This window comes from Podarcis raffonei, chromosome 3 (genome assembly GCF_027172205.1).
Source record: "Podarcis raffonei isolate rPodRaf1 chromosome 3, rPodRaf1.pri, whole genome shotgun sequence".
NCBI lineage: Eukaryota > Metazoa > Chordata > Lepidosauria > Squamata > Lacertidae > Podarcis > Podarcis raffonei.
Genome location: NC_070604.1, coordinates 30,901,564 through 31,165,056, shown reverse-complemented (window position 1 = coordinate 31,165,056; position 263,493 = coordinate 30,901,564). Strand labels below are relative to the sequence as shown.

The 263,493-nt window shown below is 42.1% G+C and overlaps 7 protein-coding genes across 17 annotated transcripts; 3 read left to right on the top strand and 4 right to left on the bottom strand.

Annotated features, from left to right (window-relative positions):
- Positions 1 to 32,980: 32,980 nt before the first annotated feature.
- On the bottom strand, positions 32,981 to 34,320 carry LOC128410162 (growth factor receptor-bound protein 2-like). The gene has a single exon (XM_053380974.1). It carries the CDS (start codon positions 34,268 to 34,270, stop codon positions 33,545 to 33,547), a length of 726 nt encoding a protein of 241 aa, XP_053236949.1. The 5' UTR covers positions 34,271 to 34,320; the 3' UTR covers positions 32,981 to 33,544.
- Positions 34,321 to 60,390: 26,070 nt separating this feature from the next.
- On the top strand, positions 60,391 to 74,740 carry YWHAQ (tyrosine 3-monooxygenase/tryptophan 5-monooxygenase activation protein theta). Its single transcript, XM_053380973.1, has 6 exons — positions 60,391 to 60,604; positions 61,934 to 62,321; positions 71,855 to 71,978; positions 72,125 to 72,288; positions 73,096 to 73,191; positions 73,691 to 74,740. Exons 2-6 carry the CDS (start codon positions 62,028 to 62,030, stop codon positions 73,748 to 73,750), a joined length of 738 nt encoding a protein of 245 aa, XP_053236948.1. The 5' UTR covers positions 60,391 to 60,604; positions 61,934 to 62,027; the 3' UTR covers positions 73,751 to 74,740.
- An 11,570-nt stretch (positions 74,741 to 86,310) lies between these two features.
- On the top strand, positions 86,311 to 144,372 carry ADAM17 (ADAM metallopeptidase domain 17). Of its 3 annotated transcripts, none has more exons than XM_053380960.1 (19): positions 86,311 to 86,704; positions 95,403 to 95,535; positions 96,458 to 96,591; positions 97,094 to 97,182; positions 97,587 to 97,758; positions 98,981 to 99,108; positions 100,371 to 100,460; positions 100,996 to 101,109; positions 101,496 to 101,640; positions 102,724 to 102,812; positions 103,612 to 103,764; positions 104,345 to 104,544; positions 105,063 to 105,166; positions 108,929 to 109,063; positions 110,023 to 110,153; positions 112,159 to 112,237; positions 114,283 to 114,371; positions 114,611 to 114,667; positions 115,375 to 117,313. In XM_053380960.1, exons 1-19 carry the CDS (start codon positions 86,545 to 86,547, stop codon positions 115,726 to 115,728), a joined length of 2,556 nt encoding a protein of 851 aa, XP_053236935.1. In that variant the 5' UTR covers positions 86,311 to 86,544; the 3' UTR covers positions 115,729 to 117,313. The 3 variants fall into 3 exon arrangements, 2 of the variants coding, with proteins under 2 accessions (XP_053236935.1, XP_053236934.1); XM_053380959.1 differs by having other exon boundaries at positions 98,978 to 99,108; XR_008329401.1 differs by lacking the exon at positions 115,375 to 117,313 and adding an exon at positions 144,119 to 144,372 and having other exon boundaries at positions 86,312 to 86,704; positions 98,978 to 99,108; positions 114,611 to 114,929.
- On the bottom strand, positions 116,904 to 127,393 carry IAH1 (isoamyl acetate hydrolyzing esterase 1 (putative)). Its single transcript, XM_053380972.1, has 7 exons — positions 127,041 to 127,393; positions 123,874 to 123,926; positions 122,977 to 123,125; positions 121,329 to 121,490; positions 120,086 to 120,207; positions 119,565 to 119,788; positions 116,904 to 117,282 (listed from the first exon to the last, which is right to left on the bottom strand). Exons 1-6 carry the CDS (start codon positions 127,278 to 127,280, stop codon positions 119,603 to 119,605), a joined length of 912 nt encoding a protein of 303 aa, XP_053236947.1. The 5' UTR covers positions 127,281 to 127,393; the 3' UTR covers positions 116,904 to 117,282; positions 119,565 to 119,602.
- On the bottom strand, positions 131,364 to 148,471 carry CPSF3 (cleavage and polyadenylation specific factor 3). Of its 2 annotated transcripts, XM_053380961.1 has the most exons (18): positions 148,294 to 148,471; positions 143,627 to 143,690; positions 142,869 to 142,966; positions 142,520 to 142,648; positions 142,138 to 142,315; positions 140,920 to 141,009; positions 140,100 to 140,250; positions 139,782 to 139,957; positions 139,264 to 139,422; positions 138,285 to 138,431; positions 137,489 to 137,641; positions 136,677 to 136,785; positions 136,305 to 136,403; positions 135,947 to 136,041; positions 135,452 to 135,539; positions 133,687 to 133,756; positions 132,867 to 132,963; positions 131,364 to 131,798 (listed from the first exon to the last, which is right to left on the bottom strand). In XM_053380961.1, exons 1-18 carry the CDS (start codon positions 148,362 to 148,364, stop codon positions 131,694 to 131,696), a joined length of 2,079 nt encoding a protein of 692 aa, XP_053236936.1. In that variant the 5' UTR covers positions 148,365 to 148,471; the 3' UTR covers positions 131,364 to 131,693. The 2 variants fall into 2 exon arrangements, with proteins under 2 accessions (XP_053236936.1, XP_053236937.1); XM_053380962.1 differs by lacking the exons at positions 142,869 to 142,966; positions 143,627 to 143,690; positions 148,294 to 148,471 and having other exon boundaries at positions 142,138 to 142,187; positions 142,520 to 142,571.
- Positions 148,472 to 148,535: 64 nt separating this feature from the next.
- ITGB1BP1 (integrin subunit beta 1 binding protein 1) lies at positions 148,536 to 155,157 on the top strand. 3 transcript variants are annotated; one of them, XM_053380975.1, is made up of 8 exons: positions 148,537 to 148,640; positions 149,225 to 149,409; positions 150,079 to 150,180; positions 150,857 to 150,935; positions 151,896 to 152,032; positions 152,603 to 152,695; positions 153,304 to 153,453; positions 154,931 to 155,157. In XM_053380975.1, exons 3-8 carry the CDS (start codon positions 150,109 to 150,111, stop codon positions 155,000 to 155,002), a joined length of 603 nt encoding a protein of 200 aa, XP_053236950.1. In that variant the 5' UTR covers positions 148,537 to 148,640; positions 149,225 to 149,409; positions 150,079 to 150,108; the 3' UTR covers positions 155,003 to 155,157. The 3 variants fall into 3 exon arrangements, with proteins under 3 accessions (XP_053236953.1, XP_053236950.1, XP_053236951.1); XM_053380976.1 differs by lacking the exon at positions 148,537 to 148,640 and adding an exon at positions 149,051 to 149,075; XM_053380978.1 differs by lacking the exon at positions 151,896 to 152,032 and having other exon boundaries at positions 148,536 to 148,640; positions 152,607 to 152,695.
- A 4,104-nt stretch (positions 155,158 to 159,261) lies between these two features.
- On the bottom strand, positions 159,262 to 254,335 carry ASAP2 (ArfGAP with SH3 domain, ankyrin repeat and PH domain 2). 6 transcript variants are annotated; one of them, XM_053380954.1, is made up of 30 exons: positions 253,901 to 253,988; positions 231,135 to 231,260; positions 225,094 to 225,166; positions 221,753 to 221,898; positions 217,963 to 218,037; positions 216,042 to 216,091; positions 209,931 to 210,060; positions 205,616 to 205,701; positions 202,536 to 202,611; positions 201,796 to 201,882; positions 196,590 to 196,693; positions 196,123 to 196,192; positions 186,222 to 186,309; positions 183,295 to 183,343; positions 182,493 to 182,659; positions 181,427 to 181,560; positions 179,737 to 179,831; positions 178,534 to 178,590; positions 175,683 to 175,872; positions 173,718 to 173,803; positions 173,443 to 173,558; positions 172,456 to 172,523; positions 171,979 to 172,092; positions 169,814 to 170,066; positions 165,591 to 165,752; positions 164,449 to 164,611; positions 163,796 to 163,848; positions 162,828 to 162,928; positions 160,730 to 160,852; positions 159,262 to 159,580 (listed from the first exon to the last, which is right to left on the bottom strand). In XM_053380954.1, exons 3-30 carry the CDS (start codon positions 225,131 to 225,133, stop codon positions 159,506 to 159,508), a joined length of 2,958 nt encoding a protein of 985 aa, XP_053236929.1. In that variant the 5' UTR covers positions 225,134 to 225,166; positions 231,135 to 231,260; positions 253,901 to 253,988; the 3' UTR covers positions 159,262 to 159,505. The 6 variants fall into 6 exon arrangements, with proteins under 6 accessions (XP_053236929.1, XP_053236932.1, XP_053236933.1 ...); XM_053380957.1 differs by lacking the exon at positions 231,135 to 231,260 and having other exon boundaries at positions 253,901 to 254,335; XM_053380958.1 differs by lacking the exons at positions 178,534 to 178,590; positions 231,135 to 231,260 and having other exon boundaries at positions 253,901 to 254,334.
- Positions 254,336 to 263,493: the final 9,158 nt, after the last annotated feature.

Below are 263,493 nucleotides of genomic sequence, written 5' to 3'. Positions count from 1 at the left end.
AAAAGCTTTGCTATATAAGACTGTATGTAAATCCCATATCCACTTAACTTCTCTGTCTTGGATTTCACTGTAAGCGTTTGAAGAGTGGGTTTTTCACATTCACAATAGTGAACAGAAACAAATTTTTAAGCCATTCATTTACTAATACTAAACAAAGTAATATCGTTTTATAGTAAATGTGTTAGTTTATAGTGAAGGTACTTTAATTGCATCCCTGGGGTAATTCTAAAAATAATAAACTATCAAAGTAGCATTAAAGCATTAATCTAGCCTTTGTCAGGCATGGTGGCTTAAAACACAAGTTTCTAATTCTTATTTCAAAAAACATCAGCAGGCGTAAACCCACTACCGGTGTGTTAACCTTTTAAAAAATACTACAAAGCTTGTATTTTTTAAAATACGATTCTTAAGCACTGAACAATGCAATAATAAAGCAACTATGTGTACAATTGTTCTTTCATAATCAAGGTTTTTAATATCATTTACAATATATGAAGAGAAAAACAAAACACTGGTCAAAAGATTGGCTGTTCGTAGTGTTCTTTTTAAAAAAATTGTTGCAATAACATGACATTATATTGCAAAGTATACATGTGGCATTATCCAATGAACTACTGCTTAAATACATATGTTAATTAATTTAAATGTGTGAACTTTTTTTTTTAAAGGCTAGAATTAAGACTGAACAAAACAATAGCAGTTTGCACGGAACAGTTTTCAGAGGATGCTCTACCTTGCAAGAACAAAAGTGTTTTTCACACTATACAGATGGGGAAGAAAAAGAATTAAACTTTTCCCTGAAGATGCCAAATAAATCCATAATTTTTTGGGAGCTATGGCCGAATGTTTGGGCAAATCAGTAGAGAGCTAGTGTGGTGTAGTGGTTAAGAGCGGTAGTCTCGTAATCTGGTGAACCGGGTTCGTGTCTCCGCTCCTCCACATGCAGCTGCTGGGTGACCTTGGGCCAGTCACACTTCTTTGAAGTCTCTCAGCCTCACTCACCTCACAGAGTGTTTGTTGTGGGGGAGGAAGGGAAAGGAGAATGTTAGCTGCTTTGAGACTCCTTAAAGGAAGTGAAAGGCAGGATATCAAATCCAAACTCTTCTTCTTCTTCTTCCAGTCCCCACATTCATGTTTTTGACTCAGATGTGAGCCAGCAGGAATACTAGAGAGTTCTTGCAAGAGATTTATCATCTCTTCTGACAGACTTCCATATACTTAGCCATGCAGAATGTACTGTCCATGCTAGACTCACTCTCATTACTGTCATTAGCACAAACAGGGACAGCTCAAGAGTACTTTGTTTTGTTTTGCTGCCATAAGTGGAGCAAAGTGATTACCGTCCCACACAAACTAAGCATGTGACCCACACCCTACTTTCCTGTGGCATTGCGATGGATTCTGGGCTGCACTTGGGAGTCCATGTTGAAAGCAAACCAAAATGTACTCATTTTGAGTTCATGGCGCACACCTCCATTGTCTCCTGAGAACTCAATGAGTTCATATACTAATTTGAGCATGATAGGCGTTATGTTGCCACTGGTGGTTCCCAGGTCTGCCTATGTGCTTCAGCCACCAGATCTGAGGACCAACAAAGGCTGAAGTGCATCTGATGATCCCTTAAACAAAACCCATTCACACTGCTCTGATAAAGGAGTCTTCTTGCTAGCCACACAAGTGCCAAGTGTCCAAAAATCAGAAGGGATTAGAGCTTTAGAGGCAGGTCGTCAATACTAATCTGTAAATGGAGCACATTTCTTGTTTCTTGTTTCTTTAATGTGGTTGCCATCCTGCTGGTTGGTTTGGGGAGAAGAAGGACAATGGTGCAGCAATCGCTCAGCAGTCCTACAGGAAGGCAAAGATGACCAATGTGCTGCTTTAACTGTACATATAAAATAAATGCCTCTGAAATCTTTCCATAAATGGAATCAAGTCGCTCTAATTAATAACTGTGGTCTTTAGAGGGCATGTTGAGTGAGTATACAACTTGCACCGTATGCTTCAGGTAATTTTTTCCTCATAATATTGAACAACTGCATTTTCCCAGTTCACATTTTGTCAAAACATTACAAGCAGTGTCATGGGGATGGCATGCGATTGACCAAGCCAACAGGCCAAGAGACAGCTAGCCCAAGCCATGCACTCCAGCAAGTATTGTATGCATGCATCTATTGCTCTTTTGAGTGGTTTGAGTGGGCAGTGAACAGGTCCCAGGTAGGGTGATGAATGAATGGCGGCAAGATGTATGTTCCCTTACCTGAACTCTCCAGGTCAGCCTGCTGCCCTCAGGCATGGCAAAGAATGCTGTCCCGTTGCCAGCACTGAAATTAAATTCAAGTGCCGATTTAGTCAGCTTCTGTGACCACAACAGTCTTTTGATGGGAGATAAAAGTAATCATTGTTAATGGGTTGTAGCCAGTGTTGCAGAGTAGAGTCTACTCAACGTAGACTCATTGAAATTAATGGACAGGATCAGCTTAGATACATCAATTTCAATGGACCAACTCTCAGTAGCACTGTGTAGGTTCCCCATCTGCATCCACAAACCGTATCTGTCCGGATGTTCCTGTGGAAATACTGCATTTTGATGTGTTTCCAAAACCAGCTTTGATCCAAATTGAGAAAAAGAACAACTTAGCTGTGTTTTAAACTCTTCCTATCTCTCTTTTTTGGTAACATCTGTTATTTTTTCACTTACTTGCTTCATATGTTGTCAGTAAAAATGTGGAAGTCATGATTATTGTCAGTAGCCCTCACAGCTGGAATGAAATGTTCTCCTTCTGCTTTATTAATATTGCCCAAATGCCAGATTTCTGCCTATTTATTCTTTTTTTGTGGGGGGGGGGATTGGCCTGTTTGTCCTATATCTAGAATGCAGAAGGTTATTGTTAGAAGATGAATGCAGGTGAATGAACCACTGATGTTGTGGCTGACAATATTAGATCCTATTATAGTGTTGCCAGATAAGATGTGCCATATCTTCTTTGGGAACAGTATTACAAGACCTATAGGTGCCACAAAATTCTTCCTTGTTTTTAATAGCTGTCATTTCTCAAGGCCAAAGGGGGGCAACAAACCCTTTAGCTGCCCATAAAACTCTGTTAACTTTGCAGATACAAAACAGTGTGCCTAACAAATGTTTTCAAAAAGATTTACGATACTGTGTATAAAAAAACACTTGGAAACAACATATCTACTGGGGCATGTTCCCACTGATCTTAAAGGAATTTCAGAGGAAAACTGCATCCCAAAACACCTGAACTACAATTTATCAAGAAGTCAAACACCATTGATTTGGGCCTGAATAGAAACAATGGTTTCCTTTCCCACTGCCGATGTTAATTAACTCAGCATTGCCAATCTGATTGTTTTATTGCATCTCACCGCTTTTGTAAAGAGTCACTGTGCTTACTTACATACATTCTAGCTCTGACTGAATTACTACTATCTGTGCATCTCGCATTTCAATTCCCTCTGATCTCACTCCTTACAACTCCCTGCACCCCTTAAAACCATGTGTATAAATGCCTGCAACTGAGGATTACCCTTCATGTCTCTGATGAAGTGGACTTTAATCCATGAAAGCTTTTGGCATAATAAAATGTGTTAGTGTTTCAGGTGTCTCAAGACTTTGTTATTTTTGCTGCAACAAACACAACTATCCCTCTGGAAATTTGTCAGCTAATTAAGGTAGAGTTAGAATTCCCAAAGGATGAGATCACAGCAAACTTGGTAAAGAACAGGACAAGCTATTGCCTTGTTTTAGTGATGGTTTCTGAGCTTCAATGATAGACAGTGCAGTCCTATACATGTCCATTCTGAACTAAGGTCACTGAGTTCAATGGCTTTTACTTCTGAGACTGCCATTACTCCTATAGAATTACATCCTTCATGTGCTTTGAGAAGTGTGAGTAGAGCCTTACAGATATGTAAAAGCACTTTTACAATTCATCATGAATTAAAAACTACTTACATTAATTTATAAATTAAGCCTCAGCTAGATGAAAATATCTCTGCCTAAGGTTTCATTCTGTGTTGTTTTAAAATCAAAATCTAGATTCTGTTGTTCTTGTGTTTTTTTAAAAAATATTTTAGTTGTTATTAAGGATGTTTGTAAATTGCCTTGGAACATATATAGAATTATAGAGTTGTAGAGTTGGCATGGATCCCAGCTTCTTACTCAAGGTGATTTGCAATCAACATTTTAAAATAAAATCAGCACAAATAATGTCAAACCATGAACAAAACATGCCCAGACTCAACCACAAACAAAATACCAGACTAAGGTCCAGGCTTATAGCCTTTCCATGGGCATTTGGTTGGCCACTGTGCAAACAAGATATTAGATTCAATGGGTGTTTGGTTTGATCCAGCAACGCACTTGTGGTGTTCTTAACAAGCAAGACCAAACCAGAAATGACCAAAGTACAAGAGCTCATTGATGAAAAGCTTGTACTATATCTTTCAGTAAATGGTTGCCATGGGAAGTCATGGGAACCACCTAGTATGTGCCATCACTCATGAGTTATGTATTTTTGTAGCCAGTGTTAATCAATTGGATTTCGTGGGGTCAGTTGTCTCCACCACTCTTCCACTGACAGCCATCTAGCTGGAAGATAGTGGTCAAGATGGAACTAACCACAGAATCAGATACCATTGCATATCAGTATTCCTTAAATAATACATTTGTTAAGGGTGTTGCTGTTAAGAGTTGTAATTTCCCAGCACTTTGGAACTTTGATTGGACATGAAAAAGTCAACATGCTAAATCAAAAGGTGTCCTTTAGGATGGATGATAAGGACTATCAATGGCTCCTAGTCAAGATGTCTGTATACTATCTCCTGCATCAGAGGCAATATGCTTCTGAATATCAGTCGCTCAGAGGTGGGGGGACAGCAGGAGAGGACTACTCCTGGTTAGCTTTCCATCTAGTTGACCATGTGTCAGGAATGAGCCAGCTCCAAATGGAACTTTACAGCCATTTGGCACAGGCTGAGCAGAGGCCAGAGCTGCCAGCGTCGAATCCCTCTGACCTTGGACGGCCGTTTGCCAAGGGAACAGCTGAGAGTGGGCACAGCCAAAGCTCTCAGGAAGCTCAAACAGGCACGAACAGACACAGAGACAGTCTTTTGGAACAGGAAGAGGTTGGAGCTGATCCAATAAGTCCGAAGAGTTGGCGAATGGGAGGGCTGCTGGACACGAAGCAAAACAAGAGACGTAAGGGGCGAAGGTTCAATATCTTCTGTAGGAACCGGAAGCAGTCTTCAGAAGGGTCATCTTGAGAATGTCAGCAGCTTTGTTAGAGCTGTCCGGAGCTATCTGTCTGTTTTTGCAATAAATCCTCCTTTTTAATTACCTGCGCTTATTAAGCTGGGAACCTGGACTCCTGACACCATGGTAGGAAATAGGAACCTAATCTAGATATGCCTTTCATCTGATCTAAGAGGACTCTTCTTACATTCATTTGTCAGATGAAGATGGTGATATATTATGCTATTTTTTCTAGAAAAAGAGGTGCTGGAACTCACCATGAACAACTCCCTTATTCTCTTGGAATGGCAATGGCGCCCACTTGAGAGGTGCCGGAACTGAGTTCCGGTGAGTTCCAGCTGGAAAAAAGCCCTGATGATATATTTATTCATTTATACACCACCTTTCCCTGATAGGCACCCAAGGCGGCTTACAGACAAAAGTAAGAATGACTAAAAAATAGAAAACATAGCGCATTGGAAGAAAAAAGTCTTCACCTGCCAGTAGAAGGCCAACAAGGAGGGAGTCAGTCTGGCTTATCTAGGGAGGGAATTCCAAAATCTGGGAGCAGCCACTGAGAAGGCCCTATCCCGTGTCCCTACCAAGCATGCCTGTGACGGTGGCAGGACTGACGGAACAGCCTCCCCAGAGATCTCAAAACCCAGGCAGATTCTTATGAGTGAATGAGGTCTTTCAGATAGCTTGGATCTAAGCAGCAGCTGCTTTTGCCAGTTCTGTGTAGCAGGGAGGGGAAAGGCCTTTCCTCAGTGCTCCAGAGCAACCACGTTCCTCAAAATCCGCTACTGATCATCCTTCTGACTCTGCACAAAACTGCTCGTTACATCCTTATTAAATCTGTGCCCATGAAGCCAAGTTTTGAAAAGCAGCAATGCCGAGGAGGATAATTGCTTAATGACAGATAATGCTTCTTGCAACACTTGTGGTTGCTTTAATACATGGGAACAGGCAGCTGATCTGGGGATGCAAGAGAAAGAGGCTCAAGATAATTAGGCGCTTGCAACTTACACCAAATAGAAAGATCTCATCTCATTGCAATAGGTGTGGGATGAAGGCACGAACACCCTTTAATGGGAACTTAGGTGCATTAGTTAATTGTAGGTAGGCACTGCTGTGCCTTCAACTTCTCAGTGATTGCAGTGGTCTAATGAGCTGAGGAGGGGAGGTGTCTGTGGGTCTGTGACATGTTATAATCTATATAGGCTATACCTTTGTGCCCACCTTCCCTTTTCCACATTGATATTTGTTGCAAGCAGTGTGTTCCAAGCACAGAGGTAAGGGATGGGAGAATCCAGCAGTTTTTACTGTCTCAGTTTCTCTCTTTCTCTAATCTCCACATTTCTGAAGGAATTTGAAAATTCTTCAGCATTTTACAGCAAATTTGTCCTAGTAAACACATTTTTGCATGCAGCTGTGAATAATGTACACATTTTTGCAAGCTGTTTTTCCTAACATAATGCATTTTGATACATCATTTTCTCTTATATATTCATTTTTAAGCACACTTTCCCCTAATATATACACATTTTGGCAACTGTGTCGCAAAATATGAATCAGTGGAATTTTGAAGGATGGCTATGCTTTTGTTTGTTTATTATTTTTCAGTGTTTTAAAATTTGTTTGTTTTGGTAGATTCGGCTTTAAATGTAAACTAAGATTTCTTCCCCCATCCCTAGAAGTAAAACCCTATTCAGACTTAAACTGGGCTTACTCCAATATAAGTCTGCATAGGATTAACCATTTTTTTGCTGTCCACAGCAATTTTAAAAACAAAAATTAAACCCAGCGGCTCCCTTCCTAAAAATGCAACAGGAAAGCAGTACAAAATTCCTGCCAGAGGCATCTCATAGCTTTCTGTATCTCCTGAGCTACACACTGTACACGGCAGCGTCCGTCATCCAAGAAGGCTGCACACAAAGTGAAGCACAGAGTGCGGCCAGTAAATGAGCACAGATACTACTTTGCTGCAAGTAATATTTAGAAAGACACTTGGTGTGCTTGGAGCTACATAGAAGCTGTTTGCTGGAGTAGTACTCGCTTTGGGGTTGCTTGGTTTTAGACGCCAGCTGAAAACCTGCCTCTCGCATCAGGCCTTTTAATATAGAGCAGGATCCTCAAGCCTGGCTGGAAGACCAATGAGGCAATCTAAGCTTCTCTATTTAGCGTCCAGGGGGAATTTAGAAAAATCGCCAAAATGTCTGGGTTTTTGCCAACGGAACGAGAAAGTGTGTGGCAACCCTAGGTTATGCCTGTGTGTGTGTGTGTGTGTGTGTGTGTGTGTGTGTGTGTAGGAACTAGCCTACTGAACAAAAAAAATTAAAGTGTTGCTCTGCTCACTTTTACCTTAGCCACCACAGTCATGTGGCCCTTGGGAGGTTACTCAGAAGCTAATGTAGTCCTTGCAGTGAAAAAGTTTCCCCAAGAAGATAAAGTCCCTACCAGAGAAGAATGGCAGATTTAAATTGATGGATTGTGCTGAAATGGCAAAAATGACTGGAAGAATCAGAAATCAGGAAGAGCAAATTTTTAAATGGGGAATGGGGGAAATTTATAATTTATCTTAAAAACCATTGTAAACAGCTAAAACTGTTAGTAGGGTTGAAATAACACTTGTAGTTTAATGGTGAATTTTGGACATAATGGAGATGTAAAAGATTTGGATTATCATAAAAGATGGAGGAGGAAATGATTAACAATAGGACCCACAAAGGGGAGGAGGGAAGTCCAGGAGATTCTTTGGAATCTTGCCTTTATGTTGTATGTTGGATATGCGATTGTAAAACTTTAATCTGAAAACCAAATAAAAAAAATATTTATTTTTTTTAAAAAAGAAAAGAAAAAGTTTCCTCATCCTTGCTGTAGAGCGGACTGCAGAAAATGGTTAGGTGTGTTTTATCTAATGCATTACCGATTTATGTTTCCTCCTTTTTATTACCAGTTGTTTAATGCGTTTGTCGCTCGCCCTTGGGGTCCTAGGATTACGGGTGGGGCAAACGTTTTTAACATGAAGTAAATAAAGACTAAAAGAGACAACAACAAGCAAATGGTGAAGACGGGGTGTGCTGGGTTGGAAGATTTAAGACAGAGAAAAGAAAGCACTTCTTCACACAACACGTGGTCAAACTATGGAACTCGCTTCCCCCAGAAGGCAGATTAGACAGATTCATGGAGGAAGGGGCTCTCAGTGGCTAGCAGCCATGATGGCTACGCTCTGCCTCCATAGTTAGAGGCTGTAATGATTCCTAATGCTAGTTGCTGGAAACCACAGGAAGGGAGACAGCGCTTGTGCGCATGTTATGCCCCCTGGTTCCCCACAGGCAGGGCTTTCCCCCATCTTTATAGAACTCAGTTCCGGCACCTCTCAAGTGGGCGCGATGGCCATTCTAAGAGAATGAGGGAGGTGTTCCTGGTGAGTTCCAGCACCTCTTTTTCTAGAAAAAAATAGCACGCCTCACAGGCATCTGGTTGGCCACTGTGAGAACAGGATGGATGATCCAGCAGGCTCATCTGATGTTCTCATGTATTATACAGTGGTACCTCAGGTTACAGATGCTTCACGTTACATACGCTTCAGGTTAGAGACTCTGCTAACCCAGAAATAATACCTCGGGTTAAGAACTTTGCTTCAGGATGAAAACAGAAATTGTGCGGTGGTGGTGCGGTGGCAGCGGGAGGCCCCATTAGCTAAAGTGGTACCTCAGGCTAAGAACAGTTTCAGGTTAATAATGGACCTCCGGAACGAATTAAGTTCTTAACCCGAGGTACCACTGTATGTAAATGATCTGTCATAGTCAGTGGCGTAGCGTGGGTTGTCAGCACCCGGGGCAAGGCAAGTAATTTGCGCCCCCTAACCCATGGATTTGCGCCCCTAACCCTAACCCCCAGATGTTGCGCCCGGTGCGGCCGGCCCCCCCTGCACCCCCCACACTACGCCACTGGTCATAGTTGCATTTGATGATTGCAATGTGTAAAATAATTCTGATGACCCTCATATCCCAACTTTTCCCCAAGGAGCTCAGCGTAGCATTCGTGATTCTCCCTTTCTACATTTCATCCTCACCAATAATCCCACAAGGTAGGTTAGGCTGAGAGACTATGCTTGGCTCAAGGTCACCCAGTGGGCTTCATATGGCTCAGTGTGGATTTGAACTCTGAACTCCCACGTCCCAATCCACTATATACTGTCGTGCTGTAAACCACTCCGGGTGTTCAGTAGCAAAAGAGCACCATGAAAAGTGGTAAGCATTATTCCAATGTTATCAGTGCAGTCCTACAGAGGTCTGTGGGGTGGTGGGAGTCCTTGCTGGAGAAACCACCAGTCCTTAAGCCTTGTTGGCTTGTGCTAGTCCAGGCTAGAAGGCAGAGGAGAGGAACAGTTTGTTCCCCACCTCACAGCAGATGACTGTTTCCTAATTGCTCTCCTATTAATATTGGAGAGGCAAGGAGAAAGTAGTTTTACCAGCTTCACAGCAAGCATTCTTGTTGTTTTAAGCCAGTTTGGTGGAGGTATGTCATGAAAATCATTGCACACTCAAACAATAGTGGCTACATTTCATAACTTGCTGCAAAAGCTTGGGCAAATTAATGCGTCTTTAACCAACACCGAAATCAAGTAAAGTTGGTCCCATGCACACTTCTGAGAGGTGTGGGAGATGCGATTACAAATCTCCCAGGTCACATCCAGCTTAGACCTGAGTGACTGCCAAGGCATAATTTGAAGCCAGTCTCACCACCAATCATTTCTACAAACTCCTCAGCTCCGAAACACATTAATTTTCTCCATTTTTATATTCCATATTTCTTCCATCATGGAACCCAAAGCAGCAACTATCTGGTTCTCTAGCAGTCACCCACCCACCAGGCAGTGGCCAGGCTGCTGAGGTCACCCTCTGCTCAACCAATTAGGATTATTAGGGGTGAAAGTCTCCAGTCTCAAATGATTTGAAATTGCTCTCTTTTGGCCTTCAAATCTGCCTCTTAAAAAAAAGAAGCCCAAACAAACAATAGCAACTTAGTTCTAAGAGTTAGGAATTAAAAGGAGACAGAGAAATAGCAATTCCCCCTTCCAAACTGAAGAGGGAAGACGAACTTTCATTTCAATCTGGAATGCAAAATATATGCATTTTTTAAAAAATAATGAAAAAAATGGGTGAGGTAATGTAACTGTTTGTTTATTGGGCTCTTCTATTCACTCACCAGACCTGACTCTTTCTCTCTCTCTCTCTCTCTCTCTCTCTCTCTCTCTCTCTCTCTCTCACACACACACACACACACACACACACACACTTGTGGAAAGCAACCCTGCCTTTAAATAATGACATCTACATAACCAGTTATTCAACATATAAAATTATGTGTTAACCTTTGTCTCTAATTATAAGTTACCCAAGCATACTGAGACATTGATAGGAATATGATAATTTTAGAGTTTGGAGACAGGCTGTCTTCTCGCTTCAGTTCACTTTTCTAATTAAGATCATTATACTCAGCACACTCAGGTTGATGCACAACTCAGATAAACACATGCCCAGTGGATTCCATCAGGCTTCATTTCTAACGAACAACGTTCCACCGCTAATTTGTATTTTTATGTTGTGGACTGCACTGTGTTTTTCAGACACAAATTTTAATAATAATAATAATAATAATAATAATAATAATAATAATAATAATAATACCAATACCACCTCTTGAGTTCTTGTTCTTCCCAAACCCACTTACCTGAATAATACCATCTAACCCTATAACGAAACAATTTATCTTAACTGCAATGAAGTGATGCTCTTCAGTTTATATTATTAAATGTCATGGCATTTGCTTTCAGGACACAGTCAACCTTTGCAGAATAAACTTTAAACAGAGCTTCTGCCAAAGTGTCTTCAAAGAGCATGGGCAATCATCTTGTGCCAACCTCTTTGTGAGAAGGGTTACAGGTAATTTGATTTCACTAGAAACCAGTGTATATTGTTGCATGCAGTTTTTGGGGAGCAGGCTGTATGCCAAGACCCTTCTATTGCCTGGGCCCCTCTTCTAATTCTAGGAATGGCCAAGCTAGCTTGCTGGTGAGGTGATGGAGCATTAAGGAGAACAAAGGGAGTGGCTCTGTGGAAGAAGGCATATGGGTGGTGCCCCCTCCCACAACTCGCAGATTGTTAGGAAGACAAAGACAGAGTTTAGAGTGGAAAGTTTTGACTGATGTGAGCTAGAAGCAAAGCAACAAGCTGGAGAGGGGTGGTGGTGTTTGATTTCTGTTTGACTCCAAGGCTGCAGCTATGGGGGAAGCAAGGCTCTGTTGGGGTGTTAATGCTGTGAACCTCTCCATCGTAGGCTCAAATTGTATATATGTGTAACAAAAATAATTATATATCTTAAAGGTGCCCCAATCTCCGAGTGGCGTGAGATTCCAGGGGTTCCAGGCCCTTACCCAGGGTTTGTGTCTCCTTTGGAATGAGGGACAGTAGAAACTGTCAACAACTCCTTCCCACAAATTATTTCTCATAGTCTGAGACGCACCTGCCAAACAGACCAAGTTAGACAGAGTGCATTCAACCAATTTTTAGAAACTCAAACCTACACCAATACCTAAAATGAAACGCACAATTAAACCCGTATTGAATAAAAATAAATCAGTGCATACCCTCCAAGACTGGATCTAGACACATTAAAAAAAGCGTTACAGGAAAACGCGTTCTAAAGCTCATAATGGAAAATCACATGGCTAAAGGATCAAACTCTACAGCGCCATCTGGTCTTGCATGTTTATAATGCAGTTATAACGCTATAATTGCCTGAATGTAGCTATGTCCCAAGTCTCGATTTTCCGGGAACAGTTCCAGAATGTCTCTATTTCCCCTGCTAGTGCTGCCGCGACCAAGCTCAGAGGAGGATGAGGCAAGAGGCTGGGGGCACCAAATTTTGGCGTCTTACAGGGCGCCAAGATCCGCCACAGATTTTGTCCTCAGGCATTATGTCCCTATCCCACCATATAACAAGAACCAGTAATGCCCAGGCTGACTACACATGATGCATTTGAAAATACATATACATTTGCCCCAGTTTGTATGTACATTCCTAGCTTGCTCAGTCATAGTTTACCAAGTCAAGAATGAGCACTGAGCTTACATGTTTGCCTCTTCCCTCGCCTCCTGACTTCATGTGTAGCTGATGTCGGCCCTTTCCTTTCCTTTTTTCTTTTTTTACACTTAGACCTAGAAGTTCCCTGTCCTGGGTGGGGTGCTAGCTAAATCTAAAATTACCCTTGCTGGGGTATTCACTGGAAAAGAAACTTGCCCCATGGTGTAAACTAGATTGTGGAGAATGAAGCATTGCTTCCAATTCTGGCAGTTGCATTCTCTTAAGTGATAAGTGAGGTGGTGAGCTATCCAGAATAGCCTTCCATTATTATTTTTTTCAAAAAATAATTATTGGTTTTCACAATATAAACAAACACATAAGACAAACAAACATAAATCATAGCCTTATTGAAAATTACCGTATTTTTTGCTCTATAAGACTCACTTTTTCCCTCCTAAAAAGTAAGGGGAAATGTGCGTGTGTCTTATGGAGCGAATGCAGGCTGCGCAGCTATCCCAGAAGCCAGAACAGCAAGAGGGATTGCTACACAGCAATCCCTCTTGCTGTTCTGGCTTCTGGGATTCAGAATATTTTTTTTCTTGTTTTCCTCCTCCAAAAACTAGGTGCACCTTATGGTCTGGTGCGTCTTATAGAGCGAAAAATACGGTACACTTATTAACTTTGTTAAGTGACTTACCCACTTCCCCTTGGTTGAATTTCATTGCATATGCTTTTCTCAAGTCACAATTCTTATAAAATTTAACTTAAACATAAACATCCTTAAATCTTCACTTTATGAAATTAAACATATTAATTCATCACTTAACATAAATAAAATCCTAAGCCAATTAAGTATCTGCAAGCTGTTTTCAGTTAATTTAACTTAACATATTTAACTAAATAATCATTAAATTTAATCCACTCTTCCTGATACTCCTCCTCCCTCTGGTCGCGGCCTCTTCCGGTTAGGTCGGCTAGCTCCGAAAAATCCATCATCTTCATCTGCCATTCTTCTATCGGTAATTCTTGGGTTTTCCACTTTGTAGCTAACAAAATACGAGCAGCAGTTGTGGCATACAAAAATAATTTAACATCTTCAGAATCGCCTTCCAAAATATACCACTAATCTTTTTGGAAATGTACTTGAGGAATACATGAAGAAATATATTATCCATGGCGAAATCGTCATCTTAAGTGTATTAACATTACTCTGTTCCACTGCTAGTGAGGTATGTCAAATTAACATCAAACTATGGAAAGTGAAAGCCCCGCTGGTATTTCTAGCAGTAAAACAGGGCCAAAGTGTTAAGAGTGAACATAGCGTGTACCTATATAATGTGAAGGAAACAGTGTGGTTTGTTCCATCTTCATTATGAAAAGGGACGGCTTGCCACCTAGTGGAGATGGATTTTACTACAGTATGATGCACAAGTTACTGTAAATTAAAATCTTAATGACATTCTATATATAACTTGATGGGAAGATGCATTTGTTGTCTGGCGCCTTGCCTGCAGCTATAGCTTAATTTAAAAACCGACTTGGCTTTTATAGTTGCTGTTCCTGTTTTATTTGTTCTATTTCATTTTGATTTGAAATAATAATAATTATTAGGTTAATCCCTTGGATTCTTGGATGAAAGGATAAGAAGTCATTCTCTTGAAGAGTGCCCATATACATTTATATTTCCATAACCTTGTCAGTTATGAATATTAGATGTTTAGTATTAAATTTCATTGTTTCATAACAGCAGTGCACTAACTCTTTTGCATACCCACTCTCTTGCTGCTAACAGTTTTATTAAATTGGAGCTTTGGGTAATAGATAGTGATGTGTTACTGGCCAACTGACCAAATGTCGTTTTGAGTGCGAAAATGACCAACGCTTACAAATACTCTCTGAGTTGTTTCTTCCTTTCCCCTTCCTATTGCACCCCAGTGTGCTCCCTTGAGAGTTGGAAAGCCCTCTGGAACAGAATTATCTGTAATCAATGACAATTGAAAAGCCCGCCCTCCTTTCAAGATCAGAATTGCCTTTCTGCTCACATAGTGCACCTTTGATTTAAAGTGATAGTACTGTATGCAAAACAATTTCAGTTATTATTGTAGGGAATCCATTGGGATGGATCCAGCTAACAAGTGCTGCTAGTGGAAGTGTGCCCAAAGACTTCTACTGATGCGATAGGGCTTTCCCCCTGCTGCCCCCAAATTAGCTCTGTGGGGATCAGGAGAACTCAGCCCATGGGGGTAGAAGAGGGTTGGGTTTTTTTTAAGTCTGGCAAGCCGAAATGCTTGCCCTGAGAGAAAGATTTCCTGAGAGAATGAATTCCTCCCATTGTTAAAAATTGTGATAAATTCAAATGAAAGAGCAGACTAGCATAAAAGGAAACAAATGCATGTTAAAACTGCAAACACGCAGATCACTTTCTCATTCTCACCCCCACCACCAATTTTCTATTAACTGCAGACTACATTCCATTGCTTACCATGAAATAATGTAACCCACCAATCCAGGAACTCTAGGAAATAGAGAGGGAAGATTACAGCACTTGAAATTAGTGAAGGAACACAGAATATAGTAGTCCACACACATCCAGACTCAAACAGGTATGGAAACCTGAAAGGCCACGTGGTTAATTCCACCCATCAACACTAAACCTGTGATGCCTTCTCAAAGGGTTTAAATCCTAGAGCTCAGTCAGTAGAAAAAGCTTGGTGTGATCAGGGAAGTTTATTTATTTTTGCATTCATTCCTTCAATTTATATCTCAGTCTTCATCAATTGCATTGATGCCAAGATTACATCTTAACTGCTTTAACTAAAACATCAAGTAAAGCACAACGGTTGGCAATAGAAAAAATAAGATTGTAGCAGCTCATTACCAGTGGTCAGTAGAGGATTTATCCAGTACATTCATTGAACAAATAATTAAATTGAACAACTACTCTGGGGCACCTGCAGAGACAAGATAGTCTGACATATTAATAATGACATTTCAACAGCACAAAAGGCAAGGCAGTTTGCTGTAATGTTGCATATATTGATTTTGTAATGCACACAGCAAAGCCGTTTGCCAACTAAATTTCATGTCTGAATCCTCGCACATGAAGAACATATTTGTATTCTGAAGTATAAACATGCGTCATCTTCCATGTCACTTGCCAAAACGTAGCATTCAATTCTTTCCCAGCCATTATCAGATGAATGACTCCTGAGAAAAGATGTTTGAACCTGATACACAAAGCAAATCTGTGAAACATGACGTTGTGTTAAGGAAAAGGCTGGTGTGAACATGTACAAAATCATATTAGGATATTAAAGGAGACAAGGAGCTGATGCCATTATAAACCTAAAAGCATTTTCTGCGATGAAACAGGCTTCCGTTTATGTTGTTCAAAAGTGATAACCTTCTGATTTTGACCTTGTATTTCAAGCAGCAAGAGGACAGCTGTGATTTCTAGAGCAGAACCTCTACTGAAAGAACTGCATGCTGCTATTTGTGCCTTTTGCTGCTCTTACCTGTGAATGAGTTAGTTTAAATGGTATTGTATGAAGTTTCTTAACCTGATCTGCCTATATGTCATCCTCTAATCTGTAAATTAGGGACGCGGGTGGCGCTGTAGGTTAAACCACAGAGCCTAGGACTTGCCGATCAGAAGGTCGGCGGTTCGAATCCCTGCGACGGGGTGAGCGCCCGTTGCTCGGTCCCTGCTCCTGCCAACCTAGCGGTTCAAAAGCACGTCAAAGTGCAAGTAGATAAATAGGTACCGCTCTGGCGGGAAGGTAAACGGCATTTCTGTGCGCTGCTCTGGTTCGCCAGAAGCGGCTTAGTCATGCTGGTCACATTGACCAGCTCCCTCGGCCAATAAAGCGAGATGAGTGCCGCAACCCGAGAGTCGGTCACGACTGGACCTTATGGTCAGGGGTCCCTTTACCTTTACTTAATCTGTAAATTACATGGGATGTGTGTGCTCATTTTACATCCTACCAGTGACAGGAAAATCCTTCTCATCAGAAATGGGAACTAGCTTTTACAAATCCCATGAAGTTCAGACAAAAGTGTCTAAGGGCATCACATCAGACATCATCACATCAAACGTGGGTCTCCAACTGTTGTTGGACTGCAACTCCCATCATCCCTGAGCACTGGTCTTGCTAGCTAGGGATGATGGGTGGGATGAATGTTTCAGAAGAACAAAGGAAGAGCTCTGCTATATCAGACCAAAGACCCACCTAGCCTAGGGCCTGTGGCCAACTAGATGCCTATGGGAAGCCCAAAAGCTGGCCACGGGACAATAATAGCCCTTGTTTTCTGCTGTTGCTCAGTTATAGAACCCAGAATAAAGATCTTCCTTAGGATGCATTCAGATGTGAGGGTGATTGTGTTAGTTCTCCTGATAACAATGCTAACACATATATCCTGGATTCTCACATTCCTTTTACACTGCCTTACCTGTTGTGTTATGAAACTGTGGCTTTTCGATCAATGTACAGTCATATTGTGTTAAATTTTAAATGGCTGGAAGGAACTGTGTGCTGAAATACCACCCCAAAATTCATAATGTGGAACTATAAAACTCCCACAATTTTCTCAGTTAACAGGATTACAGACGGATCTTTTTTTCTGGGAGCAAATGACATGGAAAGGAGTGCCAAATTTCAGCTAGTTTTCAAGAAGTAGTTTGATGTTGGGTGAAAGATCATTTGGAAATTATGCTAACAGATCGGGAAAACTTATGGAATGTAAATTTGAAATTTACAGCCAGCTATAGCATAAGAGACAACATAATGAAAATGGCCCATAGGTGGTACCTCACTCCTTCCAGATTATCAAGAATGTATAAAAATTTGGCGAATGCTTGTTGGAGATGTGGAGGAAATAACGGTGACATGATCCACATGTGGTGGACGTGTGAAAAGATTAAGACTTTGGGGGGGGGGAAATATACAATGAATTAAAAAAGATGATGGGGATAACTTTTACTTAAAAACTGGAGGCATTTCTATTAAGTATTTTAGACAAAGAGATCCCAAAAAATTCAAGAGAGTTATTCTTGTATGCAACTGCAGCGGCTCGAATACTCATTGCCAAGGGATGGAAATATCAGGAGGCTCCAAAAATAATAGATTGGTAAATTAAATTACAGGAATTTGTGGAGATGGCTCAATTGACTAGCAAACTCAGAGGAAACTCAAAGCAAAAATTTGCGGAAAAATGGGATGGTTATAGAAGATATGTTCAAAAATACAATAATAGTTTTGACTCCGTGCTAGCGTTCGAGTGATAAAGGAAGTAAAAGGAGGTGGACAACAATTAAGGATTTATTATTTTTTCTGAATGTATTGGAAAATCTATATAGAAAGGTTTATTGTTTTTTTGTACATTCAATTGTAAGATAAAACATATGCGAAGGGACTTGACAGGAAGTCAAAATTGAAGAAAAGATTTTGTAAGATAAAAGGGGGAAAATATTTATTTTCATTATTATTGTTGTTGTTATTGTTGTGCGGGTGTGTGTTTTGTATGGAATCTGGGAGGAAATAAGATGGTAAATAACAAATAACAAACAAAATATTGATGTATGTAATTTTTATTTCTCAATTGTATTTTGTGGTAGTATGGTTGTAATGTTTTTTGTAACATAAAATCATTCAATATTTTTTTTTTTTAAAGAAAGATCATATGGAAATTGTCAGGTAAGGAAATATGGAATAAAGTGCTGTCTGAATGCAACCTTCTTTTTACATTTAAAAGTGTGTATTTCATCAAACGCAGGAAAGAGTAATACGCAAGCCTTGCTTGGCTGAATGAACTCTCAGTATCTTTGTAAATTATCAGAAAGTCTATCATCATTGCTCCTAGCACATTATGAGGACAAACCACTAAATGTTAATCCAAAGTGCTCACAATTAGAGTCGGTTAAGTATTGAGAATGCTTCATGGGAATGGTTATCTTTGAAGTCAAATCAGCTTTTTGGCAAACACGAGAACATACAGCTGCTTCATTCAGTTTTCTGTCCATCTCTCTCCCACTCCTAAACATGTCTATGTTCTCACCAGTGATTTATATTATTTGCAAGGGATAATAATAGGTATACGTCAACCTCCCTTCCTTAAATATCTGTTCCCAGTCTCTAAATTGTTTGGTGTCTTCCAAGTCCAACAATATTTTGTTCTTCTCTATAATTTACTGTACTTTGAACGAACATTCACCAAATTATATTGTGATAGTTAGCTACTGTAACTTGTTTAATGCTTACAGAACATTGTGCTATTGTTAGGAAGTTCACAAATAAATGATAGGCTTTCACTCCTCTTGATCCTCCTAGCTTCTAGAGTTTGTCTAGACTAGACCAAAAAAAAGTATTCAGATTTGCATAAAATTTGCATCAGCTAATTTAGATGCAAATTTAGAAATAATTGCTATAATTTAAATAGAAATATGGGACGCGGGTGGCACTGTGGGTAAAAGCCTCAGCGCCTAGGGCTTGCCGATCGAAAGGTCGGCGGTTCGAATCCCCGCGGCGGGGTGCGCTCCCGTTGCTCGGTCCCAGCGCCTGCCAACCTAGCAGTTCGAAAGCACCCCCAGGTGCAAGTAGATAAATAGGGACCGCTTACTGGCGGGAAGGTAAACGGCGTTTCCGTGTGCTGCGCTGGCTCGCCAGATGCAGCTTTGTCACGCTGGCCACGTGACCCGGAAGTGTCTCCGGACAGCGCTGGCCCCTGGCCTCTTAAGTGAGATGGGCGCACAACCCTAGAGTCTGTCAAGACTGGCCCGTACGGGCAGGGGTACCTTTACCTTTACCTTAAATAGAAATACACCTCACCAAAGTGGGGAAGACTGTGATCAGGTGATCTGTGTGCCTACTTCATCCAAGTAGGAAATTTCAAGGCCCCTTAATTTGGATGTGTCAGTCCTTCACATAGAGGACTGTGCTCTGTAAAAGACATTTATACCTCTGATACAAATGACATCAGCCTGAGCAAGGTAGTCTGTTGCATGCACTGTGATACCAAAGGCACTTTCAGTAATCACAGCAGGTAATTCATCCATCTCCAACAGCAAAGGTTTATCTTGGAGAACTATGTCTTGGGTATACAGTTGTGTGCTTTGCATGCTGGGAAAATGTAATAATCAGAAGCACAACCGGGAGGAGAGATGTGAAGCCATTCCACATTTCCTGACATGACAATCCCTCAAGAACCTCTTAGACCTCCAGGAAACTGTCCTAAACATTGATTAAGAGGATGCAAAAATAGTGTTTCCCTGGTAAATTTTAAACATACTTTCATGCCCCTGGTCCATTATACCAATAATGAATTTTATTCATACTGTGATGACTCAGACTTGACAGGATACGAATAAGTGATGACTCCTATACAATATATATTTTGATGTAAGATTTCATTTATAATGCAACTGAGAGCACCAGTCTCCCAAAACGTTTCCCCGAGGGTGTTTTCCCCACAACAGCTATCAAGTCTTTTTTTTCTTCTTTTAGATTTTTCTTCTTTTCTTTTTCTTCTTTTAGATTTAAGTAGACTTTTTATTTTTAAAAATACATTGTGTTGTGAGGTGGTGAGTGGCTGTCCAGGTGCAGTCCTGATTTGTATATTATCTATGCAAGTACTAAGAAATTAGTCTCACCAAATTATATTTGCTTAATGCGTTCATCAACACAATTGGTAAAGGGACCCCTGACCGTTAGGTCCAGTCGCGGATGACTCTGAGGTTGTGGCGCTCATCTCGCTTTACTGGCCGAGGGAGCCGGTGTACAGCTTCCGGGTCATGTGGCCAGCATGACTAAGCCGCTTCTGGTGAACCAGAGCAGTGCACGGAAACGCCATTTACCTTCCCGCCAGAGCGGTACCTATTTCTCTACTTGCACTTTGATGTGCTTTCGAACTGCTAGGTTGTCAGGAGCAGGGACCGAGCAATGGGAGTTCACCCCGTCACAGGGATTCAAACCGCCGACCTTCCAATCAGAAAGCCCTATGCTCTGTGGTTTAGACCACAGTACCACCCGCATCACAATATTGGCCTGTAAATGTGGACATATGATGGTATCTGCTGGTAATATTCTATTCCTCACTTAGAAACCTCAAGGGCCTCAGAGAGGGGCTGAAATTGCTAGTGAAGAACTCATGCACAAGGGATTTCACACTTAGATGCTGCGGTGCCCAAACAAAGAAAAAGGACATACATACTAATACAAAAGCCACTTTCTCACCTCATGAAGCAGCAAAGCCGGTCAAAAACACAACACTGAAATATTAACATATATTTTCTCATTGGCCCAAAAATCCTGAAATGTAAAAATTAAATTAAGTGTATCAGGGCTTGGGGTGCTTTTGCTTATGTTTTACAGTAAATGTGGAAACTAATGACTGAACCATCAAAAACCTGGGCAGGATTACAGAAAGAGCTTTTGTAACCTAGCAACAAGTTACCTAGCAACAATGCAGGGTTTCAGCATGGGCGGAGATACGTTGGGCGGGGGGGGGGGACAGATTGCTGACTATATAAGATGGGTGGGAAATAGATTAAAGAATTGCTACAATCATTTACTTATTTGTCACATTTGCATTCACCTTTCTCTCAGCTGGAAGGCAGGTGTGTGTTCAGTCCACCATTATTATTATTTTTAAATCACATTATCTGCTCTCAGACAAATGCCTCAGAACGGGGTTTCACATGCTAGCAGGAGCAGGACTTTTGTGTACGGTTCTATGTACATAGGTTGTGCGTACTCGCATAAGTTGTGAGTTACCTGTCCTTTTTTTCCTTTTAGAGTGCATCCACACAAGCAGCCTACATTGACTATTTAAAGTGAATAGTACATTATCAGGGTTGTTGTTTTTTTAATTAATGTTTAAAATTATCCTGGGATAAAAGATGCTTTATTTTTATTCTTGCAGCCACTCTTGGTTTGCATTCAGGTTACAGATTCCATTTTGCTAACATTAATTTTACAACACTGCTTAAAATTACATTTTTCCAGGGTGCATAAAAAGGACTCCAAACATCATTGTTGTGTTTCTGACAATTTATGAATATTGTTAGATTTAATACTAAATAGATTTCTAAAGTTTGCTCTGTTATAAAAAAAATGCCTCGTGTATTGAGGTGTTTGTCATGTTCAGGTAGCCAAATACCAATGATATGAATGATATGGTTTGTTGCCATGGAGATGGTCAGAGGCAGTGAGAGTAATGCAATTCCATACACAATTTGCACGGGGAGGCGGCTTTTTATGTTTCTACAATTGGAATTTTCTTCCTAAATTAAAACTCTGAATATGGCAATCTTCGCCAAGAAACTTTGTGAGCGTGTTGTGAACATGGCTTCTAATCTGGTGAATCGGGTTCGCGTCTCCTTCACATGCAACTGCTGGGTGACCTTGGGCTAGTCACACTTCTTTGAAGTCTCTCAGGCCCACTCACCTCACAGAGTGTTTGTTGTGGGGGAGGAAGAGAAAGGAGAATGCTAGCTGCTTTGAGACTCCTTAAAGGTAAAGGGACCCCTGACCATTAGGTCCAGTCATGGCTGACTCTGGGGTTGCAGCGCTCATCTCGCTTTACTGGCTGAGGGAGCCAGCGTACAGCTTCCGGGTCATGTGGCCAGCATGACTAAGCCGCTTCTGGCGAACCAGAGCAGCACATGGAAACACCGTTTACCTTCCCACCAGAGTGGTACCTATTTATCTACTTGCACTTTGACGTGCTTTTGAACTGCTAGGTTGGCAGGAGCAGGGACGAGCGGGGATTCGAACCACTGACCTTCTGATTGGCAAGTCCTAGGCTCTGTGGTTTAACCCACAGCGCCACCCACATCCCTTGAGACTCCTTAGGGTAGTGATAAAGCGGGATATCAAATCCAAACTCCTCCTCCTCCTCCTCCTCCTCCTCCTCCTCCTCTTCTTCTTCTTCTTCTTCTTCTTCTTCTTCTTCTTCTTCTTCTTCTACTACACAAAAAAGGGGGTGGGGCAGGTGCATATTTCCTCAGACTTCTGCCAGCTGGGGCCCACGCAATCTGGATCCACTTTTCAGTCCGGTTCCTCTCTCGCCTGCTCTCCTCAAAAGAGATGAGATCAGGTCTTGGGAAGCACAGCTTAACTAGTCACAGTTTCAGAGTAGTAGTTAGCATACCAGCTACTCTAAGTCAGGCCCTTTACAGTGGTATCTCGGGTTACATACGCTTCAGGTTACATACACTTCAGGTTACAGACTCCGCTAACCCAGAAATAGTACCTCGGGTTAAGAACTTTGCTTCAGGATGAGAACAGAAATCGTGCTCCGGTGGCGCGGCGGCAGCGGGAGGCCCCATTAGCTAAAGTAGTACCTCAGGTTAAGAACAGTTTCAGGTTAAAAACGGACCTCCGGAACGAATTTAGTTCTTAACCTGAGGTACCACTGTATAGTTTGTGTGTGTGTGTGTGTGTGTGTGTGTGTGTGTGAGAGAGAGAGAGAGAGAGAGAGAGAGAGAGAGAGAGAGAGAGAGTGTCTGTGACAGGGCTAACTCCACTTTGAAGAGGGATGGATCATTTGGTTGTTCTTGTTTTTATATTTATTTTAATATATGTTTTGTGATTTGTATATTGTGATTTTATGCTTCTGTGATTTTACCCTGAGACCTGCATGTATAGAGCAGTATACAAATTTAATAAATCAACGAATAAACAAGTAACTCCAGGCAAAGAGCCCTTCCAGGGGGCGAATGGGGGCCCCTGTTACTTGGCCCTGCGGAGGCAGCACTCTAAACAGCAATGGGCCGCTGTGACTAGCATCCTTTTGAATTTCCCATAATGCCTCAGAGTCAGGGGCATTGTTTATGATTTGACCCCAGAATGTCCCGTTTTTCCTTAAGATGTCCCTATTTCCATTGGATAAATGTTGATGGGTATGGCATTACCTGACTCCCGAGTCGTCTGAAGGCAATCTTGTATAGGGAAGGGTTTTTTTAACGTTTAATGTTTTATTATGTTTTTATCTAGGTTGGAAGCTGCCCAGAGTGGCTGGGGCAACCCAAGTAAGATGTGTGGGGTATAAATAGTAAAATTATCATTATGGAATGGGACGTCCCTATTTTTGCCAGATAAATGTTGAAGGGTATGCAAAAGCTGAGGCTGCTGAATGGACTCTTGGGCTGGGGTGTTGTTTGCGAGGTTTTATTGTGGGGTGGAGTTTTTTGTGTGTTGTTGATTTTGGGGTATTTTGTATCTTTGTTTTAGATCTTGTGATTTATGTGGATTTTTTCCCCAGTTTGGTTGTGTATTTTAAAATGTTTTATTTACTGCTTATGACTACTTTCATGTTGTGGTTATGCATTTTTCCCATGCTGTAAGCCACCTCGACCATGGTTTGAACTGAGGAAAGGTGGCATACAAACGAAGTTATGTATTTATACGTATGTGTGTATGTGTGTATTTCAGCTCTCCTATTTACTTGAGGAAAAATGGATTTGGTCATTTTTCAAGTCACCCCAATACATCCATTATTTCTTCGCCATCCTGTTCTCTAGTTCACTTATCTTTCCATCCATGCCCTGTGGTTCAGCGATGCTATTTTGCCATCCTTCCATCAATCACTGAAGAAACTAGCCACTTTGAAATGGACTTAAAACTGTTTTTCCCTACCACCCACACACGATGCCTTCCATAATTTCTGTTCATTGCCATAGAAACCGCCACCTCTCTCTGGGATAATCAAGTTTGGCTGGGTGTTATAAATCTTACTTTCCATTGCTACGTTACTTTTCAAATACAGGAAAACCTACGCAAGACTGTACTTTACATATGAAGTTCAACTAAATTTTGATAAATTTATAATGCAGTCCTAATCATTTCTACCCAGAAAGACATCTTACTGAATTCAATGGGTCTTATTCCCAGGTATATGAGGCTAGGATTGCAGCCTGATAAATCAATGTTGTTTACTCTTGATACCTAAGCGTGAGTTAAAGCAAGCAAGACTTGTAGAGTTCTTAGGAGATTTTTACCGCAACATTTCAGGAGCACCCTAAGAATACTGTCAAGCACATTGGAGCCCTCAAGTGCCATGTTGGCAACCCCAACTTAATGCAGACATCACTTTCTGCTTTCACCCCTCTCTCCGACCACCTGACACAGGTTGCTTCAGCTTGCAACACAACAAAATACTATTGTAATGCCTTATAACTATGAGGGCATGTGTGTTTATCTACAGGTACATAAAATTTGCTTGCTGCTGCTAGAAAAAATGGCAAGTCACTCTTTGGAGCTATTTCAAAAACTATCAACTAAGCAACAGCTAATAATAATAATAATAATAATAATAATAATAATTTATTATTTATACCCCGCCCATCTGGCTGGGCCTCCCCAGCCACTCTGGGCGGCTTCCATAAAAACCAAAAATACAGTAAAATATCACACGTTAAAAACTTCCCTGAACAGGGCTGCCTTAAGATGTCTTCTGAATGTCAGGTAGTTGTTTATCTCTTTGACATCTGCTGGAAGGGCATTCCACAGGGCGGGCGCCACTACCGAGAAGGCCCTCTGCCTGGTTCCCTGTAGCTTTGCTTCTCGCAATGAGGGAACCGCCAGAAGGCCCTCGGCGCTAGACCTCAGCGTCCGGGCAGAATGATGGGGGTGGAGACGCTCCTTCAGGTATACTGGACCGAGGCCGTTTAGGGCTTTAAAGGTCAGCACCAACACTTTGAATTGTGCTCGGAAGCGTACTGGGAGCCAATGTAGGTCTTTCAAGACCGGTGTTATATGGTCTCGGCGGCCACCCCCAGTCACCAGTCTAGCTGCTGCATTCTGGATTAGTTGTAGTTTCCGAGTCACCTTCAAAGGTAGCCCCACGTAGAGCGCATTGCAGTAATCCAAGCGGGAGATAACCAGAGCATGCACCACTCTGGCGAGCTAAAGTCACTTCAGATCATGTCAGCCAGTAGTTAAACAAACTATGCAAAAGCTCTTCTAAATATTATATACTATATCATAAAGAAACAGAAGCAGGGGCCCACATGTCAGCAAAAAGAAGAGAATACAACCTTTGGGACAAAGACTATCTTTTAAGAGAAGATGTTTGTACAGTATTGATTTTGTGATTTTCACAAATGAGATACACTGAATTCCAAAGCTCAGGATAAATTGTGCTTTTTAAAAAAGAAAGAAGGAGCGGGAAAAAGCAAAGTGTGCAGAATATGTTATTTATTCTAGCCTTGTTTGATGTTGAGGGGAGGAATCACATCTTAGAAAGCAAATGCTGAATTATGTTTCAACACTCTTCTACATAGATTGTAAATAGAGTGTAAATAGAATAGCAGCACAGCCAAACAAAGGTCTGGGCTATACCCTTTCTTCCCCTGTGCTCGTTAGCTGCCTGCCAGGAGGTGATTTTTAAAAAATGGTGATGAGCTTTTTGAAGTGGTATTCCCTCAACTGCAGTCGAATCTGCACTAAAATGCGCATGAATTTTCATGAGGACATTTTAAAGAGAGAGAAAAAATGCAACCTGATCCTGAAATGTGGAGAACTGAACTTAAGAACGGGGTAAAAAAAAAGGAGAAACTGAAAGTAACTGTAAATGAATTATCACATTTGTGTGATGATGATGGGGAGCTAGCCTATCCTATCAGTCTGGTGAAGCAGTTGGCATTTTTATTTCATTTTTGAATTTATGGCTTACTGCTGGATTTAAATTATCAGCATCCAGCTAATATGTGTCGCTTGCGGACTTAATTTGTTTTCTGCTGTATTAAATTAGTCGTGCAACGGCAGCAGAAAATATTGGACTGTGTAGCAATTGCTGTGGAAATCTAGCTGCCCTGACATGCTGCGTGTTAAGAAGAATTCTTAAATGCAGATTTAAAAAAATACGTCCTCATATCAGCAAGACATTTTATATTTCAGAGATATAAAAGGCACCCAAAGGAATCCAACCCAGACTATGTGTGTCTGGAGTAATGATCATTACTCTTCTGAGTAATTCGCCCCTGAGCTGATTGTCTCTTGACAGAAAACATTTTCCCCTTTAAGAAGAGAAGTCCTTTCCCCACCCTCTATAGTAAATTGCAATATAGGCTGATGTGCTCAGGGGACACACACAGTCACTGACAACCTGTGAAGTCTTCCTTCATTTGCATTTTGGTCAAAGCTTCTTTTCATGGTGCTTTTGGGCTCCATCAGGCCTAGGCAGCATGGCCAATGGTGATGGATAATGGGAGCTGGAGTCCAGCAATGGCTGGAGGGCCATAGACACAAATGAGATCCAAAAGGCTTTCTACCTTAGTTGCAACATTGATACTTCAGTGCTGCCATTCACACCCTGAGGGATCTCACTGCTGTTCTGCTGCCATTCTACAGGAGGTATTTCATCCATCGTCTTGTTTACAATGCTGAGCACAATCCACATTCAGTAGCTTTATCATCTGTCCTCAGGGTCGGTCCAGGCCATTTTGCTATGTGAGGCAGAGCAGCAAATGGCACCCTCCCAAGATGCATTGTACCCCTGAAATACAAAGCATTGGTTTTAAAGGTTCGTGTGGGATCCACAACAAAATGTTGCCTTGTGGAGTACTCCAGTTTGTGGTACCAGTCCATCAGCTAGCCATGCTTGCTTTCTTTCCCTCTCTCCCATAGCTTTCTCTCTCTCTCTCTCTCTCTCTCTCTCTCTCTCTCTCTCTCTCTCACACACACACACACACACACACACACACACACACACACACACCACAGACCAAACCATTTCTGCTGCACAGAACACCGTGACAAGTGCCAGAGCACACAGAAACGCCGTTTACCTTTCCGCTGCAGCTAGGGAGCGGGTGGCGCTGTAGTCTAAACCACTGAGCCTTTTGTTTTGGGCCTGCCGATCAGAAGATCGGCAGTTCAAGTCTGCACAACAGGGTGAGCTCCAGTTGCTCTGTCTCAGCTCCTGCCAACCTACCAGTCCGAAAGCATACCAGTGCAAATAGTCCACTGTGGCAGGAAGTTAAATGGGGTTTCTGGCACTCATCACAGTGTCCTGTTGCACCAGAAGCAGTTTAGTCATGCTGACCCCATGACCCAGAAAGCTGTCTGCGGACAAACGCCGGCTCCTTCGGCCTGAAAGCGAGATGAGCACCACACCCCATAGTCAAGTTTGATTGGACTTAGCCGTCCAGGGGTTCTTTACTTTTACCTTGTTAACAGTAGCTTAATTCCACACCCCACCCCATGCTCCTCATACCCTTAGCAGCAACTCCATAGTGAGGAATTAGCAAGCAAAGCATTTATTATCTGCTAATGTCTGCATGGTCAAGCTGCTGTTAAAGTCAGATTACTTTCCTAGTGTGTGTGTGTGTGTGTGTGTGTGTGTGTGTATTGCTCAGGGAACTGAAATGCCATTGTGCCCATGTTGTCTAGGCCACAAGTTCAAATTCAGCTCAAAGCCTCTATTGTTTCATTACTTTTCCATCACAAGCGACGAATGACTCAGTTGGTCTCCATATAGATGATGGGATGAATGCCAGCCCCATAAACCTCTGCAGCATGGAGTGGCAGGCATGTTTGACTCCAGGACACAAAGTTGGCATTGACTGACATCGACCCTTCTTCTCTAGGTGACCCTCCTCCTAGACACAGCTGTGACAAGAGCCTTTGAAAATGAGAATTGCTAAGCAGCTCAAAATCCAAGATGGATAAAATGTTAAAATTGCAGTGCAGAAAGGGGGGAGGAAAGAATAGAGACACACACTGAAATTAATGGCACTTAAGTTAGTTCTGTCTCGCTTGCCCATTGATTTTTGTGTGTGTGTGTGTGCTGGGTTGTAGCTTCAATGCACTCTGTCAGCAGAACCAAAAGAGCATCATTACCTTCTTCTTTTCCTTTTAGAAGAAGGGGTGATTGTACGCCAAGCTGAGATCTGCTTCTGCCATCGTTTATATTGGGCAGAATCCAGCCAGAGGTAAACACCATTAAGTCAAACTGATTCCAACAGAAGAGAACCTGCTGCCAGGGCACCATATTAAGATTACCAGATTTTTTTTCAATGAAACTGGAGACACTTTTCAACTTCAATGGATTTTGTATGAGGACTGATTTGTAAATCCGGGGACTGTCCCCAGGAAACGGGGACGTCTGGTAACCTCTTACACCATATACACTCAGTGGCATGTCAGCGGTTCGAATCCTCACGACGGGGTGAGCTCCCGTTGCTCAGTCCCTGCTCCTGCCAACCTAGCAGTTTGAAAGTACATCAAAGTGCAAGTAGATAAATAGGTACCGCTCCGGTGGGAAGGTAAACGGCATTTCCATGCACTGCTCTGGTTCACCAGAAGCAGCTTAGTCATGCTGGCTACATGACCCGGAAGCTGTCTGTGGACGAACACCGGCTCCCTCAGCCAGTAAAGCGAGATGAGCACCGCAACCCCAGAGTTGTCTGTGACTGGACTTAACGGTCAGGGGTCCCTTTACTGCTGTGGATTTTCATTGAATGGTGGCCCTTCCCTATTATCAGCCCCAGCCAGTGAGGTCAATAATTAGGGGTGGCCAATTCGGCCCTTGCCTTATTATCATCAGACTCAAATTTAAACAATAACCTTAAATGCAGAAATTTAGTAATTTTATTCCTATTATTAGCAGCCTGTTTAACAATAGCCCAGTACTAGAAACAACCTATAGAAATCCCCATTGAAATCTGGTTATATAGTATTTGGAATGTAGCTCTAGTGAAACACCTTATAGTGGTACCTCAGGTTAAGAACTTAATTCGTTCTGGAGGTCCGTTCTTAACCTGAAACTGTTCTTAACCTGAGGTACCACTTTAGTTAATGGGGCCTCCCGCTGCCACCACATGATTTCTGTTCTCATCCTGAAACAAAGTTCTTAACCTGAGTTACTCTTTCTGGGTTAGCAGAGTCTGTAACCTGAAGCATCTGTAACCCGAGGTACCACTGTACTTGCCACAGAAGGGTAATTAAAGGCACTTCAAGGACAGACACTTTTGGCGAGACTTGGCTTCCCTTCTTTTCCTTTATAAATGAGACAGAAGCATGTTTCATTCCACCCACAATGCAAGTATCTCTGTGGAGAGGATACCTGAATTGATAATGCATAAATAAAACATATTGCCTGTGTACTGTGTATCGCATATGAAACTTAATAGACTGTAACACTGGACAAGTTACTGCTGTTATATGTTGCTATTGCATTTACATGAAAACCAATAAAAATATTTTGGGGGAAATAATTTGGGGTGGTGGGAGTTGTGTGATCCAGCAAGGCCTAGAGGGATGTAAGTTAGCAATTCCTGATTTAATTTCACCTCCTTTTGTACTGGCTGGATTCTTTTGCCTTTAAGAGTTCAATGACTAGAGGCTTGTCTACACACCACAGTTTACTGTGTTCCTGCAGCTGTTTGTTTCCTATTTAATTTGTGCAGTCCACACGCCGTTACTCTCAAACACCACCAGTCTTGATGTTTCCCCCCTGTAAATTTAGGTTTACCCAATATGGGGATAATCGGATAAATTGGGAGAAATCAGGTTCCAAAATGCTCCACCCAGAGTTGCATGCTGTGCTGCTGTAGTGCTGATATTCATGTCCATACAGTTCCAGTGGGCATCTGCACTAGCTTCTTGCACATGGCCACAAGCAGTAAAAGAACAAAACAAACTGATCTGAAATCATTTCATAGAATTGGAAGGGACCGCAAAGGGCCATTTAGTCCAACCCCCTGCAAGGCAGCCCAGCCAGATGGGTGAGGTATAAAAGCAATGCAACCCAGCCAGATGTGGGTGGGGTATAAATAATAAAATTATTATTTTTGTTGTTATTATTGTTGTTATTATTATTGTTATTATTAGCCATCCAACCTCTTCTTAAAAACCTCCAAGGAAGGAGACTCCACCACCTCTTGTGGAAATCTGTTCCACTGTCCAACAGCTCTTACAGTCAAATTCAAATTCAGTAATAAATTCTCCACTAGGTTTCTCCCTGGAGTAAGCTTCTCATCCCCAGCTGAAATGAGATGCCTTTCTGGAAGAAGGCAGAGAGGGAAAGCTGCTGACACAAGCAGTCCTACTCCCTCCATGCTGGCACTCCCCATGTCTGTCTCATGCTGACTCACTCTCTGCAGTGACATTATGATCAGTGATCCAAAAGCCTCGTGTCTCCTCCGTACGGAACGCCCTTCGGAATGAGAGTGCCGTTATTCTCGGCCAGCTAAGCCTCCTTTTCCCAGTGGCCCTGGGAGATTAATTCCCTGCCCTAGTTTTGGCCCTCTTGCACAACCAGCAGGGCTGCCTGCACGCTGGGCGGAAGCTGTTGTCTGACTGTATTTTTTGCATCTGCTGCGTCATAATATTATGGCTCAGTTCACTTCCAGTTATCTGTGTCAGGCGTCCAAATGAGCAGATTTCAAACCTCTGGGGCTTTGCCTGATGCTGAAAACTTAAGGTACATACGTGTGGGTTTTTCTGCTGTGGGGTGAGAATCTTGTTCTCCCCTGTACCCCCTCCTCAAAAAAGAGATCTGTATAAAATCTAACCTCCACATAAGCTTTCTGCAAGTAAATCAGGATGAGTGCTCAACAAACAGGCTGTCTGGAAGGGCCCGATTTCTCTGCTGCCACCATTTCAAAGGATTGCATGTGCCTAAACATATTTTTAAATGGCCATAGAGCAGGCATAGGCAAACTCGGCCCTCTAGATGTTTTTGGGACTACAACTCCCATCATCCCTAGCTAACAGGACCAGTGGTCAGGGATTATGGGAATTGTAGTCTCAAAACATCTGGAGGGCCGAGTTTGCCTATGCCTGCCATAGAGAAAGATAGGCAGAGTACTTTGCCTTGCCTACCCTACAAAAGCACTTTGCACTCAAGTAAAAGGAGCCAGAGCAGCTTTGAGCATGCACAGTCTGCTTTGCCACAAACATACCGGGGACAAGTTTGTGCTAGCAGTGTTTTGCAGCATGTAAATGCCCTGGAAGAAAGGCGAATGGGGAACTTTTAAGAACTGAATGGGATGTGTAACAGCCTTGAACTGTTACCCCCCTCACAATAGGACAAAAATTACTAAAACATGAAGGGCTGCTTCCTTCTCTTGAGCCACAAAACAAGCAGAGATATCCACAGCAATGCTATTGCCCGACTGCCCTCTGGGGTATTACTCTCGAAACTGTGTGCTTTAAATTGTTAACAGATCTGCCTGCAAGAAAGCATATTAATTATACTCGAGTGAATCCACAGAGAGGCGTAACCACACCACATCCCTAGGCTGTTTGCAAAGCTTCAGTCAGAAACTGGGAGTCAGCACATGGATCAGACCGTCTGAACATTTTTATCAAAGAGCCAGAGGCAGGGAGGCCTCTTCTGCACTTGATGAGCCATGCACTTGGCCGGGATATATTTGAACTTCACAAAGTATTTACAAAGCGTCCTTCATGGACTGGGGAAGAAGCAGAGATCCAGCCAGATTCTGTAGTTTTGAAGGCTTTAAAGCAAATACCTATATGGAAAGAAAGTGCAGTTGCCAAGTAGTTACAACATCGTACATGAAACCCCAGAAGGGGAAATTCATTTCCCTTTAAAAGCGGGGGGGGGGGGAGGGCAGCACCAATTCAAATGAGAAAAAGACAAGGAGGCAAACCCCGAAAGTTCCCAGCAGGGTGGAACTCCACCCCCAGACCCATCAGCTGACCTTACCCAGTGATGTCAGCTGACTGGCAGGCAGGCAGGGTTTAGGGGGGAAATAGCCTCATGGTCCAACCATCTTGGTCTGTGGGCTGAAGGTTCCCCACCCATTTTTAAAAAGTAAAGCATTCAACAGTATTGTTTTCTTTCAGGGCAGGAGACATTCATGGGCAGAAAGTGAAATGTTGCTTCTGTGAGGAAAAGTGGGTCTTATGTGAAAACGTGCCAATTGCAATTATGTAATTTGGAGGGGGGGTGTACATACCCATCCACTCCTGCAGTCCTGTGGTCCCTGTGATTTTTGTGGGTATATTCTGCAATATTCCATTGATGCAATAATAGTAAATTGGTGTTTGATTTCTACTGGACCATCCATACACCATTCTGCCTTAGCAGTTGTTCTGCAATGCTTCCCCCAATATTACTCCAGGTTCTGTGTTCTAAATTACCCACTTGATGGTCAGATGGGAAAGAGTTCTCACCAGCCCTTCTTAGCACAGAAGTAATTTTACTTTGCTGCTGGGATACCCAGCCAGATGGACAGGGTATAAATAATAAAAGTACATTTATTATTATTAATTATTATTATTATTATTATTATTATTATTATTATTATTATACCAATGCAGAAAAGGTGATCCCTCATGAGATCTCCATCATTATATGCTCTAACCATGTTGTCTCCCATTTCATTGCTCCTAGCTGTCCAGTAAACCACGGATTGCTGGCTGCTGAGAATACAAGAGCCTAGGAGTGATGGTGACTCCAACCAATAAGTCACCCACCTATTCCACATGAGAATAATGAATGAAAACAGGCTGCCTGAATGAAAAGAAAATGCCCAAAGCTGTTTTACATTGCCTCTGCTGCAAGGAAACACTCTGCTCAAATAGGCCTCTTTTTCACAAATAGCCAATCCATACGGAAGAGATTTCGCCATTCCCCACTTGGTCATAAAGATCAGATACTTACAAAACGTTTTATGAAGTACCATCTGGTCAATTTATTTCATGCTAAAACTTGCGTTTCTCTCCATCACCCGCTAAAAAGAATTTACACAAATCAGGGGACAACGAAACTTGAAAAGCTCTGGACCGCCTTCTGAAACTTTTAAAAACAACACAGCTTTGTGGAAAAAATAAATAAATACCAGAATGTGTTCAACCACAAATTGAAGGAGAGAGGAAACAACTGTCCTTGTGGTTGATCTGGCTATTGTCCAAAATGTCTCAAAACAGCCCTGTGACTTGGCAGAGCGGGCGAGCAAAGGGGAGCCCCTCTCTCTCCACCTTCCTCACCTCTAATCCTTTCAGAGCAGCTCATAATGGACTTTAAAAGAAGACTGAAATCCATGCACAGGATAAACCGACTGGTACACTTGTTTATCGCAGGAGTCCAGTGAATTGGTGCCAGTTAAGACTTGTGTGTGTGTGTGTGTTTGTGTGTGTTTAAGCCAGGGGGTGGGGAATCTGTTTGCTTCCCCTTTCCTCCAGAGGAAGCCCACCTACAACTCCCTTCAGCCCCAGCCAGCATGCCCAATGGTCAGAGCTGATGGGAGGTGGAAGGCCAAGTGAATCCCCTCTCCCGCACACCAGCATCCCCACCACCGGTGCTACACCCATCCCATTTCACTGGGGCCACGAAGTTGTGGGGCAGCATGCCCCTCCGCCCTTCGCAGGTTCCTTTCCACCAGTTGGGGTCCGAATCGTCCAGGATCCGAATGACATCTCCACGTCGGAAGCCCAGCTCGCACGCCATTTGAGGCCGGAAGTCAAAGAGCGCCCGCATGTAGGTCGGGTACCGAGGGCCCTGCTCCATGTCCCGCAGGAGGATGACTCTGTCCCGGGAGATGGAGGTCGTCCGATGGTGCTGCACCAGCTCGTTCAGAGAGTTGAAGGCGGCCGCGCCGAGGTAGTAGTGCCCGCTCAAGTCTCGGAAGACCCTGAAGTGCTGCACGTCGGGCCCCGCCTTGACCGAGAGCGAGAAGCCGCCCGGAGCGCTCTCGCTCTCGCGGATCATGAACGCGCCGTCGAAGCTCTGCCTGGCCAACGCCTCGTCGGCGATGTCCCGCGGGAGCTTGCCCCAAAACCAGGGGTGGGGCTTGAAGGCGATGCGGTTCTCGGGGATGAGGCCCTCGCGCCCGCCCCGCTCCGCGTTGGCCCAGCGAGGCTCGGAATCTCTCTCCAAGACCTTCAGGAGGTCGCCCCGTCGGAAGCTGAGCTCGTCCCAGTTGCGGGGTTGGAAATCGTACTGGGCTACGGCTTCCATCCTCTGGAAGAAGAAAGTGGTTGTTGCCCCACTGCCAAGCTGCTTCCCTTTTCTCCGACGGCGCTAGGATTTTCCCGGGTGCAATCGCGCGCCAACCCCGCGCCTTCCGCACTCAATCCGGTCTCAAGGTGTTCGGCTGTTTTGGAAGAAGATGGGGGCTCTGGGGGAGGGTTTTTAAAACCCTTTCCTCTTATAATCATCTTTCCCACCCTTCACTGCCACACATCCTCCCGCAAGCTGGGATGGTGGAAAAGGCGGAATGGAGAAAAACTTCTAAAGAAAAGTAATGTAGTAGCAGTAGTAATAAATAATGACAGCGGTTACATACACACGAGGATATTTTAGAAAGGAAATCTCTGCATTATCCACATTTTTATTAACCCTGATTATGTCTTCTTTTTCATTTTCGGTACAAAAACATAAATGCAACAATATATTTGTAGAAAATGTTTCTGTTCTTTAGCAAGGCAATTCTATGTGCGTCCCCTCAAGCAGGCTCCGTCTGAGATCACGAGGACTTCCCACCAGCCAAGCTGGTTGCAGGATCACAGCCTAAAAAAATTCTTGTCAGCAGGCCATGGGGCTGCAATCCTAAACACAGTTGTTATAAGAGAGCCCTTATGTCGATAGTGGGCCACCTTTTGCTAGTTTTCTTCATAAAGGGATCCATTCCGATTCACCCATCTCTCCGGCTTTTCCATCATCCCGGTTTGGGGTGGGTGGTGGGAGCAATTATTAACAGATGAAAGAGTTAAAACCCCTCTTAAAGAGCCAGGTGTTCTTTCAAGTAGCTGCCTGGGAGGGGCTGCCATGTAGTTTTCCTCTGAAAGTTGATCATAATAGCTCTCAACAGGAGCCATACAAGATGTTCCACAAGAAGGCCATAGAACAAGGATGCAAGAGTCTGAGTGGACCTCCAAGTGTTTGTGGACGACAACTCCCATCATCCCCTGACTATTAGCCTGTGTAAGCAATGCCCATTCTTGCTGTGATCAAGGTTGGGCAGATGCAAAAGACCAGAGGATCCTTGAAGCATGGTTCTGCAAAGGAAGGATTCCTTTTGAACACGGCCCCTCATAGAATTTTGGGTTGAACGAAATTAATAAAATAATGCTCACCCACAGACAGTGCTTGAAAGCTGAGATGTCATGCATTGCTGGCGTCAACACTGTTGCATGGCTGTTAGCAGCTGTCAACATCTAACACACCTTTCGCCAACCTAGTGCCCTCAAGGTATTTTCAACTACAATTCCCATGAGCCCTAGCCAACCCTATTGTGTTGGCTGCAGCTGAAGGGAGTTAAGAGACCAAAATGGCCGTGACAGCTGGGGCTGATGGAAGTCCAAAACATCTGGAAGGATGACTTTGGACTGCAGTGTCTGTCATTGTGATGATCAGGCTGATGTTCTAATTGCCTCTGGGGATTGGGAGATGTATTCATGCTGAGGATAAGAAGTCTGTTTCAGTTTCTAAGCTACAATGACATCAAATGTTCTCATGACAACTTAGCTTTCTTTTCCTGAGGTACGAAACAGAGCAACAAGGGTAACAAGATTGCTTAATTTCCATGCACACCCTTCTTACACTACCACATTTAACTGAGCACCATCAACCATTTGAGGCATTTGCCTTTAGGGTATAACTAGACTTGATACTAAATTCTTCTTTTGCATTTAACATGAGGGATTTTTTTTAAAAAATGCAAATAGTATGAGGTGGGGAAGCTGATACAATTATGAGGATTGACTCAGGTGTGGCTTGGCTGAAATCTTGGCTTTTAAACAACATTTTATAAACCCGGGAACAAAAGGCCATTGCAATGACAACATGGAATTGTTAAGACGATATGTCTCGAGATTGAAATACCATGAAGATTTAGGGAGGGTTTAGTAGTTGAAGTCCCATATAATTAGTGGAAGATTATTGACTAAGTGTTGATTACATGCTCATTATTAAAGCATGCTAATTGAAGATTATCGCTTGCCGTAAAATACCACATTAACTGTGGCATGTAAACACGCAAGGCCTTCAGAAAGGATTTCTCTCCCACCTGCATCACTTCAAAGTTGTTTAGATAAACAACCTCTATCGTCTGGTTTGCTATATGCCAAATTACATTTGTCACTATTCCTTCTACTCACTTGGTAAGTCTCTGTACTGTTACCAGCCACATGACAGGAGGATGCAGCCATGGAAAGAGTGCTTCAACCTGTTGAATGTTTGCCTGCTTAAAATACAGGACCTGCCTTTCTTTTTTTCACCTGGCAGGTGGAAGTGAACAAAAAAGTCCACAAAACATGCCACAATAAATGTGTTAGTCTTTAACCAAGACTTTTGAGTTGGTAGCGTATTCCGTGGAAAGACCCAGAGTCTGAAGTGACTTCAGCAAGGGACAAACAGCCTACATCCTTATATCGTAGTAGTATTAGATCTGCTAGTACTGCAAGGTGCTGCTTTAATTAAAGGAGCCCTACCTTCTCTAGTAAGGGACACAGGTGGCACTGTGGGTTAAACCACAGAGCCTAGGACTTGCCGATCAGAAGGTCAGCGGTTTGAATCCCTGTGACGGGGTGAGCTCCTGTTGCTCGGTCCCTGCTCCTGCCAACCTAGCAGTTCGAAAGCACGTCAAAGTGCAAGTAGATAAATAGGTACCGCTCTGGCGGGAAGGTAAACGGCATTTCCGTGCACTGCTCTGGTTCGCCAGAAGCGGCTTAGTCATGCTGGCCACATGACCCGGAAGTTGTATGGTGGCTCCCTCAGCCACTAAAGCTAGATGAGTGCCGCAACACCAGAGTCGGTCACGACTAGACCAAACGGTCAGGGGTCCCTTTACCTTTACCTTCTCTAGTAAGATCAGTGTTTCCCAAACTTCGGTCGCCAGCTGTTGCTGGACTACAACTCTCATGATCCCTAGCTGGCAGAACCAGTGGTCAGGGATGATGGGAATTGTAGTCCCAAAACAGGCCCAAGTTTGAAAATACTGCACTGGATGATCCACAGGGTCCCTTCCAACTCTGTGACTCTATGCCTTGAATAAATGTAGGCATGACTCACTTTTCTTCTTCCTGCATTTTCATAGATACTCAGAATTCAAAAGGAACACAAAGGTGGACTGACAATACTGGTAAGTCCCCAAACTTTTAATTATATGTCAACCAGTTTTGTTACTGACAGGAAAATGTGCTGGAAAGTGTGGGATAACACTTGTTTAACACGAGTAGGAGAGCACCGGGAGGGCAAGGACACGTGGCCGAGCCCAGGACCGACCAGAGCCTATTCCGTGGCGGCTAGCACTCCAAGAGAGCAGGCCGGGGCCCAGAGGAAGGTCACGCAACAGAGGAGACCACAGAAGAGAAGATATTACTTCTCTTTTTATATATATATATATATATATATATATATATATATATATATATATATGTTTTTTTCTCTTTTTTAAAAAAAACGTGTCCCTGGATTCTTTGAAAAAAATCTGGTAACCTTAATTTAGTTCAACCCCCTGCAATGCAGGAATCTCACCTAGATCATACATGACAGATGGCCATCCAACCTCTGCTTAAAAACCTCCAAGGAAGGAGAGTCCACTGCTTCTTGTGGAAGTCTGTTCCAGTGTCCAACAGCTTTTACTGTCAGAAAGTTATTCCAGATGGAGGGAGCCATTCAAAACATGAAATTGGGAAAATCTCCAGGACCAGATGGCCTGACTTCCAGATATTACAAAGCTTTGAAAGACTGGTTGATTCAACCGTTTAAGGAAGTCTGCAATGAAATCTTAGAGGGGAAGAAGGCACCTGAATCGTGGAAAGAAGCTTATATTACACTTATACCAAAATCTGAGAAGGAAAAGAATCAGATTAAGAACTACCGCCCTATATCATTGCTTAACGTGGATTACAAAATTTTTGCAGACATTTTGGCAAAAAGACTGAAGAGGGTTTTGGTGGGTGAGATTCATAAAGACCAGGCTGGCTTTCTCCCAGGAAGACACTTATCTGACAATGTGAGGAATATAATAGACATTATGGAACTACTTGAGAATAACATTAACACTAAGGCAGTATTAATATTTGTGGACGCTGAGAAAGCCTTTGACAATATCTCTTGGAGTTTTATGAAAAAGAATCTCAAAGGAATGGGGGTGGGCCAAGGTTTTGAGAATGGTATAGGTGCAATTTATTCTGAACAAAAAGCAAAACTAATTGTAAATAACGTGGTTACTGAACAAATTGCTATTGAAAAAGGGACACGACAGGGGTGCCCAATATCCCCACTACTTTTTATAACTGTTCTGGAGGTTTTACTAAATATGATCAGAGGTGACCAGCTGGTTAAAGGGATTCAGGTCGGAGCTAAACAATACAAGTTGAAAGCGTTCGCAGATGATCTAGTCTTAACTTTGCAAGAGCCAGACACTAGTACAAAAAAAGTTTTGGAGACAATACAAGCCTTTGGTCGAGTGGCAGGCTTTAAGCTAAATAAACAAAAAACAAAGGTATTGGGAAAGAATCTAACAGTGGAGGAAAGAGAGAAGTTTCAGAGTGAAACTGGATTAATGGTAGCAAATAAGGTGAAATATCTAGGGGTTAATTTAACAACTAAGAATGTGAATCTATTTAAAGACAATTATGAGAAATGCTGGACAGAAATTAAGAAAGATTTGGAAATATGGTCAAATTTGAGACTTTCCTTGTTAGGCCGAATTGCTGTTATTAAGATGAATGTTTTGCCAAGAATGTTGTTTTTGTTTCAAACATTGCAGATTGTGGACAGAATGGACTGTTTCAAGAAGTGGCAGAAAGATATATCGAAATTTGTCTGGCAGGGCAAAAAGCCCAGAATAAAATTTAAGATATTAACGGATGCAAAAGAAAGAGGGGGGTTTGCCCTGCCGGACTTAAAGCTTTACTATGAAGCAGCAGCTTTTTGCTGGCTGAAAGACTGGCTACTTCTTGAGAACACAGACATTTTGGATCTAGAAGGGTTCAATAATAGATTTGGTTGGCATGCATATATATGGTATGACAAGGTAAAAATCCATAAAAGCTTCAAAAACCATATTGTAAGGAAAGCATTATACAATGTTTGGATTCGGTATAAAGATTTGTTGGAAAATAAAACCCCTAGGTGGCTGTCACCAATGGAGGCTAAGGAAGTTAAAAAACTTAATATGGAATCTAAATGGCCAAAATATTGGGAAATTGTAGAACAAGAAGGTGGAAATGTGAAATTACAGAGTTATGAGAAATTGAAGTTTAAAGTAAGAGATTGGCTACATTATTATCAGATAAACGAAGTTTTTAAACAGGACAGGAAAATCGGCTTCCAGGTGGAGAAGTCAAAATTAGAAACAGAATTGTTAGAACCCAATACGAAGAATCTGTCTAGAATGTACAACTTGCTGCTGAAATGGAATACACAGGATGAAATGGTTAAATCAGCTATGATTAAATGGGCACAGGACATTGGTCATGACATTATGTTTGCTGACTGGGAACAGTTATGGACCACCGGTATAAAATTTACGGCATGTAATGCCTTAAGAGAGAATATTATGAAAATGATTTATAGGTGGTACATGACCCCAGTCAAGCTTGCAAAAATTTACCATTTGCCCAATAATAAATGTTGGAAATGCAATGAAACTGAAGGTACTTTCTATCACCTTTGGTGGACGTGCCCAAGGATTAAGGCCTTCTGGGAAATGATCTATAATGAAATTAAGAAGGTGCTTAAGTGTACCTTTCATAAAAAACCAGAGGCTTTTCTCCTGGGCATGGTGGGCCAATTGGTGTCAAAGAAAGATAGGATGTTTTTTATGTATGCTACAACAGCAGCGAGAGTTCTACTAGCAAAGTATTGGAAGACACAAGAACTACCCACACTGGAAGAGTGGCAGACGAAGGTGATCGATTACATGGGACTAGCAGAGATGACGAGCAGAATCCGTGACCAAGGGAAAGAGACGGCGGAAGAAGATTGGAAGAAATTTAAAATTTATCTTAAAAATATTTGCAAAATTATTGAGTGTTAAAATGTCATGGGTAAAGCATAACAGATTTGCAGCGATAAATGATTGGATAAGAGGAAAGAAAGAGGTTAAAAAAAGGAATTAATAATAATTTGGATCAGGGGTTGCTGGAAAAAAAAAAGGTTAAAACAGAGATGCAGAAAAGGGGGGCATGGGGAAGTCGCTGAAATTGGGTATATGAAAAAATCTATGAAATTATACATGTTTATATGTTTGTTTGTTTGTGTTTGTCTTTTGTATTGTTTTATATTATATGTGGAAAAACCAATAAAAAATTTTATAAAAAAAAAACACAGAAAGTTATTCCAGATGTTTAGTCGGAATCTCCTTTCTTGTAACTTGAATCCATTGGTTCGGCTCCTAGCCTCCGGAGCAGGAGAAAACATCTAACCTCCCCACAAATAAATCAAAGTCAATGCCCAATAAACAGGTTGTATGGAAGTTCCGCTGCTTCCTTCTTTCCCAAGATGTCTGCTTTGCCAAATACATTTCCCTTTTAATCTTGAGAGCACCTAAAGCTATAATTCCAACATGTTTTACAACGATACTTTCAAAACTAGACTCTAGCTGGTGGCCACTAATTATGACTAGATGAAACTGCATGAAAATGGCCAGGACTATTGGGGGGGGGGGTCCAGAGTTCCCATGAGTAAAACTCAGCTGCCTGGGGAAAGCAATTTTGGCCATTTCCTCCTTCTTCCTATACCCCTATGAAAAACCTCTTCCAGAAATGAAAGGGGATCTTCCATTTGCTATAAGCATGTCCTATAAGTTCTTCTAATCACTTAATCGCACAGTTGCTTCAAAAGGCTATTTAAACAAGTACAGTAGTTAAAATAAACCACAGTTAACATCTTTGTTCTGGAATCGGTAAGAAGAAGAAAAGTAGGCAGAGTTATGCAACAGAAGAGTTGCTATGGCAATTCCTCTCCGAAGAAGAGCAGGATAATTAAAACATAACAAATCCCACAGAATATGTCAGTTCCTTTGCCACCTTACTTACGCTGCTTCGCCCTTCTAGGGCGGTGCTCGGGTCTTATGGCACAATTCCCTTTTTTGTCCAATGAACGAGCACTTCTCTCTCGTTTAGTGTACACAGTCTGCAAGTCATCCCTCGAAGCACCACTGTTGTTTTTACATTACAAGCATTACATTTTCCAAGGCGATGAGGTAAAATGGTAATAGCCTCAGACTGGGACAATGCAATACTCCCTCTGATAGTTCATTTATTACTACACAGTGTGGCAGCAACCAAGCCAGTGGTGGGAATGCTCCAGGATCCTTTTAAGAGAAAAACTATGTGGGGAAACACCAGCAAGCTCCTATTCTAGCAAGCCCCTTCTGTTTCTCACGCCACCTTTCTTTCCTTAGGCTTCAAGTGTTTAGTGTCGGGCTGTATGACTCCCTACCATCCAGAACTGGAGCACATCACCCCCGCATTTAAATCAGGAAACACTGGTAAGTGGCTGGTCCGCAGCACCCTTCTGTTTTACAATTTAAAACACTCACTTTACATCCTTAAGGTATCAATGACTTCCCTTCTTCCCTTACCATGGTTCATTTTACATATCACAAATCCCTGCATATCTTACAAAAACTATACCATTCAGTATTCCATTATTGCATCCATCAAAACTTGTTTACACTGTTGAATTTATCTTAATGCTGCCAGCATTTTCAGCTGTACACAATTATTTCCCAAATAATTAATAAACGTTTTCCAATCTTCTTTAAACGTATGCTCTTCTTGTTCTCTTATTCTATATGTTAAGTCTGCAAGTTGTGCATATTCTGTCAACTTAAGTTGCCATTCTTCTTTGGTTGGGACCTCACTTGTTTTCCATTTTTGGGCTAATAAAACTCGGGCTGCAGTAGTGGCATACATAAATAACCTTTTGTGACACCTGGGAATTTCAGTCTGAATTATCCCCAACAGAAAGGACTCCGGTTTGGGGGGAGGAAGTACTTTTAAACATTTTTTTCCAATTCATTATGGATCATTTCCAATACTCTTTTACAAGTCCACCACATATGAAAGAACGTTCCCTCCACATCTTTACATCTCCAGCACTTATCTGATTCAGAATTATACATCTTAGCAAGTCTACTCGGAGTTAAATACCATCTGTAAATCATTTTCAGGTAGTTCTCCTTCAAAGAATAACCTCAACCTCAACCTCCAGCCCTCAACCTCGGCCCTCCAGATGTTTTGAGACTACAATTCCCATCATCCCTGACCACTGGTCCTGCTAGCTAGGGATCATGGGAGTTGTAAGCCAAAAACATCTGGAGGGCCAAGGTAGAGGAAGCCTGAATAACATGCTGTAAACGTCGAGTCACTTTTCCAGAGTTTTCCCCAGAGGTTAAAATCTGTATTGTGCCCTATATACACACTATATATTTAAAGCACTATCATAACACTTTACACAGCCAAGGCTTCCCTCAAAGAATCCTGGGAACTGTGGCATGTTAAGGGGCTTGTTCGGAGACCCCTTTCCCCTCAAAGAGATGCAGTTTCCAGAGAGGATTAACAATCAACCCCTCTGATCATTGCACTAAGGGAATTGTAGCTCTGGGAACGAAGGGGTGTGCTAACAACTTTCACCACCCTTAACAAACTACACCTCCCAGAATTCTTTGAGGGTAGCTGTGACTGTTTAAAGAGGCATGATACTGCTTTAAGTGCAGATGGGGACAGATTCTAGCAGTTAATGTAAATGGGAGTACGGCCTAAAAAGTCGGGGAACTGGCCAAAGTGCATATATGCTGTGAATCCTGCCACAGTGGGAGGGGTGCTGCCTTGGGAAAGGAAACTAATCACAGTGGAAGGTGTGGAGACGCCCACAGTAGCCTTAGCAACCCCATTCACAGCAGACAATACAGAGACAGCTCCCATTTTGGGTGGCAACCATGCCCATGGCTACCCAGGCATCCAAATATACACCACACCTGCCCCCTACTGCATATCAGCATTTAAAAAACAACAACGTGGTGGCAATGGCACTACAACTGCACATAGATTTCCCACCCACACTGTCACAACCCTGAGATTAAGAGTCTCAAGCTCTACCGACTGAGCGATTTACAGGGCTTAGTTGGTTTTTAAGTCTCTGCTAGAAGTCTGTACAGTGGTACCTCGGGTTGCATACGCTTCAGGTTACAGACTCCGCTAACCCAGAAATAGTACCTCGGGTTAAGAACTTTGCTTCAGGATGAAAACATTGTGCTCCAGTGGCACAGCGGCAGTAGGAGGCCCCATTAGCTAAAGTGGTGCTTCAGGTTAAGAACAGTTTCAGGTTAAGAACGGACCTCCGGAATTAATTAAGTACTTAACCCGAGGTACCACTGTACAGACTTGATGATAAAATACAGTGGTACCTTGGGTTAAGAACTTAATTCATTCTGGAGGTCTGTTCTTAACCTGAAACTGCTTTTAACCTGAAGCACCACTTTAGCTAATGGGGCCTCCTTCTGCCGCCACACTGCCGGAGCACAATTTCTGTTCTCATCCTGAAGCAAAGTTCTTTACCCGACGTACTATTTCTGGGTTAGTGGAGTCTGTAAACTGAAGCGTATGTAACCTGAAGCATATGTAACCCGAGGTACCACTGTATTTAGAATACAATGCAAATTATTGTCAGAAAATAAAGTTTAGAATATGTTGCCATTATTTAGCCAGGGTGGGGAACCTGTGATCCTAGAGGTGTCATTGCACTAGAGTTCCCATCAGCTCTAGCCAGCATGGTCAGTGGTTAGGCATGAGGGGAGTTGCAGTCCTAAATAAATAAAAAATAAAGAGGGGCACAGACGCCTCATCCCTGATTTAATCTCAGGCCCAGGATGATCCCAAGTCTGATTATTTCCCAGAGCCATCTTTTTTATTATAATACTCCTCTGTTTTCACTTCAGCATTGGTCAATTCCATTTACGCAATCTTCTCTTGAAAAGCAAAGAATAGCATTGCATGGTACAAAGCGGATCTTCAAAAATAATTACCCACTACATGCAATGGTTTTTGCATCTCCAGTGTCTCTTAATATGACTAGATATCACACTCCGCAACCAAACATCGGGACGACTGACAGGTACTGTGCAAATGATTGGAACAGTTTGATTAAATAGTAGCTCTCAGGAAACTACAGCAGTTTTATTGCAAAACAAATAATGGGTTTTGTTGTTGTTGTTATTTATCAGGATTAAATTTATCTTGCTGCATACATTTTGGAAATTTTGGCCAATTAAAACGTTGAGGCAGATCACAACTGACAAGGAAATTTAACGTGGCTTGATGTGTTTTAGCCATTTTCTGAATTGTCGTTATAATGGTGGTTTGATTTGCTACATCTGTGTGATGAAATGGCTTGTTGATGTCTTTCTTCCACTGGTAATGGGTCCTGAACTAAAATTCACAAGACACTGTAATCATGCTTTTTATTCAGAATGCATGTCAGCATTGGTTCTGCCGCTGCATCGTAAATCATAGGCAAAAGACAGATTGCTTTGCACTCTGCTGATGGCTGGAAACATATAAAAGATGGAAGGCTCATAACTGAAGACTGCTTCAAACATATTTCCTCCCCACCCCCACTCTTGTGGGCATATGCAAAGTGGGTAAATGTTATGTATTCAGTGATCTGTGTTTGCCTGAGGTTGGGTCTGGACTAAGAATTCTGAGCTCCTATGTTCTGATTTGATACACAGAACACTTCAGGATTTGGGCCTCTGCCATTGGCCCTTGAACTCTGAGTCGTGATTCGCAGCTTGGAAGTTTAGACAGCCAATCATGTTGAGAGTGGGAGTGGCCCAGGCTTTCAGGAATGTATACAAGCAGTAGCTTTACCCCGGTTTCCCAGTTATGTAGTTCAATAAAGGGTCTTGTTGTTATTGCTGTGTCTTGCCTTGTGGGAACCCACCTACACTTCAGTAAATACTGGGCAAGTTTCTGTTATGGCGAGGAGGAGTCTCTTTTCAGTGGTATCCGTGTTTCAGCATGAAGAAACATGCTGGGCATGATTCCCTGGCTCTACAAATACCGCCTTCCATTCCTTGGATGTATTTGTATTGCATATTTCTCCTAATGAACCTATTTTTTTAATGCACTTTTGACTCATACACTCATTTTTGCAAGCAATTTCCCCATATAGATAGATAGATAGATAGATGATAGATAGATGATGATGATGATGATAGATATAGATAGATAGATAGATAGATAGATAGATAGATGATAGATAGATAGATAGATGATAGATAGATATAGTGGAATCCAGTATAGCACTAAGGCGAACGTACCATCAGTGCAAGGATTTTCTACTTATGCAATAGAACTTTCTCCCCCTCTCCTCACCCCCAAATCTGTTCTAGGGATTCCTCCAACCCTCTGGAGAAGCTTTGGGGAGGGGGTGGGGCATGTGGGGGTGGGAAAAGGGAAAGTCCCATTGTGCTAGTGGTAGTCATTGCATGGACAGGACTCAGTCAATGAATACTGCAGAGAGCGTATTTTTGTACATTTATTCACTAATATTTGCATTTTATACACACTGCTTGGTTGGAGAAGTATGAATTTTGAAGGATTTTGGTTAGCGTATTGATTTGAAAAAGTGCAATTTTTGCGTTTTCTAATTGAAATGCAAACAAAATCAATTTTCTTCCCCACCATGTTAGCAACCCTTCCCCCTCCACTCATTCAGACTTTACTTACGATTCAAAGCAACAATTTGGCTACTTCCACGCCATAAATGTAAAGCTCTATTATACCACGTTAATAGTCATGGCTTCCCCCAAAGCATTATGGGAACTGTAGTTTATTAAGGGAAATGAGAGTTGTTAGGATACCCTTTTCCCCACACAGAGGTACAATTCCCAGTGTTCCCTGGGAAGAGGGACTGGTTGTTAAGCCATTCTGGGAATTGTAACTCTTTGAAGGGAATAGGGACCCCCCACTTAAAAATATGTGATATATCTAGAATGTGTAGAAAAAACACACCTATTCAGTCTTCATTGATTCTAGAATAAAATGTATTGTGTACACAGCCCCAAGTTTTTTAGTTGGCTTGTTTCAGTAAACCGTAGCTTGTCCAGTTTTTGACATAATGCTAAACTGTGATTAGCTCGAAAAACAGAAGCAAAACCTTGAAATCTCCTTTTCACAGCCCGCCCAGAGAAAGAGAGGGGAGCAGGAGTGCACAAGCCTAGACTGGCCTAGCTTCATTCATGTCATGATAAATTATAATTTATAGTTACGCCCAGATGCATCCCAAGAGTCACTGAAAGGAATGCCTTAAAGGAGTGATACCAGGATTCACTTGGCATCCCAAAGATCGGAAGGGAGCAACCCGGTGGAAGCAGATTCCCTCTGGTTTCATTAGCTGATTCCTCAAGACCCATAAAGACTATTTGAGTGATAGCCAACGAAGTCATACACAGAGTACACTTATTGACATCAATGGGCTTAAGTTTAATCTTTTGGTTTCAGCAGATCTTTTCCAAGGATGACTAACATTGGTTATCACTACTTGTTCTGAAAGCTGGCTTCTTTTCAAAATCCCATTCCCTGACTGGATGACTACTGGTGTAGAAGGCAGTATCTCAATTTCCTGTCTTTAACCTCACCATTTCCCAGAAGTATTGTTTCTTTTCAAAGATGAACAGCATTTCAGCCTTACAAGCATTCTCTTTGTATGTTATGCACAATGATGTTTTGCTCATATATTGCTCCAAATTTTCTATCCATACTGTCACAGTCAGTTCGAAACTGAAGGAAAACCTTCCCCTGAAATGTATACAGTGGTACCTTGGTTCTCGAACTTAATCGTTCCGGGAGTCCATTCGACTCCCAAAACCATTCAAAAACCAAGGTGAGGCTTACGATTGGCTGCAGGAGCTTCCTGCACTCAATTGGAAGCCACGGAAGCCATGTCAGACATTCAGCTTCCTAGAAACGTTCGCAAACTGGAACACTTACTCCCGGGTTTGCGGCGTTTGGGAGCCAATTTGTTCGACAACTAAGCCGTTTGGGAACCAAGGTACCACTGTATAGCCGGTGTTTTCTTTGGATGTCAGCAGTGTCATTAATTCTAGAAATCAATCTATAGGAAGACCCTGCAATAAGACTTACATTGCAACATGTCACTGGTCTATTATGTTTTTCGTGATTTTGGTCTTTTCTAGGAAATCTATCTGTCTTCTCTTGCTACCTTCAACATCTTCTTTTTGTCACCCTGAGGACTGAGTTTCTTCTTACATACAAGCATGGCTGCATTTCAAAGCCATCCTATCAAAGAACAAGGCCTCCTTCTTCACAGTCTCTCCTGTATGGTGAGATTTCAACAGCTGTTTTTGCAGTTCTTCCATTGCTTCTGCGATGTCAAAAGCAGAGTTGTTTTCTTAATGGCAGCAATTTGTGCAGATGGCGAGATGGATGAGGAGACCACACAACGGGATAATGTTAAACTGATAGGAATATAAATATTGTGTAAACATATTGCATAAGAAAGCAATTGGTTGTTCCTAGCACAAGTCCAAATGGAGGCCCTCTCACATTTCTCTGGGTATTCCTCCCACCCAGGAAAGCTGGAGGTGGGAAGAGAAAACAGATGTTAAGTACAGATCAGAAAAGGGTTTCGAACTCTGACAATGAGAGTCTGGATCAGGAAGCTCCTGTGTATGATAGATCCCAGCCTCAAGTTTCAATCTGGACATTAAAATAAATTAATTAAAAAGCACTGCTGTAAGCTGAGGAAGACTCTACGTATATGGCCTCATTCAGAAAAGCAAAACGTCTTGCTGAACAATTTACTGGCTGTTATCCAAATCCTAGAAGAAGAAGAAAGAGACCATCACTCAAAAACATCATCATAACTAAAGTGGTTTGCAAAAAATTTCCCTGCAGGCAAGCAAAACATAGCTTATTGTCCCTTAAGAACTACCTTGGCTTGCCTCTGATTGGTACCAGTACTTTCTTCCAAGTCGGCTATTAAGGATAACAAAATTCAAGGTGCATGAAAAGTAATCTGCATTTGAGACATGTGCATAGTCCGAAGGGTGGGGAAATGCAGATTTGGGGGAGAAGTGCAGCACCAGAAGCTTGTTTAGTCATGTTGGCCACATGACCTAGATCAGACATGTCCAAGGCCTCGATCGTGATCTATCAGTCGATCCTGGGATGAATTCTGGTCGATCGCCATGCCCCCTCCGCTGTAGAGGTGCCTGAACAGCCACCACCTCGTCCTGAGCTCCTCTTGTGGGAGGAGCTGTTTTGATGCTGCGTGCCTGCCCACACCTGGCCTGTCGGCGCGCCCGCGCCCACCCTGCACCCATTGAAGCAGCCAGCACCCAACCACCCACCCTGCACCCATGTCTGCGTCCTTATGAGACACAGTAGTGCGTGCCCACCCTGCACCCATCCCTGGGTGGTAGATCACTGGCAGTTTTTATATTGGATTGTAGATCACAGCCTACTTCAAGTTGGACATTCCTGTGGCAGTGTTCTGTGGAGAACACTGGCTCTCTCCTCGACTTGAAGCGAGATGAGCGCCACACCCCATAGTTGCCTTTGACTGAACTTAACTATCCAGGGGTCCTTTACCTTTTACCTGCAGCCCTCCAGCCCCTTTTACCTGGCCTTTGAGAGGTCTCCTCAGGCCAGATCCTCACCCCACCCCTTCCCTTCACTGCTTCATATTCTTGAAGGGTTTTTTGTTTTTGCCAGACTTGAATATGTCCTTGAACTCCGATCATGCTTCCTCCATGGAAGGTGAAGAGAGGTGAGCACATTTGCCTCTATGTCCCCAACCATTTACAGGTGGCAAATTGTTAGAGAAGGAAGGAAGAAATCCAAGGAAATTGACCTGTAGGAATCCTGCTCACCATAACAACCTGGAAAACAGATGTTTTCCAGTGCAGGCTTGGTGCACAACAGAACATGCCATTAACATTCAACTGCAGAAGCAATTTGGGCAGAAGATAATCACAGCAACAAGTTAAGGCAATTCCAGGGGAGGATTACTGCCATCAGACCAAAGAGAATGTCAAAGCATTCATAAGAGATGCAAAGACTCCTAAGAGATGCATCACTAATCTTGACTCACTGTGGGTGTTTTATTCTAGGGATTAAGGTAGGATTTCAAACCCCCTTTCCCCCTGTCTTCTGCATTAGTCATCACCCTCCTGCTCCCTGAAGGAACTCTGCCCCTTCTCCCCTGCCTACTTACATCTGTATACTTGGGACTCCCTCCCGGAACACCGAAATCTCTTGTTCCTTTCGTATCTGGCACTATTTTCCGGTGGGATTCAATCACATCTTGGCAAATTTAGGCAGCTCAGTTCAAGCTGATTGGGAGCTCTTGTGCAACAAACCCTAATCCCCACAAATAACTGACTTTTTGCAAGAAGGAAAGTGATTGGGGAATGGACAGCAAAATGTGGCGATAACATTCGCTTGATAACAAGCAAATTGAGATACATGCTTAATAGTACTGTCTAACAAACCAGGCTGCATGCTCATTAAACAGGCTTTCTGTAAGTAACCTGAAACAAAGTTTTTTGGGGGGAGAACCTGTGGTCCTCCAGATGTTGTTGCACCCCACTGACACCATTCCTTACCATTGGCCATGCTAACTGGGGCTGGTGGGATCTACAGTTGATAACAACACACAGGCACCCCGTCTTTGGCCTAAGCACACAAAACTCAATTTGCTCGTGCTAATCCCTTGTCACCCTTGCCTCCCCCAATCTCCCCCTCCCTCAGTTATTGTCCACTCACCAACTCCCACACAATTTCAATTGTACATGGTTTGGGGCAGGGACCTGGCTTTTATTTATATAATGCTGCAAACACCCTATGTACACTGATAAAAGGGAAATAAGCTACCACCACGGACACATTGAAACTTGTAACTTTTGCTCTTGGCACCCGTCTGTCTCATGAGACAATGGAGTGCACCTCTGGGGGTGAAGTCAGACCATTGTATTAACCAGCAGCAAAATGGCCTCCCCAGGGCTCAAGCCTGGACTGTATGTATGGAGGTCCTAGGCCACTTAGATAATAAGACCCCTCCTCAGCCTCACTGATGTGGTCTAAAGGAAAGCAGAGTGATACATTTGGCACCAGCTTGGCTGAAGTAGTTGCCAGAAAGAGGCATGCAAGGTGCCATCCAACCGCCTTAGGGTCTCCACTCTGGATTTGTGTAGGGTTTGCGCCATAGCCTTTTCTTCTCCTCAAGAAAGGCAGCATATGTTTAGAATCAGTTTTTCTTTTTCTAGATTGACTACCTTCCCAGGCTGACGAGCCCAATATACCCCTCACTTCCCTCTAGCATCTGCAGAAACTGCCTTCTTGACTGTTGGATTAGCTATTGGTCTCATCTGCTCAATCTGCTGGAGCCCATTTTTGCATGCAGGGGACTTTCCTAATTCACAGAGGGTTTGAGACCCATTGGCTACGCTCACCTAGTTTAGCCAGCCATTTTAAGTCATTCCTTATCACATGCTGGCATGCTGGCAGCCTCCAGGGGGCGCAGGTGAGACTGAGTGCCGGGTGGGGACCAAAGGTGGACAACCCCATCCCTTTTAAAACTGTAAGTGTAAATCCCTCTTTTTACTTTTAGCGTTCCTGAGGTTAGAGCAACTGCAGCCCAGGTTTTACTTGGGGCTCATCTGCTTCTCCCTGGGGTGTGTGTGTTTGTCTTCATTCACATATTATATGCTAGGAATGTGCAACCTATGTACCTGTATGCACAAATAAATAAGCTGTACATTTATCGTTGTTCACATGTAGTCTTCAACAAGCGTTTTAATAAGTTTAATAACTTCCCACTCCTGCTCTCCCAAAGCTGTTTTCAAAGCTATGTATTCAAAGAAGGGGAAAAGGTGTGGTTTTTATGATGAGCTAGCTGATACATTCCTGCCAAATGTCTTGCTGTAAAACAACAAAGCTTAGCAAGTGAAAGCAGATTGTTTTTATTATCCAAGTGTGCTTATCTATGCAACGGTTTTATTGATCTATTATCTCACCCTTCCTTCAAGGAGCATGGCGGGGTGGGGCTGGAGTTCATGGGGCTGCCCCCCATTTTATCACCACAACCAGTATGCTAGGCTGAGACGCAGTGCCTTGCCCCCAACTCATCCTGCAAACTTAATATCTGAGGAATAATTTGAAACCCAGTAATTTATTCATTTATTTCATTGATACTCCACCTTTCCTCCATGCAGCACATTTCTTGGCTTAGAGTTTGGAAAGAAATTGCCTTCCTCCTCTCTGTTTGTTTCTAAGCAGATCTCACATATAGTGTGGTGGGTTTTTTTCCTTTCTTTCTTCCATTTTACACCAGCTCCAGGTGCCAAAGAGCTGCTGTTGTTTACTCAACCATGTTCTCAGCTCCCAGCTACTGACCTCCTCCAACGACTTTCTCCCACTATTGCTGGAATCCTTTGCTTGTTGACTGTTATTTTCTCTTACACCAGGAGACCTCAGGCCTCAAATGCAGCCCTCCAAGGCTATCTGTCAAGCACTCAGGACTCTCCCTAGCCAAACCCTCTCTCACCTTAGGACATGCTCCTAACCAGTGCTGCTTCACAAGTGTTTTTCCTCCCTTGGCTGAAATGTGTGTTTGAACCCTGATAATGCCTCTTGCTTTCTTGGAAAGGCGTGTGAGTGTGTTTAGAAACTAGCCTGATGGACCGAGGTAAAATGTCTGTTCATTGCTTGGCCCACTTTCCCCTCAGGCCCTGCCAACCACTGCCATGCGCCCCCTCCCAGGGAGTCTGGCCCTCGGGGTGAAAAGGCCCCTCCCCCACTCTATAGTGTCAGATGCTTCGACCTCTCATCACCTCTTGCACTTCTTGAGCAACAGCTCAGTCCGTAGAGGCATGAGACACTTACTCTCAAGGTCATGGGTTTGAGCCCTATGTTGGGCAAAAAGATTCCTGCATTTTGGAGGGGGTTGGACTAGATGACCCTCGTGGTCCCTTCCAACTCTACAATTCTAACAGCAGAAGTGTGTCCACAAAGTGTTGCAGAGAAGGGAAAGTCACCCAAATCTGCTGCTGGCAGCAAACATGACATTATGAAAACTTGAACATCCTCAGGAGGGGACAGGCCCCTCAAAAGGGTGTACCTCTGTCACCAATCTTGATAAATTCTTAGGCTTTAAAATATTTCTTCCTTAAACCGTTTGCCCTTTCAGTGATACATCGAACATCATGGGGCAGTAGGAAAAGGCAAAAGCCTTTTGGCAGGAATAAAGGTTGTCTTGTTGCATAAAATATAGAACAAAGGCCTGTGAGATAACCCACACAATCAGCTGCAATAACTGTGAATCATTGTTTCTATGGGAAATAGTGGCAGAGGAGACTGTAGTGTGTAGGAAACGCATTAGCTGTGTTACATCATCCCATTAGAATGAATACAGATAAAGTAATGTACCAGCCCGGCATGCTGCACATATAAGGGCATCCGAAGCCCTATGAGTAACAAGGGAGTGCTTGTAACGTGAGATGCTGTCAGGGCTGAGGTCTGTGCAAAGTTATAACATCTCTTCGAGGAAAAGGTGGGATTCACTTCTAGATTAAAGTGAGCAAAGCATTGCTTTGAATCAAAGTGTGAAAATATACTTTGACAAATGTCAAAAGGCAACCTAGGGAAGATTCTGTTGCCACTCACGTCAATGTTAAAACCCATATCGATTTCAATAGCTGCTTGTACTAGATCTGGCTCTGCTTCTTTAAGGTGCCAGGAAGATCTTTTGTTGTTTTAAAGTGCACATCAGTTGTTTCGGGCTCATAAATGACACCTGGAAAAGTACTGGACATTCCTTTTGCTGGGATTTCCGACAGACTTGCATGCGTGCTAGCTCAGCATAGACTAGGGAGGGATAGAGTTGTAGCACCAAGGACAATCACCTCATTTCCAAATTGGGTGCGAGCTTCTTTGTTGAGATATTATCATGGACACTTGGGAGTGGTGTCTTGGGAATTACAGGCAAAATGTGCCTGTACTTGTCTCAACTTCTGTGGCCTCAGGAGCGAGAGGAAGCCCTATCAGGACAGGTGGCAAACTTATGCTGATGCTGCCCATAGTTACATATGTAATACTGTAAGTTAAGTTGAGCCAGAAGTTTTAATAGTTCCTAAACACACACAATATGACCCTGTGAAGTGTCGCCACTATTAAATGGAAATACTTTTGAAGTAGTATCTTGGAATTCAATATGAAATGCCAGTGGCAGCAGCAACCCTTATCCTTCACTAAGGCTAACACATGTACCTGAACAGGAATCTCCTTTATCTAATGCCACAGTCTTGCTCTGTACTGGGTCCCTACATGGGCGCTAGTTGTAGAAACTTTAAATGGATGTATGCCTCTCCTTCACAGTGCTTCGTCTGGCCCTAAGAGCAACAGCACAAACGTTTTCCCCCATTCCCTCAGCAATTCTCACACTGAAAGTTGCGATGGATTGGGAAAAGCGGCGCCAGTTCCACCACATGGGTCTGAAACTTAGAACCAATGAAGGTGTTGGGGTGCAGGCACTCTCACCATAGCATGTCCTCCTCAGATGGGCATGATGAAATATGTTCTCACAAAGAGGTGGGAAGGGGCCACAAAGCAATGGATATTTAGAATCGCCTCCATGGGACTGCAAATAATTAGTGGCACTTTTGATCCACAGGCCTTCATACAGGTTTGATCTAGGAGTTCCAGTTGCCATAGAGAACATTGAAGTTTGCTCCCAAGTAATTGGATAGGTAGACAGTCATTCTCAGAAGGTGCAAGATCCTGCAACATTCACAATGAGTTTGTTCTGCCTCCATCTGTCCCTAGTGTGACTTGCAGGTGAACTACAGTACATAATTTCATTATTCCATTCTCTGTTTTCCGCCAAAACCCATGCTTTGTGAAGACCACCCTAACATAAAAGGGGGAAATGACTGATTTAATGGTGCCTGATTCCCCCCCTCCAAAAAAACCCCCTGCTACTTGACAGAGTATGGCTCCAAAAAATACAGACCTTTTCCTTGCAGAGCTAAAAGTAAGCTGACTTTTCATGATTGAAATTTTGTCATAGCTCTCAGAGATGAATGCTCAGTCGACTGAGCACAGCTCATTCTGTCTTGCTGCTATCAAGCTACTTTGAAAAGAGGTGAGTGGGACTCAGACTCATATTTAAATGTGGAAAAAATAGCTGAGTAAAAGCTGTTACCATCTTACCCACATCTTTTATTTTGTGCCATCAACCAAAGAACAGACTATTTGCATGGAACTTCTGCATTTCATCACTCATAGTAATGCCAAGTAGTCATTGTTAACCTTTTGGCTGTCTTCAGACAGACATCCCCTCCTCCTGAATTGAAAAGTCAACAAGTTTCTCCCTCTTGTTCGTGTTGGTACCTTTCTGATCTGCAGAATACACACAAGTGGAGCTTTTAATATTGTGTTTTTAAATGACTACCAAGTATTTTGGAGTGATTTGCACCCACGTGACTTTGCCTTTCAATTTCATTTTTTACCAGTTCCCACATTTGGGGAAACTCTCCCTCTTTACATGTATATTTAACAGCTCTTTGGTCACTATGCTCCCAGCTCATTCAACAACACATCTTGCACCAGATCCTAGGTGCAGCTCAAGATTTAGACCAGGGTCACCACCCCTCTAGTTGTTTCTGTGACCAACTGTTCTAAAGCAGAATCATTTAGGATATCAAGAAATTTTACTTCTTCGTTGGGACTGGAACACATATGAAGCCAGTCTATTTGAAGGTAGCTGATGTTACACATTACTATGACATTTCCTCTTTTGGGTGCTTCATTGATTTCGTTCTTCATCTCAAGATCTCACTGAGTATATTGATCAGGGGGACAGTAACACATCCTCTGTACTCAAGCCCTCTCCCTTGTGCCTTCTTCTTCTGATCATGAAGGCAATTGGGGGAAGGGCTTCAGTAGCAGATCTGAAGACCTGGGTAGGCTGTGTCAAGCTATTCCTTGAGAGGACCTTACTTTTTGGTACTGCAAGCCAGTCTGAGGAAGGACTGTGGCTCAGTGGAAACACCATCACAGATGGTGTCTGTTTCAATCCCTAACAGCTCCAAGCTGGGCTGGGAATGTCCCTGTCTGTCTTGGTTTACAGCAGCCTCCTATATTCCCCGTTTCCCCTCTGTTATTGACAGCCTTGCCTCCTGTCAATAATTAGCTGAAAGGCTCGTTCACCTTGAGACTCTTTAGCTTTCTTGGCAGGCACACTTCCTGTTTCTTCCTCTGCTGCACAAATTATAGCTGCTTTTGGGTCGGCAAATCAGGAAGTCTGACGAGTGCTATTTTTGCACACTTCAGCTCCTTGTTTCCGTTCTCCAGAGACTCTTAGCAGTGCCTCTTCCCATGGCGATGGCAGATTCATTGGTACTGTCTGCTGCTGCTGAACTGTAGCTCCAAGTCTGACCAGCAAGAGAACAATGAGCATTAGGCCTGTAGGCAACAAAATCCATTACACTGCAGCAAGTGCTGAGAATTATTGCATATTATCAACGGGAGGAGTGGGGGTGGGGGAGAACTGGCCAGAGTAATCATATTGTGCTGGTAATGAGGGGTGTGCGGGGGGGGGGAAGTTTTGTTATTCCATTCATTTCAAAACTTCTTTAATTTTGCTATTCATTCATTAAAACCACATTCCTTTCATTATTGTTTTTATGCTATTGCATACAGATCATACATTTAAAGCACATTTCTGCCTCTTGGAAAATTAATCCTGGAAACTACAGTGGTACCTTGGGTTAAGAACTTAATTCGTTCTGGAGGTCCATTCTTAACCTGAAACTATTCTTAACCTGAAGCACCACTTTAGCTAATGGGGCCTCCCATTGCTGCTGCTGTGCCGCCGGAGCACGATTTCTGTTCTCATCCTGAAGCAAAGTTCTTAACCCGAGGTACTATTTCTGGATTAGCGGAGTCTGTAACCTGAAGTGTCTGTAACCTGAGGTACCACTGTAGTTGTTAAGGGTGCTGGGAACTGTAACTCTGAGATGGATATACTACAGTTCCCAGGATTGTTTAGGTGAAGCCATGTGCTTTACTGTATGTTGCGCATGCAGCCTGAACTACAAAGTACCTTGTTCAAAGCTTCCTCAACCACAATTCTGTGGGGTGCCATAGGCAAACCCCTGGAATATCACAGTGCTCAGAGATTGGGGTGCAGTGTAACAGTATCTATAGCATCATTGTGTTGTTGCTTTTAAAGCCTAGAGATAACAATTTCCCTAGGATTTGAAACACAAGAACATCTACTAACCGTACTAGCTGGCAGGCCCTGTTAAATCCTGCAAGTGTTTATTATCAAAACTACTATACAAAGTACTCCCTGACAAGCCTGTGGAGAGTAGAAGTTTATCTCCCCTGTCAACCCCCAATGGAAACCTCCCAAGAGATACTGAATTACAATTCCATGCAATGCTGTATGTTTCATCCTTTTTAAATTAGCATGTAACAATATTAATCAAATGCAGAGAGCAAAGATGCACTTGTAGCATTAAAGTGAATCAATACTTTTGTCATCTCATTCATCTTTTACAAGTTATAGCAACCCATTATACTTACCCAGGGCTACTTAGGGAGTTTATTGCTAATGTTAGATTTGACCCTAAATCCATAAGGCCCAAGTCCAACATAATGACTACTAAATTGCCATGGAACAGAGAGCTACTGCAATGCTATTCCTGCACAACCTTTTTGGGTTTATTGCAAAACCCACCTTAAAAAAGAAACGAGAGAGACCTCCTTGGCCACATACTGCTTCATACCAGGGACTATGATTCCTGGACTATGTGCTACTTTGTGAAATTACTCCTTCCAGAATGACATTTTCTCCCTCCCATCTCTGCCCCGGTATTTTCTTTAGGTAAATGAATGATGAAAGCGCATGTCTCCTTATCAAGAACATAAATGCTTATTTGCAAGCTTAACATCACTTACCAATGAAGATGGGATGCGGGTGGCGCTGTGGTCTAAACCACAGAGCCTAGGGCTTGCCGATCAGAAGGTCAGTGGTTCGAATCTCTGCGACAGGGTGAGCTTCTGTTGCTCGGTCCCTGCTCCTGCCAACCTAGCAGTTCGAAAGCGCATCAAAGTGCAAGTAGATAAATAGGTACTGCTCTGGCGGGAAGGTAAACGGCGTTTCCGTGCGCTGCTCTGGTTTGCCAGAAGCGGTTTAGTCATGCTGGCCTCATGACCTGGAAGCTGTATGCTAGCTCCCTTGGCCAGTAAAGCGAGATGAGCACCGCAACCCCAGAGTCGTCTGCGACTGGACCTAATGGTCAGGGGTCCCTTTACCTTTACCAATGAAGATGGGTAAAAACTCCCCTCCACCCTGCACACAGACTGACAACTGATTGATTTGAAACTATATTTAAAATAACAGCACTACAGCCGACAAATATCCAACTTTGTCTTCTATTTCTACTAGTTTAGTAGATGCTGGGCAACACTCTCTATAAAGAGTACTAATGGCTATTTGGCACTAGCATGAGTCTGCTGAATTTTCATATCTGGATACTATTTTGACATGCTGCCAATATTTCCCCATGGAAAACAATTATGAGCTGTATTAGCATGGGACTTCATGGGACTATATAAAGCAATCTTCTCAGTACAAAAGGCTTCCTCTCTGTCAAAGTTTAACAGTTAAATACTTAAGCAGTTAAGAGTTTCTTTTTGAAATGTGGCAAAATGCCTAATATTTTCTATTTTAAGCAATCTATATATAATACAGTGACTCCCAAGGACATTTGGTGATTGTGAATGAACAGCTGGCCAAAAAAACTTCAAAACACCATCCATATATAATCTGCTCCCCCTTTTTTACAATACCAAGTTCAGTGCTAGTATTAACTCCTTACTGTTGAGAGTGTTTCCCAGACCAGGCTGTGTACACACTGTAACTTTAAAGAACAGTTGAAGCACATTCCCCCCCACCTCAAAGAATTCTGGGCACTGTAGTTTGTTAAATGTTGCTGGCAATTGTAACTCTGTAGGGGGTAAACTACAGTGCCCAGAATTCTTTGAGGGAAAGATTGTGCTTTTGATGAGCTTTCAAGTTACGGTGTGTGCACAGCCCAAGAAACACACAATTTACTGGGGCACTATTTAGGAAAGCGCTAACAGTTCCCATTTAGAAATGCCCTGGATTCAGGAATGACCTACACTGCAGCCAAGAAGCTTATTTACTCTGGTTGCCCCCAAAAGCAGCAGTAGTTCCAAAATGCATCTTTGAGAATCTATTCTGCTGCTTTGTCACAGAGGGATATAGTTTGATGTTGTGTGCCCTGTCATCTTACTGTACTGTAACTGGATGCTGAGTTACACCATTATCCTCTGCTCTGTTGTGGTCATGGCGAGAGATTGTTGGGGGGAAGCACTTTAAAATACTCCCCTTCATTGAAATCAATGGGACAAAAATTGCTTACATCAAGTTTGGGACTTTTTAGAAGTTGCACAGTTACCAATGGTCACATTTGGAGGCCAAGTTTGACAGATGGACGGAGCCAACCACCTGAAGTCACAATTATGTCAAGTTTTTTTGTGGTTTTTTTTTTGCTCATAGGGATCCTAAGAAGCCCTATTTAAAGTGTTATCTTGCCCGGCACTTTTCACAGGACTTTGTGGGCTCTGCCAACCATTGCTTCCTGCAAAAACCTCCATTGGCTCAGCCAGGCTTTTCCCTGCTCCACACCTGATGTCTTGTGGTGGCTTGGCTGAAATGGCCTGGCAGGCCTAATTAGGTCTGTGAGCTGGAACATTCCCTACCCATGGTCTACAATGACTGGCGATGGCTCTCCAGGGTATCAGACAGGGGTCTCTCCCAACCATACCTACCCATGGCTACTAGCTATGATAGCTATGTCCTAGCCCCATTTTTTGAAGCAGGGTCCTTCTCAATACCAGCAGCTGGAAATCTTACATAGGGGAGAATGCTTAAGGTCCTGCTTGTGAATTTCCCGCACGCACCTGGTTGGGTGCTGTGAGAACAGGATTCTGGACTAGATGGGCCATTGGCCGGACCCCACAGGGCTCTTCTTGCCTGGAACCACTTGCATGCAAGACGCATGCTCCACCAATGAGCTATGGGTCTCCTCGTGGGCAAGTGCATTTCCTGACAGGTTGCTTTTGAAGAAGCATCTTCCAAGTGCCCCCTTTTTTTAATCACCACGGATAATTTTGCTCTGGGGTTGACAGTCCCTGCCACGTGGCCTGGATCATGAGTTCTTCAGCTTGCTGTGTGGAACCTCCAAACCGATTTCACTTCCAACCTGATCTCAGGAAGGAGAAGCAGATGTCCAAGTAGGCCTAAAAGGGGCTTTCCGTGTGCTAGCAAGCCTCTTCCTCCAACAGCATCCTTTTATTTTACAATTGCCATGGCTGTCGGACGTTTGCACCGGTACTGGAAAAGGAGGTTGGTGGTCAGCGGAACCAGTAGCACGTCCTGCTCTGCACCACCGAAGCGCCTCTGCAGCCCTTATATCACAGGCTCGCACTGCAAACCCCATGATACCCCGACCTTCTCATTTCCTGCTATTGCAGCAGGACCAGAAACCCGCAGCCTTGCTCTCCCCTTTCCCGCCACTCTTTCCCTCCAGGAGCCGCTGCAACAGCAGCAGCACGAGACACCTTCGCCTCGCTTCCGCACCGTCTCGTGCCTCGCCCTGCCCAGGGAAGGAGAGAAGAACGCGCGTGAGCGAGAGAGAGAAAAGGGAGAGGCGAAGAAAGGGCGGGGAAGGGAAGGAGAGGAGGTGGTGGTGGTGGGGCGGCCTTGTAGCAGCATCGCCATGGCGACAGTGACGTCAGCCCACCCTGGACCTAATTGGAGGAAACCCCGTGGCCCCAGCTGCAGAAGCAGCAGCAGCAGTGCACGGGCCAACCGAACTTGCGCGCCCTCCCAGCCGCCCGCGACTTTTCTGCTCACCTTCGCGGCGGCGCGCAGCAGGGCGATTGGCCGTGCCGCGCTGAGGGGCGGGGCACGGGCTCGGGCAGCGCGCGCCGATTGGCTGAGCTGCAAGCGAGCGCGGGCCTAGCAGCGGGAGAGGTTCGCTTTGTGCCAACGCCCTTTTAGCAGCAGCAGCGGCGGGAGCAGCAGCAGCAGCAGCAGCGCTGGTTCCGTGGCTGGAGACGGGAGCGGTTTTCTCTCGCTCTTTCTCTCTCCCCCCTCCCTCCTCTCCTCCTCCTCCTCCTCCTCCCCACCTTCTTGATCCAGCCCCGGAGCGGAGCGAGCGCAGTCGACCCAGCAGGCGCCCGCCGGCCCGGCCTAGCGCCTCAGCGGACCCAGGTGAGAGGGCGACGGCCTTCGCGGCGAGGCGCGCTTCCCGCTTCTCCCTTCCCTCCCTCCCTCCCTGGCTGCGCCTTCCCTTGCCTAATCCCTGCCGCGTCGTCCATTTTGTGGAGGCGGCGCGGAGCTCCCGGAGTCGTCGTCCCCTCCGCCGCCGCCTCCGCCGCCATTTCGTACCGGCCCTGCAGAGCCAGCCCCGGCATTTCCTGAGGGACGGCGGGAAAGGAGACGGGCGCGGGAGCGCGGCTGAGGGCAGGGCAGGCGAGGCTGGGTGGCTGCCACCCGCGCCTCACTCGCTCCCTCCTCCGCCTGCGGGGACAAAGGCAGCGCGGAGCCGCCGCCGCCTTTTCCCTTTGCCTCCGTGGGAGGGGGAAGGGGGGGAATCGGTCGTTCGGGGCCCCCCCCACATCACCTTTTTATTATCCAGGAAAATCGGCCGCCTTTTATCTGCCTCTCCCACCAGAAGGTTCGACACTCCTTTCTCCTTCCTTTTTGCTTTTTTGCACATCGTCCTCCCGCAACGCCAAGCGAATCGCCCCAGGCATCTCCGCCTCTGCACTCTCTCTCTTTCTTCTCTCCCATCTTCCTTCCCACCCCAGTCCCGCCTGCCAGGCATTGCTTAGCGATCTGCCCCTGAGAAGAGTTGGTCGCCCTCTTCTTCTCCCCCTGCCCCTTATGCCTTTTCTCTCTCTGCTTGTTTTTTCCTCCTCCCCTTACCCGCCATTCACAAGTCCAGGTTGTAGGTCACCTATGGCGCCACTTCCATTCTCCTCTTCTTAGCCTGCTTTCTTACAAACACTGCATTGGGTTTGTTTGTGGGTGGGTGATTTTAGGAAGTAACATTTGGATTCTCTCTCACCCCCTCCCCTTAACAGGAATATTTTTTGTCTCTCGGGTCTTTAAAAAAACACAAACCAGTCTCTAGTGCCGAACTCCAGCATCACACACCTTGGATCTGTATGCCACACTATTCCTCACCGCCATTTCCAAAGGCCTGGCATCTCCTGTCCACAAGGTGCTGGAAATCTCTTAGGGAGGGAGGGCCTAATCACCTGTTCTGGATATGAGTGCTTCTTCCACTTATGCTATCTCGACAGGCCCTGTTAGTGTTTCCTGGTTGACAGAAATGTTTTGGGAATGGTACATCTTTTTGTCAGCTTGGTTTAAATTGAGACTTTTAGTGACTGTTTCTCAATGGCCTTTGTTAAAGTTGCTCTGTCTCTTGTGGTTTGGATTTCTTAAATCTATAGGAGATTTTTGTATGGCTGGTAACTCTATTCCTTAGGAGTACTGTACAGGTTTCAGAATATTTGTATCTTCCTGTTCCAGGTTTTGAGGTGCCTTCTGACTTTGTGAAAGGTCCTGCTGTTCCTTTCCCCCTACTAAATCAGTTGCCTTGCTGCTTATACCATTGCTGGCCAACATGGAAAAGACCGAGATGATTCAGAAAGCCAAGCTGGCTGAGCAGGCGGAGCGTTATGATGATATGGCTACCTGCATGAAGGCAGTAACAGAGCAAGGTGCTGAATTATCCAATGAAGAACGCAATCTTCTCTCTGTGGCGTACAAGAATGTGGTTGGTGGAAGACGCTCTGCCTGGCGAGTGATCTCTAGCATTGAGCAGAAAACTGACGGAAATGACAAGAAGATGCAGCTTGTCAAGGACTACCGAGAGAAAGTGGAGTCTGAACTTAAGTCCATCTGCACTACAGTTCTGGTGAGTTTGTTAAGCTTACTTCACCTTTTTATTTATAGCTGACTTACTGAGTTGAAGCCTGAGGCCTAGGAGTGGGATGAATTGCATTTTGTGAGATGTAGATTTAAAATGTAAGATGTTGAATTTATATATAATATTTTGCCATACCTTTCCAGGAACAGTGAATGTACGTAAACAAATGTTGACTAAAGTGAATTTACTGCAAAAGTGGGTTTCCACTGACAGTTACTTGGAAAATGTGAGAATGAGGATTGAACTGTTAAAGCTGTTTTATCTGTAATCAGTAGCAATGCACTCTCATAATGCCTTGTATTAAAAAGTCTGTATTTGATGAACTAAATAGGCTGAAAAAGCTACATATAGGTTCCCCTGGGGTCATATCTATTGCTTTGTTCATTGAAATATAGAATCTAGTATATGCTAAATCCTAAATTCTATATGCCAAATCCTAAATTCATTGAGTAGAGGATATTCATGGAACATAGTTGGAATAAATCTCTGCTTCTAATAGTTTCACTTGCATTGCTCTTGCCTGTTTCTTCTATGGGTTCTGGCAGTAGTTTCATATTACCTACTGCAAGTGATGGAGAGCTAGCACAAGGTTATGAAGAAAACACAGGTTGTCTGTTTCATAAATATGTCCAAAGCAACAGGCAATACTCTTTAGGCATTCGTATTTGGTCTTGGATTCCTTAAGTAGCTATTTTGTTTTTAATAAATCATGGTAAGTTGACATGCCAAAGCTAGAGTACGGTTTTTAATTGACCCACCAGAGTTTTCTGTGTTGCTGATAACTGTAGTAGTAATACTTGCTTTCTCTAAAGTCATATTTTTGTTGTTACAAATCTGCAGTCATTTGATACATTTATTTAAAGTAATTTTTATATCTGTATCTGCAGGTAGGCTAGGATAATTAGAATTCGTTTGAAGCTTTTCTCCATTTACTTTATGCCACCTAAATTTTGATTTGGATTGGGTTAAGGAAGTTGGCAACCAGTGAAGAACAAATATCCTCTGGTACTTTGTTTCTGTCTGCAAAAAAGTGTTTCTCTGATCCTTAGGGCGCCATCTCAACTCCTAGTGCATATTTATTTTGTAGGAAACATTGTACATGTTTGCTTCTGACATTTAATTCCTTGCACCAAAGGGGGCCTTTTTGAGTCTGTAAAATAAAAGACAGCATTGTATACTATGCAGAAAGCACTTTTGAAGTTATGGGGAGTTTTAAAATGAGGGTCTGTTCAATGAAAAGTAAAAAATCTCATTAGGCAAGCCCTTGGGTGTGTCTAAAGTAGCTCTTTGGATCCTAGCCACTGTCCTTAGTCATCTCTATTGCATACCAGCAGTACAGAAATGCCTTTTGATTTCAAGCTTTCTGGTCAAATATATGGCTATTTGGGGTGGGGTAAAGTGACAATGAATGATTCTAATCTTTCAAAAAAAACCACCCCACTATTTTGGGTTATTTTTAACACAATCATTTTGCTACAAATGTAGACATTTATATTGGTGTTTCCTTTTGAACCCTGCGCATCCTATTCCATATAAAATTGTTATACTTGAATTGTCAATATTTTCCTAAATATGTAGTAGTGCAAGAAGTATTCTAAATTTTGTTGGCCCAAGGTCTAGCTCTACTCTAAACTTCTTTTGAGCAGTGAACTGTTGGAAAACTGTATAAACTAATGATATGTAACAAATAAATTTTGACAAATTGGTTGATACTTGGAAAACACATCTTAGAATTGAAGAGTGAAACTGATTATAATGGAACAGATTGTGTGTCAATAGGACTTGCTGATGGGAAGGTCGGCGGTTCAAATCCCTGCAATGGGGTGAGTTCCCGTTGCTTGGTCCCTGCTCCTGTCAACCTAGCAGTTTGAAAGCACATCAAAGTGCAAGTAGATAAATAGGTACCGCTCTGGTGGGAAGGTAAACGGCGTTTCTGTGCGCTGCTCTGGTTTTGCCAGAAGCGGCTTAGTCATGCTGGCCACATGACCCGGAAGCCGTACGCTGGCTCCCTTGGCCAGTAAAGCAAGATGAGCACCGCAACCCCAGAGTTGTCCATGACTGGACCCTTTACCTTTAACAGTTCATTAAATGCTTAGTCATGTTTAGGGACCTTCAAAAACTAGTTTAATACTGCCTTCAGTTTGCCAACAATATGTATAGTTGATGCTAGATTCATAAAAATGTATATATGTTTACCCGGCGGTACATAGGAAGCTTGCTAAGTCATTGTCCAATCAGCATAGTGGAAGCAAAGGACTTTCCCTAGTGAGAAACTGAACATACTTTAAGCAGTTGAGGTGACTCATGCCCATTAAATGCTGTGTTGAAACTAATTACACAGGTGTTTGTAGGCACAGTTGCATTTTCCGACATTACTGGACATGATTAGTTGGTCCTTTGAGCACCATGAGGTGGTGGGGAACTTAAGGCCCCAGGCCTGAATGTGGTACTCCAGGACTCATATTTGACCGTGGGAGCCCCCAACCCTTGGTCCAGGCCACACTCATCACTCTTTCCCTGTCTCTTCCTTGAGTACTTTTCTCTGGCTGGAGTGTGTCATTGAATTAATAATGTCTTGCTTGTCTTGATGAAGGCTGGGGAGAGGTGTGTGTCTGTCTAAAACGTTTAACTGACTGGTGTGTAGCTTATTGTACAAAGTGGCCCCACCCACCCCTGACATGTGGCCCTTAGAAGCCCTTTTGCTGAAAAAAGGTTCTTTGCCCCTGCACCAAAAACAATGCTCATGTTCTGAAAACTAAAGTTTACTGCAAGGACATCTTTCCTGGGAGTCTTCTGCTCACGTGCACTTTTTCTCTCTGAGCTTTTAGATAAGGCTGCTTGCGGCAAAGTATCTTAAAACATTTTTCCAAGCATGATGATAGGAAAGTACTCCACTTGCAGCAGTGAACTGTGTATATGCCCCTGTATCATGACTAGTAGCTGCAGACTGCAGTCCTCAGTTGGGCATTTAGGCAGGTAAGTAGAAATGGTCTGTTAAAGAGTAGACAGGAAAAGGAAAGCAGACAGCTGTTTCATATTTTAACTAGGTGGATTTTACAAAGTTAAGAAGATACTATGTCTTGGTAACTAAGGGAATTCATTCCAACCAAGGTTGGGCACTTTTAAGTGAATATTGTGAGAGAATTGAGCAGCCCGTAGGTGAAATCTGTGCAGCTTAAAATGTTCTGCTTTATATTTCATATTTAACAATCACATTTTGTTGGTCATATCTATTCAATAGTTTTGCTAGTCTTCTAAGTTCTGTGCTGAAATGTCAATAGCAAATCATTTTGACCTTCTACCAGAAAACCAGAGATTCCAAACAAAGTCTTATTGGTGGGAGAATTGAGTTCATATATTTTGCTCATATATTTTGCAGAACAAAATGCTGTCAGTTTCCATTCAAATGAGCAATGCTAAAAAGGGTAGCAGCACCTGTGAATGGCTTGGATTCTTCTATCTTTTTTTACATAAAATCTGGGTACAGTGGAACCTCTGGTTACGTACGGTCCTCCTTATGAACGCTTCGGGTAACAAGCTCCACTAACCCAGAAGTAGATGCTCCTTGTTGCGAACTTCGCCCTGGGATGCAAGCGGAAGTTGTGTGGCAGCGGGAGGCCCCATTAGCGAAAGTGTGTCTCATGTTAAGAACGGTTTCAGGTTAAGAATGGACTTCCGGAATGAATTTAATTCATAACCAGAGGTACCACTGTACTTGAATATCATAAGCGTTTTAAGTCAGGTTCAGCAACGCATTCAACAAGCAGGAATGTCTAGTATCTATCATTTTCAGATATCAGAGACTAACAGTTATTTTAATTGAATTAGGATGTTTATGGAATAAAAGGATGTTCCCAGGCCTGTTGGTTAAAACTGAACACTGATAAATTGTATTTCTGAGAATCAGTGAGGGCTTAAATATACCAGTGCTTTTTAATTTTTAATATGGTTACTTCATGAAGAAACCTTCAATATCTCACCTTTTCACTGTTGTAGCAGTCCTTATGATGTTATACAGCAATATAAAATGACAGAATAAATGATTACTGACTAAACCAGTTTAATATTTGTGTATGTTCATCTCCTCATAACATGAATTCTCTAGGTGACACGCAACAATTTTAAGTATGCAGAAATATAATTTGATATAATAAAACACACAAATATAGCAGGTAGAAACAGTTTAAAACTAGGGATCACTTTTGGGCCACTGCTACTAATGTATTGTTGGAGTCGGTTAAAAATAGTTTAGAAATAAATCTATGCAGTGTGTGCACAGAGGTACTGATTAGGAAAGGAATTTTGATTTAAACTAGTAATGTGATGAACTGAAATGCTATGACAGATTTAAACAGCTGACCATTTTGTGATTGGTGGAAAAGAGAGAGAATGCCTTGCTGATTTTACTAAATAAAATTAATTTTGTCTCGTGACCTTCAACAGCTATTTAGAGGTTTAAGCCTTGGTGCATAAGTAGAACACTGCATGTGCCCCTTAAGACCATGGCCATTATTGATAGGTTGGATATCTCTTTTTAAAAAAAACTGTATTAGTGTCCTAATTAGAGCTTGGTGTTACAGTATAGTAATTAAGAAATCAATTTGCATGCATTAGTAGAAGGCACAAATCACTCCCTGGTAACAGAGAAGACTGCCAACCACTGGATAGATTACCACTGAGACTGAATGCAGGATTGTAACATATTTCAGTACTTGTTTTTTACTTACCATCCAGGTGTAGTCCACTGACTTCCTAATGCTTTCCAAATCAAGAAGCTTAGTGCTAAGAACCGGAGTATAATTCTGAATGCCAAAAACATTCTTCATAGCTGAATTAAAGTGAAACACACTATTATTTCTTCTCCAACCTCTCCAAAGTGGTTTTTGTGGATTTCTGTAGTGGGGACCTATTAGTTCATTAAACAAATGCGTAAAAGATGTATTTAAACACTGCTGCATCACAAAACATAGCAAAGTAGTTTACGTTAAAAAGGTGGAAACCATACAATGAAAGCATTAAAACATATCTCACAATATCTTTCAACATGATAATAATTTATTATATAGGGTTGCATGTAGACATGCTGAGGTTAGAATTATCCAACAAGTTGGGAGTAGTAGTAAGTAATTGGATTGTGAATAAAAAAAATACTTCAAAATTCACTTGAAATATAATTGTATTAACATAGTATGGCAGTAGGATCATGTGTGCATCAGATCCACAGGTGAGCCAAGAATGCCACAGAATGCAGTAACAGGTGCAGAATTTGACTTCTTTCAAACAAAAGTAGTTTCTGGTTCTTATGGCTGAATATATGTTTAAGATATGATTGTGTAAGATATGATTGCTGAAATTTCAGGTGCCATAGAAATTACTTGATAAATCCCACACCAGCCATCATAACAAGTGATCTTGTTACTCGCTTAGACAGTTGGCCAAGTGCAGAATATTAAGTTGTGTTAAGAGTGCACATGTGGTCCTGATTAGTTAAACTTAAGCTGTGTTCCTAAGCATATTTGCTTGGAAACAAGTTCCATTGAAATGGACTTCTTTTCAAGTGAGAGTATTTGAGATTCAGCTTCGTATCTCTACTACTGGAGCACTTAATGTTTGAGGTTGGTTCAGTTTCGCAAGCTGATTCATCTTTGCAATCTGATTCATCAGGGGCTTGAGAGTTTCTCACAGGGATGATTCATGTCATGTGTTTTTGGAGCAATTAAATATGTGCTGGTACTAATTTAGTGTATTCTAGCTTACAGTAGAGAAGGGAGTTGACTATGCACACCGCTCACAGTACAGTATTAGTATTTTATTTTTATTATTAAATTTGTATACCATTTATCAGATCACAGGGCAGTTCACAACATAAAAATACAAAACGAAAGCACAAAAGACATAATAAAGCAAAAACAAACCAATAGCATGCCCCCGAACAAGGACATTTAAAAGGCCATAGAATGTCAGTCAACCGAAAAGGTATGCTACTTGTTGAGGATTCAAAGAGAAAGTGAGTAGTAGATTAGATCAGGAAGTAAATTACAATAAACCATAGTCCATAAAATTGACTTGTTGATTTTACATGCAAAAAAGAGTTGACCCTGGCTATTAATTGCTACTATAGGCTTACTGTACTTGAGGTTAACATTTGGCATTTTCCAGACTAGCTGTCTTTACCATCTCCTGCTGACATTCAGTAAATTACATTTCCTGGAATTCTTTTTAAAAGAGAAGGGCAATAGCTCAGTGGCAAGAGTGTCTGCTGTGTATGCAGTAGGCCCCAGGTTCCTTTCTTGGCATCTCCATGTTGGGTTGGAAAAGACTTCTGCCTGAAATCCTGAATGGTGGCTGCCAGTCAGTTTAGACAATGCTGAGCTAGATGGACCCAATGATCTGACATGGTATAATGCATTTTCCTTTGTTCCTATGAAATGTGTTATTTCGGACCCCCTTAGTCTATTGCAGTGTGTTGACTTTTAAATGGCATCTTCATCATTTAAAAACAAAATGAGTTGAAAAACCACCTGCATTTCATTAGGTGACTTGGGGTGATAACCATGGAGCACAGTCTTTGGCAGAAAGTGCATAAATTTGACTATAAGTTGTAATTGCTAAAATAACAATTATAGTAGCTCTGCATGTAGAACTTAGGTCTAACCTCTTTGCAAAAAGCCCCATCCATGTTGGTACAGCTGGGCTAAAATGGTAGTCTGTAGGCTATACTGAGTGAGACTCCTTCCTCTTTTGCCTGAACAAATGGTTTATGCTATATTATTACCAGACAACATCTTGCTATGTGCTTTCTTTCTTTAGTCAAACCATTCAGATAAAGTAGTGAAGAATACATTCTGAAAGAAAGATATGGTGTGTCTTTAATTCTAATAAATAACTGTAGAACAAAAGATTTATTAACAGTAGATTGCATTTAATGATACTGGTACAATATATTTGCATAGAAAAGCAGGCATTGAATGCAAACAATATTTTCAAAACTTTAATCTAAACATCAAAGGGAAAGATGACTGTGTATTGAGAAATAAAATTGCTCTCTACTTTCTGAAGCTTAAAGCATCTTTGTGCAGCTCTTCAGAAACTCAGAGCAGCTTAAGAGTCCTAAGACATTACCTGTTCTTAGGCTTACTTTCTAAAAGACAAAATGAAGAGACGGGGAGGGTGGGAGGAAAGCAAACTCAAGCCCCCTAGTTCTTTGTTCTTCCAGCTGGAATGGAAGCAGTTCATGGAGGGGAGGAGCTAAAAGTTACTAGTCTCAACAGAGCTGATAACAGTGTCTGCTTCCATTATCCCTCTGCTGTAGCATGATAAAGCTAGCCTCTTGGCAGTTAACAGTGGAACTTAATGACGTTTTAGAGCAATTCCATTTAAGAGGAGAGAGTTTATTCCCTGCTTTTGTCCGATTCCTTGAAAGCTTTGATACATATTCAAAATCAAAACATTTTGTACATAGGGTGTGAGTCATTTAATAATGAGTCCTGTCAGCAGAAGCCCTGTACAAGGACTTCTGCTCTCCTCCCCTGTGCATCCCTGAAATTAACTCTGTGTGTGTGTCAGGAGCACCCCTAGAACAGCATGTGGGGGGGGCAAGAGAAGCAAGGATTGTTCATCTGGTAAGCTGAAATGCTTGTGCTGATCAGAAGAGTGCAACACTGAATTTCTCTCTTAGTGGCAAATTAGGCATGGTATGAAAATACCATGTTGCTAGCAAATGTTTGATATTGGTGTCCTGTAGGGAAAATAGGTCTTCTATTTCAAGTCTCTAGACTCTAGGATTATCTTGCTGGTCACACTTCTGGCTGGTAAAAATATAAGTGTGTTCTTTCAAGTTAGTTTCAAAATATGTCTCTACCTCAAGTTCTTTTAACTTGCCTAGGTGTGTCTAGTTCTGACCATGCTGCTTCGTTACCCAACATGTTGATTAGCCTAAAAATTGGCTGCCCAGTGACAGTCTGGTACCAAAGAAGGTTCACAAACTTTAGTAGCTGCAGAGGATGTTAACCAGAGCTTTAGCATGACTGTTTAAGACTTTCTCTTGTAGACATACAAGGCTAATAGCCAAAGGTTCCAATTGGCTATTCTTTCTCATAATTGGATATGGTGTGCATACAGTTGGACTGTGGGTGACTTGTCAGGGCTTCAGACATCAACTTACTATTTACTAATCAAAGGCAGAAGTGACTTTAAATCTGCTGAAACAGCTGAATTAGATTATTCTCCACTGTGAGGAAATAGAAAGCAGCTTAGTGGGAAGGGGGAGTGGGGAGAGAGCACCTGTGTGGTGTATCATAGTGGTCCTTTATGTAGGGGTGGCTTTAGCTAAAGTTTATGCTTCAGCTATAATATAAATGCATATTGTTGGCAAAAAATAATTACCATATTTTTCGCTCTATAACACGCACCCGACCATAACACGCATGTAGTTTTTAGAGGAGGAAAATCCATAGGCATGCCACCCGTAGGCATTCCCTCCATAACACGCACAGACATTTCCCCTTATTTTCTAGGAGGAAAAAAGTGAGTGTTATGGTGCAAAAAATACGGTAATTGAATCTGCACATTCCAATTCAAAAAACCCTCATTAAACAGATCTGTGACTAAATCAGCACAATTTTTTTAGCATGGCACATAAGGCAATAATTTCTATTTGAAAAATAAACCATTTGAACATTAAACTATTTGAACCATATTGAATATGGTTTGTGCAGTAATATGATTGGCTGAAGCTGCTAAATACTTAAAAAGTAATTGTGGAGTGTCTGGATGGAATCATTACTTTGGGCAACTGTCACAGGTAGATCTCCTGGTATAAGACAATCAAATGAACTGTGGCTGTGTTGGTGGCAGTGGTTTGCTGCAGAGGTGATGCGTGTAGCTTTTATATTTAGTGCAGCACTTAGTGTGCTTTCAAAAGCTATTGCTTCAATTTTAATGCAACACTTGGGTATTTATTTTGAGAAGGAATTAATCAAAAGTGGAAACAGTGGAAAAATAACTAGGAATAGTTCTACGGCAAAAAAAACCAACAAAACAAAAACCACACTAACTTCCTATACTTTGTTTGTAAAACCTTTTTTCTTCCGAGCTATTGATTATGAATTTTTCTTTGGTAAGCAGCCTCTTATGTCAGAAAGTGATGTATCTCATAGTGAAAGAATGGGGTAATGGGCATGTGTCCACAATTCCTAAAGGTTTGCTTCATACCTGACTCAGTTTTTACCCCAAAAAGTAAATCTAATTTTGGTTACAACACTTCAATCCTTCATTTGTATTGCCCATCTTGAAAGACATTCTCAGGGGACAAACAGTGCCACTTCTTAAATTGAAACACCATTTCTCTTGCTACAGGGTCGTTGTCTACTTAGTGCATAATATATCAAAATGGCATTTTAGCAATCATGCATATTGTGTCTGAACACACATCTGTGGTAGTATTTATGGCAAAGAATATTATTTTCCCTTTCTCTTACTATTGAAATTACTTAAAATTCTCCCCCCTCCTCTTTCATTAGGAGTTGCTGGACAAGTACTTAATAGCTAATGCAACTAACCCTGAGAGCAAGGTGTTCTATCTGAAGATGAAGGGAGACTACTTTCGATACCTGGCGGAGGTTGCCAGCGGAGATGACAGAAAACGTGAGTACCATATTAATTTAATTCTCTGTTTTACAGTAAAGGTATATCTAGTCTTATAAATAATAGTTACATGTTGTGTGTGAAGATAATGTTAAGAACCTGCTAGTTTGTCTCATAATCCCTTTTGCCTTGCTTTTTCTTAACAGAAACAATAGAAAATTCACAGGCGGCTTATCAGGAGGCATTTGACATCAGCAAGAAAGAGATGCAACCCACACATCCAATTCGTTTAGGCTTAGCGCTTAACTTTTCCGTATTTTACTATGAGATCCTCAACAACCCAGAGCTGGCTTGCACATTGGCAAAGACAGTAAGTTGACTTTGGGCGTGTGTGGGAAAGTTAGTTTGAATAAGGGAGCAGGACTCCTTAACCACATTTGCTTATCTTCTTGGATACTGAAATTGTATATATGGGTGTGTTCACTTTACCTATTCTTCATTCAGGGGACTGCTAGTATGATCTTGCTTCTACTTCCTCCTTGTGGCATTCTGTCACCTGGTAGAGCATGCAGAATAATTTTAACAGTGAAAGCTATGAACAGGCACATCATTGATGGCTGGTCTTAAAACATTTTTGTCTCAAGAGGCTAATGTTATTGTCTCACAAGGGTTTCATTTCTAGGCCCACTTTGGGAAATAAGCACCTTTAGTCATAGTAGAACATGAGCTGAGTGAACATGATTTGGGTTTGATCTGAAGTGGCATCATTACAGTATTTCCCCACATCAAGGTTAATGCATTATTGTTCTCCAAAGGAAAGCCTGTTACATCCATGTATACTCCTCTGAAGAGTTGAATGTTTGAACACAACCACAGATGTATAACCCCAAGTTAAATACCAGCCCACAGAAAACCTAAATTGCTGTACATTAAACATTAAAAATGTTCACTGAGTACTAACTTCTCTTGCTTCTGAAATGTCTTCCAGAATAGGCTTTGTACAATGACTATGCTGATAACCAAATCTTGTTTATCCTATATCAAAGCAATTTATGTAAAAAAGAAACAGCCTAAACTTCTGAAGGAATACCTCATCTGATGGCTTGTTTTAAAAACATATATACTTTGGGGGGTTATTTTGCCTAAAGTGTAAGAATAATCTGAATGTCTTTCCTAGGCTTTTGATGAAGCCATTGCAGAACTTGATACGCTGAATGAAGACTCGTACAAAGACAGCACTCTCATCATGCAGTTGCTTAGAGACAACCTCACAGTAAGATGTGCCTGGTCTTTCTACAGTCATTGTGCTTAGACTTTGGCTTCCCAAATAGTGTCAGCTAGGTTTTTGGAGTAATACTCCTGCTGCATTTATTAAAAGGGAGTTGTGAGCTGGGGTTGTGATGGATGTAAAACTGAGAATATCTCACTTCTGATAATACTGCTTGCTTCTAAAAATATTGCTCATTACTAAATTGGAGATTGTATATCTAGGCTTGATAGACTTAACAGATATATTTAGAAATATAATAAGGTGCAAGTAAAACTACTGCTTTTTAAGCAGAGGCTTGACAACCATATGTCAGGAGTGCTCTGGTGGTGTTTCCTGCTTGGCAGGGGGTTGGACTCGATGGCCCTTGTGGTCTCTTCCAACTCTATGATTCTATGTAGTTTACCAGATGAAGCAAGTCACTGATTTTACTTTTGTGCCAGACTGCTATTGAGAATGGTGTTGCAAGTGAACCATACCTGATTATGGCTGTTCTTCTTTCCAGTTATGGACATCAGACAGCGCAGGAGAAGAATGTGATGCTGCAGAAGGTGCAGAAAACTAAACGGCATATGGAGTGTCATTCCCCTTCTCAAGAAACCTTTTTACACGTCTCATTCCTTATAGCTCCACTTGGATTTCCTATAGCAAAGAGAAGCCATCCATGTGTATGGAAATCAATTTATAGTCTTTTCACACTGCAGCTTTGGGAAAACTCCATTCCTTGATTTGTGTTTTGTCCTGGCCTTCCTGGTGTGCGTTTACTGCTGTAGAAAAGTATTAATACTGGCTTAATTTCCATATAAACATAAGTAACTTCCAAACACTTATGTAGCGGACTAAAGTTTCTGGTATTTAAAAAGAAATCTGAACCAGTTCCTGCAAGCAACTGTGGTGGTTTTTTTTTGTATTACAGTGATGAAATGAAAATGTAGTTAATGCAACTAAAGAGTGTTCAACACAGTTCAATTCTCCACATTCCCTTTTTATTCTGCAGGGGTTTCTTGGTGATTTGACTTTCCCGTGCTACTGTGTATTTGTTTCTGTAGGATCTGGGGTGTCTTGGGCCAAATGGGAAGCATGGCAGAGTGGCTTCCTATATGTGTGTACAGCAGGAGCTACTGAGTGTTTTAAATACAGGGATTCTTCTTACTCTTCAGTTGCTGCTGTTCAACTGCTATCCCCTCCCAATAAAATTTCACTTACACTCCTGCCTTTGTAGTTCTGGTATTCACTTGATTATGTACTAGAAGCAGCATGTTACTGCCAGAATACAGGGAGTGCCTTTTTGGCAGACTAAATTGCATGTCATTTCTTAACACTGGAATGGGGGCGGGGGGGAAGAGGTCATATGTCCGAGTATAAAACTTTTCCATGCAGATTTGTGCACATGTATGAAGGTGTCAAGTTCGTCCAGTGATTGTTCCTTAGATAGATGGACCACTATTGTGTGTTGCTAATCATTGATTGTAGTCCCAAAAAAGCCTTGTGAAAATGTTAATGCCCTATGTAACAAAATAACATTAAATAAAATTACATTTTATAAACCACTAAACTGTTGGGCTTTGTAACATTTGCATGCAGCTTCGTCTAAGAATAAATCCCATCTAAACTGTTTTACTATGCTGTAACTGAACAGTTTTCAAACCTGTAATGCTTGCATCGTGTGTGTGTGTGTTTGTAGGCGTGTGTGCACTTCTCTGATGCATTGCATGAAGTGAGATGATGTTCTGCATTCACTAAAGTTTTTAACATATAGCATGCATTCTCTTACATATGTATAGTGCATTGCAATGCTACTGTTACAAGAGGTATTCATACAGGTAAATTGAAGCATTCTGAAAATACTACCTGCTTTGACAGGGGCCTCCTACCTAGAGCCTTATTTAATTAGCTTTAGGAATGCTTCAGCATCAGACCAATCACCTGGATCCTAAATGGAAGCATTTCTAAAAGTAGCTTTTAACAGACAAACATACTGTGGCATAAAACAGGCAGAACTCAGGTCATGGGGAAAATGCTTATCCCAAGACTGTTCCGCATGCACTTGCATTTGGTGTGCTGGACCATTTACCACATAGTTTTGCCATGCTGGCTGTGCAGCTGATTGGACCTTCTTGTTGCTAGGCACTCAATTTTATTTATTAGGACTGCTAATCGGCCACTTTGCAAATACACTCAAAGTGGTGAACATATAAACCTGTAAGAACAAAACTGCATTGAACCAAATATCTGAGTGAGCCAAAGCTAAAACTACAAATACGTATTCCTTTTCTGCTTTTCAAAGGTAAATTGGGAGGACTGGGGGGAAGCTTATTCCATTGAGGGAAAATACCCTGGTTTTCTATGCCTGCTCTTAAACTTCTGGACAATGGTACTCAAAGCAGAGCCTGATCTGAGCACCACAGCTTGCATTGTGAACAATGTAAGAAGCGTTACTCTCCATGTTAATGTGGGATCAGGTTGTGAAAGGTTCTAAATGCATGCAATACGTACACAGGCAAATATCCTGTGTCCTGTATATTGTTTGTTTTGGGACCAAAACCTCACTGCAATTCTCTTCAGCTTTTGTTACCTATGTTCTTTTAACACCCTTTGTCATCTCAATCAAGTGCCAGTATTCTAAAGACAAGTATTTTCAGAAAAGGAATACTTGCAACCAGTGGCGTAGCGTGGGTTGTCAGCACCCGGGGCAAGGCAAGTAATTTGCACCCCCTAACCTGTGGATTTGCGCCCCCTAACCCTAACCCCCAAATGTTGCGCCCGGTGCGGCCGGGCCCCCCTGCACCCCTCACGCTACGCCACTGCTTGCAACATTCCCTTTCTTTCCCATATTCTGTCTAGTTGTTTCACTTGGGCTTCCAGTTGAGCAATTTTGCTTTGGTAGGCAGGCTACAAATAATAATAATTTTATTATTTATACCCTGCCTGTCTGGCTGGGTTTCCCCAGCCACTCTGGATGGCTTACAGCATATATAAAAACATGGTAAAACATCAAACACTAAAAACTTCCCAATGCAGGGCTGCGGTCAGATGTTTTCTAAAATTAGGTAGTTCTTTATCTCGACATCTGTAGGGTGTTTCACAGGGAGGGCGCCACTACTGAGAGAAGGCCCTCTGCAGATTAATGGCAGATTAATCACAAAGCGTAGTTCCCATGTTAAGGTATTACAATTGTAGGGTTGCCTTAGGAGAGCCACAAATTAATGGAGCTTGGGAATGGTTAAACAAAGGTTTAGAAATGACATGCATGAAATGATAAACTTACTGAGAATCTATAATTGGTGACTTCACACCTCCATAGTGGGCCGAATGGCTATAGCATATGCTGGAGTCACTAATGTGTGCTGCTGTACACAGGGAAATTGTGCCACCACTTTTAAGTGTACACCCTGGTAACTGCTGCAGTGTAGAACAGCAGGTGAAGTTTAGCATATTGGTGGAGTCCACATATTTGGTGTCATTGATGGTGGCTATGAAAAGCATGGGGATGAGGAAGCTTTGCCAAGTTTTGTGGCGTAAATACTCCACTACTGAGTGGCATGTATTGTAGAAAATGGGAATAATGATGTGATCCTGTACATGCTTGCTTAATAAAGTAGGTGATGCTTGGGGGTTGGCTCCTGTTAACAGTATACACTGAATCTTCTCAGTAGTTAAACAAATGACTCATTTGCTCATTTTCCGTCACCACTTCCTTTGAATACCTTTGAGCTGTCATTAATGGTGAAGCAAAACTGCTTCCAAAGAAAAGGCTGCTTTTCACTTCCCCATCTTCCGTGTAAGGTTTTCCAAATCTTGCCCCTCCAGGGGGCAAGTAATCCAGACCTTATGAGACCACACTTGGCAGCTTACCCCTGTGCTGCGGCTTCTGAATTGGATGAGAACCTACAAGCAGCAACCTTGACCATGACCTGTGCTTAGAATCTTGAGTTTATAAACCTAATTTAGGAGTAGAGTGCCCTTACTCCTGCCTTACCACATCCTTAAAAAGATTAGATGGCAGCAAGAATGTAAACTTGTGGCAGTTGTGAAGCTGTTATGCCTAAAAGGCTAGGAATGTTATGTGGTGATCAAGGTAGAAATCTCTAGAAGTTCCCAATTTATAACGGGAACAGTGAAGTGAACCTCTTTGATCATTCTGTGACAGCCAGCAGGTGGCGCTGTTGATTTTTACCAAAACAGATTCGATGGAAATGCAAGTTTCTGTGCCAAAAGCCAAAGTGGAGAATAACCTTGAGGCCTGTGTTCTAGCTAAAAGGTAAAGGGACCCCTGACCATTAGGTCCAGTCGTGGCCGACTGGGGTTGCGGCACTCATCTCGCTTTATTGGCCAAGGGAGCCAGCGTACAGCTTCCGGGTCATGTGGCCAGCATGACTAAGCCGCTTCTGGCGAACCAGAGCAGCGCATGGAAACGCCGTTTATATTCCCACCAGAGCGGTACCTGGTACCTATTTACTTGCACTTTGACGTGCTTTCAATCTGCTAAGTTGGTAGGAGCAGGGACCGAGCAACGGGAGCTCACCCCGTCTCAGGGATTTGAACCACCGACCTGATTGGCAAGTCCTAGGCTCTGTGGTTTAACCCACAGCGTCACCCGTGTCTCGTGTTCTAGGTAGCCCATTCTAATTTAAAGGAAAGGACAACCACTAGAGCTGAGGATCTAGTGCACTGTTAGTAATGAAGACAAAAAGCTGTTCAAAATGATTACATCAGTTTCACACGGTGAAGTGTTCAACCTAGAATTTGAGGAACAGTCATAACTCCTGGCTCTTCTGAATGCTGAAATGTATCTATGATTGGGCAGGATATGTTATCATTTCTATCAACAGCTATAACTTAGTGACCCTTCCAAGAATAATTGACAACAAGAAAGAGCTGATGACTAATTGGAAGAGCTTCACTACTATTTTTTGCAAGTTCTGTTAATAATGAAGTGGGAAAAGTTGTGGCATTGTCTATATTTAGAATTAAAAGGGCAGAAAGAACACAGTTCTTAGGAAATTATGCCTCTACCTGGTTACTCCCATCCCCAATATATTTATCACACTCCTTATCTTATTCCTACAGTAACAACTTTATTTGCTTGCTTCCAACCATATGTAATTACTTGCCATTTTATATTAATTCTGGCCTAGTAACTCTTCATGCTATGCATGAAAAGGTCTCTCATACCTTTCTTGCTGAGGAAGGAAATGTAACTTGGGAACATGTGTAAGCAAAATATCCTGTGTGCATAATTTTTTCATTTAAGAAGGCATATGAAACAAAAAGCGTGACAGAACAAAAATGTAACAAAGCTGTGGCAACTGAAGCTTTCCACGTTTCATACATGCTGCTATAGGTCTCACAAGTGGTCTGGAATGGGTAAGGGATGCTTTTATCTGAATGACTTGGGTGGCTGCCTGTGCAGAAATGGCAATGAGTAATGGGTAGAAAAGGAGGAGGTGCTAATTGGGAGAGGGAAGAAGGAAACGGTATTATCACTAGTCTCATCCTAGTTTCCCACACTCCGCTAGACACATGGGGGGGGGGGGGGAATCTAAAATAGGACAGTATTTATCCACCCATTAGGAGGGGCTGCGCATGGACAAAACTGGATGGCATCTCTTTAAATGCTTGTTCCCAATCCTACGTTTGCCTGGATGAAGAAAACGTTGGAAGATTTACACCTTCATAACAAAAGTATTTTTCCACCCACCCGTCCAGATGGGGGAAGAACTTGAAAAGTCCCTGGGATATGGAAAAAGTGACACCACCTCCTCGCAGACTGCCCTCTGGGGTTTTTTTTCTGCCTCAACATCTTGTTTTTCAGTCATGGGGAAAAAACTCATGACTTAACCTAGCGTTCTTAAATAAGTCTACCTTCCTGGAAAGACCCTGTCTCTTATTAATGGGAATAGCAATAATTCACACACAGAAAAGCATCCCTCTATTCCTCCCTTTTCTTTAGAAGAAAATGTCCAAGGTGGCTAAGAATATGAACATACAATAAATAAAGCATTATCACGAGTCCATTTAATTGCAGTGCACAAAGGTGGTGTAGTGACAATAAAGGTTTATTATTATTGTTGTTGTTGTTGTTTTCATTTATTAAAAAACAATAGACTCACAGGAGGAGGGCGCAATGAGCACAGCTGACGAAAACAAAAACCACTGAATTTGCTAACCCTGCAGTCAACAGTTAGCCCCTCGGAAATGCGCTTTAGATCCCGTTTAAAGCTGCACTCCTAAACACACACAGTTACTAGAGAGCAGGCACGGGGGGGTGTGAGCGGGCCTTTCTCAGGAGTAAATGTGCAGGGGGTCACGATCCGCTTCTCCTGGTAAGGCTGAGCTAGACAGAAGCAATACACACACCCGGTCCCTGTAGCTTTGCCACCTTTTCTCCGGCTTTAGTTTCTGTGTCTGCCCGAAAATAAAAACCCAAGCAACCGGAATAATAATAATAATATAACTTCCGGGACGCCGCGGTCACAGACAAGGAGCGCGAGGCTGCTCTCCGGAGGGGTCTCGAACAACTTGGAGGTCTAGAGGGGTCACGAAGGCTCCGTGAACCCCGAAACCTCAGAAGGTTTATTCTGAGGGGCAAATTCCCAGCGAAGCTGTGTGTGCTCGCCCGTGTTATTGCCGTTTAACAGGGCTGGAGCCGCAGCGTGAAGGAGGAAGCAACAGACTCCATGTTGTGAAGCCTCAGGCTCCGTGTGAAAAGCGGCGGATCTCCAACAACAGCTGAAAAGCTGGGAAACTGCTACTAAGGATTGTGCAGAAAACATCGAAAAAATAACGAAAAAATAACTGAGTTAAGGCTAAAGGAAATTTAACGGAAGAACCCAGCTTAAAAGAAATTTGTGGTGAAAGGAGAAGGAATCTACTGCTGGCGGTAAGAATAAAATGGAGTATAGCGACAGGCTGGGAGTGGAAAAGTATGAAGGCAAGAAAGTAGCCGCTAAGTGGGTGTGAAGGAAAGACCTCAGACACTAAGTAAAAAGAGTCGGAGGCAAAGTAACAGCGAACTCTCTTAATGGACTAGAAAGAAGGGAAAGAAATTCCTTTGTTGCATCGAGATCGGAGATTACTATAGTAACGAACGGCGGGGGGTTTATAGATGGTTCGGCGTCTTTTTTGTATGCAACTTCCTGGAGTGCAGCATTTAAGAACAGAACGTAACGCTTTATTTTAAGTTCTGGTGTTAAACATACTTGAATTAAGGATAGAGACTGGCACGCACTTAACTTAATAAAAGGTTGGGAAAATTTGAGGGACAACAGAAGGACTGGAGAAGTGAAGAAACCTCTGAGGAGACTGAGGAGAAAAAGTGAACTGTTTGGGAATACTTGCTTCGTCATTTTCCTCTGCTTCACCTCCACTTCCCCGTCTTAAAGAGATACATTCCAATTAACAAACAGTATACTCCTCATAAGACTTTAAAGAATTAACCACGTGTCTTCATATATGCATCATGCAAAACTCTTAGAACTTGGATGTTGAAGCGTTTCCACATCGTTCCTTTCAATATTCTACTAAGTTACCTTCTGCAGTATTTGAGAGACATTGGCATTATCACTCACATATCTTGGGCTTTTAATTTGATTTTTTCCTATTGGTATTTTGCCTTCCCTTATTGGTTATGATATCTCTGTTGGTGGGGATACGGGCTATATCTTGTTGAAGAAACATAGGGAAGGCTAGTGATAACAGGAGAAATTGAGAAAGTTAATAATTTGTGTGGGTGAACTAAAGAAGGAAGAATATTAAATATACAAAATGAAAAAGGGGGTGGGAACGCCAGCTGAAAGAAGGCCATCTAGACAAGAAGAGGGGAAGGAGGGGAAAGAAATTAAAGACTATGATAGTTTGATGGCCGAAATAAGGAAAGAATTTAAAAATAATGAACATTACATTGAGAAAAAACTATTAGAAGTACAGGACACTCTGGACAAGAAATTGGAAAGGGTGGTGGGTGAACTGACAGGAAAAGTTAAAGATCTTTCAGCAAAAACTAAGGTACTTGAGGATTCAATGAAAAGGGTGCAAAAAGATACGAAAGACAGTAAGAAGGAGGTGGACAGGATTAGAATAGAAGTTAAAGAGATAGGAAAGATACAGGAAGAACTGCTGGACAACATGGCTATGACACAGATGAGACAAAGTCAGTCTAATCTGAAATTTAGAGGAATACCGGAGAATCTAAATGAAGATATTAGATCTATAATGGTCAAAGAGTTAGCAATCTGGTTAGATAAGAAGGAAGAAGAGATAAATTACTCTTTAGTAAATATTTTTCGGATAAGATCAAAATCGACTAAAGTCAAAGGAAAAAAATTGCCAGGGGATGTGATAGCCATGTTTAACTCGCTGGAAATAAGAAATGAAATACTGAAACAGAATTACAGCAAAAGGCTATATATTGAAGGAAACTCAATTATCATATTTAAAGAGATCCCTTCGAGATTTCTTAGAAGGAGAGATGCTTATAAAAAATTAACCAGTCAGTTGAAGAAAAACGGGATCCTATATAGATGGGAGTTTCCGGAAGGCATTTCATTCTATTTCAAGGAAAAAAGATTTAAACTGTCAACCACCTCAGAACTTGAAAAATTTGAAAGGAGATACGAGAAGGATTTTGGAAAGATAGTGGGGGGGGGAGGAGACGGAGGAACGGCAGGGGGAGGGGACGAGGGGGAGGGGTCGGAAGAAGAAGAAAGAGGGTTAAATCTAACAGAAGAAAGGGAAGAAGTAGAGAAAGAAGACAAGGAAAAGTAGCTCGCATATAGATTCTGATAACTTATAAACACTTTATAATAGATGGCTTTAAAAATTCTGACTTGGAACGTGAATGGATTGAACAATAAAAATAAAAGGAATCAGATTGCTCACACGTTATTAAAAAAGAACCTTGACCTAATCTGTCTACAAGAGACTCATGTAATAAATAAACACAGGAGAATCTTGAGTAATAAGAGATTAGGGATGGATTTTGTGACTGCTGATAGGGTTAAGAAAAGAGGTGTGGTATTATATATAAAAGAAAAATTTGATCCTGAGTTATTGTATAAAGATGATCAAGGGAGAGTGATTGTAGTACAGATGGTGTTTCAAGGAGAAAAAATAATTGTGGTTGGAATATATGCACCTAATGATAAAAAATCAGCTTTTTTCTCTGAACTAGGTGATAAGTTAATGGAATGGATGGATCATAAAATGATATTAATGGGTGACTTCAATGGTGTGGTATCACCAAAATTGGACAAGTCAACAAAAAAGGAAGAGACTAAGGAAGGGAAACTACCCCGATCCTTTTTCGAGTTAGTTAACAATATAGGATTAATTGACGCTTGGAGATTCAAAAATCCCACTACAAAACAGTATACGTTCTTCTCAAACCCTAATCAGAGCTGGGGGAGAATAGATAGTATTTCGATATCGAAGGAATTGTTGCAGAATTTAAGCAAATGTGAAATTCTAGCACAAACTATTTCTGATCATAATTCGGTATTTATGGAGATAAAAGGAAAAGACACTAGAGTAGGTAGATGGAGAATGAATGAATCTCTATTTAATGACCAAAGAATAGTAACTAAAGCTAAGGAAACAATTGAAGAGTACTTTAAATGGAATTTAAATGGGGAAACAGCTTTAGAGGTAGTGTGGGATGCAGGAAAGGCAGTCATGAGGGGCTTCCTGATCCAGAAAAACAGTCAATTAAGAAAAGAAAAAGAGAAAAAGAAAGAGCAGATTCTAAGTCAGATTATGGAAAATGAAAGAAAATTAACTATAAATCCCGGTGATGAGAATGTAAAACAAAACATAAAGATATTACAAGCCAAATTTTTAGCAATAACCAACCAGGAAATTGAATGGAAAATAAAAATGATGAAACAGAAGAATTTTGAATCAGCCAATAGGATAGGGAAATATTTGGCATGGCAAATAAGAGAAAGAAGGAAACAAAACATGATTAGTAAGATAAAGGATGGAGAAAGGATTGTAGAAGAACCAAAAGAAATAAAAAGGATTTTCCAGAAGTATTATAAAGATTTATATAAAAAAGGCAAAGAAACAGACTATGAAATAGACTCCTTTATGCAAGAACATCAGATGCTACAGATCTCAAAAGAAGAAAAAGTGTTATTAGATCAGACTATTACACAAGAAGAGATAAAGAGGGCTATAAAAAGGATGAAAATTGGAAAAGCGCCGGGGCCGGATGGCTTATCGGCTAAGTATTACAAGATATTAAGCGATCAAATATCCCCAACTCTATGTGAAGTGATGAATGGTATCTTAAAAGAGGGGAGGGTCCCGAACACCTGGAAGGAAGCATATATTACTTTGATTCCTAAAAAAGAGGTCGATATGTTAGAGCTGAAGAATTATAGACCAATTTCGTTATTAAACAACGATTACAAGCTGTTCACAGATGTAATGGCAGAAAGATTAAAAAAGGTATTAAATAATAGAATCCATAAAGACCAAACGGGCTTTCTTCCAGGGAGACAATTGAGGGACAATGTAAGAAATGTGATAAATATTATTGAATATCTGGATACGAGAATAGATAAACAGGCCGCCCTGGTATTTATAGATGCTGAAAAGGCATTTGATAATGTTTCATGGGGGTTTATGAGGAAAAGTTTGAAAATGATGGGGATGGGAGAAAAATTTAGAAAAGGTATTGAAGCAATCTACCATGAACAAAAGGCAAAACTCATAATAAATAATACGTCAGAATCCTTTGATATACTTAAAGGGACTAGGCAAGGCTGTCCTCTGTCTCCTTTATTATTTATAATAGTATTGGAAATATTTAATAAGAGATTAAGGGAAACAACAGAGATTAAAGGAGTCAGAGTAGGAAAGAAGGAACATAAAATAAAAGCTTTTGCCGATGATATCGTACTAACACTGGAAGATCCAAAACATAGTGTAAAAGAAGCTCTAAAAAAATTTGAAGAGTTTGGTGCAGTGTCAGGACTTAAGATTAATAAGAACAAAACTAAAATGCTGGTTAAAAATTTGACAAAGGAAGAAATGCTAGATCTAGAGCAAAGGACGGGACTTATGACAGCTAAGAAAGTGAAATACCTTGGAGTATGGATTACGGTAAAGAATATTAATCTATATAAAGATAATTATGAGGTCACTTGGAGAAATATTAAGAAAGATCTTGAAATCTGGGGGAGAATGAGGCTATCCTTCTTGGGGAGGATAGCAGTGGTGAAAATGAATGTTCTGCCCAGAATGCTGTTTTTATTTCAAACTATACCCGTACTCAAAGGTTTAAGACAATGCAAAGAATGGCAGAGAGCCCTGGGGAAATACATTTGGCAGGGAAAAAGACCGCGAATAAAAATGAAAATATTGGTTGATAGAAAGGAAAGAGGGGGCTTTGCTCTACCGGAGTTGAGCATATATTATGAAGCGGCTTGTCTACTGTGGCTAAGAGATTGGATTAGATTGGAAAATAGAGATATATTGGATCTGGAGGGTTTCGATAATAGGTACGGGTGGCACTCGTACCTATGGTACGAAAAGGTGAAGGTGCACAAGGGCTTTTTAAATCACATTTTCAGGGGACCAATATTTCAAGTATGGGAGAGAAATAAAAATTTACTGGAAAGGAAGACCCCCTGGTGGATCTCACCAATAGAGTTGTTAACTATTAAGAAATCTAACATGGAAGAAAAAAATGCCACCTATGAAAATCTCATAAGTAAAACAGAACAAGGTATTAAACTTAGACCGTATGAAGAAATAAAAGACTCACTTACTGGTTGGCTGCAATACCACCAGGTGAATGATTTGTTAAAAGAAGATAAAAAGAAGGCAGGTTTTGAGGATAAAAAATCTAAGTTTAATGTGGAGGTTGTTGAAGGCAAGAGTAAAATATTGTCTAGAATATATGATATATTACTTGAGTGGTACACAAAAGATGAGGAGGTGAAGGAGGCAATGACCAAATGGGCGATAGATTTCGGGTATAATATCGAATTTGAAAGATGGCTGGAAGTATGGAATAAAAATATAAAGTTTACAGCGTGTACGGCACTGAGGGAAAACGTATGGAAAATGATATATAGATGGTACCACACACCGGTGAAATTGGCCAAAATGTATAGATTAAAGAACAAAAGTTGTTGGAAATGTGGTGAGGCGGAGGGCGATCTTTATCATCTATGGTGGTCATGCAATAAAGTGAAAGGCTTTTGGGAACTAATTTATAATGAGCTTAAAAAAATTCTCAAATATACTTTCCCCAAAAGACCCGAAGCCTTTTTGTTAGGAATTCTGGGTAAAGAAATTAAAAAAGAAGATAAGACAATATTCCTCTATGCCACTACAGCCGCAAGAATTATGTTGGCTCAAAACTGGAAAACGGAAGTTATACCTAATATAAATGAATGGCAGCTTAAAATGGTAAATTATGCAGAGCTTGCCAGGATAACAGGAAGAATACGAGATCAAGATGAACAGGAATTTCATAAAAATTGGAATAAATATTGGAAATATATTGGAAATAATTTGTAGATGATATTAGCGGGGATGGAGTAACGCTAACAGCAGTCAATATATAAGATTAAAAACAAAGTACGTGATTATAGAATTTTTATTTGATACTTACCAAAAGGGTAGAGGGGAGTCCAAAGGTTTTTTGTTTGTTTGTTTAGGGAAGGGATATAATAAACTATGTAAATGAAAGATATGTACATCTATATATATATTGTAATATTTATTGGCATGTTTATTTGTGTACATTACATTTATAAGAAACTGTTTATTTACAAAAATTTGAATAAAAATGTACTGAGAAAAAAAAAAGGAATAATAATAATATAATAATAGTAATTTATTATTTATACCCCGCCCATCTGGCTGAGTTTCCCCAGCCACTCTGGGCGGCTCCCGATCAAATGTTAAAAACTGTACAGCATTAAATATTCAAAACTTCCCTAAACAGCCCCTTCCTCTGCTTGGGAGGCACGCATCTGGCCGACTTTTCCCTGCCGCGCCACAGCTTTTAAAGAGGCTCTTCTCCCGCACCCCAAGGCCGGCGCGGAAAGGAAGAGCGCAAACGCCGCCGGCGCTTCAGGGCGTGACAAGGCCGCGTCTCGGCCTCCGAAGCGCCTCCCGGAGCGGAACAAAGATGGCGGCCGGCGTTCGCGCGCCCATAATGCTCCGCGGGAGGCCCAGGCGACCGGGCGGTTCTTCCGGACTCGGGGCGGCGGCGGCGGCGGCCTCAGCTGGGCATTGCTGAGAGAAGAAAGAGGGCGAGAGGACCGAAACTTATGTGAGAGAAAGAGGGAACGGAAGGGCTTGTCCGTCGCGGTTCCCTTCTGCTAGAGGAGGAGGAGAGCCATGAGGCGCCAGGCGCCGCCGACCTCCTTCCCGCTCCCCGCCCTGCTCCTTCTCCTGTTGGTCTTCGGGGCTCCCGAGTTGGGGGCGCTGAGGCACCCGGCCGCCCCTTCCCCTCGGCCCGCCCCACAGCACCGGGGCAGGCACCGGCCGCCGCGATACGGTGAGTTATTTGAGAGAGAAAGAGAGACGGACTTCCATAGACCCTTCTTTCCCCCAGGCACTTTCAGGGTGCGGGGGGGGGGGAAACTTGGGGGGCGGCGCCAGCCAGACCTGCTCCCCTCCCTCTTCCCCTTATCTCTCTTCAGTTAATAGAAAATTTAAAATGCTGTGTTTGGCGGGGTTTGTGCTGGGAGAGTCTCAGGCTGCGCTTCGTGGCTGCTCCGAAAGCTGTGCGCTGGAGAAGGAAAGCCCAGCATCCGAGGTGTCTTTGGTGGGGCTTTGGGGTGGGCAGGTCGCATACTTCTGAACATGCCTACTCGGAAGTAAGCCCCAGTTCGTTCAGTGGGGACATGCTCCCAGGTTTGGAGCCTGAGTCTTTTTTCCTCCCCCCTCCCCCCCACCCCTTTGCTGAATTCATATAGTGGGTGTAGTGACTGGGTTTTGGAAACTCTGCAAACTGAGAAGCTGCTCAGTTCTTTCGGTTTGGTGGGGAGGGGAAAAACCCCAGCCAATCTTAAAGCTGATTGCCCTAGAGCAGGGTTTCCCAAACGTGGGCCTCCAGCTGTTTTGGGGACTGCCATCATCCCTAGCTAGCAGGACCCAGCGGTCAGGGGATGATGGGAATTGCAGTTCGGAAACAGCTGGGGACCCAAGTTTGGGAAACCCTGCTCTAAGAGAGCAGGGTTGGGGAAACAAGTTGCTGCCTGGATGCCAGTTGGACTGCCAGCTTCCATCAACCCCCCAGAGCCAGCATGACCAATGGCTAGGGGCATTGGGAGTGGTAGTCCAACCATGTTTCTCTAGGGCACATGTTCTTCTTCCCTGTTCTGGGAGCATGGAAGGAAAGATACACAGTGCTGATGTTGCATGAATGCAACTGTAGTGTTAAGCCTGTGAGGAAGTTCCTGGTTTGCCTCAGTGCTTTGTGGGAGGAAAAGGTTATTGTACAGAGGAAGGGGCTGCTCAGAAAGTGTTGTTGTATTTGACTACTATTACTAAGTCAAGAACTGTGGCTGCATATAGTACTGCTAAGCTCTCATTGTTATATCTGTATTGGATTTGGTCATACAGGTCCTGAACCAGGTCCTGGAATGGGTGGTGGGCAGAATAAAGGCCCTTAAGCTTGAAACTGAATCCTTACAAGACCGAGCTCTTGTTGGAGGGGTGGCTGTGTATGGGAACTGAGCAGATTGCCTGTTCTGGATGGGGTTACACGCCCCCTGAAGGTTCAGCCACATGTGTCACTGGAGGTCCAAGTGGCCACAGTGGTGCTACGTGCTCTCTACTGGCTTTGGCTGATATTCCAGCTATGATAGTTCTTCATCCAGGATAACCTCACTATTGGTAACTTTAATAAAGTGCTCTAATTGGGGCTTTTATTGAGGTTGTTCTGGTAGTTTTAACTGGCACAGCGTGTAGTTACTGACTAGATCACCAGCTGTGAGGATGTTACCCCTATTGCTTAAAGCAGGGATATCCAACTCCCAATAGACTGCAATCTACTCACAGTATAAAAAAAACTGGCAGTGATCTACCCATTGCCGTTGGTTGGAACACAGTTGTGAAGCTTTTTTTAGGAAACCAAAGTTGTGGAGCTTTTTTGGGAAAGCCAGAGTTGTGGAGCTTTCATTTTTTTGGGGGGGTGTGTGAAGGAGATCACTGAGGGGCCAAAGATCTACCAGGAATACCCCATGATCTACCTGTTGGACACGCCTGGCTTAAAGCATTACACTGGTTTCCAATTTGCTTCAGGGTCAGTTGAAACTGATGTTGCTGTCATATAAAGCCCTGAACAACCTGGGACTGGGTTACCTAAGAGCATGCCTTTTCCTGTATAGGCCTGCCCGTTCTATGAGATCACTAGAGCAGGCCTTCCTGGTTGTCCTGCAGCCTGCATAACTTATCAGATGACAACCAGAGGAAGGGCTTTCTCTGCAGTGGCGTCCAACCTTTGGGATCATTTCCCACTAGGTTTCAGGCAAGATCCAGCCTTGCATGTAAAATTGGCATGTCTTGTTTTTATGGAAAACAGTGTAAACCATCCTAGAATTTTCAGTGAATAAATAATCACACTTTCATACACGTAGAATTTCTTGTTGATAAATGACAATTGTACAATTGGGAGAGAATGACCTGGCTTACAGAAAGGCAGTTGATTTGCAGTGGCACATATTTAGTGACTTTGAGGAGCTTAAGGCCTCTTACCCGAATGTCACAATTATTTGGGCCTCGTTGATGGAGAGGCGGGTCTGGACAGATTGCAGTTGCCCGATAGCCATGAATAGGGCTAGGAAAGCCTTGGATCAGGCGGTGGTGCGTAGAGTGGCAGCCCTGGTTTCAGCCCCCGCGAGAACAGGGGAATCCCGGCCGCGTCTGCCCCCCATCCAGCCAATCGGCTGGCTGGGGGGGCGTGGCCTGCCCTATTTAGGGCTGGCGCAGAGGGGGCTCGCCCTCTTTTCGCTGGCTAGCCCCCATGTTTTCCCACCCTCCCTCCCTTTAGGTGGGCATTAGGTAGGTCTCTGACTTTGCTATGGACATCGGTCTGTCACCGCAAGGGGCATAGTAGGAATTTTTCCCAATTGGCAATTTACAGCCTTTGGTTTTTCGCCTACCTCGTAGCAACTCGTCACAACTCCTCGGCATTGGCGGTAGGCATTGGTAGGAAGGGGTTAAGAGGATGTGGGGGGGGGAGGAACGCCATCACCTCCCCCCAGTGAGCGAAGGATAGTCCGTTAAAGGACTCTGGGGGGGCGTGGCCCTGTCCGAAGCCTATGGAGGTGTGGGCCAAAGGCACGCCCCAGAGCGGTGACCGGGGGAGCTCCTAGCCAACGTGCCTCGGCAGGAGACTCCCCCGATACAGTGTTAACCCTTCCCCGTGTCTCCAGCAAATGGGCTGGAGCCGGATAGTCGATAGGTCCAATGCCTAAGCCAATGCCTCTCATTCCTTTATAAAGTTGTGGCCTAATTCGCCCATTTAACCTTAAATTATGGTGTCTTGTCTCTTTATTTTCTTGGTGGGGGGCGGGAACTTGCCACGCAATTGATGTTTTAAATAATGTACAATTTAGAATCATCACTTGCATTTGTATCCCACATGGCAGATGGTGAGTGAATTGTGTGTAGAAATTGGGGCCTGTGATGAGTTGATTATTTATAACCTATGAGAAATTCAGGGTTGTTGTAATAATCCTCTTCCCAAATGAATGAATGGATGAGTAATAGAGGGTACAACTGGTACTGTTCATGAAAGGTTGCTATGTATCTTTGCCTCTAACAGGAGTGCTCTTATTTGAACTTCCAGCATTCTCCTTCTCCAGGATGTTATCTTTTGTAAGGAGGAGAAGGAGTTGTTAGGAGCAGGGGAAGGAGAATTTCCTTTGACTGGCAACTGGCTCCAGTGTGTGGCGACTTCCTAGCTCTAGGGTGATGATGTGGTAGCTGAGGGGTGGGGAGAGGGGGCAGCAGAGAGGGGGATAGTAAGGATTTGGGGTGGGGAGTGAGGGCAGCAGAAGTGTGGGGGGGGAGGTGAACACAAAACAAAATGGATCAGTGAGGCTGAGGAAATAAGCAGACCAAGCTGCTTTGAAAGATGGAAAAGAGAAATAGGAATCTACCCCCTAATAGCTATTTCTGAACCCCTGGTGATTGTCAGGGAGGCTAGAGGCTGCCAAGCCAAGGGGATCCCCAGCTAGGCAGGGGATTCAGGGAGCTCTGGAAGGAAAACTAGGTGCAGATTTCTGTATGGTTGCCAAACAGGCAAGGTGCTAAAGATACTCTGCCCCAGGTATGTATGTGGCATGTAAAGGCTCACTTCTGTCTCTAGCTTCCATCTCCGCTCCCCGCTTGGCTCCTGTTTCCTTTCTTGTCATTCTCCTCTTTATTCTGTTGCTGCTTCCTTTCCTGTGCTTTCCTTTCTTCTGTGTTCCTATTATATTATAACTAACTATTATATTAAATATAGCATGGGATTTTTACATTTGTTGCATTTACAAAGAAGTTTGGAGATGCTACTGTATCAAAGCTGCATGCTGTTTGAAAGTGATGCAAAGCAGAATAAATCTGAACAATGTTGCAGAAAGAAGCCTATGCATATTCCAAATTGTTCTTCCTTCCTTGCTTCTCCCCCACCTCTCACTGTCCTTTCCATTTCAGCTTTCCCTTCTTCACCACTCCTGCCTCTTGTTGCTGCTTCCTCCTCCTCCCTGCACTCAGAATCAAGAGCCAGGATGCTCATTTGGCTATAACAGTCAAAATGTGGCTCATACTGCATTTGCTCCCTGCTCTTTCGCTCCAGCACAAGTAGAACAGCTTTTGGGGTTGTTTTTCTTTTACTCCTCCCCTTTTCTTAAATATGTTTTGTACTTATCTGTATACCTTGGGAGTTCACTCTACTCTCTTGTTACCTTGTATGTGTGTGGTGTCATTTGGGCTGTATAACAATGACACTCTTTTCTTCCCCTGAAGATTGGAAGCACTACTCTTTTCCTGTGGTAAGAGGCAAGTGGTGGCCATGTGATAAACAGCTGTTCCTCATCACCTAAGAGCTTCAATTTTGTATCTGCATGTGGGGAGTGGAGTGACACTGGATTGCAGCCTACAAAAAAAAAAATGCTCATTCTGTTTTCGGGGCAGGGAAAGGAAGTTGCAGTCAATTTTTCTCTTTATTGTCAGTACTGTCTTTACACTTGTAGTTCCTAAATTCACATGCAGCAATACACTGAAGCAATGTTGAAGTGCCACTAGCTCTGTGGAAGAGCATCTAACTTTGCATGCAGAAGTTCTCAGTTTGATACCGGTGGCGCTGTTTAGAACAGGCTTCCTCAAACTCAGCCCTCCAGATATTTTGAAACTACCATTCCCATCATCCCTGACCACACTGCTCCTGCTAGCTAGGGATCATGGGAGTTGTAGGCCAAAAACATCTGGAGGGCCAAGTTTGAGGAAGCCTAGTCTAGTTTAGAAAAACATTGTCTCACAAGGCAGGGGAAGACTGACAAAGACTTGGGAGAGCTGCTGACAAACAATGCTGGGTTAAGTGGAAAAAATACCCGATTTGGCGTAAAGCAGCCACATATATTAATAGAACGATATCTTTTTAGTGCTCTTGAGTGTATTCTCATTTTGTGGGAAGGAATGGACAGGCAGTTGTAGGAGCAAATCCTGGTAGCTGATTACTTTAAAAAAATTCTCTGGAATGGGGTGTGGAGTGTCTGGTTTCATTTCCTGGTTTTGCCATAACTTCCAGTATAACAACTTGCGTTATGTGTACATCATTCTTCTTGGGCATGTGGTTTCCACACAACTCTCTTGAGAATAAAATCATTGACTTCTAAAGCACCTATTTCTGGGCTTGCTTGGAATAAAAAGACCTGGGGAAAATATTCCACACAAGAAAAACAGGCACTATTGCTTGAATGCAAGGGCATTCTCTAAATTTTCTTTACCCTGGCCTTTGACAGTTAAAGTATTTTGTTTTGCTGGACCTACCTCTCTTGCTTGTTTTATACTGCTCTGCTCCATTTGGAATGCTGTTGCTTGATTTATGGCTTCCCCTGATTTTAGATTTGTGTATTGTTGTAACCAACTCTGAGACCTTAAGTTGGAGGATGGGTAAGAAATCTTTAATAATAATAATAATAATATTTTATTTATACCCCGCCCTTCCCGGTTCAAAAACTGGGCTCAGGGCGGCTAACAACAAATTTAAAACACTTTAAAACACTTAATTATAAAAGCAGCATAAAATACAGTATAAAAACATGAATACAATGAAATTCATTGGGCCATGATAAAGAGACTTAGTGGTTTTAATGGTAGGTGATGTTGCTGTGTTGTATTATATTATTTATGTACATCGATTTATTTCTTGGAGTTAAGAATAGGACTGGGATAAATTGTGTTCGCTGAGCCCGTATTTTATACAGTCTGTATATGATGTTTGTTTGTTAATGTGAGGTGTGATATGCCTAATAAAGGATTTTGAATTGAATTGAACAATGAAATTCAAAAATCAATTAGATAATCCCCAGGGCTAGCTGGGGTCCTACTTGGGCCAGCGAGAAGGCCAGGGGAAAATTAGCTGTGAGGTCTCAGAGTGGGTGATCTTCATAAAAGGGGAGGGGGAGGGAAGAGAAGAGAAGGGAAATAAAAGATCAGGCTGAATTCAAATTAAAGGCCAGGCGGAATAGCTCTGTCTTACAGGCCTGACGGAAGGAGGTTAAATCCTGAAGGGCCCTAGTCTCCTGGGACAGAGCATTCCACCAGGTCGGAGCCATCACTGAAAAAGCCCTGGCCCTGGTGGAGGATAGTCTGACTTCCTTAGGGCCCAGGACCTCTAAACTATGGTTATTCATGGACCTTGAGGTCCTCTGCGGGGCATACCAGGAGAGGCGGTCCTGTAGATACGAGTGCCCTAAGCCACAAATAAATAAAATAATGAGTGTTCAGACTATTTAGAGCTGAGCTATGCAATCTGCAAAACTCAGGTGGTGCTGCTTGACGGGACCACTTTTGATGGAGCTTGTAAGTGGCAGATTTGAATACTCTCAGTGTTAGCATGTTGGCCATAGGCTTTAGCATGACCTTCTCTCTGGGAGTGAAGTTTTGGACATTATTTTGTATAATCTAAACATTTAAAAATATTAAATGATATGAAGAAATGCTAACACAGAGGTCAATGTGTGTGTCAATAAAAGCATTCAATATGCTGCTAAATGTGTACATAGCTGTCAACTTTTCCCTTTTCTTGCAAGGAATCCTATTCGGAATAAGGGAATTTCCCTTTAAAAAAGGGAAAAGTTGACAGCTATGAAAGTATATCCTTCTCCTTTTGTCCAGTTGTTGAGTTCTGAGAATAACTGCTTCCCTTGAAAATAATATTAAAATGTTATGCTTGCAGTAATAAATCAGCAGTTGTTATACCTGAAATGGACAGAAAATAAATGGAAACAATTTGATTTTAAATGTCACATTTTTAATTTATTTACGTAATGTGTTTGTTTGCCTTACGTATTAGTGGTTTAAACAAGCAAACATTTATAAAAGCCATGTGCAATTACTTTTGTAAATGCCAACTGTTATGGAAAGGTTAGAAACGGTTAGATTTTTCAGTTGAACTGATCTAAATACTGCTGCTCTTCGGAACAGATGTAAATAAGTCATTAATGTGTCTCAGTGTAGTTTATGATTAATGACAAGTAGTTTCTTGATCAGGTTTTCAGTCTTGGGCATATTATTGGTCTTGGGATACTATAGGCATGTGGAAGATGGATTTTGAAAGCGTGCACTACTTTGACTTGGGGTGATTGCCTGGACTTAGATTCTTGACACAGATCAGCCTTTCTGGAGACTTCTAGATCCTAACTAGATACTATCTACCTTAGCATACAAAGACGTGTGGCTGTGAGGGCTGATGATGGCTCTATACTTGCCTTCTGTACTACTTATGTACACTAATTGGAACAATGTGTAAATGGGATAACTCTGATGTTAATATTTGCCGCTTAAATACAGAGATTGATGGCCAGTTAAGCAGTGGCAGGCTTACTAACACATTTGGCAAAGGATGATTAATGATGTGGGTGGCCAAAGTGGAATCTTTGAACATGTAATTTGCATAAATACCTTTGGGGATTAACAGAAGTTGAACATTTCTGCTAATAGGCTGATTCTAAGTTTCTTGCATATTTTTAACCCTCACGATGAAAATATCTATCCACAATGAACACCAGCAAAGTGTCAAGCCTTAGGTTTTATTGTTCTTGTTTATGATCAGTTTGTTAGTACAGTAGGTTATATTCTTGCTTTGTGAAAAATGGAGAAGAAAGTGGGTTAGATGGCGTAGACTAGAGAGAGTTGAATTAGTACATCTTTATTGATAAAAGCTATGCATTAGAATGTGGTTCCTCAGCTCTTTGTGGAACCATCTATCTATCTATCTGCCTGCATTTTTTCAGTGGATGTATTTTGTTTTATTTCTATGCTACAGTATAGTAATCCACACTCACCAGGACTTTTCTTGCCTAAAGAATTAATTTGAATCTTATTAGAAACCTCTAGTTATATTTCTGAGTCACTGATTCAGACTAATGCTTTATCCAGGGGAACTTGATGACTGGAATGATGAAATGGTTCACTATTTAAGTAGTGGGAAAGGGGAATTCAAAAAATAACAAATTTTATGACTCTGTTTGGACATAAATGGAAACCAGTTTCCTGCTATATGAACAAGCCATAGCAAATCTCAGGCTCAGGTTACATATTTCCATTTCCTCTTCCCTTCTCCTCTCTTATGGCTGCAAGGAGGTGCTTGTAAACTTTTACTTTGTTTTTCAACAAACCACAGTTCCCCATTGCATCTTAACTTGAGAAACTGTGCATTGCTTAAGCTCTAGGTAGTGAACCAGGATCAGAAGCCACAATTTGATCATTGCTGCTTCTCATGAAATAGAGTGAAAATCCCTCAAGTTTAGCTCCTCAAATTCAAATATAATGGAGAGCTGTGGTTCATTTAAAATTGGAAGCTAAAGTTCTGAGCTCCTACTTCATGTGTGCAAAAGCAGTAGAGCGACAGTGGAGTGTGTGAGCTTGAGGCATGCCATGGCTGATTGATGTGGTGGGGATTCTTGTCTTTTTATTACATCTAACAAGGACATTTTTCTAGCTGTTCTCTTGTTAAGCCTTCTATTTCTTCCCGACAGAGAATCTGGAATCTGTTCTCTCAGACTATGATATTCTTTCAGTGTCAAACATCCAACAGCACTCAGTAAGAAAAAGAGACCTGCAACCAGAATCCCATATAGAGAAACTCATAAGTTTTTCAGCATTGCATAGGTGAGGCATCTTTAGTGAGAAGTTTGACTTAATATTATCTTACTGATTCCCTTTAAATTGTTGATTTCTGTGGTTTTTTCTCTTTTTCCGCATGCTTTTTTCTCAGTTCTGCTTTAATTTCAGTAATTGGCTTTTGTTTGCATTGTTGGGAGGCCTATAGATCAACAAATTTATTCAGATTATCATTAGAATTCTGTAGTGTACAGTTGCCCCAAGAAAGGTGTCCGTTCCCTTATTATTGAATGTTTACCAATTCTTATGCATTTGACTTTTTTGAGAAAGTAGAATAGCTATACACAGGAGCAGCTGAGGTAATTTGGGTTTCTGAACACCAAATCTTCAAAGAGGAAGAAAGAACTAAGAGTGTGGAATCATTACAATCAGCAGCTACTGCTCTCTTTTATAAATCTACTCTCCACTTCAGCACATACAATGTATTTAAGCAAAATTGTTCAATTTGTATTATGTATGAATTTTAGAGCATTAAGCACTCCCCTTGAACAAACACAGTAGGTAGAATCGACACACACATTTAAAAAACCTTTTTTTTTTTAAAAAAAAGTGCTTTTAAAACTACATTGAATTTTCCATAAGGCTCACCATCACTATCTAGTGTCACATTGTATATTGTACTTAAAACACACTTAAAACATTTTAGTTGCAGTTGTATGGCTGAGTCCAAAGACTCAAGGTGCCTCAGAGCTAGGAAAGGGGGCAAGGGTTCGGCCTCACAGCTGTGCTGAGCCTCAGGGACTCAAAGCACCTCTCAAGCTCAACTTGATACCAAATGTAATATCCTAGTGTATTTGGAGCCATTAAATGTATTTGGACACCAAATGTAATACCTCAGTGTGTTTGGATACATTAAAAATATATAGCTGATATAAATCTCAAAATTAAATGGAAGCAAATTCTTTTACAGGCATTTTAAATTATACTTAACTTCAACTGCGGACCATTTCCCCAAAAACTTTCAAGCACTTATAGTGAATGGCCAAGGCAAGGAAACTGAATATCAAGTACAGTGGCAGGAATTTTTCACAGGACATGTTGTAGGTGAGTATAATAAGTTGTTTTCGTTGGGGTGGGGCGAATATTACTGGATTTTTGTATTGTCATAAAGAAGTGTTGAATTAGATCTCGAACTGGCATTCTATATTATCATGAGAACTTCGGACATTGTTATTGGTTTTAAGGAAACTAATCAGACTATTTACAAATGGTGTCACATAGAAGTAAATGAGTTTATACCTATTTAAAATAATCCTTTGGGGGCTAGTTGGCAGATGATCTGTGTGAATCAGAACCTCAGAAGTTTAAATAATAACCATAAATTCTTGAAAAATTGATCTGAAATGCTATCTTCTCTAGAATATATTTGTGCATGCACTGTTTTTCTTAAGGACAAAAAGATGTTGGAAGTCATTTGATTCATGGAATGAGTGTGGCTAGATGTGAAGTGATATGCTTGTGACTAGGAGGAAGTGGTTGTTAAATGTTACAGCTGATGCTCTGGGTTCGTACCCAAGTTTTCTTTCCTCCTCTCTCTTTTCCTCAGGTCAGAGCAACTCCAAAGTTACAGCACACATAGGTGAAGACGACTTCACAGTGAGGATCAACACTGATGAAGAAGAATATAATGTTGAGGTACACCTCTCTATTGGAATCTAGATGCAGACAATATGAACTTTCAGTCAGGTTGTTTAATATTTCTAGGGATGGAATTGCTGTTCGTTTTAACCCTATGTCAAATGTTTCTGCCAACTGTCTGTGGCTCTGTGGACTGATAGAAACAGCCATATTGACTGGGATGCTCATGTGAAATACTACATATGCAGGCAAAACTTACATTTGGTTTATGTACTGACTGTGCTGTTCCTTAAGGCTGGTGAACTGAGGCCTTTTGGTCAACTAATCTATTTAGTCTGCAGTCCTATATACACATATCTGGGGATAAGTCCCATTGAAGTCAGGGGAGCTTCCTTCTAAGAAGACATGTATAGGATCACACTGTGAAAGACATACTTAGACATCTGTTTCTCTACCTGTAGCCCTTGTGGAGGTTTCTCAATAATACACAAGATGAAAGACTTTTGGTCTACAGATCAGAAGACATCAAGGATTTCTCACGATTGCAGTCCCCAAAAGTATGTGGCTATGTTAAAATGGAAGAGGAGGAGGAGCTTTTGGGTGGAGGGCTGAAGGAGAGTAAATTAAATAAAGGTGAGTGTTAAACTGCTTGCAATAATCTTTCGCAATCGAACTAGAATTTTTCACTGTACATTAATGTATGTAGTGAAGTGAGTCTTATGGACACCGAAGAGACAGAATGCATACTTCCTAGCACACTGAAAGAGACTTGTATGTAATTTTTATTTAAGACAGGCATAAAAACGATTAGGGCTGAAGATTTATACGATCTGAAGAGAAACCAGAATATTCTGACTCTTTGATGTGGAGAGAGTTTTTTCCTTACACTTAAGCAAAGCAATTATTTCCGTAGAAAAAAATGAATAAATAATGAGAATAATAATAAATGGACTTGCTGCCTTTGCACTTCTTTATGATACAGTAAGAAAGAGATTTAAAAATTAGTACTTCTTTAAAAATATACTGGTGTGTATTAAGAACTGAGAGCTCTTTTCCAGGCTATGGTGTTATGTGATTGATTTTTTAAAATACATCACAGTCCTTTAGTTTGTAAAAAAAATTAAAAATAATGTTGAACAACGTACCGGATTCAGCAAATAAAATCATTTCCTGAAAGCATAAGTTAAGGAGATCTTTCTCCTATTAAAATTTATTTAGTAATGTTATATGGTACATTGATATTATCAAGGAAGTTGTTTTAATACAGTCATTTAGTTTCGCTAAAAAATAAAAATAAACATTCAGAGGTATGTATAATTGAAATTTATCCTCTTACATTTGGATATTTTCAACATGTTTAAAAAATGTAAATAATCTCAAAGACACAGTATGTCTCCTGAAAATTCTAACAGGGCCCTAGGTTCCACAGAAGTGCTTTGTGATATTGCCCTATATTTGATTTATGTGTTTCCTTGTTTTCTACAACACTGAAGCTAAATAATTACTTTGTATACGGCACAGGTTTTAAAGATAATCTGTTAATGTAATACAGTGGTACCTCGGGTTACATACGCTTCAGGTTACAGACTCCGCTAACCCAGAAATAGTGCTTCAGGTTAAGAACTTTGCTTCAGGATGAGAACAGAAATCACTTGGTGGTGGCGCGGCAGCAGCAGGAGGCCCCATTAGCTGAAGTGGTGCTTCAGGTTAAGAACAGTTTCAGGTTAAGTACGGACCTCCAGAATGAATTACGGTAAGTACTTAACCCGAGGCACCACTGTACTCAATTCAACTCAATAAACAGGTCTTAAATGGTGACAGCAACTTGGTATCTCTTTAATTGTCACAATAGCAGATGTCCCTCGAAGAAAAAGAGCCACCCCAGACCCCTTGAAGAACACCTGCAGGATATTGGTGGTGGCAGATTATCGCTTCTTTAAGAACATGGGCCGTGGGGAGGAAAGCACTACAATTAACTATTTGGTAAGTGTTACTGTCTGCTCTTGATTCCTTGATGAAATATGTCAAAAAAACCTCTGTTGTAGTTAGAAAGCTAATAGAATGTCACTGTTAGACATAAGAAGAGTATGTTTAAGTATTATTTTATGGATATGGGTGTGTTTGTGTAAAGCCTGATTTGGGGTAGAGTGCAATAATTTCATTTCACTTTTAATTTGTACACCGCCTTTCTATATTACTATGCACAAGGCGGTTTGCAGCAACAAAATATGCAACAAGGAACACACACCGTATAATAATCTGATCCAATACAAAAAGTCACAATGAAGCATAACTTTAAAATGGAACAACTTAGTGGTACCTCGGGTTACAGACGCTTCAGGTTACAGACTCCGCTAACCCAGAAATAGTACCTCGGGTTAAGAACTTTGCTTCAGGATGAGAACAGAAATCACTTGGTGGTGGCACGGCTGCAGAGGGAGGCCCCATTAGCTAAAGTGGTACCTCAGGTTAAGAACAGTTTCAGGTTAAGAACAGACCTCCAGAACAAATTAAGTTAATAACCTGAGGCACCGCTGTATATGGAATAAAAGCAATAATCAATAATCTATTATAATAGTACATAATACAATTAAACTCTCAAAACATCAGCAAATAATAATTAAATCGAAAATCACTCTTAATAATTGCAATAAATAACTACTAAACTATGACCAATAGAAATAACTGCAAGTCACAATGCATAAAACAGGCTCTCTTACGCTTAGAGTTTGTGTATCTTGTTACTTGGGGATACTGTTGATCCAATTTGATTTGCTGTTTCCTCCCACTGTCTTATATAGTGTGTTTTACCCTGAAGGGCTCTCCAAATGCTGAACAGCAGTTTAAAATATAACAATGTGTATTCTGAAAGGAAGCGGTCATGGTGGTTGCACATGTTGCTTAATTTTACCCTCTTCCTCTCTCCCCCCCACCCCCACCCTAAACCAACAACATTGGCAGCATTGCCTACTAAATCAGAGGTGGAGAACCTGGCTCGCTCCAGATATTGTTGGTCTCCGACTCCCATCAGCCCCCGCCAGCATAGCCAATGACCAGGAATGATGGGAATTGTATCAATCTGTGCCACAGATTCCCCACCCCTTGTACAGAACTTTGGAAACCTCTTTCAAAGCTCCTTGAAAGCTTCCCTTGGGTTTTTCTTTTCTTTTCAAGTGTTAAAATATGTTTCAGAATCTACTGACAAGAGACTGGACTTGAATAACTTCTCCCTTTTCTGTGCCTAGATTGAATTAATAGACAGAGTAGATGACATCTATCGAAATACATCGTGGGATAATGCAGACTTCAAAGATTATGGCATACAGATAGATCAGGTATTTAGAAAATACTCTTCAGATAATGTTCAGATTTGATCACAGTTTATTTGTGTGTGTGTGTGTGTGTGTGTGTACGCACACCATTGAATGCAATGGACCTTATGAAAACATAGTCAATAGTAGTACAGAAGAGCAGGCTAGAGTGTCATTGATAAAATTCTTCATCAAGAGAAATCCAGTTCTGATGGTACACACGAACGATGTAAATCGCAATTTTTTGCTTGATATGCTTAATTATACAAAGTTGCATCAACTTCTGGTTTACTGGAATTTCTGGGCAGCTTTCCATACCCCCCCCCCATTTATAGTCAAAATTTTCTGCCTATAACTAGGATGTTCAACTTACAGTAAGTTTAAGGTGCATTCTGCACTGATTCCATTTAACGGCATGCTTATTAGGTGCACAGCATAAGCAGAATTCTGACCTAATTTTCTGAATTATAAGGAGAAAGCAGTGTGTGTATCAAAAAAATTGCTTGCTGAGGCATCTGAACTAAATTACTTAAATTATTTATATATCTTTTGAATCTAGATTATTGTTCACAATGAGTCGCAACCTGTACGTTCCGGGGAAAGACACTATAACATGGCAAAAAGTCCTCTAGATGACCGTGAGGATGCTTGGGATGTGAAGGAGCTGCTGGAGGTAGGCTGTGTGTGTTCTATGATGCATACAATGTAAGCACCCCACTTATTAGAAAGGCTTGCCTTTCTAATAAACTGAATGCTTACTACAAGTAATACCGCATGCTTGCTAAAAGTAATACTGTGCGTTAATTATTTTAATCCAAGAGGCTTATCTAGGAGACTCCAAGTACCCAAGTACTTTATTTCAGGAATTTTTTTAAACTACCTGTTAGTAACTACAATTTAAAAATGATTGAGGGCAAGTCACTGTTTTTAGACAAGGATGATGGACCAGGTGATTGCTATTGAACGATGCTGCAATCTGCAAAGCTTGTTAACCAACAGTGTCTCATTTATGGAGTAAAAATTTTCTCTAAACTGTGTTTGGCACATTTCCCTTCACAGCAATTCAGTGCTGATATAGCAGACAGAGCTGCTCGTGTGTGCCTTGCGCATCTCTTTACCTACCAAGACTTTGCTCTGGGTACTCTTGGACTGGCTTATGTCGGATCTCAAAGGCCAACCAGCCATGGAGGCATCTGCCCAAAAGGTAATGTTTTTTTCCCATTTAACAAGTTTGCTTATTGTTTGTCAAAGTGCCTAAAGATAAGTGTACATCCAGGATATGTACTCTTTTAAAACGGGTTGGTGGTCTGTAGATTTACTCCTTATGCAGAGGCTGTTCTAGTGAGCAGGAATTTTGCTCAGCATCCCTATTGCATTTGCAGTATAGCTTCTTCATTCATGGTATCCAAGTTGTGTTAGTGGGACACATCATGGGTGGGCAAACTAAGGTCCGGGGGCCAGATCTGGCCCAAGCGCCTTCTAAATCTAGCCCGCGTGTTTTTACATGAGTTGAATGTATCCTTTTATTTAAAATGCATCTCTGGATTATTTGTGGGGCCTGCTGGTGTTTTTACATGAGTAGAATGTGTCCTTTTATTTTGAATGTATCTCTGGGTTATTTGTGGGGCATAGGGATTCCTTCATTTCCCCCCCCCACTCCAAAATATAGTCCGGCCTCCCACAAAGTTTGAGGGATAGTGGACCTGCCCCCTGCTGAAAAAGTTTGCTGACCCCTGGTGTACATCACCAGTCCAACACTATGCGTTACTGATACTGTTAAGAGACAGAGGATGCATTAATGAGGATACAGATTAGGGGTTTTTCCCCGGGGGTCGTGGTGGTAAAGGGCTTGAACTGGAGAAAAACCTCAATTTCCCCAAAACGTCTGTCTTTCAGCTATCTAGCATATCGTAGCCACTGCTTATAAGAATGAAGTTCATGGTATGTGTCCACACACTCCAGTGTGCTTTAATGCACACATGCAGTTCCTCCCCAGTGACTTGGTGGGGTTGTGCCTTGAGGCTACTAAGACAGGAAACAATAATTTGCAAAAGAGGTGGTTTCAAATGTAGGCCTGCCTCTACTTGTGAACATTTCACCTTCTGTGCAGTTCTTGCTCTGAATGCCACCCATGTAATAAGGTTAGAGGTTATATTCATCTCAGCTGAACCTGATAAGCCACTGAGGACTGCAGATGTTCTCAATTTTAGGCAACAGGCAAGGTTATCAAGGCTGTGTAAATGAATCTTAAATGCTGTAACATGATTTTCTACCTTTTTTTTTAAAGCTTTTCCTAGTCCGAATGCTGGAAAGAATGTATACCTCAACAGTGGCTTAACCAGCACAAAGAACTATGGCAAAACTATCCTTACAAAGGTATTGTAAGGAGTTGTGGGAAGTGGTTTCTTAACATGCCTTACAATTCCCTTAGTAGCTTCTGAGTTGATGCCCTATTAGATCTATTTTTTATTTGTCCAGTTGGTTATTTTCAGTTGGTTTCAAAGCTTGTTTTCTGTAAGTCCTGCTTGATATTTTTGAGTACCATAGTTACCTCTGTGAGCAATTCTGTCCCTCTTTGGAAAGCTTTTGACCTTTTGGTGCCATTGTCAATCTGTCTCTTGGCCCTTCTCCAATTGTGCTGTGAGATGAAATTCTCTCTTACACTTCAAAGCAAGCTTTGGGCATCTTTCTTTGAAATGTTTATTTTCTCCATACATGTCCAGTATTAATTCAAAAAGGATTGTTTAATTAGCTCCAATTAGACACATCTTTTTGCTTTTATTAACATGGATTAGTGAGGAGTTCTGGTGTTACACTGCCGTTTTCAGTTGTGTCATCACTGCCCCCCTTCCACTTGAAGACATGATTATGAATTATATTCACCTTTTGCTGCACCAATAACATTTGAAGAACTTTAACTACCACTAGTGAGCAATCTGGCCGTTTCTGTGTGTTAAAGTAAAATTATCTGGTAGTCTTACATTTATAATACAGGTATTTAATTTTAGAGCACTACACACTTCATTAGCTTCTCAAAGGCAGCCTATAAAAGACTGTGTGATGTTAGCCCCAGCTACTCTGCGTGGCTCCCAACAGATTAAAAACAGAATAAAACATCAAACATTAAAAACTTCCCTAAATGAGCATGCTTCTTTTGTGTATATATTTTTATAAGGAAGCCGATTTGGTTACAACTCACGAGCTGGGACACAACTTTGGGGCAGAGCATGATCCTGATGGCTTGCCAGAATGTGCCCCCACCGAAGATCAGGGAGGAAAATATGTTATGTACCCAATTGCTGTGAGTGGTGATCATGAAAACAATAAGGTATTTTTAAAAATCATCTTTCTTTTTCTTTCTACGTGTGCGTGTGTGTGTGTGTGTGTGTGCGCGCACGCATGAGTGTGTGCATGCATATATTACAAACCTATGTGGGCAACTTGGTTCCCTACATATGGTAGTGTTGAATGGAAAAGGGAAGGAACCTGGAGGTCATTATTTTACTTACTATTTGCATTGTCAAACTATTTTAAAAAAAATATTTTGTAAGGAAGGACCAGTGTGGCAGAGGATAAGAAAAGGAATGGACTGAGGAAAAGATGTCAAGCTGTAGATCAGGTTGTGGATGGAAGAGGAAGGCTAAGACCTAGTATACATGGGAGTTATATGCCAACCAAAGTGTCTACTCTGCTTTCTGAGTTCTCACCAGATACACTTGTTTCCTTTGAATTTGCAGGCAAGAAGGCTGCCGATGAGAAAGGAATAAAAAAAAATTACCAGTTGAATTCCGTACCATATTTTGCACTTGTGCGGCAAAACTAATAATTATATATAGGTTCGCACAATCCTGAATTAGTAGCTCTCTCACCACTAATTTGTTTCTTCCTCTTCTTATTGACACTTTCAGATGTTTTCAAGCTGCAGTAAAGAATCCATCCTTCGGACTATTGAAGCCAAGGCGCCAGAATGCTTCCAAGAGCGCAACAACAAAGTATGTGGCAACTCCAGAGTGGATGAAGACGAGGAATGTGACCCAGGCCTCTTGCGTCTGCACATTGATCCTTGCTGCACATCTGAGTGCAAGCTGAAGCCAAATGCCAAATGCAGGTGAAATATTTTTCCTACAAAAGGGGTGGTGGTGGGAAATGTGGGGCTGGCAAGAGAGTTTGTTTTCTTTTTTTCATAGTTGAGGAAACACATGATTATGCTTGTTTACTTTTATGATGCTGTTTATTTTAATAACATACATTGTGTGACATGAGTTTAGTGAACAAGAGGCTAGTCCTTTGAATAAACTCTGATAGTTCATATGTCTGCATTATTGAATTGTTGGTTGTCAGCTACTTAACTCGTAGCAAAGATGTAATTAAGTATTATGCCTCTTTTCTATTACTGGTAGGGTAATTGGTGATTGCCGGTCTAAATTAAGTGTATAGATAAATATTTTAGAACTGCAGTGTGTGTGTGTGTGTGTGTGTGTGAGTGTGTGTGTGTGAGAGAGAGAGCGGGAGAGAGAGAGCGCGCCGAAGAGACATTTCTGACCCTTCCTTCTGCTACTACTTTGGGTTTGTAATCCTGAATATTCAGATGTCTAAGTTTATTCTTTCTCCCTTCTCATCCCTTAGCGATCGCAATAGCCCCTGTTGTAAAGGATGCCAATTCGAAAGTGCACAGAAAAAGTGTCAGGAAGCCATCAATGCCACCTGTAAAGGAGAGTCCTATTGCACAGGTACATCATTGTAGTTGTTAGTTACTCATTCACTTTTTATAATAATAATAATAATTTATTATTTATACCCCGCCCATCTGGCTGGGTTTCCCCAGCCACTCTGGGCAGCTTCCAACTGAATATTAAAAACCGTACAGCATCAAACATTAAAAACTTCCCTAAAGAGGGCTGCCTTCAGATGACTTTTAAAAGTAAAATAGTTGTTTATTGCTTTGACATCTGCTGGGAGGGCGTTCCACAGGGCAGGCGCCACTACCGAGAAGGCCCTCTGCCTGGTTCCCTGTAACCTTACTTCTCGCAATGAGGGAACAGCCAGAAGGCCCTCGGCGCTGGACCTCAGTGTCCAGGCAGAATGATGGGGGAGGAGACGCTCCTTCAGATATACTGGACCGAGGCCGTTTAGGGCTTTAAAGGTCAGCACCAACACTTTGAATTGTGCTCAGAAACGTACTGGGAGCCAATGCAGATCTCTCAGAACCGGTGTTATGTGGTCCCGGCGGCCACTCCCAGTCACCAGTTTAGCTGCCGCATTCTGGATTAATTGCAGTTTCCGGGTCACCTTCAAAGGTAGCCCCACGTAGAGCGTGTTGCAGTAGTCCAAGCGGGAGATAACTAGAGCATGCACCACTCTGGCAAGACAGCCCACGGGCAGGTAGGGTCTTAGCCTGCGTACCAGGTGGAGCTGGTAGACAGCTGCCCTGGACACAGAATTAACCTGCACCTCCATGGACAGCTGTGAGTCCAAAATGACTCCCAGGCTGCGCACCTGGTCCTTCAGGGGCACAGTTACCCCATTCAGGACCAGGGAATCCCCCACACCCGTCCGGCCCCTGTCCCCCAAAAACAGTACTTCTGTCTTGTCAGGATTCAACCTCAATCTGTTAGCCACCATCCATCCTCCAACAGCCTCCAGGCACTCACACAGGACCTTCACCGCCTTCACTGGTAGAGAGGTAGAGCTGGGTGTCATCTGCATACTGATGAACACCCAGCCCAAACCCCCTGATGATCTCTCCCAGCGGCTTCATATAGATATTAAAAAGCATGGGGGAGAGGACGGAACCCTGAGGCACCCCACAAGTGAGAGCCCAGGGGTCTGAACACTCATCCCCCACCACCACTTTCTGGACACGGCCCAGGAGAAAGGAGCGGAACCACCGTATAACAGTGCCCCCAGCTCCCAGCCCCTCTAGACGGTCCAGAAGGATGTTATGGTCGATGGTGTCAAAGGCCACTGAGAGATCCAGCAGAACTAGGAAACAGCTCTCACCTTTGTCCCTAGCCCGCCGGAGATCATCAACCAGCGCGGCCAAGGCAGTTTCAGTCCCATGGTGAGGCCTGAATCCCGATTGGAAGGGATCCAAATGGTCCACATCCTCCAGACGTGCTTGGAGTTGTCTGGCAACCACCCGCTCAATCACCTTACCCAAGAATGGTAAATTTGAGACTGGGCGATAGTTGGCCAAATTGTCTAGGTCTAAAGATGTTTTTTTAAGAAGCGGTTTAATGACTGCCTCTTTCAGCGGGTCTGGGAAGGCTCCCTCACAGAGGGAAGCATTCACCACCCCGCAGAGCCCATCACCCAGCCCTTCCCGGCTCGCTTTTATCAGCCAGGATGGGCAAGGATCAAGGACACAGGTGGTCAGTTTCACTTGTCCAAGCAGCCTGTCCACATCCTCGGAGGTAACAGATTGGAATTGATCCCATGTAACAGGACCAGACAGAACTCTAGCACTCTCCCACCCTGGCCCTGCTCCCACAGTGGAGTCTACCTCCTTATGAATCTGAGCGACTTTATCTGCAAAAAACTTTGCAAAAGCATTGCAGGAGATCTTGGGGTCCCTACCAGGCCCTGGTGGTGCAGGTGGTTCCGATAGATTGCGAACCACCTGAAAAAGTCTCCTGCTGCTGTTTTCTGCAGATGCAATGGAGGCGGCGAAGAAGGCCCTCTTCGCCATCGCCATTGCTACTTGGTAGGCTCGACGTTGAGCTCTAGCCCGTGTCCGGTCTGATTCAGAATGAGTTTTCCGCCACCGGCGCTCTAGCCGTCTCAACGATTGTTTCATCACCCTCAGCTCCGGGGAAAACCACGGGGCTGTCCAGGCTCCATGCAATCGGAGAGGACGCTTCGGAGCCAGACAGTCAATAGCCCTGGTTAACTCCGCATTCCAGCGGGCCACCAGGGAATCAGCTGAAAGGCCATCAACTTGGGATAAAACATCCCCTACCACTCCCTGGAAGCCAATTGGATCCATTAAGTGGCGGGGGCAGACCATCCGAATCGGTCCCACCTCCCTGCAGAAGGGAAGGGTTGCGGAGAAGTCCAGTTGGACCAGGAAGTGATCTGACCATGGCACTTCTTTTGTTTCGCTTTTAGTTAATGTCAGATCACCAACATCCGTAGAGGTAAACACCAAGTCTAAGGCATGTCCGCGGCTATGAGTTGGGCCAGACTTATTCAGGGACAGCCCCATGGAGGCCATGCTTTCCACGAAGTCCTGAGCGGCCCCTTGTAAGGTCGTGTTGGCATGGATGTTAAAATCCCCCAGGACAACCAAGCTAGGTGTCTCCAGGAGCATATCCGCCATGACCTGAAGCAGCTCGGGCAGGGAATCCTTGGTGCAGCGGGGAGGTCGGTACACCAATAGGAATCCTGTACTGCCCCTATTGCCCAACTTCCAGAACATGCACTCAGAAAATTGGGTCTTCCCAATTTTTGTCTTATGCATGTTAAAAAAAGTGTGTGCCTGTGCATCTTTAGCTCCTTCCTAATTTCCATTTCCATCAGTACAGTGTGTTTACCTTGTCTTGAAATAATGGGAGTTACTTGACCTTAATGACACATTTTTAAGGCTGTTCCAAGAAAGGTGCATTCTAAGAGATGCATGTTTCTGACTTGGGAATCACCGGGCGGGCGGGGGGGGGGAGTGTTTGCATTAATGTGTGGCTTTGCAATAAAGCAAAAATGCTTTGGCAGGCTGCTGATTCTGGGATGTTAAACATAAACAGGCCTTTCCTATAGAACGTAAGAGTGGAGCCTTTTTGGCTCTGGGAACCAGATCTTTATCTGGATCCACTCCCATTGGCCAACTTTGACAGGTGCCATTGGAGTTGTTCATCCTGTACAGTGGTACCTCGGGTTAAGTACTTAATTCGTTCCGGAGGTCCGTTCTTAACCTGAAACTGTTCTTAATCTGAAGCACCACTTTAGCTAATGGGGCCTCCCGCTGCTGCCGCTGTTCTCATCCTGAAGCAAAGTTCTTAACCCGAGGTACTATTTCTGGGTTAGCGGAGTCTGTAACCTGAAGTGTATGTAACCCGAGGTACCCCTGTATTTAGCTCTTTGGGCTGTGCTGATCATAGAATTGGCAAAGCCCTTTTTTCTTATGACCATCAGCAGATGGGAAGCAGGGGTTGGGGGCAAGAAAGAAGCCTGCTTTTTTGCAGGCATCAGCTGCGTGAGGGAGATGTCTTTTCAGTGGATGCCTGCAAAATCTAGTGTTGCCTCTTGGCATCTGTAGTAGGAATCTTCTTGAGGGAAGTCTTTCAGAGAGACTTGCTGTGTGAAGGAACTTGTGAGGACCTCTTACCTGTCCTTAGCAAGCTATAGAAATCCTAAACATGTCTGCTCAGAAGTATGTCCTGTTAAATATACTGGGACTTCATCCCAGGTAAATGGGGTTAGGATTGCAGCCTTCCTTTGTTTATTTCCAGATATTCGTATTCTGATGCAAGGCTAATTTTCACTAAATCTCTTCATAGGCAATAGCAGTGAATGTCCTCCCCCAGGGAATGCCCCAGATGACACTGTCTGTGTGGATTTGGGCAAGTGCAAAGATGGAGCATGCATACCCTTCTGTGAGTGGGGGAAGAACCAGAGTTCATGCGCCTGTAATGGTAAGGAGGGTTCCCTTACACGATGAGCCAGGGCTTACTTGACATTGAAAACTGATTGGTCAAGCCATAGACATAGCAAAGTGAAGGAAAGCAGCATGCATTTTTCCTTTAGAGTGCTGTTTCATTAGCTAGAGGTAGGCAAGGTCTCCTGTTAACAGGCACAAATATTGTCTGTGCTGGGGTCAGGTCAAGTTACAGCTTGAATGAACTGCCAGACTTTGCTCAACTCTCATCATCCCTAGCTAGCAGGACCAGTGGTCAGATTATGGGAATTGTAGTCCAAAAACAGCTGGAGACCCAAGTTTGGGAAACACTGTTCTAGACCTTTGGTCAGATGGTAATGGTAAGTATTTCTCTGCTAGTGCAACGAAGCTGTCTTATATCAAGTCAGACCACTGGTCAATCTAGCTCAGTATTATTGGTAGAAGCTCTCAGGTTTCAGGCAGCAATCTTTTCCAGTTGTACCTGGAGACACCAGATAGAATATTTGGCCTTTTGCATTCAAGGCATGTGCTCTATGCCCTTCCCCAGTTCCCTGCCTACTCATTTACTTCTTGACCTTGTTTATGTGGCAGCGCTAGTACTTTCCAGTGCCACTCTTTGGAATAGTTGAAATAAAATGTTTTATTTGGTGGTGTTGTTACTTGGGACTGATTGGTAAGGAAGCTTTAAATATCTCTTGCAGGGGGACTAACCCTTGAATATCTCCATTTTTCTCTGGGTTTAATGAAGTTCCTTTTTTCTTCTTACCAGAGTGGAGGGTGCTGCTTCTTATAAATTTTAAGTTGTTATCTGTGTTTGAGTACCATCAGGAACTTGTTCATAAAATAGTGTGGTCTTCAAGAGTAGACTAATGAATTGAAAAGCTGTATGATCAGCAAAGGGAAATTACTTTTTCGTAAAGGAGTAATGCATACATATCCCAAAAGCTAACTATGAAGTTGCATGTTTAATTTCAGAAACTGATAACTCTTGCAAGGTCTGCTGTCGAGACAAGGATGGGAGATGCAGCCCAACTGTTGATGACAACCAGAATTTCCTGTATTTGAGGAAAGGAAAGCCATGCACTGTGGGATTCTGTGACATGAATGTGAGTGTATACAGCGTTAGGATAATATTTTTCACCTCCTCAAAGCATACTGGTGCAAAATCAGAAAATAGATCACTGTGAAATTTTGTTCTTGTTGCATCATGTCGTAAAATTGGTCCCAGAGCAAAACCAAAATGGTCAGCTTAACACTTGCTGTGGTTTTTGCATCATTTGCCTATTTTCTGGTTCTTCCCACTATCCCATCTACCTTTCCCCCCTTTCTCTTTATCAATATTCATAGAACCACTCAAGTAGTTTCATATACCATATGGGACTTTAGGCAGATTTTTGAGCAGTTTGTGTTTATTTAAACTGGCCACCTAGAGCAAAGTGTCCAGTTAACACCCATTGACACTACTTAATTTCCTAAGCAACGGTGTGAATCTGCTCACTAAACAGTGTTAGTTTTACAGCTAAATAGATCATGGTTTACTGTGTGTCATTTTTATTACCATGTTTTGCATCTCTGTTGCACTGTGTACATTTTGCATTTTCTTTTTTTTTTCTTTTTTTAAGCTATGGAGGGAAATGTCTTTAAAATAATCTCATATAGGGTCTCTTGTGACCAGTACCCATGGCATAGAGCTGCAATGTCATATGGGCAAAATGGAGAAACATGCCACAATTAGAGACTTTGGGAGAGGGTTCTCACCCGCAAATTATCTGGCTGATTTACAAATACCTAAGTACAGACACTCCTTTACCCTGGCCAGATTTAACGTTCTGCCCTCTGCCCTGCTGCTAGGCAGATATGAGGGCAAACCATATGAGTCACGTGTTTGCCCATGTGGCTCATCGGAAGTGGAAACAAATCTGCATGTATTGCTGCACTGTAGTTACTACGAGGATCTATGCCTGACCTTTATTGCCCCAGTTCTACAAAAGCTTAAAAATGAACCAGAACTCCAACGTATGAGAGCCTTGGTAGAAGATAAGGTTCCTGAAATTACGATCAATGTTGCCAAATTCTGTGTAGCCGCTATTAGGCGCAGGAAACAAGAGCTTTCCAATGCCAATATGCAGGAGAAGGCAAATACTTAATTTTATTTATGCTGTCTAATTTTAAATTGCTGTTATGGCCTAATCTGTATTGAAATTGTCCTTTGTTTTTTCCGGTGTTATGCTTTGCTGACTAGCTGTACGAGTTAATCTGGTCTGTGACCGTTTTTAATAAATTTGATTTGAGTACCCATGGCAGTTTGATAGATTAAGTATTGGAATATAAGAAGCTGCGCACTGGGATATTCATCTTTTCTTCTCCCTGCCCACCATGTAAACTCCATCCTCACAAAAAAGAAATACTCAAATACTGATAGATATTGAGTAGATTGTAATACTTGCTTTTCAACACCTATGCTTGGTTGGTAAACTATAAATATTCATATTTGGGAAATAATCAAATTGGTTCCTTGTTTGCTTAGAAAATCTTTCTCTTAACTCAGTATATCTGGCAGAGGCAAATACATTGGTAAAATTCAATTTAAATTTGAAAAACCACTGTTTTTTATGCATTATGATCTACTGTTCAAACAAAACAAAAATACTTTTGGTTATGCCTAAAGTAGGCCTTCAGATTCCAGCTGAAGTGTTCCACCCACACAATATTACTTGCCCTTTCCTCACAGTGTGACATGTGGCTGATGCTCTTGGTCACACTTGTATTGAGCTCATAGTCACTTCATCAGGGGAAGAAAAGCCCCTTTTAAATAAAGCTCTGTATTTCTGCTCATGCCCAGCTGCAGTCTTAATTCACATCACATATTTTCCTTCCAGAAGCTTCTTCAGTGTAACAATAGCATTGCCAAAACAAATTGACTCTGTAAGTTTCTACCAATTCATGCTGTGGTTTGAGCAAAAATATTAGGTGATAATTGATACCCAAGCACATAAAGGGGCTTCCTCTCGATCTTTACATACCCTTAAACCATAACTCATGCCCTCAAGATGGAATGACTGAAATTTACATTGCATAAAATGGCTTTCTAAGAAACATTATGTCTTGCAGGGTAAATGTGAGAAGCGTGTGCAGGATGTGATCGAGCGGCTTTGGGTTTTCATTGAGCAGCTAAGCATCAATACACTAGGTAAGCTTCCCTTGAAATCCATAAACCTGTTCTTAACCTTGCTGTTCTGCATTCAGTGCCTTTATCTTTTGATTTCAGAGTGTGAGAATTGAAAGCAGGTGTTTCGATCACTGATTTTGATGTCACCACAGGTAGTGGTACTTAATGTTGTTTTTTAAGTGGTAGCAGGAAAGTGCAAGACTGTACTTCAAGGTGTGTCTGAAGATTATACATTGCCAAGCTGAGAAGATGCTTCTGGCCTCATGATCAAATCTAATGAGAGTGGGTGCAATACAACTTGTATGGCAGTACAAAGCATATTGCTGAATACTTAAGTGACCTTGATAACACAACACGAACACAGGTCATCTTTGCATATTGTAGTTGAACTGTAGCCCATTTTGCTTTAAGGTTTATTTTCTAAGCATGTATATGTTGAGAGTAGAAGAAATCAAGCATTGCCTTGCTTGGGTCAGGCTGGGATCTGTTTGGTAAGAGTTTGCTAGCAGAGCATGAAGGAGATGGCATGAAGGGGGGGGGTAATCCTTCCACGGGAAATTGGGACACGAGTTCAAATTTGCCTCTCTTGGCCAACAGTTGTTGATGGGCCTGAAATTGTCTTTAAAAAAATTAAAAGCTACCTAAACTAATGGTAGCCACCACCACCACATCTTGTGACCACAAATGACTGAATTGATGTGTACATGCATGTACTTGTTCAGTGTAACAAACAACATTGCAGTGTGGAATACTCCACTCTTTCAGCCAGCTGTGCTTTACTCCCAAACACTCCATTCCATTCCATTGGACTGTGTTTGAGGGATGGTTCCCTCCTGTTTCTTTCTGTATTCTTTTATTTCTGAAAACCTTGGGGCTCCTCCAAGTCTTCTGATATCATCTCAGTGGCTACATAAAGAAGCAGCTTGGAGACTGGGTTCACTATTAGCATAGAGGGAATCAAGAACTCCCCCCCCCCCATCTTGAACTTGATAGTAATCAATTTCATTGGGTGATGCTGGGTCCTGGTACTAGGGGAGGGAGATCTTGCATGGACACTTTATTCCATGCTTTTATAATGCTCAGATTGAAAACGAAACTTCAGCTTATTTACTAATTTTACTTATAAACTTCAGCACGGAATAAAGTGTCAATGAAAGAACTCCGTCCCATAGTATGAGGAACCCAACATCACCCAATGAAATTGATTACTAGCAAGTTAAAGTATATTTTACATTTGTGGAGATAAAGCTCAACAATTGGCTCAGCTGCTCAGCTGAGTTATTTATTAAATGTTTATTTCATGCTGGCAGCATGCTATGGCACTGTACAGATTAAAATACTTAGAATGTTAGATCTAATACTAATATGGTGAAGACAATTGGGTCACACTTAATTGATTTCTACATGTTTAGTTAAGAAGAGGAAAAGAATTCAGAGTAGTCTCTGAGAATGAAACTATCAGCTGGTTTAAGTCACAGAAAGGAAACACACTGTAGAATCTCTTTCACTAAAGTTATGTAAAAACACTTTTTTAAGGCCAGTTAACTTGCTTGTGTATAACTTGTTTCCCCCTCAGAACAGGTAAAGTAGATTTCCAGAGTTACAATCCTACTATTTGAAAGTTGGCAGATAATAAGGTAAAATGGCAATAAAAAAGATCAACTATTGTAGGGCAGAATTGAAATAGTTTAATTAAAAACAACAACACCCACAGAAGTATTGGAGAACTAAGAGAGCGCTCACTTGCAATTCCACAACATTGGGAAATACAGTAACATTTAAACATTTTGAAGATAAAGCATTATATCCAACTAAGTCATAATCAGCTGGACTCATGAACATTTTCTTAGGTTTTTAAATTCATTCTGATCAACTTTAGTCCATTTCAGTGGGTCTACTCTGATTTAAAAACACGTCATTCAGAATTGTATCTACTGAACAAATTATATGATCCTGTGACAGCAGATGGACTAGCTACCACTTGAAAAATATTTGTAGAATTCTTAACACTGGACCCAAATATATTTTGTCTGCCTCTGAAATTGGGTGTATCTCTTTTTTTACAGGGAAATTTTTAGCAGACAACATAGTAGGATCTGTGCTTGTATTCTCCTTAATATTTTGGATTCCTCTAAGCATTCTTGTACACTGTGTGGTAAGTTTCAATTACAAAACCTCATGAAACAGATGCCTTTGATTTAAGTGTGAGCAGAAATTAAAGAGAGGTGTTTATATTTTGCTTCATTTATTAAACACAATGTCCTGGTGAATATACTTGAGCTTTACTCATGATAGTGGGTAGTTAAACATTTAGGGAAAGTTCTACCCTGAAGTTAATCGGAGTGGGTGGGTGTCTTCCATAGCTGACTTGTTACATTTCCCTCTTTTTAATAGGACAAGAAGCTGGATAGGCAGTATGAAGAGAACACCAAATCTCTGTTTGGCCCCAGTGTAAGTTTGCTTTTTGCTGAATAATGTTTTCATTATCCTATTTGTTACAAAACAGATGTAACAGAGGCTTGCAGAGACTTCTCAGTACTGAGAACTATTCATGATGTTTAGGATGAGCAAATTTCCATGGAATAAATGTATCTTCCAGAAGTTGATACACTTTTAGTAAACCACACTGGAAGTTTTGTAGAATTGTGGTATATACATCTTTTCGTTTTAAAGTCATGAACTTGCTTTCTGTTCAGCTGAATGCTCTAATTTTGTAGTACTAGGAATTCCTGTTCCCAGGGCATTGACACTTGTCTACTCTCATTATTTGGATTCTACTTTATTTGAATCGGCTAGCATTAGTGATAGACGGAAAGTTCTGAGCACCAAAACATCTATACCCCATACTCCTCCAACATGTTAAAAAGATATTGAAGAAATGAAACTAAAGTTACTTCAAGATCCTACAGTTCATAGTACATCAAAATTATTAAAGTAACTTGCCACTACTGATGCCAGGATTTGTATCTGCCAGAATTCTGGGATTGGTGGTGCTAGTCAGTCTTCTGCCATCTGTGTTGAATCTTAGTACTTCCTGGTAGCCACCTTAGCTACAGAGCATTTGTGGACAGCTTGTCCAGAGATTGAAGAGGTCTGGCACTGTGTTTTCGGTCACCAGTATTGTTCCATAACTGTGCTGCTTGTTTGTGTTCTTGCAGAATGTTGAGATGTTGAGCAGCATGGATTCGGCCTCTGTTCGAATTATCAAGCCGCCTCCTGCCGTGCCATCGACTAGCCGGCTCCAGCCCCTGCAGCCTATTGCACCAGTCTCTGTGGCAGCGGTGGTTCCGAAACTGGACCATCAAAGAATGGACACCATTCAAGAGGATCCTAGTACAGACTCTCACATGGAGGATGATAATTGCTTTGATAAGGTTCCTTTCCCAAACAACAGCACAACTGCCAAGTCGTTTGAGGATCTTACAGATCATCCTGTCACAAGGAGTGAGAAAGCATCGTCCTTCAAACTGCAACGCCAACATAGAGTGGACAGCAAAGAAACGGAATGCTAGTCTCTAGCTGCCTTTGGAGCTGTTGGCTCTGATGTGCAAAAATCATGTTCAATTTGATGAACTAAAGCCATTTCATTATAGAAATATCTTGTATGTGTATATATTGTATTGGAAAACAGAAACAAGGAAGTGACCTACTGCAGATGCTGGCCATGTGTATGATCTTCTTTAGTTTCAGTGTGAGTGCTATGTACACACAGACTCAAGTGTACTGAAACTTTTTGAATTTTTTTTCTTGTAGTCTTGATTTGAACATTTCCTTCAGCCTGTGGCATAGAGGCATAATCTGCCTAATACCAATTGTTTCTTAGTATTTTTATAACGTGCCTTTTTGTAGTTGAACAGCACTGCAAAGTTTTTAGAATACAGAAGCCCCAATATGTAGTGATTTACCTTCTTGTATTTCAGCATTCAGCAGTATTTTTCTTTTAAGATGGAAAAATGAGGTGAACATTTTAAATTAAGAAAGACTTATGAAGTGTTATTGGGGGGGGGGGTTAAGGTAACACAGCAAATCTGATAAATGTTTTCATGGTCGTTTGAAACAGGACTTTTAATTATGCAATTTTTGACCAGAAGCTAGTAGAGACCTAAGCAATGTTAAAAGTTCCATTTATTTCAGCAGGGCTTTAAGGGCACATGACAATGTCATGGATGATGGCCTTTTTCTACAAAACCAAGTGGGTAAAAATGTGCATTGAAACTTTACTCCTTCAGCTGTGTGGGGAGATGATTTTATTCTAGCAAATTACTGCCAAAATTTGATTAAAAATAGTGCTGCTCACCGTGGCTTTCGTGTGATACAAATCTAGAAAGGAGATGTCATGAAAGCATATCAATGTGTAATGTATACAGTTTTTTGCTTGTTTGAGGGGGTGAGGTCCAAACAGAGTTCCTGTCCCCCTCCCCAAGCAGCCAGTCTTATATGGATGGATTGGACACCACCTGAGATCTGTAAGCAGTAACACCTTCATGTTGGTTGCTGAATTCATGTGGTCACTTCCTACCCTTTCTTATAGTTGGGGGTGGTGTTGAGACCCTGCAAAGTTTTTTTTCCTTATAAATTGGCAGGAGGAGATTGATTTCAATATTGGGGCCTGTGACTATAGAACTGCAATGGACCGAAGAAAGTGGTGTTACTGCTTAAATAACTATTTTGCAACATAATCATGTCCTACATTAATATGTGTAAAATGTACACATTTAATAGCTGCATCAAAAGCCAACAAAGTATAAAAAAATAATCCTCAGTTATGAAAGACTTGTATTTTTTCATATCTGATCAACCAAACCTGTGACAAATCTGTCTTTTTCATGGATATTTGTTACACTAATACTTGAACTTGTGCCCTTTTGGTATTTGTATCTATAGTCTGATTTTAGATTTCTTACTTAGCAGTAAAATTTTGTGTGAGAAGTGAACTCCCAATACAATGTAATAAAGTGATTTTTATACCTCTCCTTAAAAGCGTTGTGTGCAAGCTGACTTCTCTTTGTAATAAAGGCACCTTCTGTAGAGGTGTGATCTAATCAAAGGTATATTACCATGATTGCCTGTAATAAACAAAGAATGGATTAGTTATGAGTTCAGATACTGTTCTTCCCTTTTTATTGCATTCTGAAATTGACTAAGATGAAGTTTTCATTTTAGTAGTTGGGTTAACACCAGCATTTTGTATGCTAAAGATAAGCGACTGAAATAGGATTTTGGCACTGCCAGAACTTAATGTTATCTGCCATTTTCCAATAAAATCCCACTAAATTATTTCAGTTCCAAAATTTAAGTGATGGCTAATTGCCACAGTTTTTTATGAAGTGGGATTAATGTTGGTTTGCACATTAGACTTTTAATTAGACACTGGCCCAATTTCGCAGTCACATTAAATCTTAAAGCATGATAGGCTCAAGTCACAGCAGACACGGAGCTCTTACGCTCTCCCCTTGCCCCGACCCATATTCTGCAATATAGCTGCAAGGAGTTCAGAATTTAATTTTTTGCTCTACTACTTATGTCAACAGTAACCACAGTTTTGTTAGTTTGGACAATGTAATTTGTGCTTAAGCAAAAACAGAAAGAAAAGCTTCTGAACTTCTCATGGCTGAACTAAAGCAGCAAGTGGAAACCCTGTCAGGAAAACATGCTAAACTATGGTTTAGCATGATGTCTGAACACAGCCATTAGGAGGTTGTCAGCTCAGAGAGACTCTCTAGTTACATTAATTATAGCAACACCTTTCAACCCTCTTTTAGGCTGTTTCTCACTTCCTTTATTTTTCTAGCAAAAGAGCAACACCACTGAAAACAGAAGTCTGTAACTACTACCAAGCCTCGATCTAATTTCTCTGAATAAAATAGCCGCTTGCAGTCAGAAAATACATAAGGAATATAGATAGGGCAATGATATCCAACAGTATGCAACCAAAGAGCACAAAGGGACGAGCTGAAGGCAGCAATCCAGGCTTTAAGCAAATATGTGGGTTTCTGGGAAATGGTCGCTTGCCTTAAATAAACTGATACCTGTATTTTATAACTAGAAATATTCACTAATCTTACATGCTGCATAAAATATCTCAAAAGTTTTTTGAATAGCCAAAGGTAGTTGAGTTTCAATATTTGAATAGGACAAAAACATCAAAGAACACAGTGTGGCATGAGTGTTCTAGACAAACTCAAAACTTGCTTTTTGTTTTCCAATTAAATTGTTATTGAAATATGACAACATATAAACTTCCCTTAATCTAAAGAATGTAAGAAATGAATTTGTTGAAAACTAGTAACATTAAGTAAACCTGGGAGACAAGTTCTTAAGTTTATGTGCTGCCTGGAGATAGTAATCTGAAATTAGTTACAGCTTATGATTCAATTCTAGTGATCAACTTGACCAGGGGTTGGCAACCTAAGACCCATGGGCCGGAAGTGGCCCACGGAGACTGTTTAACCAGCCCATGAGCTGCCCCCAAACTCAGCTGCCCGTTCGGTGAGCAAGTCCCCCCGTGCTGCGCTAAACTGGCACAGTGCAGGGACTCTCTTCCACGGCTCTGGAAATCGCTTCTGTGCAGGCGCCAAAAATCACTTCTGCGCAGCCACGGTTTTCGGCATCTGGGCATGCGCAGAAGCGATTTCCAGCGCCACGAACATGCGCAGACGCAATTTCTGGCGTTGCACTGAATCTCCGCAGGAGTGATCCGGCCCATGCCCAGTAAGCCTTGCCGACCCCTGAACTTGACATTCAATGTGCTCATCTGCTATGGGCGTAGGTACAGTTCCACCAGCCTCCAGCTAGTGTTGCTCTCCCCATCCTACCCACTAAAGTCAGTGAACTTCCTGCTGGGAAGAAGCTGAGATGACCTATGATCCAGAGCTGGTTCCACTGCTATGACTTAAGAGACATCAGCTCCTATTGCTATGCCAGCTCCAGGCTTCTACCCGCCTCATGTCCTGGCTGGTGTGAACCTTGGGACTGAATATGGGAGTGGCTCTGCTGCCAAAAGTCTGGGTAAAAAGCTGGTCACAATAAAAAGAGCATATTAACTACTTGTGGCGTTATTTTTGTAGGAAAGCTCGAGGCAGTAAACACAAGTAGCTCAATAGGAGTTCAAATAATATTAGCTAAAACACAAAATATTGTGTTAAGAAGCTTATAAATGATACAGTTACTATGGAATTACTCAGCTTCAAGTTCAGTTGGCCACTGCAATTACTGGATTGTTTAAATATGCCTTCAGTATAGCTTGAGGCACTACTACAGCTTAATGCCACTGTTTAATGAGGAAAAATTGAAATGATTCAGACAATCTAAAAATATAGGAAAAATTATTTTGTATTTGTAAAGATACCTGCTGTTTTCTCTCCAGCAGCCACTGTTTTATAACTTTTATAAATCGTGAAGATTCCCCTGAAGGCTAGCTTCAGGGTTGAGATGATCTACATCACGCCAGTAGGGAAGCATTACAGGGAGTGCCGATGTTCTTTGTTCCAGGAGTGACCAAAGCTGGTTTGCTAGAAAATTGTTTCCTTCTGCTGATAAATGAAGTCCATCGGAGAGGTAGCAGCCAAAGTCCTAAAACGGATGTTTTCAAAAGATACAACAAACTAGTCTGGTGACTTTTTAGAAGGAAATGAAAGCAAAACACATTTAAGCAAGCTACTACTGTTCTACAGAACAACGGCAGGGGCCCTTTGAATCAACATTTGCTTCAGTTTAATGAGTGTCCCAAATTGACACATTGTTTCTATGACATTCTAAAAACTCACTATTAAAATGTCTAGAGATTGGTTTGGTTGTAAGTTGCTTTGGGTTGTCTTGCCCAACATAAAGCAACCAACAAATCCAATAAATAAATAAAACTGGTCATACCTGGTTATTTTTTTGCATAAGTGTCCACAGATCAATGATGGAAGTGCCACACTCACTGGCTACTTTAACACATGCCTTGGCATATTCTCCTGTGGTAGAGTTGAGGCGGTTTAATTTTTCACCTGTTGAGAATTGGGGGTTGGCAGGGAGGGGGAAAGGTCAACAAAAGAAGGGCTTTAGATTTTCGCTTCTTGCTTTGATAGCACAATTATGATTCAAGGTCCACATCCAAATATAATTTGAATATGGCTTCAGGGATCCATATGCCTAATTGTGGGTCAATATGAACACTGGCTAGGGTAAGTCAGGTTGCTGAAGTAGTATCTGAGTTTTTCATGTGGAAAACTTTGCTCCCATTTTGGTCTGACCTGTTTGCTTTTCATACATCTTCTGGAATTTTTATTTAGTTTTTTGTGATTTCTGCTGTGTAATGACTTGATGTTATATATTATAATTCAATGTACCTTGAACACTCCATGTATAATTAGAAAGTTGGAGTAGAAATAAACTCGAGTGTGGAAAGGAACCACAACAGTTCCCCCTTAGCTATGGGCACCAAAACCAGGCTGTTCTCAAGCCTTCCCTGCCTGCATTTCCCCTTGGAAAACACACTCTAGCTGCTTGAAAAAAGTCTCCAGTGGCTCCACAAGATGCTTTTAGCAAGCCTAAAACCTTCTTGGGAGAGGGCAAGGAAGGGACATGGTGGGCTGGGCAGCGAGGCCCCAAGGATTTTTAGTTTTCCACCCCTGGAAACTCAGTACACAGCAAAATATTTTTGTTCACATATCTACTGCTGGATGGTGGTTTTTTTCTTTAAATAATCGGATCTACATCCACAATGCTGCATGTTTTCATTCTTATTTTGAAGGTGTTGGATGCACAGACACGCACTTCAATTTAGTGAGGTGTGGATGATGGAACAAAGTTGGCAGAGACCATGTGAGCAGGCTAGTGAAAATTAACTTATAGCACTTCCCAAAACTACATTTGCCACAATACTAAAAATGTGTTAAGCCTATTTGCTTGCTGTACAGAAGCATCAGCTAATCAAGACATTTTGCTTTGCTTCTATAGCATTTAAAACATAGCATAGCAGTTCTATGATCACACAGCAATGGCCACCAGTTGTCACTTAAGACAGTTACTTCCTATAGAACATGTAATAGGTTGACCACTAGAGTGTTCAGAGCTTAGGTACACTGTTTTCTTAATCCAAAATGAGAGGAGATAAGAACTCTCTTACCTTTGGCAATGCACTCTTTTTCCCAAGCTGCTTCATGCAGGGGTGGTGGCGTCACCAAAATTACTTTATCCTCTGTAATGTCCACAGACTTTAGGTATTGTATCATATTTTTCAAATTGTCAGCGTACTCATCCAGTGGCACATGCTGTTTAGGGTTCACATCTGTTCAGGGAAGATAGTTTACATTTAGGTAAGATGGTTCACACTACCTTCCCACCTGCATTGCTCTAATGGGCCATGTGTGCATCCATGCCCATTGATAAACCAACTATATGTTTACATTACATCAAGCTGCAGAAGAGGAAGGGGAAGGAGGGATGCAGAACCCACACCAGCTCTGCAGAGAAGCCAGGCTCCTTCCTCCAACAACTATTTCCTGCCAGCAGCCATTACATCGGGTTTCAAGAGAGAAAGAAGGGAGGTGGGGTCACTCCATTGGTGTAGCTGAAACCAACAATTTGGGCTCCTCCTGGCCAATTTGTGACTAAGACGTTATAACCTGAGGGCGCTTATCTTCTCCCTCTTAACCCATTTTCCTTTTATGTTGTGTCTTTTTAAAGATTGAATGTAGATATATTTAAGTCACTCTGGCAACTTCTTAAAAAAGATATTTTTTTGCTATAGAGTGGAATAGAGGCAATTTGAATAAATAAATTTTGAGCCATGAGTTATTGAGACAAGACAAGAAATACGATAAATTATCATTTTAAACAAATGTAATTCTACTTTTGCTTACAAATATTACACTATTAGTTAGAGGGAGATGAACTGAATAGGCACAATCTACGTGCAGAGACAGCACAGCCCTGTTCTCTTCCTACATACACTCACAAACACAGGCAGAATGTTGAGGGAGATTTGCAGTCCTGAGTGCCTCTCATTGTTCTACCCAGCTCTCCCTCTCACCTTGGTACAAGCAATCCTAGAATCAATAGTGCCTGCAGAAGTGGGACAGGGGAGCACTCAGTAGATATCCAACACCTACAGTCCACAAATATCCATGGTTTTATCTTGTGCTCAATTCCCTTCTTGTCATCAAAGCATAAGAGCCCTGCTAGCTCAGGACAAGAGCTCATCTAGTTCAGCATTCTGTTCTTACAGTGGCCAACCAGATGCCTATGACAGGCCAAGCAGGACCTGAGTACAATGGCATTCTTGGGACCCCACCCACCCCGGTATTCAGAGGCATAATGCTAGCAGCTGCTGATAACTCAACATTGCCCACACTCCTGGCATCAGTAACTGCAAGCTGTGAAGTGCTCACATGGCATGGGTTGCGCTTTTAAACCGTAATTAAAGGTGTCTGCTTAGTCCCACTTTCCAGTGCTCTAGTTTACCACTCAAGCACTGAGCTAAGTGCATAGGAAGCTACCAGTGTTACAAGGCCTGGAATTTGCCGTATGTTTGGCCATAGAAACAAATAAATGTGAAATTCATTGCTGCTTTACTTAGTATTTTGTTTTAGTGCTACACTGCTCAGAAAACCTATTTTTTATGGAAAGGTAGCACATAAACCCTTAAAAATACGTTTAAAAATAAAGTGTTTGAAATGCTAACTCTCAGATATCTGAAATTACATGTCTACTGCAACCTGATGAAATATTCTGGGAAAAAAGAGTGGGAAGGGGAGAGCAAAACTATACTGCACCTTTTAAAGCACCATCATTGGCTCCAAAGAAGACAGTTACAGCAACAGTGTTCTTAGCATCAGAATCTTTGCTGATCAATCTTGGCAGAGCAATTTTTGCCCACCTTGTGTTATAGCCAGAGAGTCCACGATTCAGAACATCACATTTTCTAAAAGGAGTATATATGGAAAGAAATGTCATCCTGTAATAATACCATGTTCTGAACGTGGAAGACTAGTCAGCCACCTGCACAAGTATCTACTTTCTTTTCCTCCACTCCTCACAGTAAACTACATTTCACAATGTTAAAACAGAATGCCATACAGTGGTACCTCGCAAGACAAATGCCTTGGAAGACAAAAAACTCACAAGACGAAAGAGTTTTTCGTTTTTTGAGTTGCTTCGCAAGACGATTTTCCCTATGGGCTTGCTTCGCAAGACGAAAACGTCTTGCGAGTTTGTTTCCTTTTTTCTTAAAACCACTTGAAGAGGTGCAGTTGCGACTGACCGTGCTTCGCAAGATGAAAAACCGCGCAAGACGAAAAGACTCGCAGAACGAATTAATTTCGTCTTGCGAGGCACCACTGTATTTTCACAGCATGTGTGTGTACTTGTGTATCTACAGGCAGAATTCTCTCACATTTCCTGATTTATGTGATTGCAGGCTTTGTTTGCATTATCTTCCTTTTAGTATTAAGCAATTGCTTCTTAAAAACCAAGGCTTTACATTTTCAGTAAATGTTTCCAATAAACTTCAGAATTAAGAAGTAAAAGAACAAAATTATCAGGGGTTTTGATGTTATGCATCAAACAAATGAAGGTTCTCAAAAGAATAATTATTTTCAGATTATCTTCCTAAACACCTGAGATATTTCATTTTTAAACCCAGCTGAAACACAACATTAACTATGTCTTACCTAGCCAAGCAGTGAGCAAGTGAGGCTCCCCATCCATTTTCTTGGAAGGAAAACTAAATGAGAGGAAAGTAATGAATATTTAACAAAATTAATTTAAGTCGCATGTCACTGGACCAAATAATGCATTCCTGCCTGCTCTCCCTAGTGTTCTGGTCTCTGTGGTACTGTTGCTCTATCATCACTCCACAGACAAGTCGGGCTTGCTGTTAAACAATATACCATATTTTTCCGTGTATAAGACTAGGGTTTTTTTTTTACCAATAAATTAGGTTTAAAATTGGGGCTCATCTTATACACGGGTAGTGCTGAGGGGTATTTTCTTAATTTGGAGTCCCCAAAATTGGGGGCGTCTTATACATGGGGGCATCTTATACACAGAAAAATACGGTACATCAGCTAAGGCTATCTGCTAGGACGCAGTACCACTTCTTACCTGGTAAATTGCTGCTCTACCATTGCTCCCAAGGCACTAAATAGATACATACATTAAAGAAAGAAAGGCCAATTAATGCAATCAACAGAAGCAAGCAGCAAAACTTTTTTTGAACCTTCGCACGTGTGCAGCTTTGCATGTTTCAGTGCTTCAAAAAGCTTAAGCCCAGGCTTCACCCTACAGAGCTACATTTCCTCCACCCTCCTATTCCTTTTTTCCTTGTGTGTTGCACAATTTTAAATTGTAAGCCTGATGGTAGGGACCCTTTTAACACCAATTTCTGCAAACAGCTCAGTGGGGGGTGTGGCGAGAGAGGGGAGATTTAGAATGCAAATAAGTAAATAATGAATTAACGAACGATAGGATGAATGCAGAAAATGATTGCTTTCCTTTTCATGGAGGAACATTTGAAAAAATCTTTGTGTTCGTATGCCAATTTTGTAAATTATGAGAGTAAAGACGGATGAAGGGCAGGGGGTCTGGCAACAGCAACCCCCCGTTATTAACAATACCATGGTTGCTTTTGCACGGTGCCACTGCTTGGAGAGTTTAGAGGACGCCCCGCTTATCTTTACCTGCACTGCTGTGGGAAGAGAAGAGGCCTCAACCTTGAGTCAGCCCTAGGCCGTTGCCACTGTATTAAACCAGCATTTCGAAAACAGATGCCCCAGTCCACCAAGGCCAAATCCACATATAGTGGTACCTTGGCTTACGAACTTAATCCATTCCGGAAGTCTGTTCTTAAACCGAAACTGTTCTTAAACTGAGGCACGCTTTCCCTAATGAGGCCTCCCGCCGCTGGTGCCCTTCCACCGTTCAGATTCCGTTCTTAGACAGAGGTAAAGTTCTCAAACCGGGACACAACTTCCTTTTTTGCAGAGTTCGTAAACTGAATCGTTCTTAAACCGGAATGTTCTTAAACCGAGGTACCACTGTACAAGCAGCAGGCTTCACTGTGTTTGTCTTTTAAACTCCACTTGCTAAACCATTTCAGATGTGGCTCCCAGCCTCTCACACTCAGTCTGGCCTTCAATGGCACTTTGGGGCACCAGGTAAAAATGTACCTCCCCCCCCCCGGCATGTTTTATTGGATGAAGACCAGTAACATTGCTTGGTGTTAAGTGCAGCTGCTGAAACTTTCTGCAGCTGCTATTGCATGTGTTAACACGCTGCATGCGTTCTTGCCAAATTTTGTGCAAAAATGCATACTTGTGATTTTAAATCTTGTTAAGTTGCTGGGCAACCTTTTTGCAGGACGAGCAACTAACAACAACAACGATGCTGAGATGATGATAATAATGTTATAAGAAAAAAAATCTGCTCCCTTTCCCTTATGGGGTATTCCGGAGCTCGTATAGAGTCCTTAAGTGGGTTCCCTATCCGTAGGAAAGTAAGCCTGATCCTTTATTAAAGGAACTGTTGCAACAGGATCACCACTCACCACACACAGGAGGGAGGAGAACCCTGAACAATAACGCACAAGCCCTTATATAGACTTTTGAAACTGCCTACCCTGTAGCCCAAAACCACCCCCTAAAACATCATACATACATCACAGAAGGAAGGGGTCTACAGCAGAAATCCTACCTGCCAGGATACCTGACAGTGGTCACTGATGGCAGTACCTGGGCAGTCTGGCCATTCTTTTGTGATGGTCAATACTTTAGCTCCTGAGTCCAGGTCACAGGCTTACTTTAAAAAGTTAAAGGACCCTTGACAGTTAAGTCCAGTCGCGAACGACTCTGGGGTTGCAACGCTCATCTCGCTTTATTGGCCGAGGGAGCCGGTGTTTGTCCACAGACAGTTTTTCCAGGTCATGTGGCCAGCATGACTAAGCCGCTTCTGGCGAAACCAGAGCAGTGCATGGAAACGCTGTTTACCTTCCCGCTGGAGTGGTACCTATTTATCGACTTGCACCTTGACGTGCTTTTGAACTGCTAGGTTGGCAGGAGCAGGGACCATAGCTGTCAACTTTCAGATTTGAAAATAAGGGATCAGCAGCCTCACCTGTCCGGGGACAGTCTATGGGATATCTAACAATCCGGGATAGCAGCGGGAAACAGCGCTGGAATAAGGGAAGGTTGACAGCTATGGCAGGGACCGAGGAACGGGACGTCGAGGGGATTCGAATTGCAGACCTTCCAATCGGCAAGCCCTAGGGTCTGTGGTTTAGACCACAGCGCCACCCATGTCCCTTTAGTCATACACAGATACGCTCTTAAGACAGGATTTGCAAACCAAAAGACAATAGGAAGGCTTCCCCCATTTGCCTTCCTTTACTGCAGAGGAGTATTTGAGGTCATTTGGAGTGTCAACATGGCTTCAGGATTGCTCTCCCATACTATTTCAGACACATGGTTCATATATATTTATATAGGTGTGCATTTATGAATATTTATTCTATATTTGAAACCTCCAAATTATTATAACAACAATGCTGAGATGACGACGACAACAACAAAGGCGATTTCCCCACCCCAGACCCCACTTCTGTGTCTGCACAAAAACCAAACCAGCTTCCCTGCCCGCTCTCCTCCTTCCTTACAATTCTGCTGTTGTCGGTGGGGAAATCAGAAGTGGGGTAGGACAAGGCCCTACGGCGAGGCGTCAGGGGCGACGCTTTGAGTAAGAACAGACGAAGGCCCCTGGGCCGGCCTTCGTCGTCGTGACCCGCCTCCCCAACCGCGGGCGGCAAGGAGGATGAGAAGCCACCCCTCGGGAGAATTACCGGTACCTCAGTGATGGAGTCTCCGAAGAGGATGACCCTCGGTGGCGACCACAGCAGCAGCCGCCTCCCGCAGGCCTGGGCCTCAGAGAGGGCCATGGGAGTCGGTCGTCTGGGCGGCGGAGAGGCGGGCCGGTCTTGAGGCCGCTCTTTGCAGCGCTTGCCTTCCGCTCCGCTGAGCTGAGGAGGAGCCGCCGCCGCCGCCGACAGAGGGGCTTTAGGCGAGGCTGCCGCTTTGCCCGCCAGCATTCAAAGGGGAAGAGGGGCGCGCGCGTGGAGGCCTCTCCCTCCGTCTCCCCTGGCCGGGTTATAGCGAAGGTGGCGTAAAAAACCTGAAGGCCAACCCGACGCACCTGGGGAGCCCCACACCTGCAGCAGCAACAGCACACGAACGGTTCAAAGTGTGGCTGATTTAAGCAGCTGGGTGATCAGGGTTCAAATTCCACCCCCTAAGCTCCATGGCCTAGTCAGAATTTGAACCCTGATATCCCAGCTGCTTAATCACACACACACACACACAATTTTGATTACATTTTATGTTTTACAATTTAGAATATTCATTTAACCAACCTTAAAATATGAATGACTTCCCTTCTTCTCCTTCCATGGTTCATTTTGCATGACATAAATCCCTGCATATTTTATATAAACCAAGCCATTCAGTATTCCATTATTAAAAGGTAAAGGGACCCCTGACCATTAGGTCCAGTCGTGGCTGACTCTGGGGTTGCGGCGCTCGTCTCGCCTTATTGGCTGAGGGAGCCGGCGTACAGCTTCCGGGTCATGTGGCCAGCATGACTAAGCCGCTTCTGGCGAACCACAGCAGCGCACGGAAACGCCGTTTACCTTCCCGCCGGAGCGGTACCTATTTATCTACTTGCACTTTGACGTGCTTTCGAACTGCTAGGTGGGCAGGAGCAGGGACCGAGCAACGGGAGCTCACCCCATCGGGGGGGATTTGAATCACTGACCTTCTGATCAGCAAGTCCTAGGCTCTGTGGTTGAACCCACAGTGCCATCTGCGTCCCTATTCCATTATTACATCTTATCAAAACTTATTTACACTGTTGAATTTATCTTAACGTTTTCAAGTACACACAATTTCCCCCTATATATTCCAAAAACATTTTCCAATCTTCTTTAAACGTATGTTCTTCTTGTTCTATGTTAGATCTGCAAGCTGCACATATTCCATCAGTTTAAGTTGCCATTCCTCTTTAGTTGGGACCTCGTTCATTTTCCATTTTTGGGTTAACAAAACACAGGCTGTAGTAGTGACATACATAAATATCCTTTTTTGACACCTCATAGTGCAAGTATCGTTTATTAAATTTCTATCCTACCTTTTTAATCTGAAGATCACAGGGCATTTTACAACAGGAAAAAAGCGAAATATATATACAGTGGTGCCTCGCAAGACGAAAATAATCCGTTCCGCGAGTCTCTTCGTCTAGCGGTTTTTTCGTCTTGCGAAGCAACCCTATTAGCAGATTAGCGCTATTAGCGGTTTAGCGGCTATTAAAGGCTTAGCGGCTAAAAGGCTATTAGCGGCTTAGCGGCTTAGAAAAAGGGGGGGGAAGCGGGAAAAAATCGCAAGACTCGCAAGACGTTTTCGTCTTGTGAAGCAAGCCCATAGGGAAATTCGTCTTGCGAAGCGCATCGAAAAACGGAAAACCCTTTCGTCTAGCGGGTTTTTTGTCTTGCGAGGCATTCGTCTTGCGGGGCACCACTGTATGGGCATAACCAAGGGGTGGGGGGGCAGCTGTCCTCCACCCTAGATCCACAAACATTATTGTAAAGCATTGAAAGCATTTGAGGTTATGACACTCCCCCTACAGCAGAAGCCTGACGCCCTCTAATGTCCTCTTCACGTGGGTATTTTTATCTGTGATTTTACAACTTTGATCTCCTAAAAAAAGAAAATTTGGCTGCCCCCCCCAAAAAGAATACTGGATACACCCATGAAAATATAGGATAATTAGATGAAGCGAGCCAGGTGTAGAATTATATGTGCCACCTTCAGCTTCTTGGAAGGTGGATATAAATTGTATTTATTTATAAAAGTATCTATACACCACCCCCTCCTTAAAGGACACAGTGGTGCATAGCAATATAGAAAACATTACATTTAATGTCTACTGAAGAAAATTAAAAATGGCTGCATAGGCCTGCCTGGATAAGTATTCCCAGGGCACCTGCCAAATTGGCTGGAAGTATTCCACAGAATGAGGGTTTATTCCCCACCCTCTACAATCAAGCGATGTATCATTTTTTAAAATAGAAACTGGAGACACTGCATGCCCAACTTCTGGTTGAGGTCAGTCGGGCCTCTGTAAATGCAATAAAGAATGCTGGGGGCCACTAGGGGGCACATCGGAAGATGGCTGACAATAACATCTCTCCGACCCACACGAGGTAATTTGGAGGCTATGATGGGAGTAATTAGCCTCCCTACCCCCCCCCCTTGCCTGCTGCCCTTGCCTGCTGTGCCCTATACCACCCCCGAATTTGTGGGGATGGGGGCACTAGGCACAAAGCCCTCCTGTGGGATTCCGGCGCTCCTGGACGCCGTCCCTGATCCACGCCACTAGCTGCAAGAACTTCAAAAGAAACAATTTGGATGAAGGAATGCACATATTTCAAGGAAGGAGGGGGAGTAAAGACTGCTAACAGAAGAGATCTCTGATAAAAGACAAGAATAAAACATGAGAAGATACGCCAAGACACGGTATGGCAAATGACTGATGGGGGAGGGGGAAAATCTTTCCTTTCTTTCCTTATGTGATTAAACAAGAATCCCCTCCCCTCACGAGTCAGAAATGTCGTTTTAAGGACTTAAGCTGTGGATTTAAGGCTGTGTGGAGATAAACTTTCGAACCAAAGCATGTTTTAAGAAGAGCGTGGAATGTATAAGAGCTTTGGAATGACGCAGTTAAAAATGCCGTCGCCATATTGGGAAGTTCTGTCGGAGGTCTTGAGTCTGGGAGGAGAAAGAGAGAAATAGAGCTGTTTATATATTGTGGGTGAAACTCCTCAGAGGGACTTAAGAACGACAGTTTTGCGAGATTAATGATGGAAAGAGCGATGTTATCTATGAAGGTGATGATATATGGAAACCATCTCGATTTGAGGATTGGAAGAACGGAAAAATTCACACAGGATTATTATTGGTGTTTATCGGCTTAAGGAGACTATCAGAAGAGATCATAAAGAAAAAAGAGAAAATATATGAACAAGATGTGATGTGGAAACAGCAAGATAAGACTGGATAGAATTATGAACTCTGTTTGGACTGATTTGGACATTAACACAGTAGCAAGAAGATGATCAGAATCCCCCTTCGGATCTTGAAATATGGGTCCCCCCAACAAAATTTAAAATTCGGCTTTGTAATTCGGAAATTATGTGATGTGATTTAATTTGATTTGATTGGCCGGTTAATAAAAATTATTTTTTTAAAAATGCAATAAAGAATGCTAACAACGTTAATAGCAATAGCACTTTCCCACTCATGTTCCTAAGCAACTTTAGGGTGAAAGGTGGGTAATCAATCAAAATAACAACTGGTATTCAGTTGCATACTGTCTGATGCTGGAGGTTATGCTTAGCTAGACCTGCCCTCCATGAAGTTGTGTTATCATCTACCCGTCTCTGCCATTGCCACCCCCATATTGTGAGAGCAGGCAGTGTTGTGTGCAGAAGTACTTTCCTTTTTGTCCATCCTGAATCTTACTACCAATGAATTTCATGGAGCAACCTCATTCTAACATCCATCTCAAGTCTCTTCCACCTCCTCCTTGTGTACTCAGTTTGCAACTTGCCACACAGCAAAACCTAGTTGCTATGCTTTTAACAGCAACCTGATATGCACAAATCAAACAAGAAAACTTTTTGCAAAGGAGCTAAGTGCTAAAAAGCCAGGGTGGGGAGGGGAGACAAACCAAGAGCAGAGCAGCTAAAATTTCTTAATTCACTTTGTCACTCTTGGAGTTAAGAAGCTAGCAGAACCAGGAACGTTCTGGTGCATGTATGTAATTTTAGGTCTGTGTGATAATTAATGTCTTGTTAAGTCAATCCAGGACACAAAACAAACATTGGGTCTGAAAGAGGGGCGTAAGTATGTATATCTATGTATGCTCTCATACACATTCTAGGACTTTCCCGAAATCCAACTGTGACCTCTGGTGTCACATCAGAGATAGTTTCTAGTGTCTTGGAGCAGATTCCCAGGTGGTGCAGAGGGCTATAGTTAAAAGAGGGAGCTTCTGAAGCTGATTGAAGTTACTTGGGATTTTAGTCTTTGTAAGTTTTATAATCAGGCCATTAACAAGAGACATTTTTAAAATATATTTTAAAAAGATACACACAATTCCTTTGTTACAGAGGAGCTGTCCCTAATAATATATTATCTTACACATATAAGAGGTTGCATATTTCTGTTACTAGACCTAATTAAAAGGATCATTTTCTATAATACATTTCCATCTTATATCAATAAGTCTGCTATTGCCATCTGCCCACTTGGGGCTAAAACAGTTTTATGGCTAAGAAAAAGGTAAACGTACTTTGGTAAAGAACATTTATTTTTTTTAAAACCACATTGAGAATAAACAGATTTGTAACAATTTTTCTATAGGCCCCAAAATATACAATGGACAATCATTATTGCACAGGGGTGATGGCATCGTAGAGTCGCTGTGCAGCTAACTCCACCATTTCCCGAAGAGTTTCATCATCATCTTCACATCCTGGTTCATGGTCAACAGTCTAGAAGAGGAGCAAATAAGAATCAATTTGCAAGTCCCTAATGTATTTTTCAGATCTTCTTGAGAAGACTCTGCATAGAAGCCAGACATTTTTTTAAAAATCTAAACACCCACCCACATAACTCATGCCATGAATCCAACGTAAATTTAGACTTAAATTCCCCTAACTGCTTTTGAAATGTGGTCGAAACTTTCAAAGGGCTACCACAAACCCCTACATCTGAGCCTAAATTGCTTTCTGGATCTCAGCCAAAGTCATACAATTATATAGCCAGTTACTCTTGGTTAGTACCATTGAGTTTAACAGCCTTAAGCAAGCTTGACAAGGCACTTTAATTCTAGGTGTTATGCCAGCAATAATGTACCCAATTAATTCTTAATTAAGAGCACTCAGCCTCAAGAACTTTGACTGGGTAGGTGGATGTAAAGAATGCCATGAATGCTGAATTTACTGATGCTTGGTTGACTATTTCATACCTATATAAAATGTCTATCAGGGAACATTGTTTGCCGTAAAGCAGCGGCATCCTGATGATGTAAGAAATGCCGGAGATCTGCTGGGTTGTTCCTCTTATATTGGGAGAAGTAGAGAGGGACTGCAGGGGGAAGGAGCAAAAGTTGCCTCCCCTCCCCACTTCTCCCAATATAAGAGGAACAACCCAGCAGATCTCCGGCATTCCTTACAAAACATAATTTACTGTAATCCTTCTGAGTATTTAATTTATACACAGTACTTTTTAAAATTAACAATAATTACAAGTCCCTTTATGAGCTTTAGCTGGAAAGGGGGCAGAAATTTAAGAAACAATTCTACATCACTCTATCATTCTATTTCACACTATCTTCTAGCAAGTGTGATCAACCAAAAGGTTAAGTGTTGAAAGTGGAAATGCAATAATGAATTGGAAATCTTCTGAAAAGAACAATTTATTCTGACAATGGTCACCAAAATGCATGGTTAGATGTTAGATTTCAGAAAACCTACGGAGGTGCTGCATACATTCCTAATCATAAATCTCATCGGCTACACAAGACACAATACATCAGCATGAAATGTAGCTATAAATACCCGTGTATCCAATGAAAGATTTGCTGTTTTCCCATCCACAGTGATGCTCAGTACATTATCTTTCTTAGCACTTACACAGTCTTCTCCAAACATGTCCCTAGAAATGAAAGACTAATCAGTAATAAACATAGAATGGCACCAAATTATATAACTATTTAACTACAGTGTTTTCTGTTTAGCAGTGTGATCCTTTGTGTCAATCAATCAATCAATTAATTTCTATACTGCTTTATATTTTTAAGAAAAATCTCAATGCGGTTTACAGCATATTAAATCAATAAATCAATCAATCAAACAATTTGAAAAAAGTCAAATATAGAGTATACAGTCAAAGCAACATAACAGAAAACTAAAATATCATCTTAAAGATTTCAAAATAAAACATTACAATGGAGGTCAACTACAGAATACATATTTAACATAGTAGGGCTGGGTGAGTGTGGGCCCTGCCCCCTAGGCCAGGTGGAAAGGGCCTTGCAGGGAGTGGCCTTCATGCCTCACAGCGAGGCGATGTTCCTCTGGCTTCTTTTGCAAAAATAAGCCCCACTGATTTCTATAGAACTGTAGCCTAAGAATCTAACTTTCTGTTTCAAACAAATTTCTAGAAAAGAACCAAATTCAAACCTTTTTAGAATGATTTCCATACTATTAGATGGATTTTAACACTTAAAAAATGTTGAGCCTTTCAGTATAACCTCTGGTCTAAATACAAGATTTTGAGAAAGCCCCCCAAATTAATTTTGTTCAATAACAAAGGTACTAAAATATATGATAGTCATGTTTTGTGGGAAAGAGAGAATAATGTGATGTTATAACTTACTGAAGCATAATCTCCATCTTCTTGTGATATGCATCTATCTCTTCTTTTTTAGGAATTTTATGTACCACAGCTGGAAAAAAACCACACATTTTACATTCCATTGTAATTGCCATTTGTTATAATGTAGCTGGGCTACATATATGTAGCTATAATGTAACAGGCATTAAACAACAAGGAAAATATTGACACATACTACTGAGTTCCTACAAGTCTAAATGGTTTCTTGTACATTATTATGTAAATGAAGTTGTGCTTAGCTAATTCAGATCATGCTGGTGTGTGTGGAGGGGAATAGCTGGATCTGAACTTCATGTTGTAACTATTGGATTCATAGATATGCATTAGGTTATAGACAAGTATGATCATTTTATGGGCTGAATCCAGAATTTGCTGTCTGTTGTCAATTGAAGGGCTCCTTCTGTCCCTGGAAGGCTTCTGACTCACTGGAGAGATCCTCCACACCAGTGGGGCAGGGGAGGGCAGGTGGAGGGAAGATGGCTTTTGCAGATTCTCCCTTCTTTTTGAGGTCACCAGTGCCACCTCCCACACTTTTCCAGGGGCAAAGGGGAGGAAAGAGAACCAACAAGGTCTCACACACCTTCTCCCCGTGGGTGTGAAATATGTATCTAAGCAAGACACCGCATGAGCTTTGTGATGTTACAGGCTTCTGTTTCTTAACATGAAATGAGATTGCAGCTTATTGGCATTTACAGGAGAACTATTAACAGCATAACTTTTAATAATAATAGTTCTTCAGCTGATACATTTAGGAACCAGGTTTATCTAGTACTATTTCATTACAGATAATACTGTGAGCCCACATTTTATTTGCATTTAGCTTGTGCGCATTCAGCTTTATGCGCACGGCAGAAGTTTTAAATTTTTTTAAAGGGGGCTGGGTTCTGGGGAAAATGACTTTGGTAATTCCACTCACCACTGAACCCATTTTGGATTTAGGCATGATTTCCAGAATGTAACCCCTGCGTAAGTTGTGGGCTTACTGTATGTTTCTGCTCTGAAGATTAATTTCCCAGAACGTTAGATTCTGAACATATTTGACCTATAGTAAAAGGTAAAGGGACCCCTGACCATTAGGTCCAGTCATGGCCGACTCTGGGGTTGCGGCGCTCATCTCGCTTTATTGGCCGAGGGAGCCGGCGTACAGCTTCTGGGTCATGTGGCCAACATCACTAAACCGCTTCTGGCAAACCAGAGCAGCACACAGAAACGCCGTTTACCTTCCCGCCGGAGCAGTAGATATTTATCTACTTGCACTTTGACGTGCTTTCGGACTGCTAGGTTGGCAGGAGCAGGGACCAAGCAACAGGAGCTCACCCCGTCGCGGGGATTTGAACTGCCGACCTTCTGATCGGCAAGTCCTAGGCTCTGTGGTTTAACCCACAGCGCCACCCGCGTCCCTCATTTGACCTATAGAATTCCAATTAATAACATGTTCTATGATTGACATGATTTAATTTAGAAGAATGTCCCTGTGTTTTAATATACCTATTTGCACATGAAATTGACTTTAATAATGCTACATTATACATGCCTCAAAATCCAGTTTCATATTAAAGGGAGGAGTTTATATAATTCTGTTTATTTCAGCCCTGCTAAAAGTAATGGGAAGCTGGACAGTGGGTTGTGTCTCAGGACTCTGGGCTTGGCAGAACTGTATTCTCCAATATAAAATTAGTTCACATCTTTTCACAGAAACACACACTATTAAAAGTATACTATATATAAAAATAAAAAGGGGGAATACCTTTATGAATTTTGGGATTGGACTGAACTTCCAGTATCACTGTTTTTACAGTGTCTGCATACATATCATTAGCAGGGTTTGCTACCCACTGGAGAGGGAAAAAGCAGAATGAGAGGAAAAAGAATAATTAAAGAGCACATTAATTGTTGGAATTCCATTTGAAGTAATTTTGTTTTTGGCTTTCTACATTTATTTGGTTTTGTAGCTGGTTTGAAATTCTGGTTAAGAGGGAAACTATGTTGGCTTTAACTATAAAGTTCAAAGTGGTTGCGACTAGGCTATTAGAATGGCTATGTTATGAGTCTGCCAATCTACTACATTCATCATTATCGGCCTTGCTCCCTTGTCCCACTGACTTCAAAGGCTTGGTTACCTGACATTGTATGTGGGGGTATAAGATTATAGCACTCCCTCACCTCAGGAAGCCCAACTCTGTTTCAAAGCCACTTGTATGTTATCACAACAGTTATACAGAAACTTGTATTCTGTCCTTACCTCCAGCACCACCATACCCGGCTCTTGGACCACAGTAATGTTTTTAAAAACCTTCAAAGCTGGCTTATCCTGGACTTCTATTTCTTTTATGTCACCTTGAAAAATATAAAATACCACAATAAATGCATCACTACTTAAATATTTTTTGGGCACACTCTGTACATACCACTTGGGTGCATCTATTGCAACTCATGGATTCAAAATGGTCCTAAAATGTGCCCAACAATCTCTTCCAGCTGCACAGTGGGTTATGCTGGATGTTGTTTCAACAGTTTGTTGGCCATTACTGATCTTCTCATCAAGCAAGTTCCAATAATAATTTTGGAGAGACTTCAAGCGGCTTCCTCCAGTTACGCACCTGTTAGTTTTTGTAGCTGATAATAAAGCAGACTGAAAGAGCCTGTGTATGGAACAGCTTGTGTTTGTGTCACAGTGCTCATAGCCAGATCAGTGTAATCTGTAAAAAAATGAAAGCAAAAAAGACAACATTTTACCCTAAGTTGCTCCTCTGCTCATGTAAATTTCTGCCTGATTATTCATCTCAGTCCTCTCTACCAGCTGCATTGTTCCACACCAATTCCAGATTTTGGGGGCCCACATTCACAGAAGTAGAAAGGAGAAAGATGCAAAAGGCCCTTCCGTGAACAGGAACTCTATACTGTTTACATAAGGAAAGTTAGGGATCCAAACCAATGAAACAAGGATAATAAATGTTTTCACTTTTACTTACTGGAGAGGTCACATGGAGCAAGTATGTGATAGTTAAAATTTCTCTTAACTAGTATCCCTGAAACGCGCTGCCCTTGTTCTGGTTTCTTATCTGCTAGTGAGCCCATAACCTAGAGAAATCACAAGAGAAAAACCAAGACTATATGTAAGAAAGTGTATGGGAATTGCAGATAGGATAGATATTTTTAAATGGGTGGTGATGAAAAACAGTCCCCATTTGAACAACTGGATACGGCATCACTTCTCATTCTGTGTACTAGACCATGTACCAAAATTTCAAGGTGAATTTATCAGCAAGCATGACTTAAAAGTACCCATCAATTACAAAACTCCCTTTACAAGCTGCCATGTTCTTTCTCAACTTCAGAATGGACAGCCCACCAATAATCCCATGTGATAGTTCTCTGTTATGATTGGCCTGTTCTTGTCCTTTTCAGATTCACTAGTTCTCCCGACTTCTCTGAGTAGTGGCCCTGGGTGGGTTCATAGACAAAGAGTGTGCACATGCATGTTATTTGAAGCTGTTAATATATTTCAAAGGCTTCAAACAACTGCAACCCTGCAATATCCAACAGCAGATTATGGAACATACTGAGCAGTGTATTTGTAATGGGCTGTGGATGAGAGCAAGAACAAGTTTCCTAAACAAAGGCAAGAGGATGCTTTGCTTCATGACATAAGAGCAGTGCACTGTGTTCATCATCCAATATACTGAGTTGTCCTTTTGCAAGAATTAGATATATTTTTGAAGAAATAACCTTTGATGATGAGGTAAATGTGCATATTGTGATGAAGAAAACGTTAGCCTTTTACCTTGGCAAGCTTTTCTCCTCTGAAGTTTAGTGTTACTGCTTCAGTATTTCTAGGATTGTGGACTTCTATGTGAACTTCATCGTTATCCTCATATTCACGTATTACTGCCGCTTTCAGCCTGGCCATTTCATTCTGCTCACCATGAACCAATATCTGCATGAAAAAGTCATTGTTAGCTGTCAAAATATAGGCACTCCTGATGCGTTGCCAGGAAGGTGGCAGCTTAGGGAAGAGGAGGAAGAGTGGGGGTGTCATCAATATGCACCTGTATCCTACACCTGTATATGACTATGAGAGCCCCACAAACCAGAGCAGCTTTTTTGAGTGGATGCTATGGGCTGCAGTGGGGGGTGAAGTCAGACAATCCCTGAAGTCCACACAGCTCTTTGGAAGTCAGCTCTCTTGGGATTGTTATTTGACCCTTTCCCACATCATCTCCTCTCCCTTTTTCAACCACTTTATTTTCCTGCCTCTTCTTCTATCTTCTTTCATTTCATGTTCGCTTGATTTATCTCCAAATCATTTTAGACATGTAAGTCACATATTTTCTTCCAGAAGCTACAAGCTTTACACACTGTTTACAGCAGCACTCTCAAGAAAAATCACTTTTGTTTCAAATGTGGCAGAAAACTTAAAAGCATAGTTTATCACGGAAGAGGAGTGGTGCTGCAACTTTGAATTACTGTTCACCTCTGGCTAGTTAAAATTTGGTTGAACTGGCATTGGGATTTGTTGAACTGGCATTGGGATTTGACAAAAACTGTACTTCTTGAAAATAACAAAAGTAAACACTAACCACATGGGGAGGTTTTAGTGCCCGGATGAACTCGCTGGTTTGTTGGTAATCTGTGTGTGCAGAGAAAGAGATGTAATCCACAGACATCTTCAGCGGGAGTTTCTGTCCTGACATAGTTGTAATTTCTTCAGGTTCAGACATGATGTGCTGCAACAATAAACAAAATGCACCCATTATATTATTTCATTCAGAATATTTAATTGTTATTATGAAGATACACATTAAATATAAAGGTAAGGGCAGTAAAGGATCCCTGGACGGTTAAGCCCAGTTGAATTCAACTATGGGGTGTGGCGCTCATCTCAATTTCAGGCCGAGGGAGCCGGTGTTTGTTCACAGACAGCTTTCCAGGTCATGTGGCCAGCATGGCCAAACCGCTTTTGGCGCAATGGGACACCGTGACGGAAGCCAGAGTGCACGGAAACACCATTTACATTCCCACCGCAGCGGTACCTCTTTATCTGCTCACACCGGTGTGCTTTCAAACTGCTAGGTTGGCAGGAGCCGAGAAAGAGCAACGGGAGCTCACCCCGTCATGCAGTTTTGAACTGCAGACCTTATGATCGGCAAGCCCAAGAGTCTCAGTGGTTTAGACCACAGTGCCACTGCATCCCTACACTAAATATATACCTGTATAAAAAACAGTCAATACAGAATTCCTTCCCAGAACACACACACAACATTTCTATTTAGCAAAATATTACTATTTTCCTATTCTAATGCAATTCACCGTGACATATCTAATCTCCTCTGGATATATTCCATCACTGGATTCCAACTTTGAGATTTTTCATACCAGTGTTTCTTTGGTATTCTTTCATTCAGAATAAAAAAGGTACAAACTGAAGTATGCATCAGATTGTAAGTACAGGGACACCAAAACAGTAGCCCAATTCAGTCCTGATTCCCTGATAAAACAAGTATTTTAAGCTGCCTGCCCTGCATATTAACATATACCACTAGTCAAAGTATACCTCACCTTAGCAAGTGTTCCTTCCACACAGTATCCTGCTATGATGACTCCATTCCTCTTGTCAGTACACCAGCTCTCAAATAACTCTCTGGATAAACCACTCTGCATCATACCGGGGGAAGCCATTACAACACTTGGGCCTATGTCATCAAAATGATCCATGCTCTAGGTAAACAAAGAATAATTATTATTCCATTTTATGAAAGTCAGAGAAAAGTGTTCCACCTTAACTGTTACCCCTGCTCTCAGGGACAAAAAGTCTTTTAGTGATGTATTTTTATAAAGGACTCTATGGGATCCTCAGTGAGCTCAAAGTATTTCTGCAGGGTTCTGGCAATGATGCCATATACATGAATCCCAGAGGATGCTTATCAGAAGCATGTTTAGTGCTGTCGCAGGTAAGAGTTGCTGGTAGACTGAATTCTTCTGAAAAGGGTTTGATGCCCAATTTTAAGTCAGAATTATAGTTCTTCATAACCTTTCTATACATTCACGTTATTAAATTTTCATTTATTCACACTGACCTTCAGATTACTAATGTGCTTGAATACAAATGGGTTGTTGATGTTGATTTGCTTGCGGATTTTATCATTCATGGCATTGACATAGGTCTGATACACAGCCATGCATTTCTTTGCCAGAGAGGAAGCATAGTATATAGGTATCTCATGAAGCTCAGGATGATTTTGCCAGTATTCATCTAGGTTTTTTAAAAAACAACAACACACAACTTTAACAAATTATGAAAACTAAGAACAGTAAATATAATTTAGATGGACATGTAGTTTTTTCAGACACACTGAACATGTAAAGTTGGAAAGAGGTGATGTGCAGGTACTTACCTAAAATCAAAAGCAATTCTTGTGCTCTTCCCAAAGCAAACACAGGAATAAGACCTCTGCCTCCCCTGTTTACAATATCATGTACAGTGTTGCAGAATCTCGCCTCCCTCTCCTCACGTTTTTCATGGATGTGTGTACCATAGGTAGATTCCTAAGGCCAAAAGACACACCATTAAAAATAATGATGAGGCACATGACCAGAATGGCAGTGTGACTATGCCACAATCTAGTCACAGCCTCACTATTCCTATCTGGGATTACTAAAAACTGCCACGGGATCTGCCACCCACACTCCAGAACATATGTAGACCAACTGCTCACAAAAATAGGAATTGCTTCTTCAAACCATCAAAAATGTAATGAGTTGTGTTGATCAGCATGGCTGTGGCACTATACCTGATCTCAAACATGTCTAGCATGAGAATTTAATAAACCAGAGCTAAATTTTGATATATTGTTGTAATTTTCTAAGACAAGGGTGTACAACTTATTTTGTTTGATTAATCATGAATTGTAGTATGACGATAAACTTTGCCCTATGATTTCCCCCACAAAAAATATTCTTAAATCATATTCATCCCATATATACACATACAAATACACATATATGCCATTTAAGGGGTTTATTTTTCAAACTTGCAAAAATTACTTTTTGATCATATTTTATAAAATTACCAAAGAGCACTCCTTTTTTTTAAGTGCACTGCACTATTTGCCCACTTCCAGAGTGTGTTAAATAGAGGTGCCTTAGTTAGAAGGAGTGTGAACACTTTCTATGTTATTCGAGTTTTCACTTCAAATTATTATAGGAGAAGCTTACAATTATAAGAATATCTGGTTTAATATTGGGAATCTCAGCTGCCATCAAGTGCCTATCTTCTTGTCTTGAGAAGTCACCTGTGTATAAAAGCTTTGACAAAGAAACAACGTACACTGTAATTAGACAGAAAAACTAATATAAACCATGGTAAAAAAAGTTAACAGTTAGGTCAATGTCCATTGGTTCATCCATAGTCCTTCATGGACCAAGCAGTAAGTGCTTAAGGGGAAGCCTGTATCACAAAATATGATGGGAAGTTGAAATTTCATGCATACTACTTGAGCACTACAGATGGATAACCCTTAACTTCCAATAACAATAGCTTATACCAGGGGTGAAGAACCTTTTTTAGCCAAGGGCTGCAATTCCCCTGTGAGCAAACTTCAACGGGCCACACTCCAGTGGTGGGCAGAGGCAGAGGCAAAAGGTGGCTGGAACAACCATAGAAGTCTAGGATATGCTCACTGGAATTAAAGGAATCCCTAAGGATTGACTTCACATTGGCCTGGTAGTATCTACTTTGCTTAAGCAGGGTGACGTAAGTTGGATGTAATGTTTCTATAGGTTGTAAATGAATGAGATGCGAAAGCGGAACTTATTCTGCTGTTATCACTACTTCTGATGCTTAAATTACTTCTGCTGAGAGCCTGAGTATGTGCTAATCTTTCTATCCTGCAATAATAAAAGCTAGCAGTGTTTAAACCTGCTGTTGTGTGGATTAATAGGTCCTTGGGAAGAACTGAAAATACCCATTTCCAAAAACTAAGTCCTTCATAATGGATCTGACATAGACTACATTCCAGTTGTACAAAATTCAGGTGCACACACATTTAGAATAAACACACATGAACACATGAAAGCTTCTTCACCCTCTATCCAGGCAAGCAAGGGGCATTATAAAATTTTCAGCCAGCAAGAGGTATTATCACACATTCCCCCCAAGCTAAAGCACTCAATGAATCCATGGAAAAGGGTCAGTGAGGGCTGGGTGTGTGGCCAAATGAGTCTCAAGGGCCAGGCAGAGAGGACTGGAGGGGTGCAGTTCCAAGGTTCCCTGCCTCTGACTTACACCATGGAGCTTTAATGTGACAGGTTTAATAGAAATGTGACGGTGAATAAATCCTATACCCACAAAACACACTGAAGAGGTAAACTAATATAAATAAAGGCCCACTGGTAACAAGCCTACTTGGATTATCTAGCGTGCTAAGGAAATACCTTCACTCCAGCTATTTCAATCATAAACATGGCTGCTCCCAGAACGTGGCCTGCGTGGTAACACCAGAACTTGATTCCCGCCACCTCTTTCACTTCATGGAAGTTGATAGTCTCTATTTTGTCCATGCTTTCTTCCAAGTCCGTCTCCGTATACAGCATGTCGTCTGCTGATATATTGCTGTATAAAATAGTAAGGCAAAATGTCATCCTGTTCCCCCGTTTTTGAAGATAAGATTGTGCAGGACTCAGAAGATGGTTGCCACAAAGTGCACTTGAGATTATAGGGCAACAATGCAACAGGCAAAAATATTACACATCCATTGTTCAAATTATGGCATGATTTCACAAAACTTTTCTCCCACAAGTAAGAGGATGAACTTACCTAACTTTGACGTAATCTGACAGAAGCCACCTATAAATTGCTTTTGTAGCATGGGTCATGAAGGTCCTCCCTTTAAAACTTGTCTTCTGCAGAAACCATGGCAATGCCCCACAGTGATCCAAATGGAAACTGAAAGAGGCAAGATCAGATTTCAGAATCAAGCCATATAATACCATGGCATGCAGCTAGATCATTTGTTGTTTCAACAAAAGATCAAGTAACAAAACAGCTAACACTTAACACTTCAACATCAGCAAAGCTTAACAAATCTGTTACAGAGTCTCAGTATTTTAAAATAAAAACACAAAATCCCCCCCCAGCCTTCGGCATTGAGCAACACATCACTTACTGACTAATCAAGAGGAGATCAATCTCAGCTGGGTCTATCAGATCGATATATGGAAGTGCATCCATTCCTTCTAGGCCAGGGTGGATTCCACAATCAAGCTAAAAAAAAGATGACCAATAATTGTCTTTCTACAAACAACTAGTATATGGTATTAACACATATACACTGATGATTGCTCTTTTACATCAAAACAGTAAAGTTTATGTTGCATCTTGATATTTCAAATATTTAAAAGCATGTGATCTTAGGTGTAACCCAAATGTTTCTCCTCTCATTTGAAGGAAATGGGTGGGGGAGTGACCAGCACTGTTGGCAATGCTCCATAAAAGGAACACAACTCTGGAAAGTTTCCATGTCAGCTCAATGCATCCCTGCACTGTCACTCGGACAGTGGCGGCGGTCAGGGCTAGCTTGGCAACCCCCACCCGGCATATGCCTGCCCCAGGTGTTGGCAACCAACGTTATGCCACTGCTGAAAAGTGAGCAATGTGGTAGCCCTACAAAACTTCTGGGGAGGGCTTTCCTCAGTCTGGGCACTGAAAATGAAAATGTCCCATGTCCATCCCAACTCATCAAAGTTGAGATAGTGTTTGTGTGGGCTGTGTGTGTGGAACAATACAAGAAGAGAGCCAGAAGAGGCTCATATGAAAGAAGGGAATCCTTAAGACGTTTACAGTGGTAGAATGCTTTGAATATTTACTGTCAAAGATGTGTCTACTGTGACAAAACATTAATAAATAACTTAGATCAATGATTACCATTATCTTCCTTCCTTTAAATTCCAGAATAATGCATGATCTTCCTACTTCCTGCCCTGCACCTCTGTGAAAAGAAAGTTGTGACAAATTACAAAAAACAATCAATAACCCACTGATATAAAAACAACTATATGTAACTGTCCAAGCAAAGTGATGTCTTTGGTTTAATTCCATGGCCTGATTTGGATGTAATGCTAAACAATGGTTTAGCATTATGTGAACAGCCCTGGGCAAGCCTCGGGCTCATGTGCTCCCCAAGGAGAATGGAAGCTTTCATATTCATTTTTAGCAATACATCTGAACCCTAAACTGCAGCTAATTTTGAACTATTGTTCCTTCAATCAAGCCTACTATTTAGCCCACATTTTGAAATAACTTCTGAGTAAAATGTATACAAGACTAACCAGAGTTTATACATGATTGGGCGTAACATTAAAAACAGTTAACAATTGAACCAAAAGATTATAATCACCTCCTCACAACTAAGATGAGAGAGTACAGTGGTGCCCCGCAAGACGAATGCCTCGCAAGACGGAAAACCCGCTAGACGAAAGGGTTTTCCGTTTTGGAGGTGCTTCGCAAAATGAATTTCCTATGGGCTTGCTTCGCAAGACAAAAATGTCTTGCGAGTTCCTGCAGGTTTCCCCCCCCCTTTTTCCCAAGCCGCTAAGCCGCTTATCAGCTGATCCGCTAAGCCGCTTAACAGCTGATCCGCTAAGCCGCTTAACAGCTGATCCGCTAAGCCACTTAACAGCTGATCTGCTAAGCCGCTTATCAGCTGATCCGCTAAGCCGCTAATCAGCTGATCCGCTAAGCCCGCTAAGCCGCTAATAGCGCTAATCTGCTAACGGGCTTGCTTCGCAAGACGAAGAAACCGCAAGACGAAGAGACTCGCGGAACGGATTCTTTTCGTCTTGCGAGGCACCACTGTATGCAAGTCCAAGGCTTGCCCAGGTTCATTCATATTGTGAATTTCAACTAGGAACCCAGTTCAACATCTGCACCCATTTTCAAAGAGAGGAACCAAAATTGGCAATAATGTGACATGTGAACTGAAACCTCTTGAAAGTTGTGCTTTACAACAGCACAGTCCTAACCAGAATAAGTCCTACTGAACTCAGTGGAGGTAACTACGAGATAAGTGAAGATTGTACCCCTAGTTATGTAAGTGAACATTTGGATATAAAGGCATACCACATTCTGTAATGAACTCAATTATAGTAAGAGACGTAGTTGGTCATTTAAATCATCTCAACAATTATTCCTTCTATAGCTCATCAGATTCAAGACAATTTGGGAGAAATGACTTGAGTTTCCTGCTCCTCAGATTTCTAGAAATTTTGCAGAATGTAATACGGAACAAAACAGAGTTGCAAATATGGCTACAGGGGTCAGCTAGTCTAAAACAAATTTCACAAGGACACCTGTCCATACACACTAAGCCTGGTCATTTTTTGCTTCTGCTGAGTCCTAAAGCAAAAGAACCAACACACCTCCAATTTACAACAGGTTTCCTGCCTGGTTGCCTGCAGCATATCCAGGCAACTAGGAAAATGCTTACTTAGAAGCCAGCTACAGAATGTGGTATTTAAAGTAAACAAGTCACAATTTTTATTCTAGCTTCATGCATGTCTATGGTGTAAATAAAGTAGCAGAGATGATTAAACAAATCCAGGATCACAGTGAAACAGGCTCATTCAGACATTAAATTATTACAGTTGAATGAAAGGTCATATGTCTAGAAACAAGGATTGTAGGTCACTTTTAAAAGATAAAGGGCTCCTTGTTGGAAAACAGTGAAAGAGAAATGATTAAGGGAGATGATGGATTAAAAATTAAGCATGAGCTTCCTATGGGCTGTTGAAGCTAAGGCCTTGTCTAGACAAAAGATGATAAGGTAATCCTGTCATGAAATCAGTGATGCTTCATCCATTTCGCTTAGCCAGCTAGAATGGAAGTTTCTACGATAATGGCCAAAAATTGTACAAGCTGCTGAGGCGTATAAGGATAAATCAGAAAGTTAGTGAGAAAAGAAAGGCTGCTTGACTTCTTAGAGTAAATGCGAGCCTTGCAGGGTAAGGTCGAGATTAGATTCCATGTAGTAATGTATAAATTGGTTCTATCAACAGAGTGGTTTGAAAACATTTCAGGCTGTTTCAGGCTGAGGAGCAACAGTTATTGTAGCAACTTACCAATAAAAGTATACTAGCCTACTTCCCAACATCTTAGGGAGGAAGGATCTACAGTGGTGCCTCGCAAGACGAAATTAATCCGTTCCGCCAGTCTCTTCGTCTTGCGGTTTTTTCGTCTTGCGAAACACGGCTATTAGCGGCTTTAACAAAAAGGAAACAAACTCGCAAGAACTCGCAAGACCATAGGGAAAATCGTCTTGCGAAGCGACGCAAAACCCGAAAAACCCTTTCGTCTTGCGCATTTTTCGCTTTGCGAGGCATTCATCTTGCGGGGCACCACTGTACTAGGAAATGAATCACTAGATCTACCAAGCCCACAAAATGGTGGTGACTCAGCAAATAAGATGAGAGATACACATAGCCCTGCAGTGGGGGGGGGGGAATGGACCTGTGGGGGCTTGCCTCATGTCCAATCATAACAGTAAAACATAGCAGCAGCATGTGACTCAGCATTTTGCTCTGCCATCTCCACAACATTTCTGACGACAGGCTTCCAAAATAATACCTGACAGCCTGAAAGGATTCTCATTGCTATGAATGAAAGAAAACACAAATTCCTATTGACACCTTGTCTCATGAAGCATTTGCCAGAAGACACAAATGCAGAATCTATGAATGGGGGAGAAATTCTAGTAGCACTGAGTTTACTTCCTCTAAGAGACCACTGGAAGCTGACAGACTTTGTATTATTGTCTTTATTTACAAAAATGCAAACTGACAACAACTGCAGGCACAAGGCAGGCAACTGCTACTAGGGAGAAGGCCAGTTACCCCACATCAGATCCCCATAGAGTTCCTGCACTCTCAATGTGGGCTCTCAACCAACTCATAGCTCTCTGCCATCTCTAAAAGTGCTCCCTCATCCAGTTAACACATCTGTCCCCGATCCAAAGCTTGACAGAGTATCTCATTCAACACCACAGAGAGAATCCAAACAACCAAGGGACCATCTCCTGACTCTAACCACGATCCCCCATAAAGCTTGAACCCTGGACTGTGAACCAATAATTGCTTAACAACATCATGTTTGGGATAAATAAAACCCCTATGTGTGTGTATATATAGATAGATAGGATTAAGTATGTACAGTGGTACCTCGGGTTAAGAACTTAATTCGTTCTGGAGGTCTGTTCTTAACCTGAAACTGTTCTTAACCTGAAGCACCACTTTAGCTAATGGGGCCTCCTGCTGCTGCCGCGCCGCTGGAGCACAATTTCTGTTCTCATCCTGAAGCAAAGTTCTTAACCCAAGGTACTACTTCTGGGTTAGCAGAGTCTGTAACCTGAAGCGTCTGTAACCTGAGATACCACTGAATATGTTTGTGGCTGGCATCTGTCTTGAGAGGCAATGGAGGAGTGTGCCTTTGAGAGTGAAGTCAAACCATTGGAGAGTTACAGAGCCTGTTGTGGCTGTAGAGACCAATACACTAAATAGGACAGACATGTTTTGCTGCAGCTGGGGCAGATATAAGCATTTGGTTATGCTGCTGTAGATGCACCATGGCGTTTCTTCTCTCTGTATGTCTGCCTTCCTCCTCTGGTTGCTACTGTAGACACACAACTTGTCTGTCTTGTCTCCAGGGACTGCAGTCATCTGCAAGGGTTGATGTTGCCAGCCTTCCTCATGTCTCCCTTGCAGAAATCTTTGTAATGAAGAGTTGGTCTGGTGCCTGAAGCCAGCTCCCTGTAGAAAACTGTCCTTGGAGATCCTGCCATCTTCCATTTTGTGGACACGACCAAGCCAATGTCGCTGAGACAGGAGTGCAAACATGCTGGTTTTTTTGTTTGTTTGAGATCTGTCCCGCCATGTGATGCCCCAAATCTTCCTGATTTGCATACAGATATATAGATAGGGACGCGGGTGGCGCTGTGGGTTAAACCACAGAGCCTAGGACGTGCCGATCAGAAGGTCGGCGGTTCAAATCCCTGCAACGCGGTGAGCTCCAGTTGCTCAGTCCCTGCTCCTGCGAACCTAGCAGTTCAAAAGCACGTCCAAGTGCAAGTAGATAAACAGGTACCGCTCCGGCAGGAAGGTAAACGGTATTTCCGTGCACTGCTCTGGTTCACCAAAAGTGGGTTAGTCATGCTGGCCACATGACCCGGAAGCTGTACGCCGGCTCCCTCGGCCAATAAAACGAGATGAGCGCCACAACCCCAGAGTCGGTCATGACTGGACCTAATGGTCAGGGGTCCCTTTACCTTTATAAATATAATCTCAGAGGTTTTATTTATCCAGAACATGTACTGTTAGGCAATTATTGGTTCACAGCCCAGGATTGAAGATATCCTTCTCCTCCCTCCCCCTCTATATATATATGAGAGAAATGCTTTCGTGAGGGTTTGCAACGGCAGACATGGGAGCCCTTTAAGCTCTGCGCGCGAGGGGGCAGAGCGAGAGAGTGCGCACGCGCGCGCGCAGCAAGGGCGGTTGGTCAGCCGAAGGCCGCGGCGGCGCGAGACCGTCCCAGCCACTCACAGGGGCCGAATCAACAGCTGGTCGCTCTCCTCGGCGGGGATGAACGCCTCGGTCCTTCTCCTCGCAGCCATCTCCGCGAGGAAGAGTCACGGCGCGCCCTCTCGGCTTGGCCCTCGCCGGCACCTGTACTTCGTCCACAGCCTCGCTCGCGCAGCCGGAAAGTGAGCGTTCCCTCCTCATCACTTCCGCACCATAGAGTCTCTGCGCTAAAAAGCATAGGCTTCGAAAAGTCCTAGAGCGGAAGAGGCAGACGGAGTAGAAGTTCTCCGACGCGACGGTTGGTACCCGGAAGCAGAACGGGGAGGGGCTTCCTTGTGCTCAGTATTTCATTGTGGTGGGAATGAAAGGTAGGGGTCATTTTTGGGTCAGGTAGGGGGTGATGCTCCTGGTGCCCTTTCAGTTCTGCTAAGAGCAGGGTTTTCCTGGCGGGTAATCATGTCAGTCTCTGGCAGCAAAGCCAACGAAGTGTCTTGTGGCTCCTGAAAAGGCTGACCGACTTATTTAGGTAATATAAAGTTTCATGGAATGGAATCCACATTGCAGGATCTACGAAGTACAGTGGTACCTCGGGTTACATACGCTTCAGGTTACAGACTCTGCTAACCCAGAAATAGTACCTCGGGTTAAGAACTTTGCTTCAGGATGAGAACAGAAATTGTGCAGCTGCAGCAGCAGCAGCGCAGTGGCAGCAGGAGGCCCCATTAGCTAAAGTGGTACCTCAGGTTAAGAACAGTTTCAGGTTAAGAACTGACCTCCAGAACGAATTAAGTTCTTCACCCGAGGTACCACTGTATATTCAAAGGTGGTGAGTGAAAGAGGATTGTATGGAGCGAGGTCGGAGAGAAAGGAAATGCAGAAAACTCCAGGCAGTGGAAATGATGTTGTTAACAGTGACCAAGTTGTTGGTTTTTGTTTCCTTTCCTTTTGGCAGAATTTGTGGCGACTGCAGCAGTGGCAGCTTTTTTCGCTGTGGTAATGTAGTGAGGCGGAGAATCTTCATTTGCTGTATTTCTGCCTGCGATGTCTGCTGTTGACGGCATAAAGAAAAGGAGAAGGGGGAAAGGGAAAGCACCCCTCTCCTGAAATCATGTGGAGAAAAAGTCAGTTCTGAAACAGGTAACGTCAAGATCAGTACAGATAGCACTGTAGTTTTTCAGAACACCTTCCTCCATTAATTGTACTTTTAATGGAGAAATGGGTTTCAACAAAAAATCTGTGTATACCTGCATGTTAAATATTACGTATTTGGAATATTTACAAACTGTTAAACCATAGAAAATGCCATGGTGATGTACAATAGCAATAAAATGACAACAAATAAAACAGATAAAGAGATACCAAGTATTGCTAGTGTGTCAGCTTGTCCTTCTGGGAAAGTCTGTAGAAATAGGAAATTTGTTAGCATCCAATGAAATGTACACAATTTTAAAGGAAAGCATGGTTCTACAAGCATTCTTACTGTTAACATTGGAGTAGTGATAGTAAACATCGGCTTTTAGAATATTTTGAAGAACCTTTGTTTGAGTTTGGAGATATTTATATTCATTACTAATAAGCAGAGATCACAATCCATTAAACATATATTTTGTTTTTCAGTTTTAAATTTGGCACTGTGGAAACCACAGCTTGACATTCATTTAATGGCAGTTGCTTGACTCTGCCTTTTAACTGGCAAATTTGAACCTCCATAACAAATGGAAATATGCATCTATGAAGTGTTTATGTCCATGTAGAATTGGAGTTATAATGGGGTGGCAAACAGAACTCTCTTTTCATTCTTTACAGTATTCTCGCAGATTCTGTGTCAATTAAAAAATGTTCAGAAAAGGAAAAAAGCGGCATAGTAGCAGCAGTTCACAAAGCAGTGAAATCAGTACCAAAAGTAAGGTAAGCAAATTTGGGTATGCCTCCTTGAAAATTGACAAATTTTAAAATATATTCATATCAGTCAGTGGAATGTCTAACTAAATTCAGAATATTTTCCCCATCTGCTATCCCTTGTATGACATTGTGGAAGTTTGGCATCTGCTAGATGGTGCATTCAGATATCCTGAAGATATCTAGAGTTAGGGATGAATCTACATTTACAAAAATGTTCAAATCCTTGTTATACTTGCTATTTCTTCATGCAGACTTGGCATTCAGAATGAGAATAATTGATGTTACTAAAGTCAACCAGCTAAATTAAAAATTGCACATATTTTGTACCATTATGACTAAGAAAAATAACTCCTACAGTTATCTTAAGTCCTATAAGCATAGATGCAGCCACTGAAAGTGAATTGTAAATGATGAAATACTGCTTAGCTTGTGGAATAGAGAGAAAGAAGGAATTTAAAGTGTTCTTATTTGTGGATGTTGTACTGCAATGTGATGTGTTATTCCATGGCTGCATTTGGATGTAACAAACTATGGTTTATTGTTATAGGAATAAGCCTTCATTAATCATGCTTGTGGTTTAATTCATGCCTTTAATTCATGAGTTTATAAGAAAGCACACTTTTAAATATCATTTGACCTGCATAACTTCATAATGCTTTCATATGTATTCTTCCTTATCTAGTCAGTGGATTCCAGTCTTGGTGGGCTTTCGCGATCTAGTACTGTGGCTAGTCTAGATACAGACTCCACAAAAAGCTCAGGTAGGAAATTGATGATGGCCTAAAGACATCCTGTTATTTGTTAGAATGCATAGATGAGTTTCATAACTAATTGGAGCTGTATCTAGAAATGTGAACATGCTGACACAGAACTTTACTAATTTTTTAAAGCAGAAAACAACGCTGAGTCTGCTGTTACTTAACAAATTATTACATCTGTGCATATACAAATAAAATTATGTAATATACACCTTTGCAGTATATGTATCACATTTTTATATTATGTCAATCTGTGTGATTTGTTGCCTTTCTGTATAGATCTGCTGCCTTTACTACTTTGTATAATTTCCTCTGTATCCGGTAGTTCTATGGACAGGCAAAAAGCTAGACAGGACTTCAGAATCCTGTTTTGTTCATGATGGAAGCTTTGCTGGGCAGCTCCTCTGCCTTTTGAAATTTCACTAGAAAGTGTCCCTATTTTCAAGCTTACATTTGGTGTAATGTTGTGGTCGTACCATGTTCTGAGGTTTCCTTATGCTTCCATGTATCCAAAGCAACACACTTGGTTTTATGCTCTGTATTTGCAGAAACCTCTGGTACCCCAATATAAGAAATTTAAGTCATCCCCCGATTCAGTTCTGCTTTCTTGCAAGATATTTTAATGTGGTTGGAATAAGCCCGGGGAAAACAACAAATCACTTTTAGGTGACACTTCTATTTCTTATTTTTTTTAAGAAAAGGGACACAATTAAACATTTTGTCTTCACATTCTGTCCCCATCCTCCCCAAATCCGTCCTGGGGCTTTCTCCAAACCTGTGGAACAGATCTGGGGACAGTGCAAGGGGGGAGGTACAGAGACCACTGTTGCACAACAGAAGTAATTCCAGTTGCAGTTATTTAGATAAATACTACACTGAGTCAATTTTAATGGTTGAATGCCCAATAAGTTTGCCAATTGATAAAAAGATGGGGTAATGGTTTAAATGTCTGCTTCTTTATAGGCCAGAGCAATAGCAACTCAGATACTTGTGCAGAATTTAGAGTAAAATATGTCGGTGCCATTGAAAAACTGAAGCTTGATGAAAGCAAGACTTTGGAGGGACCATTGGACTTGATAAATTACATAGATGTGGCACAGGTAAAGACTGACTTTGGCTATATGTCCCCTTGGGTCTTTTTATGGGGAAACTGTGGCCCGGGGAAACTATCTTAGTCTAAGCCATCTTTATTTTTAAGAATTGGTTTCCAGTTCTGCTGAGTTCCAGATGACTGTTCCTCACTGGTATTGAAAGCGGGGCTGGGAGTCTGGGAAATTGGCTGTTTTTGATAACCTTTTTCTTGGTACATTGTAATGTCTAAACATTTGCTGTGGCTGATGGTCTCAAGATAGAATAGCTGAGCAAGGGAGTTAAAAAAAGGATCATGCTCCAGGAAACTTTGGCTTGTTTTTGAATCACTAGAAAGCATTTATTTCTGTTCTGCTTCAGAAACTTAGCGTGTGTGCAGTACCTTGGCTTCTGCGGTATAAAATGAAGTAGCAAAGTATCTATCATTGTCAATAAACTTTCATGGAGCTATTGTCACTCTTTTGACTTATTTGAAGGCTGTTGCTTATTTATTTACATGAGAACATACAAGTTGTATGAGACTTGTTTTGTCATCAAACTTTATCTGCCTACAATAATTCCTTTTTGTTTTTTCCCCAAAGCAAGATGGAAAGCTACCCTTTGTTCCAGGGGAAGAAGAATTCGTTATGGGAGTTTCCAAGTATGGTATTAAAGTCACAACTTTGGACCAGTATGTAAGTTGTTCCTGGTTTTAAATATGCCTCATTCAATTTCTCCAGTAATACCATCTCAGAATATTTCTGACTATAATTGTGGTATGATTTTTTTTCTCCTGAAGATACCAAAATGGACTTGGATTATACGAAGAATTCCAAGTTCTAAGTTTGGTGTATTGAAATTTAAATCCAACTATTACAGTTCTGTTTCTTTGCAGTAATGACCTTTTTCCTGTTAGACACACATTACCATCTTTTTGTAGACATTCTTGACTATAGTCTATTCCTTTTTGCACAGTTCACTTAATAACAGATTTCTGTATTCACTCCAGATTTTTTTAAAGTCAATCAGTTCAAAAGCAGATGGTTTCTGGCTGATATAGACAATTTTGCTACCTACAGAATAGCTTTATATGTGCTAGGAGGGAGAGAAAGTTATGGGTGACTGCCAAGGGAATTTCTAGATTTGGGAAACTTCATAATTTTAAGTTTTGGTAATTTGCAGTTCTGAAAATTGATGTTTTAAGTTACTCTTAGGTTGTCTTTTTTGTTTTTGTGATTTATATTGTAATGCCCGTTGGCTGCAAGCAATAAGAAACTGACAAATTAACACATGGCATTTTCAGGATGTTTTGCATAGACATGCGCTCTACCTAATTGTTCGGATGGTCTGCTATGATGACGGCCTTGGGGCAGGGAAGAGTTTACTGGCTTTAAAGACAACTGATACGAACTATGAAGAGTACAACCTTTGGATATACCAGTGTAATAGTATGGTAAGGTTCATGCTTTAAAAAACACTTGCTGGATAATTCTAGGTTGACAATAAGTCATAAAATATGCAAAGTGCTATCATACGCTTGTGCCTTATGTCTAGCTACATGTACTGGACCAAAACATGACAAAATAGGTTTGTACTATTGGGTTATACCACAGAGCCTAGTACTTGCCGATCAGAAGGTCAGCGCTTCGAATCCCTGTGACGTGGTGAGCTCCCATTGCTCGGTCCCTGCTCCTGCCAACCTAGCAGTTTGAAAGCACGTCAAAGTGCAAGTAGATAAATAGGTACCGCTCCGGCGGGAAAGTAAACAGCGTTTCCATGCACTGCTCTGGTTCGCCAGAAGTGGCTTAGTCATGCTGGCTACATGACCCGGAAGCTGTACGCCAGTTCCCTCAGCCAATAAAGCGAGATGAGCGCTGCAACCCCAGAGCCGCCTGCGACTGTACCTAATGGTCAGGGGTCCCTTTACCTTTACTTAAGACATGATTTGTGGCACACTGACCAGATAGGCCAGGCACCGCTATATGTGCAAGTGTCAGAGCGACTGTAAACTGCATGTGCATTTGTTCCTGCCACAGCCCTAACCTTCTGTAGCAGAAACAGTGCAAGTAGCAAATGAGCAGGAGCCCATGTTAAAACAAGATAGTGGCAGTCCCGTAATTTCAAATTAATTGCATATTCTTCTTTGGCACATTTATTTTCTCCCTGTCAATCACTCTACCCGGATGCTACTTACAGATTTGTGGGATAAAGTACCCCCTTAATTAAATCTGTAGCTTTATTAATTATAAGTGGGTGGCATCACCAGTTCACCGGGCTTCAAGTGGGGATTTGAACCACTAGGAAGGCATAACAAACACTAACTTTTATTCTCATAGCTTTGTCGCTGCCATATATATTAACTTTAAATGCACCAGCCTGGCTTTCCAAGTGCCCATATGTATGCTAGCAAATACTGCACTAATATCACTTGGTGATAGGCTTTGAGTTTAAATGCCCTGGCGAGTCCTTTACTGGCAACTGCTTGGTAAACAAGGGAAACCCAGTATACACGCAGGAACTGTCCCTCTGTTAACAAATAGCCTATCTGGAATATCAAACTCTGATGATACGTTTCTGCTGGCAATTTCTAAAATAGCAAGTCTTGTTTGCAAGTCACATTTCTGGACCGACCCCACTGCTCTACATAGAATGCTTTAGATCAGGGATAGGCAACATGGTGCCCTCCAGATGTTGTGGACTGGAACTCTAATTACCTCCGCCATTGGTCATGCTGGCTGGGGCTATTGGGAGTTGCAGTTCCAAGTACCTGGATGGCACCACATTGGCTGCCTAGCTTAAGATAGGAAATGTCATCAAAGCAAAGCATGCTATACGGGAAACGCTGAAACTTCGAGATGGGCTTGAGGCTGAATGCATCTTCATGTTCATGAAAACAAGTTTGAGCAACTCTTTCTGTTTATAAAATGCAGGAACAAGCACAAGCTATTTGTAAGGTGCTCTCAACAGCCTTTGACTCTGTTTTAACATCCGAGAAGTCCTGAATTTCTACAGCTGCACTTCATGTTGAGAGGAAGGACTGCTTGCTGTGACTGCAGCAATTGGAGAAGAATGAAAACAAGTTATTTTGGAGTAGATGTGAACTTTTTTTGTTAACTGCTTGAACATACTGTTCAAAGGAATGAAGTTTTGTTTTTGTTTTTTGTAAAATACCATTTGTTTGTTTCCCAAACTGTCACTCAGAGCTCAACTGACTGTGCGTGAGTTTCTGTGCTAAATATCAAATCTGGTGTTTAAAAAGATTTATACCATTTTTGTAAATGAATAAAAAAATCAATAGAAGACGTGTCTTTCTAAATATGGCCTAATCTGACTACCCACAGACGCCATTGCTTTTAGCAGTGGCAGCAAAAAAGGAAAATGAATGAATGAATGAATGAATGAATGAATGAATGAATGGGTCGTCAGATACAGTAGGTCTCCCTTTCTGCTGGTGGAGGGGGAGGCCTGCTCCTTGCAAGCTGCCTTGCTGCAGGTATGGAAACCTACTGCTACCCTGCTGGTAGTAATGACAAAAAGGGATGTAAAAGAAGGTGTATCAAGGGAGTCTTTGAATCAGCTGGATCCAAAGCCCCCTCTTTCCCATGTCTCCAGCACAGGGAGGAAAGTATACTGGCCCTAGAGCCTGGCATATCTGTTTGCCTTTCAGTAGAATGGCTGTGCCCTCTCATTAAAGAAGAAAAAACCCCAGAAAAATGTAATCTTCCATTTTTCACCAAGGATGAGCACAGCAGGCTTTGGGTTGGGCAGGTTCTATACTTTGCATTCTCCTGCTCCCCATACAATTGAACTGTAAACCATTTAAAGTCCAAAATAAGAGAGAACTCACATTTAAGACAGCTGTTTGTCAGCAGTCTTCTGATATGTCTTTAATACATCAAGGCTGAATAGCGGTAATCACTCAGTTTATTCTAGTGTGGCTCATCTATAAGTGCTTTCACATTCAATTAATAAAAAAAAGTCAAGGTGAGGCTTCAAAGCTGTTTATTTTTCCAGTCAAGTGACTGGCTTAACGTAAGTGAAATTAATCATGCTCCAATTATAAATCACTGCATCCAGACACTAAAAATAAGAATTGATTTAGGTTATACAATATATACAGTTGCTCTGCAACTAAACAATCAAAACCATCACGTTGAAAATTATACATCTCAAGTAGCATTCTGAACTGCATTTTAGGTATCTTATGCTCCTTTTTAAACATTTAAACAAAAGTAATCTTACATGCTCACTAACAGTTTGTTGAACACCATCATCCCCTGTTGTCAGCTGTGAAAGAAGACCTGAACATTTTAGCATCTGTCATTCCTAAAAATCCAAAATGTCTCCTATTTAATTGGGTGAAATAGTGCCACGGAAACAAAAAAGAACTCTTGAAACAGTCTTACGTTACAAGCCTAGTGTCTGCACACTGTAGTGTGAAAAAATACTCTTACTCAAAATCTTTTAGTGGCCACTATTTAAGATTTTTCCAAAACAGTTGAAAGCTCACACACTATGGCTGGGCTCTAAACATCTAAGGCCTTAGGAATATTCAAGTCAAGAGTTGAAAATCCCCTGGGTTTCACAAGATGTTTGCCAGAAGGCGCAACTTTCATCTGGGTGCACACAGCTATTTGTGCATTTCCTCGGATTCCGGCCAATGTGAAATTTAAGGGCCACATAAGCTTCCAAAGCATATGGTATTAACTAAGATTCTGTGTCAAAAAATACTGTACATAAGTGAATTGTGCAAAATAATGTGCCAATTTATTTGCTTGTTTACTAGGAATACAAACATAACCAATAGTGTCAGTAGCCAAACTGAATTCATCAGCAGCCAGATAAACTTGTAGTGGCAAAGTATTTTGTTTCCTAATATACATATATATTTAGTGGGAACTTTGAATATGTAGACTTAGCTTTAAAACTTGCAATAAAAGCATCTCGAAGCATTCCAGTTTGTCCCCATATACAATGCAACAGCTTGTACGAAAGTGAGTTTTAATATAAGCCCACTGGTTTGCATCCGCAGATCTGACAAGTTGCTTCAAATGTACCACTTTAGCAAGGCAGTTTGAGATACGTCATCCCATCCCAAATATAAATATACCAATTGGCCTGTCCCATCCCCCCATGTTTCAACCTATGCTAGCCAATATGTACATAATTTCTGTGTCAGAAATTCAAAGTTCTCTTGATAAATCTAGAGATACAATAGTCACAAAACTTGTGATGAAAGCCAATGTGACCTGGACGTTGATATTCTAATCCTATGCTACCAGTGCACAGTTTCGGTAGCATATGCAAAGTAAAAACCGTTAACAATTATCACAATATACAAACATTAAAAGGACATTTTTGTAATATTCTGCAATAGTCTACCAATTTGGAATTATGAAATCTATTCACAATTATTAACAGTGTTAACTACCATGTTCAGGAACAGAAGTACACAGTGTGCATCTGCAAAGAAATAAGGAATTGCTTGCAAGACAGAAGTGTGTACCTTAATACAGAGGGTGTTTGGATGAATACCCTACTACATTGTCCTACGACAATAGTCTCTTAGGTGTGAACATAGCCACCGTGGTTGGTTTTTTAAAAATAAAAATAATTCTAGACAACACAGTTTTTTTGTGTGTTCAAAGAAAAGAACTGCAACAAAAATTTCAGCAAATGTGTAATCCACATTTATTTACCAATAATATTGTCTAGGGTTTTGTTACCTCAACGATGACTTAAGAATAGAATAAAATATACATTAAATGTATATTTTGTATAGAAAAGTATGACCTCGTATTCCTCATATTTACAAATTTGAGGTAAACAGGTTCAGGGTTTAAAGTAAATATCTACATCCAATTATTAAAATATCTCTTTAATGGGCCTTTCTAGACAAGCGTTTTCATATGATCTAAGTATGGAAATACTCGTTCCTTTTGGGTAAGTGCGAGCATGTTGCATTTCTCCACATTCAAACAACTTGAAAAACAACATTTCCTTCTAGAGTTTATGCCCACAGATCACAGGAGGCAGCCCTGTTACCCTTTCCCTTGAAGCCAATTCACTAACATGGGAAAATGGCAGAAACTGGATATATGGCAGGTTCTGTTTCTGTTTGTTTTCTTTCATGACAATTCCCTGGAAAGAAGGGAACCCCACCATCCCCTTGGGCTCAGGGGCTTTCCTCAGCTGGCCTAACAAGTCAGGGGAAAGAGACTTTGCAATAACTTTTCCCTTGAGGGGATAAACAGAGCTGTAGCATGTACTTCTGCATGGAACCGCGTCCTCTTATTGAGTCTTCCTTATCATAGATATAGGAGAAGTAGGCAGGCATAAATTGATGATTCTTTCCCATCCCTTCGTCTATGGGACAGGATAGTAGATCCTGTTAGCACTTATGTTAGGTGTTTGGGCCCCATTAGTGCTGTCACAGGAAAATGCACTGGGGCTTATTGAGAAATATTTGCTAGGGTTTGGTTGTTAGATCTGAATCGCTTTAATCGTTGCTCGGGCAACAGATTTTGGTCCCTGGTTGGACTCCAGCTTTGCAAAACCTTTTAAAGCATTCTGCTCAGCTAAGGGTGGTTGGCAGGTATATCATTATCACTCATATGGAATGCCTACAGCAAATCCCAATGCAATCAAAATGAATGAGGCTTCAGTAGGAGAATTATTGTGCTGGAAGAAAGAGCCCAGTCCTTTGTGGATGATGCTTATGTCTTGCCTGAAAACATAAGCCACCAAGCACCAGAGACAAGCAGTCTGAAAAACTCTGTGTTCTGCCCTTTGTTATTACTTAGTGCTCTATTAGGACTTCTTTGTACTTTTGCAATGTGGTCAAGTACTCCACCCTCAAGTCCGCTAAGCTCTTCAACTTAGCCACTCAGTGGATGTGGACAAGGAATCAGTGATGGGTAGATTTTCTAGCCTCATGTTTTTGTAGTGTACTGAGTAAAAAGTGGAAGTAACTGCCACTCTTAAAACTGAGTTTTCATTGCAGCTACATTGTCCTGAGACAGGTCTCAAAGACACTGAGTGCAAACAAAGATCAGATATGCATTAGAGGCACTGGAAATTGGCACTGAAATGTAATATATTAGTGCAGTCAGGCCATTCATCTCTCTGCTAGTCTGCCCACTTTTAAAATGCTGAACCCTGTGGTGTGCATCAGAAATTCCCTTATTTGCTGAAGAGAGAAACTCTGGTGCACAGGTTAGTGAGAAAGTCTAAAAGGGAGATTTGAAATCAGTTTCACGTATTATTTTTTTGGCGTTAATGTTTGTTTTTTATGGTCTTCCAGAATTCACAATGAAAATAGTTCAAGTGGATCTGCCTACTACAAAGTAAATCTTCCTTGGACGATTCAAAAACCTTAAGTTGCCACAACAAAGAGTCCACAGTGGTGTAACATTCATGAAGTATCCTGGTGAAGCATCTAATTCCGGGCAGAGAGCTCCAGTGATACCTGGAAATGCAGAGTCTCTCCACCTGCAACAAGCAGTTTAATCAACAATAAAGTGCACAAATGATACAGGGAAAGCGCCTTTGTGGTTGGGATCTCCATCAATATGCCCAATCTGGAAAAGACAGAACATTTTAAAGAATTAAAAGGGTGAAGCTTGTCTCTATCCAATTAGTGGTCACAGAAAGTTGCCCTCCACTGTACTAGTTAAACAATTGTCCCCCCAAACAAACAAGTCTTTAGTAATAAAGGAAAAAAGCTATATAGTCGAACGCCTTGGGAGTCAAACGTTTTGGCTCCCGAACGATCAAAAACCGGAAATGAGTGTTCCAGTTTTCGAACGCTCTTTCGGAAGCCTAATGTCTGATGGGGATTCCGATTGGCTGCAGGAGCTTCCAGCAGCCAATCAGAAGCCACGCTTTGGATGTCAAATGATTCAGAAGTTGAATGGACTTCCGGAACGGATTCTGTTCGACTTCCGAGGTACAACTGTAGTTTCTTTATTATTAATCAATAAAAACCAGACAATGCTGCTTTTATGTGCAAACTAGTTATTCAGGGGATAGGGTGAAACAAAATAAAGAATAGATGGTAAGAAAACATGCAATCTTTCATTTAAAAACAAAGGTTTATTATTATTTCCTTCAAATTTTCACCAAAGGGATGCAAATTCAAAGTTCGCTTATTTTCAGTGGAATGATATTTCTTAAGAACTACTGGTCTTGACTGTAATAAACTGATTGATTGATCTTCCTTAAGAGGCCCAAGTGGCATATGACACAAGACAATAATAAGGGGAAGACATATATATTTATTCTCTGTTTTGAAGTTCGCTTAGTTTCAAAAAAAATTGACACAGGGAGCAAGGAGCTCCTATTTGAGAAAAAACAAACCTTTAATATGCAAAACTAGTTGTGCAATTCTTTGGATCCTGGCTTAAGAGGAAGGGACTGTATACATTATAGATAACAAACTGGGTTTTCTGAAACAGAGGTGTTTTGCAATATTCTTTTTTAACCATATGTGTTTCTGCAGAAAGGATGAGTTTCAAAAATCTGTATGCTTCAAATTCAACTGAAATAACGCTGCTCCTCAATATTGCTTTCCGTGGATACCTCTGAAAATAACTGAATAGTACTTCAGTCAGGGATTCAGTTCTCCTGATTGTTAAGAGAGAAGTTCCCACCAACATACGTACTTGTGTGTGTGTACACACGACACACACACTACAGCCCTTGGCATGATTAAGCTAATAAATACTTACCCACCACTCCTGATCTTCCTCACCATCAACTATGATGATATCACCCTCTGAAAATGTAAGCTCATCTGGATTATCAGCGACGCAGTTATAAATGGCTTTTACTCTCTTGGGCTTTGTTTTTGACTGCAATACAGAGAAGAGCAACGTGTTGGAAACATAAGCCAAGTAAAACAGAAAATACCATTAGCTGCAGTGAGAGGACAGCAGTTCACCACTTTTCGTCTACAAGAAGCTCAGGAAGCAGAAAATAGGAAGTCAGATAATTGATCCATTTAGCTTAGTACACTGACAGGAGGCAGTTCTCCAGGGTTTCAGACTGAGGTGTCTCCTGGCCCTACCTGGAGATTGTACCTATCACCTGCTGCATGCAAAGCATGTCTGAACAACAGCCTACCCCCTACAAAAATTTCCATACAAATATGCACACATGTTTAAAATCATCCCAATATACGTGTCTGATCTAAAATACTTATCATGCTTTGCTATTCACAAATTACAAAGGGGCTCCCTTGTGCACCACCACTTAATTAATAAATACATGCAGCAAAATAACCTACAAAGCTGCACTCGGTGCTTTTGACTTTCAGAACAATTAATTTGGAGGGCCCGCTTTGGGTTTTAATACACATTAAGAGCATCCAGCGAGGGCATGCTATCGCAAACAGGCATTTCATTACATGTACAAACAGCTCCCTGAACATTCGTGCACAGCGGAGCAGACAGGTAGGACCTTTCCAAAAAGGCAGAGTGCGCTCTCAATTCATTTGACGCTCGGTCTTTTCAAAGCAGTGACAAAATGTTAAGGCCAAGACTCGTTACATTAACCCCTGAGATGCCAGCAGATCAAATTGTTTGGGAAATAAGAACGAGACCAGGAAGCTAGCACGAGGCATCTGGGAGAACATCCACCTTCTAGAATATTCTTTAATGGCGCCATTCAATCTTCTTGAAATAATGCAACCCCCATGGAATAATAACCAGAAATTCATGGAATTTTCAGCCTGCAGTATTTGTTTTATTACCTACCATATTTATTACCTACCATATTTATGGCCAGTTAAATTTTCTGGACAGCTTACAATGGCAATAAAAAATTAACTCACATAGGGGTACTTGATCTGGCAAATGCCTCTGCCAGCAGGAGGAGGAGGGAGGTGATTTTTGCAGATTCCCCTGGAGCCAATTTTTTAAGGGGCAGTGGATCCTGCAGGGGACAGCAGGAATTCGCAAAAAAAACCAAACCCCTGCCTCTCCTTTTATTCCACTGGTTACTGGATCAAAAGCTCTCCTGTGAGAACAAGGCAGCCTTCCCTAACCTGGTACCTTCCAGAAGTTTTGGACTCCAAATCATCATCATCCCTTCGTATTGGCCACACTTTTAGTGAGGGCTAATGGAAGTTGCAGTCCAAAATATCTGGAGGGCAACTGTTTGAAGACGGCTGGTACCAAGAGCACCAGCTGGATTCTGCCTTCTAACTTGTGGCTTGTTTCCATGGTAACTTTGGAAACCTTAGCAAAAGGTGGAATGGGTTACTTAGCCTGCACTCTTATACACACACTTGTTATTCTGAAGTCAATGCCGCTTAAGTATGAGTAGACATGCACAGGATCGTACTGCTGGTAGGTTATTTAGCGGACTTGGTTTAAAGCTGAATTCATCTAGCTAATGTCCTTTAGCTGAGGCCTGTACTAAAGCTTCAGCTAAGATGATTTACCGAGATCTTTTTAGCTAAAGCTCTTTAGCTCATTCTATATTCTCCCCCCGCCCCGCCCGCCCCATTCTCTCTTTCACACATACGCAAACAAATATTATGGATTGACCTTTGTAGTTAGGAATCAAATAAAACTAGGTTACCTGAAAGGTCCCAGTGTACAAGGGACCCCTAAGTGAACCGTATTTGCAGCTCACCCAACAAAAGTTGTTGGATGTTTACAGCTACGCCACACTAACTCGTTTCTAAGAAGTTTCTAAGAAGGACTATAAAAGGACCCATGTAATCTGAAGAAGTTGCTCACCCCTTTTGGAACCGTGCCTTTATTCCCAACGCAAAGAGCTGCCAAACACAAAAGAGATTGACCTAGATTCTTGACGACTTACTATTTGAGACTTCCTTGGCATTGGAGCTGGAGGTTGAATGTTTGCAGAAGGGACAACTTGGGATCCAGAAATCTCAGATGCAGATGATGATGAAGATTCTCCTGTTATTAAAAATAAAGCAAATATTTTCAGTTAAAAGTGGCTCTTAGAAAGCTCTGTTTTTAGATAACATACTGTGCTACTTCTCTCTAGTGTACCAAGCCATTGTTTGTGGTTTCCCAAAAACGATCACTTTTTGCACTAAGTCCCATCAGCTGTAGGTCAGTTGTGTCAGAACCAAGCGTACAATATACACATACAGAAGGTGCCAGGTTCAATCCCAGCATCTCCTAGTAAAGGGCCCAACAGTGTCCCCTGTCTGATACCCTGGACAGCTGCTGCCAATCAGTGTAGACAGCACTGACCTAGATGGACCAATGGTCTGACTCTGTATTAAACAGCTTCCTATGTTCCCAAAGAAGGGACGTGGGTGGTGCTGTGGGTTAAACCACAAAGCCTAGGACTTGCCGATCAGAAGGTCAGCGGTTCGAATCCCTGTGACAGGGTGAGCTCCCATTGCTCGGTCCCTGCTCCTGCCAACTTAGCAGTTTGAAAGCACATCAAAGTACAAGTAGATAAATAGGTACCACTCTGGAGGGGAAGGTAAACGGAGTTTCCGTGCGCTGCTCTGGTTCGCCAGAAGTGGCTTAGTCATGCTGGCCACATGACCCAGAAGCTGTACGCTGGCTCCCTCGGCCAATAAAGCGAGATGAGCGCCGCAACCCCAGAGTCGGCCCCGACTGGACCTAATTGTCAGGGGTCCCTTTACCCTTTACCTATGTTCCCAAATAAATTTTAAAAAATAAAATACAGCAAAGTCATTGTGGTTAGGTTTTACTACCTCCCAAATAAACCTGTCAACAGGGCCAACAGTTGCTACTAAAGCAGTTAAATTAAAATTAGGATTAAATAATAATAATAATAATCACCAGAAGATTGCTGCAGAGATCCAGGTCCTTTACTCTTGGCCGACCTGTCAGCCCTGTTCAGGAGAAAACCAAACATGACTGCTCGTCATCATGCCTGCAATTTGCTGTGTCTAATTTACTTTTTGAAACAATAATCAGAATGGGATTCAGTTAATGAGTCCCATGCAAGGACTTCTACTTGTGCAACAGGGCTTGCACACACCCACACCCCGCAAATGAATTGTGAAGAAGATCAGAAGAACGCCCAGGAGAGTGCAGAGTGGGCAGGGAGGAGAGGGACAATTATTCTATCTGGCAAACTGAAATTCTTGCCCTGACAGCACGATCAACATAGCACAATCACCAATTGCTATGTTATTTCGCAGTATCAAAGTAACACTCTTAAATGGCATTTGCTGTTGGTAAGTAATTATCTGTCGTCCCCCGCCCCACCGCCTTTGCTGCTGTCCGTATGGAGCCTGCCCAACACCTGAACTGAACAAAACACAAGGTGAAATCTTCAATAAGGACATCTCCTCTATTAAATAGGGAAGCGCAAATGACATTTCTGCACAAGTGCAACAAAGCATGGACTGCCATAATCAGGCAACAAGGTGAGCACACTATCTTTCAGCAACCTGCAGATCTTTTAGGAAGAAAAGGCAATACATTACCCAGAAGCAGGCTTTTTCTGAGAAATTCTACTTGGAGGCTGGGGAGGAAGTGGCGGCGGTGTAGGCTTGGACTGTGGCACCACTGGCTGTTTTGACTGCTGGCTCAAAGCTTCAAGAACACTGGCTGTCTTTGCAACGGGAGGTGGTGCTGAAGAGAGTATATCTATATATATAAAAATGCATGTACAGTAATACGATGATGGTGAATGCTGGAATGTTTGATACAATTCCTACAAACAATACTATTGCTACCTAACTTTGTAATTTCTAAAATGTAAGCCAGTCCTTCAAAAACTAAGGCTCAAGATACAAGGAAGCTGCAATCCTATACACGTTTCTGGGAGTAAGCCCCACACTGAACTGAAGAGGACTTATTTCTGCCTGGACACATGCTATATTGCATTGTGAGAGCCTGGACAAACTGGATTAGTTTTAACTATGGTTTAATTAAATGAGCAAACTTATGAAGTTGGTTTGATTCATTAAACCACAGTTAAGACCTAACCACAGTTTGTCTGGGCTCAGACTGTCAAACTGTGGTTAGTCAAAAACCGAAGCAAAAGCTTCTTCTTTTCTTCTCCCACAAGATGGGAGAGTGCAGAAGTTTGAGGCTCAATGGCTTAATGATAAACCAGAGTTTATAATTATGTCTGAACATAAACAATGCAGTGGGAGGCTCTGGCTAACTCACAGATTAAAACTGGAGCCAACAGTAGCCTACCTGCTATGAGGTACTTGTACTGGCAGTGAGGCTAATCTTCATGAGAGGTGGTTTAACATGAGTAGGTAATTTTAAGTCACACTTTTAGTCGTGCATCTGTAATATGCCTTCAGAAGTAACCATTAATAGAGGAACAAGGAACATTAAAACCACAATCTTTTCATCTTTTTAAAGAAACTTCCTAAAAGTTCAGGGAACAACCTGAATTCCTTGCAAAACTAATCTGAAATATCCATTCCTCAACAGTGTGTCGCAGGAAGTCTTAACAAACAGTGTGTTGAAGAAGCCAGATGGAAAAGCAGCAGGCTCAAAACTACATCCACCAGAGAGGAAGAAACATGAGTTGTGGAATGGGAAGTTGAGGCCAACCGTGATTAGATGCAGCAAAAACAAAGGAAGCAGTGGAAAAGGGCAAACATACTTGTAGATGTTACACGCAATGGCGGAACAGGGGGATGGACAGTTGGTGGATCGGATGAAGACCTTTGCCTGCTTATGCTTTCCATTCCTAAAGAATTTGTCTTCCACAGTGTGTTCGATGAAGGAGTTGTCTGAACAGCACTGCCAAGAAATGAAGACTGAACTAAAAAGAAAGGAAAACACTGTGTCATTATCATAATCACTGCTGGCTGAGAAGCGATGAGAAAACAGCACCTTTTTCTTAAGTGGACTGACTGGCTGTGAGCCCGAGGCACACGTACTTCTGCACAAGGACTGGGTCATTTCTAAGGCCTTGTTCATACCTGCGTGTTTCATCACTTGGTGACTAGGCTATCACAGGATAAGCACGAGTGAATGAGCTGAAATGGACCAATCATCAGACAGAAGGCTTTTGCATCATCTCAGAACAATACTTTTCAATGGGGCGCACATCAATTGATGCATAAAGCGCCCCCCCCCCCTTTGCAGCTGCTTGGCTCCTGCCATAGAAGGCTAAGCCTATTAATATTTTACTAAAAAAAATAGTACAATTGGGAAGGAGAAACTAATTAGGTGTGGATGTTGTTGTGGACATCACTTTGCACAAAATAGGAGATGTGGTGCTCCCAAAATTCAGCAGCGGGAGTTGGTAAAATAGGCTGGTGGTAAGAAATAGGCTTGTCTCCTCTTATCCCAGACAATGGGCTACTAATCTCCTGATGCAGTGGGGCAAGATAAGGCTGTGGTGGCTATTCTACCTGTTAGCTCCCACTTCCTGCCATCTGCCCTTCTCTTTTGCCTGCATAGCAAGCAGCTTTCCAGGTATGCCACACAGCAGTTGAGGCAAGGGGCATATTGGCAGGGGAAGCAAAATGGGCAGAGACGGTCACTGCTATTTTTGTCCAGGAGGTCTTTATCCACATAAGGTTTAACAACGTGTGTGTGTGTGTGTGTGTGTGTGTGTGTGTGTGTGTGTGTGGAGTCCTAATAAAGCATATAAAGGTAAAGGGACCCCTGACCATTAGGTCCAGTCATGACTGACTCTGGGGTTGTGGCGCTCATCTCGCTTTATTGGCCGAGGGAGCCAGCATACAGCTTCCGGGTCATGTGGCTAGCATGATTAAGCCGCTTCTGGTGAACCAGAGCAGCACACGGAAACGCCGTTTACCTTCCCGCCGGAGCGGTACCTATTTATCTACTTGCACTTTGACTTGCTTTCGAACTGCTAGGTTGGCAGGAGCAGGGACCGAGCAACGGGAGCTCACCCCATCGCGGGGATTCGAACCGCCGACCTTCTGATCGGCAAGTCCTAGGCTCTGTGGTTAACCCACAGCACCACCTGTGTCCCACAATAAAGCATATGGCAAGACATAAATCTCTTTGAACAGTAGTAAATCGTAGTTTGCTGATGAACAGTGGCAGGGTGTGTTTTTTAAGCAATTGTAATAGGAAAGAAGATTGCAAAGTTTTTGTTAGTTAATGAAGAAGCAAGGCCTGCAGCCACATTTGCTGAAAGGAAGCGTTGAGCCAGACAGCACATTGTTTATGAAAGCCACCAGGGCTCTATTTGGGTACAACCGACCACACCACTGTTAACTGTGTGAAGGGAGACAGTGGGGTCACCTCACCCACCCCTCACCCCCTACCCTGGCTGCTTCATCCCACAGCAGAGCCCCCCAAGCTGCCCACAAATTGGGGGCATGCCTGACAAACATGTGCATGCCGTCACCCTGAACATTCAGGGCCCATTCAGCTGAGCCTATTCACACATGGCAATGCACACATGGCAAGTGTACCTGGCTCCACTCTCGCAACTCAGACACTCATATAATCCTGAATGCTTCAGTGGGGCTTCAGGAGAATAAAAACAATCATCTGTTTGCGACACGTGCTGTGTGACTTCATCTTTTTAAGCCATTCATCCTGAACAAAGGAATATTTAATACATATTTTTGTCCCCAATAACTATAGGACCATGAACCGTAAGTGCCCTCTCTTGCAGGACCCATGATGCCAAGACCAAGAGGCGAAGGAGTGGGAGAGAATTTACCGACGTGTATACTAATCATGGATTTAAAGCGTGTCTACACACCTGTGTGTTTTTAGACGCCAATTTCAATCACAGCTGTCATCTGTGAAAGGAAATTCAGCTCTGGCAGTGTTTCTTATAGGACTCCTATCTTCATCTCTAGATAGGCACAGCAATCCTATACTGACAATGGGACAGGGACGGAGATATGCCATCGCCATTACACTGACAGAATGGCTGCCCTATGCAATGCATGTTCTCGCTGGATTGGGAATGATTGCCCTAGTAGCAATCATTCATGAGACTATGCCGCTGCTGACACCCACACAAAGAGAGCCAATGAACATATGATGATCAGGACATGCCCCTGTGCCCCAAACTGCACAAAACACGCAAGGCAATGCCCCAGCCCATAAATTCCAGAGGCACAGCTAGCAATGCTATAGCTAGTCCCCAAGCAACCCTTAAGACAGAGGGCTGTATCCAACACTGCAGCTCCACTGGTGCAATCAACTTTCACGAGCACAAGAAGAGTTACTGCTTTCTCTCCTGTCCCCTCCACCCTCACAATCATCACAGGAGGGTTGGGGGAACCTGGACCTGATCTGGGATGGGGTGGTGTGGTGGACATGGAGGTCCCATTGCACCGACAAAACGCATCCACACATGGCACAGCACTGGATGAATCCCCTTAAGCACGATTTTGGAGAAAAGTGCACAAAGGGGGAAGCAGACAGTTGGGAGTCCATGGAGCATATACATTCCTCTTGGGACAAGGGTTCAAGACCCACCCAGGGAAAATCTCCCAGCCAAGCGGGGAACCAGGACATGCCACTAGGGCAGCTGCAGACACACACCGTCAGCAGAAGTCACCAGGACTAGATGGGAAGCAGGAAAGCCACCCTGCAACCACCACACAGCAGCTCCCTGACTACTTAGCTGCTGCAGGAAACAGACACATCACGGGGCAACCAACAGGAACAAGCCCTAGTTGGGTGCAACAGCTCAAGTTTTACATGCTGGTTTCAATCCAGGGTATAACTCCACACTAAGAAATGATAAATGGTTCTATCCTCAGCACGCCATGAGCCAATCAGTGGGAGCAACGAACGGGCCAAAAGAATTGTAGAACCGGGAGGGATCCAGAGAGTCATCTAGTCCAACCTCCTGCCTGAGAAAACTTGCCGTTCTGGCGTCTACCCACTCCCGTGGGGCAACCCACATGACCTTCTCCCCAGCAGCAATAGGACAGCTGTGCCAGGAGTTTCCCAGCAGGCTTGTGGGGTACACTGCCTAGGTACCCCCTAACTGTTGGGAGTGGAGTTCAGTGCTGGGTGTTTGTGCCTGGAATGAGGGACTTGCAAGGGTTTTAGGTGGAGAAGTGTTAACAATGGTCTCAAATTCTCACGAGTGTCAAGAGGGCAGGCAGTCTTCTGCTGAGCGCTTGCGTTGCACACAAAGTGCCCTGGTGCTCTGCGTCTTCTCACCAGAGTTCTATAGGGGCCCAGTTCCACATGACCCATCAGCTCAGTGATGGAAGTCCCGTTTATAAACTGGCAGCGGTGTGCTGTGACTGGACCATACCCTACGGCAGAGAAACTATGCTCTGTCATAGCAGCATGAGTGAGCCAGTTGTCTGCAAAGGGGCAGCTGTTTTTACCCCCACCTCCATTTTAATTTGAAGTCAAGAAGGGCAGTCAAGACTGTGCTTTTGACAGGGGCATGGATCAAAGCAATCGAGGGCATCGTTGCAAATGTGCTGCCCACAACTTGGCCACATTCCAGTCATTCTGCCAGTATATCCGAGGTACTCCACCAGCATCTTTTATCGCAGTAGCAGCATGTCTGTCACAGTGGGGTTTCTGCTAAAGCTGCTACTCAGCTGGTGTAACTTCAGCATAGGATTGCACCCTGAGACATTGTGTCCCCGAGAACCAGTCATTTGATTATGTGATTCTTTTCCTTTCTTTTTCCTCCCACCTCTGCACTGTGACTGTCCAAAATAGAAAGTGCAGATTCATCCCAATTTGAAAGAAAAGGAGGAAGAGGAGGAGGAACCCTCCGCCCTCCCATCACGCAGCAATTTATAGTTTCAATATACCTACCTGCAGAAAAAACTGCCAAGTCAAAATCTCCAAGAGAGAAAGAAAACTGTTGAACTCCACCACTTCTAAACTAACTAAAATGTTAGTTACCTTTCCCAATATTCCTGGGAGGCAAAGGAGGTGCACTTGTGACTGGTGCAGCAGGCTGCGAAGGAGGTGGGCTGCTACTGAGTATGGCTCCATAGGTCTCGTTCTGCAAGAGGCTCGGCATAAACCCTCTTTGCTTGTCCTTGGCCATATTGGCAGCATCTCTAGCCAAAGATGCCACGTTAGGCTGAAGCTGGCTCGATCCTAGCTGATAGAAACTCACAGGCCTGTCCTCTCTTCGGTTAGGGCTTGGTTGCTTAAAAAGGAAGGAAGAATACAAGAGAGAGTGATGTGGGCAAGTGTTTCAAGACCAGACATTAAAAAAATGCAACGCACACTAGGGAGCTAATATTCATTTTGCTTTAACTGAGGCTGAAATCCTAAGCACACTTACAGTTGCCTTGGGCTAGTTCAGGAGGAAGGGCAGGATATACAATAGGTAAAGGTAAAGGGACCCCTGACCATTAGGTCCAGTCGTGGCCAAATCTGGGGTTGCAGCACTCATCTCGCTTTATTGGCCGAGGGAGCCGGCGTACAGCTTCCGGGTCATGTGGCCAGTATGACTAAGCCGCTTCTGGCGAACCAGAGCAGCGCATGGAAACGCCGTTTACCTTCCCGCCGGAGCGGTACCTATTTATCTACTTGCACTCTGACGTGCTTTCGAACTGCTAGGTTGGCAGGAGCAGGGACCGAGCAACGGAAGCTCATCCTGTTGCGGGGATTCGAACCGCCGACCTTCTGATCGGCAAGTCCTAGGCTCTGTGGTTTAACCCACAGCGCCACCCACGTCCCAATAGGATATACAATAAAACAGAGTAAAAATAAGTAACAATCGGGCGCAGGTGGTTAGCTTGTGGCGTCTCCAGTTGTGGGATTCCAGTTCCCATCAGGCCCAGCAAGCACAGCCATTGGTCAAGGATGATGGGAGTTGTAGTCCAACAACTTCTGGAAGATCACAGGTGGCCCATTAAATCCAGTGTTTCTGAGTAAACACACACAGGTCCATACTGTTAAGGCCATGTGTACTCACTGTGCTTAAAATTAACAGCCATTTCTAACAACAAAATGACACTGTTCAAAATTTCCATTGGATATACATTTAAAACTAGAATCGAAGAAAACATTCATTAAAAAAAAAACCAACAACCTCCCAATGATTAATAAAAGCAAAACCATCTCTCTCTCTCTCTGGAGGAAAGGGACATGTTTTAAATTAATCACTTGCCATTTTTGACCCTTAGCATGCTAACTTTGGTAAGAACTTTGCTAACTTTCTACCTGATTTTGTTGTTGAAGGTTTTGTTATTTCAGAGAGACATGTGTCCCTATTAACTTCTGACTGAATCAAGGCAAATGGCTGGTGACTTTCTAACATTTCCCGATAAAAAGATCAGAGGAGCTGACCTCCATTTTTCTTCCCTACGAAGACAATACTAGCCCAACTCAAAGGCAAATGAACACACATGCAGCGGACACATTCAGCCATGTCATCAAGCACAGAAAAGACATTAGTTGTGTCATTAATAGCCCTTAATCTTCTTTTCAAGAGTCCCTGGGGCCTGAAAGCCTATTAATAGTGATTGAGTAGCAAAATGCTTCCTAATTCTCACCTTCACCACTGAGTTGGAGAGCAGAAGAGTTGAGGTTGAACAAAATGGCTGAGCGAAAAGCTTGAAAGGCAGGCACAGGGTTTTGCAATATAAATACCACTTCCTACTTAGAAGGGTAACCTTCTGTTATGTTCCCAGGTACAAGTTGCAGCATGTACAGGTGGGGATGGGAACATCCCCTGCCTGACAACCTGGAGAGATGCAGCCAATCACTGTAGACCATACTGAACTAGATGGACCGATGGTCTGACCAGTTATGTTGGCTTCCCATGTCCCTAATTGCACTATAATCTCTTCCTTCTAAGCAACCCTTACATCCATCATTTAATTCTCTCTTCATCAGGAACACAATGGTAAATGAGTTTCGTTTATATATTGCCTTAAATTAAGCTGACTTCAAGCCAGTGCAAGGGGAGTGCAGCACCATTAAAATTCTCAGTAATTATTTTTTTTACAAAGAACACAGTGATGATAATATTACTCTTGTTCCAGGCAGGAACATTTCCATTTTTAATTTTTTTTTTTTAACGTTGGGTTTCTGATCTTCTAAATGCATACCTGTAAATTTCCATCCACATCATCATCACTTTCGTCCAGGTCTTCATGAAGTAATCGCCACTCGTATTCTACATGAACATGAGAATTAAGTCTTCCAGCCAGAGCTTGGGTCAGCTAAGGTACCAAGAATGAGACACCATTCAGCACAGTCAGCTACTATAAACTGCCCTGTGCCCTTTGGATGAAGGGCAGAATATAAATTTAATCAATTAATGATGTAAATTCCCTTTCTTTCACATTTTGTGAGATCTTGATTCATTTCTTTCTTTCTTTAGAAAAAGCGACAATTTAAGCACTCAATGGATGCAAGGCACATGTCTGTTGTTTTCAGGTATCTTAAGACGTCAACTCAAACAAATATTTATTTACAAGTTTTCCACCATTCTTGACTACCACAGAAACCTCATGGCAAGCTGCTAAGTAATCCAGAAACAGTTCAGCTTCGGAGAACACACAGAAGAAAAAAATAAATCTTACCAGCTCTTCACAGCGCGTGTGTTTTAAGCGTTTAGCTATATCGAGCGGCGTCTCTCCAGCTTCATTGGCTAAAAAGCAATGGGAAGAAAACATCACATTCTTGTCTGCAATCTTATGTTGCTAAAAATGAAGGTGACTTCTGAATCAGAAGGCTGAACTTGGGAGTTGGGGGGCAAAGTGTGCATTTTTAGGAACCGCTCATTCCAACAGGAGACAGAAAAGTGCTTAACTCCCCAATGAGACTTTAAAAATAGTTAACTGTAGCTGGATTGTGCCCATAGTATAAAATGTGCTGCCTCAGCTTAGCGGAAACATTTTGCTCATAGTAAATATTCCATCATATTACCCAGTTGAATTCTGTGCCATTGGGTTAATACAGTATTTGTTATAAACATTTAGAAAGCATTCCATAAGCCGCTGCAAGCTTATGGAATAGAGTGGGACATGAATTAAATCAAGTACGTACATAAATAACGAAGAACGATGCCTCGCAGGCACTATGAAAACTCCATAAAAGCAGTGGTAACATAGTAAGCAAGCATTTGACTTAAAATACAAATTTCCACACGGTCTCAGTAATCTTCATTTCAAGTACAGTGGTACCTTGGCTTTCGAACTTAATCCATTCCAGGAGCCCATTTGACTCCCGAAACCGTTCGAAAACAAAGGTGTGGCTTCTGATTGGCTGCAGGAGCTTCCTGCACTCAAGCGGAAGCCGCGTCAGATGTTCAGCTTCCAAAAAACGTTCGCAAACTGGAACACTTACTTCCGTGTTTGCAGTGTTCGGGAGCCGATTTGTTCGACAACTAAGCCATTTGAGAACCAAGGTACCAATGTATCACCTTCTAAAGAACTCTACGTTAAACATGTAAAGAAACTGGCCAAGGTCATTGCAAGAGTCTATGTGCCCCTATCACCAATTGTCTGTGTGTGGCAGGGTTGCAGGATTGATTTAAAGAATAGAGGAGTCACTCTTTACCCTTTTACCTATTTCGATGGAAGCCTTCCCTCTCAGGAGCAGTTTGAGGCACTCAACATTATCTGTCAAGCAACAATAATGAAGAGCAGTGCTACCTTTGCCTGTCTGCTTGTCCAGGTTGCCACTATGCAGAAGGAAAAGGGTAAAAGTTTAGTTCACACAGACAGAGTAGTCTAACTCTCAAAAAGCTTGCTTTCATGCTATCAACAAATATTACAGCAGGCTTGTTTTTGTTTTCAAATATGAAAATGAAAAGTGTTTAAATAGCGTTAGAATCGCTCACCTGTTCTGCACCAAGAAGTCAACTATGTGGAGTGAGGTCCGATCAACAGATCTCACAGCGAGATGAAGGGCAGTTTCGTCTTGTTCCTGAAATCATATGGTGTGTTTTGACCAATAGCAAGCAAGGAAGGGTTGTTGTTTTTTGGGGAGATACCTCCCTATTTTTTGTTACATTATGCTAAACAAAAATTTTAAAAACTTTACTATAGCTGGCTTTGGTCATCACTATCAAAATATGGCTTTGATTTAAGACAATTCATCCCTAAGTGATGATAATGTTAATTGTTCCAGGTCATCTAAACGGGGAAATGGTAGAAATATTATAATGACCATAACAATAAAATTGATAACCCTGCCCATCTGCCTGGGTTGCCCCAGCCACTCTTGAAATAAACCCATCTCAAGAAACCAAAGGAACGTATAGGAAAATGTACATGCATAGGACATTTAGAGAAGACAACATGTACAGCAAAGCTTCCCAAACTTGTCATGTTGGTGACGCACTTTTTAGACATGCATCATATCGTGGCACAGTAATTCAGTCTTACTAGCAAACTGGAGGTTAAGCTAACCCCTTTCCAGCCCTGGGAGGAGCATGGGGGGTATGTGTCTGTGCAACACACCTACACACTGCAGCCGACACACTAAGGCATTGCAACACATAGTTTGGAAAGCTCTGGTGTACAGTATAGGTATTTATAAACCAATGCTACAAGCCTCCAAACTCAGAAGGAACTGTTTGAGTGCTTTGTGCTAAACAAGAAGATGGACAGGGCAGGCATGTCAAAGCACAGAGAACTGGTGGGATCCTTGCTATCCCTTGATACAAATAACAGAAAGCTCAAAGCTTAAGAGTTGGGATGGTGCTGTTCTTTATTGTCAAAGAAGGCATATAGGGTCCAGCAAGTAAGTTAATTAGAAAAACAGCGAGCTGAATTATTTTATGCTAATTTATCAGTCAACTCATTAGTTTTACACAACTAATTGAACAGTATTAAAATGTATAGAAGCAACTATCATAGTACTTCTAAGGATTAAACCACTCTGGGGATTTAGCACTTGGCTAATAATGGTTATTTAATTTTCGACTGGTACTAGGCTAGTAGGATGTTAAGCCATGCTTCATTAATAATGGCTAAACAGGATTTGTAATTGTACTATCAAGGATGGATCAATAGCACGTGGAAACTCAGCCACATAGCTGTGCGTGAATATTCTGTGTGCTCGCTTGCCAAAGAGAAGGAAGAAGAATGAGGGTGGAGAGTGGAAGATAAGAGCAGGTTTAGCAGGAGGCCCAAGTTCAAAAAAATTGAGAAACAGAGATGCAGAAGTTACACTCATCCCATAAAACAGCATTTTCAAAACAATAGACCTGAGATGGATCCGAACTTAGCCGTGTTTTGAACAGATCATGATTAATGCATGGCCCATTGATTTCAACACGTCTACTTTTAGCATGGCCATCCGTGTTCCAATGCAGTCTGTGCACAAGCAGAATGGATTTCTCTTGCGCAATGGGATTTCACATTCTTCTCTTCCTCTCTACATGCCCTGAAAATCTGCTCTGGAGTACTGGGAAGCCCTCCAGATCAGTTGGGAGGGGGAGGGGTGCACAATGCGGAGGAGGTGAAGACCCCTTATGTAAACCGAAATCTGCTCATGGGATGTTGGATTTCACTCTATGTCTGGATCCATCCCCCTTTGTTTGGATTTTTGTATGCTCCCACCCATATCCAGTGGATGGTACAAAATATTTTCACATTTATGTTTTAGATTTTCTATTCTTAATAACGCGGTTTGATAACAGATGGATGAGCCATTTTGATAAGATGCCATTTTTCTGACTTCTTTTGCAAACAGTCATCCTTTTAACATTTCAAGTGAGCGACTGAATTACGATCTCATTTCCACAAAAACAGCACATAACATGTTAACATGCCGATAACAGAAGAAATTCTACACTTACATGCCCATTTGCGAGTGGAATTTTCTCTGTGAGATCCACATTCTCAGCATACACTTGAACCAATCCAAAAATATCTCTGGTTCTGACCGCTTCACAGAGGCTCTGCAGTTTAGCCATGTTGTCTGAGTGTTTCTTCCTTGCATATTTTCTTTCAATATATTTGGCATTAATATAATCTTTTCTTGCATTCCTGAAATGAGGTGTGATTTTATTTTATGCAAACTTGAAATGAGACTCGCTTCACAAACAATATTACGCAGGCTGCAATTCTTCAAATTACAAAAAAAGGCTGATGGGAATGGTTTGGGTTTCACTTTCAATGGCCTTGTTTGCATATCACAGTAAAGGGTTTACTAAGAATGCATCAATCTCATCCCCTTTGTTTCTCTTCCCTGGCCCATAGGAGAATCAAACCACAATCCCTGTCTTAGCATAGCATCAGAACTACTGATCATGGTTTAAAGGTAAAGGTAAAGGTACCCCTGCCCGTACAGGCCAGTCGTGACCGACTCTGGGGTTGTGCGCCCATCTCACTTAAGAGGCCGGGGGCCAGCGCTGTCTGCAGACACTTCCGGGTCATGTGGCCAGCGTGACGAAGCTGCTCTGTCGAGCCGGCACCAGCGCAGCACACGAAAACGCCGTTTACCTTCCCGCTATAAAGCGGTACCTATTTATCTACTTGCAGTTAGGGGTGCTTTCGAACTGCTAGGTGGGCAGGAGCTGGGACCAAAAGACGGGAGCTCACCCCGCCGCGGGGATTCGAACCGCTGACCATGCGATCGGCAAGCCCTAGGCACTGAGGATTCACCCACAGTGCCACCCGCGTCCCTTATTTTATTTTGTTCCAAATAAACCATGAAGCCACAAACAAACCTTGGTTGCAGATCATGGTTTGCTTGGAGCAAATAAAATAATAGTCCCTGAGTTTGGACATAATGCAAGGCCAGGGATCATGATTTGGTTTTCCCGTGTGCTAGCAGGGAGGAAGAAAGCAGGAGAAATTGGTGTGTTCACAGTAAACAGCTAACTATGGCTAACCACGACATGCAAACAGGGACACTACGATCACTTCCCTCCTTCTCTGTAACATATCTGAAAGTTTTGTAGTTATGACTGTTTACTTGTACAAACAACAAACTAATTGATTGGGGTGAATGAATAAACTCTACTCGCTGCCATAAAAATCTGTTTTCTTTAGGTCTTTCTCAGGAAATGCATAAAATTACTTTGCAAATTGAATTAAAACTAATTGCAGGGTCATTCGATGGATGTGCTCTTCCAACAATTCAAGGGAAACCCCCTGCACTGAACTTAAAAGTCAGACTGTTCTGTTACCATTTTACATTATTTATCTTGAGGTCAGTTGCTTAAGTTTGCTGTCATGTGTGATTTAACATGGAATCTGTTACAGATTACAGAGGATAACCAGATCTTGTACGTTCCATTCAAACACCAGTTTTTTAGCTTTGGTCTGCCTTTGTCTAAAAAAACTGGAAAATCTGTAAGGTAATTTTAAGTCCCAACTTTTCTTCTCTGCTATCATCAGAGGCAGGGAGGAGTGTGTATCTATCAATTCTTCCTTTCTTGTTGTGCTACTTGATCTTTTCAAGCTGTTCACTAGGTTACTTTTAACATAAATGAGGAACAGTGTGGTGTAATGTTGGACTAGGACCTGGGAGGCCAGAGTACAAATCCCAACTCAGCCATGGAGTTCACTGGGTGATCTTGGGCCCAGTCACAGTCTCTCAGGCTAACCTATCTCATGGGGTTGTTCTGAGGATACAAGCATGCCTGCCCCCTTTAACTCCTTGGGGGAAAGTTGTAAGATATTTTTTTAAAAAAATAAATTATTTGCTACTACAGTGGTACCTCGGAAGTCGAACGGAATCCGTTCCAGAAGTCTGTCTGACTTCCAAAACATTTGGAACCCAAAGCGTGGCTTCCAATTGGCTGCAGGAAGCTCCTGCAGCCAATCAGAAGCCGCGGAAACCCAGTCGTATGTTCAGGTTCCAAAGAATGTTCACAATCCGGAACACTCACTTCCGGGTTTGCAGTGTTCAGGAGCCAAAACGTTCGACTCACAAAGAGTTTGGGATCCAAGGTATGACTGTATGCTGAAATTTTATTCAGAATGCACCTCAGCAGACCACGGCACCTTTCCCTGCCATTTCTTAACAAGCGCAGAAACCAAGAGTTACCTCTTACGTTTATAAAAATGGCACCAAACTGGATAGAAAAAAAGATATTTGATCCAGAGAGTTCCTGTGAAACGCCACTTGCAGGATGATCCCACAAAAATAAAGAGATGTGTGAGTTTTTTGCTGATTCCTCCTGTCTCCTGAAAAGCTGTTCCTGAGGGCTAGGGAAGTAGGGCAAATCAAGGAAAAACCCACCTACCTTCCCCTCTGCCCTGCTTCTTCTAAGTCCCTTTTGTGCACAGAAGCAGCTCTTATGTTTGTGGAAGGGAAATAACTATAAACTTTATTTATTTGTTGATACAATTCTGATCTGTTTTCAGTCCCCTGTTATTTTAGCTTTTGGAAAGTTTTACATTGTTATTCATTCTTCTGACTGATAATTTTATAGTTTTAGCTTTTTTGTAAATGGCTTTGGATTCTTTCTTTTTTTTACAGTCACGCGGCATAGAAATTTCATGAAATAAACAAAATAGGAATTTGTGTTCCAGCAGAAAGCCATCCCTGAAGTTTATGCTCACACTGTTAATGCTGCTGAAGTTCCCTAATGAGCAACTTGCTTAATTTATTGGGTTATGCCCAAATTTCTTTCCCCTCCAATTGCTCCTTTAAATGAAGCGAAGGAATTTTATGAGAAGGCTTTGAGAGTCACTTACATCTGTGTGAGAATGTGATCTGTACACATGTGGAGGTTGACGTTTTCAATTTGATTCCTAAAAATAGCAATTTAAGCTTATTTTAGTCATTAAACAAGGGTTATATATTGTGCATGACTTTAATGATTATAGTTGACTTTAATGACTATGGTTGCCAGTTGTCCATTTGCCAAAGCGTGGCATCATCATAAAACATAGCTGTTTACACACAAGGAGATCTTAAGCTTTAATTTGCTGTCTGTTTTAAACCAGAATTAGTTGTTCCGAGTCATGATTGATTGATTTTTTAAAAAAATACTTTAGCCTTGACACATGGATTGGCGGGATCCTTTTGCTAATTTAGGGTTGTCGTATTTCAAGAAGTAAAAATCCAGACACAGAAAGTTGAGTTTTTTGGGGAAATTTTCAAAAATCCGGACATTTGGCCGAAATTGTCCCCAGAAGCTAAGTCGGCATTGGAATCCCAGACAATCCAGACGTATGGCAACCCTAACCAATTAATGGGATCCTCTTTCCAGTCAAAGAGTTTATGAACTCAGTACTTTCTTGTTCTCCAATACTTTACTTTTTCTGAGACTATTCTCTTTTTCCATCCTCTCTCTGGCAAACGGGAGCTGTTAGTGGAACTATTGCTAGTAAACACCCACATACAGTGGTATCTCGGGTTAAGTACTTAATTCGTTCTGGAGGTCCATTCTTAACCTGAAACTGTTCTTAATCTGAAACACCACTTTAGCTAATGGGGCCTCCCGTTGCTGCCGTGCCACCGGAGGACATTTTCTGTTCTCATCCTGAAGCAAAGTCCTTAAGCCTAGGTACTATTTCTGGGTTAGCAGAGTCTAATGTAACCTGAAGCATATGTAACCCGAGGTACCACTGTATATCCTCTCAGCAATCCTTAGAACAGTTCTATAAGTTCATATTCCTGCAGCCCTGCTTAAATTTCATGCTGATTGTTGCCTATTTAGAAAGAGCTGACTACTGTGGGTTTTCTGTTTCTATAAACTGGTCAACGGCTCCAATAAATTCACCCAAATTGCAAGTGGGGGGTGGCTGGGCTTGGAGGCAGAGATAGCAGTGACTTGCTTTAGGTCAACTCGCAAGTTCATAGTGAGGGCAGTATTTGAACCAGGAACTGTCCAACTCACATTCTTAATCACTACACTGTAAAAGCTTTCCATACTTTCAATGTTTCATACTTACATATCACTGCTTGGGTTGGGTTTGACCATTTCATCTGCCGGCAAACAAAATTCCATAATTTCGTTAAATCCCGCATTCCCAATATTTTTGGCAAGCTATAAAGGGAAATAATAAACACACCGGGCAAAGGTTAACATAATCACGTCAAGCAACTGATTTCAGTAGCAACCCATTTTCTTGATTTTCCAGTGGAGAAAGAACTTAAGGTTAAAAAGTTAAATCTTAGAGAATTCTGGGGGTTGTATCCAATGCTAGTTCTACTCAAGGGTAGACCCATTGAAATTAATTTCCACAACAAATTTAGGAACATTACTTTCAATAGGTCTATGTTCCGAGTAGAACGTAGTTGGATACAACACTGAATCTGTAGTTCCCTGTCCTGCCCGGATGGGTCCTTTTAACACATGAAACCAACAAGCTTTATTAAACAAAGCTCCAATAGCGTGACCGCAGTTCCTATAGAAACAATTTAGTCCTGATATATATATATATTTAACTGCAATACAGGAGAGACTTTCTTCCAAGAAATTTAAAAGAGATTCTATTGTTGGATGATCTCCAATATTAGCCATACTTAGATTTTGAGTATGACTTACGTAGCTGTATGCCACTGTAACACTGTACACACACAGACTCAGTTTGCCCATCATGGTAAGCTGTTAAGTGCTGATCTGAGGTGTTTCGTTCCTCCTAACTGGTGTGCAGAGGATATAAATGACATGGTTTAGTGTTACAACCAACCAGATATCATGGTTTGTTTTCTCCAAACAGACTTATCAACTGCGGTTTTTTGGGGACACAATTGTGGTTTTGTTGGGGAAAACCACAATCTTTGTGTTATGAGAATTATAAGGTCTAAGATATAAAATAAATTTACCAGGCAAACACATATATAAATATATAAACCACATGTCTGAAACAGTACAGGAAAAAAGTCCTGAAACTATTTTGTCTCTCCCAAATTGACCTCAAATATTTCTCTGCAAGGACAAAGGAAATGGGAAAACCTCCCCATCGTCTCTTTGCTCACAAATCTTGTCTTAAGGGCCTATCTGTGTATGAATAGGGTGAGTCTGTGACCTGGATTCAGGAACTGAGTATTTACAATCACAAAGGAATGGCCAGACTGCCCAAGTAAGGCAATCAGTGATCATTAATCAGGTACCATGGCAGACAGGTTTTCTGCTGTATACCGCCTCTTCTGTGATGTATGTATGATGTATTGGGGGGTGGCCTTAAGCTTACAGGGTGGCAATTTCAAAAAGTCTATATATAAGGGATTGCACACCATTGTTCTGGGTTCCTCCTCCCTCGTGCATGTGGTAAGTGAGGACCCTGTTGCAACAATAAAGATCAGGCTTAATAGCTGCTTTGCTTCTCAATATTCTCTGGTTGACCTCTGTTATTTTCTCCTACCGATAGAAAACCTACAAAAGGACTCTATATAGGCTCTTGGGTACCCCATAAGGGAAAAGGAGCAGTTTTGTTTTCTTAATAACACTTTGATTCAGACATAACACTCTCCCAGGAATCATGGCTTGTTTCTCCCCGGTGCAAACAGAGGAGTAAAATGGATACGGTCTGTTTATATGTGGTCAACCATTAACTGTGTGTTACCATAATGTGCAAATACTGCCACCAGCTACACACCAACTCAGCTTTCGAATGACAGAAACATTTTTTACTTTACCAGCAACTCAGATGTTCCCAGCACATCTAACGTGAGTGACTGCATTCTGGAATAGTGGACGCCAAGTTCCCGATGGATTCCTGAACACTCAATGCAAGTTAAAATGCCCAGGTTTGTTGAAAGCCATGTAGGATCTGAAAATGATAGAACAGAGGGGGAAAAGAACATAAGCCACACAGGGTAATGAAATAACAGAATCCCTTCATGGGATATAAACCCAGCAACTAGATTTTGCATCCATACAAAGCAAAAAAATGTATAAAGCACATGATTAGTTGAAGTTGGTTTTCACTGCATGGTTTTATGTATTATTGTAAACTGATATTTTTTCTAAGAAACAGTGGTATATAAGTATTTTCACAGACAGATAAATAAACAACAACTGCTGACTTTAATGGATGGGGCAAGGTTCTGGGACAATATGGTGGAAGTGAATTGTGGTGGGGGAAGAAAGTGCACCTCTGAATGGCCCTCTCCTGGGATTATCTGTAGGACTCCGCTACACAGACAATTGCAAAACTGAAAATGGAAAAAGCAGCATCCATAATAGTGTGAAAGCATTAAGGCACATAAGTTGTTCTAACAGTAATCGATTATCCTTTTGGAGGAGGGTTGGTAGATAGGTTTCTGCTTTTTATGTAAAGATAAAGGTAAAGGGACCCCTGACCATTAGGTCCAGTCGTGGCCAACTCTGGGGTTAAAGCTCATCTTGCTTTATTGGCCAAGGGAGCCGGTGTACAGCTTCCGGGTCATGTGGCCGGCATGACTAAGCCGCTTCTGGCGAACCAGAGCAGTGCACGGAAATTCCGTTTACCTTCCCACCGGAGCGGTACCTATTTCTCTACTTGCACTTTGACGTGCTTTCGAACTGCTAGGTTGGCAGGAGCAGGGACCAAGAAACGGGAGCTCACCCCGTCGTGGGGATTCGAACCGCCGACCTTCTGATCAGCAAGTCCTAGGCTCTGTGGTTAACCCACAGCGCCACCCGCGTCCCTTCACAGCGCCACCCAAAGGGGCACAAAACTTTACATGGGAAATAGCACATCGTCACTTAAAAAAAAGTCACCTTGTGCCCCACAGTCACAGCACGTGTCATTCCCAGGCATCCTCTGTACATCAGAGATGATTTCCTTTGTCAGTTCTTGGACAATGTTGTTTTCTCCTGTGTTGTCATCGCCTTTGAATGCATTATTTAAAGCTTCTTCTTTACTGTTCTGTAGCACCGATATCCAGCTTGAAAAACAAAACAAATTCCATTTCTCTGTTCAACTGGTAAAAATGCACTACTGTCCTCCAGAGAAAAAAGTTTAAAGGAAGGCAGGCAAGGCTTACAAGACTGAGCTTAGCTCTCGCTTACAGTCACAGGGAGGAGGCAAACGAGAGTCGAATCAAAACTTCAGCAGAAGCTAAAAGAAAAACTCCCACTGGAGTTTAAGGGCTGTGATAGGTGTGTGGTTTTTAATGCTAAGGAAAGGAATTCTGGCTAGGGTTGAAAATATCCATAATTGGAAATTTGGTGGTGCTGGTGGAAGGCATTTGTTTCCTAAACATTAAAATTCCATGGTTCCACATTTATTTGCATCACTGCCTGTAGATCCAGAGCAGCCAATATGGTACCCGTCAGATGTTGTTGGACCAGCAAAGCCAAGGGTCAGGGATGATGAGAATAGTAATCCAATGACATTGACTATCCCTGCTGGAGATGAACAGAAAGTTTAGTCTTCCTAGCCTGTCTAAATAATGGCTAGAATTAAGGATTATCTTTCTCCTCAGTAGAGAAGCAGTTGTTTTATCTACTGTAGACACCACTATCATGAGCAAGCGAAACAGCAAAAGAAACAACAAAAACCACTATTAATGCAACTTACATTTGACAGTCCTGTTCATCCTCTGCTTGGAAATGATACGTTCGGTCATCTACAGGAAGATAAAATGTTTCTAGTGTCGACTCCCAAAAACATTTGAATAGTTCATCTCATCATAAGTCATGACCCTTTCTGAAACTCATGTACCAGATACTGGTGGTTGTTACTGGAGTTAAATTAACTGGGCAATACATTGCCCGGGGTTAAAATCACCCATATATGCAGATGATGCAAGTAGGATTAAGCGGCAGGCTCACGTATAACTTCCCTGCTGCTATGGTTGCTTATTTGATCAGACCAAAGACCACCAACAGAAAAGTTATTGCAAATGTTTGCTCAGAACTAGTTTAGCAGTGCAGGGGTTAATACAATGACACCATCAGCAACTGTTGGTTGTGTAACTATTTTCCATCCATCCTATTTCCCTAATATACCTGGAATGTGAGTGCTCTTGCCCAGATGGGGGAAGTCTTCCATTTAAAAAAAAAATGCTCAGAATAATGACATGCATTATTGTGGGCTTCCTGAAAGCATTTTGCTGTCCACTGTTGGGAACAGGATGCTGGGATTGATGAACCTGATCTGGTAAGGACTTTATTTTTGTTTTACAGCACAAGTTCCTCCTGACTCACTTCCAGCAGTTTTTTCCTCCACCTTCCAACCATGGCAATACAAGGAGCTGTGTTTTATTTTACTTTCTAGAACCCTGATAGCGAGCGCCCTTGCCTGCTTTTCACTTGGGTGTTTTTTTTTCTTTGCCACTTTGCTTTGTAACATTTGATTTTTATTTCCATGGTGTTATTTGGAGGGGGGTGGAAACACCCGCCAATTAAAAAATGTCAAGCCAAACATGATGATAAAAAATGCCTCAATTTAGTGCAACCACAAGTCCACAGCACGTGAAATTGGAAAGAATTTTCAAACATTTCCCAAGGTTGCTCTCTCACGTTAAAGGAGACCTTTGAAACAACTAAGCAGACCTCTGAAAGCTATTATAAAAGACTTGTACAGTCTTATGGCTACATCTCAGAGGATTGCATCATAGCGTACGTCTCACCTGTTGGCTCAAGCTGAGCCTCTACTGGCTGGAAGTGCCTACATATATCCACTTCTCCATAAACCTCAAGTCCATGCAGTTGCTTATGTCTCTGTGTGTGGAGTGCTGGATTAAAAGCAGTGTGTTTGCTATGGACCAGCACTGAGGCCTGACTCATACACTACCAGAACAGCACAGAAGCCATTGCTTTGTGTTTGTGTGTCACGCCTTTCTAGTAACAACTGAAGAGAAACAATCACATGGACAAGCTGATAGGCATGACCAAACAGCTGTGATTCCTGTGTTGTATCCAGTTAAAACGTTTGGAATTCTACGTTGGCAGCAAAGTTGTATTTGCAAACTAATTTGTTTAGAAAGTTTGCCTTTGTAAAGAGAGAGAGATGGCTTGGATCTAAAGACCCTGCTGTAGCCACTCGTGCAGGTTCTTCCCCACCCACTTGGGCTGGCAGCCCTCTGAGAAGTGGTTTGAGAAGGTCAGGAGACTCTCAAGAGCAGCTTGTGGGGAGACGCAGGGGGACTGGAGAAAAAGGAAACTCCAGTAGCCACATCTGAGTGGCAGCATCTCTCCATCTCCCTCTTGGACATATGGATCCAAGCCCCAGTTATGAACTATATAATTTGGCACAGCTATCAACATGAGAAGCTTAGGACGGCGTAATTGTAAAAAAATATGTAGAGAAAAGATGCCTTAGGAAATCATTGGCCTTCCATATGTTGTTGGACCATATCAACCTCATCCAGCATGGCTAACAGGGCTGATGGGAGTTGTAGTCCAACATCTGGAGGTCCCCCACCCATTGCTTTGGGAGATACGAAGTATAGAAAGGTTCTCCAGAACATATGCAATAAGATTGGCTGCAACATAACAATTTGGTGGTCAGTGAGCAAAACAGGAAACCCCCTAGAACTAAATGAAGGACGAGGAATGTCAGAAGTATGACAGTGTTAGAAGTATGGGATTTATCGTGCACCTGATCTAGCTCAGAAAGATTCCTCAAGAGAAAGGTAGCCATTTTTATCTGAATCCCAAAATCTTAAATGGGCAGGTGGTAGTATGACCTGTGGATATTAGCCATGTGGGGAGCTGCAAGGATCAGAGCATGTTCCTAACTAGAAAGTCAGATTTGGTGAACCTACAGAAAAAGGGGCAGACCGTAAACAGAAGAATGAATGGCTAAATGTTGTAGCTGGCTCAAGGAACAAGTGGCCTATACTGAAAGAACAGTGCTAATTTTGCATCTAGAAGAAAAGAAAAGAAAAGAACATCTGTATCAAAGAAAGTGGAGGCAGAATGTTGGCATATTCAAGAGAGGAAGGTGTGAGGAAGAGAATGACACACACATACCCCAGTTTGCACAGTATGATCGTGACTTATATATCTTTTTATCTTTCAATAAAGAATGTAAAAAACGTATTATATGTGTAAGATGCTACAACACTCCCGGTTCTGAAAGAAGAAACCCCCATGATCAAGAAAAGTAATGGTGGTAAACATTAGTTATTTATAATTACATGACCTTTCTGATAATGTTTCAACAATATATTCTATACAGACTTCATGAATGATTTTGAGATTTGGTTCTGCAGAGAAATCAGGAAAGCATAGCTAAAATAACCTCAATAGGGCACCCAATGAGGGCTAATACAGCAACAAAAACTGAGACATATAAACAAATAGTTTATAGTGACAAACATATAAGAATGATATGTGAAATATATGAAAGGCAAAAATGTTCAAACAAAGCAAGCTCTGATAGTAACATATTCCAAATGTATCAGACTGAATTTTGGAATCTCACCATTAACTTGTTTTTCCCCCTGAAACAATGTGGAGATTTTTAGAACTAATAGAAAGTACCTACAACAAACCTACGTGATATGAGGTCAAAACATTTTTTCTCTTCTGGGTTTGTTTTCACTTGGCAAGTTAACAGATTGAGCTTTGCAGGAGGCCGGTTTGCCTGATTAAAGAAGAAAACAAAACAAAAAGGAATATCCCTTAGTAAAAATGCATAAAGAATAAAGACTTTCCTGTTATCATGGATTTCAAAAGGGAGAATCCTCCTGCATACAAGACACCCAAAATATGCCCATGGAAATTACCAAAATAGGTAGATATCCACTTCTTTTGAATAAGCCACAGGAAGTGGAAACAATTAGATCTAGGGCAAGTTCACAGCAATCTGAACTGTAAGGAACGGGGCAAATTGCTACTTCCTGTATTACAGTGGTACCTTGGTTTGCAACCGCTTTCGATTACAACTGTTTTAGATTACAACCATGTCAAACCCGGAAGTGTGTCCCCCTTTTTTTGGTTTACAACAATTTTTTTTGGGGAGGCCCCATTGGCAAAGGCAAATCTTGGGTTACAACCTGTTTTGGTTTACAACTGGACCTCCGGAACAGATTATGGTTGTAAACCAAGGTACCACTGTACAATATTAAGATGTGTCTACACCTCAGAAAGATGGGAGCCTTGGGAAGCAGGTCAAGAATGGCTGGATAAATTTACTTTAGTTCTAAAGTTCCATTCGGAAATATAGTCGATGGGTACAACTCACACCACTGCCATTTATGCTCTATGAAATAATTGTGTGAGCGCTATAATTTACTCGTGAGCACATCCTCCTGCTGCAACACTTGGCCGATACAGGAAGCATCTACTTCGGTAACAAAGGTGCATTAGACTAAGTTAAAATGATTTGAACTCTTGTAAAGGATCCAAAGGACAAGGTAACATTTGGCTCTCCGACTTGTTATAGTAGGCACTAGAGACAAATAAACCATTAAGAGTTATTGACACAATTAACATTACATGCAAATATTTACCATAAAAACATAAGACAAAGCAGTTCCAAGAGATGCAGCATGAAGAAAAACTCATACTGACTATTGCAGTCGGACATTACACACGAATATTAGTGGCACGTTTCATAAACAGTAAAGGCAAACAGAGATTTTTTTTCCATGTATTCAACTCTTGACAACTATGGTGCGAGTAAATATTTGCAAAAACAAGGCTATGGTGGATTCCTCTTCCTAAGGATACATCTTTTCATCATGACTGGTTTATGAGAACATTATGGGCTGGTTTACACCAAACGATTGCATTCAGATTTTACACATGGTTAAGGCATGGGAGCAGAAACATTTAGGGCTCATCAACACTGGAGTGTAAGATGGATTTGAAGCTGCTTGCGTCTCGATTTTTTGCAGCAACTGGTACTTCCCCAGGCCACAGATAATCCAGTAAAAGAAGAATATACAATATAAAAATGGTATGTTATCCAACTGCAGATGCACTGAATTGCATTGTGTGGGTGGACTTCTTTTTTAAGTGTGATAATGTGTCACTGGGTGTGGTCTGTCGCCACCTCCTGTTTCCATTTTGTTTCTATCAATCTAAACCAAAGGCCTGTCTGTTATCACCAGTTGTTCCTGAAGGCACATTTGCACTATTACTGTTTTTAAAACAACTCTTCTGCCTGGAATTACTCTTGCATAACCAGCTGTATTAAAAATAAAAATGACATATGCCCTTGCAGGTACAGGAGGCAGGAAAGAAAACAAGGAGGAGGGGGAGGAGGAGGAGGAGGAGAAGAAGATACAGCATATATAAAAACATAGCAAAACATCAAGCATTAAAAACTTCCCAATACAGGGGCTTTAATGAAAGTGATTCCCAATCTTTCTTTGCTTGGCTTGGAGTGACACACGTTTTTTTACATCTCTTTTGAGCAAATTTAATATATTAGAAAACCTGTATTTTTTAAAAAAGCTTTTTAAAGGTGCATGGCACAGGTAAACAGCTGTTTTCATGCCTACAGGGGAACCGTCAGATTTCCTTGCTTAGAGCACCACACCTGTATTTTAAATTTGTTTTTTTACGACTGATTTGCACAAACCTGGCATATTGGAAAACTTGTATTACAAAAAAAAAAAATTGGAAAGTGGGCACCTGCGGCTAAGCAAATAGCATGCATGTTCACAATGGACCTCAGGTTTCGAGAACTTACAGTGAGTGAGGAAGCACTAATTGAAGGAAGTGGGCAGCGACACAGAGAAGGAAGACATCCCATTCAAGCACCAGCTACAAGTGCAGACAGGACATCAAGCTACACTTCGGAGGCATAAAATTGAAAGCACTTGCGTGTGGATGGAGATGCACAAATGCATGCACGGAAACAGCAGCCCAAGTACCCGTGAACGCTGTCGTGTGGACAGAGCCTAGTCTGCACCAGGTGTGAATATATTTACACCAACAAAACACAACAAAGTGAAAATTAGCCCCATGTCTCTTTGTGAAGCGAAAGATAATTGAATGGTTCTCTAGAGAAATAAAAGAAGAAACTAATTAAAACAGGGCAGGCGTAACCGAGAAGAAAAGAAACAATCACTGTTTTATTTTCCATTTTTAACCACAACCACAATAACAACAAAGGACAATTTAAATGACTAGGAAACGTATTTGGCCACGGTTTCCATTGCGTTTAATTAGAAACTTGACCTGAAGGGTTTTACTGAAAACAGCAGGTCAAGAGATTAGGACTGTGCAGACTAACTGCTGAATTCAGAGCTGCACCATAACATTACACTACAATGACATTATAATGTTGGCACAGCAAACAGATTAGTTGGTGCATGTAAAACATTCTTTGGCCTGGCATTTCTTCCTTTAGATTCTGGAGAATGGAAAGTTCCTATCTGATCCACTGGATCAACCTTACTCTCTTTTTAGAAACAAAGGTAATCTTCAGAATCCATCTCCAGCTTTGGTATTTGAAAAGGAAGATGTGTAGCAATAACTGACAGAGACAAGAAAAAATAGCAGAATCTGTTTGTATGTTAGAAGTAGCCGGGGTGAAGTGGTATGTGAGTGAGGGGTAAGGTGGGTAGTACAAAATCACTTAAGTTTTGAAAGGCAATGCAATTTGGGGTGGAAGGATGACCCAAGTTAAGGATAGCAAAAACAAGGCTATCCCACATAACTAGATCAACATAATTGCACCAGAGCTAAAGAGCACATGAATAGAGGAATGCTCATCTAATGTTCTTGCAGGAGGAAGAAAAAGGACAATCTTCCTTTCTACAACATGGGAACTGGGAGGCACAATGCACACCTTAGAGAACGTGAAAGGTCAGAAAAAAATGGAACTGCCCCAGACCAAGATCAGTTCAAGAGCCAGTGTAACTCAGAACAGGAGCTAACTTGATGACCTAGCGCACAATCTCAGACCAACTATGGTCATACTAATGGAGTGGTTCTCCGCATGTGTGTTCCTTTTTACCCACTACACAGTAGCCACACATGTACTGATATATATCTGGCATTAAAGGCAAGGCCTACCAGACGTGGGGAATAACATTTGGAAGGCCTTAACACAGCAACAATGGCAGGTGACCCAACAAAACACAGCGGAAAACAAGGAATGGTGCCTTTAGTGTGAATGACCACACCAAAATGCCAAAGAGGAAGAATAAGTTTCAACAGTTCTGCGGGCCACAGCAAAAGGCAGATGGGGACTGAAAACCATAAAAAGAGCCAATCTAGTCAGTCTGTCAGAAAGGGCAAGGAGCCACAGGCACCTGTTCAAGGAAGAAATTCAGGGCAGGCAGCCATTCTGATGATTCTTAATATGCATTAAGGCAAGGTAACCTCAATCCCTGAAATGCATCAAGCATGTAGTATCTGAGAAAAGTGCAGATTTTGCAAGTACCAGAATTTCTGCATCTGGTTAGCTGTCCTGATTGGATACTGGAAAAAAGGGCTTTTTAAACTTGAGAGCCACACAGCTGGCAAATGTGTGGTAGAATGTCCCAAGTGACAATAGGGTGGGTTGCAAAGATCAAAATATGTTGAACTGTTACTCATGAACTGCTAAATTGTTCTTACTGATAGAGAACAATAAATTTCAATCGTGTTGATCTTGATTCCTGCTTGCTAGAAGGCACCAGCCAATATTTATCAGCTGGTAAATACACAAGAGATGACAAGTGTTGCTCCTTTAGTACCTATGTGTACATGAAGTCTGTATTTTGAGACTATCTATTTCACCAGACAGAAAAAAGTCTGCACAAACTCGGGGCCATAACCAACAAAGAAGTCACTTCTAGCAGTGTCCAAGGAGAATTATCAACTATGTGCATAGCATATAAATTATTTCCATTCCTGCTGTAAAGATGGTACTCCCAGAAAAGCACAGAAGGCCCTAATACAATTAAAATTACAAACAGTGAAAGAAAGAAGAATTAATTTAGATCTTGGGAGAAAAGTATTTACAATCAGATCAAAAGACAGTCCGTCTATCAACCCCATCCACGTTTTTAACAAACTGTATCCACTCTGGCACATGAGATTTTCAAAAAACCAACCCGGAATTTGGACTGCAACCCCAACCTTTTAGTTTTTACTTTGCAAAACATATTTAAAATCCATCTAGTGCTGGAAATTGGGGGCCACTTCACCTGCAACAACTATTTTATACAGAAAATGTTATTGTGTAAAAAGAATATGAAAAAAAATATCCATATTTAGTTTCCTATACAGAAGCTGAATAAGGCTGCAACTTAAACTCAGTCAGACTTTTTCAAGGTGGACATGCGTAGGGTTGTGCTGTATTGGAAGTATTGGAAATAACTCCTAGGTAAAGCAGTTTTGAAACGTCAGTGGCTCGATTAAGATAAACCTTCACACTCACACCATGGTTTGGAAACCAAACTGCAGTTTCGCATGCTCCCCCCCTCCCCTTTTTACGTGTGGCGCTCTCTACAGTTTCCTGTGAAACACAAACCTCAGCTTGTCGCTACGCCCAAATTAGCAAGCTAACACATGCTTCAAAAACAGAATTAGAAACCATCATTTGAAGCGGCAGAGTTGATTCTGGCTGGGAGAACAAGTGCTAATTATAGTTTGCCAATTTGGAATTTATGGCAAGCAATGGTTAGTGATAAACAGGAAACTGATGTCAGCAAAGCCATGTGCAAGGGGAAGGAAATGAGAATGTGTTAAGAAGTTTATTCATAACCCCCCACCCCAAGATATGGTTTGAAGCTCATCTGAAATAAGCCAGTATGAAATGAGAAAAAAGGGGGAAAGTATAGAGAGGTAACTGTCTTGAAAAAGGTAGAAAGCAGGGTTGTCATATTTTGAAGAGCAAAAAAAGAAGACTTCTACTTTTAACTATGGATCGCTATGATGACTCTAACCGTTAAAAAGAGGACATATGGCAAAGTACAGCTGTGCAGAAATGTTAAAGGCAAAGAGAAAACAGGAAAATAATCGTCTTTCACTGCTTCTTTCCCATTTTAGGTATCAAGCAGGGTTGTGAAAAAAAGAATAGTTTTTTAAATTAAAAAGTTTTAAATATATATCTCTTATTTTTTTTTGAAAAACAAAACAGCTGTTCTTTAAACAACATTGTCTAAATGATAACTGAACATAATAATACAAGCATCATAAAATCTAATTCCATGACCTTCTGTCTCACACACACACTGTTGGTTGCATTTCTACGTGGAAGAAGAAACGGGGGCTAAAACGTATGTCTTTTGAGGCCAAGCATTACAAATATTACACAGTAGGTCACGCGATGAATCTATTATTATACAGACTATGAATATTTAGACAGTCACATAGCGCAGATATTAGTTTTCCGTGCCACGCTGAGGAATGGGCAGCTTCAAAATGACGTTAGATAAATGAATGAATGAATAATATTTCTTAACGGCTGCTATTCACAGTGGCTAGGTATTATCACCAGTATTAAAAGGAAGAATGCCTCTGAATATCAGTGGCTGGAAGGCAAACAGAGGAGAGGGCTGTTGTATGCGTGTCCTGTTCATGGGCTCCCCAGAGGTATCTGGCTTGCCATGGTGAGATCAAGATTCAAGCCCCATGTTAGGACAAAAAAATTCATGCATTGCAGAGGGTTGGACTAGAGGCCCGTCATGGTCCCATCCAACTCTACAATTCTATGATTCTAAGATGCTAGACCAGATGGGGCCATTGGTCTGATCCAACAAGGCCCTTCTTATGTTCTTATGTAACCTGCCTGCCCAGCAAATACCAGTCCCATTAATGTTTTCAGTTAAATGACCTTTTTAACATCCTTAGAGGTGTACATAAAAAGCCAAACAGGTTTTTTGTGTTAGTTAAAACTGGTACCTTAAGCAGATACAAATTCTATATTTTTTCAATTTCTATACTGCTTTATATTTTTAATAAAAATCTCAAAGCGGTGTACAGAATATTAAATCAATAAAACAATAGCCAGGTGATGTCCCTCCAGCCTCATGAGGAGCCTCTTCAGTAGGGCTGGTGAGTGTGGGCCCTGCCCCCTAGGCCAGGTGGAAAGGGCCTTGCAGGGAGCGGCCTTCACACTTGCAGCCGTGCGATATTATGGATGGCATTACCTGACTTTTCGTCTTAAGCCTATTCTGTCAACCGCCTCGAGATCTTGTGATGGAAGGGATGGTTTATAAATTTAATTAATGAATAAAATAAAATAACAAACCTTCTAGGTATTGACTTCCCGCTCCTCCGCAGCTCGGGTGGCGAACCTATTTGGGCTCGTCCGCAAAAACTGATGGATCCTGATAGATTCCGACAAGCCTTGCGGAACCCTGCTCCTCCTGGCGACTCATTAGATGACCTTGTTGAGGACTGGAATAACCGGCTCTTGGCAGCCATTGATGAGATCGCGCCTAAGCGCCCTCTGCGACCCCGTCGAAACCGGGCACCTTGGTTTACTGAGGAGCTCCGGAAAACGAAGCGGGATCTCAGACGGCTAGAGCGAGTATGGCGACGGACTCGTGACGGAGCCTCAAGAACATCTTATAGGACGCTTATGAAAGCCTATGAGATGGCTATGAAAGCTGCTAAGAAATCTTACTTTGCAGCTTCCATTGCATCCGCTAGCTCTCGCCCGGCACAACTTTTTAGAATAATTAGGTCAATAACGTCCTTAGGAAGACAACCAAATTTAAGCACAAATTCGACCCACAGCTGTGAGGCATTCGCGAGCTTTTTTGCGGAGAAAGTCCTGTTGCTCCGCCGTGACCTCCCTGCCAATTTAGATACAGTGACTGAACTGGAGGCCCCTCGACTGACTTCAGGTCCAGTGTTGGACCATTTCGATCGGATACTCCCTACTGATGTGGATAGATTCCTCCAAGTTGGTAGGCCCACCACCTGCCTCCTTGATCCGTGCCCGTCTTGGCTGATTAGGGAGTGTCCAGATGTTGCGCGGACCCCCCTGGTTGAAATTATCAATTTGTCCCTTGACACGGGGACATTCCCAGGGGAACTGAAGGAAGCAGTGGTGTGTCCACTCTTAAAGAAAACTTCATCAGATCCCTTAGACCTATCCAATTACCGCCCAGTTTCAAATCTTCCATACCTGGGTAAGGTAATTGAGAGAGCGGTTGCTGAACAGCTTGGTAGGTTTCTGGAGGAAACATCAGCATTAGATCCATTTCAGTCCGGTTTCCGTACTGGTTTTGGGACGGAGACGGCTCTGGTTGCCCTAACAGATGATCTCCGTAGACAACTGGATCGAGGCGGGTCAGGACTGCTGATCCTTTTAGATTTGTCAGCAGCCTTTGACATGGTCGATCATGATCTTCTGGACCACCGCCTCGCAGACGTGGGGATACAGGGCATAGCCCGTAACTGGTTGTGCTCTTTTATCTCTGGTCGGGGACAGAGGGTGGCACTAGGGAGGGAAATGTCGTCGCGCCACTCCTTGGTGTGTGGAGTGCCGCAGGGCACAATTCTCTCCCCGATGCTTTTTAACATCTTTATGCGCCCCCTTGCCCAGATTATCCGGAGCTTTGGGCTGGGCTGTCACCAATATGCTGATGACACTCAGCTCTATCTGCTGATGGGTGGCCACACCGACTCGGCCCCGAACACACTGACCAGATGCTTGGAAGCTGTGGCTGGATGGTTTCGTGGGAGCCGATTGAAACTAAATCCTTCGAAGACAGAGGTCCTATGGCTAGGTCGGGATGGCATGGGGATGAGGGACCAACTCCCTTCTCTTGCGGGGGCCCAATTAGTGCCATTGCCTTCCGTTAAGAGTTTGGGTGTAATCCTTGACGCCTCCCTTTCCATGGAGGCGCAAGTTACAGCAACAGCCAAGGCGACATTTTTCCACCTTCGCCGCATCAAGCAGTTGGTCCCTTACCTTTCCCGCCCCGACCTGGACACAGTGATCCATGCAACGGTCATCTCCAGGCTTGACTACTGTAATTCGCTCTACGCGGGGCTGCCCTTGAAGCTGTCCCAGAAACTCCAGCGGGTACAGAATGCTGCAGCGAGGCTCCTCACGGGGTCTCTGCCATGGGAGCATATTTACCCAGTGCTTTTCAAGCTGCACTGGCTCCCAGTGGAGTACAGGGTCAGATTTAAGGTGCTGCTTTTGACCTTTAAAGCCCTTCACGGCCTAGGACCCTCGTACCTACGGGACCGCCTCTCCTGTTATGCCCCACGGAGAGCCTCAAGGTCCATAAATAACAACACCCTTGTGGTCCCAGGCCCTAAGGAAGTTAGATTGGCTTCAACCAGAGCCAGGGCCTTTTCAACTCTGGCTCCAGCCTGGTGGAATGCTCTGCCTCATGAGACCAGGGCCCTGCAGGATCTGATTTCTTTCCGCAGGGCCTGTAAGACAGAGTTGTTCCGTCTGGCGTTTGGCTTGGAACCAATTTGATTCCCTCCCTCCCTCCCTCCCTCCCTTTCTTTTTTCTTTTCCTTCTCCTCCTGCAATGAGGCTACATTTTAATATTTTAATGTTCCATTATTTTAATGTTGTTTTTTATTTTTGTTTTTAAGTTGTAATCATTCATCTTGTTTTTATTATTGCTTGTAAGCCGCTCTGAGCCCGGCCTTGGCTGGGGAGGGCGGGGTATAAATAAAAAAATATTATTATTATTATTATTATTATTATTATTATTATTATTATTATTGGTAGTATAAACGATCTATTTATCTGCATGATTGTTCATGGAATATTTAACTGTGGAAAAGCACTGTGGTTTAGCATAATATATCCGGGCAACAAGATTAGATTTTATTTTGTTTCCTCAACTGATTTAAAGATTACATGGCAAAATAATAATAATAAAAAATACATTCCATCCTAACACTGGCCTAGAAAGTTCGAATTAACAGCTTTCATTCTAGCTGAGATGGGTAAGGGTCACAGGTCAGTAGCAGAGAATCTGCTTTGCATGCAAAAGGTCCCAAGGTTCAATCGCTAAATAGGGCTGGGAGAGATCCTGCCCCAAACCCTGGAAAGCCACCGTCAGTCTGGTTAGAAAATATGGCCCAATGGTCTGACTCAGTATTAAGCAGCTCCCTGTGCCTCTAGACCCAATCACTTACTTTAAAACCAACAGGAACTCTACACTTAAAAGGATTCCTCCTACAAACATGATGCCACAATAGCAGATTATTTTTCAGAGCATATCACTTATACTTTCCTCATCCATCTGCCCAGAACAAGAGCTCGTTATTTTTAACAACATAGTAAAACATTTGGTTGTTTTCATAACCCATCATCAGGCATGGTAACAAACGAGTGGGCGTGTATTTAATTCTCATAGCAATTTGGCCAAGTTGTTGCTTTTTCGAAAAGTTAAGTGATCTCAATGAACATGCTCCGCTAGGGAATCTGGCTGATACTGTAACTATAAATACAGAGGCAGCCTAATTTGGCTCCCCCCCCCTATTAGCAACAGGCTGTGTGCATAGAGTACTATAAACAAATACTTACTGTACCATGGGAAATTGTAAGGAAACCATTTTTAACCGTGCACTTCCTCTTCTGCCACACTTTTCTGATTCTGTTTATTTTTTAAAAAAAAAGAAAGAGAGAAGGAGATCTAAATTTTGGTATGACTCGTATTGTTGCAAAAGACTGCCAAGCTCTTTTTCTAACTTTTCTTTCAAAGCTACATACAGTGGTACCTCGGGTTAAGTACTTAATTCATTCCAGAGGTCCGTTCTTAACCTGAAACTGTTCTTAACCTGAAGCACCACTTTAGCTAATGGGGCCTCCCGCTGCTGCCGCGCCGCCGGAGCACGATTTCTGTTCTCATCCTGAAGCAAAGTTCTTAACCCGAGGTACTATTTCTGGGTTAGCGGAGTCTGTACCCTGAAGCGTATGTAACCTGAAGTGTATGTAACCCGAGGTACCACTGTACTCATCACTTAAAAAAAGAAAAGAAAAAGCATACACACCCATCACTTTTCTTATAGAGGCTGCCATCTCTTTCAGTGCCATGTTCCTTATTTCCCTGAGGTTGATGTAAACTATAAGTCGTACTCTGACGGAGCTGAGAATCCTAAAGGCAAAAAATAGTAGATTGGTTACCAAAAAACCCCCCACTGTTTCAATCCCAGCTCGAAACTCCATCACATTCCCATTATTCACAGCCCAACCAGCTCGGATGATGACAAATGATCCATAAGCAACTTTCACTTTTTCTTTTTTTCACTCTGCAGCAAAATGGGCCACTTAAAATCCAGGCATCGCCACTGTCAAAAATACCTGGTTGTCCAGGCCCTCAAGACTCGCAGCTCAAGTTTTTGGCAAAGGCTTTAATGCGCAGGTCAGTACGATACACAAGTCAGGTCACAAAGCATTCACAATTTGTTTTCAACTGCAAGCATGATGCTGGGGCAATCCTGTGGATCTGACAGTCCCATCATGACTACCCTGCAAAAGCTAACTTCTTTGAATACCCCTCTAGACTTCTAAATAGCACATACAATCGGTAGCGACTCAAGCGTTGCTGCAACCGTTAATTTAGCTCAATACAGCGTCTCATTGCACTAAAGCACAATCGTTTAGCAATTTGATTAAGCAGAAATTCATAGGTTTTTATGTTGCAATCTTGCTGCATACACTTTGCAAAAACCGGCTCCCAATAATTCAGTTATGAATTTGATGCGAATGTATGTTCTGATAAGCCAGCTTTTGCTTACAAGGGAAAAGAATGGACTCTCAAGGAGTAATTAAGTATACATCTGAATATTTAAAACAATGAATACTCAAAAGGGACAACATACATGTCAAATAATCTATGAACAAACAGATCTCTCAGGCATCCTTCACAACACGAAATACAAGAGAGCCCAAGGGACTCACAGACGGACAAAAGCCAAGCAACTGGATTTCAGCAAAGGAAATAATTTTCAAACTAGCCTGACCTGCAACTAAACATTGCAGTGTGAAGTGCTCCAGTTAAGGATTTGAGACACTGCATTCCATCCCCCCCCCTCCTGTTTTGTTTTTCAAATTTCCACCCAACAGTCATTCAACATTCCACTGAGCATGCTCAGTTTCCATTAGGCTGTTTTTGCCACAAGGACTTTCGTTGAAAGATCTTATTCTATTTTATTTTATTCCAAACTTTGGTGTTCCCCCAATGCCTGCTAATATTTTCCTCTTGTGAGTGGATGATGCCATTTCGGCTATAGAAGGACCAGCACTCAAAGAATTAAGATCAGTATCAGTGTATGTGCTTTGCCTTGATTTAATTTATCCACCTTTAAATAGCTAAAATATGTTCACACAATTTGCAAAATATGAAACAATTAGGCCAACAGATTATGTTTCAGAAAAGAAGACCAGTTACTTGAAATGCACATGACAATCATGCAATGTACCATTTACAAAAACATTCAAAGGACTTACTCTCCTAGACTTCGGTCACAAAAGGCAAATGCATTTTAGGAAGAAAAAAAGATCAGTTGCAGTGCAAAAAACAAAACAGTATTGGATAGTACACCAGAGGGAGTCTGACTTGGTTTAAGACACATTCATGCCCTAAAAGCACAGATCTGAAGGTATCTTTTTTGTGCATGTACCCAAAACTAGGTATCCAAATTATCTATGCACAAAAAATCATTTTCCATTCATTTTAGGGGTAGCGACTTTCCATGACCTTGCTTCATGCATACCATTGGGGTACCCTGGGGATGTGCAGCCAAGAGCACTTGAAAGCCACTCAGCATACGCTTTTAAATCTAACAGCATCAGATACGACAGAATCTAATTAGACATATAGTTTTAAATGCTTTACTCCATGCTTCTGAAGCATAAGGTGGTTCATCCTAATCAGAAATGGAAACTGTCCCCCTAGGTACATTCTAGACGACATTCACTAAGTTTTACTTAGTGTAAATCCCCTTAAATTAATGGTCCTAACTTAATCAAGTCCATTAATTTCAATTGGGCTACTCTGGATAACACTTAGCTGAATACCACCCTTTGTCTCAACCAAAACTCCTGCTCAGGATTGAAAACCATAAGCCAAAAAAACCCAGTATGGCCATATACACACAGCTGCGTAAACAGCTACAGATTTCTTTGAAGCTCCACTACTGAAGAGGCCAGATGTTCTTCATTCCAGTTGAGTAATCTTGCCTCTTTAGCAGCCTATGCCCAGAAGTCAACCCAATCACTGGTGTGACTTACAAGCAGCCACCCTCAACACTTTCAAAGAGGGAGACAGGCCAACTAAATTGGGAGAACTAGTGGCGAAAGCCTATGGACACACTGGACTCAAGCCCTGTTGACTTGAACTTAATGGTTATGAATGTGCTGAACCGGAGACCTCTGGGCCACAACCCCCGGAAACACTCAGCCTCTAGCCACCAAGGGTTTCATGCTCCCCAGGGCCCAATTGCAGGCAACAGGAAATAGCAGAGAGTCGCTGGTATGTTAAACTCAGGGCCGGAGAATTGCTGCTTTAAAGCTCTCCAACCCACAAGAATGTGATGGAGCCCAGGAGAGGGAATTCAAGCCTGTGGGCTCACAACCTTTCCTGAAGAATGGAAGGCTCCAAGGCAGCATGTGGACTGCATTGCTAAGTGGACCCCAAAAGAAGGAAACCCTTCAATGTCTGGATAAGATACAAAGACTTATTGGAAAATAAAACCCCAAGGTGGTTGTCACCAATGGAAGCAAAGGCTCAGAAAAAGCTCAATATGGAGGCCAAATGGCCGAAATATTGGGAAATTCTGGAACAAGAAGGAGACAAATTGAAACTGCAGAGTTTTGAGAAATTAAAAGATAAAGTGCGAGATTGGCTTCATTATTATCAAATAAGAGAGGCCTATAATTTGGACAAAAAAATTGGCTTCCAGGTGGAAAAATCAAAATTGGAAACAGAACTGTTAGATCCCAAAACTAAGATACTATCAAGAATGTATAACTTGCTGTTAAAATGGAATACGCAGGATGAAACGGTTAAATCTGCAATGATTAAATGGGCACAAGATATTGGTCATAACATTATGTTTGCTGTCTGGGAACAGTTGTGGACCACCGGTATGAAATTTACGGCATGTAATGCCTTAAGAGAGAATATTATGAAAATGATATATAGGTGGTACATGACACCAGTCAAGCTTGCAAAAATATATCATTTGCCTGATAACAAATGTTGGAAATGTAAAGAAAATGAAGGTACATTCTTTCACCTTTGGTGGACGTGCCCAAAGATTAAGGCTTTCTGGGAGATGATCTATAATGAAATGAAAAAGGTATTTAAATATACCTTCCTGAAGAAACCAGAGGCCTTTCTCCTGGGCTTAGTCGGCCAATTGGTGCCAAAGAAGGACAGAACTTTCTTTATGTACGCAACAACAGCAGCAAGAATACTGATTGCAAAGTATTGGAAGACACAAGATTTACCCACCCTGGAAGAGTGGCAGATGAAGGTGATGGACTATATGGAACTGGCGGAAATGACTGGCAGAATCCGAGACCAGGGAGAAGAGTTGGTGGAAGAAGATTGGAAGAAATTTAAAGACTATTTACAGAAATATTGTAAAATTAATGAATGTTAAAATGATGATTGGATTGAATAGGGGGTATTAGCAACAAAGTTAATAAGAATATGCAAAAATGAATTGACAATGGATGAAAATATAGAGTTATAATATGTTAAGATATAGAGTTAAGATAAATGAAAGAGGGTAAAGATTTGCTGATTTGATTACCTAAATGGGAATACAAAAAGGGGAGGTGTGAGGAGGTCAAGGAAACAAGTTAATGAGCATAAAGTTATAAAAAATGGATTTGTTTTTAATTCTCTTTTACCTATTCGTTTTTTGTATGTTGTATTTTTATTTGTATTTCTTTTTTATGTACTTTTTTAGGTTTTCTTTTTTCCCTTTTTTTCTTTTGTTCTTTTCATATGTTCTTTTTTGTATTTTGTAAACTGATGTTTTTGTAAAATTCCAATAAATATTATATTAAAAAAAAACAAAAGAAGGAAACCCATGGTGACTAAGGGGTTGGCTGCGTCTAGAGTTGTTGCTCAGTGGTTATGATCATTCTGGTTATACACATGTGGGAGCGGAAGGCCCTTAATTTGAGTAAGGAATGATCCTCTGCCTTAGCAACAGAATCTTCTCGTTCTCCACTGCCCTTTGTGAGTTTTCATTGGTCAACAATTCTACGCATAACTGTCCAGTCTCCTCCGCAAATGGACTTGAATGTCAAGACAGAATTCAATCCATCATATGTAACATTCTAAGAAAGCTCCACAGGTTACAGCTTTGGGGAGGGGATGGTATCTCATAACAAATAAACTGCTCTGTCAATAGAGGCAAATGTGGGTGAAAGAGGTTTTTCCGTTTTGAAGGTGTCATGTACAAATATGCACAATCTTATTGATGATATAATTTCTTTTAAAACAAAGAAGGAAGCTCTGCACAGACACAGAACGCTTAAGAGGAACTGCATTGAGACCATGAAGAAGTGTGCTTTTTGTCTGAAAGTCCACATAGTTTATTCAAGTATGATACAGGACCCACCACATAGTATAGGGATGGAGAGGCTGCAGCCCTCCAGATCATAGCTGTCAACGTTTCCCTTTTTTTTAAAGGGAAATTCCCTTATTCCGAATAGGATTCCTCACAAGAAAAGGGAAAAGTTGACAGCTATGCTCCAGATGTTGGACTACAACTCCCAACATTCCTGAGCATTGGCCATGCTGGCTGGGGCTGATGCAAGTTGGGGGTCTAACAACAGCTGAAGAGTCACAAGTTCCCTCATCCTTGTATAGCACTGGTCTTTGAACAAATTGCATAGATTTGACACGTTCAGGCAAAATCTGTTTTTCACTTTTATTCCTCTCTGGGAACTATTCCAAAAGCCATCACATAGACACAAAACATGAACTCTCCCAGATTATTTTTTCTTAAAAAACAAAAAAAACCCGCCAAACATTTCCAGATTCTCTACCGTAACACCCAAGTGCAAGGCAAGCAATTAAGCCTTTGTGCAAGAAATAGGGGTGGAGAGAAGCTTTGCAGAAACCTTAACAAGATCACCTCGAACCCAGAACAAATTCATACAACCACTAAAACTATAAATGTTCCCATTAAATTAGTAAAAAAAAAAGTGTGTTAAATCACCTTACATGCTCACCTCTTTCTGCTCAACCTGAAGTGCGGTTTTTAAAATGTCCCTAAGTTGAATTAATTGCTTTCTTTCTTCATCCTGCACTTGCTTAATCTGCAGCGAAGACACAACAAAAGCTTGAAATAAACTGGGAGGGCTTCTACTTGTCAGTACAAACCTTGATGCAGAGGTAATACTCCTGTAGCCTTAAGCAGCACATCCACTGACACCTGGGAGTGGGGAAGGCCAGGAAGGCCCTGCTCTCCCCTTCACATGTTCAGGCACCATCACACAGATGCTTCTGGTTCCACTGGACAATCTCCTCCCCCCCCCAACAGCCTTACAATAAGACCAAATGCCCCGCAAGACAGAACTAGGAGAGGGAGGGAGCCAGGCTGGCTGGCTGGCTAAAATACCATCACATGGCTGCTGCTAGATTAGGTGAGAATTGCCCTTTCTACTGGTCCTCCTCAAGGTTTGCTAAACCTTGCCCATCTGCAAGATAGCCGTTTTGAGCTCATAATTTAAAAGTTGTGTTTCTTTTCTCTCTCTTTCATTCTATTCTCCACTCTCTCCTGAATACTGTTCCTTTATGGGTCCATCTCTTTCCCCGCTGAAATTTTTTAAAGTTGTGAAGGTTTGTGCTGCTTTTTGTGGCTTTATGTTGTTTTTTAGATGGAATTTATTATTAATTTTATGAGACTCTCTGGAGTCTCCAGTTGGAAAGCAAATGTAATAAGTAATATGAGGGAGATATGGTTACTTACTGTGTGGAGATCTGTGGAGAGCTTCTCTATCGATGGTTTTAAACTTTCAACTGCTTTCAGGCCATCCTGAAAGAAGCTTTGGAAGAAAAATAAAATAAAAAGGAGTATAAAATTAATTTAAGACGCCTGAAATTTCCTGAACGGAAAAGACAAAGCATCGATCAGTGTGTGTGTGTATGCACACGCAACACACTAATTAAATGTGAAAATCTGTAAAAAAAACTTGATCACAAAACACATTTCCTTTAGGTGCCTCTGCAATATGGAATCTACACCTTTTTGTGAAACAAAAGGAACAGGCAAAATTCAATAGTCTTAGGGAAGAGGACAGTTGACCTATATCTCTTGGGCTCCTGTGGGATTTTTGTCTTAGAGATTTTCATGACAAGAGCAGAATTCAAATGAGGAAATGGAAAAATGCTATTTGATGTTTTGGGAAAAGGGGCTGATTAAAATATCCCCGTTGCGATATCTGATGCAACAATATTTTGCCATCACTACTTTACCAACTAACCAAAACTTAACAAAAAGCAAGAAGACTGAAATTGTACAAAGGGGTTTCAAAATAAAAGGGGACAAGTATTCTCTCTTACGTAAAATAAAAATACGTTCTTCATGACTTCATTCTGGAGTTTCTTGCTGTCATCCATAGTAGTCATTTAAATTCAGGTAAAGGAACAGCACCCATACAGATGTATTGGGGATTTTCACTGCTGTTCTGCCCAATAAGGCAAGCTTGCCTCTCAGTTGTTGCTGCCCGAGAGAGCTGCAGCAATCAAAACCACAAAGAAATCTCTGTCTGCTTGTGTGCAATTTTCTGAAACGCATTCAAACTCCTGCTTTGGATCATGGCCACACAACAGTTGTTTACATCCAATATTATATTCTCCTGGGTTTCTATGGGTTCATTAACATGTAAGTCAGTATATGACCCAGTTTTTGTGCCTTTATGTGAGATGTGAGAACAGTGCCAATAGTTCACACCGTATGCACTGAATCTGGTAGATAACTAAGGATGCAATCTTAACCCCTTTCCCCCTTCCTGGTGTGACTCTGCGGAGTGGCACCGCCACTGCCACCATCTGCTCTTGGCAGTTATGGCGAATAATGTTGGGAGAGAGGCAATAGTGTCTGATCCCTGCACCAGCTCCAGGTGGCCCACAATCCTGAGTTAGCTCAGTCCTATTTTGCTCTGTTTCAGGTCTTTCCATGAGCCTCTACTGATGGGGATACTACCAGCTGGCCTCCCTCCCACCTGCTCATTTGGTGGCCAGCAGGAGGCTGATTCAGCTGGCAAAACTGAACAAAGGGACACCTCCATACAGTTCAACTCTCACACACACACACACCCCAAATCCCCCAGCATAAAGGAAGTTTGGATTGCTCTGTCTGCCATCAAAGTAAGCCATGTTTAGATTAGACTTGGCAGTTGCTTGTGCTTCTAAAAACTTCCATAGATATGCAGAAAAAGAAAGGCCTTTCCTTCCCATTTTTATGTTAGGGTCATCTCTGAATGACAGCAAAGAAACATGGAGCGCGTTATTCATGTCGGAGCGCCATGTGCATAAGGGAGCCCCTTATGGAGCTCTTGACTGGGAGGGTTATATTTACTGCTACTGGTAGACACAAAGGCTTTGCCTTTGAAATATTGACATTTGGAATCCACAGACATCTATGATTTGGGAGTTTTATACAGAACCACATCTCTATCGTTCTCCCTGTCTCTGTATTACCTTAGCTAAGGAAGGTCTGGAGAAGAAACCTTTGGTTCCATGCTCGTTCACCTGACTAATCATTCAACAACACACTGAGCTAGAATTCCTTTCTCATTCTGAATGCAGTAATACAAATATCGCGTTTAAATAATGCATGTTTTTTTAACCAGTTGTTGAATGATTGTCCATTGCAGGACTTAAACCTTTTGCTTTGGAATAAAAACATCTGGAACATCTCACCGGGGGGCGGATCACATTTCATCTTCAAGCTCTGCAGGGCAATGCTAAGTCTGAAACTTTCCATATTGTGTGGTGGAACATTATTTTGCCTGTTAACACCAGGCACTTAACAACCATCAGCGGCCTCTTTTTGAAATGCTCAATAAATACTATGCATTTGGAATATATTTTTATGGTTGTCCCTCTCCCATTGTTTGATCTTTATCCCGTAAGCCATTTCATTTCTTTTGCTGGGCTTGGTTTTATTGTATCTGTATATTTGGAAAAAAATGCTTCATAAAAATGATTCCACTCTAAAAAGACAATACTGTACAGCAAGGAACAAATTACAGAATGCATATTTCGAAAAAGGGGCATAGCTCAGAGCATATGCTCTGCAAGCAGAAAGTTCCAGGTTCTAGGGAAACCCAGCCAGATGAGCTGGGTATAAATAATAAATTATTATCATTATTCTTACAATTTCCAGTACCTCCTGGCAGGGGTGGAGAGAGCCCTGTCTGAAACCCCAGACAGCCACTGAACATCAATGTGTAGACAATACTGAGAGATAGATGGATCAATGCTCTGACCCAGAATAAGGCAACTTCCTACATAAACTGTATTGGTGACTTGACTGGCTGTTAAGTACTCTACTCCCACTTTTAAAACATCCACCCTTTGGGAAGCGGGTGCTAAAAACGAGTGAAAAGCCAGGGCTCTTGGCGCCCTGTTCCCAACGGTGTGCTTTTCCCACCCCTGTGAAACAGAACTCCTGTCAGTCACTAGACACATTCTGCAAAATACGAGAGGTGGTATAGCTGACATGCCTCATTCCTTTTCGCAGATTACTAATCATGCCAAATGGCCATGTGGAAATTAAGTATGAAAGACAACTGCATGGCTTGGTATTATCTGAGCCCAACGCCTCATTTCATTTGTAATAATACACCCGGCTGACCATAATTGACCTTTTAAACCATTCAGTCTGACGGAAGAACAGTAGTGAAATATACGTACAGCTGAGCTTGACAGATTTGTACATGTCACCTCCAAAAAAGCATTAGTGCTACTAACTATTCTGTCAGAGAAAGTAGGAAGAACAATGTTTTCAGAGAGCATACAGTTACCAAGAGACAGAGAACGTACTTGCACTGTGCGTGGAAATACTTGATCAGGTTTTGAAGCAAGTCAACTCCTTTTTTAATCTTGATCTCATTGACTTTCAGCAGGTACTGTTAAAAAAAAAAGCACACAAAAACAATTATTAATTACTGTTTCAGAATGAGGGTCATAGAGCCAGTGACAATTAAACCATTTTAATTCTGAACAGTTCAAAGAAAAGAAACAGCATTTTTTTGGTGGGTGGGGTGGGAGGAATCCACCACAGATGGAGCAAACGCTGAAAAGGTTTTCTTCAGCTATCTAATGTAAGCAAGTGGAACGATAGGCCATGGTCCAAGGAACTAGTTCTGCACATCCAAAGCTTTATTATACAGTGGTACCTCAGGTTACAGACGCTTAAGGTTACAGACTCCGCTAACCCAGAAATAGTACCTTGGGTTAAGAACTTTGCTTCAGGACGAGAACAGAAATTGTGCTCCGGCGGTGCGGTGGCAGCGGGAGGCCCCACTAGCTAAAGTGGTGCTTCAGGTTAAGAACAGTTTCAGGTTAAGAACAGACCTCCAGAACGAATTAAGTTCGTAACCAGAGTCACCACTGTACAGCAGCTCCCTCTGCCACACGGCAAACTACTTTTTGTCTTTAGTGAACTACTTTGTGAGGTCCCCCTGAAAAGCGGCATATAATGAATAACTTAAATAAAACAAACTACTTTTGAAAGCAAGGAGCATTTCTAAACAATTTGTGGCTCACCGAGGATTTCTCAGATGATTGTATCCATAATTCTCTGGAGTACTGGGGACATTTTTAATATATGAATAAGACCTGGTATTTAATTTAACATGACATGAAGGCTAACTAAGTCTTCAGCTTCAGTTGTAGTTTGGCCCTAACATCTAAAGCATACAGTGGTACCTCGGGTTAAGTCTTAATTCATTCCGGAGGTCCTTGGGTTAAGAACTTTGCTTCAGGACGAGAACAGAAATTGTGCTCCGGCGGTGCGGTGGCAGCGGGAGGCCCCACTAGCTAAAGTGGTGCTTCAGGTTAAGAACAGTTTCAGGTTAAGAACAGACCTCCAGAACGAATTGAGTTCGTAACCAGAGTCACCACTGTACAGCAGCTCCCTCTGCCACACGGCAAACTACTTTTTGTCTTTAGTGAACTACTTTGTGAGGTCCCCCTGAAAAGCGGCATATAATGAATAACTTAAATAAAACAAACTACTTTTGAAAGCAAGGAGCATTTCTAAACAATTTGTGGCACACCGAGGATTTCTCAGATGATTGTATCCATAATTCTCTGGAGTACTGGGGACATTTTTAATATATGAATAAGACCTAGTATTTAATTTAACATGACATGAAGGCTAACTAAGTCTTCAACTTCAGTTGTAGCTTGGCCCTAACATCTAAAGCATACAGTGGTACCTCGGGTTAAGTCTTAATTCATTCCGGAGGTCCGTTCTTAACCTGAAACTGTTCTTAACCCGAAGCACCACTTTAGCTAATGGGGCCTCCTGCTGCTGCCGCACCGCTGGAGCACGATTTCTGTTCTCATCCTGAAGCAAAGTTCTGAACCAGAGGTATTACTTCTGGGTTAGCAGAGTCTGTAACCTGAAGCGTCTGTAACCCAAGGGAGCACTGTACTTGCTTGGAAATTAGCTTAGCTGAAATGTATGAGAGTCACACCGAACAGAGTGGATTTACGATTGCATTGTTGATCATGGTATCTCACCCACCATGAATGTGGGCACCTGGTGAAAGGAAAAGGTAAAAGAACCCTGACAGACACCCAGCTCATGTAAGCAAGGGATTGCATTGGTGCTGCTATTCCCTCTTCCTTTAATTAATTTACTAAATGTAAGGTCTCCAGCACAGCAGATTCAAGTTTAATTTACTGCACAAACAAATCTTCTTTAGTAGCTCCTCACAAATTAAGACCAAGTATATTGATCCTAAGCATCTAGCACTAATCAGCTTTGTTCATGTGAGCACGGTATCAACTACTCTTCATTTTGGAAGCCCTACTAAAAAATAGTCAAACCTTGGATTCTGAAAGCCTCCGTTTCGGACTGTTTCAACTTCCGAACGCTGAAAACGTGGAAGTAAATGCTCCAGTTTTCAAACGTTTTTTGGAAACCGAACATCCGATGCAGCTTCTGTTGAGTGCAGGAAGCTCCTGCAACCAATCGAAAGCCATGCCTCGGTTGTCAAACATTTTGGAAGCCAAACAGGCTTCCAGGACGGATTATGTTTGACAACCGAGGTTTGACTGTACCACAGAAACTATATATGACTTACAATAAGCTTTTATGCACACACCAAGTGCTTTTTCTTACTTTTCTACCTTACAATACCACATCAAGAGTTGCTTTCTGGTGGATATTTCAGGACTGAAAAGTTATTTGTACTTTTATATGGTGGCGGATAAGATACCAGAGAAGGAAAACCAGAACAAACCCAAATCCACACATTAAAATTGTCTCTCTATGTCACATCTTTTTATATTAATTATGGTGTCTAAAACTCCCCAACTTTCTGCCTTAATTTTCTCCATGCGAGTGTTTTCTGCTTCTAAACTCCTATAGCTGTCATCCTATTAGTGCGCTCTATGTAGGGCTACCTTTGAAGGTGACCCAGAAACTACAACTAATCCAGAATGCAGCAGCTAGACTGGTGACTGGGAGTGGCCACTGAGACCACATAACACCAGTCTTTAGAGACCTACACTGGCTCCCAGTATGTTTCCGAGCACAATTCAAAGTGTTGGTGCTGACCTTTAAAGCCCTAAACAGCCTCAGTCCAGTATATCTGAAGGAGCGTCTCCACCCCCATCGTTCAACCCGGACAGTGAGGTTCAGCGCCAAGGGCCTTCTGGCGGTTCCCTCACTGCGAGAAGCCAAGTTACAGGGAACCAGGCAGAGGGCCTTCTTGATAGTGGCACCCACCCTGTGGAACACCCTCCCACCAGATGTCAAAGAGAACAACAATTACCAGACTTTTAGAAGACATCTGAAGGCAGCCCTGTTTAAGGAAGCGTTTAATGTTTGATGGATTACTGTATTTTAATAATTTGTTGGAAGCTGCCCAGAGTGGCTGGGGAAGCCAGCCAGATGGGCGGGGTATAAATAAATAAAGAAATAATAATAATAATAATAATAATAATAATAATAATCATCATCATCATCATCATCATCATCATCATCCGCTTGGTCAAATTCTTTCAAGTTGAAGAAACTTAACAGTGTCAAATCTGAAGATATTCTGCTACACCAGTTCGACTCAGACAATCTTCAGATCATGGTCTGGAGGGACAGACATAGGCTAAGAGCTCAGTGTTGTATCTCTACCTTTCATCAGTGCCTCTTAGCCACAACAGCTATGTTCCGCTGTTGGAGGCGCTATGCCTCTGAATACCACTTGCTGGGAGTCACAAATGGGGAGAATGCAGGTCCACTCAGCTCCCTCCTGTGAGCTTCCCATGGGCATCTAGCTGGCAATTAAGAGGCCAGGATGCTGAACTAGATGGGTCATTGGCCTGATCCAGCAAGGCTCCTCTTATGTTTATTTTCTCTCCTCCATTTCTGTTTATTCTGCATATACCGTTTGCTGCAACAACCAAATAGGTAAACTGTGTAGCCCCCAAACTACAAGTTATAAGCCAACTCCAATCCATTGTTTCAAACCATAGTTTGCAGGTTACTGTCAACCGTAGTTTGCAAACTATGATCAGAGCTGCCCAGAAATGTGAGGAGAGAATTGGCACGTGAGAAGCGAGAAGAGAAACTACACTGAGGCGAGGGGAACTCAAAGGTAGCACATTCCCAGTCCTACTAACGGTGGATTCAAGGACAATCCACACAGGGCGACTGCCACACAAAACCAAAGAGCAACCAAGTTTTAAACCGAACCGTTACAGAACAATCCCTAGGCAGCAAATTCATTGCAGCCCTTCAGGGCATGAACAGCTCTTTCCCAACAGCTGTTAAATTTCCCTACTTAACCAAATAAAATGAGATTTTATTTTTCCCCATCTCTCAACAATGCTGCAGCAGATGGCAACTTGAATGGGCGCAGGAGACAATCCCCTAAGCCTAGGATGGGAATGGTTGCATAAAGGATTTGCCTATTTGGTTTGTTTATAATCTGCGCACACACACGCGCGCGCAAACACACACACACACAAAGGCTTCATGGGATGCCAGTTTATCATTAATAAAATAACTGTGTAAAAAGCAAGAAATTCCTTCCTAAAACTGGAACCATCCAGGTTAGCTTCAAAATTCCCTTTACTTCAGCACTTGCCGCAGAAAATAAAAATGAAATAAAATGTTCACTCTTACCTCACACATTTGTAATTGGAAGAACCTCCTCTCTTTCTCCATCTCTTCTGCTATTTCAGCCCCACTTATTTCTGTACGTATCATCCCGTGTAATTTAGCATGCTCCTTTTTCTCTTTCTCTATTTTTGTCCTGTGTGGAAGAGAACCAACAAAAGGGCCATCAGCCTGAAACCTCCTTCTTTTACTTGTTTCGGTTTTGTTTCAGGGTTGTGCTCGACACTCTAAATTAAAACTGCAACCCGCCCAGTATAGTGGAGCCGTCCTGCTGAGCTCAATAGTACTAAACTCCATATCAACAGAGTTTTACGGTCAAACTAAAATGCTCCTCACTAAAATCAGGCCAACCTGCACAGGAATTGCTAAATTCCGTATTGTGTTGCAAGTGTGTAATCGGTTTCCCTTTTTTACAGCTATGGAGCCCTTGAATAGTATGACGCCATCATCAACTAGGTGTAGGGTCTAGGGAACAAAATGGGTTTCTGAAATACTGTCTGAAGAGTGGGACTGGTAATAGCCTTTTAAAAACGTGCATGAGATACCAGTATAATAAAGCATCTACAAAAGAGACACACAGACACTCATTCTTGTCCTTGTGAACGAAACAATGAGCTAAAAAACAACCCCAAATCACTTATTAACGAAAAGTTGGGCCACTGAAAGGTGGATGGAGTCCACTGCGAATTAAGATATCTCTGAAGCCAAACCCAGTTGACCACCTCTGTGTGTTAAGATAACAAAATTTCTTCACTAAAGTTGCCTCACAATCCTCAAGAAGTAGTTAATGGAACATTTTACAACTAAGTGGCAAACAATCCTCACAACGCAGTCCACATATTACACACTCTTTTTCAGCTGCTACACTTCCTTAGCCAGTTCTGTGAGCCAGCTTTACACAGCACTCCCTTGTCGGGCCGAGTTTACTTTCTTTGAATGAAGCCAACCCTTCCCCCATCAACCCAGAGCACAGCTGTCTTCCCTTCCTGTTCCTGAGCCAACTTGACATTGCAAATGCAAGCCAGAAGGGCTGGGTTGGAGGCTTCCGAGTCTTAGTAAGCAAGCTGCCCTGATTACCCAAAGGTCACTGTCAACCAACATGGGAAGCGGTGCAGCAGAAAACAAAACAGCAACACCAAAACCTACAACACATAACTAGGTTACTGGGATTAGGGGGCAGGAGTCTTCATTTTGCACTGACATTTGTGTTTACTGGTTCCCGCTGAAGCCACTGAACCACATGCGATAAAAATCAAAGGCACGTTGTATTTGTTAAAATTATTTGCACCCAGGAATTGCGGAGGGGCAGATTCTTAAAGAGGGAATGAGGCTCAGTATAAAAAGGATGCATATGGACACAGGGCACAAAGTATGATTCACACTTCTGTGATTCAGGAAGGGACTTGTTGCCCTAGGATGCTCTAGGCACAAGCCTGTGTCTGGTATTTCAACATTTTCCTACGTATCTATAATTTCAGACATATGCAAAACTGTGCAGCGTAGAGAAGTGCTGAGAAAGGCTTTTTTATTCAGAAAATGTAGGCAGCGCAGATTCCTTTGTTTGCATCTGTTATACACTTGCATAAGAGCTGACATAATGGGCGACATCCGTCCTGTCATCATTTCCTCAAATGTGGATGCTTCAGACCATTTTAACAGCACAAGGCACTAAGGAAGTAAAATACTCCATTCCCAGTCTTGCATTCTTAGTTCCGGCAACGTTATCAGAGAACACAATAGGCAATCACTTCCCTCTACGCTTGTGTTTTCAATAACTGTAGTTGGATTAGAAGGGGGTCCGCCAACCGTGGTTTGGGCTACCTGCACATGTAATGCTAACCATAGTTAGCTCTGAAATGGAATAAGGAATGGCTAAGCAAGAGGAGGGCTGCACAAGGTTGCCAGGTGCTATCCTGACTGCTAACCCATAGACACGAGATTAGGCATTATAGTTCTGCACCAGGCCATTGTGAAAGGGTCAACAGTTTGTCTCTTGAAAACAAGATGCCAAGAGAACTGAAGACCAAAGGAAGGTTCGCGTACAAGGGCAGAGGAAACACTATTTACCGTTGTAGTTACTATCCGCTGTCATCTAAGGCTACTGAACCAAAGCAGTGGATGCATTTAATTAAACCTCCATTGCTTACAAGGATTAAAGAATACACAGAATCTCCAAGGTTGTAATTCAACCCCTTGGGCAAACTAATCATCAATTTATATAATTTCTGTTAAAGAAGATGTCTGGAGCAATCTTACACAGGCAGCACAGAAACCCAAGTATTATCTTTCTCCTTCTCTCTCTCTGGAAACTGTATTCTTGGAAGGAGTACACAGCAGCTATATAAAAAAACAGACAAACCAGCTCCTTACGGATTAATTTATTGTTCAAATGATGTTCGTTATATGTTTAACGCAGGCACGTTTACTATAGTCCTCTAACACAAGGTACTTTCCAAGAGTTGCCTCTGAGCACAGCAATTTTTTCTTTCTGGCAACATAGATCCATGAAAAAGGAAGTGACGGTACCCTTGCTGCAGGCAGGAGAGGGGCTTTTTTGTCTGTTTGTTTTAAAGGCTTTTGTGCTGCAAAAGTTCCATAAAAGAGCTGGGTTACTGCTGGAGGGAGAAAGAGTCATCTCACTTAAAGGCCTCGGTCAGCCTAAAAAGCTTTCTGATTCGGATTTACAGAACATGGTGAAAGGAAGCAGGGAAACGATTTCAAAAGGAAAGATCGTAATTCCATACAGTCACCCCTTGGTTCTCGAACGGCTTAGTTGTCAAACAAATCGGCTCCCGAATGCCAAAAACCCGGACGTAAGTGTTCCATTTTTCGAACGTTTTTCGGAAGCCAGACGTCCAACACAGCTTCCGCTTGAGTGCAGGAAGTGCCTGCAGCCAATCGGAAGCTGCACCTTGGCTTTTTAATGGTTTCGGGAGTCGAACGGACTTCCAGAATGAATTAAGTTCGAGAATCAAGGTCCCACTGTATTCTGAAAGCTCACTGTAGAGTCTTTTATAATGCTTAAGCAGCCGACGTCATAGCAAACCAGGGTCTTCTTCACGAATTCTGGTACATAATTGGCATCTGAAGCACGGAAGAGGCAGTTTGTCACAATATCAAGTTTTAGTGAGAAGGCACACTCTAGCTGGGGAAGCCATAGAAATGTAGGAAGCTGCCCTCTGCAGAATCAGCCAGCTGGTCCAGCTAGCTCACTTGTTGCCTATACTGACTAGCAGGCTCTCTAGAGCTACAGACAAGGGCATTTCTCAGTTCTTCCAGAAGATGCCAAAGACTGGGCATGGCATTTTTGCATGCAAAACACGTGCTCTGAGTTTACAGCTCCCTCCTGTCTGCTGAGAGTGCAAATTATTTTCTTCTACTGTATATGCTTTGTCTGCATACCATGCTGTTAATGTTCAATCTTATAAAGGACAGTCTAGCAGAACAAATGCAAAGCGAACACTCAGATTTTAAACCCAGCCAGACCTACTCACAGACCCACAGTTAATTACTGGCACTTTTATCATAAAGTATTGAATAGTACTGTTGCAACAACCACTTCGAGGCATTCTCAGAAGTAGCTTTTCCTTTAGTGCGATCACAAACACATCACCAAGAGGCTGGTATTTCATCCGCGTGTAATAAAAAGTGATGGCAGCCTTGCTGCAGGCAGAAGGGGAGCTTTTTGTTTGTGAGCTTTCAAGGAAACATGCACTGCAGTACTGCATGGAGAGTGGGAAGCACACCAGGCTTTTAAATAAAAAACCCACATCAGACGCTGTGCAAAATGGTGTGAATATTGCTGGAGGGAGACAGGGCCATCTCATCCAAAGGCCTCCGGTAGCCTAAAAAGCTTTTTTGCTTAGGACTTCCAATTCACAGAACATGGTAGAAGGGAGTAGGGAAGCTCTCGCAAGAGAAAACATCATAGAAGAGTGTCTTAAAGTATTCCATGGATTTGCAATAACAACACCGTCCAAATGAAGGAGCTGCTACTGGGCACGCCATCTTTCACCCCAAAAACCTCAACTTTCGTTGGGGGGGGCATACAAATGTGCTTCTGGTTTGCTTTGGTGCTGAAATAGTTGTTGACCATTTTTACTGATGTTATTGCTATTCTGCTAGGCATTGTGTTATCAACACAGCTATTCTACTGTCAACTTCATTGTTCTATGGTCTCATTATGTGATCATTGCATCACCTCCAAACATCACTGCCTCCAATATATATTAAATAAACAAACAGATTTCACTTCCTTGAACACAGAGGTAAATTTGGCAACAAGCAGACAAACTCTGGAGAAGCCATGGACAAGGTAGAAACTTTAACAATGGCTTCCAGTGGCTAACAGATGGAGCTTTCATGTCCTGCATGGCTCTGTATTCCTCCTGCCGCTTTTGTCTACAGTGACTATTGGTCTCCTAGACCTTTTTCCATCCTTTGACTGTCCCCTTAAAACTCTACTTCTCTTATTTTTACAAAAGGAGTATTAAATACAAAATTGGTTTTCTGTGCCAGGGGCTGATGGGGCTCATCAACCTGGGAAGGTAGCCCATGCAGGAGAAGGAAAACTCTGATCCTAAACCTCTGTTGCCTTGCAGGATATCTTTGGGAGAAGAAAGGCTGAGGAGAAAACCCAACACAAATCCAGAGTGGAGTCCCTAAGATGGCTGTATGGTGCCTTGCACGCCTCCTTCTGGCAACTCCTGCAGCCAAACGTATTGCTCTGATTTCCTTTGAACCACATCAGCAAGGTCGAGAGGGGTTTGTGGGGTTTTTTTTTCTTGGCAGCTCAGGACCTCCAAACACACTGCCCAGGCTTGCGCCCCAGGGAGGTCAACTCAGTGCTGCCAACACAGTGGTTTGACTTCACCCCTGGAGGTGCACTGCATTGTCTCTCGAGAAAGATGGATGCCAACAAAAGTGTTGCTGCAACGTGAAGCTAAACCAGCAGGATTTCTCTCCCTTCACCTGCTACACACGTTGAAGGAAACTAATCTTTCCTGACACACTCAATTTATCACTGAAAGGCCCACTACACTGCACAGTAATAAGATTCTGAGTTGCAAAGCAAATTTTCAGCATTGTGCACCAACAGGTTCATACAATGAGGGCATCTTGAGAAGGATTCCCACTGGTTGCTCCACTCTTATTTCATCTCAGTACCTATTCAGGGGTTTTTTAAAGCTAGAATCATGGAGCATTGGGTGACTTTACCTTGATGTACTTTACTGTTCCTGTGCTAAAGACTTCGCCAGATTATGTATTCTTTTGAAACAGTCATGCGCAATTGTTAAAAAGCAACATAACGCGTTCATATGTTAAAAGACACAGGCACATTCAAAATGGTTTTTACATGAGATAGTATTTGTTTCTTAATTGCTCCTGAGGAAGTTCTTTGACTCAAAATGCCCTGGGCCTTAATAAACAAAGAGATTCCTGTGCACCTTTGAGATTTCCTCATTTTCTATACTGGTGTCCTCCTGTTTCTCAGCTAGTGCTAACCTCTCAAAATAGCAGTTTAGGAATCTGGTATTGAGAGCTCACGAACAGGAAACTAGTATAAATCATACAAAACCAATGCAAGCACATATAAAGAGCATACTAAGTACTTCTGGTAAGGTATTAGCACACATATGTTTTCAACTAATTAATTTTTTTAAAAAAAAAACCCTTAGAAAGAAGTTATACCAAGTGATAATCAACAATTAGAAAGTATATAAAGTCCCTCTGATTTCAAGGGGACTGAGACATGTTTGCCACTCAAATACTGTATCATCAAATGATGGTTTGCAGATGTCAGGCACTGCGGCTCAAGCAGTGACGTAATTTTTTATATCAGTTTGCCTCACCTCTGCACAACACACCTTTCAACTAAGCCACCTAACCAATTCAGCTTCAAGCCATTAAGTAATAAACACACACATGACTGGATCAGTCTCAGGTAGCTAAACTGGAACTGCACTGACCTAAATCCTTCATGAATTAAAAACTTGGGTTGCAACTCTACGCAGTCCTGAGTGCGGTGAATGAAGTGGCTCTTCCTTCTGAACAAATGTACAGCTATTTAGCAACAAATCCAAATTACTGGCTATTTGACAGAAAGAAAATACATACACTTTTGTTTCATAGTCTTTCCACGCTTTATCAAAAGGTTTCTTCAGATCCTGCAAAAAACAAACATTTTTTAAAGGTTCATTCTGAAGCATCCTTCAAATCACCCAAACCAGTATTTATTTATTTTTGCAGTCAGAACACCTTTGTCACCCTTTGAACACCCACAGGTTTTGATTCTTTCCCTAAGCTTCTAATGACGTCCATTCAGTGGGAGATTAACCAACAGGAAGTCCAACATACACCCTCCATTGATTTCTGTGGGAGCAAAGATCAGTAGACTGACCCAAGCACCTGCTCAACACCAACGTGAACTCTGGGTAACTCAAAGTATCTGAGAGATAGCTGGGTCTGAAGGAGCAAAGCAGCTGTGAATCTCCACTCCATTTATATGCTATTTCCTATCTTGCAGACACTCCCTGGAGTCTTTTCACTCCATCTCCTCTGTTGGCCAATCACAAAAGTAGCTCAAGCAGAAAAAATAATTGAGAGAGAGAGAGAGACTTGAATATTTGGCTTCCTTGCTCCACTCTTTTGATCCCCTTCCTTCCTTCCTTGCCTGCCCCCATGGAAATGCCTTTCTTGCCTAAAGCCACAGTGTTGAGGCTCCTTGCCCCCCAAAGATGGTACTTTTATATAATATATGTAGCAGAACGACTCATTCTTATCTCAGTGGTACACAAAACCTTTGTATGTTCCATATCCTGTTTGCCACTTAAATAGCAATGCAGACCGTATTACCTCCAGCTTACCTGTAACTACATCCACTGCCTATGGCACCTCAGATTCCACTTACCTGAGTCAGACTCAGACCCTGCTACAGCCTACTGCACAGCTAAGCTAAGCCACCAGCCTGTCAACGTTTTGTTTTTTGCTTCCAGGATTCTCCCTGAGGAGAACATTGGAGGCAGGCCTTAAGCTGACAAGCATTCTACACTGTTCTCCTTTCCGTTTACTGAGGAAGGGAAATAAACAACCAAACTGGGAAATTGTGAGGTCATTTAAACATGGATACTTTGATAACTGTGAAAGGTTGAGTTCTGTTTAAAGTGTCTGAGAGGTGCATGGGACAGAGTGAACAAGTCCAACCCTGCCCCTCACAATATTGCCCAAAGGAGAATTCTGGGTGGGAAATAGCATCGAAACAGGCCCTTGGTGCCTGTTAACTCATGCTAGCCAAAACATAAATATAATTTTCCTGTCACAGCAGAGAGGGGATCTTTGCAAAGTAGTGTGCATGTTTTTAAATGGGTAATAAATCTTTAAAATGACATAATCATTGTTTTATGGTCACTTGCAAGCATCTCCAGCACTGTTTTCTTTCAATGCCCTATAATATATGACGTATTTTCAAGCATTTTGCAAAAGTCAATAAGCGAATTCTTCATTTGTGTTCGAATGTGATTATGGTGTTTACTATATGGATATTAAATAAGAAATTGTCAGGGCTCCCATCTGCCTGGGAGCCATACTTCTTAACACCAGGGAAGCAGAATATTCATTGTTTTAGATACTCAACACTTAGAAGTACCAGCTCAAAAAAACAAAAACAATGCAAAGCAAATTTAATTAAAATACTGTATCTAATACTATGGATATGACAGGTTTTAATGGGTGGTTCTCCAGCTGAAATGTGCTTATGCTGACAAGAACAACAACATAATATACAGTGGTACCTTGGTTTGCAAACAGTCTGGTTTGCATACGTTTTGGATTACAAAGACGTCAAACCCGGAAGTACGTGTCCAGGTTTGCAAACTTTTTTTGGATTACAACCCATTTTTGGGGGAATATGAACAAATTTCTTTAGGAGGCCTAATTGGCGAAAGCACACCTTGGTTTACAAATGGACCTCCTGAATAGATTATGGTTGTAAACCAAGGTACCACTGTATTGGTAAAATATATAGATATATACAACATACCCCTTTCACTCCTTTTAGATCTCCTTTCAGCAAACTGTCCAGTGGAAAAGTGATGATGTTGTTCATGTTCTGGATCTACAACGAGAATTGCAATAGTTTTAAAACATGCTCGCTCTTAGGCTCAGTAGCCTTACTTTGCCAGACAGATCTAGGAGCGTCCAAACCCTGGGGAGCAGCGAGTCAAAGAGAGAACAGTGTGAGTGCACATAACATATCATTATGAAAACATAGCAGAGATAGCTTTCTTGAGCAGGCACCGATTCCTTGGGGAGACCTCATGGTGCCTTTTCCTGTGCTTTGGTCCCTAAGAGGTGCAGGACTCTAGTTTCCACATTTGAGGAAAGGGAAAAGACAATGGCAGGTTCCCTTCTTAGAAGTTTGCAGGCAGCCTTGTTTCATTATTACTAACTCACAGTGCACAAGGTGTGGCTGTTTTCTCTTGCTATTGCGTTAAATTTTAACTTCATCCAAATAACAGCACAGGCATGCTGGCAACAGATGGAGCATTATACTGTATATGTGTGTGATCAAAATTACAGATCCATACCTAGAAGCGTGGCTTTCTGTATTTTTTTTAATCACTAATTCACCTGATGCACTCTGTAGTGGTCTGTGATCATTCTCTACTTAACAAACTGCTTTCCCTATAATGATAAAAGCACAGAGGAAATAAAGGTTTTGAAACAGGTGTCTAAGCAACTGTAAACTACAGAATAAAGTGAATCAACATATGCCAGCAATAAATAACAATTCAATCTAATGCTAGCATCAAGGAGGGAAGCTCAAACCTAAAGAGACCATCAGAATACAAAAATAATTGGTGTTGGCTTTAGCAAGAAACAATCCAAAAGAAAAACAGGACTTCCCAAAGCTTTTTTTCTATCGCCACATAATCAAGGAGCCATTTCAGGTGCAGCACAAGGCCACGGGTCAGTTCATGTGTAACACTAGACCAAACCATGGTCAATGTCTAAACCAAACCATGGTTTAGTGTGAATGCCTAAGCGTATGAGCTCCCAAAGAGAAGCAAAACCAACTACCAACTCAGGTTCAGAGTGAAGCAGCCATGATCTCTTCTTTAGAAGCCAGCACAATTGCATGTTCCTGCTAAGCCAAGGTTAGCATTACATGCCAACTAGGTCAACGGCGGCATTAACACGTAACACTAAACCGGGGTTTAACAATATATAGATGAGCTCCAGTGAGTTGGCTGCAGTATTCCAACACATACTGCTACACTGAAAGTCCCTTCATATGGTGCACATATGAATAGATCTTTAACCACAATGGATGTAAGTACAAGATGGTTGAGGGGTATGCTATCTTCCAAAGACAAACTAACCAAAGTTACCTGAGATTGTCACCATACAATTGTCCTAAAGAAAGTTGGAGGCAGTTTACACAAGTGTATTCAGTGATCAGTGCCGAATGAATGACAGAAGCTTTGGCAAGGAATAATACTGTGCTCTGCCAAGGAAAGTGTTTAATTACTTTTTTGTGGAAAATGCTCCTCCACATACTGATATCAAGGCAAACAATAAAAGCGGTTTCACAAAGTGCTTAGAAATATTATACACACAACACAGAAGTGAGCTCTTATGAAAAAAAGGAAGAAAGACACAATGTATTAATTTTCAAGTTGATTAAACACACACACACAATGATATTTGAAATTTCATTTTCATGAGTGGAAACTAAAACATAACAAGTGTTTTTGAAAACAAGAGTTTAGCAAGAAGGCTTGTAAAAACAGTAAAAGCTAGGAGCTCTATTAAATGGTTTTAAATTGTGGAATTTCAAAACTAAGGTGTTAGGATTTTTTTTTAATCTAACCAACCCAATGCTCAACAGAGCCTATTCCACTACTCATTTCATAGAGGACTGCAGGCTAATTATTACAAAAGATCAACAAAAGGAATCAATCACAAAGGCGATGGAGGGAAAGGTGCACTTGGAGAAAATAAGTGTCTGGGGGAAAGGGATATTGACATTTGTCCTTATATACCCAGTCTCTGTGATGTTTTATAGTAAGCTTTAAAAAAACCACAACCCACTGGTTTTATTGGCTTTATTTCAACCCAAGCACTCCTAAATCTGTCCACACGCTGTGTACCCCTTGCCACATGTCTGCTAATATTTGACATCTGCAGCACAACACGTTAACTGTTTCCATCTGATATGAACTTCATTTAAGGTTAGCTACGCTGTACTCACTCCTACTGCCTTGCCCTTCTTGGTTACTGTTTTAGGATTATGCTCAATCGCTCAGTGATTAGGTATCGTTAATGGCCCTTCAATGAAAACAGTTTTTCTCTGGATGCTGCCATCATGTGGCATCTTATGTGAGTCTAGGAAACAAGTACCGTATTTTTCCATGTATAACATGCCCCCATGTATATGATGACCCCCTGTTTTTTGGAATTGGGGGAAATTGCCCAGGTGTTGAGCTTTTGGGGGGGTGTTGCTCACCTGCCCAATCGCCACTGACAATCTCCTGCTTGCGGATGCCACCAATCGCCCATCCCCCCTCTACACTATCCATGTATAAGATGACCCCCAATTTTTTACATTTATTTATAATGAAAAAATATTGTCTTATACAGTTGTACCTCCAGTTACGTACCCTCCGGCTATGTAAACTTCTGGATACGTAAGCGGCAAACCCGGAAGTATATTTCTGGGTTTTTGCCCCACGTGCATGCGCAGAAGCAGTAGACCGCTTCTGCACATGCACGGAAGCACTCTACCACCATGCGTGTGTGCACAGAAGTGGTTCCTCTGGTTGCAGAAACCTTGGGATCTGACCAGAGCTCTGGAACGGATCCCATCCACAACCGGAGGTACCACTGTACACAGAAAACTACAGTACTTAGGATAGGATAGGATAGGATAGGATAGGATAGGATAGGATAGGATATACTTGCCAGTGTATTGCCACAGTACTGCCAGCTGTGCAGGGATACCACATTGGCATTAAAGATAGGTGTGCTGCTTATAAGTAGAGTGGGATGTTACTGAGAAAAGAATTTTTTCAATCATTGGACAACTGAGAAGATGACAGAGCAACTCACACAAAAACGCCTTGCTACTCACTCTTGAGGCACTAAATATTACGTAAGTGCTGTAATACTGGAAAGGGCTTGTGAGTGGCACAGCTGTCTTTTTTTAAAGTATCTTCTTCCAACATCCGAACAAACACTATCAGTGCCATTCAACACAATCATACCGTGATGCAATGTGGAGACCAGGTCAAAATGACTCATCCTCTTCCCCCATTTTTCATTCCCAGCCCCCAGGAGAGGGTTCGGTTCAGTCAGAGGATAGCAATTAGTGTTATTAAGGGTTTAAAAAGAAACCAATTATAAAAGAGGCTGGAAGTCTCTCCTTGAGACGGCTAGATAACAAAGTTGTCTTTACAACCATTTACAATATCCACTGCATGCACAAATGAAACATTTCCCCACAGTAATCAGATTTCAACTCTATAGACATTCACATTTCCAAATTAAAGCTCTGTTAGCTAAGCTTCAGACACAGCTATTTGGTTTTCTTTTTTTAAAAAACACACACCACTAAGTCAAAGTATATTCTACTGCACTTCCTCAGATGCCACTGGAAGGTTACTGCAAAATTTGAAGGATAGCTAAGCTTAATGTCTATCAAAGCTTTGGACTTTGTATGAGATCAAGTATTAAAGATTAATTTATTCTGGTTAAAAGCTAAAGCTACACCATTCAGTTCCAAGTCTACATATAATAATAGTTTCAGGGAGGGCCAAATTATTTCATACCAAGTTTTTGAAGAGCGCCGTCAACTCCTTTGTAAATACTGCAAATTTTAGAAATGCTGTTCCTAAATCTGGATCATCCCTGCAGACGCAGTTTCCTCCAAATTTCTCCAGTGCTTGAGTGTACTGTTCTTCATTTTCAACATGCGCTTCAAAGAGAACAAAGATTATGTTAATTTCAATAGCTGCAATACGGTCTCCACTAATGTAAAATATCCCCTGCAGTTGGAAAATAGTTGCATTTGAACACTTTCAATTTTGTATTTATATTTTAAACATTTGTTAAGATTCAAAGCAACCCACTAGATAAGTCAACGATGCATAACAGATAAAAAAAGATCTCCAAAATGGAGGTAAAGGTCATCAAGGTGTCATAACATGCTAACAAAAACCCCTCTATTCCTTAGATCCTTGCAAATCAAACAGCTTAATAATTTAATAACAATCACTTATGTCTTATACATAAAATTCTAACAAAAACTGGCTAATTAATTAACAATTACTTAGTTGCCAGTCCTGCCAGGAAAAGTGTCCCATTTCATTACAATGGGGAACTATCGCTCTGCAGCAAAATGAACAACGCTACATGTATAGGTATATACAAAGTGCACATACCAAGTGTATGAATCAGGGTCCAAAGTATCAAAACAGCTCTTACAAAACTAAACAGATGCAGAACATAGTAAACAGATAACATACAGGAAAAGTGAACAGAAAATTCCAAACACTCAAAGATATAAAAGTAAGCCAGCCTAGAGAGGCAATCGTCCTTTCCAACACTGTCCCTCTAACCTAAGTGTGCACAATGTTTTACCCACATTTGCAAAGGTTGGGAAGGAGCTGCTGCAGCCAAAGCTCCCTTGACTGGTATAGCACTTTGGGGGGGCTGCAGTGCTAAACCCATGGGAATAGTGCCTCAGGCACTGTTTGCTGCAAGGTATTCCCACCTCTGAAACATTGCAGTCTCCTTTGCCAGCAAGCATGCCCCACAGTTTGAGAACTACTCTAGCAATGTGCAGTTCTGGTGTCAGATGCAAAAGACCAAACCTGGGATCTGCTGAATGCAAGCATGTGCTCTACCATGAGCTACAAATATTTTACTCTATATTTTAGGGTTGTCACACTGGTCAATTGAGAGTTATTATATTATTTGCCAATTGTCAATTGGATTGTCACTTATTGGATATGCTGTAGCAGTGGATTTCCTTTAAGGAGTAAGGCTATCTGACTTTTGAGATCCCTTTCAACTTTATGGCCTTGTTCACACATCATAGTAAGCCAAACTATAGCTTGTGAGCTTGCAAGGCCCCTGGAGAGGAGCTCAGAGCTGCTTTGTTCATTGTCAAGTCTTTTTTCCTTTCCGATGAGCTAGGCCAAGGTTTGGCTCAGCGTGTCATCCAAACCAGATGTTGTGGTTAAACTCCCTCCTCGCTAACCGCAAGCTGTATCCATGAACAAACCTTGGCACAGAAGTAAGAAGAGAGGGAGGAGCAAAGGATCTGTGAGCTCCTCTCCAGGAACCTGCATGACTGAGCAGTCCTGATAACCCATAATTTGGGTCACCATGATGTACAAACCAGGCCTATAATTCTGTAACTCAATGAGGCCAAGATTGCCACTGTCTTGGAAGCAGCTTACCTTTCAAAAAAAATTTGTGGTTTCATTTGCTAGCAACGAGGACTTGCTAACCCAACACTACCCAGGGACAATCTAGCTACATAGCTGTGAATCTCCTACAGGCTGCTTGGTCTAAGCTGCAAAGATCTCCAAAAGAGAAACATAAGCCTTGCAGAAATCTTTACCTCAACACTCAGAAGGAAAATGAATTGATATTGAGTGTGCTTTCAAACTGCTAGGTTGGCAGGAGCTGGGACAGAGCAACGGGAGCTCATTCTGTCGTGGGGATTCAAACTGCTGAGCTTCCGATCGGCAAGCCCAAGAGGCTCAGTGGTTTAGACCACAGTGCCACCTGTGTCCCTCATATATATTAGTAACTTTGTATCAAGTGATCAATCAATCAATACCTAACTTGTAGCAATTATTTACATTTGTTGTTATAGATGTCTAAAGTCTCTTTTTTGTTTTAACAAAGTTAATATTTTTTAAATACTTGGCCATAATTTGATGGCATTTGACTGGCCAAATAACCAACTACATGGCAGTTACAGCTAGTGTAGGAATTACCATAAGCACCACTTGAAACCTGCATACAGATCACCAGGCTGCAGTATTGCACTTAGATGGCATAGCACATTACAGTGGAACCTCTACCTGTGACCATAATCCATTCCGGAGGTCCGTCCGGAGGTCAAAACGGGTTGCTGGGAGAGGCACCGTTGTGCACAGGTGCGGGAGGCAATTGCCCATTTCTGCGCATGTGCAAACGGCGATCACCACTTTTGTGCATGCGCGAACGGCAGCAAACCCGCCGGTTACTTCTGGGTTTGCCATGGATGTTGGGCAAAATGGACGCAAGCGGAGGCAGACATAAGAAGACGTTTGATTGTTTATGGAAAGTTACTTTCAAGTCAGGAGAAATACAATGCTCTATTAGTGAAACCCATAAAACTAAGTTTGAGGTCTTTGCAAAACCATTACTAAACTTGTTGGCTATGGTGCAGAATTATTGTCTACAAATGTCTCCACAATGGCCCAACACTTGCTCCTGGCAAACTGTTATCTGCAAAATGGAACCCAACTTTATGAACACACATTATCATGGTTTGGACATTATGCTAATCTATGATAATTGATATACCCAACCACAGTTAAGACTAGCAACAGTTTGTCCAACTTTGGGCACGGTGTTGTGGTTAATTAGAAACACAGGATAAAGATTCCAATCACCAGTAGAGGAGCGGGGAGTATTCAAGCCCAAGGCTCATTCATCTAACTTTAAATCACAGTTTAGAGTTACATTCTAACAAGGCCACTCCCTCTCCCCTCCTCTTTCAGAACCATTTCACTCTTACTTCCCAGTATCTACTATGATTCTAAATTACTTGCGTACCAATTCAAATTTTTCATTTTCAACCCCATGCCAAACCATGTTTTCAATCTTTGATTTGTGGGGAACCTATGGATTTTATCAAGCATAACTTGCATCAGTGCGTACGTAAACAAAGAACCATGGTTAACTCTAGGAATGGAAAGCACTCAAGAAAGAGGCAACATAAAGTGCTTATTCATGAGCTTCCGGTTGGCAAACCAGGGTTCATGGGGAATCAGCATTATGTCTGCACCAAACACGCCTATAACACTTTTACAGATATTCCCAGCAAATGCATAAGTAGGACAAGTTTTCAAATACTTAGTTTTTAGCAATGTAGTTAGACTGTACATACCAAGCCCAGAAATATTTATGGCTTTTACGGATTTCTTCATTTTATAAAGAACAGTTCGGTCAACATCCAGTGCCTATAAATGAAGGAAAATAAGAAGCTTTAATATTTATAAGAAATCAGCTCATTTAAATGGCTACCAGAAGAAACACAAAAACCCTTACATAATGCAGTAATATACTCACCAGCTATTGTTATAATTTAAATGTATTTATATAGAATGTTCATTAGAGGATCTGGTTAGCACACTCCATTATCCTCAGGAAAAAAGGAGGTGAATGTTCTCCAGCATGCAAAGCAGATTAATTTGTATTATTAATATTGCCTTAGTAGTCCCAACATGAGCCGTATTGTTAGCATTCCTACAATTCTGAACTAATATGGAAATTTCCAATAGAAATCTGGACTTCTATGTAGCTGACGTAGCAAACAGACCAGTATATTAATAGCAACATTAACAACAGACTTCCATTGGGTTTTATATGATTTATTTTATTAGAACACCTGACCATATTAACTTGCTGCCTGCTGTGATCCAACGAAGCAGACACAGCTTTCAATAATGCAATGTTTTCAACCAAGGCAACATATTCATGAGCTTCCAAGAGCATCATGAACGCCCTATCAAAGAAATTAAAAGATGCTCTAATGATCTTGCCTCTAAGCATGAATAGTAAAATAATGCAAGGCTACCAAAAGCCAGTGTAAGTGAAGCAGAGCAGGCAAATCAGTAGTTTAATTCTCATAAGAGTGACAAATCTTCATTTGGTCTAGAAGACCACCAACCCATTTCCACAATACACTGCAAACAATGCCAGTGTTGTGTCGACAAAGCTTATTTTGTGCCTCACGGAAGTCCCTAGAGGTTTGTTGAAGTGCCCTTTAAACAATCTCTACTATCTACAAGCTCTGTTTTCATCCATCTGATGAAAGTAATAGCTGAAAAACAGAGTTGCTCAATGAAATATATTAGTGAAATATATCTTGCATGATTTCCATTCCTTAAATATGTTAGGTGTACCTCAAAAACTAAAATACTTCCAAGAATAAGGCAGACTTTTCATAAGAAACCCTCTGCACACAAACACATACATATAAACTTGTATTGCTGTCACCAAACTCAAAATATAGAGAAAATACATAATTTGGCATGTGTTCAGTTGTTTAAATGATTTGTGAATTCAAAGGATTTAGGATTCGGGGGAAAACAACCCAGCAATGACATTGTATATGTATATGTACTTTCACATGTTTATAATACAAAACATCACTGTAACCAGCAAAATTCATGTCAAACTGTCAAAGATGACAGCAGTATACATGCTTTGTTTTGTTCTTCACAGGATACATTAAGCATTTAAATCACGCTGAAACCCTGCTGGGTTATGTATTTCTGTACAGTACACTGAATAATTAACTTTACTACAAAACGAAAGGAAACACACACACACAAAAACTGGAGTTTCCAACCAAAGCTACCCAGACAGCCTTGTAAAATATGCCCTGTTCTTTCCTTTGTCTGTTTTCACTTTTAAAAATAATAATTTTAAACACGAGCATTTCCTCCAGTGATTTCAGTGGAATTGTTCCTTTGCGGCAGCGGGGTAATTGAGTGGTGACTAAGTAAAGCTTTTAAATGTCTTAATGGGGCTTGGTTTTTGTGTTTCACTCCTCTTGTGTGAAGAGCATTTCCCTTTAGTCCTTTCAGTGCCTTCGCTCCTTCCCAGCACCTGCAAATAATTTTCAAGGAAGCTCACGCTATGCATTTCATCTTATGCTTTAAGTCTAAAAGCATATGGATGCTTCCTTTTTAACTCTAATAAAATGCATGGCAAGATGTTTTCAGTTCCCATTCAGTTCCTATGTCTCTTTTGTTCTCCAAGTGTCAGAAACAATGATTCTTAAAATGGCTTCTGGTGATGCCTTGTAGGACAGCCATGTTCACTGAGGTACCGCACTCCTCCATTTTCTTTTAAACTGGAAGGAATACGTCTTTTGAACATTCAAATATCAAGTCAAACCTGATGTTAGTTATAACATCTGGAATATATCTATATCTATATCTATATCTAAGCACAGCAGTCCCTTAACCTGCTGCAAACAGATCTATCACACTTCCCAGCCAGGGATCTTTAGGATAGCATATTATTTATTAAATAATAATAATAATAATAATAATAATGTGATTAACAGTGATAAGAAGTAATAATAAGGTGATTAACATTGGTTTTAAAAAACAATGTTAACTTCCTTGGCTTGGCTTTGGTCTCAGCAAACAACACACATTTCCCTCCTTCCCAAGCCAAATTCCAAAATCTGGACCCTGTGGAACACCTGATGACAGCAATCGGAACATGACAGATTCTGAAGGATTCATCTCAGCCATTGGAAGCTCACAAGCCCCTGCACCCTTCTTCAACTCACTTCCATTCCCATTTCCTCAGAGATGTGGAAATGGAAGTATCACCAGAGGCCTCTCTGAGAAATGTCCATTCCCCCCACCCCCACACACTGTGATTCCTTGAGAGCCATAAAGTCAATACAGTGGTACCTCAGGTTAAGAACTTAATTCGTTCTGGAGGTCTGTTCTTAACCTGAAACTGTTCTTAACCTGAAGACCATTTTAGCTAATGGGGCCTCCCGCTGCCGCCGCATGATTTCTGTTCTCATTCTGAAGCAAAGTTCTTAACCCGAGGTACTATTTCTGGGTTAGCGGAGTCTGTAACCTGAAGCGTCTGTAACCTGAAGCGTCTGTAACCCAAGATACCACTGTATTCCAAAGAAATGGGCCCTAGAAACTGGCACTTTTTGGAGCACCTGACTCCTTAGTATGAATATCAAGTACTCCAGAAACTGTATGTTCCAGGGTTCTGGGATGCTACTGAGCATGATCATAACAGCATCCTTGGCACAAAGGAATGCTGTTTATGGATCCTGAAAATTACTGATGACTCCAGTGCCCTGGAAAACAACGTTCCACAGGGCCCCAAACACCAGCAATGTGGGCCCCTCAAGACTTCAAAGCACCAGAAGACAGAGATGTGTGCAGTCACACACTGCACTGAAGAAAAATTTCCTGAGGAAATGTAATGCAATGTAGCGAAGTACTATAATCTGGACCAGGCATAGGCAAACTCAGCCCTCCAGGTGCTTTGGGACTACAACTTCCATCATCCCTAGCTAACAGGACCAGTGGTCAGGGATGATGGGAATTGTAGTCCTATAACATCTGGAGGGCCGAGTTTGCCTATGCCTGATCTGGACATATTCATATTCCAAGCTAGTGCATTTGAATGTTACAACAACTCTATTTGCAGTGGAGAAAAAGAAATATTATTTAACTCGCAGTGCCCTACACTTATTATAGATGTGAAGTTTAAAGTTTCATTTAACACCTGATTAAGATTAATCAGAAACGGCTTAGTCATGCTGGCCACATGACCCGGAAGCTGTACGCCGGCTCCCTCAGCCAATAAAGCGAGATGAGCGCCGCAACCCCAGAGTCGTTCATGACTGGACCTAATGGTCAGGGGTCCCTTTACCTTTACAGGATTAATAAAGATATGGCAGCGGAGATGCATTGCTCAATTTCTTCCTATTTCAGTTGGTGAGTAAACCTTTTAATACTGCCCAACATTTCAATTACCCAGGTTTTATTTTATAAGAAATATAGAAATGTATCAGATCTTAAGAATGTCCCTTTTAGAAAGACATTCAACCAGCTTTTATTCAGAGCAGCACCCACTAAAGTTAACGGGCCTAAAGTCGTCACGTTCACCAATTTCAATAAGTCTACTTTGAATACAACTTCCTTGAATCCCACTCCTAGGGAGGAATTCACCATAGTGCATGTCAATCATTCTGCTGGTGCAAGCTTTTCACTTTGCCAAGCAAGACAACCCCCACTCTCCTCCCACTGGGTGCTATTCTGTGCGCTCTCCCGCCACCCCCCAAGCCAATTTGGGGGTCCATGGGGGAGAAGGAAGGAAACTTCATTGCATTAGTGGAAGTCCTTGTACAGGCTTCTGTTAGCAGGTCTAATTAGTTGAATGCCACCCCCAGGGTTGTATTCAACTCAGTCCTACTCAGAGTAGACACAATGAAAATAATGAAGCTACATTACTAGGACAAGCATTGAGCACCACCCTTACTCAGAAGGAAAATTGCCCTGAGCCTTTCCCTCCCCTGCTCACACTCAGTCTACACCCAGACATGTCTAAGTTACATCCCAGACAGATAGACCATTACAATGAGTCACAATATTGTTCCATTTCTTTACAGGGTTCATTTGACACTATTTTTACAACCATCAACATAAACAACTTGTGTTGCGCATCCTGATTCTTATATCTGTGAGGCACTTCAAACAAACCCAGAAAATAACCATTAGTTATACAGATTGGCACAAGCAGGTGTAGCAATTTATTTTTAGCTGCCAATTAAGTGACTCGATTTCAGGTTGAGGGTGCTCCTGTAAGCAGTTCTGGTTAATTAGCCATAATTAGAAGTTATAGTCTCCACAGCAACCTCAGCTCCGGCACACATCGAGAAGATATTTTAAGTGATCCATTGAGCCGGGTATTCCAAGTGCAAAGACTCTGAAACTCGAACTCAGAAGTAGTAAGCATAAAACTAAGAGCACTGATAAAACTAAGCATAAAACTATGTCCAGCCACTGAAGAGAGGCTTTCATCCAGTGGAGGCTCTGACAATAGATAATTTTTGCCAATGCCCTCTTCCTCTCAGCAGTTCTCCATGCCACCTTCCACACCAGGTCACAAAGCTCACATGTAGGGTCAAAGCAGACAGCAGACCAGACCTTGGACAGCTCCTGAAGCTCTCCCCTTCTAAGGTAGCTACAAGAATTTGCAGTGGGGAGCTACAGAGCCAACTGTGGCCTCATGTGGGCAGATAAGGATGAGTGCTGTAGGCTGCACTTCACTGGAGGAACTGGTTGGGTGGCTAAAGGGCCCTTGCCTTATTTAGCAGTCTTCTAACTTCTGCAAGCAGAGACATCACCCTGCCAACAAAGGCCCATATAGTTAAAGCTATGGTTTTCCCAGTAGTAATGTATGGAAGTGAGAGCTGGACCATAAAGAAAGCTGATCACTGAAGAATTGATGCTTTTGAATTATGGTGCTGGAGGAGACTCTTGAGAGTCCCATGGACTGCAAGAAGATCAAACCTATCCAATCTTAAGGAAATCAGCCCTGAGTGCTCACTGGAAAGACAGATCGTGAAGCTGAGGCTCCAATACTTTGGCCACCTCATGAGAAGAGAAGACTCCCTGGAAAAGACCCTGATGTTGGGAAAGATGGAGGGCACAAGGAGAAGGGGACGACAGAGGACGAGATAGTTGGACAGTGTTCTCAAAGCTACCAGCATGAGTTTGACCAAACTGTGGGAGGCAGTGGAAGGCAGGAGTGCCTGGCGTGCTCTGGCCCATGGGGTCACGAAGAGTCGGACATGACTAAACAACTAAACAACAACAACTTCTGCAAGGCTGGGGAAATAAGACTACTGTAGGAGACAGATCTCTGAGTCAGAGGATGGAGGCAGGACTGAGTCCTCCTTCTTGGCTTCTGCCTAGTGAAACTACCTTTACCTCTTCTGAGTCCTCCACCATGCACAGCAAGGCCCCCAGCTTGTGAGTCATCACGAGAGGCATTTGAAATACATATTTTATCTCAATGTACGTACAACATTTATAAATATATTTTACCCGTAAATAAGCAATTTTAAAAACGTGTTTGGGGTTTTTTTTTAACAGAGAACTACATTGAAAAATTCAGAGAACTGCAAAACCCTGCGGATTATGAATTGCATTCCAATGTACACAACAGCCGGGGAGGTGGGCGGATCAGGCCCATTTGCATAGGAATACATGGAAATTAAGTTCCTCAAAGGTCCCCAGTGCACAGATAAGCAGCGCAGAAACATGCTCGAGCTTAATGTTCAGCAAATAAAGCATTTCTCTCTAAGAACAATGTTAACAACACTTGCGGGCCCTATAAAACATTTGCTGCACCCAGGTTGACAATTACCTAGTATGCATCAGTCAAGCATATCATCACGTGGTTTCACTGCACAAAGAATCTCCCTTGTCCTCTTCAAGAACCGTATCCAGGTACTTTTAAAAAATCCAACAAAGGATTTTAGCACACTGAAAGCTATATAGAAGAAGAGGGACAGAAGCACAGAAGAGGGAACAAAGGAAAGTTACTTTTTTATTTAAGATTATAACTTGAATTCATCCTAGCAGAGCAGAAACATGAGAGGTTTCACTGAACTGCTATAAACAGTAAGGATAACATGGCATTGACAATATCCATATGTTGATAAGCTAAAGATATCAAACTCTGGATAGGAGCTTCCTTATATGGCCACTGTCATGTACTCCCACGCTGCTCCCCAAGATATACCATTGACATACATGAAACAACAACAATAAAACCAATACAGTGGTACCTTGGTTCTCAAACACCTTGGTACTTAAACACTGCAAACCCAGACATAAGTGTTCCGGTTTGCGAACTTTTTTCGGAAGCCGAACCTGCTCCGTTTTGAGTGTTACACCTCCAGTTTGAGTGCCACACTTCTGTTTTGAGTGTTAAGCTGAGGTCTGTCTGTTTTAGGCTCTTTTTGTTTTGTTTTTGTGACTTTGTGGAAACCAGTTCAGCTACTGATTGATTAATTGTATGACTGCAGTTCATTGTTTATTGCTCTCATTTTATGGATCAATGGTCTCGTTAGATAGTAAAATTCATGTTAAATTGCTGTTTAAGGGGTTGTTTTTAAAAGTCTGGAACGGATCAATCCATTTTGCATTACTTTCTATGGGAAAGCGTGCCTTGGTTTTCAAACGCTTTGGTTTTGGAACAGACGTCCCGAATGGATTAAGTTTGAGAACCAAGGTACCACTGTACTAGATTTGCATTGTTACTTACCTATCCATTGATATAAAAAACCCAAACCCACTCAAGGTTCAAATTGTTCATTTTATGTTTTTAGTCAATACCAATTACTGAGTAACACTGAAATCCTAGCTATGTCTACTCAGAGGTAAGTTTTGCAGAATTCCATATGGTTTATTCCCAGGTAAGTGGGGTTAGGGTTGCAACCTAAAACTCTTTACAGCCCAAAAGGAGAAGTCAACATGCATCTTGGAAAATTTGCCCCATTATTTGCTTTCAAATGGGAAATGGCCATTGCTAGACATAATGCCATCTCACTGATACTAGGCCTTGCCCCTCACAATACGCAACATAAACTTCTCGAACAGCAGGCAGAGTCTAAGCTCCACCTGCGCCATGCAAGATGCCATCATGCTAGACAAAACTCTATGAATCTGGCAAGATTCTCTCTGGGGAATTATAGCAGACCATTCTTCTACATTAAAATTTTATTTTGTCACTTTGCTAAATGCACATTTTACAAGACAACTTTGCCAATAATAGATAAATAAAAATACTATTGAAATATTGTTGATCCATTCCACCAATCTAGTTACTTTTGTCTATACATGATATATAGATACAGTCACATACACACAAAGTAAGAAAATTGATTAAAAAATGGGTTTTGCTGCATTATTATTTTTCTCTCATCTATCAGGTGGCTTCCCCTCCCATAACCCAATACTTTCCTTCATTTTCCTGGGCCTGTCCTTTCTCCTACAAAATATTTTTTGCTAGGTAATTGAAACATACTAGCTGGAAAGTCATAGTCATGTCAGCAAACTGCCTATGAAGTCTGTGTCTAGCCACACAGAAGATGCTAAGTAGTTGGAGGGGATGAATTAAAAGCAAGGCGAAGCCACCAAACAGAAGCCCTGGCTTAACAGACTTCAATGAAAAAAGTAAGGCAACATAACAGCACGTACACATGAGCTAACAGATCCCAGGAAGACAAAAGACCATTCCATTATTTTAAAAATACTGCCTTATCCATTTGCCTTCCCAACTTGATGTTGGAAGCAGAACAGCAAGGATCAAGTCATTTAATAATAATAATAATAATAATAATAATAATAATAATAATAATAATATTTTTATTTATACCCCACCCTTCCCGGTTCAGAAACCCGGGCTCAGGGTGGCTAACAACAAATTTAAAACACTTAATCGTAATACAACAAAAAAGCAGCATAAAATACAGTAAAAAAGCATGAATAACAATAAAATTCAAAGTACAAAAGTCAATTTGAGGGAAATCCATCCAATAAACATTAGATAGGTCACCAGGGCTAGCTGGCTAAATTAGGCCTACTTGGGCCAGTGAAGAATTAGGCCTACTTGGGCCAGGGAAGAATTAGGCCTACTTGGGCCAGGGAAGAATTAGCTGTGGGGTCCCAGAGTGGGCAATCTTCATAAAAAGGGGGGAGGGGGAAGAGAAGGGAAATAAAAGATCAGGCCGAGTTCAAATTAAAGGCCGGGTGGAATAGCTCTGTCTTACAGGCCCAGCGGAAGTAGGTTAAATCCTGAAGGGCCCTAGTCTCCTGGGACAGAGCATTCCACCAGGTCGGAGCCATCACTGAACAGGCCCTGGCCCTGGTGTTGGATAGTCTGACTTCCTTAGGGCCTGGGACCTCTAAACTATGGTTATTCATGGACCTTAAGGTCCTCTGCGGGGCATACCAGGAAAGGCGGTACCATAAATACGAGGGCTTAGGGCATTTGTAATGTGATACCTGATGCCTTATCCTCTGGGGTCCATCATGCCAACAACAGCCTGGGCATGAGAGCTACAGCACAAGTATTCCAAGAAAAATGAGTTTCTCATAATGGTAGAACTTCAAAGGCCTTTTTCACGGTATCAGTGGTTATACCAGAATCTATCATTATGGTTATCACAATTATTTTTATTTATCTATCTCGTTTATAAATCACTTCCCATGAGGCATACCAAAGCCTTTTTCCAATATAATAAAAATATATCTAAAACAGTTACATATTATAAAAACATTTTTTTAAAAAATAGAGAGAGTGGGTTTAAAATAGCAATCGCACATACATAAAATCAATTCAAACCCAATACCAGCTGTGATAAAGATCTCCTTTCAGAATCCACTTAGAATTTTTAAAAATCCATTTAGGATGTAGGGTCTGGATCAGGGATGAGGGGAACCTTGTAGCCCTCTCATCAGCCCTGACAAGCAAGGCCAATGGTAAGCAATGGTGGAAGCTGTTGTGCCGCAACATCGGAAGGCCACAGGTTCCCTATCTCTAGCCTAGATAAACACTGTGGCACCTAGCACTAAAAATCTAAGTCAAAATGAATTAATCAATTAAGTAACTTGTATCAGACCTATGTAGACTTTCATTATTTTACAATGAGTCACTCCCCAATGCCCTCCCCAATACACCCTTAGCTTCCCCTTCCCTTAAAATTGCAGCCCTAGGCCCTGTTATGCTGCCGCAAAAATGAAGGCCACAGTAACCGAGCTGAGAAAATTCTATGAAATGGTGACAATTTATACTGTTATGGAATATATTGCACATGATGTGCCATCATGTGAACAGTACAGTAGTACCTCGGGTTACATACGCTTCAGGTTACAGACTCAGCTAACCCAGAAATAGTACCTTGGGTTAAGAACTTTGCTTCAGGATGAGAACAGAAATCGTGCTCCGGCGGCACGGCAGCAGCAGGAGGCCCCATTAGCTAAAGTGGTGCTTCAGGTTAAGAACAGTTTCAGGTTAAGAACTGTCCTCCGGAACGAATTAAGTACTTAACCCGAGGTACCACTGTACCACGTAACATTTGCGTCGCTGCAACTGAGGTTGCAGGAAGCCATTGTTATCAGTCTTACCCGTCCCTAAACCTTTCCCCTACCCTTATCATTAAAGCAGCAGCTTGCTAGTTAAAAGCAATTAGTTGCTTCCCACCGCCCAACTGTTACTGATCAGCGACAACAATAAGAGTCATTCTCCTTGTCTGATAAGAAGAGCTGAGGCTCAAACCAGAGTACCATTTCAAATTTAGATAAGAGATAGTATCATTTAGCCATTTAGTGTGCAAACCAAAGATACAGGCAACTCCAGAGGCATGATCACATGTGGTCTGAAACCATGGCCCAGTTCACACATCACGTTAAACCGTAATTCCAAAAACTATGTATTTTTTAATGCGTACAAGCAGCATGGTGGCGCATGGTGTTCCTTCCTGTTGCACTGCCAGGAAACAAGTAAAAGTATGGCACACCATGACAGGCTCATGGCTTGTTTTCCCCAAACTATCCACAAGCAGTAAGCCAAGAACAAACTTATTTGGGGGGGGGGGTTTCCTTGAAGAGAAACAAACCATGAGCACAGGTTCAGATCTCATGGCAAGCCAGACTTGGCCTTGTTTCCTGGGGGTGCAGCAACAGCAGGAATGGAGAGTAGAGAGAGCTTTTCACCAGTACACACCACCACGCAGCATTTTTATGTTGTTTCTATCTTTTAATGTGGTATATGAACCTAGGATTGCCCTATTTTTGTGTGTGTTAAGCAAATTCCGGACCTACAGCAACCCTAAGAACCAGGCCAATGTGTGGGGGCAAAGAAGGAGCTCAACCACCTAATCAAAACGGTTAAAGGCCTCAAACGTAGGACGGGGGAAAGGCCGTTGAGTTAAAGTCACCAATCTTTGGACAGCCTCTCACCAATCAGTGTTGACGTTCTCTATACAAACAAATATAAATCAAGCGCAGCATGCTTCTGACTACACACTGCTGGCTTTGTGAGCAAAGTTTTAATGAAAACAGCCTTAAGCACCTGAGACAAATTCATCAATAGCTTGTCCACATAGATTCTTTCAAGTCATCAATCTACTGCCTTCATATTTCCCTGGCTTCCTGCTTTCTTCTGCCTGCTAGCAATGAGCTCTGAAACCTGGTACGGTTCTAAGATTAAGATATGAAAGTCTCACCCCACTTCACTCTGAGATAAGCAAGGTTAACAGGCTTACTCACTTTTGACTGCTACAACATTGTATTTATTGCTTGCGAACGTACAAATTGTGACAGACCAAACAAGCAGAAAACAGGAGGTTTACTGTGATTGGGGGTGGAATATAACACACGTGCAAGACACTTTTCTTATTTAGTGTATGACTCAGTGTTTGGGTTTGGAATTACTGGTGATTGATTGCACGCTCATAGCAGCATTGGCGCTAGGCACTTCTCAAGTCAAGAGTACTTACATCAATGGCATAAGCCTTATTAGAAGAGACTAAGAGGAGATACGATAGACGTTTTCAAATATCTAAACAGCTATCACATGGGAAATAAGAGCAAGCTTGCTTTCTCCTGCTCTGGAACGTAGAACCCAAACCTATGGATCCAAGATACAATGAAGGAGTTTCCAACTAAACATCAGGAAGAGTTTTCTGACAGAAAGAGCTGCTCAACTGTGCAGCAGAATCCCACAAGAGATGGTGGACTCTCTTTCCTTGGAGGCTTTTAAAGCAGAATTTGGATGGCCATCTGTCATGTATGATCTAGTTGAGATTCCTGCATTTCAGGGGATTGCACTACATCTACCCTCAGAGTCCCTTCCAACTCAACAATTCTATGATTCTATGAATTAATATAAGGGAAAGAAATGGAGGCAGTGAGAGATTTTACTTTCTTGGGCTTCATGATCACCGCAGATGGTGACAGCAGTCACGAAATTAAGAGACGTCTGCTTCCAGGGAGAAAAGCAATGACAAACTGAGACAGCATCTTAAAAAACAGAGACATCACCTTGGCAACAAAGGTCCGTATAGCTGAAGCTATGGTCTTCCCAGTAGTGATGTATGGAAGTGAGAGCTGGACTGTAAAGCAGGCTGATAGCCAAAGAATTGATGCTTTTGAATTGTGGTGCTGGAGGAGACTCTTGAGAGTCCCATGGACTGCAAGAAGATCAAACCTCTCCATTCTTAAGGAAATCAGCCCTGAGTGCTCACTGGAAGGACAGGTCATGAAGCTGAGGCTCCAATACTTTGGCCACCTCATGAGAAGAGAAGGCTCCCTGGAAAAGACCCTGATGTTGGGAAAGATTGAGGGCACAAGGAGAAGGGGATGATAGACAATGAGATGGTTGGACAGTGTTCTCGAAGCTACAAACATGAGTTTGACCAAACTGTGGGAGGCAGTGGAAGACAGGAGTGCCTGGCGTGCTTTGGGCCATGGGGTCACGAAGAGTCGGACACAACTAAACGACTAAACAACAACAACGAATTAATGTAGCACAGTTCTAAGGGGGGAAAATGATACAAGTGTACTGCAGAACAAGCAGCATTAAGCCGCCCATATTCATAATTTGTGTCTAACCAAGTTCTGTATTGTATTTCATAATCTAAATGGGTAGCTGCATCTCACAGAATGCTACCTAATCTGCAGGACCAGAAAAGATTTGCAAGGAGTCCTGGTGGCAGCATGCTTTATGACGTATCTCAGACATGAGCGAAGTCTACAAAGGTAGCGTGGACTGGCTCTACTGCTCTTTATTCTTTAGCTAGACTACAGGTAGACTCCCTTCTGGTCCAGAATCAACGAGAAAGGCTATGGCCTCATCTCCACATTTGAAGCAGTATCATGCCACTTTAAACAGTCATGGCTTCCTTCAAGGAATTCTGGGAGCTGGAGTTTGTTAAGGGTGCTGAGAGTTGCTAAGACGCCCCTATTCACCTTAGAGAGCTGCAATTCTTGGAGTGGTCTAAGAGTCAATCCCACTCACCCAGCAAACTTTCCAAATTTAAAGCACACGGCTTTCTCCAAAGACTCCTTGCTGGAGAGAAGATATGAGCTGACAACTTTTGTGACCAGATCATTCTCTTCGATTATGCAGACAGTCAATTCTAATTGTACAGAAAAGGGAGTAAATGCAGTGCTGGCTATAGAACACAATTCAAAACTGCATTCAAAAAACCATGGTAAAGTCTTTGCTTGTTTGAGTCCTTGTTTATTTACAAGTGTGGGGTGCATTACTTCACGACTTCCCCTTGCTCCATGACAAGTTTCCCAGGCTTGTGACTTGTTTCAAACCCACGGGAAGACTTTCTTGCATCAGTGAGCAACACAGATCAATGGCCACCCTGGCTGGGGCTGATGGGGCTTCTGGTTCAAAACATCTGGCAACCCACATTGGCTACCCATGTAGTAGAGGCGTACCCCTTGCCTTGCACATGTTCCCAAAGAGGACCAGAAGCCACCACGTCATACCAATCCATCCTCAGTGGCAGCACCTATCAGTCATCTTGCTTCCTTTGGGAACCATTTCCTTTGCTTCCTCTCAAGGAATAACAGCCTCTGAATGCACCAAAATCAGGAACAATGCTGAAAGCAAACTTTCGGGTTTTTAAAATCCACAGGAGAAAACAGGAGATGATACTTTAAACAAGACAGCCACACACACCACTGATTCTACCAACATTTATAGCCACAAGAATGTTCGCTGTATCGGATTTATTTGAGCTTCCATAAAATAAATGCCAGTCTCCAGCGTAAGATGTAAACTCAAACACAGCAACAGTTCCGCCCTTCCTGCAACAGTTGGCAAGCATGTTAAGTGGAATCAAACTAGACAGCAAAGGAAGGTTCCTTGTGCCAAGTTAGGCCACTGGCCCTTCTGTCTAAGTATTTACACTGGCAGAAGCTCTTCAGGGTTTCAGACGGGAGCTGTTTTCTCAGCTCTACCTGAAGATGACAGGGATTAAACATGGGAATTTAGCAGACCCACCTGTGCATATTATAAACTGATTCTTAAATAACTAATTGATAAGGTGTTTTAAAAAAAGTGATACAGAAATATAAACCAGGCATTGGTCTAAGCACACCTGTCATAGACTAATACCTTTCCATCTAACTTTCTCTTACAAATGATCCAACTATGCTGAATGCTCTGAGGCCGGCTCACTTTGCCAGATATAAGAAGCAAACAGTATACAAAGCAATGGCCTGATTCAATGCCATCTGGGCCAAAAAGGACTAACACACATTCCTATATGGTTTTGGTTCAGTGTAAACCATTGGCTACAGTGTACGCAGAAGTCACTATGAATTTCTGTCCCATCATACCTTCAGAATTTGGGAGGGATTGTGCATATATTTTCTAATTGTGGAGCTAGTCTCATACTTCATGAGGTTGCTGGCAATGTTTAAACTTTGCAGGTTAAAGAGTCTTATGCAAAAGAACTCCACGTGTTCTCCCAAAAAACTGTGATGTCCAATGATCCCTTCTAGCTCTTGACTGTCTACTGAGGCTCTTACTACTCCGACTGGACATGGCTCTCTTCTGGGTCTTAGTCGGAAATCATCCCCACACCTGCTACATGAGACCCTTTTAATTTTAACTAAAAGTGCCACTGGCTTAAAACCGGGACCAATAATTGAGAGAGATGGCAATGATGCAGCACAAGTGAGTACAGGTATGTGCATAATTCAGGGCCCTGGGCAACTCTGGGAGGAAGGTTGGGGTATAAATTTAATTGAGTTAAAATGGACCCTGATCCCAAACAAGGTCATGTTGGAGGATCCCCTTCTCACATCTTTTGAATACCATCCTCTTCACAGGTTGCAGCACTATCAGCAACTTAGAACAGTGCAGGCTTCCAGAGGACATTCTCAGAACACTTCTTAAGTTTGGCAGACACAGAATTTCCAATAAACTATTTTACTTGAATCTATCCTGCAGCTGATAATTTTGAATAAACGTATACACTTTATAAAATGTAATAATAATTCAGGCAGTATTTGGAAACTAATGCAATGCTTCTGAAAAAGATGTCACACACTAGCATACAGTCAGGAAATCAAAAGGAAACTATGAGACAAGTGCTTCCTTGGATTCTCATGGGCAAAACAGAAACTAAAATCGCCCATCTTCAGTTTCGGAAATCAATGCCTAAATGGAAGTAAAGGTGCAAGGAACATGTTCCTAGAAATAATTAATGTATTTTTACCTTGATCTCAAATGTGTTTGATTGTCGATAAATGTTTCCAAATAAGTCTATATAGCACTGAAGTCTCAAGCACTGTTTATTTATTCCCTCCATACATAAGCTGAATGCAAGGAGAGGGATTGTGGGATTGGTGCTTGCTGTCCTTCCTCCAACAGTGTGAAAGGGGATCTAATTTGCACACAGGCGCACATAGCTAGGCTCCTCCACATGATTAGGGACACAGTGTGCAGCCATGGTTCACAACTATCCTGCAGAACCCAAGTGCATTCAGCTTGCATAGGCACCTAAGCCCCACTCACGCTTTCACTGAATTCACAGAAGATAGGAATAGGACCAAGAAGTGTGGGATCCTACTCTCCTCTCCACACAGCCATTATATACACGGTGTAACAGCATATCCATACACAAAGGCACAAATCTGTCCCAATCACGCACAAAATACAGACGGAGTCAAATATTAAGAGTAAAGGTTGCAGAGGTGAAGAGTGTGGCAGAGAACGCCTTCCCATGGGCACAGGTAGGATTTTTGTTAGGGGGGGGGGGCAGAACCTCAGTCAAACTGCAAGGAGACCTATCCCAGGCAGAGGGAGGATTCTATATTCATCCATGCCCTCCTTTTCCTATTTAGAATCTGGCAACACACTCACACAGTTTATACATGATTGAGGGCAGAGCAGATACAAATTTAATACACATGCATTATGCATTATTCAGTGATTGCAGGTAAAAAAAATACATAGGACTTGCTTCTTCTATGTGGAAGTGCTTGAAGACTGGAGGGCAGAGAGCAGTACCCTACAAAATTTTCTCTTAATTTTCTACTTCTGTGTCAGATCAAAGGAATACTTTTTTAAAATGAAAAACAGATGGAAGATCAGGGATTATGGACTTGTGAAACAAGGCTGAGTATTGCACTAAACCGACTAAAACAAATTACTCTTGCTGGAGAGGAGATATGAGCCAACTACCTTAGCTGCCAGATCATTCTCTTCCATTATGGAGGAAGCTTTGTACTTGTAGTATATTTGTATTCTACACAAATACAAAGAGAGGGGAAATTCTACTTTTAGTTGTATTAGGTACAACAGGCACCTTCTGTACCCCATGGAACGAAATGAAGTAAAATAAGAACCCAGCAAAATTCTGAATCTAAATTAGGGAATAGGGGTCGAGAAAATGGATATATGCATGGCAATGAAATTTCCACTCTTCTGCCTTTGTTCAAATAGTAATCCTGTCTGATTGATAGGGATTAAAATGATTAGTGAATGTATGCTGCTTCCTAAATGGCTTTCCTCAAAATAGATTTCACTAGGGCTATTTTTTTTCTTTTTCTTTTGGTAAAGAAAGTTTTCACTAAAAATGAACCAGAGCAAATAATGCATGCTTCATGTCCACATTGCTTTCATGCTCCCTTATTTCCCCTCTGTTTCTTTTAAAATACATAACAAAAGCTTTTCAGGAATGCACAACTAATTTGTTCCACTACAATCTCTTCAGCTGTTTTAAGGTAGTCACATACATACTTAACATAATGCCTAGACAAAATTATAGACTTCCAGCTGGAAAAAAAAACGCACCACAGTGATAATCTACTCTTTACTCTGGTGCAAAAAAAGGGGGGCATCTGCACAGCAGGTGGTTTTATACATCACACTACAATTCCTAGACAATGCTAAGGATTAGGAAACCAAGTCACAGCCTATGCTCTAATTTCTGGCTTTTGTTGGTTTAAAGTCAGATGCTAACATTGAGGATGCAGCTGTAGGAACAGACATTAAAGAAACATGACTGCCAAGAGTAACAGCTGTAACATTTGCACAAATGAACTAGACTAGACATGTGCAGGAAAAGTTCAAAACTGATAAACCAATCATTACAAACCCTTGAGAAAAAAGCATTCACTGGACTGGAGGACCAAACCTACTGAAACAACAAAGAATACCCACTCTCTGTTCTACTGCTACGTTTCAATATCCTCATCTCCCTTGCACCTTGTAAATCATGGGCTTCTCAAGGCTATTATGAATGGTTAACAAATCTTCGCAGACAAAAAACAAACAAACATATTCTGCTGTTTAATAATGACATCATAACCAATAGATGTGCATCCTCTTATCCATATTGCCTTACTGTCATCCAACAGCCAGTCTACTGAATCCCTTCGGATTAGGTCTTGGATCATTATCATCACACACGGCCTCACCAACAATGTGTTTCACTGAAGCATTTGTTTCAGACAGCTTGCAATGGTGCACAGGATAAAATCAGCAGGAAGGAGGCTACAACCCATTTACTGAGTTTGTTATACAAGAGTTAGATATTCATGCACCTCTGCAAGTCAAAAGCAGTTGGCAAAGACCTGCAAATCATTACAGAAGGGGAAGGGCAAACCTGCATAAATTCCACACACACACCCATTGTTAAACTTAGCTGGGTTGTGGTTCAGAAACCTTCTTTAGGGCAACAGCATCTTGATCACATATCTCATCAATGACTTATTTTCCATTAAGTAATATATTCCAAAACATTTATGAATAAGGTCATGGTTGGTAGTAGCAGCCGGCAGCATTGCTATCCTGGCTTCCCAGTACAATCTGTGTATTCGTTTGCATCCCAACTCTTTCTCTAAGAAGCTCAAGGTGCCATACATGGTTCTCCCCCTCTTCATTCCTACAACGACCCTATAAACTCAGTAAGTTAGGCTGAGAGACAGTGACTGGACCAAGGTTACCGGGTGGGCTTCATGCACAAATGGGGATTTGAACCCTGGTCTCCTGGGTCCTAGCCTAGCACGGGGTGACATAACTGAGCCCCATAGGTGTACTGCAGAAAGAAGGTAGTTGGTCAAGGGATTCCTGACTCAAAAAGGTTGAAAACCTCTGGGTTAGTCCATGCAACTACACATACATAATCTACCTAACACTTCTGAACTTGCAAGAGGTAAGCAACTGTAATATAGCTGACATCAGAAAACTGCTGCTTTACAGACCAATGCTGAACTTGCACTCGGCACTACAAAAGGCAGAATTAATTAGAAAGGATTGAGAAGAAAATACCAACCCTACCACAGAACTAATTTCTTTGTGTTATCCTCCAAGGCACCAAATCTAAACACATGCTTGAATCTCTGCAGAATCAGCAGGAACCCAAGTCATCCTGAACGTTGAGGTGAAAACTGTCCCTAAGAAGCACCCTGCATATGGCTAAAGTAACCCCTCAAAAATCGAAAGGAAAAACCACTGCAAATGATCTGCAGTAGGTATGCACCAGAATAGAATTAAATTCTTCTAACAATCCAATGCTATGCAGAGAAGTGAAGTCTTCTTTGTTCCCAGACAAACGTGTTGAATTGCATCCTAAGCAAGACAAACTATTAAAACACAGGCCAGTGAATACTTAATTATTGACAGTTACGGTAACTAATCTCTGGACAGAAGATGTTCTCAAAAGGTACCATCCAAACGCTTTGCACATATATCCAATCTCCAGAGAAGTGAAAAGAAGTGGTACCACAATTCTTTAAAAGGAAACTTGGGGGAAATTACTGTCATTTCCCCTTGAACTGTTCTTCTTCCAGTTCCCCAGCCCAGCCCCATTCCTTTGAAAACTCAGTTCTCTTGTTGCTACTGCTAAATTTCCAACATCTCAGTCATTACCTGGATCCTTTGCTCTTGAATTATCTGCTGCTTCCTAGAATTAATCTAACCATATTGCTTGCTTGTCCAACAACTCTCCATTTCCTTGATTTCTTCAAACTATAAACCACTAGAAGCATTTGCACACGCAATGTAAGGTCCCTGCACCATATGGTTGGCCACAGTGGGAAAAGAGTTGCAGACTAGATGGGACTTTGGCCTCATCCAACAGAGCTCTCTTCTTATGTTCTAATAATAATAATAATAATAATAATAATAATAATAATAATAATAATAATATCTTTATTGTCATTGCCCCCTCTCGGGGACAACAAAATTACTTGACTGCTCCATAAAAACACTAATTAAAACAATACAGTATAGTACAGCAAGGAAGATTAGATGACTTTCAAAGTCCAGGCTTCCCATTCAGGGCCGAGATCGCTCTGGAGAAGAAGCTGTTCTTAAGACAGCTCGTTCTTGTCTTCATCGTCCTGTATCTCCGTCCCAACGGCAGGAGCTCGAAGAAACAGTGACCAGGATGCGATGGATCTTTTACTATGTCCAGTGCCTTCCTATGGCACCTTGTGGCATAAATCTGCTCTAAGGTGGAGTGGGCAGCCAACAATGCTCTCTGCTACCTTAACAACTCTGCACAACCCCATCCTGTCCTGGGTAGTACAGCTTCCGTACCACACACATAAGCCATAAGTGAGCACGCTCTCAATGGCACAGTGATAGAAGGCAAGCAGCAGTTTCTGCGGAAGATGGTTTTTCCTTAGAATTCTCAAAAAGTACAGTCTCTGCTGCGCCTTCTTCACAAGCCCCCTTGTGTTAACACTCCAGGACAGATCCTCTTGTAATTCAATGCCCAAAAATCTGAACGTTGTTACCCTCTCCACACAGACCCCATCAATCAAAAGTGGCTGGACATTGCTCTTCTGTCTCCTGAAGTCCACCACAAGCTCCTTTGTCTTCCTTGTATTTATGAGCAAGTTGTTAGCTCTGCACCACTCTGTCAGCCGCTCCACCTCATCTCTATAATCCGTTTCACCCTCCCTTTCAGGGATGAGCCCAATCATGGTTGTATCATCTGCACTTTTGCAATATGTATTTTTTCATTCAGTTGTAAGACACTGACTGTTGCTAGTCTAAGCAGAAACCATCTCTTCTTTTTATGGCTACTTTAACACATGAGGAAAGCTGAGGCTAGCCTTCCCAAACCAGGTACCTTCCAGATGTTGTTGGACCATCACTGACCATTAGCCATGCTTGCACTCATGGATGTTGTACAGTGGTACCTCTGGTTACGTACTTAATTCGTTCCAGAGGTCCATTCTTAATCTGAAACTGTTTTTAACCTGAAGCACCACTATAGCTAATGGGGCCTCCCGCTGCTGCCGCGCCGCCAGAGCACGATTTCTGTTCTCATCCTGAAGCGAAGTTCTCAACCCGAGGTACTATTTCTGGGTTAGCAGAGTCTGTAACCTGAAGCGTATGTAACCTGAAGCGTATGTAACCCGAGGTACCACTGTAGTCCAAAACATTTGCAGTGCACCAGTTTGAGGAAAGGGCTGTGCTACCCTCCAGCTGCTCTATTCTATGCACAAAGCTCACACCAAATTGTCCCAGGGTGTGAACTCTCTTACCTGAGAGTTGCTTGCTCACCTGCATCACCCTCACAAGTGGCAAATACTGCAGCAGATGTAAAATACTGCAGCAGAATCTGTGGTGAAATGGTATGGCTCATGGTGAATTAATAAATATAAGCTGCCATATATACCCTGGATTTGGCATTGTGGCACGCCACTACTAATGCCCATTCAGAGTTGTTCATGCTCAGGCCCCAATATTTGAATCCACTGAGCAACAGTGCACAAGCTAAAACAAGCCAGAACACAGTCAACTTTCTTCTGCGGCAACCATGTGCCTCAAGAGTCATGAGGCAATGCATTTGTAGGCCAACAGCTAAGTTTTGCCATTGTTCCACCAAGAAATAGCGATGGGCCGAGAGAAGAAAAACAGCTGCTCCATCTTCTATCATTTCTTCCACTGCTAGCACTATTTGGAGACAACGCCACAGCTTCTTCAATTTCCAATCTGTCCAATCCTTTCAGCTTTTAGGTCCCGTGCTATGTATTGTTGTTGGTTCATGTCCACTCCCAACATTCATTACCACTAAGAAAAACACTGACCTAAGATATTCACATTACTGTTGTTGTACCCATCAGAATTCCTAACTAAAGCAATAGACCTGCATGCATTGGATGCTGCCTTATGCCAGTTCAAAGCTCTGGACCATCCAGTTTAGTATTACCTACACTGACTAGCAGCAGCTCTCTAGGGTTTGGGGCAGGCAGCATGCCCAATCCTACCTAGAGACACCAAGAACTGAACCTGGGATCTTTTGCTCTATCATTGAGCTGCAGCCCCTCCCAATCATTATGATAACGTGTGGGTCCACATCATAATCATTTTCACAGAAGCTATGTAGGAAGACTGCGTAAGAGATTATGACTCTTAAGCGGAAGCAGGAATAAAACCATGGATAATGCAATTACATTATTTTCTAGCAAAGGATACTGCTTTGTTACTGATGCCATTCTGTTTTTGAAGGCAAATTGCTTTTTTTGCTTTGAATTTGTAATTCGTAAGGAACGTAGCAAGCTAGTTGCCTTAAACTGAGTCCAATCCATTCGCCCCTCTAGGTCAGTCCTGCCTACAGTCCAGTGTTTCTCAAACTTGTGTCTCTAGCTGTTGCTGGACTACCAGTCCCATCATCCCCAGCTAGCAGGACTAGTAGTCAGGGATGGTGGGAGTTGTAGTCCAACAACTACACTGGCCGATGGGGGCCTGCTAAGGTTTCAGGCAGGGAGCATTCGCAGTCCTACCTAGGGATTGAACCAGGGTCCTTCTGTAGAAAATGCTTAATACAAATGAAGTTTTAATAACAACAACAAAGTTTTCAAGAGTCCAGAAAACTCCATCACTGGCACTGAAACTAGCCACAACACTGTTGTTATGCCTCATAGCTCTTTGTACATAATAGTTCTGTTTAATAATTTTAAAAATGTGGTTTTACTTAAAGCTTGTGCAGATGTATCTAGGATTTAGGCCAAACTTTAACAGGAAATGCAAGCAGAGAGAGGGGAGAAAAGTGAGAGAAAATAGCAACCCATTCACAACTTCAGATCTTAATTACAGAGAGATCTTTTAGGAAGAAGAAATGCCTATGAAAAGGAAATTCCGCCTCCTCCAGCTCCTAGTTTGTTTGTTGCTATTTGTAAGGACTAGGCATTAGTGGTGAGGTTAATGGATTAAATTTGATATTTAATCTGTTAACCTCACCCCATGGCCCCCCCAAACCTCCGAGGTTGCCTTTCAGAATGATTTTGTGACATGTTTCAGGACCAGAACTAGCTTACAGAATTTTTTCCATACATGCCTCTGGACAGCAGAACAAGACAGCTATTTAGCTACTTTAAAAGTCAAGGGTTGAAAAATAAATGAATTCAGATTTCTAAGTGCCTACCTTGTACACATGGTAGAAGAGAAATACTCTGGCAAACTGAACTAGCTACTTTACAGATGTGCCACATTTACATGCACCCCACACGTTACACGCAATGCATGCTTCAAAAGATGCACTTTCTAAAAATGGAGCACTGGGATGTCTGACAGGATTGACAAGGGCTAGAATGCGAAGAATTTCTCCTTCGTTGGGAAACTTGATCAACAGGTTTTTCTTTTCCATTGGGATAACTGATTACCACATCTAGGACCAGAAAGGAATTTCCTCCGGGTCAAATTCATTACACCCTGTTAAACAAGCTTGCTTTAATTATCTGGCTTTCTTTTACTAAGCTTGTTCCTTGAACGGCAGGCAACTGTCCTGTGGAACACCTCGATCTGTCCTGTACTCTGCTGTGCACAATAATATGAACATAAAGTCAATCATTGGGGAGTGCCCAATATGGAGAACCTTGCTTTGATTTATCAGATCCAGACATCTTGTATATGCCTATGTAACTCAGGATGCATACTCTGGAACAGTGTCTGAAATTCAATACAGTCCCAGAAATAAAAAATATTATTTGTTATATTTATTTATTTATTTATTGCTTACTAAAAACACACACACACAAAGCAACGTGCAATTAAAAAATAAAATACCAAATAAAGAGATTTAGAACATTAACTAAAAGTGCTCATCCTACAATGACATGAAAAGGAAACATCTGACTCCACCCAACGAAAAGGCAAAAACCAATTAAGAGCAAAATAGTTATTATCAGACACCCTGTAGTAATGTTAACAGTAGTGTCTACTACTGCAATAGGTTTGCAGTGATTCCCTGAATGCTTTAGTAAGACAGAAAAGCCACACAAAAATACTTCTTTTAGTTTAAAGACTTCTCTGTGTGAGTTCACCGCAATAGAAAGAGAAGCTCAGGCAATCACTCCAACAACTTTTAAAAAGGAAACGTCAGTATCAGTGGAAAAGAAAAGAACTCACTCTGAAACTCACTTATAGATGGTACCTAATATCAAGGAAACTAGCGCTGATACACCCATGAACCTCACCAAAATGCTGGAGAGGATGCACCTCCACAGGCACATACCTCCACATGTGGTGGAAATATCCCAAAATCCAACTCTTCTGGACATCAATCATACAAGATATATGCAAAATAACTAAGCAAGTATTAGAAGTCACCCCAGAACTGGCCCTACTAAACATATTCCAAGCTAATGATGCCCACTTACATTATAGAGAGTTCATAACCCACCTGCTCTCAGAAGCCAGAAGCATCATAGTCAGACACTGGAGAGACCTGTCAGCAGTGAGCATGGACCAATGGTATCAAACAGTACAGTGGTACCATGGGTTACATACGCTTCAGGTTACAGACTCCGCTAACCCAGAAATAGTACCTCGGGTTAAGAACTTTGCTTCAGAATGAGAACAGAAATCGTGCTCCAGTGGCGCGGCAGCAGCAGGAGGCCCCATTAGCTAAAGTGGTGCTTCAGGTTAAGAACAGTTTCAGGTTAAGAACGGACCTCCGGAACGAATTAAGTAATTAACCTGAGGTACCACTGTATGGGAAACAGCCTTGTTAGAAAAACTAACCAATAAACTGAAACTGACACGGGGACAAATAGAAGACGCCTTCACCCCAGTATGGTTCCACTTTATCACATACATAGCCCAACAAGACAACAACAAGAATCCACCAACAGCATACAAATCAATCTGGCTAACCTGATCCAAAACACACATACACACACACACACACACACACCCCACTCACACACACACAAAAAATCTCACTACAGCCAACCAAAGACAACCAACCACACCCTAGGCCGCCCCCAACCTCTCTCACCACCAATGAAATACAACAAGTGAATAGTAAAAGAACACATACAAATGACAATGACACAAAACCCCACACATACACTAAGGCAGTGGTGTCCAAACTTTTTTCAAAGAGGGCCAGATTTGATGAAGTGAAGGACCAAAAGGGCCAACCAGAGTTGTTAACCTTTTTTTTAGGATTGAAGTTGTTGAGGTTCTTTAAGGATTTTACCCCAGGAAATAAACTGACACAGGGACCAGATTAAACCGACCAGCGGGCCGGATTAGGCCCCCAAAACAGACTTTGGACATGTCTGCACTAAGTAGAAGAATAGAAGCATAACTACCCAACCCAACCCCACCCCACTCAACTCTCTCCCTTTTTTCTTCCTAACCTAACACTGTATGCTACACTAATGTCTCACAACAAATGAAACCTATCTGTAGAAATACAAAACTCATCCCAAAATGAGATTAAATCTCCTTCATGAGGTTCTTCATTATTAAGAAAAATCCACTGATCCAACCTCCGACCTATGGGACACAATGGACAAACGTAGATTCATCAATGCTTTACTGTGTCACAATGGAAGTGTGAACTCAAAGAGGAAATTGGGTAATGTGACAAGATCATCAGCATGCCAACGTTTGTTGGGAGTTGCTGTGGTTTATTGTTGCAACAGAAAATAACAATACTTTTTTTAAAAAAAGAAATCAAGAAAAATCCACTAAAACCTGCAGGCTAAATTCTCCTTCCCCATCCCCCACTTGGAAAAAGAGACCTTCAGCCGGCAGGTAAAGTACCTAAACAGGTTTCCAGTATTTCAGTGACTCATCATTTGCTGTAGCTTAGTCTTTCCAGCCTAGTTACTGTTTTACCTGGTGCAAGCAGTCCTGCTGGCATTTTAATATCATGTATATAAACAATACAAGGCACAGATACACTTTCTGAAATATGTTTGGGAAGCATTATGCAGGATCAGGCCAAGAGCGCAAGTTCTTTCGAACTACTGTCTCCCCCCCCTTTTTTTTGCCATTAGAAATTGGATGGCCTAATTCTAATCATAGCATCATCTCTACAGGCTTGACAAACCTGCTAAATGGCGTTAATACTGTAAAGGGTGTGACCTGTATTGCTGCAGCAGAAAAGGCTGCAGAGATTTACACTTTGAAAGCCACAGCTATTTAGGCACTTGATTCTAGGCTAAAATGTACTCAGTATAATTAAGCCATTTCAGAATCTCAGTGTGACCAATTCAGAAAGGCTGATGTTTTGCCAACTTTTACTGAAGAAATTAATACTAGTAGATGAGCAGAGACACTTTGCCAACACAAGCCTCAATTAATGCAGCTACGCGTAATTCTACTCACCCGTAGTGAGCAGTTCTTGGCAGGGCAGTAAATGTTTAGTTTTATTAGCATTTTCCTCCACCGCACAGCATGATGTAAGATATTGTCTTGATATACATGACAATTAACTATTTCATACTACTGTCCCCTGGAAATTTCTATCTTAGCATTCAAAACCCAGAGAACAGCTGAGATAAGGCATACTGACTGCACTGCTTTGGAAACTAGCTTTCGACTCAATATGTGACCTGCACCAAACATCTGTCAGACAGATTGTGTAGAATCAAGCATGCTTTAGGATTGCTTGCTTATTTGTTTGTTTAAACAGCCTGTTTTCCCATTTATAAGGGAAACAAGCTTTCGGCATGTTTTTTAGAGAGATCCCTTCACACTCAAAAACTCAAATTTATCACCACTCCAGAACTGTGAATGACACTCATTCACGAATCAGGATGCTCTGACTTCTGACTCATGAGATTAAAAAAAGAAATCTCATGATTCTAAGCTACAAAGTGACAATTTGAATGAACTCTTTCTTTTCTTCTTAAGTCATTCCAGGCTTTATAACTCAAATGATGCTGCTGTTCCTGGAATAGGAATTAATAGTTTCTGGGAGTATTTTCAATTCTGGACATCATTTCTTAACGCGCACCCTGAATTGTGGTACCATAGACAAAAGCATCTCTCTGAAAGAGAGTTTAATCTCACGTGGTATATATGAATGCGGTATATATGTTCTTCAAAATCATAAGCACCACAAGTCTTTTTAAAGTAAAAATAAAGACCTGTCACTCTCACAAAGCCCCAAGACACAGGAAGTGTTGGCTAACCATTTGAGTTATTTATAAGGCCAGTGTCTGCAGAACTGTGTCTAAAGGTAGAAAGGAGGATGGAATTAATATTATCTTTTATTCCTTCAAGCTCTGTGATCCAAGAGTTATGAGAAAAATCCTGGAAACGGAATCATTTCTTCATTGTTTTAGACTGGGATTAGGCAATACACGGACAGCAGGCCACATTAGCCCTTCCAAGGCATTTCTCCATCACATGGTAACTCACCTGCAGGCCAGTAAACCTGGTGAAAAGAAATGGGGGAAACTTGTGTACTTAGCAAGCTGTATGTTGCTATTAACCTATGCTTTTGCTTCTGAGCCCCCATGCATGTTTGCTCAGAAGCAAATCCCACTGTGTTCAATGGGACTTGCTCCTCAGCTCATGTGCTTTGGATTGCAATTCAAAAACTCTCAGAAAGTTTTCAAATCCCAGATTGTTTTAATAAGTGACACCTTCCCCCGCCCCAAAGGACTGCTTGGTGTTTATCAAGATTCAAAAAACCATATATTTTGAAAATATAAAGGTTAAGAGCAAATTTGTAGGGGGGAGGGGATTTCTTCGCAACAGCAAAATAATACTTCCTCCAATCTGGACCAGCTAACTTGAATTCAATAGTTTTTCCATCTTTTGAAGAAGAATACAGAACCCTATGAGTCTACCATAACAAAGCACTGTAGTGAAAAAGACAGACTGGACACATTGCTTTTTACAAGTTAAATGAACACTTTTATGAAGCAGCCCAGAAAGGCTGTGTCATTCAAATAAAAATGCAAAGTAACTCCAGAGTTTATATGTTTCAGTGAGATATATTCAAACCATATCTGAATGTGCCTCGATACTCGTTTACATGCCACTGACAGTGAGTGAGGGAGAGCAGGATAGTATTGATCCTAGAAATAGTCCAGTTTTTATTTGGGAAGGATTCTGCAAGAGATGTTGAATATTTAGACAGATCACATCTCAGACATTCTTTTCTGTAGGGTAAATCCCAATGAAGGTACACAAAGAAGCCTAAAACTATGATTTATTTATTTTATGTTTAAAAAAAAATTACGCCAAAGCAAACTGGCTACACTCTTCGCAGGGGTAAACAAAAGCTAATCCAGTGCTAAATCCCTTTGCCTTTAAAGAGTACTGTGCATAGTGAGAAAGTGCACCTTTCACTTCTTTTGTGTGAAGGGAAGAGTGCTTTAAATCCCATGTGCCAGGGTCTGATACAACTTAATAAAGAGAAGAGGGAGGAAATGCTGTGGTGTTAGTAAAGGAGGAGTCCCAAGGGGACAGAGGCTTTAGTAAAGCAAGTTTATGATCTTGTATTAGTAGTGGTCAAAGACCTAACCCTTTTGTTTTGGTGACATAGGCATTTTAATTCCTATAAGGAATACGAGGGATGGAATACTCCATGGGTCTCCAACATAATAGGCCTTGAAAGGGGAGAAAAGATGAACACCTTTTTAAAAATAGACGTTACTTATGTGGATCTGCAGCATTTATTTAACCCCCTCAGTCCCCCAGATGGGAGAGAAAAAAATATCCAGAGTAAAGCTTACGGTCTGATCCTATGCATCTTTCTTTACTTAGTAAGCACTACTAGGTCCAACGGGACTTACATCTTAATAAGTAAAGCATAGGAGGATAGGAGGATAGACAGTTTTGGGATCAAGCCCCAGTGAACACAGTGGAATATAATTTCTAAGTAAATATGCTTAGGGTCAGGTTGCACATCTCCCAAATCCCATCTTTCGGAATAAGCCACATTGGAGACAGCAAAGATTGCATATGTGTGTGCACGCACACGTTATATACACACACACACACACACTATATATATCTATCTATCTATCTATCTATATATATATATATATATATATATATACACACACACACACACACACACACACTATATATATATATATATATATTTGGAGAGTTCCTCTCCCCACTGAGACGGGTTAGAAAATGCCATCAAGAAGTCTTTCGGGAGGGTGGGGGCAGGTTTCCAAAATCTTTGTGTCAGGAAAGCTCATTTGTAGTGTGCAGCTCGTTTAGAGAGGGAGAGAAATGGTTGAAGATAGCCTTGCCCAATACAGTACAGGTGGATATATGGTGGGCCCCCTCCTCGGGGAGGGCTGAGGGAATTCAAGCCCTTTGTGGCAGAAAGGCAAAAAACAAAATATAATAATAATACCCCACCCATCAGTCCCAATATCGAAAGCAAAGAGTTGCTAGAGAGGTGTATTCTGAGGAAAAACGATTTAGGAAAAAAAAAGGCGGGCAAAAGGTGAAACAGGAGAAAAGAAGGGGCTGCCGTGATTGTCGCCTTTCTTCCCCCCCCCCCGCAAAAAAAGCGAGGCATAATCCTCTCAAGGAAGGCACCAAAGGGGTGCTGAGTCGGGCACGGAGCCCCCTTTGTGCCAGAAGGCGGCAAGAGCGACGGAGGAGAGGGGAGGAGAGCGAGCCTGGGCATGGCTGGCGGCTCCTCCATGCTTCCCTCTTGCAGCCTCCCCGCTTCCCCAGAGAAGCCCCATAGCCAGGCGCGCAGGGGGCTAGGGAGGCACACGGAGCCTGGGGGCTATGGGGGCTGGGGCGGGCTCGGTGCGGCGGTCGAGCCGCCTCCTCCTTCCCGCAGGCCAGGCGGAGGGGCTGGTCTGGGTCTGGGTCTGGGCTCTGCCCCCTTTCGGCGCCGCCGCCCGCTCGCTCACCTCCTCGATGGCGGCCACGGTGTTCCGGCACTGCACCATCCGGGTGGTGAAGTTGGAAGCGGTGGGCGACTTGTAATCCTCATTGGTCTCGGACACGAATTCCGACACGGAGATCTGGTCCGGCATGGCGGGGAAAAGGGAGGGAAGGAAGGAAGGAAGGCAGGGAAAGAGAGAGAGGAGGAGAGCGGCGGGGCGGGCGGGCAGGCAGGAGGCTCCTGCAAGAGGAGGGAACGGGGTGGGGGAAAGCGCTGGAAGGAGGAGAGAGGCAGAGAGGCAAGGCAAAGGCAAAGGCAGGCGAAGCTGGAGCCTCCCCGCCTCACATCGCTCGGCAACCGGCTGCGGCGCGATCTCCTTTGCAAGAAGCGAAGCGTCAGTGGGCGGGTGGGAGGTGATTATTGTGAGAGAGGCAAGCGCGCACAGACACACACCCGCGCGCGCGCCCAGACGCACGCGAGGAAATGCCCTAGTTTTTTGTTTTTTTTAATGTGTGTGTGTGTTTCCCACCCCCCACCTCCTGGAAGGGGGAGAAGCAGACATACAAGCCCTCCCCTTCTAATCATGCACAAGGAGGGCGGAGATGGGGGGCGCAGACTAGACACACACTCCTCCCACTGTAACGCGCGCGCGGAGGGAGAATCCAGAGCCGCCGCCGCCGCACACGCCCCTCCTAACGCCGAAGGAGAAACACCTCCCTGACCGCGGAGGAGGAAGGCAGGCGCTCACCTCTCCGTGGTCACGTACAGGGAGGGGGATAATAGTGTGTGTATAAACACACACACTCTCTTTTTCATGTACATGACAAGAAAAGACTCTTCCACATCTCTTCTCCCCCCCCCTCGCCCGCAGAGCTGCTTTTACGCAGCGTTTTCATTCACGCCTTTCCATCTTCGCATCCCCTCATTCTTCCAAAGAGCTATCGCTGAAATGTTTCTCAGTGGAGTCGCTTCACCAATTCGCTAATCGGTAATCAAGCGAGGAACGTGAACGTGTGGATGTTACCACATCTACTGTGGGTTGCCTGGAGGTTGTAACGTTTGAGTTATCACCCGGCTCTTCTTAATGCAGTGCTCTTGGGAACCTGAAGAAACCCAAGTCTGGATGAAGGTGTGAATGGGCTCAGAAAGAAAGAAAGAAAGAAAGAAAGAAAGAAAGAAAGAAAGAAAGAAAGAAAGAGCTTTGAGGTCATGTGAGGAAACTCGCTTATATTTGGGTTGGTTTATTCACACATGCAAGTTCACACAGTCATCAAGTTACGAATCACACATATTTTATGTGGCAAATATTTGTTTCTCGCTGTATGCACCATTTATACTTCAGTGTCCTGGCAACGTGATTCACCTTGAGTTCTCATTAAGGTGTCAATCCTTGGAAGTAGTTTTCAGAAAGTCAAAGATTATTGATCTAAGTATACTCAAAATATATTGGGAGAGCAGTCCCCAGAAGGTACCTCCCCAAGTGTGAGGGGGAAATAAATAGCAGGTGTGTATTCAATAGACTGAAAGCTGCCATACTGAGCTAGACTATTAGTCCATCTAGCCCCATATTGTTTACACTGACAGGCATCAGCTCCCCAGAGTTTCAGAAGAGGGTCTTTTGCAGCCCTGCCTGGAAACACCAGGAATTGAATCTGGGATTTTTTTGCATGTAAAGCAGCTTCTCCAAATCTTGGCTCAGTCTGTAGAGCAGGAGACTCTTAATCGAAGGGTTGTGGGTTCGAAGCCCACATTAGGCAAAATATACCTTCATTGCAGGGGGTTGGACTAGATGATGCCCTTCTATGAGTCTTCCCTTGAGTCCACTCTGCTTTCTTATTTAAGAATGCATATGGACTCAGAGCTTCCAGAACAGCTTAGATAAACAAGATTAAAATACGTAAATATAACAAATTACCGTACATCGTGCTAAAGAAAACAAAGTGGGGAAAGAAAAAACGACTTTGCCCGGCACCAAATGGTAAACAATGTTGGTGCCATGTGAGGGCTGCCGTAGGGAGGGAATTCCATAAGTGGGGTGCCACCACCGAAAAGACTCTCCAGCCACCACCTGCCTTATATCAGTTGGCAGGAACACCTGGAGAAGAGCCTCCCAAGATAACATTGATATATGGTCCAGGTTATACGGAAAACGTGTGCCCAGTATGGGATCACGTTGTTGTTGTTTAGTTGTTTAGTCATGTCCGACTCTTCGTGACTCCATGGACCAGAGCACGCCAGGCACTCCTGTCTTCCACTGCCTCCCACAGTTTGGTCAAACTCATGCTGGTAGCTTCGAGAACACTGTCCAACCATCTCGTCCTCTGTCATCCCCTTCTCCTTGTGCCCTCCATCTTTCCCAACATCAGGGTCTTTTCTAGGGAGTTTTCTCTTCTCATGAGGTGGCCAAAGTATTGGAGCCTCAGCTTCACGATCTGTCCTTCTAGTGAGCACTCAGGGCTGATTTCCTTCAGAATGGATAGGTTTGGTATTCTTGCAGTTCATGGGACTAGCAAGCGTCTCCTCCAGCACCATAATTCAAAAGCATCAATTCTTCGGCGATCAGCCTTCTTTATAGTCCAGCTTTCACTTCCATATATCACTACTGGGAAAACCATAGCTTTTACTATACGGACCTTTGGTTTTTTTTAATATATTTTTTATTCTTTTTCCATAACAAATTATACATCCAAAACATCTTTTTTACATCCAAATTCCTCCTTATTGACTTCCCTCCTCCCGCCTGAAAAACCTTCCTAGTACTTACTTTCTCCACATTTCTTAAATTTAAACTACACCACCATATTATTAATTAATTTTTTACAATCTAACAATATTCCTACCTTTTCTCTTCACAGAGCTACCTTAAAACTTACAAACGTTATCTGATTATCACTTAATTTTTGCATATATTCAATAAATTTCATCCAATCTTCTGTAAATCTTTGATCACGTCGGTTCCGGATCCTTCCTGTTAGTCTATCGAGTTCCGCATAATCCATCATTTTCATTCTCCATTTTTCAATCGTAGGTAACTCTTCTTGTTTCCACCTTTGTTGGCAAGGTGATGTCTCTACGTTTTAAGATGCTATCTAGGTTTGTCATTGCTTTTCTCCTAAGAAGCAGGCGTCTTTTAATTTCGTGGCTGCTGTCACCATCTGCAGTGATCACATACGATCACATAGGCATAGCTAAAGGCTGAGCTGCACTGAGGTACATGTGCACATGCATCTAACATGAGAGCTGCTTCCTTGATGATGCAACCCCACCACAATAGTATTTTTTTAAAAAAGAGTTATTAGAAATTTAAACAAAACATATTATCCAAAAATATCGTATCATTAATTTCCCCCATTTTCCTCCCCCACCCTCCCATAAAGGACCCCCCCCGACTCCCCTCAGTTCCAATCTTTGGTTTCTCTGTGAATACTGTTCTCTGCATGTTACAAAATTGTATAAATCCTTAAATTGTCTGATTCTAAATAAAGAGTTTGTGAGTGTTTATTCAAAACCTGCCAAGGTCCAATTCACTTTGTTGCGACATCAAGTACTTTGTAAAGGGTTCCCATTCATCTTTAAAGTAACAGTTGTCCTTGTCCCTTAGCTTATGTGTCAATTTTGCCAGTTCTGCATAATCCATCAATTTCTCTTGTCATAATTTTTTAGTTGGGATATCTTCGTTCTTCCAGCCTTGTGCTATTAAAACTCTTGCAGCTGTTGTCGCATACATGAAGATAATTTTCAGCTTTTTTGGCAATTTTTTTCCTACAGTCCCTAACCAAAATGCTTCAGGTTTTTTTACAAATGTTAGATGGAACATTTTCCTGAATTCATTGTATATCATTTCCCAAATTTTTTTTATTACATTACAATCCCACCACATATGATAAAATGTCCCCTCCTTTTCCTTACACTTCCAACATATATTCGAACTAGTTTTGTACATTTTCCCTGACTGCACTGGTGTCAAATACCATCTATACATCATCTTCATATAATTCTCCTTCAACAGGGAACAATCTGTAAATTTTAAACCAGTTTTCCATAACTTTCCCCAATCTTCTATCATAATGTTGCCCACCACAATAGTATTAAAGGTAAAGGGACCCCTGACCATTAGGTCCAGTCGTGACCGACTCTGGGGTTGCAGCGCTCATCTCACTTTATTGGCCGAGGGAGCCGGCGTACAGGTCATGTGGCCAGCATGACTAAGCCGCTTCTGGCAAACCAGAGCGGCACACGGAAATGCCGTTTACCTTCCCGCTGGAGCGGTACCTATTTATCTACTTGCACTTCGAGGTGCTTTCGAACTGCTAGGTTGGCAGGAGCAGGGATCGAGAAACGGGAGCTCACCCCGTCCCGGGGATTCGAACTGCCGACCTTCTGATCTGCAAGCCCTAGGCTCTGTGGTTTAACCCACAGCGCCATCCGCGTCCCTACAATATAGTATTAACTGGCATCAAATCATGTAGGGTTTGGGATTTCCCCCCCCCCACCCATTGCTGATCACATAAGTGATTGGTGGGGAACCTACAGAAATTGTCCAGGCTTGCAGTTTCCTTAGTCATACTCAGAAGCAGCATGAAATCATACCACAAGGAAGGAACTCCCACTGGCCATAATGAATGGGCCAGTTAATAAGTCTGTCTGCCCCCATAGCCTGGATTCAGCCCTGAAAATAAGTAGTGCACCTGGACGAGAGGATAGACAACATACTGCCTGTCACAAACAAGACATACTGCCTGTCAAAAACCAAAAACTCCAGTGAAGGAAAGGAGGATAGTGCAGTATAGTTGTTAAAAGTATTTGACCAGGAAGGGGAGACCAAGGTTCACGTCCCGACATAGCTACGAAGTTCCCTGGGTAACCTTAGACAAGTCACTCTCTCAGCATCCTGCCTCACAGGGTTGCTGTGAGGATAAAATGTGGTGTGAGTGGAGCCACACACATTGCCTTGACCTCCTTGGCGGTAACACATTAAAGTTTTAAAGCCATTTTTCACTGGGCATTGGCAAAGGCCTCTTTACAGCTGGCTTTTCCCTACTTCCCCTGTAAATATCAATGCAGGTAGCTCACCTGTGTACAGGACGATTTACTTGAAAACCACTAGCGGAGGCACAGTACAGAAAGGAATGCACTGCTTCGGTTCAAGGAAACAAATAGACATTTTTAAAGTTGGAGTCTGCCCAACAGAGGTAGTTAACGCTTTTTTTTATTGCTAGGCCTCAGCCATGGAAAAATGGAAGTCATAATAAACAAAAGGGTGGCTCTAAATGTGTGCAAGATGTTTTCCCTTCTCCAGTAACTATCCCCGCTGCCTACAATTGTGGGTCTTTGTAAAAAGCTCAACAACTTTTGGGGTGTCCTGGTTTTTACATTTTGAAATATGTCAACCCTAGTCCAGAGGGTACAGAATTCTACAAACTGCTCTGTCAAAAAGTTTAACATATATATAAGTATACAGTATATACATATACATATACATACACACACATACACACACACACACACACTAAGGCTGTGTACACACAGAACATTTTATATGTTTCAAATGTGTATCAAGTAACCGCGCTCACCATTGTAAACAGCAAGATCTAGAATAAATCTAAATTGAAAGCAGGGTGTTGAGGACGAGCCTTAATGATTCCAAATTGAGGAAAAACTACATTTTTGTGCGACAAATGTGTTTGTGTTTATGCAGCCTGTAAAGACATCAAAACACACACACAATATAATCTGCAGGGTTTTTTGTTTCGTTTTGTTTCCCCAAACAGTTATGATCAGAGGTCGGCAACCTAAGGCCCATGGGCCAGAAACGGCCCATGAGGGTTGCTTAACCAGCCCATGAGTCACCCCCGAACCAAGGCACCCACTAAACCAGTGCAGTGCGGCACGGGGACTATCTTTTGCAGTGCCGAAAATCACTTCTGCGCATGCCCAGACGCCAAAAATCGTTTCTGCACAAGCATGATTTTTGGCTTCTGGGCATGTGCAGAAGCGATTTCTGGTGCCACAGACATGATTTTTGGTGTCGCACTGCGCCGGTCTGGCCCACGGAGGATCTCCACGGGAATGATCCGGCCCATGCCCGATAAGCCTTGCTGACCCCTGGTTATGATATTTAAACTTAAACAGCTGCATCACTTTTCAGATAGGTAAATACAATGGCCACAATCAAACACAGAGTTAAGTGCAATGAAAAATGGTTTAATTAAAAGTAAAGTGATTAAAAATTGCCTAGACTTCCAATGCAAAAGGAACTTAGTTTGGTTCATCTGGAAATTATAGTAACTACTTTCAGGTGTAATTCAAAGGTATTTTTAATTAATTCAGCGAATTGTTTATCAGAATTAGTTAAATCCAAGCACTGCCCATGCTCTGCCTGAAGTGGTAGTGACTCTCTGTGGTATCAGGTGCGTCTTAACTCAAAATGTCAGCCTTACCTCATGTGGCAACAGATCCACCTGTGACTTGCAGCAAGGGATAAGCGGTGTTCAAAACTGCCATACCCTGAAAAATAATCAAGCTGCGAAAGAGGCTGCGTCCAATGCTAGTCAAAGCACACCCACTGAAATTAATAAACAAGGGTAACTTAGGTTCATTAATCTGAATGGATCTACTCTTAATAAAAGTTAGTTGGATACAAGTCAAGGTCCCTTTCTTTGGGGGCACGTATAGAGCTTTTCTACTAGAAAAGTGGGCTTTAAAAAGTGTTCACCTATGTAGTGATGTATGGAAGTGAGAGCTGGACCATAAAGAAGGCTGAACGCCGAAGAATTGATGCTTTTGAATTATTGTGCTGGAGGAGACTCTTGAGAGTCCCATGGACTGCAAGAAGATCAAACGTATCCATTCTTAAGGAAATCAGCCCTGAGTGCTCACTAGAAGGACAGATTGTGAAGCTGAGGCTCCAATACTTTGGCCACCTCATGAGAAGAGAAAACTCCCTGGAAAAGACCCTGATGTTGGGAAAGACGGAGGGCACAAGAAGAAGGGGACGACAGAGGAGGAGATGGTTGGAAAGTGTTCTCAAAGCTACCAGCATGAGTTTGACCAAACTGCGGGAGGCAGTGGAAGACAGGAGTGCCTGGCGTGCTCTGGTCCAGGGGATCACGAAGAGTCAAACACGACTAAACGACTAAACAACAACAACATGGGCCGCTAGCTGCCTCCACTCATGCCACGCTTCAGGATCCCAAGCATGGTATGAGTGGAGCAACTTCTCAGCAACTTCCCAAGGTGATGACTGGCTCTTTTTGTGTTGAGAGATGCCGACTCATACGCCATGCCCTGCGCTTGCATTGAGAAGAAGCAAGAAGACACAGGAAAAGCTTCCAGCGGTCCTCTTTTTTAAAATAAAATCAGCTCTGATTTTAGATAATGAGGGCAGGCCAAGTGGGTGCAGCACCGTGGGGCCCGGCCATGGTGTGTGGTGAAACAGTCTGCTTGAGCGGTAGGAATATGTGAATGCTTGAATGAGACCCTGAATAGTGCAGCAATTCTTTTTAAAGTGTTGACTCACAGACTTTCTTGCCTGAGTGGAGCATGCTCTAGTTATCTCTCGCTTGGACTACTGCAATGCACTCTATGTGGGGCTACCTTTGAAGGTGACCCGGAAACTACAACTAATCCAGAACGCGGCAGCTAGACTGGTGACTGGGAGCAGCTGCCGAGACCATATAACACTGGTCTTGAAAGACCTACACTGGCTCCCAGTACATTTCCGAGCACAATTCAAAGTGTTGGTGCTGACCTTTAAAGCCCTAAACGGCCTTGGTCCAGTATACCTGAAGGAGCGTCTCCACCCCCATCATTGTGCCCGGACACTGAGGTCCAGCGCCGAGGGCCTTCTAGCGGTTCCCTCGCTGTAAGAAGCCAAGTTACAGGGAACCAGGCAGAGGGCCTTCTCGGTAGTGGCACCCGCCCTGTGGAACGCCCTCCCACCAGAAGTCAAAGATAAAAACAACTACCAGATTTTTAGAAGGCATCTGAAGGCAGCCCTGTTTATGGAAGCTTTTAATGTTTAATAGGTTATTGTATTTTAATATTCCGTTGGAAGCCGCCCAGAGTGGCTGGGGAAACCCAGCCAGATGGGCGGGGTGTAAATAATAAATTATTATTATATTATTATTATTTTGCAGGGGTGGGGCACCTGTGGTCCCTCCAAAACCAAACTTGGGTTTTCCCAAACTTGGGTTTCTAGCTGGAGGTTTTTTGGAGTAAATTCCCATCATCCCGGAATCCTGGTAGCTACAGATGGTGGGCGCCTGCCTCACCATACCTGATGTTACCCATGATAGCAAGTGTGGGATGGGCGGGTGTGATTTTAGGAAAACAGCCTCATGGACCAAATATTAACTTCTGCAGGCCAAGTATTGACCTGCAGTCCAAAATTTCCCCATTCTTGCTCTATTGGATCATGGGATATTTTCTTTCTTTCTGTGTCCCAATGCTTTCAGACACGACTACTACTTATCTGTGTTTTATTTCAAGTTAGCAACCTGAACTGTCTCTCCCATTTGGGTATTTATGGGAATATTGTTCTGCACCTAATTAAAGGTTCTTCCTACCTCCATCAAAGCCATTTGATCCAAGGGAATGCAACCAGCAGGTGGTTCTCATAAAATCTCATTAGCCTCATTGATTGCCTTCAGCATTTTTGAGAGAGATAATGTTTTGCTCATGCAAATAGGGTTGGCCTCTTTCACAGCTAATTATTACGTGGCATAATATGCCGACTAGTAAATGTTAAACTCAGATATTAATATAGCATGCCTGGTATAATTCAGGTCAGGCAGCATTTCCATTAATTATGCTAAATAAAAATTTTTTTACACTAGCAGTTGTGTATATTATTTTGGTTCATCGTTATTTTACAGAGAGATTTCACAGTTTGATCACCACGCTTCCCCTGCTGGTGTGCTCGGCTCTAAATCTGCACATAAGTTTTTCTGCAAAGGAATCAAGGGATAGGTTCGCTTTTCAAATTACCCTTTGTATTTTGCTAGTTTGCAAATGGAGATTCACCCTGTTGCTTAAGCAGCTCTTGCTTTTCATGCACATTCCCTCGCTGATCACGGAACAGGGGAAGATACCTTATACCAGATCAGACCATAGGTCAACATCATTCAGTATTGTCTATGCTGCCTGGCATTGCTTCACACGGTGAACCTTCCCAGCTTTACCTGAAGATGCTGACAACAGATCCTCGGAACCATCGCCATACAAAGCAGAAGTTTTACTACTGAACTGTGGCCTTAGCTTGTGCAGTGCTTTCATAGAAATGTAGAATCTTCGAGTTGGAAGGGAGACAGAAGTCAAGATAGCTGGGGTCTTGACTATCTAAGGCAGTCAACAGACCTTCCGAGCGTCGCTATTCTCCAGCGACAGTCCCGGATTTACAGAAGCCATCCTGGTTTCTGAGCTGATCCCAGAATGTTCCGCTTTTCCTTGGGACATCCCTATTTTTGTCAAGAAGAAGAGTTTGGATTTGATATCCCACTTTATCACTGCCCTAAGGAGTCTCAAAGCGGCTAACATTCTCCTTTCCCTTCCTCCTCCACAACAAACACTCTGTGAGGTGAGTGAGGCTGAAAGACTTCAGAGAAGTGTGACTAGCCC

What these genes read in the sequence shown, in the direction of transcription:
- LOC128410162 (XM_053380974.1), bottom strand. Translation starts at nt 34,270, where the DNA reads ATGGAAGCCGTAGCCCAGTACGATTTCCAACCCCGCAACTGGGACGAG.
- YWHAQ (XM_053380973.1), top strand. Translation starts at nt 62,028, where the DNA reads ATGGAAAAGACCGAGATGATTCAGAAAGCCAAGCTGGCTGAGCAGGCG. An exon ending in CTTGCACATTGGCAAAGACA is followed by an intron (nt 72,289 to 73,095) that starts GTAAGTTGACTT and finishes TGTCTTTCCTAG; the next exon opens with GCTTTTGATGAAGCCATTGC. An exon ending in TGCTTAGAGACAACCTCACA is followed by an intron (nt 73,192 to 73,690) that starts GTAAGATGTGCC and finishes TCTTCTTTCCAG; the next exon opens with TTATGGACATCAGACAGCGC.
- ADAM17 (XM_053380959.1), top strand. Translation starts at nt 86,545, where the DNA reads ATGAGGCGCCAGGCGCCGCCGACCTCCTTCCCGCTCCCCGCCCTGCTC. An exon ending in ATGTGAAGGAGCTGCTGGAG is followed by an intron (nt 101,110 to 101,495) that starts GTAGGCTGTGTG and finishes TTCCCTTCACAG; the next exon opens with CAATTCAGTGCTGATATAGC. An exon ending in AGGAGAGTCCTATTGCACAG is followed by an intron (nt 105,167 to 108,928) that starts GTACATCATTGT and finishes ATCTCTTCATAG; the next exon opens with GCAATAGCAGTGAATGTCCT.
- IAH1 (XM_053380972.1), bottom strand. Translation starts at nt 127,280, where the DNA reads ATGCTGGCGGGCAAAGCGGCAGCCTCGCCTAAAGCCCCTCTGTCGGCG. An exon ending in CTTGCTCACTGCTTGGCTAG is followed by an intron (nt 123,126 to 123,873) that starts GTAAGACATAGT and finishes TACTCCTTTTAG; the next exon opens with AAAATGTGATGTTCTGAATC. An exon ending in AAAAGAGTGCATTGCCAAAG is followed by an intron (nt 120,208 to 121,328) that starts GTAAGAGAGTTC and finishes AATTCTCAACAG; the next exon opens with GTGAAAAATTAAACCGCCTC.
- CPSF3 (XM_053380961.1), bottom strand. Translation starts at nt 148,364, where the DNA reads ATGGCTGCGAGGAGAAGGACCGAGGCGTTCATCCCCGCCGAGGAGAGC. An exon ending in TTAAAGGAAGGAAGATAATG is followed by an intron (nt 142,967 to 143,626) that starts GTAATCATTGAT and finishes TCTTTTTTTTAG; the next exon opens with CTTGATTGTGGAATCCACCC. An exon ending in TTGAAATAGCTGGAGTGAAG is followed by an intron (nt 141,010 to 142,137) that starts GTATTTCCTTAG and finishes TCTTTGTCAAAG; the next exon opens with CTTTTATACACAGGTGACTT.
- ITGB1BP1 (XM_053380975.1), top strand. Translation starts at nt 150,109, where the DNA reads ATGTTCAGAAAAGGAAAAAAGCGGCATAGTAGCAGCAGTTCACAAAGC. An exon ending in AAATCAGTACCAAAAGTAAG is followed by an intron (nt 150,181 to 150,856) that starts GTAAGCAAATTT and finishes TTCCTTATCTAG; the next exon opens with TCAGTGGATTCCAGTCTTGG. An exon ending in ATTACATAGATGTGGCACAG is followed by an intron (nt 152,033 to 152,602) that starts GTAAAGACTGAC and finishes TTTTCCCCAAAG; the next exon opens with CAAGATGGAAAGCTACCCTT.
- ASAP2 (XM_053380957.1), bottom strand. Translation starts at nt 254,026, where the DNA reads ATGCCGGACCAGATCTCCGTGTCGGAATTCGTGTCCGAGACCAATGAG. An exon ending in ACACGCGCTGTGAAGAGCTG is followed by an intron (nt 172,093 to 172,455) that starts GTAAGATTTATT and finishes TTGGTACCTTAG; the next exon opens with CTGACCCAAGCTCTGGCTGG. An exon ending in ATTGCGTGTAACATCTACAA is followed by an intron (nt 164,612 to 165,590) that starts GTATGTTTGCCC and finishes TTATATATATAG; the next exon opens with ATATACTCTCTTCAGCACCA.